This window comes from Chrysemys picta, chromosome 8, assembly GCF_011386835.1.
Source record: "Chrysemys picta bellii isolate R12L10 chromosome 8, ASM1138683v2, whole genome shotgun sequence".
Taxonomy (NCBI): domain Eukaryota; kingdom Metazoa; phylum Chordata; order Testudines; family Emydidae; genus Chrysemys; species Chrysemys picta.
Window position 1 is genome coordinate 106539324 of NC_088798.1, and position 284783 is coordinate 106824106.

A 284783-nucleotide genomic window follows, 5' to 3' on the forward strand; every position below is an offset into this window, starting at 1 on the left:
CAATATCAATGTGAGCGTGTGTTTGTGTCAGATACATATTCCTAGGAGCTGTTTCTACACCTTTGTTAACCTGAAGCTCGGGGTATGGTTTGCTGCTCAGTGGTAACTCTCCCATAGTCTCGGATGACATCACCACCTGGCTTTTCCGAGAGAAGAAATGTTGTCCAGGACTTCCAGACTAGCCCGGCTCCTTTAGAGAAGTGTCATCGATGCCTTAGCTTATACCTGAATAGACGCTTCGAGAAATACAAGCGGAGAGCTTTGAATCCAGCGTTAGTGCTGCAGCTGTCTTGTACTGCATTCCAGTTATGAGCCGAAATCCTGCCGGGAAGCGTGACGTGTGATAGTTCAGTACTAAGGCATCATGTTCATGCGCTTAGAATATGCAATGTTTCTTTGCAGACCGGGGTGCATGGACCACGGAGACTGTGCCCATGAAGACAGGCCGCCCAGAGGGGGGGGCAAGTGGGGCAATTTTCCCCAGGCCCTGGGCCACACAGGGGCCCCGGGAGCCCTGGTCCAGCTACGGTCCGAGTCTCGGCGGCAATTCCGCGGCGGGGGGCCCTTCAGTCACTCCGCATCTTCAGCAGCACTGAAAGACCTGCCGCCGAAATGCCACCAAAGACCCGGAGTGACTGAAGGGCCCCCCGCCGCCGAAATGCCGTCAAAGACCCGGACCGCCACCGGGCCGGGGCTCGCGGGGCCCGAGGCAAATTGCCCCACTTGCCCCCCCCCTCTGGGCGGTCCTGTCTTCATGGGCACAGTCTCCGTGGTCCATGCACTCCGGTCTGCAACGAAATATTGCGTATTCTAAACACATGAACATGATGAATCTGCATAGAGAAGAACGGGGGACGTCGTGTCAGTGAGTGGATTGTATAACTCTCTGCTATCGCACTTGCTGGAGCATGGATGGATACAGGCAGAATACTGATTGGTTATTTACGTACATCTAGAGGCTCCAGGTGAGATCAGGGCCCTGTTGTGCTGGGCACTCTACGTACACCTAGCAGGACCCTGTCCCTGCCCTGAGGAGCTAACAAACTAACCAGATAAAGGGTTGGAGGGGAAGGAGAAGCACAGAGGGGTGAAGTCACGTGTCCAGGGTCACAGAGCAGGTTAGTGTGTCCTGTTTACTGGACCCTGCTGAATAACTAATGGAAGAAAATAGTCTGGAAAAAAATGACAGTAGCAAAAGAATCTCGCATTTGCCCCAAAGCACCAGATCTTCCAGTGCTGATAACTTAGGCCCTTAAATAGCTCTGCAACAACACGACCTTCCATTTTTTGCCAATACCTTTGCTTTTCCTCCCGAATGACCCCAATCACCAGCACTGCCACAGAGTGGTTAGACTCTATGCTATTTTTCTCACGTTCTGGTAAATAGGAATTAACCCCAACCCCTACCGCCCTCCCCCCGCACACACACCCCTACCATATTTTTGCCCCAAACTCATGTAAGTCTCCTGTAAGGATTTCCCATCCCCAGCATTCCTAATCCCTAAGGTATTTGTGGGCAGATAGGAACTGTCTCCTCCCTAATCATTCTCCTCCTCCCACCAGCTGATTGACTCAGTGATATCCCAATGCAGCATGTAAGTCATTGTAGTCAATTTCAGGATGACTCAGGGGGCAGATTCAGGCTGATAACTGCTCTTTGCATATGAATGGCATGGTGTCCAGCTATGCTTGGAAATGAAAGGACGGGAAGGGGCACAGACATGGCAAAACCAGAATTTATTAATCCAAATCTTCTCAAACCTTTGGGGTTTGGCTACAATGGAGCCTGGGTCCAACCCCCCTCCCGCCCCCACACACACACTCCAATTTGGAATTTAGGTTTGCAAAATAAAAACCTGACCCATTAGGGGGCCTTGGGATATTTAAAACCAAAATTTAGCCCAGTTTTGAAATTGCCCAGCTCTGAAAGACGCAGGTTGATGAAATGGTGTGACATTGGAACGTGATGTTTTTTAAAACTTGCCTGAGTATAGAAAAAACTTTTTCAAGTTAGCATGAAAACTTGCTAAAAAGCTAAAACTTGCATAAAAACTTGCTAAAAAGATGTGATATTTTTCTGGGGGATTTGTCTGACCACAACGCAAGCTTATCTAGTCTTTGTTGAGGGGTGACCTTTAAAGCGGACTCGTTGGCTCAGCATATGAAACCTGTCACCAGAGGGTCACTCATCTGACTTTGTGCCAGCCAGTAATGAATGCAAATGTTACTCTCTGATTGCTTTTTCAGTGTCTGCGTGCAAGGAGCTGGCTGCGTTCAGTTCCCAGTGGGAAGAGACCCACGTTGCAAAGTTACCCTCACAACTGGCAACAGCTGGCATCCTTGTTCGCTGGCCCAATATCGAATGAGCCATGAAGGCTGAATGATGTTCCCAGCCCCGAAAGCAGCTGTAATGCTGCAATGGAATTACTCCAATGAATACGTATTACTCCCAGGATTAACAGTGGCAGGGTCGGGCCCAATGTCTGGGATTCCCTGTTAGCTACAAGAACTGACTTGCATTTTCTTATATGCAGTGGTTGTAGCCTTTACCACCTTGTGCCTCTTGCATCTTCTTAGTGAGCTAGGAACTATTCCCTGCAGAAGCATCTTGTCTCCTAGCTCCATAGACTACGAGGTCCATAAACACACGTGGATTGTGTTTGTAAATCGAGTGATTACAGGGCACCGACTGAAACTCCTTCCATTTCCAGTCACCTCCATGTAACTAACATGAAGGAGGTGAGTCGAAGGCAGACATCTGAGGCAGACTGGTCATCTGCAAGTGCCTTTTTTCTCATAGTTGATTTCCAGACTTCAGCTTTTTTTTTAAAAATGCCATAACAAAAAGCTACAGCCCTGTTGGCTGTTGTTGGCTATATGGACCAGTGGAGCTTCACAGCAGCGGAGGAACTGGAACCTATGTGTTTTTTGAGGGGAGCTTTCTATAGCTCCTTTCTTGGTGAAACACCGAACAAAAGTTGTTACGCTGGTGGAAATTTAATTCTGTGCTGCCCCCACAGGGTCAGATCCTCAGCTGGTGTAAATCAGGGTAGTCCCACTGACTTTGCAGCGTTATGATCCCTCTCAGATGCATGCAATTTGGTGCAGCTCCACTGTCTTCATCCAATGTTTCACGCGCTCTCAGATGCTCCTACTAAGTTTCAGGAAGGCGCGAGATCTGACCCCAGAAATCTGGTGTCGATATGCTGGAGAAGAGGCAGAATCTCTCCTTCAACCACCCCACTGAATTCTGGGGGAGGAAGCTGCTGAGAAAACGGTTTTCACCCAGTGGTATCTAAGGTAACACCTAGTTGGAACACAGGTGAAAAGTGTGATAGGTCAGAAACCACTGCATGGCGTTGGTTGGTAGACACTGGCTTTTGCATGGCCATGACTGTACTGCGGAGGGTTTGCTTTGCATTGCCTAGTTTATGTGACTCCAGTGCAGGCAGCAATGTCCAGGAGTGAGGATTGGCGGGAAGGGGAAGGAATATTGTTGCTTGGCACGTGAAACGATTGCCGTGATTTTAAATTCTTTAGGACGGCCATCCGCCTTATCGAGGTCACTTGCTGCATTTAGGATGGGTTGTCATCCCTGACGTGGACTGTAAACACTGCACATAGGTGGTCCATTAATAATAATGGCAACAGTCACTGAAATACTGGAGCCCTCCACTCATTCACCCCTTTTTCCTTCACTGTCCTCACGGTCGCTTCAGTTTGAGGTTTTAGCAATGAGAGTTTAAGCTGATATTAGACGTTGGAGGCGGTGCTGGTCTTGTATGATGTCTTCATGGTGATCTGACTGGTTTAGGGGGCTCTTAACAGAGTCTGTCACCATGAGGACATGGGTTTGGCTGTGGCCCACATCAGTAGGATATGGAAATGTTGCTGTCTCATTGCTCTGTCTGAAATGATTTGCCATTGTCTATACAGTGCCTAGAAGACATGACCACATCACAAAAGCCATCTCCATCACCAGATGTGGTAGCTGCCAACTTGCCACCCTTGTGAACACTATGAGCAGAGGGGCCCTGGGTTTAATGGGCCATGAATTAACTTCATAGCCTTAGAGGTGTTCAAAGCATTGGGCCCTCCAATGCTGAGAAGATCTGCAGTTTCAGGAGAGACTCAGACAAGCCTGGATGTGCCTGCAGCAGAAATGCAAGCATCAACCCATTAAATACTAGGTAAGATCTTGTTTGTTACAGATCTTGTATTTAATAATCACTACAGCTGGAAGATAAAAGCCACTTCCTTCTTGTTTTCCATCCTCTAATCAGGTAAGGATCAGGAAACACAGCCAGTGACATTTAAAAGTTCTCCATGCTAAGAAAAATGTTGCCCAGAACTTGTCATCTCAGTAAGTTAACTGCAGAGACCCAGCTCTGGGAGACAGCCTTGGACTCTGTGTTTTTTGGTAGGTGATTCAGTAACAGATCAGGGTAATGCTGGCCACTGCCTCATTCTGTAGATTACAGTCGCCCCTCAGACCTATGCTTGTAGCACCATCAGGTCAACTCAGTGCAGGTAGCAATGTAATGCAAATGCACCCTGTTTTAGATGGCAGATTCTCTTTCTCTAGGAAAGCGAGGTGCTAGTCTTTCTGGGTCCTAATGTGTCACCGTTGCTCTGTTTCCAGCCCCCTTTTTCAAACTACCTGGGTTTCTTATTTTTTTTGGTAAGGCTTTTATTCAGATCTGGTGGTGCCTGAAAGCTGTTTTCCTGGGGTGCTACCCAATGACCTGCATATGGTATCGGTGGAAGAGACAGTCTGTATTGCTTTGTTTATAAGAACATATTTCCAGTGATTGATGTTTGAGCTGCGGAAGTATGTTTGCAAGTTAGACTTTAAAACATGAATCAAACCATGTTTGGAATACGTTTGCTTCTCTGTCAAACATTTCTCTTAGCCTGGAGTCTACACAAGTCTGTGTTTTTCCAGAGGTACCAACGCCTGCTTGGAAATATCAGGATGAAAAGCATTTATTCTATAGGACCATCTCCAGGGGTAATTGTCAGACTCCAGGGTGTGTGCTCACCAGTATACAGCATTCACCGAGAGCTTTCCTCAGCAGTATATCCCAGGTACCACATGCTGATGCAGGATGTGAGTGATAAGCAGCAGACCGATGTATCGCAGCATTATCCAGTACAGCACATATGAGAGCCGCATTGTAACATACCCACGGGAGAAAGCCAAGCACAGGAGTAATCTCTAAACTGCCCTGCAAACTGATGGTGCCCCAAACAGCCCAGTATGGCCATTCAAATCCTCACAAGTGCCTAGCATGGCTCCCTGGATGCCTAAATGTTGCGTTCAGTGCAGAGCTGGGGCCCTAACTGGAAACTGACTCCGGGGTTGGATTTTTCTCAGTGCTATAAGATTGATGCAAAGAGATGATTCCTGGCAGGGGGACAAATCCTGGTATCTTACTCATCTGAGCAGTCCCGCTGACCTCCCTATACGTCTTCAGTCTGAGGGAGACGCATGAGGGGATCGTTTGGCCGTACATTACTGCCCTGAAAATAGACAGATGTCCATTGTAAGTGCCTGGAGAGAGACCGTTCCGATGTTATCTGAGCTGGCTGTTCATATGATTGTCAGGGGGGCTTTTTCTAGATATTGCTCCGGCAGGTGGCAAATCTGGCCCTTCTGAGCTGGTGGGGCCAGAGTCTCCTGGGTTTGCCGCAGTTTAAAACAAACGAAGAATCAGAACACCCGCTGTTGCCTAGGATGAGATTTATAAAGACCGTAACTCTCCCAGCTTCAGGGACGCTTCAGGCAAGCACTAGCTCCCTAGGGTTAGAAAGAAACACCTGAACAGGCCACTGACAGAGCCAAGCTACTGAACTAGATGGACCAGAGGAATGAGCCAGACCAGCAGTCCCTATGTTGTCTGTATAGTGTCCAGAGGACAGGTGAGCACATCACAAAAGCCAGCCCCTCCACCATATGCAGTAGTTGCCAACTTGTGCCCCTTGTGAACACTGAGATCGGCTAGCAGAGGAACTAAGGGAGAGATTTATAAAGGTACGCATGCATCTAACTCCCCGTGATTTCAATGGGAATTGGGCACCTAAATACCTATAAAAATCTGCCTTTAAGGGCCCAATCCAAAGGCCATTGACGCCAGCGGACGCTGGGTCAGACCTTTTGAAGTTACTGCAGTTTTCTATCTGGAAAAAGAAAGCAGAGGGACAACTGCTCCGCACCAACCTCTGTGTCTTTAACGCAGTCCCCTGCAGAGACACACACAGCTTTTCTCACTGTTCCTCTTCCAGTTATTTCCCTCTTTGTTTCTTTCTCTCTCCAGGGGGCTTGCTTTATGCTGCGCCGCCTTAGGTGACTGGCTGGCTGTGTATGGTCTAGCCATCAGACTGTACCTTTTCCTGGAACTCGAGCCTTTTACGCTTTCCAGCAGGGTGAATGTTAAACGCAAATATTTAAAACAGTCTCTTGGACGCATCGGGAACAATTTGATGATCGGGCTGATACTGCTGAAGACAGGGAGAGCTTCTGACTCACAGGTGAGCTGAGTATTTTAATCTCTTACCTGAAACAAGGCGCTGGAAGCTGACTCGTGAGTTTTCTGTTCTTTGGGCAGTGGGATATTTCAGAATGATCCTGACCCCCCAGGAAGCAGCGTGGCTTTGGTTCTGGCTCCCAGAGCAGAGCTGTTGCGTTCAGAGGTGTCTCATCAAGCCATGTCCATCACTGGACATTCTTTTATACCACACCACATAGCCTCAAACTGTCCCATGGGAAATCTGAAGAATGAGGGTTTATTGAAGCTGCACTTTAGGACCAACTCAGCTGTAGGTTTCCTTCCCCTTTAGATAACCCAATTGCCTGTGGAAGGAACGAAGGAATGAGTTGGATGGTCAGTGTCCAGATGTTCAGGGGGATTGAAAAAGCTTTAAGGCCTTGATCCACCAAAGCACTTAAGGACATGCGTAATCCCATTGGTATTGGCTTCAGTGAGATGACTCCCCTGCTTAAAGTGAAGTATGTGCTTTCCTGGATCAGGGCCGGAGTGATTTATACTTCCTGATGAATTCTTTGGTCATTTCACTCCTCTTGCCTCTCTGGCAATGCTTGTATCTCTGCGTCTGTCGTCTACTTCCCTCGCAGGCTGTCTTCTGCAATCCACAGGCTAGCGTGGGCAGCCTCCCAGCAGCTCACACATGGTCGCACTGCCGTTTGATGCGCCGAGATGTTCCCAAGCTCAGGGGCTGGGGAAGAATCCAATTCAAACTGCTTTAAAGCGAGGCAGCCTGCCGGGCCAGTGGGCGTCATGGCCATGAGAAGGACTTAGGTTTGAATTTCATTCCCAGTCTCAGGCTGGCAGGGGTTGCGATAGAGCTGCAGAGGCCATGCACTCAACTCATGAATGAGAGGGGCTCCCTCAATTAGCTCAGTAATAAGACTGCTTAGAAAAATATAGCCCTTCCCACGCTCAAAGCACTGCATAATTAATCCTTGTAAAGCCCCTGTGGGCAGGGAAGTAAATATCATTGTCTCCATTGTACAGATGGGGAAAGTGAAGCAGAGAAGGAGAGAGATGTGAAGGGATTTGCTCAAGGTCATATAGTGAGTCAGTAGCAGAGGTGTGATTAGAACTCAGGATTTCCAGCGCTCAAACCCCACACTAGCAGAAAACCCTGCTCCAGCCAATTGGGAGCAGATAGATAGACTTTGACATGGGAGAGCAAGCTCTGAAGGGATTTATCTACAGTGCGCACGTGAGGGGGATATAGAGATATGTCTGTGCGCAGCTAAGCACATTGGTCCACAGAGATTAAATTATTTGAGGCTGCATTTTAAAATGCAGTGTCTCTGTTCTGCTGGGTGCAGGGATCATGGACGCGCCTTCTCTGCAGAAGCTTAGCTCCCCTTGATAATTAAAAGAAGCAATCCAACCAATAAGTCTTTAACCAATGACGAGTGACCCGCGGTTATTTGAAGAGAGGCTTGATTCTGTAAATGGCGTGTTTTTAATTGAAAAGGACATCAGAGCTCTCGTTTGCATGTGCAGTTACTGCTACTGCATACCCAGGATGGGTGATTGCTCATGCAAATGGCAGGTTCTGAGTCTATCGAACCTACTGTTTGCATGAGGGATTACCCAGGCCTTGGGTACACAATCAAGAAAATGTTGGGTGCATTTGTGCATACAGTGGTTGGAAAATTAGGCAGCAACAGTCCATGAAAAGAAGGATGGTCTCATGATTAAGACACTGGGCTGGGACTCAGGAGAGATCTGGATTGCATCCCTGGCTTTGACACGGACTCCTTGTGTGACCTTAGACATGTCACTTAGCACGTGATCCAAATCCTATTGAAGTCTATGCAAAGACTTCCACTGACGTTAATGGGTTTAGGCCCTGTGCATCTCAGTTTCCTCGTCTCTACAATGGGAATATTAATCCTTCCCAACCTCACAGGAGCGTTGTGAGGATCGACTCATTAATGCTTTCTTGGTATTCAGATACTACATGCCTCTGCATAAATAAATGTGCTTTCAAACCCAGAATTCAGGAGGGTGAGAGTCCTGACATTGAGAAGCCACCTGAGGCTGTAGAAAGGCTAGAGATACCCTGCTGAAGGCTGTGGTTTGACCTGTTCCAATCTCTCTTGTCACAGCAGGTCTGCCTGAGTCATTCTCCTAGACTGTTTATTTTATTTTTCTCCCAGAAATCCCGAGAATGCTGTTAGAAACATGAAGGGGGAAAACCCAAACCTCTGTTCCTTTAACCACTTCATCTAAGAGAATGCTGCTCTTCTGTGAAATCTGGGTCACTGTGGCACATGGAAAATGCATCCATTTAGCAATTCTATGTCTTTAACAGATCTGCTTTCATTACCTTTTAGTGAGACCAAGATTTATTCACTTCCCCGGGATTTTTTAAAGTTTTTTCCCTTATAACAGGGCTGCTCCTGCTTAGGCGAGATTAGGAGATCCTATTTTGTGGCTTCTCTTGGATTCCCTTTCTAAGGCTCTAATGAACTATGGATGAGTGGGCGCAGTAATCCACTTGGGGCAGGAGCTCGTTAAAGTCACTGATTCCATTGTCGTAACGAGCTACATATGGTCAGATTGCTTCTTTAAATCACTGATTACTGTAACATAGAAGGGCTTGATCGGGCACCCAGAGAGGTCAATGGGAGATTTGCTATTGACCTCAATGGGAGCCAGGCAGTGTTCTGCTTTCTCAAAATGGATTGCCGATAAGGAGCAATTTGAGCATTTCAGGCCAAAAAGTAACACAATTTCCTCTCAATTGCTGCCCAGTCTGTGAGGCACGCTGTCTGAGTGCCATGGGAACTGGTTCAGCACTGGCTGCTAAGAAATCATCCAATGAATTTAGCCCTTTAAAATACATATATATATAAAAGTAGGTGAATCGCTCACAAACTGATCCTGATTCCTGCGAACGTTTCTGTTGTTCACCGACATTTGCCAAGAAGCTCGTGCAAACCCATTTCAGCCTGTGGCACGTCCCCAAGCTGGTCGTGTCAACAGTCCGCTCTTCAGATCAGTCGCACTGGCGGGAGTGCGGGTGCAAGACGGTGCCGGTTGCTGCCTGCATTTTAAGCTCCAGGTCACGCAGACCTGCTGTGAGCAGGGTCGGACGCCGTCGTGCTTCAAACCTTAGCCTCTGCCTGGAGCCCAGCCTGTGCTATTCTTTATTAATTGGGTAACAAATGGCACCCAGAGGCCCCAGCCAAGACTGTGACCCTATTGTGCAGGGTACTGTGTGTGCAGAGAATGAGAGTTAGTCCCTGCTCTGCAGAGCTTACGGGCTACACAGACAAAGTCTGGGAAGGGAAACTGAGGCACTGAGAATTACAGTGATGGGCCCGTGGTCATACCGTCGTGAGCGACAGAGCCAGAAATAGAAACCCCAGTCTCCTGAGTCTCGTGGCATCTGTGCTAGGTCATACCACCGCTGCGAGACCGTTACACCTCTCCTGGACTAGCATTCCCACTGGTGGAGCTGCCCCAGGGAGAGCAACAATGGGAAATTTGGGATCTTGTGCAAAGCCCTGATCCTGCACTGGGTCTCTTCATGAGCTCCAAGAGCAGGGGGCAGGATCAGGCCCAAGACACTTAATCTCTCTGCACCTGGGTGTGCCCGAGGGCGTCGATTCTTGCAATGAGAAGTGCTCTAGAAGTGCAAAAATATTGTTCGTGTGTTTCCTACTTTAAAAGTCAGTTGCCAGCACTTATGAAACAGGCCCTGACCCCCACCAAATCATCAGCCCATCTCGAAAATAGCTTAGCTTCTCCCGCCCTGCTCCCACACAGCCATGAGCGGACTCATTGCTAGCCACAATTCATTCATTATCGAAAGGCAGCAGCAGCAGCAAGCCAGTCCGTTAATTCCAGAGGTAAGAAAGGCCCTTTCTGCAGCCAGCTCCAGCCACAAACCCAAACAGAGAAATGTGTCTTTGTCTAGGGAAGCTGCAGAGAATGAAATTCCCTTTGAGGATAGACTTGTGTTTGTAAGATTTCAACCTCCCTCCCCCCCAAATCTGGACAATAACAGCTTCTGTCTAAGGGAATCATTCCCCTAAGGTACCAGCTGAGTCTGGAGTATTATACTTTAGTACAGTAATTAGGGTTCTGCTGCTGATAAGGATGCTGACCTAAGCCACTCTCTGCTATGGACAGGCCAGTGAACTGAGTGTGCATTACCTTCTGCTTCTAGCAGGACTCCCAGCTGCGTAGTAATAGAGAGAAATGTAAACAACTGGAGATCTGTTGCTGCGGGAGCAGGAGGCTGGGCAGGGGACGGTAGGTGGCACAATAACATACAGTTGGTGGTAGGCCTGCTTTTGCCATTGGAGTAAATGGGAGCTTTGCCATTGACTTAAATGGGTACAAGATCAGCCTGTAAATTAAGAACATAAGAACGGCCAGACTGGGTCAGACCAATGGTCCATCTAGCCCAGTATCCTGTCTTCCGACAGTGGACAATGGTAGGTGCCTCAGAAGGAATGAACAGAACAGGGAATCATCAAGTGATCCATCCCCTGTCGCCCATTCCCAGCTTCTGGCAAACAGAGACTAGGGACACCATCCCTGCCCATCCTGGCTAATAGCCATTGAAGGACCTATCCTCCATTGATGGACCTATCCTCCATGAATTTATCTAGTTCTTTTTTGAACCCTGTTATAGTCTTGGCCTTCACAACATCCTCTGGCAAGGAGTTCCACAGGTTGATTGTGCCTTGTGTGAAGAAATACTTCCTTTTGTTTGTTTTAAACCTGCTGCCTATTAATTTCACATGGTGGCCCCTAGTTCTTGTGTTATGAGGAGTAAATAGCACTTCCTTATTTACTTTCTCCACACCAGTCATGATTTTATAGACCACAATCATATCCCCCCTTAGTCATCTCTTTTCCAAGTTGAAAAGTCCCAGTCTTATTAATCTCTCCTCCCGTCTCTCAAATTACTAGCTGTTTTCTGCTAGCAGCTCACGTTCCAATCTGATTTAGGATGAAGTGAGTTTCGCTTATCTCAGTCTCATCCACTGCACCAAAACCAGCTCCGACACCGGCTCAGCAGCAGGCCTGGATCGAGGTGTGTTGCTAGCGTTGGGTTGGGGGAGCCCATGCTCGGTTTGACTCCAGCCAGCACTTTGAGTTCTTCACTTTCAGAACCACCACATTCATCCAAACACATTCAAAGAAAAGACCCGACACCTTCTTTACCCTGTCCCAGCTGCTGATAACCACCTTCTGGGTTGCCAGAAACAGTTGTCTGCCTTCTGCTCCATAGTGCTTTGCATCGTAACAAACTGTGCAGTTGTCCCCAATCCCTTCAGCGGTTGCAAAGGTTTTAATATTAGTGTAGCCTGGGGTTATAGAAGGAGAGAGCTGCTGCAGAGAACTGCAAGGAAATAATTCCAAAACGGACTTCTGATGATCTCATTAACCCATGAGAGCAGAGGAAAATAATTGCTTGTGGTTCAATGCAGTCCATCTGTAGGGGATTTTCTAAATAATAGGGGCCTAGAATATGGTTTTTAAGTTTCCAAACATTTTAAACAACTAAAACATTTATTAGAGCTGCAGCCTTGTCAGAAATCATTTTCGGCTATTAGCATAGTAAAATAAAGGGATTTAAAGCTTCTCAGATTGCCATTTTAACAGAGTTCAGGTGACCTACAGTCCCCAGAATGATTGATGCACCCGAATAGTATAATAAGGTCAGCCCCCACTGAGAGCATGAGAATCTGGCCCTTTAAATGCACTGAGCTTTGCTGTATTTTTGTCATATTTAAGAAAAAAATCATGAGTCAGGCCACCAAAACTCACAAAATTGACTTAACAATCATGAGATTTTAAAAAATTAATAATAAATTACTTAAAAAAAAAAAGAAAGATGAGGTTCTCCCATAATCACATGAGTCCAGGAGCTGGGGCTTTAAGAAAAACACCAAATATCAGGGAGTTCTGATACAATCAGGAGGGTTGGCAATACTGTCATTTAGAAAGCTAAATGGTGAACTGGAACAGTCTCCCTGGAATAGAGAACTTCACGGGCATCTTGAAAACACACACACACAAACACACGCGCTCTCTCTCTGTCTCATTAAAACCAGCGTTATTAAAGCGATGCTATAACCCCTGCAAATCTACGTCCTAACAATTTCCCAATGGGCTGAAACGCTTGTCGTTCATTGTAGCTTTGCCGCGCCACCTTCCTTCGAGGAATCCTGAGAAGGAAGCAGCAGTAAAGAGACGATTTAAGGGCCTCATTCTGAGCATCAAGTCCCTGCACTGGGTGGCTTTGGACGCCAATGGGAGCTGGTAGTGTTCAGCACCACTCAGGATCAGGCCCTGAGTCTGTGACTGTGAGATATCCTATCTGGTAATTAGGAGGGGGTGTGGGGGGGAATACCTTCCTACACCCTTATCAGGCCGTACATTTAATCTTTCTCTTAAGAGGCACCTACTTAATTACTCCCTTTTCCAGTGGTATTGTTTAAACCCCTCTTTGAAAGAGCGATTCCTACTGTGATCATTATCAAGTTCTCCCTCCCCCGCCCCGCCTGCTCGCCCCCTCCCCCTCCTTTCCTAATCACCAGGCTGGTGCCAGGGCCTCCTTCACTAGCCTGCCAAGGGATCTGGTAGGAGCCAGCCATTGGGCCGCCTTGCTCGGCGTCCCCCGTTCCCCAGCCTTCCCCTGTCGTTCCCACTCCAGAGCTCCATCCCTGAGAAAAAACAGACCCCCCGGCCCTGTTCTCCAGAGCTAACTGCTGTCACACTGACCTCCACTCTGCCTCCCCGGCTGGAGGAAAACACCGCGCTCAGCCAGAGGGAGCAGGAGCGGGCACAAAGGAGGCCATTCCAGTCTAGCTGTGCCTGCCTCCTCCCTGCCCCTCTTGCTGGGGCTGGCAGCATTATGGTTAGCACCAACAGGCCAGTTAAGCCAATGCCTCTGTAAGGGAGGAGGCATGTGACATAGGCCAAGCCGATGTCACGCTGCTGACATGTCCCAGCATCACACAGGCAGACACGGCCGTGGCTGGCCGTGCCCCTGAAAGCACTGGCATTTAGCGAAGCCCAAAGGTGCTGCCAGTGGCCGAGTGGGAGGAGCCGCGTACATTGGGATTTGGCCGAGTTACAATCAGCTATTTTGGGAAGTCCTGTCGTTTTCTGGGCAGCTCTTCAAAACAAAACCGAGCCAGACTCTGAGCTCCTTTACTCCGGGACAATGCAGAGTAACCGTACGCACTGCGGGGGAGTTCTCAGGAGTGAGATCCATGGAACTATGCAACCAGAATCTGGTCCTAAGCATTTAAAATATGCTTCACTGCTTGTTCAAGTGTTGAGCCTTCCTTAAGTGGGCAGGCGTTTTAAACACAGAGCTTCCATTGGGCTTAATCAGAATGGCCCAGGCCTTTCCACCCTCTATTTATAGGAGAGAGCGTCTTTAATTTTGCTGCAACCGACTGGTTATTAGTTGTTAAGAACATACTAGTAACTATGCATATATTACCTCATTTGCTCAGCCTCAATGTATTTTAACAATTAGTTGCTAATAGGGTGGTTGGAAATTGTCATGTTTTTTTAATGGAAAATGTTGATTTTTCTTCGAAATGAAATGCTTTCCATTTTCCCCAACCAAAACCAGATTTTTCGGCTGACACTGCCGAAACAACAGCAACAACAGCAAACTGATTTGCAATGAGAAATAAAAATGTTTCGAGGAAAGTCGATGCTCTCCACAAACATTTTAATTTAGTCAAAAGTGCAATTTGCCATCAAAATTGATGGGAAACTTTTGACCAGCCCTAGTCGCTATTTTGTTGACATTCCTAAGCTTTGATAAAACGTAGCGTTATCATGAGTTCATAGATTCATATATTTTTAGGACCACGAGGAACTATTGTGAACATCTAGTCTGAACTCCTGTATAATACGGGCCAGAAAATTTCACCTAATAATTCTTGCGTCAAGTCCAATAACTTGTGACTGAGCTAGAGTGCATCTTCTAGAAAGAGCCATCCAATCTTACATCAAGTGATAGAGAATTTACCACATCCCTTTGTAAGTTGTGCCAGTGGTTAATTACCTTTATTGTTAAAAAATGTGCGTAATTTCCTATTTGAATTTTACTGACTTCAACTGCTGGGCTCTGTTATTCCTTTTTCTGCTACAGTAAAGTGCCCTCTGGCATGAGAGACAAGCTCTCATGTGGAGGCACTTGTAGACTATGATCAAGTTCCCTCTTAACCTTCTCTTTGATTAAGCCAAATAGCCTGAGTTCCTTGGTTCCAACAGTGGCCGTAGAGTTTGTTACTATAAATATCAACATGACTTTTAGAAAACGTTCAGCTTCTGCATTGTTCTTCTAAATGTGTTCCCGTTTTTGTTTTTTGACACTGCTCGTTTTGATTGGCCAGGCAAACCACATGGTGGGGTTTGTTGTTGTTGCTTTTCAAACTAGAACATTTCCAGTTTCAGCAATCCACCCACAAGTTCAGTAAACAAACAAACAAACAAAATCAACCCATTGCAAAACACGACAGAGTGGAAAAAACACTTCTGAATTCCTAAGAGTCGTTTTCTATTTTTCCATGAGCTGTAGTTACGCCCCTGCTGCCTGGAGTTTTGGAAAAACCAGAAAGACTCAAGCTTGAAGAGATACAGTCATGCCTCTTTAATTACACTTCACTGATACTTTATAACTGAATACAACTGTGGCTAAAGACAGTTCCAGACGCTTGCTGACAAGCACCGGGCTGGGTAGGAAAAGAGTCTGCCTTACCAAAACAGAGCTCAGCAAATCTCAAACAGAGACTCAGCTACGGTACGTGATAAATCAGTGGGCGATACCTTTCTGAGTGAATTTCATAAGCGAAGGGAAAACAGGTATTGTCATCTGGCACACTATGCGCATACTGGACAGTGCAAGAAGCTAGGGATCCGCTAAGGCATGTAATTAGCAATGATCCCACAGCTGCATAGACCAGGCATCAGTTCCTTCGAACAAGGAACAGTCAGATCAGCAGATAGTACCAGTGGTGAACATGACAAGGCTCTTAAAAATGTTCTGCGTTGGGACACTGTCTGAACATAGCCTTTGGGGTCTTGATTCTTGAAATCAGTGGGGTACCATGTGAGTAAGGACCACTTACCTAAGGGAGTGCAAGCCCAGACCCTTTTTATATATCCTCAGCGTGCTAGCTGTCTGCACCTATCCGAGAACGATGCAAAAGACAAGTTCCCTGGCCCTATGGCTTTTGAGTTAGCTGTGTATGAAAAAAACATGGCAATGCGTTTGTCTGGTAGTCCCATGAACTGATGGCGCTTTGGTTTGTTTTTTCCCAGCCTCGGACAGTTCAAAAATGGTTGATTGGATTTGATCAAAATTTAAAATAAAAAATAAAAAAATTGCTGTACAGCTGAGGTGAAAAAAAGGGGCCATGTTAGTCCAAAAGGAACATTTCGGAGAAAGTTACAGGTGATTGAAAGTTGGGATTCTCATTCAAGCTGTCAGCTTTAACCCGCACTATAATGTGGAGTGAACTGGAATAAATAGTCTAGAGGAACATTTTCACGTATTGTTTCTGTGTTTATTACCATCGCGCCTAGGGGCCCTAGCTATGCAGCTGGAGGACTCCATTGTGCAAGGCGCTGTACAGACACACACAGAATGGATATCTATGTCGATCACTTTGTAAATGACTTTGGAGCTGAAGTCCTACGGCCTTCGAGTACACTTAGGTTCCGAAGCACCTGAATTGCTTTTTAAAATGGCTCCGAAATGACTGAGGCACCTTTGAAAATGTTTCCCTGCCACTTAGCTGTGACTCTGCCGTGCATGAATAATGTGGCCATCTCAAAGTCACGGCCATAAAAATGTGTAGCTCCCCCTACACCACCAAATAGTCTGCATGTAACAGACCAAATGAATCCCTGGCATAACCCCGGTGGGTTATGAGAGAGAGGAATTTGCATTCCATTCTGTGCTGTGTGACCGGAAGTTGAGTGGCTTAGGCCCGGGTGCTAGTGTGGTGAAGTTTTGTGATGGGTTGGGTTCATGCTTGGAGTCTGGTATTGTGTTGGGTGGGGTTGCTGGGCATAAGAACACAAGGCCAGCCACCCCTGGGTCAGCCCGATGGGCCAACTAGCCCAGGATTCTGTCTTCCGACAGTCGCCTTAATTTATAATCCCTTTGCTCCTTAGTGTTTGTGCTGTGAGGAAATAACTTGAACTTTGTTTTTTGTGGGGGAATTGGATATTATACAGGCCAATGTAGTGATTCTCGATACCTGTATGTCTATTCATTAGCACACGACTGCTTCACACCTAGCATCGCTACACACGTGTGGTTTTTTCGTTTGTCCATGAGCAATATATGCCATTGGCGTTTTAGTTTTGAGAAATGTCCTTTCACCGCTTATTATATAAATAATATAAATAACTCATCCTCCGACTTCAAACATGCCACTTCAGATGTATGGCGGGAGATTACAGAGTTTGTTAAAGCTCAGGTCTTCAATCATCTAGGCATCTTAGAGGCTGTTCACTAAAATAGAGATCAATGCTTCAATTTTATGGGAGGCCTGTCCCATGTGACCAGACCCAAATCTCTTATTTTATGGCTTGCTTATGCATTCCTGGTGAAAAACGGTTTACATTTTGGGCCCCGGGAGCTCTCTTAAATCAGCTGCCAGGTTTTTGCAGCTGGTAGCAGAGGGGAGCGCTGTCATCGGGCTGCCCGGAGGTGAACAAACGAGCCGAGATGTATGTTAGTGACGGCCTGAGCAGGGGTGCTGAGCGTGCTCCCCCCAGTGCATGGAGCTGCTACCGCGCCGAGCGGAAAGGGCGGTGGTTCCACGAAGGGGATTGTTGCCTGACTTACAGGGCAATGCTAGGCCCTTCCACCCCGAGCCATCACTCAACCTGCTGCACATCAGAGAGCGGCGCTAGTGAAGGCCAGAAAGGGACGAACCCGAGCAGCGTTACTGGCTGCAGGCTGTTTATCACCCCCGCTGCTGCTCACCTTGCACCAGTGACTCCCTGACAGCAGCTTCTTGGGCTTCTCCTAGAGGCAGGTGAAAGGGTTAAGGAACGGCAGAGAAGCACGAAAGGACAGCAAGGTAGGAAGGCAACTAGGATAACCCCATTGCTACTAATATTGCTCCTAGTGCCCATTCCTGGCGGTTCTGTTGCAGAGATGGATCTGGACCTAAACTAGACCTGTGCCTTCAGCTCCCACCAAGCTTTGGAGTGGTTCGGCTACTGCTTCTGACCTCATCCTTCTCTCTAACCAAGGGCTCAACCAGAACGCTGAATCCAACCCAACCCAGCTTCAGAGACATTTGGATTCTGGCTCCAATCTTCATGACTCACCTCAGACCACTGTGAGGTAAATCAGAATTATTATCCCCGCTGGGGAAACTGAGGCACGGGGCAATTAACTGACCTGCCCAAGGCCATGTGGGTGGGCAGTCTGTGGTGGAGTTGGATGGAACCAAGGAATCCTAATTTCCAGGCCTCGGCATTAACCACCAGAGCATGATTCATCTTCCTATCTGGGATGGAGAACAATGATTGTTTGATTTATTAAGTATCCACCAGCAGCGCTGGGTTCCCTGAGCAGTGATGAGAACAGATTAAAATACAATAAAGACGTAGCAGCACCGATGTTCTTCCAGAGTCAGCCAGAGAGAGACACATTTAGGATACCTTGGTGACACTGTCCCCTAGTGGAATCTGGGATTGGGTATCTGTAGGAGTCACCCAACCCATTCCTACCCAGTGGGGTTCAGTAAGATCCCTGCTCTCTATTAGCAGTTTGCAGTTATGCTGGAATTCGGAGTTATCCTCTCGAGCTGTGAGACTGCAACACTGCACAGTAAGGGGTGTATTTCTAAAGGCTGCCCTTTGCTCGTCTGCACGTGTGACTCCTCACATGGGGTTATTAGCAGGCATGGGATCCAGTGGTTTGCACAAAGCGCAGACCCTAACTATTTGAACTAACTTCATTAGTTGGTAGCAGTAGTAGGTTTTTATCCCCTTAAGTGGGTCAGATACTGGGGGAGGGGAAATGTAACACATACTGGGTTAGATATGCCGATGTGTACCTGCACTCACATACAGTCACACCTGGTAGATGCAAAAACCAGTATGTCTTATTAGCCGAACATGCAGTTTTCATAGTCCAACATCTGCCATAATTAGAATTCACACCCACGCAGCCTACCGAGGACAAGACATCAGAGTCACTTCAGACTCGGGATGGTCAGGGAAATTGCTGCAGGGTATTTGAGTGCGTCTGCGGTGATGAAATGCATAGGCGCTGACTCCATGGGGACTCCGGGGCTGGAGAATCCATGGGGAAAAAAATAGGGGTGCTAAAGCACCCACTGGCAGCTCCTCCCCCAGACCTCCCGCAGCGCCTCCTGCCTGCTGACGGCCCCGCCGATCAGCTCCTCCCCCTCCCTCCTAGCGCCTCCTGTCCACCGCGGATCAGCTGTTCAGCCACGTGCAGGAGGCGCTGGGGAGGGAGAGGGAGGAGTGAAGCTGGGATGTGCTCGAGGGAGGGGGCAGAATGGGGTGGAAAAAGGCAGGGCGGGGATAGGGCTTGGGGGAAGGGGTAGAGTGGGGGCAGGGCAACCCCCCCCTACCCCCGCAACTCAGAAAGACAGCGCCTCTGGTGAAATGTCAGAGCAGGTTTCCTTCTTGCCTTTAATGTCCAGAGACACCTGGATAAGTGTAACTCTACCCTTGCAAATTAAATCTATTTCTTTTATTTTAATGGGTGCCATAAGCGTATATCTTTTCCCATAAGAGAACTGCAAGCAAAGCCCTTGAAGTGAGGAGTAACAAAAGTCCACGCCAACGTCTATAAACCCAGTGTTGTTGGCTACCACCTTGTCCGGGGAGTTTCGACTTTGAATTATTGCCGTTTTGACGCTTTCCTGTTAAGCAAAGTGCAGAGTTGGTAGCAAGCAATAAACATAACTCCTCTGCAATGTACAAACACCTTCCCTCTCCCCCCGCCCCCATGCAGCCGTCTCCTTCCTGACTGTGCTGTGACAGAAAACAGCTGCTCCACTGGAAAGAAGCACCTCCAGAATGCGGGCAAGGAGAAAGCGGGGACTTGACTAAGAACACATAATGCAATGGGATTCGTAAATGCACCTCTTCCCCACCCTCTGCCTCCTGCTGCATGGAAAAATTCCACCACCAGCGCTAAGACATTATTTATCGTGGTGACTCCAGGTGACAGCACACGCTGCCTGTGTTTGCAGGGAGTGCTACCATTAGTAACTTTTAAGGATTGTAATCATCCACCAGGATGGAACATAGCAAAGCTGCAGCCAGAAAGCGGAACAGCAAAGTGAAAGCACATACTGGGTTTCGAGCTACGAAACAATGTCGTCTGTGCCCTTTGCTGTTGCTTTGCGATACGTGTCGATGGGTTTGTAAACTCTTAAAGCAATGAGCTGGGGTCTTACGCTGGAAATAGAATCATAGACTAGCAGGGTTGGAAGGGACCTCAGGAGGTCATCTAGTCCAACCCCCTGATATTCCTGCCTATCGGAACCCTTCCTCCAGTTTACAGATCAGAGATTCAAAGGCCAGAGGGGACTGCCAGTGAAGGAGGGCCGTGGGGCATAGTAGACTGAGCACTGGACTGGGACCTGGGTTCTATTCCAAGCTCTGTCGCTGGCCGGCGGGGTGACCGTGAGCAAGTCACAGCACTGCTCTGTGCCTCAGTTTCCCCAGCTGCAAACTGGTGATGACGCTGTTGACCTCCTTTGCGCAGTACTTGGGGCTCTGTGGGTGAAAAGTGCTATACCAGTGCTAGCCGGTGTTTTAAAGGTAAAAGCAGGCCTGTTAGTGGAGGCACGTGGGTGGGAGTTTATCTCAAGAATCAGACAGGCCACAGATAATGAAACCCACCTGTTAAACCAGATACTGAATCTACTAGAACTGCTTTCCCTTCAGATACAATCTTCAGTGCTTGACATGACACACAGACAGAGACCGGCTAGTATACAATGACAATTAGGAAGGGGCTGGTGTTGTGATATCTGGCTGGGCTCAGCACCTTCAGAGACTGCCAAAATACCCATAGAGAAGACAAGACCCTTGTCTTCAGCTGTCCTGTATCCAAAATTAACCCTATCCCAAGTAGAGCTGAACCCTGAAAAGGGAGCAGTGATAGAGCCTCAGGAAGCCCATTAAGGACTTTGCTATTGATTTTACTTGAAAGATGCTCAGATGCCACAGTGACGGGCAGCAGAATAAAATCCTCCCGAACAATCCTCCTTAAAACTTTCCACTGCAAAGGGAGAAACAGTGAATGAATGAACGAACAAATGAACATGCAGACAGGAGCAACCTTTCAGCCAGGGAGCAGGGCCCCAATGTGCCAGGCGCTGCACAAACGCAGAACAAAAAGACGGTCCCTGCCCCAAAGAGCTTCCAATCTAAGAATAAGACAAGAAACAGCAGATGGAAACAGACAGACCGATGAGCTGTAATATTGCTCGGTGTGATAGTGATCTCAGCACACCAGCATCCCTGTCCTGCCATTGCTTCAGCCTCGTAGCTGCATGAAAACATTCCTCAGTACCACCTTTTACATACTGTTTACTGGCCCGACTCGCTCTGCTGTTACCAGGAGCAAAATACCTGTCACAAAGGCATCCGAAACACACACACACACACACACACACACATTTCACTAGGAGGGTGGTGACGGACTGGAATCTGGAATGGGTTACCTAGGGAGGTGGTGGAATCGCCATCCTTAGAGGTTTTTAAGGCCCGGCCTGACAAAGCCCTGTCTGGGATGATTTAGTTGGGGATTGGTCCTGCTTTGAGCAGGGGATTGGACTAGATGACCTCCTGAGGTCCCTTCCAACCCTGATATTCTATGATCTGAGAAGTTATGGCTTTGAGCCACAGGATAGGGTTGGTGCAGGAAGGTTTGCTGGAGGGAGAGGAAGGGGGCACTGGAACAGGAGGGGCATGGGGGGCCCCCACTTTTTACTGGCCATAAGGGTGAGCAATGGGGGGAGGGTGCAGAGAGGAATAAGCAGGGGATGGGGTCTCGGGGGGAAGAGGCGGCGTGGGAGCGGGGCCTCAGGCAGGTCGTGCGGCGCAGGGGGTAGGGCCATGGTTCGGGTGCCTGTGGCCCCCACACACACACTTTTAGGGCACTTCCGCTGCTCCTGGGGAGAAGCATCCAGGAAAGGGTCAGGAATCTAGAGGGAAGGGGGAGCTCTGAAGGAAAAGTAGAGGGGAGGTCTAGAGGAGAAGAAGTGGGGTGTTGGAGAGGAAAAGAGAGCATTTAGAGCAGGGGTCGGCAACCTTTCAGAAGTGGTGTGCCGAGTCTTCATTTATGCACTCTAATTTAAGATTTCGTGTGCCAGTCATACATTTTAATGTTTTTAGCAGGTCTCTTTCTATAAGTCTATAATATATAACTAAACTATTGTTGTATGTAAAGTAAATAAGGTTTTTAAAATGTTTAAGAAGCTTTATTTAAAATTAAATTAAAATGCAGAGCCCCCCGGACCGGTGGCCAGGACCCGGGCAGTGTGAGTGCCACTGAAAATCAGCTCGCGTGCCGCCTTCGGCCCGTGTGCCATAGGTTGCCTACCCCTGCTTTAGAGAAAGTGAAAGAGAGAATCTGGAGGGAGTTTGGCAGGAAGAGAGGAAGGGGCTACAAAGGAAGGACCCTGATTCAGCAAACCACCCCTGTTCAGCCGAGAACTTAAGGAGGTGCAAAAGTTCCATTGGCTTTAATGGGACCCAGGACCTGATCCAACGCCCATTGCATACAAAACTTCCCATTGACTTCCGGGGGCTTTGGATTGGACCCAAAGCCCGTGTTTCGGCGCTTTGCTGAATTGGGGCCAGAGAGAGAGCTTGCCGAGGTGAGAGAGGGAGTTGGCCAGGAAGGAAGAAGGGACTAAAAAGAAAAGTAAATGCCACTAGAGCTTCACAGTTGGATAGAGGAACTGGGCAGATGGTGAGTGAAATCCTGGCCCATTGAGATCAGCGGCAAACCTCCCACTGACTTCCAGCGCGCTTAGTGATTTCATCCTAAATCACTGGACGTGGGTGACGGTCAGTGCAGCGGCTAACGTGCCGTGTGTGCTTGGGGACCTGCTCCTCAGGACAAAAATAGGTGATTTCACTGGGGGCGCCTTTCAGTTTCAGGGAAAGCGCAGGCAGCATTGCTCACTCGTATTTACCGGGCCTTCTCTTTGCCCTTTTGCAAACCTGTAGCTTTTTAAAATGGCTGAGTTCATTGAAAACATTGTAATAAATAAATTCCTTGCCAGGGATACCTGTCCCCTCATTTATGTGGTTGCCTATTGCCGGGGTTAATTGGAGACCACAGGCAAGTTGTGGGGGATCAAGCTCCTTTACGGGCTACACTTTAGCCTGGAGAGAATATTTACAGCTTATAAAGAGAAGGATTGATCCTGAACTCGGGCGGCTTGCGCTGAGCAAACGGTGCTGCTGTAATATTTAAAACACAGTGTTTGGGTGGAAAATATAGAACCCGCATGTTTTTCCATGTGAGTACTGCTGCTCAGGGCATGATGTGTGTCAGGCAGACAGCTGTGGTATTTGTTCGGGGTGGGGGGGTTGCTTCTCTTTGGGTTGTTGTGCTCTAAGTAGCTATGATGCTGCTCAGATTGACAGCCCCGGAGACGGGCTTTTTCGGACTCAGGTCCAGCGCAGGCCGGCCATGCTTTGCCATCACTGCCCTACTTGTGTCGCTGGAAGGGCCCTGGTAGAGGCAAGAGGTTTGGTCAGTCGCCAGGGCCCCGCCTGACCCTGGCCTCTCTGCTGAGACCACCACCCAGAGGACCACCCAGTGCAGCTGCCGCTTTTGTAATGCAGACATCTGCCCATTAGGGGCTGGACTCAGACTTCAAGCCAATAGCCCATCAGTGCCCAGGTGATAACAGCTTCCAGTCACTGTAGACCAGGACAGGTTAGACCCAGAATTGAAAGACACCGAAGTCTATAATCCTGGGCCTGTCCCAAGCCTTGATTTCCTAGGGGTGTCCTTTGGGTGAGCAAATCACACGGGGCAGTAGGACTTATACAGCCACGATAGCTTTCTCTAACTATGCTTGTTTAATAAAAAGAAGAGATTCCCTGGTTTCAGCTCAGGTTTTCCTTCAGCACACACCCCGCCAGCCAGTGCAGTGGTATGTTCCATTGAAAGCTGAAGGGAAAACCCAACCGAAAGCCCACACCCTGAATGCAGCTGCTTCTCCGTGAGCCATGCAACAGCTGTTAGTCTCTCAGACACCCACAAACACTGAGTGGGGCGGTATGTTCTTGCATGTGTCCTCGTGCGGCTCTAGGCGCTTTGGCATCACCATTACAGGGGAAGCCCAGAATCTGGACCTTAGGTCTTGCCAGCAAAAAGGGGCGGATCCTGCCCCTGTGCCAATAGAAAATTCAAAATGTTGATGAAATTTCAAATTTTTTTGGGGGGGACCCCAATACCCTGGAAATGTTCAATGAAATTTTCACCTTATCCCCCAACACTTTTTAGCCAACGGTCAAGCTGGTTGGAACTTTTCAAATTTGGGGCGTTCAATTCGGTTTTGAATTTGGGGAAATCGAGTCAAGAGCGTGTTTTGTAAATTTCTCTTCCTGCAGTTCTACTTAGCACTGCCTAGGTAGCCCCACTGCTTTCAATGGGGTCACCTGCAGAATAAGGCACAACCCTCAGAGTGGGTGTGACAGACACAGAACCTTCATATAATTCTGAGGCTCACATTGGGGATGGGGGAACCGACCTGATCTCATTTTGAACCCTCTCAAAACATTGTTGGTTTGAATTTTCAACACAATTTTCAACACAAGCTTGAATCTCACTGGATGGGAGCTCTGCCTAAGAGAGAGGATGGTAAAAGGCATAGTGGGAAAAAAGAAAGGAAAGAAAAGTGGGAAAAGGAGAGATACTGGGGTAAATCCTGAAGTCAGTGGCACAATTCCCATAGCAAAAGGGGCAGGATTTCATCCACAGAATATTAAAACTGGTTGAAAAAATGGGGACTACAATTTCATGAAGAATTTCGAAACTTCAAAGTTGTTTCCATTTCACAACGTTCATAATGGACCCGTTTTCCCTTTTTTTGCTAAATGGTCTATGTTTTTTTTAACCAAAGTCATTTTCAATAGTGTGATCAACCTTTACTGTTTACCAAAAAGTTAAGTTTTCTGTAAGAAAACGCAGTTTGGGGTAAATAAAAAACATTGCTAATGATTTTGATAAAAAGGATATCCTGGAGAATGTTCAGGGGGGAAATGGGAAAATGTCTATAATGTTGACAATGTTTAGCACAAAGGTTTGTTTACAAGGCCATTTTTCTATTAGAAAAGCTCATGCAAAGAATTTTTGATCTGCTTTACAGAATATATGCTGTCTGCAGGCCAACCGCATGATGCTCAGGGTGATGAATATAGGAGCTACTTCCAGAAACAAGGTGACTGACACTTTGTTGTGTGTCTGGTGCATAAATACTGCGCTGATGGCTACTGTAGAAATGGAGAAAGACAGCCCAGAGATTGGGATTCTGCATTGGACAGGGATACTCACGCGGTTCAGAACTTTAGCTGACCAATCAGGCTTCTCCTTTTACCCAGCTTATTGTACAGAGTGGAGATCTGCTTTCTGTGTGGCTGACCCGTGCAAACTTGCTTTGCAGAGCGGTCTATTCTCTGGTGCTCTGAAATAAATTACTAAATGTAAACAATGAGCAATAAACCAGGTCCTTCACGGCACAGACCCTTTGCCACCCGGGATCCACCCTGTGCTAAACCTTTTCATGGTCGGCAGCCTACAGCGTGATTTTTTTCCCCTCTCCCGGGGCGGGATTAGGACCTTTTCCGACCAGGGCAGTAGAGAGAGCTGGCATCACTCCAGCATGGACACCGCCATGACACAGTCCTTCCCTGGAAGATGAATGGCCGGCCAGTTTTCTTAATCCAGCCACTTTGGAAAAATTGTTTGTTCTCATCCTGTTTGAAACGGCTTCAAAGTGGCTCCGGTCTAGACTGTGCCAAGATAAATTACAAACCCAAAGAGCTGATATAAACCACAGGGGGAGCGAGTCATTTGCTTTAATGTAATTAAAACAAGCTATACTAATGTATGTATGTATGTATATGTGCATGCACACTCTCGTCTAGCTGGAAGGTTGGGGAGGAAGAAAAAAAGCTCTGCTGGAAAGCTTTTGTTTTGCTCGTCCCATGAAGGCTGAGATTTCTCCAGTGGAACCGAATTTTGAGAAGCACCGTCTCCACCCCGCCAGTCCTTTAAGACTGGCGGGGTGGAGACCCAAGTTGATCCTTTCCCCTCCCACAGCTTCAGCCAGCCAATTAGATTGTAGCAGGCGAGCTAGGCTGCATGGCGATAGGTATAAAAGGAGTAGGGATATATGAAAATTAGCAGGAGGCCATTGGTGTTGGGGGCGCGGATGGATACACAGTACTTAGATACAATCCGGACAGCTAAGAATGAGGGAGTGGCACTATTCGGAAAGAGGAATACAGCACTGTAACAGGGTGATAGAGGCCCAAGGCCTTAGAAACAATAACAGAGAACAACAGAAGGAGAGAAATGGTGCCCTGCTCTCGGTGTGAAAACCAACGTAGAGCAAGGCCAGATAGGGCTAATCATCACTAACGGATCTGACCCTTAGAGCATGATTTTCCTACCACATAATCCAATGTGACTTTTAGGCTCTGTAAAGACACAAAGACACAGTCTGTGCCACTGTAACTCATCTATTTGGTTATAGGGTCCAAGTTTCTGGTTTGGTTTTCATACTTGAAGCTTTAGACAGATGTAGATCTAAACACAATCTCAAAGACGTAGTCTGTGTTTAAAAAAGAGTAGCTTAAAAAGAATGAAGTTACTTTTACCATTATTCATCAGATCTTTTTGTTTATGCTGCACAAGCTGACGGAGACAATATTATTCACCAGAAGTACTGTACAAACTCAAAAATATAGCTCTATTAGCAGTAGATAAGGCGAAAATGTTCATGAGTATGTCGTCTGGGTCAGAGTTATGGTTGATTCTGAAACACAAAAGGTTGGCTGTTACATGTCAGTAGTGTTGTTAACTAATTTTGCTACACGAGCTGCTGGAATAATGGAAAATATCTGATGTTATTTCCTTTCTTCTGAATGTTTAAAGGATAGATGTTGCTGCCTCACATGGTGTATCACCTTGCTCCACAAGGGGTCCCACTGATTTTATGGGGACTACTCAAGGATTAAGGTACTACTCAGTATGTGTAAGGATATTACACTCTGGCCCTTATTAGCCAGTTAGAATGAGGGTTAATCATTGGAGCAACCTTAACCTGACAGCTTTTCGGGAGGTTGGTATTTATCAATCTAAGCGTCAGCAAATCAGTTTTTAAAACTAGGTTCTGGAGCAGATCTCATTCTGTGAAGAGGATTGCACATGTAAAGTAAATGGGCATGATTATTTCTAACAAACCATTCAGGGGTAATTCTCACATGAGGCTTTGATGATCTCAGTCCAAAAATATCTTGGTTAAACAGCACAAGAACTGCCATACTCAGGCCAATACTCCATCTAATCTAGGTACCTTCCTCTGGTACCACAAGTTTAAAAGGCAGGGGGAAAAAGCCCTAGACTTCAGCTGGAAACTGTGCGACATTCAACTGAATTTTCATCCTGACCCTTAAGAACGATCAGCTTGTGCCCTGAAGCATGAGGAGAGATAGTAACACCTGTCTTTTTTTATCCTTCCTAGTGTATCTGCCATTGCCATTCTTAGTCAGATCTGCTTAATCATTGCTTCGAAGATATTTGCCTCAGAACCATTTTTAATCTCTCTTTTTTTCCTTCTATGGAGAACAAGCTGAAATCTGCTCAGATAACTTTAAGCTTAAAATATACGGGCCCAGTTATTGTTGGGTTTGTTTTTCAACAAGCCACAGTTGAATCAAGAGCTGTTGGTGAGAAACTAATGGCTTGTCTACACTAGGAAGTTGTAGGGCTTTAGCTGTTGGTATAGGTACAGCAGTAAAATCCTCCGAGTGTGGGCGCAATTCCATCAGTGTAAAGGGATTTTATACCACTAAAGCTACTCCCATATGGGACGGGAATAACTATATTGGGATAAGGCACCTTTATAGTGGTCTAACCAGGGGATGTACCAACATAACTAGAAAATCACCTCCCTAACTGACATAGTTATATTAGAAAAACTGCCGAGTGTAGACCAGGCCTAAGACAGCTGGGAGATGGACTATACCATTGCTGCAAAAGGCCGGGGAGAGTTATTGTACTGCCTGACTGCGGCGAAGGATTAAACTAGCACTGGCTTTCATTTGCATGCCATTAACAGTGAGGATCTCTCTAGCTCTGGGTGGGGCTGCTCACCAACCCTGTGTTTGCAGGTGTCCTTCCTTCCCCATGCAAATCCTTTCCCGTCAGTCAGGCTCTCTTTCCAAACACGACATTATCTTCAATTAAAAACAAAGACAAGCTGAACAGCAGGTGCTGACTTGTCCGGGCTACAATTAGCAACCTCAGCTGTGCGACTTATTTGGGGGAGAGGTCAGGGGGTTTTTTTTTGAGTGCGTTTTCTCCCTCTGTTTATTTCTGCTCGTGTATTTTCCAAATTGTATCCGCACAGGTGAGGGTTAAACGAACTTTGCTCAGCTCAGGACCCTGGCAGTGCCCTGTTTGCATCCAACGGAGCAGACTTTAGCCAGCCTCTTCTGGGATAGGATCCTGTGTGTCTCCTCGGCTCCCACGGATTGCAAGTGACGGAGCCCTAATGCCGTAGTGCAGCCTGGCTCAGATGCCAGGTCCCCCTGCACGCCTGGATCCAAGCAGCCTCTAAGATGGAGAGAGCCGCAGCCCCGTGCTAATGGTCAGGGCGACTGTGTGCCACAGGGTAGACTTCCTGCGACTTCAGGACGCATTTGGGGGCGCTCCTGCATTGGGCTCGTTGTGCTGCTGTTGGCCCGGGGGCCGTTTGAGATCACAAAGCGCTGGAGGGATTAATTGCATTCCCACAGGGCGATTGCTGCGGGCGAGCTAATGCGAAGGCATTCTGGGCGGGGTTTTTTCTCTCCTTCCTCTGAAGCAGCAGGGCCGGCCATAGCTGGAGATGGGACACTGAGTGGGGTGGGCCAGGGCTTTGAGGTGTTCCTGGGCATTCTCTCTCTCAGGGGCTCTTGTTCCCATACTCAGGGGCTCACCAATCACCATATTCAGGGTCGGGAAGGAATTTCCCTCCAGGTCACATTGGCAGCGATCTTAGGGGGGGGGGGGTCACCTTCCTGTGCAGCGTGTGTGTGCGGGACGCGTGCCAGGATTATCCGGGTGTATCTCACGTAGCCGTTTCCTTGCACTGTTGCACCTCAGGCCCTCCGGTTCTCTGCCTGTGGCACATCAGAGCCAAGTCTCCCGTGGGCTGGAATACTTGGGTCTGTTTCGGTTGTTGGGTTTAGTGCGCGGGCGCGGGGTGGACTTGGTGGCCTGTGCTCTACAGAACGTCACTGGATGATCCGGTGGCCCCTTCTGGCTTAAAACTCTATTACTCTGCACCCATATTGCCTGCCATGTGTACCTGTCGCATCCCTTGCACCTTGTCTTATGGAGCAGGTCAGGACTCGTGGTTAGCTACTGCGCTGGTCAAAAAGTGCTGGGGGACTTTAAAATTCTGCCTAGATGACCCACCCCGCAGAGACCTCAATATAATGTTTCAGCCAGAGGGCACCTCTGCCAGTGCAGCCCCCTCCTCCTCTCAGCATGGCACGGCCAGTTTCAGTGTTGGGTATATGCCCAGGTCCTCTGGTGGGAGTTGGAGTGGGGAGTATTTGTGTCTTAATAAAATAACTTCTTCTGGCCCAGGCCGGGCAGGAGTCGCTGCTGCACTGGCCTGAGGAGTGGCTGCAGGACGGCAGCGCGGCCCATTCATTGCTTTACGTACGTATGGGTCCCCGGAGTAGATACGAAACCAGCTCCCTGGAGCCCCATTCTGTTCCATTTGCTTCGTGATTTAAGCCTGCAAGCCCCTGCAAACCTGCAACCTCCACGTCGGTATCGATGCGGGCTCAAGCATTCTTCAGCCACATAAATTTCAGGTCCGGGTGCTTTGAAGTTCCCAATGAGGACAGTTGTTTTTGTTTGTAGTGTTGCTTATCACTTTAATGCCCCCTCCCTGTCTCCACGCGGGCTCCACTCTCAATCTAGCCCCATCCTTCTGTCCATGCAGGCCCTGCTGCCAGGGACCGCAGCGCTGCCAGAGACCACTGATAAGGATGATGGATGGGGAGAAGGCTGGCTCCACCATGGCCCAGTGGCTTCCTGGGAGCTCGAGACAGTCTAGCTGTTCCAAAGCCCATTGGAATGCTTGTTTAGAAGCTGGAAAGCAGCTGGGGAGGGGGAAGAAAGGGGCAGAAAATGCTGCCTCCATCCCCCTTCCCAGATGAATCCCAGATGAACCCTCAGCCTGGCTGCGATAGCAGATTTCAGCACCCTTCCGCTGCAATGATTTGCTCCCATGTTGACAAGGTTCCCTTTCAGCATCTAGCCCACCCTGCGATCCCGTTCTTCCAGGCCAGTACGCGGTGGCTCTGATTCACCCAGACACTGGTGGAGGCGGCCAAAGCAAACCAGGGAATATAGCGGGGACCAATTCTCCACCACTTTCCCGCCGCTGCAGCCAGTTCTTACCGTGCAAAGGGAGGACCCAGGAGTGCCAAACGTCAGCAGCTGTCTCGGTGAGGGGAGAGTCCTGATTTGCTAGCATTTTGACCAAAGCAGGGCGCAGGCAGGGGAGAATTAGGCCAGTGAATCACAGTTAAAAAAAAAAGAAGAACAGGAGTACTTGTGGCACCTTAGAGACTAACAAATTTATTAGAGCATAAGCTTTCGTGGACTACAGCCCACTTCTTCGGATGCATAAGAAGTGGGCTGTAGTCCACGAAAGCTTATGCTCTAATAAATTTGTTAGTCTCTAAGGTGCCACAAGTACTCCTGTTCTTCTTTTTGCGGATACAGACTAACACGGCTGCTACTCTTAAAAAAAAAAATCGGTTTCATTCCTGTCTGGATTTGGGATCAGGCCCTTGTTCCCAAAGCTGGTCACTGTCTGACAGCTGATTTTTGTCCTCACAAACCCAGTGTTGTTTAACACACACACACACACCTTTAGTTCCTCTGCCCTCTGGGATGAAACTGTTAGAGGGGGTGGGGGAAATAACACCTCTTCCCTTTGGCTGCAGGGCCAGCTGGGAGCGACTCTGGATCCGAGCTGGCTTCTTTCGGTGGAATGAGTGAGGCCGGTGGCTTTCGTCAGCTGCTGCCTGTGATACGCGGCTGGAGTCTAGGTGTGTAGCAGGGGGTGGTGATGTGTCGGCCCTGCACTGATTGTCATTCTGTCTGATAGCACAAGAGAGTGCAGGGCTATGTGTGGAGAGACCTGCGGGAGAAGGACCCTGCCTTGTCAGGCCATGGACTGGGAGGGGGCTCTCATGTTTCAAATTGGCTTCCAGTGGCTACAGTCCAGTATCTCCATATTTTGAGTTGAGTTGGCTTGACATACATGGCTGCTTGCCAGCTGCCTTTGCTATGGTGCCAAAGGGGTATAGCATACACCTGTGTGCCAATGAGCATTTCCACCTTCCACACTCAGGCTTTTTCCTTCTGCCTGACCCTAGTGAAAAAGCCGAATCCTGTGTTCCGGGGATTGCAGCCCGTTGTCCTGGCGATGATGCTGATCTCACGATCGCAGCATGATGACTTCACTGCAGGGTGTGGAAGGAGGAGACAGCTATTTCCTCAGCGAAATGGCCAGGGGACCATGACAGACAGTACAGGAAAGATTTCCTCCCCGGCTGGGAAGGTCTCCTTTAAAAAGAACTTTGGTCCTCCAATTCCATGAAAGACCCACTAATGCCTCATGGGAAATCCTGGAAAGCATTGTTTAGATTAGACACATTTTTGCTTGTATCCATTTCCATTGTTTCTCTTCTCTCCTCCTCCCTTTATTCAGAAGGAGATCTGTGTCCGAACAGGGCCACAGAGGGTAGCCTTCAGCTAGGATAGGCTGCTTGCGCATGGCCATCTTTGCTATACCCAGGGCCGGCTCCAGGCACCAGCTTAACAAGCAGGTGCATGGGGTGGCCAAGGGAGAGGGGCGGCACCTGCGGCAATTCGGGGGCGGCAGGTCCCTCACTCCCTCTAGGAGCGAAGGACCTGCCGCCGAACTGCCGCCGCCGATCGCGGCTTTTATTTATTTATTTATTGCTTGGGGCGGCAGAAATGCTGGAGCCGGCCCCGGCTAGACCCTGGCATTCCACTGGGTTGATGAGCTGCAGGTGGCGGCAGGGAAAATGTTGACCAAAGACTCTATTTAGAAAATATATTGATTATTATTCTTTTATGAATTCTATGTGCCCAGAAACGTGCTAGATCCTTCACAAAGTAAAGACAAGTCCAGACAAGCTCTCTGCCCCAGAAAGCTTCCAGCCTCCATTCTGCACGACACAGCAAAGGAAAGTCAGAAGGATGAAAAGCGGGAAGGGGAGAGGACAGCCCAAGGTGACCGTGGTAAGATCAGCACCTCAGCGTCTTCTGCCCAGCACCTTTCATCTGGGGACCCCCAAAGCACGTTACAGACCTTCCTTGGACCTGGCAGCATGCCTGCAATGAAGGGCATTGTAAGAACTCTCCTTCTGTGGATCAAAGTTTAGGCTCCTCTGATTTGGGAGGCCCAATCTGAGACCCTGTTTGGGCCAGATTTTCAGAGGCGCTGAGCCCCTGCAGTTCCCATCAGGCCGGATCCTCAGTTGGCATAAATTGGTATAGCCCCTTCCATGGAGCAAACACTGCTTTACATCAGCTGGGGATCTGACCCCTTGACAGCAATGGTTTTCCAGGCGGCTTCAGCAGCTCTTTAACCCCTTCATGTCTGCAGGGCTGTGCCGGGCTCTATCTCAGCAGCAGTGCATGTGGACGCAGGGCCGGCTCCAGGCACCAGCAAAGGAAGCAGGTGCTTGGGGCGGCCAACGGAAAGGGGCGGCACGTCTGGGTCTTCGGCAGCGGGTCCCTCAGTCCCTCTGGGAGCGAAGGACCCGCCGCCGAATTGCTGCCGAAGAATGAAGCAGCGCGGTAGAGCTGCCGCCGAAGTGCCGCCCATCGCGGCTTTATCTTTTTTTATTTTTATTTTTTTCCCCGCTTCGCCGCTTGGGGCGGCAAAAAAGCTGGAGCCGGCCCTGGGTGGACAGTTCGTGCCCAAGGACGGAATGCCGGGACGTGGCAATGGTGGTAATGAGCAAACAGCACTGCCGAAACAGCCCGGGTGAGCAAAAAGCAGCAAGGAAAGGGTTACGTGGCGGGTGTCATACGTACCAAACTCCTGCCGAGGGCCAGTGACCTTGTCTGTACTTGGCATTTGCCCAGCAACTGCTGTAGCTCCCCCCCCCCCCCCCCAAGTGTAGAGAAGCAGGGGTAAGCTCAACCCGTGCAAATCATGGCTTTCCTTGTCTGCACTTGGCATTCGCCTTGGGCCGCTCCACGGCTCCATGGCCACTGGTGCCGGAATCCCAAGGACAGAGCAGGCCAAAGAAAATGCTGCCCGAAGGCTATTCCCAGAGCCAATATTTTACACTTCCTCCCCGCCCGTTTTCCTTCGCCATTTGTCTCTTGTTGCTGGCCTGCTGGCTTCAGTCTCCTCTAATGGGTAGCTCAGCGGGCTACTGTGACCCCACCAAGAAGGCCAGAGTTTATGGATTACTTTGGCAATGCCGCTCATCTGTTCCCCCAAAACCGCGCCAACCAATTCTTGCCAAATGCAAACACCTGATCAACGTGCTAACTGCAGCGTCTCCCTCGGACAATGAAAAAACTGGACGCGTTTCCACGCCAGCCTTATTAGAAAAGTTTCTTAACTAGAGGTTGTGCTTGTAATTAAATAACTGCAACTTGGCTCCCCAAAACAGGAGGAAAGGGCAGTTTAAAGACATATTAAATCGAGTTTTTGGCAGTTCTCCTGGACTAAAAACAATTTGTGAATTTAAAGTGTTCTGTTTCAAATGTGGGACCTAGCTTTAAATACAATTAAATAAAGATGTGCAAGACAGAGGGAAGGCAGAGCCTTATTCCCACTTAGAATAGTGGGGGTGGATTTAGTAATGTTGGATTCCAGGAACAAACTTTGAACTACAGTCTTTTCTCTGAATGGTGGATGTGTATGTGTGCGTGGATGCGTGTGTGGATGTATCCACGCTACTATGGTAAAGGCCAATTTTTCCAAGGTCTTCAGCTTGGCTTCTGCTCTTGCATTTCTGCACTCACTCTCATTTGCACACTCAAGTTAAAGGCTTGGCACATGCAAGTGCCAGAATGCGCAGCGAAACACAGACCGCTGATGTGATTATCTGAGGAAAATTACAGGCTACTTTTCTCTGGCTCCGCTTTAACGCACTGCACTTCTGTCCCGTGAAAGATCTGCTTCTGTGAAGCAAACAGAGAAAAATGCTTTGAAATGGGATGTGGGGGGGGGGGGGGGAAGCGGGGAGGCAGTGGAAGAATCCAGCCATTTGCATGTCGAGTTCCAGAAGCTAAGATCAATATCCTTGTGATACAAGATCCATAGGGACAGAGACAAAAATACATGTTGACTATTTGTGAAACATAATACATTTCCTACAGAAGATAACAATCTTGATTGAGCTTTAGACAGGAACATTTGTAGGACTCAGGTTTATATCTGCGCTAGTGACAGGATTTCTTACTAGAACTTTTATCCATTCTAGGGTGCAGTGTTTGAATATATAGACCCCTTCCAGAAAATGTATTTACTCTTCTGAAACAATAACCAGAATATGAAACTCACCTTCTTTGGAAAGTGCTTGGAGATCTAGGGATAGATGGATGGAAAGCACTATGGAAGTGCTAAGCATTTATGATTAGTAATTATTTTAAACCTAGCTTCTACTCTCTTTTTCATGGCAGAAACCTGGCGTACGTCAGTCAGTTGTTTTCAGATTCTTTGTATTTGGCTTAATGCACTTCAGACACCAAGCATGCTCCAGTTCCAACCTCAGGGAGATTCATGAATGTATCCGAACATGCTTCTCCAAATATAGGGGATAATCAGATAATCAATCTGTGTCCCAGCAAAGTCAATGGCAGCTGCCCCCTTCAAAGGCCCTGGGCACAGGGATCCTCACTCACAGTGGTTAGATGTGTCCTCGTGGAAGCCAGTTAAACCCGTCCTGTCCTGTCTCAGCAGCACGCCTAGCCCGCGCCTCCCATCATAGCCTACATGTTAGAAATCAAGTCAGCATTCACGGAATGGTTATTGTGCAATAATCTAATAAGCACTTAGTGACCGTAGCTTTTAGGCATGGCCAAATTCTCTGATGAAGGGAATGAGTTGAGCAAGCTGAGAACTTGGCCCCACTACCTGGTTACTTGGGATTGCACGTGTGCGAGCGGGTAGCTGAGAGGTGAATTGTGAGGTGTCCTACTCGGATAACACGGATAATCGAGTAGCATTTGGATCCCAGCCCAGATTCTGCTCCTGGTGGTTTTGTGAGATGTATTTAAGCCATCCGTTGCTGGGCAGTGGGGGTGGGGAAGGGCGAACCAACCGAAAAGGGGCTCTAAAGTGCATTACTTCTGTGGTTAAAGGTCCCTGGGTTGGTCCATAAATCCAGCCTGAGTTCTGTTTATTCTGTTTACTGCACTTACCTAACCTGTGAGCCTCGCTGTAAATCATGGGAAGTTGTGATTTATAGAGCCCCACGTCTCCCCGTGGAGTGTGCTCAGTGTCCCCGCATGGAAACCGTACTCCTCCGGGAGAAAGGAGATAAGAGCACTAGAAGCCATATATCTATCCACACGGCTACTACTGCTTAAGATTTCAGCATGATCAAGCGTGTCGCCAGCTGATGGGCACGGCAACCCCAGCTTGATTATTTTAGGTAGCACCAAACTGAACTGACAAGAAGCCGGAGACTGGAGCGGATTGTCTCTTCTGCCCAAGCCACCACAGTGAGCTTTGACGGTGCTGGCACCCTCCAGACTGAGCAGAACCCAACCAGTGCCTCAGGCAAACCCAGCACCCCACAGCGTAGCAATGGCTCAGAGAAAGGAGAGGAAAGTATGGGACTGGCTAGCCTGTGGATTTGACCTCAACCATGTTGTTTACAGGGACTCTCCCAATGAGCAAGGGAAGAGGCAGCAGGAAGGATGTGTGTGTTATATACACCCTCGGCCACACAGATGTCGGTAACAGCAAGTGAATGTATAGAGAGAGAATGGAGGGAGGCTTCTCGGTTTATTATCCCAATCTTGCATATGGGGAAACTGAGGCACAGAGCGCGTACGTGTCTTGCCTGCGGCCACACAGCAAGCCAGTGGTGGATCCATGATGGGAACTCAGGAGTTCCAGGGTCCGAGTCCCCAGGCGCCCTCCTGTGCCTCAATGGGATACTAGTCCTGATACCTGATGTTGCTCTTCCAGACGACAAGGTGACCAGTGAGATAACGCCCCCTGCTATTCCCCTATTGATGGCAAACAAACCATCCTCACCTGAGAGGTGCTGATTCCTCATGAGTTGAAACTGGCAGTCAGATAAGAGAGTCCTTTCCAGACGACAGCAACCAGCTGTTCTGTAGAAGCCCGAGCAGCATGCAGAACGCATGGACGTAACCCATATTATCTAGCAAAAGACACAGCCAGGAGTGGTAGTAAGGACGACTCAGGTAATCACAGCAACAGGTGTTCAAAGAGTAAACGTCCCCCTTCTATCACCCACCTGGCTATGGTGCACCAGCCCACAGCTGCAGGCGTCGGGAGGAGAGACGTTCTGGGCGCTGTTTGGCCCTGGCAGAAGCACATGCGGGCTCATTGGACGCTCTGCCTACGGACGGCGTGCCTTAACACAGCAAATCCCGGGCAAACTGAAACTGGACTCCCCCGTCAATAGCACCCATGGAACTGCCCGAGGCAACGCCAGCCACCGCCAAGGTGAGCGGGAGGGGCACGCTCAGCCAACGCCAGGATTCTTGGACATTTCATACCTAGCGTGGCGAGTGCTTCCCTCTCTTGGGTCTGCCTGGCTTCGCTTGGACCAGACAGGCTGCTCCGCTCCCCGCGCCCCTGTTCCCAATCAAGCCGCCTGATGAGTCCCCCGGCCCTTTCCGTTATGACTTTGCTGCCAGTTTTGATGCTAACCATTGCGCCCACCAAAACTCCTGTTTTAAGCAAGACGCACGAGCGCCCTGGTGCTGATTTCTCCTAGATAGCCAGAGCTGTCTGTGCTGCAGGGCTTGTCTCACCAGGGGGGAGAATGAGAGAAAGATCAGGCCGGGTCCCCGCTGTTTAGTCTACCAATCAGATTGGTGACAAGGAGTCTAGCAGCTGGCAGAAAGCACTTTTACAATTGCTCTGATGCCTGCTTCAAACTGTTTGGCTGGTGGCTCTTTCTTGCTTTCTTTCTGAATCATTGAGAATGTAGGAGGGCAGGAAGAGTTACAGTGGGGAGGCAAAGAGTCTCAACCCCCAATATTCACGTCAAGGAAATGGGACCCAGCTTTCGTGGGACTGCTGACCCCAAACCCAAAGGTATTAACACAACCGAACCACAAGGGGTCGGCTCCTTGGCATCAGTGGCAGGGATTGCTGGGCTCAATGTTAGCTCCTCTTGCCCTCCATGCTGGAACTCCCCGGGCCGAAGGGCTGACACGCTCCCTGGTAGTCCAGCCCTGAGTGTGGCTGGGTGTGTGAGCCTGCTCCCGCGTCACTTTCTGAAGAGGAACATGTGGGAGCGGGGTGGGGATGGAAGAGCTCTTAATTGCCAGAGCCTCTCCAAGTCTGCCCAGTGCAATGTCTCTTTGCCTTCTGTTTCCATCAGTTGGCTGATGACAAAAGGGAAAAGAAAAATCACATCCCCGTGTTAATGCCCTGCTCACTCAAAGGGGGAAAGAGAAGCACCAGCATTTTAACAGGCCTCACAAAGCTACGTTAAAATCCATTAAAGTCCTGGCCCAGCACAGCTCCGAAGCACATGCCTAACGTCAGACTCTTGAGTAGCCATTGACTTCCCATGTTAATGTTCATAGATATTAAGGCCAGCAGGGACCACTGTGGTTCTCTCGTCTGACCTCCTGCATAGCCTGGCCCAGACACCATCGTCCTGGGAGTCCTGCACAAAGCTCAACCGGAGTGTATCTTTGAGAAGGAGATGGTCAATCTTGATTTAAAGACTTTGTAATGGAGACGCTGCCACATCCCCAAAGTTTCCTTACCCTGACTGTTAAAAATCCGCCCCTTATTTCTAAGTGACCTTAAGTACTTTGTTACAGCAGGGCCATGGCTGCAAAGAGACGCACTCAGAAATTGGCATGTGCCGACGTTAACGGCCCTGACCTAGCAAAATATTTAAGCACGTGCTTAACTTTATCCCTGTGGGTCGTTCCACAGACTTCAGTGGAGCAATTCCCATGTCTAAAGTTAAGCACTTAAATACTTTGCTGGATCGAGTTGCCCACGCAAGTTTTTTAAATGAAATCGCCTATGCTTTAAAAAAAAAAAAAGTTACAACAAAGAAATTCCCTAATGTGGCGATATTCGGAAGAAGCCTGAAATCATTCTGGGGGCCATGCAGAGTGCAGACAGCTGTCCCTTTGCATGAACTAACTTGTCTCCAGTTGCTCTGTTTCTTTCCCTTTCTCACCTCACTGAGCTTGACCAGTGGAACTAGGCTGGACAGTTTCTCTTCACTATTTATAATCAATTTCACTTCCTGCTTCTCATGCAGCATGAGGCTGATGTTGAGTTTGGGCTTCCCATGCTGCGAAGGAGCTTTGAAGCAAAACCACAAAGCAGGAGAACTTTTCTCTTCTGTTTTGCAAATGCCGTCTACTTCCCATCTTATTTTTGGCAGCCTGCATTGTGGAACGACTTGACCGTGTCCCTGTAATTTTTCATGCTTCATGACAGGTTTGTAAACTGCTCCGAGGTTCATCCTGTTGAGGACTGATAAGCTCATCAGACATGCAGCCAGATACCATGGTGGTGGGGCACAATATAAGCACCTGAATAGACCAGAGTCTCTTAGCCCTGCCGCCAGACCAGCTCAGGAGGTGGCCTTTCTAATTCCAAGAGAGGGATGCTCGGAGGCATTTAGAAACTTACAAGCTCTTTTATAGGATTTTTCTAAAACTCATTTTGGGCTTGGTGCCTCTTGGCATTTTAAAGAGAGAAATTAAAAAGGGGCTGAGGGTCATTAAAATCAGAAACTCCACCACTCCTGCAAAAGCAACCCTTCTTGTTCCAGCCGGGGTTTTATGACTGTTCAGTGTACACGATCAAACCTGGCTAAGGCTGGCACTAAGGATGTATGGCTGGGGCAGCAGTCCAAACCGCATGTTCACGGGTGTGTTATTGATTTGCTGAAGTGCTCTTTGAGTTTGGAAACATTTAATTGAAACAAAAAGGGGGAAATCCTAACTTGTTTGGTAGTTTGATGGGTCTCTTTATTTGAAATTAGAGCTTCAATTAATAATAATAAATATCATTTATGTAAATAAAGAGAAAGGCACCTCCTCCCCAGATGTTTTATAAAGCTGGCTGAGTTGCCAAGAAAGCTAATTTCAGACACCCTGGTGTCGTCTCGCAAAATTTGAATCTAAATCCAGATTTCAAACTCCCCCAGAGCTCAGGTGTGCTCAGAGCTTTGGCTTGCGACCACTTCTTGCTGCTAATAACACACCATTGTGAGTCTGCACTGGAATGTGTCCATGTTAATGTCCTTCCTCCTCGATGGCATGCACTGGGTTTGTACCGCAGAGCTGCCCATGAAGGCAGGACACTGGCTGCTTGTCCTGCTCTAATCCAGGGGGTGGTCCAAAGAGCTTCATCACATCCTTTATTTTCCCATCCTGCCACCCACACAGCTCCATCGTTGGGCCACCGGGGCGGGGTCACCTGTGGGCACGGCAAAGGAGCTGTGCCTCCGTGATTGCCTGTCAAACCAGAATTCAGGAGTTAGTAAATTCCCCGGCTTGGAGTGATCCTTCGTCAGCCCAGCTCCAGCCATCACCACACAGAACCGCAAACACGTCCGGAAAGCCGCAGACTCACGTCCTGATTCGGATCTCTCGCACGCTGGCCCTTTGCTCTTTAACGCCGTCGGGCCAATTTGTCTGTGTGCAGGCACTGACGCAGGAATAGAGGGGGGGCAGCTCCCACTCACGCTGTTCAGGGACGGCTAGGGGCTAGCATGAGTCCCGGAGCAGCTTAGGGCAGCCCGGAGGCCTCCAGAGGTCCCTACGGCGCTTTGCTGGAGGGCAGAGTTGCGGGGGGCAGAGCTCTGCCCTGGCCATGTTGCTTTCTGTCCACCTGAGGCCCACTCCTTCCTCTGGCCTGCCCCAGCCCAGCCCAGAAAGTCTTGAAGAGGTGGGGAGGGGAGCCAGAGTTGGCGGTTGGCTCTGTGCCCGGGGTAGTGGCACCCTATTCCTGGGGTATCCTGCCCTACACCCCCATCGCCCCAGCCTAATTGGCACAAAGAGGCCCTAGAGATGATGGGGCCCACTGATTCCAGTGGGGTCACTCTTCATTTACACCCAGGTCAGGCCCTAAAATCTCAGCGCCCCCTAAAGGGATCGTGTCCCTCTCAGGAACTCTTCCCGGTCAGCAGGCAAGGACTGAGGCCCTGCCCCCGCTGCAATCCGTGTCCCGTCCTGGCCCTTTTCTATGCCCAGGGACATGCGAATCGCGCCTTTCCCCTGGATTCGATTCCTCCGGGGATTTCCCCTTGGTCTCCTGGAGCCCAGGGGTAACAGGGTTTATCTGCCAGAGTGCTGGGGCTGTATCATCAAAGCGCTGCGATCACAGGGCCAGCCCCGGCGGGGAAGGAAAATCACTGTGCAACCGCCCGTCTGATACGTTAAAAGCAGGACCCCAGCTGCTCCTCTACTGTCAAACACAGCGGTTGCTCGTGGAGACAAACAGCCCATCGAGACGGCACAGGCCCACTTGCTCCGCTTGCCCGTCCTCCGGGCCAGGGCATGGTCGGTGCCTACGGCACGTTCCTTTGGCCATGAGCCTAGTCATCCCGGGCTTAAGCAAGGAGGCGTCCTCCCTTCACTTCCCTGGGTGGACTATTCCACAGCTGAGTCCATCTCGTGGCCAGGTTTTCTCCCACTCGTCTGTCCGCATTTCCCCTTTCTTCTTTTCACACCCGTCGCCTCTGGTTTTTCCCCCTGGTGCTGCCGTGGAGGTGATTTCCCAGCCCGAGGAAGAGGGACCGGTCTGCTCAGAGGCAAACGCTTCCTGCCACCCCAGGAGCTGGGGTTCAGCCTCGTTCCACCCTCGCGCTGACTCCAGATGTGGCCAGGAATCCGTTCCCCATCCGGGAGAGCCCCAGCAGGGCGCGCCCTCTGCCCCTGCCTCACGCGTGACCTTCAGGGTGCCGAGGCAGCAAACCCAGCGCTTTGCAATGACCTTGGGCAGATCCCCACTCAGCGGGATCCGGTGCTCTGCTGAAGGCTGGCAGGGGGCGCTAAGGCTGGTCTCTCTCGCCACCTGGTGGCTGTTTCGCAGAGAGGCAATAAGAGGCGCCGCGCCCTTCGTCCAGGCCAGGCTGGGGATCCGCACGAGACCATCACTTGAACTCAGGGCCTCTGCACGTCAGCACGCAGCGCTCCCGCAGCGCAACCCAAACCTGCAGCTGAGGCCGGCTCGAGCTTCTCCGCCCCTCACGCCGGCTGCTCTGATTTTCAGCAGCTTCGTTAACGTGCTACAGGACACCAGAAAATCAAAGCCAGAGGGCAGAAAACATTGTGGTGCCAGGACAGAGACACAGCTCTGTGCTTGGGGTATAAGGCAGGTCCAGCATGGGGCAGAGGAGCATTGGGCTCCTCCATCCGTGGGGCATTGGGGACGGGGCGCCAGGCGGCTCCATCCATGGGGCATTGGGGACAGGGGCGGCTTCGTCTGTGGGGCGTTGGGGACAGGGGTGCCGGGCGGCTCCGTCCGTGGGGCATTGGGGACAGGGGTGCTGGGCAGCTCCATTCGTGGGCGTTGGGGATGGGGCACTATGGATCCTGGAGAGATCAAATGAAAAGTAGCTTTTCCAAATGAAATGTGTGTTATAAAGGTTTTATTTTTCTACAGCTGTCGTGGGCGGATCAGATCAGATCAGCGGCGTCCCCAGATGGATCTGCCCAGCTCAACCCTCCCTTGGCTCCCTGGCAGGATGGTGGGAAGTCGCTTGGAGCCCAAGGTAAAACTGACATCACCAGCCTCTGCCAGGAGTGGATTGCTCTCCACGCCTGAGCCAGAGGAAGGCCGGGGGAGGTCGATCCCACCAGCACAAGGTGTCTGCTGGTGACAGGACCCCGGCTGCAGTTCTGTTTCAGGGCTGCCCTCTCTCTCTCCTCCCCCCCCCCCGCCTTGTTTTATGCCCCTGTTGTGTGGCTGCATACACAGAATACACACGCACACACACACGTGCACATCTGGTTTCCATCCCCGTCGTGAGCCCTAATTGCCGACGATTCTTTTGAAGCGTTTCTCTATTGTAAAAAGGAAAGCGAGCCCTGTAAAGGGGGCGGCCTGCCGTGACAAACCCAGCAGGCCAATGATTTTATGAACTCACTGGCTGTAAATTTCTTCCCAAACAAATCACAAGCTTTCTGGGCCCCACTCCGCCCCCTTTCCTCTCTTTCCCCCTTTGTTGCTGGCACTCGCATTCCTTGCTGCCGGGTGTGGGTGTGTTTTTTATATGCTGATCAATGCAGTTCAAACCGAGGCGCAGGAGCGAAATGCTGCGCCTGTCTTTTCCCGGTGCGTGTCGATGTCCAGGCAATTTTTCAACAACACAAGGAGCTGTTTAGCGCCTGGGCTGGTATTTAGAAGCTCTTAACCCCGCGACGCCCTGTTGTGGAGAAATCACTGCCCTTGCAGCGAGGGACTAATGACCCAAATGAAAACCATAATGCACAGTCGTGTACAGGGTCTAGGAGCCTTATTCCTGCAAAGCAAGCGTGGGTGCCTTTCTTTTTTCCAACACCTGCCCCTCCCTCCAATCTTATGCCAAATTCTGCCCTGATTTACCCCTTGTGCAAATCTTTGTTAAGTCGGGGGGGTGGGAGGGAGAGGTCGCCCAGGTAGTAAATCAGGTCAGAGTCTGGCCCACAGTGGTGGTAATGCAGCAGGGTTTCTGCAGCTCCCAGCCTTTTAAACCAGCACAAGGTGGTGCTGTCTGAGAGCAACTGGTGGCGGTGCCAGGTTTGCCCATGGCACGCTCAGAGCAGCAGCCGGGTAAGACATTAAAATGGGCACATCAACGTCGACTCCATGGCCCTGCATCCCAACGGTCTATTCCAGAGACACCCTAGCAGAGGGGTGCCCAAACACCAGCATCAGAGGAAGGCAAACTGCGGTCAGCAAGGCCACGTGCAGCGAAGGAGGGGCCCTGGGCCCCGCTGGGAGGTGGGCCATTGGGCGGGCGGGCAGGTGAGTGGTTTCTGAACAAAGAGAGCGTTTGGGTGTTTGGCCAGAGAGCCAAGGGCGTTAGCTGCGGGGAGAGGTGTTAGAGATTGACCAGAGCAGGAATAATAACACTTGATTATTATTTATTAGGTGTATTATGGTAGCGCCTAGGAGCCCCAGCTATTGGACCAAGTGCTAGGTGCTGTACATTATTTATTAGGTGTATTACGGTAGCACTAGGAGGCCCGTTCATGTCCCAGGGCCCCCACTCTGTTAGGCGCTGTACAAATAGAACCAAAAGCCAGGTCTGCCTCAGGAGCTCACGCCGTCGGACAAGCGCTGACCTGGGGACACTGACAGACTGACAGGGCAGCCCAAAGAACCAATCAGACAATAGTGACCGGCACGGAGGCTGCGATCTCTGCATTTTGCACTGATAGCAATCTGCAGCCTAGGACCCCAGCGCAAAGCCACAGCTGGGGGGACAGGCAGGCAGCGGCCAAGGCTGAGCTCTACAAGGGTGATTAGTGATTTTGGGGGGGCAACTTGGGTTCTCTGCAAGGGTCCTGATTTTTAACCAGTCTCTGTAAATCAAGCCCCTTTAAGCTGTCGCAAGGTTGCTCCTCACAAGCAATAGCTGCTTTTGCAAACCTTGGCCCAGGTGGTTTGTCCGGGGCCATGCAGCAAAGCCAGCAACAGAGCCGCAGCCTCACCCTGGAAAGCGACAGTAACTCCACTGCCATGGCACGAGTGGCATCGGGAGGAGACGGTGCGAGACTCCGGCCAGGCCTGTATGTCTCCAGGTCCCTATGCTCCAGCTGTGCCCCGCTTACATTCTGCACAGCGCCTCGCTTCAGAGATGCACCCGGGACTCCTGCAGGATGGCACTCCGGTGAGTTTGCTGCACGGAGCTGGAGAAAAGGAGAAGGAACGGGACTGGCTAAGGAGGGTTCTCAGTCTGCAGGCCAGGACTCGATAGCCAGGACGCTTGTGGCAAAAACTTTCCTTATTGTTATTTCATATTTATACTGAAGGGCATTTAAAGGCCTCAATCCGCTTCATGAAGGGAAATCACAAGAATATCCATCCATCAGTCTGGCTCTCCATCCCCAGACATTATCTATCTATCTATCTATTCCCAGACACCCCCTCTATCTATCTATCTATCTATCCCCAGACACCCCCTCTATCTATCTATCTATCTATCTATCTATCTATCTATCTATCTATCTATCCCCAGACACCCCCTCTATCTATCTATCTATCCCCAGAAACCTCCTCTATCTATCTATCCCCAGACACCCCCTCTATCTATCTATCTATCTATCTATCTATCTATCCCCAGACACCCCCTCTATCTATCTATCTAGCTATCTATCTATCTATCTATCCCCAGACACCCCCTCTATCTATCTATCTATCTATCTATCTATCCCCAGACACCCCCTCTATCTATCTATCTAGCTATCTATCTATCTATCTATCCCCAGACACCCCCTCTATCTATCTATCTATCTATCTATCTATCTATCTATCTATCCCCAGACACCCCCTCTATCTATCTATCTATCTATCTATCTATCTATCTATCTATCTATCTATCTATCTAATCTCTAAAGCCTCTATCCCCATAGTATCTAGCTGATGGACTGGCCGTCCTACTTCTCAATGCACCCAAGGCCTTTGATATCCTGGTGAAGCCTCGTCCTTTGTCATGTGCTATTGTTAGTGTATCAGGCAGGAATGTCATTTTGCCAGAGGCCCATCCCCCAGACGAGCGTCCTGCACCGCCAGACTTGGCCTTGCTCAGAGGCACCTCTCTGGCTCCCTGCCTGTGTCCCGGATGGCCCCATGTGTTGTTTTCCATCTTCTGCTCCCCCACATTCCCCTAAAAAGTCCTGGTCCTGCACACGTTGGTTTGTTGCTGTGTAGGGTTGCTGATGAGCCCTGGGCCATTCACACTGGTTTGTTATTGTAGGGTCACTCATAAGCCCTGGGCTGTGCTCGCTGGGTTGTTACTGAAGAGTCATTCATGAGCCCTGGGCTGCGCTTGCTGATTTGTTATTGTAGGGTCACTCATGAGTGCTGTGCTCACTGGGTTGTTGCTGGCATAATAATGTATTGTTGATCATATGTCCAGGGCTACAGAAAATGGTTTGTTGTTATGTGGTTGCCTGTGCATGGTCCTTTGTTATTGTAGGGTTGCTCAAGTTACTGACGTCCGGGGGGCATTGCGCAGCTTAGTTCAGTCACATTTGTAAAGCGCCTAGAGACCCCCCCATGGACAGGCGTGATAGAAGCACGATGTAGCCTTGCAAAAACCGGCGAGGTGAGGATCCGTCCCGCCAGGCTGCTCTGTAAACCCAGCCCCGAGCCATCTCCTGTGCTCTGCAAGCCAATGGGATTCCTGCCACTTGCCCTGCCTGGAGAGCAGCCAAGGAGCAAAGCCGCCAGCAGCGCCCGTAAAAATCAATACAAAATCGAACCCTCAATACCTAATAGCAAACAGGCTCCACACTTCTCTGCATTGGCCACAGCTTAAGCCAATTAACATTCCTGTGAGGTTTCAGGGCCAGCGCCAGGCCCGCCCCTTCGCTCGCACCTAGTAAATGTCAGCTGCGGCAATCCAAGCAAGCCATTCCTGTCGGGGTAATCCCCTCGGAAACCGCCTCCGTCGCCCTGCCCACAGCACCCACTCTCCGCTCTGCACCTGGCAAGCCTGCCTGGGACCGGGGGAGGAAAACTCAGGCTCAGAGAGGCGGCAAGCCAATCCCTGAAACCCTACACCCTCTCCTCCTTAGCTAAGAACCATGGCGCAAGTCATTTCTGGACGTAGGTTTACCTCTTTCAACCTTGCAGACAACACTCATTTCTTTTTCGTAGGGGCGTAGCTACGTGCACAGCTGCCCCACTGCAGCACATCTGGTGAAGACGCTCTGTGCTGATGGGAGAGAGCTCGCCCGTCGGTATAATAAAACCACCTCTGCAAGGGGCAGTAGCCGTGTCAGTGGGAGAAACTCTCCTGCCAACGTAGCGCTCTGCACCCTGGTGCTTATGTCAGTGTAACTTATGTCACTCAAGGGGGTGGTTTCTTCACACCCCTGAGCGGCATACGTTATGCCAGGGTAGTGTAGGCATAGTTAATAACTAGTTAATTTACTATATGATTGGCTATAAGTCTTGTCTTTGGTGTGAGATCTAAGGTGCAAATTAAGCTGGGGTCAGTGCCTAGGCCTTTGGGACTGGGAGTCACCTGAATCTTTTGTGATCGTTGGTGTAAAGTGACCGTCTATCACTGAGGCAGGCTTGCCCGGATGGCGAGATGGATTGGAATGCCCAAGGGGACCGTCTCTGACGCCTTGGTAGGGCTGTAGCCTGCCGGAGGAGTTTACACTTGTTTCTTGGCTGGTGAAACTGAAGTGTGGAACACACGGCCCATTTGGGGCTTGTGCCCTGTTCCTGGGCAAGGCCTGGAGGTGGCACTCATGCTCCTAGTCACTCCAGACAGCGTGACAGTTACATCCACACAGCAATAAAAAACCCGCAGCACCGAGCCTCAAAGCCTGGGCCAAATGACTCAAGTTTCCCAGGCTCAGACTACAGCAGTGGAGATGTTTGGGCTTGGGCTGGAGCCTGGGATCTGAGATCCATCCTCCTCGTGAGGTTTCAGAGCCCGGCTCCAGCCTGAGCCCGAATATCTACATCGCGTCCCGACCCCAAGAGTCCGAATCAGCTGACCCGGGCCACGGGTCTTTTGTTGCAGTGTAGCTACTTGCTCTGGCATTGTCTCTTAGCAACCCTGGAGTGACTATCTCTCTTTCCACGGGTGGGCTGGCTCTGCTATCCAGTCAGAGCCCAAGGGGGAAATGTCCATTCCCATATACGGGACAGAGACACCCAGCTGTGTCAGATCCAGATACAATATTATTAACGAGCCCCCATGTGTCACAGGCACTTGGGACACGTCTTGAAGTTTTACTCCCCAAACATGAGAGCTAGAAATGTCTTTTTTTGTCTTTTTTTTTTTTTTAGTGAAAGAGGAAATTCTAATGAAATCACATGACTCCAGGTGCTGGGGCTTCAAGAAAAATCACCAAATAGCGTGAGCCTCAGGATGGAATCACGAGAGTTGGCAATGCTGTAATGTTTGCTCGCCGCATCTCTCAGGGAGACGTTTACAACAATCACAGCTCTTTAGAAGGAATTCCCTGTCTGGCCACGGGATGGCACTGGAGTTCCACACCTCCATCAGCTGGTGAGCAGCTGGCCATGAATGCTCACCTGCCGTGGAGGTGCCCTCCCAGATGGGCATGGAAGCAGCTGGGAGCCAGAGGGCCTCCTGTGAGGACAGAGCGAGTTGAAATGCAGCCGTTCCTACCTGCTGGGTGGTGGTGGGGATTTGCCAACTGTTTGAGTTCACTCCTCACTGGCCTGCCAGCCATCCTCACCAATCAGAGGATCCAGCATCTCATAACTAAATTCAGCGGCTTGGCCAAGCTGTGGGCAGGATTGAGAGGCACTGGCAGAGCTGGGGACAGGGGGATTGAGAGTGCGGGGCAGGGGAAGGGAGATGCCACCTCAATCTATAAATCATCCCAAACTCGCTCCCAACTTGTCTCAGGCTCCCGCTAAAGCCTGGGGAACCTGGGGTGGATTTAAGGTTGATAACAAGACCTGAAGTTCCCCCAGGCCTCAGTTGAGTTGTCTGTATTTTCACCCAGCTCTAGTTACAATCCAGGAACAGAGAAGCAACAGCTGCCTCCCTTCGAGCCCTCCCTCCCTCTCCCTCTCGTCCGGTTTCCCCTTTGCGTTTTGCACATTAGACCAGGCTTTCCCTCGGGAAGAAAGCACCTGGGGTTCTAGATCAACACAATGAAATGGTCCTGAACCAAACCCTGGCATCCCATCACACCCAAGGCCCGGTTCTGCACCGTCTTTCAGGCAGGTTGCGCTAGTGTCCAGCCATCACCACGCCGGGGAGAATCAAGCCCTCAAACTTTGGGAAGTTCCGGTATGAGTGGCTGGCTCCAATGTCACCAGGACACCTTGGGTGAGTTCAAGAGGGCTGTGAGGAGAAGAAAGTAGTTGTGTCTCACCTTGGGGGTGAGATGCTCCAGGACTGAGCTGACTACGGTCAGAAGAGCCCTCGCCCCGTGAGTGCTCTGAAATCTTACTCCCCCCATGGGTGCTTCACATAAAACTCCCCATCAGCAGCCCCACGGCATCCCTCCATGAGCCACCCTGCATGGAGTAGCATCATCTCTGTGCTGCAGAGCAAGTGGCAGAATTGGCTGCATGCTCTCAGGTGCTATATTAAAGAGGAGCGCCAGTGACCCCATAGTTAAGACTGAGCCGAGCGCTTGCATTAACAGCTGATGTTTCACATCGCTCTGAAATCCACATGCACTCTCAGATTGTCTTGGCCAAGGACTGAAGAGGGCTGGAGCGATCGCTGATCTTCAGTTTACTGCAGGAAGGATCGTGACAGGGTGCAAGGCCATTCTGCACTCCAAGGAACCTAGTCACCTGCGTTGACAGGCTGCAGAGACCTTCTTGTCTCCTAGTTCCCAGCAGCAGTAGTTGGGGGCGGGGGGCAGGCAGGAAGGGGGTAATGCCCCTTATGGACCATGTGTACATCTCCAGCAGCCTCCGCTGATCCAACGTTAAAGAAGTGACCCTTTCCAGGGACTGTAGCTTATGTTCTTCCTCTGCATGTTCCTTCACAGCCCTGTGTTCATTCCACCACCCTGTGCCCATGCCCCTGGACTGGGCCATCATGGCTCTCAAAGCACTGGCCCCTTCTGCTGCCGCTCACACTGATCTTACTGTCCATGGTTACGAATCATCAACAGCCCAAGTACAAAACACTGCAGTCCCCAGGGACTCGACTGTCCAAAGGGGAAGGCTTGTTGGTTACTATGGCCCCAGCTACAGGGCAGCCGGGGAAGGGAAATGTACCTTGTCACTGTACTTTGTTGCTCCCAGTATTTATGTGTCTGTTGCAATTTGCTAGCACAGCTCCTGTGACTCGTTACTTCGTAGAAAGACCCTTTGACAGCACTGGGGCAGGACCTGGTACTCTCAGGGCCCCAAGTAAATCTATTTCTGGAGAGCTGGTGAAAAGAATAGAAGCAGGTGAGGAAAGCGAGCGAAGGCTGGGGGTGGTAAGTACCATTTCCACGCTCAGGCTGGCGGGGTTAAATCTGGACCTGCAGCCTACCTGTACAGCAGAAAGCAAGTCCTGGATGCCAGCCCCTGGAATATGGCCCTGGGGAGCTGCAGTGAACTTCATTGATGGAGAGAGGTGTCTGCTGCCCTCCCTCCAAACGTCTGCCCTGTCTCGTGCCAGGCCACCCAAGGAATGTGATGGGTGTGCCTGGGCGGTGAGTCAGAGCCGAATGGGAGCCAGTGGGCCAAAGCCCTGCTGGCTTTATCCAGACCGAGGAGCCCGGCGCCTTCATTGTCCACGTAGGTGAGGGAAGCACCATGCGGAGCTTTGAACGGTTGTGCGTCTAGACAGGAACGCTGGGTTTGGGGGCAAATGTCAGCACAATATTGTGTGTATGCTGTGGGGGAGTGGCCACAGGTCGGAGCTAGGGGGGACCCAAGCCTGGAAGAGATCAGGATTGAGAGGGAAAGCGATAAAGGGGCTCAGGACTGGAAGAGTCGAGGTACTGCAGGTTGGCACTCTGGACATTAGCAGAGCTATGCTGGGAGGCCAGGTGGAGAATCAGCAGGGGGAGAGGAGGCGTGAGCAAGGCTCAGACACTGGGAGCAAAAGGGGCCTGTCCCTCAGTGGCAGGAGAGCATGACCCAGGTGGAACCAAATCCCCCTAGCCAGGGGATCTTCAGTGAGCAGCTCCATGCTCAAAGGTCTGGTGCCGTAAACTTAAACTCCCGTAGAGAACGGGCCATCGGGTTTGGCCTGGAAAGCCACCACCACAGCTCGCATGCCCCGCTTCTCGGCCACCTCTGACACTTCCTTCTAGAACTGGGCAGGCTACGGGGGCGACAGGTTCTGGAGGCACTACCTGGTCCCTGGTGTATAAGGGGTTAACCTCAGCTCAGCTGCCCCCTCCCTGTGGACAGAGGCTCAGGGGAAGGGCTCGAAATTGGCTGCTGTGGGGCAGGTGAGCTCCCACTGGGCTGAACTGCAGCCGGGAGGGGAGAAGTTTCCAGGACTCTTTTTTTCCTAGGGCGCCTGTGCATGTGTTTTGATTTCTGGAGCTAAGCCGGGTCCCTGTGGGAAACCCTTGGCTGTTACACCTGGGCTCTGCTTTTGCTGAGTCACCCCACCAGCTCCCAGCTGGGCTGAAGAGTCAGGCACTGCCAAACGCCGCCTGTGCTCACCACTTACCCTCTTGAGCCTCCCCCGCGCTAGCGAGCGGCGCTGCCCGGCGCAGCGGAGCCGAGCAGTTACAGGCCCCACGCGCCGGAGCCGTGCTAGTCAGCCTGGCTAGCATCCAGCAGGTTCAGCAGCCGGGGCGCTGGGTCTGGCCACGCATCGGACCCAGTGCAGGGGAAAGGAGGCCGTGAGCCTCCATTCTGCTTCCCCTGGTCCTAGGGCTCCCCGGGGATGGAGCTGACCCCTGGCGTAACTTAGAGCAGCCTCGGGGGCTAGAACAAGACTCAGGACCCTTGAGCAGCAGGAGCCTAGATACGGCTTGAAGGGGGGAAATCTCCAGAAGTGATTAAGTGATTAGAAGCACAGGCCCCACTGAAAATCAAAGGGACTCGCATTCCTAAGTGATTTAGGTGCTTTTGAAAATCCCCCCCCTCCGGGGAGCTGCGTTTTAGGCGCCTGCCTTTGAACACCTTGGCCCCAGCATCAGCAAGTGTTTCCAATCCGCTGGGGAGGGGAGAGCTCCCACCGTCTGGGCTGCTGGTTTGAGATGAGATCTCCACCGGCAAGTAACGGATCCTCTTCCCAAACACTAACGGAGGTTCTGAAGTTGTGACATTGGCAGCACCAAGGGGGATTTGCTCCCGCGTTCAGCTCGTCTCTGGCCCCCATTTACCTTTATCCTTGGCTGGTTTACCTTGCGTTTCACTGGGCCTCAGGCTGGCAGCGGCCCCAGCTACAGCCAAAACACACAACTGTAGGGGCCGAAGACCTGCTGGGCTTGGAGACTCTGTTCAGCCAGCTCACCGCAGGCTTCATGTGCCACCCAGTGGACACCTGCTGTAAATGAGTGGAAGAAAGGGCAGGCTCAGGGCAGGAAAGGCTCAGGGTATCGTAGTTATTCGTGGTGTGTCTTTGCAGCAGGGCTGTCCGGCAGGTGACCCCCGTGGGAATCAACCCGAGTGCCCGATTCACCCGTCACCAGCATCCGTGTAACTCCATCAGCAGACTCCCTCCTGATTTACACCAGTGAAGGTGAGAGGAGAAGCAGGCCCCTGGTCTACAGAGGCCAGGTAAGTCTACAATTCCATTTACTAGCCTTGTTCTGCAGGTGGCACCTGACCCGAAACTTGCCAGCCAGAACCACCTTTCATTGGTCTGTCCCACATCATGTGATCCGGGTTTAACTCTGAGTCACGGTCCAGTGTCAGGGTGTGATGATACTGCACAATGCTACTGCAAGAGGACATCACGAGACTAGGTCTCCGTTCATTGATCTGACCCGTCCGAGAGAGAATCCAAGCATTGACGTGGCATTATAGCCCCGGCAGTGTGGCTGAATGCCAATGGATTCTCTTGATCCTTTCGTCTTTAAAGGGTGAACTGTGTGTTCTGAACTGTCTTTATCCAAACCCAAGCTCTGTGCATGCCAGGAACATGGATGTGTGCCAGCATGGGAGGTAGAGACGGAGCTCACTATGACACTACCCTCCTGAGCCAGACTTGACGAGGTCCCTCAAAGCCCTCACGTGTCTTCCCATCTCCTTACTTGGTGATCCATCTCTTGTTCTCCATCTGCCATCCCCTCTTTACGTAACACGGGGAATCCATTGCCTCATTATCTTCTTCACAGGCCTGCGTGTTAGTCTAGTCTCTTTGTTTTTGATTGGTGTCTTCTTTCCCTGTACAATACCAACATACATCCTCCCATACCTCCCTGTCCAAACTTTGGAGCCGCATAATTTGCCACGGGTGGTTCTGCCTTTTCAGAAGAACCTTATGGCTACCATAACAGGAGGTGCTGCAGAGCAGGGCTCAGGGACGCTGGTGGAGTTGGGGGGCAGGGAGATCAGGTCTGAAATAGCAGAGGGGGCTTTGGCTCAGAATTCAGAGTTGTGGTGAGCAGTGGGAATTTTCACACCCGCCCCACACCAGTGCTTGCACTTCTTGGCTAATGTTCACTGAGCAGCCCCAAAATCTGGCCCAGCCAGAGGGCTCCTGGGAAAATCTGGAATGGGGAGCGGAGGAGGATTTTTGGAAGCTGCTGACGCTGCATTCGGGGAAGGAGTCGTGTGCGGGGACGAGCTGATTAAGATAATATAATGCCTTTGAGATGGGGGTTGGGACCACAAGCCCACGGTGGCAGTGACAGATCCTGGCTCTGGAGACCAAGAAGCCCAGGTCTGTCCTGCAGTGGGTGGCCCAGGCACTGTTCTGTGAGGACACTACCACCCCGCAGCAGGACAAATCGCATTTCCTAGCACCGCTTTGAACTCTGCTGCTCCTGCCCGCGGGGGTGGAGCAAGCGACGAGAGAGCAGATTTCTGAGGAGAATCTGCGTCTGCAGGGGCGGCCGGTGGGCCGGACTCGGGGCATCACAGGACGCACCCCAGTGAAGGATCAAAGGCGACGGCACAGGCCACAGGAACACAATGTCCTCTAGTGGGAGGCAGGGCTGTTTACACCCTCCCCCCATCGCTGCCACTCAGAAGCCCCTGCAGCCATGGCTGTATCCTCCCCCGTCCGCCTGTAACACCTGCACTTCCTCGCTCTCGTATTGCACTTTACATTCACCAGCCCACCTGGCCGCGAGTGCCGCCTGAATCCCATCTATAGCCCCTTTTGCCCAAGGCTATTGCCCCAGCCAAGCAAATCCCTGGAAGCGGCTTCATTGTTCTCTTGCTCGGTGGCTTAAACGCAACATGGAAATGTGTGTCCCCGACCTCCGTGAGCTCATTCAGCCATGAATCCCCTCCCCCGCAGCATCACCCCCACCTTACCCCCCACACCGCAGACTCTGTCTGCACGGCCCTTACCTTACCCAGCTGCGACACAGCCCTTATATTTGCTGGCCTCCGTTTTCATGAAAAATGTGTGCACGGCTGCAAAACCCCGTTGCACACCTAATCTGCACGTGCATTTGCCCCTGCTACACATGCCCTTGTAGCAATCACACGAGCTATGGCCCGATCGGCTGGTCACTTGCGCACGTAACTAGACTCTGTAGCTGTGGGCTTTTCTCTCCAGAGAGCAAGGGAAATAGCAATAAAGGGCAGCCTCACCAGCTCTTGGTCAGTATCACTGCTCAAATTAACCAGTAAGGGCCCTCAGGCCAGCCGCATAAAAGACCTGCCCCAGTTGCAGACGGAGTCACTGCCAGGTGGGGTTAGAATTTCCTGGCTTCCAGTTCTGTGAGCTGCAAGGATGGGTTAAAAGGTTGCACACGCCAGGCCAGCCTGGGAGGATGAGGGGGATTGTGGGGGCAAGATGAAGGCTGCAAACGTCTATAAATGAAAAGCTCGGCTGGGCCCTCGTACGAAAAGGCTGGTGTCAAAGTGGCCAAGCTTCAAACCGAACCTGCCTTCAAAGGGGGGGGATGAAAAATATTTGTGAACCATTTTCCAAAAAATGTTTAAGCGCCACATGCAAGTCCAGGCGAGGGGGGGGCTTTAGCCCCGGGTTCTTCTGGCTCCGCTAGCCAGGTGCAGGGCCCCCGACGAGGCAGAGAGCCCATGCCAGGTGGAGGGGTTCACATTGGCACAAGATGCCTGCAACGTCCCCTCTGCCAGGAGCACCTGGAAGTGCCCAGCGCTGAGTGGAGAGGTGAGGCCAGGAGATGGGTTGAAACAACACATGCTTGGGCAGCCTCTGCCGGTGGGACCCCAGGTGTAATATAAAGCTGCCCTCCCAGCCCCCATGAAGAGGGCTGCTAGTCCAGCTGCAGATCCCATCCTGGAGCTGAGTCTCTGTCATCCTTACGCCGCCGCGGGCGTTGACGAGAGCACGGCAGGAATCCTGTCCTCAGGACGGGCCAAGGAGCCAGGAAGGAGCTGGCTTCCCGGGAACTGGTTTGTGAGGGATCTGAGCCCCGGTGTTCTCGGCTGGGGTCAGTTACTCACTCACCTCTGGGTGTCCGATGGGGGCGGCTGCGTGTGCATTGTGTGTGCAGGCCGAGAGCACAGCTCCGCACCGCCAGCCCGGGATCCTCCCCTCCCCTCCTGAAGCGCTTAGTGTTAGAGGTGCTGGGGGATGCTATTGTCCCACTGGTGGGATTGCAGCAGAACTGCTGTTCCTCTGGCAGGGTCGGTGGCTGGAAGGAACAACGCTGCTGTACAGACAGCGGAGAGACTCAGCGAGCAAGCAAACCAGCTGAACACCCCCACAGTGGGGAGTGGAAACAACCCGCAAGTCCCATCTTGAGCGCAAGTGAAGCCAAAAGGGGAGGGACGGGCTTTGAGACTCGATTCCTTCTTTGCAACAGTGTGTGTCTCCTTCTGCTTTACCACTGAACCCTTAAGTGCAAAACTCAACTCAGCCTCAACCGGCGCCTCTAGGAGAACAACGGAGCAGCTTGAAACTGGCGTCTGCTTCCCCTTCCCTCTCATCCTGTACCCTTACAATTGTTTTCTCCTCCACTTGGGCCAGATGCTCTACTCAGTTTTGCCAGTGTGAACCCAGTTGGCCTGAGCGGAGTGACTCTAGATTGAACACACTGGAACCGAGGGCAGAACTTCCTCTTGTGTTTGCATGCTGGTTTGCTATTGTGTGGGGGTTCGCACCCGCTGGGTCAGACATGGTAGTTTGTTGAGGTAGCTTGCCCATGAGCTTTGCACACTGCTTGGTTAATAGAGGGCTGCTCAGGTGTGATGCAGCCATGCACTGTTATTGCTGGGTTAGGCGTTATTATTGGTATTATAATAGCATCGAGGGGCCCCCAATGAGCTACTGTGCTAACCCCTGCATAGACATGTTGTAAGAGACACCATCTGCCCCAATCTAGATAGAAGGGATGGGACTTGCCAACCATCGCCTAGCCAATCAAGTAGCAGAGATAGAACGAGATCCCACAGCTTCAGATTCACAGGCCTTCACCCTTTCCTCCAGGCCCCATCAGGGCGTTCTCTCACTGAAAGGGAGTTCATGAAGGGGCCATAGCTGTGGTGGTGTTGGAGGGTTCATGAGAAATTTGGGCTGGTGGCATCTACTATGCCTTTCATTCCATGGCGGCTACTCCTGCTGACGTTAATGGGAGCTTTACATGTGGAAAATTAGCTCTTGAAAAGAGCCTAGAAATAGTCATTTGGGGGTGGGGGGAATTAAGGATTAGTAAAATCTGCCCTTCCCTTGCTGGCCCGATGGAGCATACACACCTTTGGGGGAGTAATAGTGAGTGATGAGGGGTTCTGCAGCAGCTGCCCGGAGTCCTGACTTGTTCATTTGTACACTTCCTACCGTGGCTTTCTTTTGAAGGGGTAGAATTTGTTTATTAAGACGGTGAATTTCTGTGCTTAGATCTTAGCTGGACTCCAGTGAAACGCAGGTGGAAGAAGTTCCGTGCAGGAATTTCCATGTTTTGTTTTTTAGTTAATTGAACACCAAAAGTTTCACTGCGTTGGCTTATAGGGTCTGCAGGAGGGGAGCTCTGCTCTGACAGATCTCAGGAGGCCCACCCAAGTGGGTCCCCGCCGCTCCGGGAGATGTTAGCAAGTCCATAAGAGGCATGTGTCTGTCTACATGGTTGTTACCTCTATCTCAGGCAAACAATGGGTGGGAGGAGGAGGGGACAGAAAAGCTTGCGCAGGAAACATGGCAACAAAAAGTGACTTAATGTTTCCCTTTCCGTGAACCCAATGAAAAGGTTGATTGATTTGTTTGTTTATTCTCCCTTTCCTGCGGGGGCTGGGATCTTTTGCCCAGCTGCGAGTGGCGTACTGGACAGAACCAGGGCGTTTCGACCTGTACTGTGCAGGTAAATACATTACTTGGGACAGGTTGCAAATGTCCTGGTGTGTTTCTTCAGAGATCCCTGAGCTTTGTTTCTGGCTGGAAGCAAGGCTGGGGACTTGGTGCACTCGGGTCACAGGCCCTGTTGTGAATGGAGATTGTTCACCTGCAGTGGACTGGCTGGCTTGCACATGAACCTTTTGGCTTTGCCAACAAATTGCTTGCACATCCAGAGAGGAAAGGGCTTGTTTTAGCTGCGGAGATCAAAGAGCAACTCCAAACTGGGAAAATCTCCTTGTCTCTCTCAGCCTTTCTGGGCAGAGAGCCGTTTCACAATGGGAGGAGTTGGCTCTTTGCAAATTGCTTTGCTCCCTCTGGTCAGCAGGGGGCAGCAAATCCAGGCTAATCCCCCAGTCGCCCCTACTTTATCCAGAGGTTCAATTTGCCTTTTACAAATTTAATCCCAGGGTAACTCCACTGATCTCAGCGGCGTTACTCCTGATTGACATGGTGTGAGTAAGAGGCCCATAGTCTTTAGCATGGTGGAGGCAGATCTTGATTTCATCGAGATTTTGCAGAAGTCGTGGAGCTCCTCTCTGGGGTGATCTGCAGAGATGTCCACAGAGCACCGCGCTCGCCCTCAGCAGAGGTGTAGCCCTGGACATATGATCAACTATACAATATTGTTATTGTTGACATCAGACCAGTGTGCGCTTCCTTGGGCTCTCAGCAACCCTACAATAACAAACCAGAGTGCGCAGCCCCCGGCTCGTGCTCAGAGTCTCCTGCTCCTAGGCCACAGAGCTTGCGTTTGATCCTCCTGACGCGCCGGCACGGGGGCATGGGGACGTGAGGATCTCAGCGCGCGTCACTTCACTGCGAGGTAGCTACGATTGTCTGCTGATGGTGAGCCAGGAGCACCGAGGGGTGAAATGACTTACCCAGAGGTCCTCGGTGGGCCGGGCGAATACAATGCAAGAATCCTGCCACCCAGTTCCACACCCACTGGGTAAGGCTTCCACCCCATTACTGGGTGCCTGCAGTGACCCTCAGCTGCATGCTGCAGAGAAGCCGGAAACCCCCCTATTCTGTCCCCCTCGCTCCAACGTACACTGGTCTTCCCTGAGTCTCTCTCCTTCTCCAGCCTGCTCTGCACTACTGGGGGCAGGGAGTTGTCTCCCACCATTGCTCATGCTGGATTCGCTCTCCCGATGGTAGCAATGGGGAGGGGGCTAGCCCAGACGCCCACAGCAGCCAGCATTTCGAACACCACATTGTCTGACCCTGCTAAGGGCTGGCAGTGGAGGGAGCCTTGTCTACACTAGGGGTTTCAACCCTCTTCCTCCCAGAGCTTCACCAGTGTTAGCATCAGTGGGGAATTTGCCCTGCTTTACGCGCAGCCTCCCTCTCTCTCCCTGTCTTCTAGGGCTCCGAGTTATCTCTGGTGCATTGGCTGTTTGGTGTCTCTGCGGCCCCACCCAGCCTGGGCAGATGCAGTTAACAACTGTGGCTGCCACACATTGATTACGCGCTCCGGTCCCGGAGCGTGCAGAGCTGGCTTTATCGTGGGCAGAGCGCTGCTGGCTCATTCATTCTCTTTGGCCGTGTCCTCCCCAGAGCCCTGAGCGGACACGCTGACTGCGCTATCTCCCTGGGTCACGGGAACAGAGCTATGTGCAGCCTTCCTATCACACAGGCAGCGCTGAGCGCTGGGCAGGGTCACTGGAGTGTGCCCTGGGAGCAAACAGGGGCCTTTTCCACGCTGCTGGGGGACTGGTGCTGCCCGAGTGGGCTGGGCCCGCAGTGACAGGGCTTGGCCCTGAGCTCACTTGTGCCACTTGTCACTGGGAGAGGCCACTGACCTCAGCAGACCACCCCTGACTTAAATTGGCCTGAGACGAGAATCAGGCTCCTAGGCCGGCACCGTTGACTTGATCGGGAGTTGGAGCTCCCAGGGCTGAGGGCTTTCCTCTCCCCAGGGGTGCAGCTGCCCATCGCTGCTCTCCAGAGAGAGCTTCGTCAAGCAGCAAGGTGCAGACGCGGGGCCAAGCCTGTCTGGGGTTGGGCCTGTCTCTGTTTCTAACCACTGAGCCCTTTCACCTCCGAACGGAACCATCGTCCCAGGCGTTGCCCTTGGAGACCTCCAGCTGAATCCCTAGTGATGCCCAAGGGCAGCTCCTGACATCTCCCTTATTACCCTCTCATTAGACTTAGGCCTTATCTACGCTGATTTGGTTACATTGGCAGCAGCTCCTTGGGGCTATGTCCGCCCTAGGAAAGACCGTGTGTCTCTGCTGCGTGTTAAAAATCCTAGGTCCGACCTACACTAAAAACTTACGTCAGCCCAGCCACGTCGCTCAGGGGTGTGACAAATCCACACCCTGAGCAACATAGTTAAGCTGACGACCTAACCCCTACCGTAGACAGGGCTCTTCCATTGACCTAGCTCCCTCACTCGCTGTCCTGAGGGGCTACGTTGAAGTGCTCCAGTGGTGCAGTTGCAGTGTATAAGTGTAGACATAGCCTGAGTCTGGACAAGGCAAGTTGCAGTTTAACATAGTCAAGGTGGAGGGAACCTAAGATTTACCTTGACCAGCTAACCCATGTTAAAACTGCAAGTTAGCCTTGTCCTCGAATTAGGATTTTCACCTGTTTGCTAACATTCAGTTAAAAAAAACCCAAACCAAACCACCTTTTTCTTAGTGCAGCTACCCCTAAGCTTCAGTCAATTTCTTACTGACTTGAGCTAACGCGCTGTGAGGCACTCTTATCGCGTTTAATAACGTCCACACACAAACTTGCCTCCGTTTAGCAAAACCAGTTGCAAACCACACTTTTTGTTAAAATGGTGCAAGTCTGTGTGCAGACTTGGCTGTCACCGCCTCGTGGAAGCAAGGCCGGCTCCAGGCACCAGCCCAGCAAGCAGGTGCTTGGGGCGGCCAACCGAGAGGGGCAGCAGGTCTGGGTCTTCCGCGGCGGGTCCCTCGCTCCCTCTTGGAACGAAGGACCAGACGCCGAATTGCCGCCGAAGACTGAAGCGGCGGCGGTAGAGCAGATCGCAATCGTGGATTTTTTTTTTTCTTTTTCTTTTTGCTGCTTGGGGCCGTAAAAACCTTGGAGCCAGCCCTGCGTGGAAGGCTTGTTATCACCGAAGGGGGTCCGAAATTTTCCATCCGAACTTTTTTCTGATAAAAATGGCCTTTTCGGGGGAAATTCTTTCATTTGAAATTTTTTTGAGGGGGAAGGTTAATTTAAAAAAAACAAAAACCCGTAGCATGAAGAAAATTTGGTTTGCAAATAACCAATTTTTTCCCCAGCTTTTCATTGAAAAACAATTTGCAAATTTAAAAAAAAAGGATATTTTTTGTTTTTGTCAAACTTTTTCTCAGAAACACTTTTCATTGTCTGACCAGTTCTCATTATCTCACGTTTCACCTCCTGACTCGTGCCTTAGCTTACTCCTGGGGCCATGTCTGTACTCTGGGGCCCCTGGCGGTTTTTTCACTTCCTCCCCAGGGAAAATGCAAGAAGAAAGAGTTAGAAGATGAAAAATAAGAGCCAGGTTCAGGAGCATCAACTCACAAATGCAGGGGATGTTGTGTAAAAGTTACAGGGCAGGACTGGGAGCCGGGAGACCTTGGCAAAGGATTTGACATTTTTGGGACTTGTGCACATGCATGGAATGGGATGCACTGATCAGGTCCCTGTGGTCTATTCCCAGCTCTGATATGGTGAGTCTGTGACTCGGTTTCCCTCTCTGTAAAATGGGGCTATTAATACCAATTCCACGAGGGGTCGCACAAGCATGAATGAATGCACTGATTTCCCTGGATGAAAGGTGCCGCACCCTGTTTTATTCATTATTAAAATACAGCGCAGCTGTCAATACAGGGCCAGTATCTCCTGTTCTGATCTCTCAGCTCTGCCTCAGGGATTTCCAAGGCTGCTATCCTCATGGTGAGTCAGCACATTTGGGAGGGCTGGGAGCTGTGACTTTGCCCCGGTTTTGTGTCCCTTCGGGGCCCTAGCCCTTGGCAGCGATCGCAGGGTTAAACTTGAATCTCAGTCATTTCAGCTAAGCTGAGCATTGTCTGATGCAGCCAGTTGTGGGAGGGAAGAGCGAGGTGGATGGCTGAGCGGGCAAGGCAGGGAGGCGCCTGGTTTCAAGGTGGATGGGCCTCGATCCGGGGGGCGAGACGGAGAGCTTGAATGCCGCCCAGGAGACACATTCAGCTGTATGGTGCTTTTCAGTGGGAAAGTGGCAAAGCTTCACATGGCTGGACTGAGTGAGACAGCAGAGCCTACCTGCAAGCCAAGCACAGACCTGGCTCTGTTCCCCTGGCTTGTCCCAGAGAAGCCAAACCTGAGAAGCTGCCTCTGCGTGTATTGCCCTCACGCGGGTCAGGCCCGAGAGAGGAGATATTAAAGGGGCAGCGCTCCATAAACCAGTGGTTGTTGGAATTCAGTTTGGACTCTGCCGGTTTGGCTGGTGGTATCTGGTCCCATTCCCTGGGGGAATTGGCCTCTCCAGCCTAGCACATCACCAAGGGGACAGCAGGACACAGCTACCAACCTCAAGAGTGCAGCAGTAGTGGGCAGGCTTTTCAAAAGTACCTAAGGGCTTGTCTACAAGGAAAATTTACCGGCAGAACTATACTGGTATCATTACACTGCTCAAGTTACTCCACTACAGCTCGCCATGTGGACGCGCCGATTCAGGAATCTGAGCGCGGGTTTCACTGTTCTCTGGTTTTGCTTATGTCACTTTGAAAGCGGTATAATTATTACAGCTGGGAGACAATTTTCAAATGGAACTTTTTGGGGGGGTGAAAATGGGGATTTGAGGCCACGGAAGCATTTTGTGCCCACGTGTCAATTTTGTTGAATTGTTTCAGTTGAAGCTAAAATGAAAACAAAAAAGAATTCTGAAAAAATCCGAACGTTTTGTTTCGACACATCCAGAATGAAGCGTGTTTAAATTTTTCAGTTTGAAATGAGGTTTTGTTTCAAAATTTCCTTTAGTTTTATTTTTAAGAAATTAAAATCATTAAAAAATGCTCGACAGCTAAACAAAAGGTTTCATTTGGGGTTGAAATGAAACATTTTGTCTGACCTGAAGTTAATTTTTTTTTTAACTTTTCAATTGGCCAAAATGTTCAGGAAATTTCTTTCTGGTTCCATCTGAAACAATTTTATTTTTCATTTCTCAGACTTGCCAGAGAACCAAAAATCTCAGCTATTCACTCAGCTCTAATAATGAAAGTGGGAAAAGGCACTTTTAATCTGGAATAAGAGCACCCACGTGGCAAGTTATGTCAGTACAACTGTAGTGGTATAATTATACTGGTATAGTTCTGCCACTAACTTTCCCCATATAGACAAACTCTAAATCAGTGCTTCTCAAAGCCGGTCCGCTGCTTGTTCAGGGAAAGCCCCTGGCGGGCCGGGCCGGTTTGTTTACCTGCCCCGTCCGCAGGTTCGGCCGATCACGGCTCCCACTGGCCGCGGTTCGTCGCTCCAGGACAATGGGGGCTGCGGGAAGCGGCGCAGGCTGAGGGATGTGCTGGCCACCGCTTCCCGCAGCCCCCATTGGCCTGGAGTGGCGAACCGCGGCCAGTGGGAGCCGCGATCGGCCGAACCTGCGGACACGGCAGATAAATAAACCGGCCCGGCCTGCCAGGGGCTTTCCCTGAACAAGTGGCGGCCTGACGTTGAGAAGCACTGCGAGCTAAATGATTCAGGAGCACAAGATCCCCAGATGTTCCTGGGACTGGTACTCCTGAGTCACTTAAGCACTTTTGCAAATTCTATCCTTAGGCCCACCAGCACTAAGGGAAAGTTCAATCACTGGGAAGAAGTGAAGACTGCTCTACCCATTTTTAAACCCTACTGGTGGCTGAAAACTGGTCCTGGGAACAGGAATTCAGCCAGCCAGCTCAAAAACTCTGAACCTGCAATCTGGGAACCAAGGGAGAGGGCGAGTATTGACTATCCAGCCTTGAACAATCACTGAGATAAACACTGGAACAATAGAGGCAAACAGTAAAGTGGGGAAGGATGAGTAATGAGGCTGGGTTCTGGTGGAGGAGGGGAGCCCATGGAGTTACACCAGGGATGAATTTGGCCCGGATGGGTTGTGTAGTGGGTGAGCCAGTAACACCACGGGGCCTCTGAGCGGTGGAGGGAATCTCTGGCTAAAGCTTTTTGGGAAGCTGAATCCATGTTCTTTTGAAGACTAACCCAAAGAAGCTACCAGACGCCACTTCGTCAGCCTGCCCGCCATTAGTGCACTGGGAACCTCTGATATTATCGACGACAAAAATGTTTGTCGCCACATGCACAAAGGCGTCCGGGTGCCTCAACAAGGCCTAATAAACTAAATTATGAAATTAAAAGCTAAGGCAAGAAAGCCCAATGGATGACCAGGGCCGGAACACTAATCCCACCACAGAGGACTATTTATGTATCCTCGGGGGAACTTGCCTAACAAAAGCCTTCAAACCCACTGCAATAAGAATCATAGTCTCGGGGACTTTAAGGGTAGAAGGGACCATCATGATCATCTAGTCTGACCTGCATGTCACAGGCCCCAGAATGAGTTACTGAAGTCGTCAAATCATGAGTTAAAGACTTCAAGTTACAGAGAATCCAGCAGAGACTTTATGATCTACTGGGCTTGTGAGAGTTCTATAGTGTGTGTGTGTGTGTGTGTGTGTGTGTGTGTGTGTGTGTGTGTGTGTGTGTGTGTGTGTGTGTGTGTGTGTGTGTGTGTGTGTGCGAGAGAGAGAGAGAGAAATTCTTCCCAGGAGAAAGGCTGTGCAGACGGTTAGCCAGGCCAGGTGCAATATATGCTCTGGAGTGGACAGGGACCATAAGAGAAGCAGAAAAAAGCACAAGGAGACTTGCCGCGTGATGCACATGCTGAATGTCTTTGAAGTGAAGCAAGTGCTAGCACCGATGTATGATTCTTAGAGCATCTGTCTTCCATGCTTCCCAGCTATTGCAGCTGTTCAGAACAGCCCCATGAACGCAGCATGGTTTGACCGAGTCGGAGCCCCGGAGTGGTGTAGCGTATGCTGGGGGACTGGTAAGGGGGACTCCTGCTTTTACTATAATCAAAGACAGGAGAAGGCAGTTTACCCTGCCCAGCTTTGGTGCACTGGTTGCGAGAGGACAGGATGCTGCTGCGAAGGAAGCACGGTGGTCTGGGGTTGGAGGCCAGTTTGATGACCCAGTGCTCCCTGGCCACAGCCAAGAAGGACTAGCCGCAGCGGGGCAAGCCAGCTGTGTAAAAGTCACTACTCCGGGTTAATTTCACTTGGGGGGAAGTGTCAGGAGGCCCTGGAGAGTTCAGCCGGGTTACAGGTGACCCAGGGGTGTTCCAATAACCACTCGCCTACCACACCAATAGCACTAGCCTTTAGCAGCTTTAACGATAACATGGCCCTTCTGTCGCCCCCTTCCCTCCAAGAGCCTCAGTCCTATTACAAACCTTTGGCCCGTAGAGGTAGGAAAATCCTGGAATGACCTCTGTGCGTGCAGGACTGGATTAGGGCAACGCAGGGCCCTCGCCACACCACAACACTCCCCACCCCTGCCCCTTCACTTGGGTGGTTCCTCTTCTCCCCGGACTGACTCGTGCATGGGATTGGCAATACTGCATCTCCCAGGGAGCCCAGGGCAAAGGTGCGGAATGAGCCCAGCAGGCCAATCTTCCTCCATTTGTGCTCTGAGCCCAGGCTAATCTACAGATGCCCGCCCCCCCCCCACAAGTATAAAACACACACAGCACCTTTAGCAACCTGGCCAGCTGGGCTTTTAAATTAGAAGCCAGCTCCCATGACTGTTCACTTAGCTGGCACCTCACAGAGTCTTCTACTTCCTTAAGTTCAGATCAGTGGTTCTCAACCAGGGGTACGCACAGGGCCGGTGCAAGGAAGTTTCGCGCCCTAGGCGAAACTTCCACCTTGCGCCCCTCCCACCCCCAGCTAACCCCGCCCGCCTGCGGCAGCTAACCATGCCCGCTGCCCCCCCCCCCCCCCCCCCCGGCAGCAGCTACCCCCCCGCAGCTAACCCCACCCGGGGAGCCCCCCCTCCACGGCAGCTAACCCTGCCCACGCCCCCTCCCACCCAGGGAACGCCCCCCCCCTCCATGGCAGCTAACGCCCCCCGCCCCCTCTGCAGAAGCTAACCCCACCCGGGGAGCCCGCCCCAGCTCACCTCCGCTCCGCCTCCTCCGCTGAGCTCGCCGGCGCCGCTCTAATTCTCCTCCCCTCCCAGGCTTGCGGCGCCGATTGGAGGAGAATTAGAGCGGGGGCTGTGTGCTCAGCGGAGGAGGCAGAGTGGAGGTGATCTGGGGCAGGGAGCGGTTCCCCTGTGCGCCCCACCCACCCCCCCGTTACTGTGGGCGGCCCTCCCCGCGCCCCCCCCCCATCCCAGCTCACCTCCACTCCACCTCCTCGCCTGAGCGGGCTTTTAGGCACCCTCAACCACTAGGCGCCCTAGACCCTGGGTACGCGTACCCCTGGCCCTGGGGTTCACAGACCTCTTCCAGAGGGTACATCTCCTCATCTAGATATTTGCCTAGTTTTACAACAGGCTACATAAAAAGCACTAGCGAAGTCAGGACAGACTAACATTCCCTACAGACACTCACTTGTTTATACTGCTCTATAGACTATGCACTGAAATGTAAGTACAGTATTTATATTCCAATTGATGTATTCTATAAGTATATGGTAAAGATGAGAAAGGAAGCCATATTTCAGTAACGATGTGCTGCGACGCGTTTGTATTTGTATGTCTGATTTTGTAAAGCAAGTCGTTTTTAAGTGAGGTGAAAGTTGAGGGTGCACAGGACGAATCAGGCTCCTGAAGGGGGGATGGTCGACTGGAAAGGTTGAGAGCCATTGCTTCAGACGCTGTGTATTACAAAGGTGCGTAGCACTGTGAACATTCACTGTCTACAGCACCGATTTCTGTTCCCAGCTTTAAGTTAACGCCAGCTGTGCTCGGGTCTTCCCTCAAAAAGACTTTCCTTTCCCCTCCAGCTCTTTTGACTGGTTCATTTCAGTTCTCTGGGGCTTCCTTGCAGGGGGCACGGCTCTTCTGAGCTCCAAAGACACAGGGATGTTCTAGTGAGGTCAAGGCTTTGGTGCATGTGCAGGAGAGGGAAGAAAAAAGGCAATAAACCCACACTTGGAAAACAGTGGCGCTTCCCACCTGTTCTTCTTTAAGAGCAAATATCTCCGGGGCTCTCACAAGACCTGCAGGCTTTGAGGAAAGTGGCCCCTTCCCCTCAGTCCATGGGAGTACACTTCATGTTTTGGTTTAATGTGTCAACGCTTTAGGACAGGGACTGTGTTTGGAAAGCCCCTACCATAGTCTGGTTGTTACTGTAATCTAAACAATCGATACTAATTGGCTGGCAGTACTGATACCCAGAGAAAGGGGCTCTTAGTGCCAGCAGGAATTTAAAGGTAACCTACAAAGCCTGCGGGGACATAGGTTTGTGCCTTTTTCTCCTTGTCTCTGATGCATAAGGAAGGCTTGAAAGCTGCTAGGCTGTTCTGCTGAGTTTTATTTTGTGGCTTTGTCTGCCTTGGAACACTCTGGGGTCCGATGCACTAGGGGGCTTATGACATCACAAGAAATGGGAAACTGAGGAACAGAGATTTTCATCGGACTGTATAGAACTTTGTGTTCGTTTCATTTTGATTTCACTTAAAAGTCTAAGCCAATTTGGAGGAAGGAGATCTTTATTACAGAGACCGTCCCCGCTAGCGCTTCAATTCAAAGGTGAGAGGCTCCCAGTACATATCAGACCCCAAGAAGTCCTGCAGCAAAACCAGGGAAGAGCAGCCTTCAAATCATGACATTTCTAAGGTTCAAAAGAAAGTAGAAAAACAAAGAAGCAAACAACCTACAGCCCATGGGCCGCGCACGGCCCACCAGAGCATTGCAAAACACCAACGACCTGTTTCAACACAATATACTAACAGCCAATTCATTAGTGTTTTGTCATCATGTTTACATCATTTTCGTTTACACAAGCATGTAAATAGTCAATACTGTACATAGAAACAACCCATCTAAATACATACGAAACAAGCTGAACTTAAACTATAAATCAATACAGGTGACTTTAAATCTTATTAAAACAGGTAGACTCTGTTTGGCCCACCCAAGGTTGTGCTTAGGTTTACGTGGCCCTCCTCTGTAATAAGGCTGGGCTCCACTGATGTAAGCAATGCTGCTTCAGGCATCGAACTTGCACAAAATGTCCTTCACAAGTCCTCTTTAAGCTGCTTCTTTATATTGCGACATACTGTCAGGGTATACGGTGCTCTACAGGAAAGTTGAAACACGAGATCTCTGCCCAAAGGGGCCCTGTTTTTTACAGCATCTATAGTCCGGTAGCAGGAGAGAGAGTGACCCCAAGTAGAGAAGGGATGAAACATGGCCAGCGGAGAAGAGAATAAAAAGTCAGAGTTACATCCACCTAGCTCACAGGTAGGTCCCCACGTTTTCATTTTTCTTAATTTGATTCCTACCCTAATATAAAACCGATACTAGCAAAAGAAATAGCCAAAAATACCTTCCAGGGAAATATGTCTGCTGGAAATAGTACATCTGCAGGGGCGGGGGTTGTGTATGTGTGGGAGGTGCTCCCTCAACCCGAGTGGGAGAAGTGACTGCTTTCTAGTGGGCCTCTCTGTGGCTTTAAAGAGACAAGTAGAGATGGCTACAGGAGATGCTTCACTGCTCAATTTGCATTTGTCTATATCTCAGACAGGGAGACAAGGCTCAAGATTACACAAGGTGGGTGTAGTCTGTTACCTAGGCATTGCTTTTTGACATCTGACTGCACTGCCTTATGGAAATCCTTGCGGTGGGGTTTAGAGCTAGAGATGGGATGAGCCAGAACCTTCTGCCCTGGTTTGATTATTCCAGCACCAAAATGCAGCTTTTCTGCCCAAGACTCCGGCAATAGCAGCGAAATGATTAAGTGAGCGATACCCTGGCAAGCAACCCATGTCCACATGCTGCAGCGGAAAAGGAAAACCCCTAAGATCACTGCCCATCCAAGCTGGGGGGAAATTCCTTCCTGACCACACATATGGCGACCAGTTAGACCCTGAGCATGTGAGCAAGAACCAGCAAGCCAAGCCCCTGAGAGAGAGAGAGCATGCTCGGTGACCTGGCCCACCCTATCCATCGCTCATCTCTAGCCAGGCCCATCCCTGATCACACTGTGCGGCTTTATTCCAGGCGTCTTCGAGTTCCGAAGGATTATTACTGATCTGGTGCAGCCAAGTTAATCACAGGCAACCGCGTGACCGCTACCAGTCTGTGCTGGGCAGCGAGTGATCCCTTCTGACCTCAAAGCCCAATCTGCAGGGCTTGATGTGTGGGGACTTTGACTCCAAGGCGGGCAACATGAGCGAAAAGGCCCAGCCGGCGGCGGTCGGTGAGGACTGCAATCCTCTCAAGGCCAGTTCTAAATGATACATCCCTGCTACTGATAAAGTCAAACCATCTTATACCTAGTAGTCGGCGCTGGCAACACATCTGAAATGCCTCCAGCCACCTGATGTCTTGTCAAAGCAAAGTCCATGTTTCAGAGCCATATAAGAGGATCAGAAGTACACAGGTTTGATAAACTTGTATTCGCGTATATAGCTTCACCTTCTTTTGGCTCCTGACCCTATGAAGGTCCTTCATGGCTGAGGCTGCTAAACTGATTCTCCTTAGGATGTCTGGCAGGGTGCGTCCATTTGATGACCATTTACTTCCTAGGCAGATAAAGTCATCCACTACTTCCATGGTTTGTCCAGCCGCACAGATGTCTTGTATCACAACTTTTGCACTGACACGCTGGATGTTTGTTTTTGCCCAAGAAATCCATAGCCCCAGAGCCACGGCCTCCTGCTGGAAGCTCTCTAGTGCTCCTTTGAGATTGTTTGCATCCTGACTGCAGAGGATGACATCATCTGCATGATCCAGGTTGGTGACAGGAGTGGAACTGACCGTTATACCGATATTTGCGGAGATATTCAAGGAGCCAGTCCACTGCACAATGGAGCAGGGCTGAGGCCAGGACACATCCTGCTTCACCCTGGAACTAGCGTGAAACTTGACAGGCCTATAGGTGCCCCACTGAACCCATATCCCTGAGCCATTTTGTAGGTTTTGAATTGGCCTCCGGAGGATGTTGGGAACACTGGTGCCTCGTAGGGCCTTCCACAAGACAGCCCTGTTGACCGAATGGAAGGTTACCTTTACGTCTACGTGTGCTGGTGTCAAAGGCCAGTTGACTTCACGATGGATCTCAGATAACAGACAGAGAGCAAGTGTAGCCTCTATTGTAGATCAGCCAGCAGTGAAGCCTGCTTGCTCTGGGTGAGGACATTTCACAAGGAAAGGGTGGAGTGGAGGGAGGACAAGAGTGAGGATTTTTCCAGGAACAGAGAGCAAGAGTTGTTGGCCTACAGCTATTGCACTCATTGTGCGAGCCTTTTCCCACACAGTGTGGGATAATGACCCTGTTCTCCTGCCCTACTGGAACCTTCCCAGTAGACGAAGCCCAAACAAACAAATGCTGCACTGATGGACTCCCTGGCCCACCCGGGCGTCATGCCTTCGGGTCCGGCAGCACAGTTTCAGAAGAAGGAGATTTAAAAAAATGCGTGGGGGAGGGGAGTATTGTGCTTTTGAAAGAAGATATCCATCTTGGGGGTGCGGTGATGGGTAACAGCACCTACTCCTTGCTTCATCTGTGGATCTCACAGCACTTTACAAAGGAGGTCAGCATCATTGTTCCTATTTTACAAGGAAACAGAGGCTCAGAGAGGGGAAATGACTTGTCTAAGGAGAACAGTGGCTGAACTAGGAATAGAACCCAGGGCTTCAGAGTCCCCATCCAGCAGTTTAGCCACTAGACCATCCTGCAGTGGGGCAGATAGAGCCCCTTATTGTTTTATTTCATTTTACAATAGTGCCTAGGCGCTACAACCATGGAGCAGGATCCCATTGTGCTGAGCGTTGCACAAACACAACAAAAATACAGTCCCTGCCCCAAGGAGCTTGCAATGCGCCAGTAAGACAAGAGAGAACAGATGGCTACAGGCAAACCGATGGGGGAGTACAAGGAAACAGTGAGATCACACTGATCAGCATGGTAGGCAATGGTCTCAAGTTTGTCATTATTAGTTACCCCTACAGTGAACAAGCATCGGTAGCATCTTCTCCCCGACATCTTGTTTTCATCTCCCCTGGAATCTTTTCTAGTCCTTCTCCATCACCGTATGTATCAGCACCATCCCTAACTCCGTTAGCCTCAGACGTGTGGCTCACCTCATATTGTGCAGAAACTTTTTCTCAAACTACGGTTAGCCCGGGAGAAACTGAGAGTTAACTTTGGGTCCAAAACTGTGCTTTGTCGGGATGAAGTGTTCTCTGATTGGCTGGAGCACCCAAGCCCCAATCAGAATGCAGCTACTGAACAGTGGTACAGTGAATAACTCACCGCTGCGGAGCTGACTGTGTCATTATTTAACATGCATTACTAAAAATAAAGTGCTTGCACTAGGATACAGTCCCAGCATCGCTGTTTCCAGCATTGAAAATAACCTTCTCGGCCTTGCCTGGGTATTTAGTCAGCTGCTGGGGAATGCCATCCTGTGACCATGTTAATTTCCACTGACACAACTCTGGAACCGGAGGCAGTCCCCGCACTGGTTTATTCTCAAAGATGTGACCATTCCTCAGTTTGCTGTCGGTTCCCAGGGGTTGAGGAAGTGTGGAGGCAGAGGGGTGACAAAGTCGTCTTCAGTTGCATCAACCCTTGGTACATCTCCGATAATAATAACAACATACGTAAGGCCTCTGAATGCACAGAAAAGCCTTTTCCTTCACCATCCTTGCAGTGACAATTTCTGGATGGCTACAGCCTTTACTGAATATTTGCTTCCCTCTGCCGAGACAGGCTGGATTCTGGAGCTCTCTAAGTATCCGTGTACAGCCAGGGCATTGCTTATGTTTTTTCAGGGGCTGTGTCATTGTTCTAAACCCAGAGTCCATGGCTGGAATCTTCTCCTACTAAATGTTCATGCTGTGATAGACATGAACAATGGGACCCTGAAATTATGGAATGAATTTATAAAATAACATATGGAGATATCCCATCTCCTAGAAGTGGAAGGGACCCTGGAAGGTCATGGAGTCCAGCCCCCTGCCTTCACTAGCAGGACCAAGTACTGATTTTGCCCCAGATCACTAAGTGGCCCCCTGAAGGATTGAACTCACAACCCTGGGTTTAGCAGGCCAATGCTCAAACCACCGAGCTATCCCTCCCCCTAATTTAGATCACATTAGCTAACATGGCCTAAAATGGGATGAGCTAAACATTTAATAGGGGACACACACTGTGCAGTTGCATTCCTAGGAAGGAAGGCAGGTCCGGGTGTTAGGGTCTCTTTCCCCTTCTCCATTCCAGTTGTGTTATAGCTTTCAACTGCCCAGCAGAGGTTGACTGGGCAGGGCTTGTTGTTGGAGCTATTCAGGCTGGTCACTCCTCAGCTGAAACAGAAGCTGGTTCTTTCGCATGGCAATGCAGAGTGCTGCATTAGGCCGCCAAGCCAAGTCAGCAAAGCAAAACCTGCTACCTCTGGGCAGTTCATTAAAGGGGGCTGCCAGAGTGCAACGGAAGGTGGCAGAATTTGGTTTTGTACCTTTCTGAGACCAAGACCCTAGTGAAGCACATGGGGCCAAATTCTGCTCTGGTTGATCCCATGCAGCACCCCTGACTCCTTCAGAGGGGTTGCATGGGTGTTGGGCTGGGCAAAATCTGGCCTGCTGGGGCTTATTCTTTGGAGAGGGAAGTTTTTGGTGCAGGGTGCACAAGTTGGCTTACACAGTACCTGTCTGCTGGCTTCCCCCTGGACGGATGCACCCCCTAATGATCCCCTGGGTTCTTTCCATCCCGTGGGGCAGTGGGTGGGGCTAAGATGGAGTTACTCACTGTGTGTCAACCCACTCCGAGCTCGACTTTTATCACAGATGACTTCATTGGGGATAGTGCATCAACACATACCCTTTCCACTGCAATGTTTATGTATACAAGCACGCTGTTGACACAGATCTCTTAATCCCCGCTCTGTGTACCACAGCCTGTGCTTATACAATAGTGGCCCATGGCCTGTTGCTGGCACTGCACTTTACTTCATTACTGAAACCCTTTTACCTCTGATTCACTGACCAGTTGCTGACAGGGTGTTATTGCAAGGCTGGAGTTGTTTAGCTGGGCATGCCACAGTGTCATAAGGGTCAGAGGGGGGGACACCCCAGCTGGATTAAGTGACTCAGGGTGGAGGGTGTCCAGGACAGGGAGTGGGGAAAGTCCTGTGTGTTTTGCATCATGTCTTCTGCATTAGTTGGCTTTTAGCTTAGTGGATCTTCAACTTCGGGGGCGGGGGGGGCGCGCGTGGATCAGCTCATGCTTCAATGATCCGATGGCTTCGATGATGCAGGAGCTTAATGTTTGGGGAAGCAAATTAATTGCCTGTGAGGCTGAGGTAGCTCTTCTCCCACCCAAACCTCCCTGATCCCTCCAACCGAACCCACTGCAGGACACTTCCATTTAGAGCCCCAAAAGCCATAGTGGCTTGGTGTGTTTGTAGAGCTGCGTCTGATCTCCTTCCCCCTGGTTTCTTACTGAAATATCCCTAACAGCTAAACAGGCAGCACAGAGACGCTGCATGTTCAGGCCGGAGAGAGTGACTGAGAGCGTGCAGCGATGACTCAGTGATATTTCAGTGAGGGGAAAGCTAGCTGAAGTGGGAGTGTCCCTTTCCCTTCTCCCCACGCGTCCTCCTCAGCTCAGCTCCCGGGTGTGTGGCCCCGGCCATCTGCGATAAGAAAAGCTGGAAAACTGAGCTCAGGGCAGTACCTCTGGAGCGGGGACAGGAGAATATCGGTGAATAAAAACCCCACCCACGCATCAGCACTCCAGGAGCTTTCTGAACTGCAACTTCCATCCCTATGACACTTAAATTAAATGACATTTAATTCAGCCTGCACTAAAAGAATGTTACGGTTGTAAAGCGAGCACTTCGGGCTGCCCGTGCCAGCTTAATTCAGCCCCCTTGGCATACACCTGATACCGTCTTTGCTGACATGATCACGTGCTACTTTTTCCCCAAGTCCCCAGGCTCATCCAGGGCATCCTTCAGCTCCCCAGGTTTGGGGTAACCAGTTTGCACCCACCACCCCCTAATCATTCAGGGCTCAGAGAGGGATATAGCATCATCTGGTGCCAAACTGATAAACTACACCTTTATTAAGGGTTTGCCCTAGAGGGAGAACTCAGTGGTTTGAGCATGGGCCTGCTAAACCCAGGGTTGTGAGTTCAATCCTTGAGGGGGCCACTTAGGGATCTGGGGCAAAATCAGTACTTGGTCCTGCTAGTGAAGGCAGAGGGCTGGACTCGATGACCTTTCAGGGTCCCTTCCAGTTCTAGGAGATAGGATATCTCCATTAATTAATTAAAGCTACACTAGTGGCCAAGATCCTAGTGTAAACTGATGTCACGCTCTCCCCTCCCCCCGCTATATTGCCACCAGGCTGCCCCTGCAGTAACGACTACATTTACAAACTTCAAATTAGCCAGCCCAGTCCATATTGAGGCACACAGATACGTGGCCTGTTTTGCAAAGAGGCTGAGTCCCCACAGCCCCCACGGGGTCAGTTTCTGCAGCTGATGTTGGTAACTGGGAGTGGGGAAAACTTTCAAAGATTTCCCCTGGGTAGACAAGACGATGTACTGGCTCTGTGTCGTTCCCACTCAAATAATGACTTGGGGGGGGGGGTAAGTCATGTTGCCAATGGTATATTTTTAAATACAACAAGGTAGTTATTTATAATGGACTAACAAGAAGCATTTCTGCTCTAAGCTCAGGGTTCCTGAGCTGGAAATGAGATGAGGAGGAGCAAGACCTGGGTATATCATTGATTATAGGATGACTGAGAACGTGTCCGTTAAAAAAAGCAAATGCAATCCTTGGCTGTATCAGGTGAAGTATTTTCAGTAGAGATCAGCAAGTAGTATTGTCATTATACCAGGCATGGCTAAGACTCATCTGAAATATTGTGCACTATTCTGGCCACCCATGTTCAAGAAAGAGGAACTTAAACTGGAACAGGTGCAGAGAATAGCTGCTAAGAACTGAGCCTGTTTTATGAGAGGAAACTGAGGCTGCGTCTACACTGCGAGCTAGCGGCGTGATTCCCAGCCTGCACTAGCTTTCATCAAATGAGCATGCTAAAAATTCTAGTGTAGCCACGGTAGCAAGGGCAGTGGGAGCATGGGCTGGCCGCCCCAAGTACAAACCCACCTGAACCTTGTGGGTACATATTCAGGGTGGCTAGCCCATGTCACTGCTGCCCTTGCTACTGTGGTTACACTAGCTCAGATGAGAACTAGTGTGAGTAGGTGGACGGGAGCTGGAAATCACACCCCTAGCTCATAGTGCAGACACAGCCTGTGAGACCTGGCCTTGTTTTGCCTAGCAAAATGAACGCTGAGAGGGGAGATGATTGCTCTCAGTAAATATATCGGGGATAAACTCCAGGGACGGGAAAGAAGCTTAAGGAGAAAGTTGGCATGAGAACAAATGGGTATAAACTGGGCAGGAATACTTTAGATTGGAAATTGGAAGCTTTCTAACCAGTAGAGGAGGGAGGTTCTGGAACAGTATTTCCAATGGGAGTACTGGTGTGGGGGGCAACCAAACTAGTTTTAAGATGGCACTTGATAAATTTATTAGCAGGATGATATTAGGGGGTTGCCTGCGATAGCAGGGGACTGGACTGGATGATCCAGGAGGGCCCTTCCAGTCCCTTGTTCTTCTAATCTGACAGATTTCCCCAATCCAGTTGCAGCAAAATAATGGCAAAAATTGAATAGCAGCTTTCCAATACAGAACGCCTGGAATGCTCTTTGACTGCTGTCCTGGTGACTCATTTGTAGTGGCAGGGAAAACATCTGCAGTCCCAACTTGCTCTCCCTAGGATACGAGGTTGTTTACAACACTTGTTTCTAGCTGGGTGTAAAAGGCTTGTTGAACTGTGGCCATGTGTGCACTTGTTGAGCGAGGGGAAGTGGGAGCGGGTCTGTTGAATAGTGAACATGCCACACATTTACATATTGGACTGGAAGATTCAGACTGTGAAGTTGAGACCCTGGCCCATGGTGTCCCCCTCAGCAAAAGCCCTTCTATGGGAATACAGTAGGATTCATTTGCAGTGATCCTCTTATTCCATGGATCAAAAATTGCTTTCCCAAAGCCATTTATTGGTCTGGCTATGGTTGTCTTTCAAGCTGATCAGTGGGGTTTTGGGTTATAAGAATCTGCATGGAAGCAATGTTATTCATCTCATAGGGAAGAATTTTGCACCTTTCTGAGAATCACATGGCCGCAGGTAAAGAATTTTATGGGAGTGCCAGTTATAATCTGCCTGTCGTGCCTTGGTGTTAACATGCAGACTAGAACTTGTGTGCAGGGCCGGCTCCAGGCACCAGCCCACCAAGCTTGTGCTTGGGGCGGCACCTGGAGGGGGCGGCGCGGTGCTCCGGCTCTGGCCGCCGGGGAGAGCGGAGCCCCGGCCGGGGCTCGCCGCCCTCCCCGCGGCGCTCTGGCCACTAGCGGAGCCCCGGCCGGGGCTCGCCGCCCTCCCCCCAGCGCTCTGGCCGCCGGGGAGAGCGGAGTCCCAGCCGGGGCTTGCTGCCCTCCCCCCGGGGCTCCGGCCGCCCTCCCCTGCCGCGCTGGGGGGAGGGAGGGGCGGCCGGAGGCTTTTTTGCCTGGGGCGGCAAAAAAGCCAGAGCCGGCCCTGCTTGTGTGCATGCTTGGCTGCTGATTTTGCTTTTGTGCATGGCTGCGTCTGGACTAGAGACATGAACTGTTGGGAAACTGACTGATGGGACTGCACAAATGAAAGTACAGTGCAGCAGTGGGGACATTAGCCATCCTGATTTCAGTGGCCACAGTGCGTTGCAGCCACACGTGGCACTTCCTGATAGCATTATGGGGCGTAGGGATCGTCGCACCTATTCCACAATGCCTGGCACAGCTCCCTGCAGCGTGGCACAGTGTCTGAGGTTGACCTCTACTTGCACTTGTATTTTTTAGAGCTGATAAAAAAATTGGAATTTCTGTCCTACAGGAAATGCTGGTATTTTGGCCCTGTGTCTTCATCCTGATTTGGGACACAACTTTGAAATATCGAAATGTTTTCCGGAACAAAATGCTGTGAAATTTTTCTGTTTTGGAGTTGGCAAAACCTTTCATTTTGGGCTAGTTCAATATTACTCTGCAGCTGAGCCATGGCCTCACGTACCTATTCTCTCCTGCTAGACTACATCGCCCTGCGTCATTCCAGCCAGAGGAGAGACTGCAGTGCATCATGGGAGATGTAGTCCAGCCAGAGAGCCCGGCTCAGAGGGAAGAATGAGGCCTATGAGACAACTGAAATACATCTTCCATCATGCACCGTTGCAGCTTGGCAGATGAACATCAAACTAACTCAAAATGAAAAGTTCAGTTTGGTTCAACACTCAAAACGTTTTGATTTGGGTCTTCCTGAGCCAAAGGGAAATATTTTTGTTTAGATTTTCCTGAGAGAAAATTGAAAATTTTTGGCAAAATTTGGAGGGGGAAAAGACAAAACCACCAAACACATTGTTACTTTGTTCCCTAGTCTAGTCAAGGCCCTAAGGTTGACTATGACCAGCTGACAAGTGTTAAACACTGTCCACACAAGATGAGAACACTTTTAAAAACAACACTTGTGTTAATTAAAACTTGGTAGCCAAGTGGTGTTTTAAAAAGGTGTTAGCAACTAATGTAGACAAGACAACATTTAACAGATGTCATGGTCAACCCTAGAATCTAGGTGTTGTCTAGACTCTGGACTAGGAAAAAACAGGGTTTGGGGTTTTTTTAAATGCAATTATCTAACAATTTAGAACACCAGATAGCACCTAGTGGAGACATCATTTAATTCCTTTAAAAAATCTGTGTTAATGGTCGACTCTGAGAGGAGAGAAGAGGAGAGGAGAGGGACTAGGCTAGGCTACACCACCACCAATTAACATGATTGTAAAGGTGTTTAAATTGTCTCTACACTGGGCATCCAGGCGTGTTTCAAGTCATCTTAGCTAACTTGATTTAAAAAAAAAATACCTTTTTTTTTTTTTTTTACTCTAAACAAGGCCCAAGTGATAACATGTTTTTAAATACTGTTTAATTAAAACATGTTAGCTGGGGCTTTAAGAAAAACACTGCATCTCGTGAGACTCCCAATGAAATTGTGGGATGGCAACCCTGCTCCCCCTAATGTAGCTGCAGCTTCATTTAGTAACTTACCAAAGTAAACTCCCATATGGACTAAGATATCTGGAGACAATGGAAACCACCATCCAAGGCAGTAGGCCACACGCAAGGCTGGCAGCTGATTGCAAATACAGTGGCCTAGTGTTGGTCTCTGTGTGTCAGAGGCAGAAAGAAAGGCAAAAAGCCAACAGACAGTGGGAGAAGCAGTTGTGAACGTGGCCCTGAGAGGGAGCACAGACAGGAGCTGCTTGGGGCATAGGAGTGGCTTGAAAATCGTGAGCAAGGAAACTGTCTCTCCTGTGCACAGGGAAACAGGGCTTTGTGTGCATTCTTTGTAATGAAACAGGATTGTACCAGAGAAGTACCTGACTCATCGGAACATCACTTTCTCCTCTTATGGGAAACAACCTGACAAAGCCCCAAATATTGGCTGGCCGCTCAGGCCAAAGGAGTAGTAGTATTGTAGACATTCCATACACCTTGCCACAGTGCTGCTGAGGAAGTAGAGATAGGGCTGGAGTATGGGCAGGTTGCTAGGAGTCTGTTTACACTACACTGTTTACAGGTACACTAGGAGTCTGTTTAGTCTTTGCCTGCTCTGAACACAGCTCACCTGCAGAGAGGTAGAAGGAACTCCCCTCAACCAATGGGCTCAGAACATTCCTCCCTTAAAGAACAATGATGCTTGAGAGAAGACCAGCAAAGCACAGTAATTGTACCAAGGCCATTTATCAACTTCGTAGGTATGTAAAAGTGGCTCCCAAGGAAGAATGTTGTTTCTCTCTCTCTCTGTCTCTCTCTCACACACACATACCTGCTGAACTATATTGAGATACATTTTCAAAGCATCACATGGAAGTTTAGCCAATTAAAATCAATAGGAATTGCATAGCATGCCAGACTAGGCTCTTAAGAATTCAGATGACCTGCACAGTAAAAATGAGAATTGTTTTTTTTTTTAGCCAGAAGTGGGGCAAACCAAATCCCATATATGAACATCCTTGAACCTTGGGAGAAGCTCAGATTGGATACGCCAACATTTGCCTGGGCCTGTCTATCTAGTTGTAACTAGCTTATATAAAATTCTTTTTTCCCTTTTGTGATTTACTTCCTGGTTTCTTAAAGCTATCCCAGAATGTGACACATACTACCAGAAGTCTCATGGCAATTCATGAGGCTGCATCATACTGTGACCTCGCAGATCTGGGAAACCCTCAGGGACTCAAGAAGGACCAAGAAAATCTCAGAGAGGGAAAAAGTGATTTTAAAAAGTTAGGTAAAACATGCCTGTGTGCTGAATGGCCCACACAGCCTGGTTAATGGAGTCATTTAGTACTTAAATCTAGCCTTCATTTTTCATTGCTTTACAGTTCATCCTTAAGGCCAAATTCTGTACCAAAATTGCATTAACTCACACATGATAACAGGTAACTGAGAGCACTATCACGGGTTCTGAATGTACCACTTGAGCACCACTGTTTGCAAATTTGGCCCTAAGAATCTCAATGAAATTGGCAGATAAACTCTCTAAAGCAGTCAAGTATCCGAGGGGTCGCCGTGTTAGTCTGGATCTGTAAAAAGCAACAGAGGGTCCTGTGGCACCTTTAAGAGTAACAGATGTATTGGAGCATAAGCTTTCGTGGGTGAATGCCCACTTCGTCGGATGCCTCTGCATTCACCCACGACAGCTTATGCTCCAGTACATCTGTTACTCTTAAAGGTGCCACAGGCCCCTCTGTTGCTTTTCTCTAAAGCAGGGCACTTCAGCGGGAATGCTGCCGTTCCGTGTGCATTCAGTGCTGAAATACAGCAAAGAAAGCACTGCTGTTAGTTCTTCAAGCTTCACATTTCCACTCCACGTGGAGAGTCCAGTGCATTTCAGTGGGATTGATGGTACGTTCCCCAGCTCAGTGATCGCGGTGGAGCATTAAAAGGTTAGCCCCTCTCTCTCCCGCCGCCATTCCATCAGGTTTGTTCTTACAAAGCCTCACCAACATTTACTTTAAATGTAAACAAACCTTATTTATGTTTTTCCTGGAGCAGTCTCTAAAGCTGCTAACAGGGACTCAGAGGTGATCACGCGCAGAACCATGAAGACGAGAGCAGCTGTTTGGCTGGTCCATATGGGTTATAGCAATACAGTTTATCATAGACCATCTCCTCCTATTAATGTAAGCACTAGAACAGGCAGGTAAAAGACCTAAATGCCAATAACTTCGACACAGACAGTGCTCTGTAAATAATATACTCTCTGTAAATAGACACAGGTTGTACAGGGCAAAACTTAGGCTAAATGTTTTCAGATTTTTATACTCTTACCATAGAAACTCCCAGACATTTCAGTCCAAATTAAAAAAAACTGCTGAATAACTAACCCGTTGAAAACCAAAGTTTGCAATGGAAATGACAGCTTAAAATATAGAGGTGCTGCTGGGGTGGTAACCTCCCATCTTCTGAACATCACACTAGAGGAGGAAGAGACTGAAATAAAATGTGTGGAAGTATCGTGCATATTTGTGTGTGTGTGTGCATGACAATGTTGTGTGTTTCTGTATACTGTTTTTGTGCATAATGTATGTTTGAGTGTGTCTGTCCTATATTTATTATTTGTTATTACTGTAGTGCCTACAGCCCTAGTTATGGGCAAGGACCCCAGTATGTGTGTCTCCACGCTCCTTCTTTTCTGGGCCTGAGAGCATAATCATAAACACATCATCTTTTGGTATCCAGGCATTAGTTTTGCAGACTATATATAGAAACAGCTGTGCCCAAAAAACACTGACAGGTAAGTATTACATAAGCAGAAATGAGGCGGTGAGAGCGGCAGCAGTATTCTCGTTCCTTTTAGCACACACAGATCAAGCTCCTGAGATACCTATCTATCACTTGCACCACGCCCTGGAAATAGTCTCATCCGAATGGCACCCTTTCCCCTGAGGGTGGGTTTCTATGACTGTCCAGTGCAGAGCAGATTGTTATAGTGACACGCTTAGGTGTGGCATAGACATGACAAATGACTACGATGGGGCTGGAATTAAGGGAGGGTAAATAGGATCAGTTGCAGTGGCTGTAGGTATTCCTTGCAATTTTGTAGCTGTAATTTGACAGCCGCTTCTACCTGGACAGTCAAGTTTTTACATGTGAGCTATCTGTATGTGGGGTCAGCAGGAAGGCATCACTTGTCAGGTTCTTGAGGATGGCGGTGGGTAAGGATTCATTTCCCCTCTCCCCCAGCCCCAGTGGCTTTCTCATGTGGGACCCCATATGGTTGCATTTTGTCACCCCCTCCCGTTTATTGTTTGTTTGAAGCAGCTAGAGCAGACTGAGAAATTTTCAGTGCTGGCGACACTCACATCTGTGTCCTTTTCATCAGATCCAGACTTTGCAGTTTCCTTGCTTTTCCAGTGCCTGGCCAAGGACTTCAGTAAGAATGAACTGGCTGAGACTTCATCCACATAAGAGAGAGGTGATGATGATCGGGGCGGGGAGCACAAGTAGAGAAATTGACAGGGCCTTGTAATGACTCCATCTCTTGCTGGAGTTTGCCCGCTCTGTGCCAAAGACGTTCACAATCTTGGCGCACTTCTGTGCCTCTTGCTTGTCCAACCACCCAAGTGCTCTTGGATTCCTAGATGGCGACAGTGGTTGGTCCCACATTCTTTTCCTAGCTGGGAGGTTGCCACCTTTTCTTGCTGATGTCACCACAGTCGTGCACAACTTTGGCACCGCTAGGTTGTACTGTTACCGTGAACTTTACTTAGGGCTGACCCTTAAGATAACTGGGAACCTTTAGCTAGCGGGGAAAATGCAGCAGATCTAAATGAGCATGTTATCCCCGTTCCCCACACGCTGCATTGCTTCCGGTTTGGTTTTAGACACTATTGAAGTTGTTGGTTTTAATCTTATAATGCCCTATTTGTCTTCGAGACCACAAACCAAACTGCCCTCTGGGTTCTGATTCTTTTGTGCCTCTTTGGCAGCACAGAGGGGTCAGAAATCATCTAGATTTGGCCAGCTGCGAATTCTCCCAGTGTGTGGGGGGGACTTATCAGCTGGCACAGAGCCAGCATAGCTGGGTCCCGTCCTATTTCCACATCAAGCTCTAGCATGGTGGAAGCACAGTGCACTCGGGCAATTGCCGGCTGGGGTAGGTTAGAGGAACCCCTAGGACCCTTCTCTTGCCCTGTGGGCCACCATGCCATCTGAACGGCTCCTGACAACAGTGCCTAGGTGTCTCTCTGTGCAGACACCACATGGAGAATTGAATTGGAGACCTCCAGAGCTGAAAGCACATGTTTCTACAGCTTGAGCTAAGAGCCAGGTTCGGAGCTGGAGGCCGTAATGGACTTGCATGCTCTGTGAATCGGGTGCAGAAGGGGACATAATGACCAATGGGTTACAAGTACTCTTGAGAGCCGGAGGCAAGACATTCTCAGTGGAGGGTTCTTGGCCATTTGAAAGTCCCGCTGCGGGTCTGTTAGAACTTTAACCTCTATTGCCCTTCAAAATAAGGTGCAAAGTTCCTCTCTTTGTCCAAGACTTTGTCTAATGTCTTTTCTTTCCTATTTTTGTTTCATTACTTTTCTTTCATTTTCCCCTTTCTTCCTAACAGCTAACTTTAAAATTCCTCTCTTCCCTTCTTTCCATGCACCACTACCTCGAAGCTAAATTGTTGCTGCAACTTGTCGTGCTTTCAATATTCCTAGGGGTGCCTCGACTCTCTGAGCGCAGCTCCTATGATACATTAAATACCAGTTCTTCTAGATGAAAGGTAGTGCTGTAGAGAAGTAAAGCATTGCCTTATCTATTAAATATAGAATATGGGATCACATGAGGCTTGTCGTGATTATAGGATGCCTTTACTGAGAATCACTGCGGTATTAGACAGGTCTTGTTGGCTGTGGCAGCCCCCCACACCATCCCATTTCTTACATTGTTTTTTTGGTTTTAAGTCCTACTCCCCTCCCTCCCCGGTGAACTGCATTAAATCTGATGGAAACCATGTTAGTTTGGAAGGATCATGGTGACAACCACCAATAACAGTTAAATTATACAGTGGTTTGAAATGTCTGGTATGGAAAATACTGAAGATTAGTTGATAATTAGCATAACCTCTTCAAATGTATGTACCTGTATACAAGGGAGAATACTAAAGCAGGATGACCAACTATTCAAATCCTGAGCTGTCTTTCCCATTCCTGACCTTCTTCCTGCCCCTAAAACTGTCCCCCGCTGCGATGCCAAGGGGCGTGCTGGGCATAGAGAGACAGCTAGGGGTTGGGGAGTGCAGGGACCAGGAGCTTTGGGTGGCTGGGAGGGTGACCAGCAAAAATCGGGACAGGTTGTGGGGGTAATAGGAGCCTATATAAGAAAAAGACCCCCAAAGTGGGACTGTCCCTATAAAATCGGGACCTCTGGCCACCCAAGGGGGAGATGCTGGGGAGCAGCCTGGGGTTGCCCAGAGGGGCGCTGGGGTGCAGGAGGAGAGCAAGCACCCAGGCTGGAGCAGCCCAGGCCAGCAGCCAGGGTGCTGGTGCCAGCCCAGGCTGGAGACGCACCCCCGGGCTCCTCCCCCTCCCGCAGGCGCTGCCCCTTTAAGGCGCTCCTCCAGCCGCCGCGAATTGCATCAGGCGCGTGCGCGCCGCCGGCCGGGGCCGTCCCCCTTTCGGCGTGCGCGCCCCCCACCCGCCGAGGCGGAGCTGGCGCTGGAACGTGCGCGCGCGGCGGCAGGCCGGCCGCGAGGAAGGGGGGGTGGGTGCGCGCGCGCGCTCCCGTGCCAGTCGCGTGGTCTCCGTGCTTCTCCATATTGCTGCAGCTGGAGGGGTGCCGCGGGAGGGGGAGCTGGTGCAGGGGGCCCCCCCACTTGCTCCGGGCTGCGTGCGGCTGAGCAGGGCCCCGCCCGGCGGGGGGAGCGCCTGGAGCCGGAGCGGGGGGGACGCGGCGGCCGGCCGGGGGCGCCGATGGCGACCCAGGTGGAGGCTCTCCTGCCCGGCAACCCCCTACTGCCCGCCGAGGAGCACGGGCTGCTCATCAAGAAGCCCCAGGAAGGGGCCCGGGAGAAGGGCGAGCCCCTCATGCCCCACGGGGAGAAGGCCACCGCCGAGGAGGGCCGCGGGGGCGCCCCGGACAGCTGCCCCAAGGGGGGCGGCGGCGGCGTGGCGGGGGAGCCGCCCCGGCGGAGCGCGGCGCCCAAGCCCCCCAGCATCAAGCAGCAGAAGGAGGAGAGCAACAACCAGGAGAAGGAGAACCTGCTGCAGCAGCGCGCCGGGGGCGAGAACCGGCTGCTGGGCGAGGCGGGGGGCAGCAGCGGCGGCGAGGAAGGCGGCGAGCAGGGAGGAGGCGGGCGCAAGGAATTCATCGAGGCCCCCCCGCCCAAGGTGAACCCTTGGACTAAAAACGCCCCGGTGGCCGTGGTCACCGTCAACGGACAGTCCCCCCCAGGTGGGTCCGGGGGGTGACCCTGAGCCGCGGCGGGGGGAGGGATCTCTGGGCTGCAGTACGGTGACTCGGGGGTTTTTGTTCTCTTCCCCCCCCAACCCCACCCCAGTTGGCTCCGTCGCTGTTGGATCGACCCCCTGCCTTGGGGTCCTGTCCCCGCTCAGCCCCGGTGCACTAGCTGGGGGAGTAAGCCTGGGTGGGGTGCGTGGGGCTGGGGGCAGCCGGAGGGAAGCGTGATCGCAAGGCCTCGGTCTGGCACACGCTCGCCCAGGGCACACAGCAGCTGCCTTTTTAATGAAAGGCCTTTTCCCCCCACCCAGGGACACAATAAAAATGCTGAGAAGGGGGCCCTCGTCTGTGTGTGTGTGTGTGTGTGTGTATGGAAGGGGGGGGGGGAGGTTTGTTCGGAATAGATCACTCCCCCCCCCCCCCCCCCCCCCCGCCGTTCAGCGTTGCCATATTTCCCATATGGTAAATGCTGAATGAGTCTATTTGGCCTGGACCAGAAAAAGAAAGAGCCCCCCCCCATGCCCTCGCCAGCTGTCTGGATTCGAGTGCCAAAGTTTGCCAGGGTGCCAAGAATATGGGGACTCGCTGGCTGTAACCCGGCGTGGGGAGAACTAAACGTGTCATATGGCCTTGGCGGTCGCATGCCGCCGCTCTCCGCCTTAATCCTAGCCGGACGCACGAGGGGTGGGTGTGGGGGGGTCATCTGGGGAACGTGGATTTAGGATTTCTGTAGCAGCCCCGGCTCTCTCCGGAAAGGGGAGGCTTCTTGCAGCCTGTGGGAGCCATGAGGGCGGAGAGCATGTGTGCGCGGGGGAGGGGGAGCGGAGCCCAGCCCCGGCGGAGCGGCCCGGCCCGGCCATGCGGCTTTGCGGCGGGGGGGCTGCTTCCAGGCCGAAGGTTCCACGGCGCTGTTGCAACGTTCCAGGCCGCGGTGCGAACGTTCCACGGCGGAGGACTGAGCGTTCGATCTGGGCAGCGTGTGTGGGGCTGGGTGGCTGCGCTCGGCGCTTCCTCCCCTTCCCGGCATTCCACTGCAGCAGTAAAGACAACGTGGTTTCTTCTGCTGCGAGCATGTGATTCTCTCCTCCCCCCTCCTTCCCCCCGGCTCACCGCGGGGCCTTCTCCTTCGCCCCCTTTCCCGGTACGAATCGCCCCCTCTCCCGCCGATTTGCGCCCCAGCAAGAATCTGCAAAGCCTTAGAGAGTGACAGACAAGCTGTGCTGGAGGGGGCGCGAGGGGGGAGGGAATCTGCCAGCCCTGGCCCATCCCCCCCATTCCGTACCCTGCTTTTCATGTCTGATCCAGTGCACCATTGATCGGAGCACGCTACACCTTTTTTTGGGGGGGGGATTCCCCTTAACCCCCACGTGTTCTCCGTGCTCACAGCGCCCTGCGTGTGTGCGAAAGGTAGTTCTCTCCCTCCTCCCCACGTGTGCGTATTCCTCTGTAGCTGAATGCGGCCGGGCCCTTGACTCCTGTCTCCCTTGCTTTGCTGGCACAGTGACATGTAGGCCTCAGTCCTTCATTTCTGTGCAGTTCCAGAGCTGGAAATAAACTGGTGTGTGTAATCCTCTCTTCCCAGCATTGAATCTGTGTGGAGGATGGGAAAGGGAGGGTGAATATGCTGGACAAACAACCCCCCCCGTATCCCCCCCCCCCTCCCCGGCCCCTTTTGGAATAAATCCTTGGCCCAAAGGAAATTCCGAGTAGCTTTCTGGTAATCGTGCATGTTGCAATGCTGATTCTGTGGTGTAACTTCAGCCCCTCTTTCCCCCAAAAGTTACTGGGATGTGTGAGTGTCTGTGTGTGTGTGTGTGGTTCAGTTGTAGTTTAGTAACAACTGCCTTTTAAATTGTGCATTCTTCCTCCCACCATTCTTTTTAGGCCAAGATTGGAAATGCTGAACGCTTTGCATTTTCTTGCACGTTGTAATAGATATTACTTCCATCAGGAGAAATAAACTGTTATAGCATGAAGGGAACCCATACCAGGAGAAAATACTGAGAATTTTAAATGGATATCTCATTTATGAGGGCGCTTTAATTTTTCAGCCTTCCCTTGCAAACTTTAAATTACATTCCCAGCTATGACATCTGGTTTCTCATCAGTGCGTGTGCCATCATTTTGCAAAAGTTGGTACCGTCTAACATGATGAATCATCATAGTTATTGATCTCTGGAAGATGGACAGCTCTGCAGTATCTGCTTGGAATACTTTTTTTTAGTGGGGAAAAGCACATAGGAGATAACTTAATAGTGCACAACAAAAATCTCCATGGAGTCAAACTGCTTTAGTCTGTGAAACCATGGGATGGTATAAGAATGACTTGTCTTAACAAAGTTCTGACTGTTTTGCTGCCTCAGTTTACTTCTTGTTGTATGACCTAAAGCTGATCTCCTTACACCTTCATGCGGAGGTGAGGATTCATAATGCTGCCTTGTTGGGCCATATTTGGTAATGGCCATTCTCTAGAGTTTAGCACTTGTTGCGTTTTCAATTTGCAGTACAAACATTTTGTGATTCAGAAGGCTGATCCAGGTGGTTGTGATGTAAGCAGAACATAAGACTTCATATACTAATTTCTGTGCATATCATGTATGTAGAGCTTTGTGAATTACACTATTTATCCTAAACTCTAAAGCTATAGGCCTACATACAGTACTTCTGGTGAGAATGGCTTGAAAGTATACCCAAGATCTGCAATAAATGTCTTTTGACTTGCCTTCATCTCTTCTGCATTAATATTTCAGGTTTTAAAGGACAAAAGACAGCATGTTTTGGTATTGGTCCTGTTATCAGGCTGGGAAAACTTTTTTCTTTGGCGGGGGGGGGGGGGGGGGGGAGGGGGAGAGAACGTGTGCTTCAAGAAAGGTGCAACCAGTGTTAAGCACTTGAATTGCCACACTACTGGGTTTTTCTGGGGGGGGGGGGGGGAGAAACTCCACAACTTATTCTTGTGGGGAAAATTAGTTGTTGAAAGGAAATAATATTGTAACAACCTGAATTCTGTTCCACTCAGAATCAGAGTATTCCTTAAGGTGTTAAATGGTGAAATTGACTAGTGTGGCATTTTCTGGAGCTTGGCAGCCTTGCCTATAGTTCACACAATACAGGCCTTGTCAGTATTATTCCGCTCTTTTGCTCTTGGGGCATTGTTTCTTTTGCTGCCTATTAACTAACTGTAAAATATTATTATTTTTGTAAAATAAACACCTTTTTTCTCCTAACATGGTTGTCCTAAACTACCCAAATGGACAAATTCATGGCAGAGAGCTCCCTGATGGGCTTCATCTTGAATATATTTCCTAGCATTTGTAGGTTTCAGTCACAGCTAAAAAAGTTCTTTAACAACTTGTAGTAGAGGGTTTCTTACACTCACCAAAAGCTCCTGGAACGTTACAAAGCTTGTATGCCCATTTCACAGATACATGTGGGTTAGGTAAAGTTTTTAGGTTGCATGTTAAAACAGCCTTTAAAGGTCTTCCAAGAAAATTGATTTTTTGCACATGTTTAATGGTGGCATTCTGAAGCTCAAATATTTGAAGCAGCTTTAAGTTATTTTTCAAAATACCCAGAATGACTAAGAAACTTACTGTAAAATTGCTTTCAAAGCTGCATTTAAGTTCTAGAAGCATAAAGTATCCTAGACCCGATCCCTGCAAGCTAATCTGCTTGGGTGAGCCCTTGTTAGGGTGACCAGATGTCCCGATTTTATAGGGACAGTCCTGATTTTTGGGTCTTTTTCTTATATAGGCTCCTATTACCCCCGCACCCCCGTCCCAATTTTTCACATGTGCTGTCTGGTCACCCCATCCCTTGTGGAGACCTGTGGACATGGGCAGAGCTCTGCAGAGGTACAAGGCTCCCTCCACATAAATTGCCTTTGCAGACTTTGGGGCCTTAAATAGTAAGAAAAATCATTTTAACTCCTTCATGCACATGCTATAAGACAGTATAACAGAATTAGGTGACTAAAGACGCTCTTTAGACAAAGGCCTGTGCTCAGGATCTAAGCTTCTAGATACAGTTCTCTGCTGATGGTATTTTAATCCAGACTTGCAACACCCCCCACAGTTCCAGTTTGGGGCATTTCCCACACACACAGTTGCTTAGTTGTCCCATGTTGTACAGTGGCTTTGAGGGGTATGTGTACTCGGGCTCTGGCGGGATACTGTAAAGCAGGATTTACAGCAGGATCTCCAAAGGTGAAGAGCTACTGCACCTGCTGAGATGCCTTTTTAGGGCATGTGCCGTGCAGGAGTGAGGGCTGTGGCTGAATGATTAAATCTTTTTGGACTTCTAGGAAAGAGGTTAGATCAGAAAAATGTTGGTGTAAAAATGTTAGGGCATAGAAGAAGTGAATTTGCTCAGATTCTGTTAGTATTGTATGCTCAGAAAATCTCCTTGCCTACAATTTTGAGTAATCATTCATCTGGGGAGTGACTTAGAGGTATAAGGAAGCCAGGGGAAATATTTAGTTGGGCTCTTAAAGATTAGCACAATGGTAATGTTTGTCAAATGCAGTAAGACTTGTATCTGAATGGTCTCATAACTTACAGGGATTCTGGCAAGACCGGTGATGGTTTCTTTTCTTTTTCTGCGGTCTTGTAACAAGATCCAGGTAATTGTAGCCCCTTGGTACAGGACTTACTACGTGTGCACTTTTAGAGTCTAAATAAACAAAGTCTAGGTTTTATCTTGCATAGACAACCCTATAATAATAGCGTGTCTACAGAAGAAAGGAAAAATATCTTGCTAAGGAAAAGAGTAGTGCTTTTGTGTTTCCAGAGGTGGCTATACACCAAACTTTATATATAAACTTCAAATACATCAAGATTTTCTTTATCTCTAGATAACTTTTTGGAGAAAAGGAATATGGCCGGAGGAGAAGCCTTTAACAAATCTCTTCCTAAACTATTTTGTGTAAATCTTCCCCCAATTGTGCAGCTGCATACAGCGTTAGCAATGATGTAAGCACTACTGTGCACCGGGTTCAAGTGTTTCTAGCACCCAGTTGTGAAAAACTGCTGCACTTGCTTAAAGAAACATTGTATCAAGGTACTTATTGCTCTTGAAGAACTACTGTACTTTATATTTTACGGCCTCTGTTGAAGCCAAGACCTGCAGGGTTTTCATGGCAGTGTCAAAAATGTCTGAGTTCTGTCTACACTAGCTCTTACGCTATTACTTGCCCTGGTGCAAGTGCATTGTTGCTGGAAAACCTGTACAGCATTTTCTAGTGTAGATGTAGCCTGTAGTGGGTTTTGTTTGTTTGTTTGTTTTTTTTAATGCCGTTACTAGCTCACTGTCTGGTGTATGCTCTCTTTCTAGCTGATATTGAAGGCCAAATCAAGCTTTCCAAAAGACCCCTCTTAGTTCCTTGTCACATGCATCAATGTCAACTGACTGTTGGAAAGGGCATAAAATAATGTGTGGGTAAGCACAGCTGAGGCTAACTTGCCGCATGAGAGGTGCGGTGCGGGAAGAGGTAGCATAAACCTACACTGCAATTACACTCCCTTTCATCCCTCCCCGACTGTCCATGGGGATGCGTCCCACAAAGGTTTGGGGAGAAGCACTTGGAACCAGCATCCGCCAGGGAGACGAGACACAAGTGAGAAAATTGCTTTGCCGTTGGCACGTTTTCATCTAGATAACTTTTCATTAGACACAAGAAAGTTAGTCACTGCTATTGTGCCGAGTAGCCAACGCTTGGTAATCCAGCACGCGCTGATCTCCAAAGTGTTGGGCAACTCTTCTTCTGTCATGGCATGTAGCTGCGTAGCACTGTTGGCTTTGTTGAAACAAAGACCTAACGTCACAGCAAGAGCTCTGTTCCCCTTGATTTCATTTCTTCTGAACTATCCTTTAGTCCTGATCCCACAACTCAGGTTTGAGCAACTTTTTGCGTAAGGGGACTGGAACTTCCTGCCCTGAAAGGTTAAAGGGCTTTTTCTCCTCCCCCACACACCGATGCCCTTCAGCTTTATTCTGGACCTTTGCTCTGTTCTGCACTGTTTGTTTCAGGGAAGGTTGGGGAATGCAGTGTATTCAAGTGAGAGCTGATTCGTAACCCCTTGTTGCTGGGAGTCATGATCTCCCTGATATGACGCTAAGCTCTAGATTTCCAGTACGAAGGAATTAATTCAGGTGATTCTTATCAATCTTTGCTTTAAACCTTTCCAACTTTTTTTTGGCATCACATCTGTGGTACATGCAGATTGTGAAACTGGTGATCATTAAGGCTGTGATTTGCACTGGACACCTAACTCACTTAAGCCCGTTTGAAAATCCTACCCATTAATATTTCTGATAGCCACACACACAAATGAATTGAGCACAGACATGTCTGCAACACTAAATGGGCAACAAGGGTATTGGGTTGCAGGGTTCTGTCCCCCTTTCCTATTATGATACCTAATCCTTTGGCATTCCAGTAAGTAATGTGACATTGTATTTGGGGCACATCAAATAACATCCTAGACAGGGCGCCATTTCAGTGCTGAGTAGCTGAAATACAGGGCTGCCTTTATTCATAATTTTGGTTAAATGTTCCAAGTCTACCTCCCTTCTCCAGGTCCACTGGAACTTGTTATAAGGGCAGATCAGGTGTTTGCACTTTACTGTAAAAATTTTTTTTAAAGGCACAGCCACCATATTTCCAGGTGCAGATAATGCCCACATCTGTAAAGGGTGACTTTAGAAAAATGTAAACCTTAGTGAAAAATTAAACTTAGTATTTGCCTAACTCCAGACACTAGAGGATCTTGGTATGCTTTACAAACACAAACTTAAGCCTCGCAGTATTCCTGTGGGATAAGTATTACCCCTATTTTACTGTCAGGTAAACTGAGGCATGGGTGTTTTCTTGCTGAGGCCCATGCATTTAACCCTTGAGAGAACTAGGAAGAGAACAAGGTCTCCCAATTCTGTGCCCCCTCCCCCCCCCTTTTAACCTCAAGACCTCAATGAATCAGGATACTTGGGTTCTAATTCATTCCCAGCTCTGGCATACACTTCCGTTGTGGCCATGGGGAACTCTCATTCTCCCCCCCCCCCTTCCGTTTTAATATTGCAGGCTCTCATGCCCAAGGCTGTATGACCAGTTGCTGAGTGCTTAATAGTTGCCATGTTTGCTCATATATATGTTGGTTTCACTGTCTGCAGATCTAATTCCTAGTTTGGTATGCCACTGAGGCTCTCTTGGGTATGGAAGGTGTGCTATAAAACCATATTCAGTGAATCCACTGGGCAGGCTGAGCAGTTACTATAGAGCTGAGATCTTCTGTAGTTGATGTGCTAGGACATCTCGTTGTTATGCTGGTAGCTTCAAGACTCCAACATCCCCAGACATCTCCTGTGCTGTTACCTGGCCTAAAGTAGATGTGTGGCTGCTTGTACAAATGTGTGCTCTTCCACTTCTTCGTGTTTGCATCTGCTTTTGCTGTGTGCTTCACTTCAGATCAGTGTTGTGGTCCCAACTTTGTGTTCTCTAAATCCAAGGGTTTGTTAAAATTCTACTGAAAACCTATGCAGAGCTTTGTACCTGGTGAGTCTATTCTCAACAGTAAATCTGGGGAAGCTATTGAAGTAAAATCCGGTAGCCAGTGATAGTCTCATGACCGCTTAGCAGGTAAGCGAGGAGGAGAGTGCAGATGAGAACAGTCTGTAACAAGTTAACAAGTGCTTATTTAAAACAGCTGTTTGCGTGTTTGAACATCTCTGGTCAGAACAAATGGGAGCTGAATGTGGCTGTTGAATAAGTCGGCTAGCAGGGTTCTTTGCAGAGGGAGTCTTGGCTCACGGAAGGTGTGTGTGTGAGAGAGAGAGAGTGGCTGCTAGGCTGAAATGCCATCCCAACCTAGAGTGAAAATTGGGATTAGCCTTTTGGAGAACTGGGTCTACTGGTGGCCGTACAGAAACTGTGCAGGGTGTAATGGCTTCCTATGCCTGGCTTGGTAGGTATGGTTGTGGAGGCTGGTTTGTGGCCACATTCAGTATCCACATGTTTCTAAATACATGGCTCATCCTATAATGGCAAGTTTTCAGAAAATGTCACTGCCATGTTTTTCTGAACTCCTAGCTGGGGTGCAAAGAGCACATGGTTTGCACTGTGATGGGATGGCTTGTGGAGGACTAGTGTGGACAGATGCCTGCACGGGCCCCTTCCCAAGCTGGCAAATGTCTGCTCTGGGGGCTGGAAGGCTGCAGCATGCCAGTTCCAAGACAGCTCTGAGCTGTTGAGGGTTATAAGGTATAAAAACGAAAAGGGTCTGTGCTTCCCTACCCAGCACCTCATTGTATTTTGATTAGTGTCTGTCACATGGGGTAAGAAGTCCTGCATGCTGTGCTAAAGCAATGCTTGCTGGGTTAGGGGACCAAGTTCCCTGTAAACTGTGCAGCCGTGCTGCAGCCTATTAAGTGCTGCTCAGGCTGTGGCAGGGAGATGCCTCTCCTCGCCAGCCCCGGACCCGCTGCGGCTGGGGGAGAGGCGCCCCGGCTCGGACCTGCTGCGGCCAGGGGAGAGATGTCTAGCCTTCGGCCCCAGCCCTGTAGCGGCTGTGGTGGGGAGAGGGAGCGGGGGGAATCCTCTCTCCTTGCCATAGTCCCAGGGCAGCCTGCACCCCAAACCCCTCATCCCCAGCCAGAGCCTGCATCCAACCCTCTGCCCGAGCCCCTCATCTCCGGCCCCACCCCAGAGCCCTCACCCCCCCCACCCCGCACCCCAACCCTCTGCCCCAGCCCTGAGCTCCCTCCCACTGTCTGCACCCCTCAGCCCCACCCCCGCCACATGAATTTTACGTGCATCCATATGGAGGTGATGTCACATACCACCTCCATATTGGTGCACCTAACGAAATTGATTCCATACACGTGTGGGGGAAAAACTAGAGGGAACACTGTCTTGGAGTATTATGTTATGCAAGGGGAGAGAGGGTAGCTGAGAATTAATGACCTTGGTCTCAGATCTGTACCTTACCTTTACCAGATTAGTAGCTGATTAATACGGCTTTGTTCCAGAAGTTCATTGCAGAGGGAATTTTCCCAAAGCTTTCTTGCATTGGGGTGCTGTGCAACATGGCCGGCAGCTGAGTGTACTTAAAACTTAAAATGCAGATGATTTTCTGTCCTCTTTTCTGATCCTCAAAACCCACTTGATGCGACTCAGCATTGGAAACACTGAAGAGCAGCCATCACTGCAAGACCTCCCTGTGGCTTTGGGCACTTTTGGACTGGGTGATCTAATCGGATCAAATCAGTTAGAAATGGAAAAGACCCTTTTAATGCAGTAGTGCCTGTGCACTGGGATTTACCATGGGGGGAGCATGAGCTGATGCGGGCAATGTCAGCAGTTGCTGTAGTTTGACTAATTCCATTGATTTAGAAACATAGGGTCTGTTTTTCTTTTTTCAGCCTTTGAGTAGGTACGCTTTATGTGTGTTGAATGCCAGTATTGCTAACTTTGCATGTGCTTTTGGGTCTGCAGAGTCAAGTCCCTGATTTGCACATCTCTATAGTATCTGAATGAGGTGGATGGTGCAGTGTTTTAAAAAGATGTGGCTGGTGTGATTGCTCTCTCTAGCCATGTGTGCCTACTTACATTCCTAGCTTCCGGTCTTCCTGCCGTGGTGGAGTGCTGGTAATGCAGTAGAGGCGGGAGAAACTTGTGTGGGGAAACTTGGGTGACAGTCCGTTTCCTGCTCCCCTGAGGTGGAGGTCATGGAGGGGGAACGTTTGTTCTGTTGCTCAACAGTTACTCTTCCAGTCAAATACAGAAATTTGAACTCTAATGGCATGTGTAGAAAGTGCTGGGAAGAGGTTGACCCTCATGCCAATTGTAGACTGTCTTATTTGCTGCACTTTGGTTTGCCAGCCGGGTATCGTGGGGTTAAAGCGTCAGACTTAACTTTTGGGGGTTGGGGAAAGAGGCTTTGGAAGACGAGGTCTGGGTCAAGGATACGTTTGGAGCAAACTTTTTCCAGCTGAGCAGTGATGTGTGCAGCTCTCTTAGAGTCACTTCACAGTCCTCAGTGCACTGGCAGAGGACCTGTGCGACGGAATAGTTTATTTGCTAATAAACAGTCACGGAACCCCTTCTCCTTCCCAAGTGGGTGAAAAGACCCAGCAGATTCTCTTCTGTCCTCCCCGCCCACCCCCTTCCCAGTAGTAGTAGAGTGTTTTGTGGACTCACTGTCTAGTACCTGTATGTTTTTAAATACTAGATGCATTAGGCTGTAATTTAATTATGTTAATTAAAACTTGGAGCTATTCTAAAAGGTTAAAAGGCAAGTGTTGAGAACATCAGGGTTCTTACTGTGCCCATTAAGCATGTTAGGAGACGAGAAGGTTACAGAATTATCAAAAACCTACAGGAGAAGAGGAATGAGTCAGGTTGTTGGTGATAGGAGATGGCTATTAGGTGGAGTTGGCTGTGATAGGATCTTGGAGAAGGGGATTGGGGGAGTTGTATGTCCTACCCACTTTCCCATAGCTTCTAGTTCTAGCAAACTTTGCCCCTCTTACAGCATGCAACAGTGTGATTCTATACAAAACTGGCTAGTTCACTATTGGTCCCCCCCGAAGTCTTCACAATGTTTGAATTCACCACATAGGGGTTTCTCGTTCTAACTGTAGTAAACGTGAAACCTGCTGGTCAGATATTGCAAAAGGGGTGATTAGTGAGTACCAAACATAAATGACTACACTAATCTGACTCACTATGCCTAAAGGTGAAGAAGTGGAAACAAGCAAGTGATTCAGTGGAGTGAAGTAACGAAAATTGATTTATAGTTTTAAGTAACATTCAAGGTGTTAAGTAACGAGGTGAAGGGATTCGTGCTCATCTCAAAGTGCAGAAAACTCAGCCGCTTCAGAGTCTTCATGGTCAAATGGAACATTCGCTGTGTAATTGGAAGAACAAGAATATCAAATTTGTTCCTGCAAGCCAGACACTTTTTATACCACCATGCTAGAAAGGAAGCCATGATTGTATCTTCAAGTCCCTGTTCCAGGCCTTCCTTCTATGATAACACTGCCACTAGTGTAGCACAAGATGAAGTTTTAAGAAGTGGCTGAAGTACTTTGAACCTGTCTGGAGCAGTACATCCAGGGAAAATTCAAGTTGTGCACAAGTTACTGCAAGTGAAGAAATGGCAGAAAAATTAAAGCAAAGAACTGAAAGCATAAAGGATGACATTAATGGAAGATGGTTAGCTGAACGTGAGAAATGTCCTAGTAGTGGCCACCATCAATACGGGGGAGAAACACATTCCTTCTTAAAGCTGTTCCTTTTATCTGACAAGGAAATAGCAGAATATTGTGCACAAGTTGCCTTCTCTGCTAGAAAGGCAGAGAAGTTAGATCAGGGATTTTTTTTTTGTCATTTGTTCAGACAACGAAAATAGAAAAATTTAACTTTTCACAGGTGCAGTCATTCTGAGCTCCGCGTGCTGCCTAAACCTTGAGAGAGAAATAATACATAAAAGTTCTTAAACCACGTTGTGAAAGTTCAAAAATTCCACCATTGGCATCACGGATGGTTGTGTGAAAAGAGGATTGATGTGCCGGCTTCCCAACAGCCGTTGCAATCGTGCTTGGGAAGATTGTGTGTCTTTTCATTTGCATCAAAGTGCAATACTTGTGTTGACATTTGCACTGATGGCGAGAAGGAACTTGATGCAAACGTGGCCCATATTTTAAGCAAGGGACTACATTTCCAAAAGCAATTTGAAGGAGGTTTCAGAGGGACTTGACAGATTATAGGCTGATAACGCTGCAGTTGAAGTCTCAGTGGAAATCTGACTTGGTCTAATTAACAACAACAGAACTGGAACCCTACAAGGACAAAATGGAGAAATAATTCAGAGAAACTATAGAACCAGAAATCATATGCAAGAGGGAGGATTATCTGAGGCCTTGTCTCTACCTGAAACTTAGGTTGATCTAGCTACATTGCTTCACACCCCTGAGAGACACCGCTGAGCTGACCCAAGCCCTGTTATAGATACTTGCTAGGCCAACGGAAGATTTCTTGCCTCTCGGGGTGGTGGTGGATAAAATTTACTATAGCAATGGAAAAGCGCCTTCTGTTACTGTAGCAAGTGTCTATGATGCTACAGTGGCGCAACTGCAGTGATGTAGCACTTGGGTGTCAGTAAAAACTAGTAGTGGTTGTAGATCAGGGATCAGCAACCTTTGGCACGCGGCCCGCCAGGGTAAGCCGGGCCGGTTTGTTTACCTGCTGCGTCCACAGGTTTGGCTGATTGCGGCTCCCACTGGCTGCGGTTCGCCGCTCCAGGCCAGTGGGGGCTGCGGGAAGCAGCGTGGGCCAAGGGATGTGCTGGTCACTGCTTCCCGCAGCCCCCATTGGCCTGGAACAGCGAATTGCGGCCAGTGGGAGCCGCGATCGGCCGAACCTGCAGACGCGGCAGGTAAACAAACCAGCGCGGCCCACCCGTGGTCTTACCCTGGCGGGCCGCGGGCCAAAGGTTGCCAATCCCTGTTGTAGATGGTTACTTGAGTGCCTTGCCTGCCTGAAAGCCTCCTTCACCCATGGCTTTCCCAGCCCCCCACCCCAGTTATGTTTGACAAGGTGGTCTTTTCACAGTAGTGAAATGAGCTCTGCCGGTTTCAGCTCCTGGGCAGGTCGCTGGCAGAGTGCTAACGCTACTAGTGATGTTTGGAACCATGGTCCTAATGCAGGCAGTGCCAGTGCGTCACCCAGACCGTCCTAGGCCATGAGATGACCACGATGAGGTAATTGGCTATGCCTATGAACACATTTTAACTCTATTTGAATGCTGGAAATCTAGCCACAGGGGTTTGAGATTGGAATATTCCCTTCCACTGAGCCCCATTTTTTTTTTCTCCATCTAGCTTTCTAGCTATCTCCTTCTCGGCAAGCCTTCTTTTGGCATCAGAGTGTGGGATAAATCTCCAGAGTTTACCAGCCACTGATGCCCTGAAAACGGCTGGATTGGTCCTAAATTGTCCCTTTTTATTGAGACTATCTGTGGAGGCATCTTAATTTTGTTTCCTTTTTTAAGATGCAGTAGTACAACCAATGCAGCACTGGTTTTTTTGGCAGTGTTTTTTCCCCCTTAGGCCCCCCTCTCCCCAACTTCCATATAGGGACTGCCTCCTGCTGACCACCTGGATGGCTGCATGTTTCCAACGGTATCGCTTCAGGCTTACGGGTGATTAAAGGACTGAGACAGGGAGCCAGGCCACCAGCTGCTTCATGGGAATGATAATCAGACGTTACTTTTCTCTTGCTCTTTCCTCTAAGCTGACTTATACTTTCCCTGCAGCTTTTCAGCTCCTGTCTCGATAGAGGGGCACTCTGTCTTCATGGCCGGGGCAGCAGGGTTTTACTGCTTATCCAATTTGCCAGGTCTTATCGGCCCTGGCGTGGGGGAGGGGTTAACGCTGGGAACATCCAGTGTCGGTACTCTCCAGTACAAAAACTGATAAATGGCTGGGAGAAAAAACAGCCGTGACCATACCGTTACTTTCTCTTGGGCATGTGCTGGAATTACAGGGTTATCTGTTTGGAGACGCCTTTATTTTATCGGTCAGATGGAATCAACGCAGCCCCTAGACTGCAGTGGAAAAACCTTTTGTCTTTGCTTTGCCTTTTCCTCATCAAGGCTTTTATGATTCACTTCTCCAAAGCTTGAGGTGCATAGCGCACTGTGGGTAAACACCATTTATACCGCTTGCCGGAATTGCAGCTAGCCTCATTAACAAATGGTCCTAAGTAAACATCCACCCCTGCACAGTGGTTTCCCTCCTGGAGTGGCTTTGAAAAGATCACCAGCCGGGGCAGTAAGGGCTAGGGTGGCCAGACAGCAAGTGGGAAAAATCGGGACGGGGGGTGGGAGGGGGTAATAGAAGCCGATATAAGAAAAAGACCCAAAAATTGGTACTGTCCCTATAAAATCAGGACATCTGGTTACCCTAGTAAGGGCTTGTCTCCACTTAAAAGTTGACTCTGATTAAGGCGGAGGGTGAGTTTTTTAAAGCACAATAGCTATTCTTGAGTCATTCCATATGTGGACTCTCATTCTGGAATCCCAATGGGTTAAGCAAAACAGGATTCTGGAAAAAAAAATATCCATAGGTAGAGTTGTTCCAGAATAGCTGTTCCTGAATAACTCCATGTGTGTAGATAACCCGTCCGTTTCAGAAGTGAGACCTCCCCTGCCTAGGCATAATGTCTGACACTAGTTTGAGTGCCTCAGCTGTTCTTGGCTCTCGGGAGATGGACTCAAGGAAAGAGGTAGTTGCTGAGGAATGCAGGATTGACACCCCAAAGTCCTTTCTAGATTAAAAACGTGTCCAATGGCTTTGATCCGTTTCTCTCCTACTCCTGCGTTGTCCATAGGAAATCGGTAACGGTCCCTGTGCACTGGCATACTCTTCTAATGGCATGAATGATCCGTTGGCTTTGAACGTGGGGCTGACATCTTGAGAATTGGCATGTGTGAGAGTTAATCCTCCTTTTGAGGAGGTCAGGAAATAAGTGGGGGATCCAGCAGTTCCCTGCAAGTTCTGACACTGTGAGGAAGGAAAGGGGAGGGATTTGGGAGCAGCTGGGCGGTTTGTGTGGGTTTAACTCTAGTGCGGACACTGCCTTCACTGTTGCAGTCTTGGTGTCCAATCCAAAATGGCGGCCCTACCATGACTGAGCAGAGGGCTGAGGCTCTTTATTCAGGCTGCTTTTCACCTCAGGGCCATAATCTGAATTTCAACTGCCAGCTAAGGGTCAAATGTACTCTGTTTAACATCAGCTGAAAATTTTAAAATACTTTGAAGTTCCTTTCCCTCCCCCACGCCCGCATCCTGACTCCTCAAAATTAGGGATGAATTGGATGGAACCTTGCATTTCTGTGCTTTAAATCAACCCTGCCCAAAGACTGCATGGCAGGCGAGTCACAGGCATGAGGGAGGGGAGTGGGAAACTGACAGGGAATCCAAAGGGAAATGAGTTGGTCATGTTAACCTTTAGGGTCTGGGTTTCCTGCTTCGCCCCTTGTCAATTGGGCACTGTTCTGAAGATGTTTGTAACATGCAGGCACTGACTGCTGAAGTAATTAGGGATGTAAATGTAGTTTAAACAGGTACTTTAAAAAACAATTACAATTATATCCGTTAACTGTTTAATCGTTAACATGACGGGGGTCGGGAACTGCTGCCAATCTGTTTTAAACATCAACTGCAATATATTAAGTCAGATTAATACTTATCGGTTAACCATTTAATATTTTACATCCCTAGCAGCAATGTTATCTGTTCCTGGCTCTCTAGGAGAAGTAAAATGGTATGTATCCAAACTGAGGTGGTACCCTGAAAAATACTCTGATGCTCCCTACCTGCTTGTAGAGGGGGAGTTTATTTGTAACTTGGAGCATCTCCGTAACGGCATTGTGAAGGTTGTCTTCACAGCCATAAGGAGTAGGAATGAAATCAAATTTAAATGCAATCAATTCTGCAGAAAATAGTGGTGTGGGTCCCCACCTTTGCCAGGTGCTTCCCACCACTCCATAGGATTTTACTTCCAAGTCCCTGTCCCAGTAAGGCAGTGCAGTCCAAGAGAGGTGCTTTTCTGTGTCTTCCTCTTTGCAAAATGTGGGTGGTGATTTAGTTACCAACTCCACAGGCATATAGCGAGGACAAATTAGCTGGTGTTTGTGTGGTGGTGTGAAGATGTAAAGTGTGTACATGCGAAGTACTTGGCTGCCATAAGGATGAGAGTTTGACACTTGGAATGTGTGTGGGTCTCTGTCGCACTCTTTTGTGCTGCAGGGCCCTTATTGCTGTGCCACCTGCAGGAGGTGTTGCTGTGCTGATGTTATGGCAGGTGCTTGTGCCTTCTAGCGGGGACACCCAGGTGAGATAAGGTGTGTTCAGATTTTCCATCCTATGAGATGGAAAAGGGCCTATGTAGTGTACAGAACTAGTCTGTCTTTTCCCGTAGCTTCGTTTGTGGCAATGCTGACCAGGTTGACGGTTACAATCGTGGATTGCAGTAATAACGAGTCGGTGTGTTCCTCTTGCGTCAGGCCTAATGAGCTTCTCTTCAGCCACTCCCATCCCCCAGTTTCTTCTTCAGAGAAGTGGCATCTGTTTGAGAGAGAACATGCATTCCAGGCAGAAGGGAAGGAGGAGGACCGACACCAGGTGATTCAGGCCCATTGTGCCTTTTTTGCTATAGCTCTTACCTTTCTGCTAATGTGGATAGAAAGCAGACACGAAACGAGGGGGTCTGAATTTGGCACCAAGGTGCTGATGGAGGATAGTGACTGTTCTCAACAAGCCTGATGGGCAGCTTGCTTCTGCAGTAAGGAGGGGAGTAGCACACAGAATATGCCCTCCTTTTGTAACACAGGTTTGCAAGTTGAGTGTCCTTCTGGACTTGTCACCTTCTTCTGGAGGCCTGAGAGCAGCACTGGCAAAGGGCCTTTTTGACTCCCATTTTATTTTGTTTTTAAGGCCCTATTGCCCCAGGCTCTCATACAAGTTCTTTCTATTTCCAAAACCTGCAGACAACAATTGGGAATCAGGGCCCTCCTCTCCCCCCACCACACACTAAAAAATGAAGATCTTCCTAGATTGCTTAAGTTTTATAGCGCTCCCATCAGCCCCAGCCTTGGGTCTCTGGTGCCGGCCACTGGAGGCGTGGCCAGGTTTGATGTTGTGTACAAACATTAACTGTTACAAGATGCATGTGTACATGCCCGCCCACACATTTACACATCAGTCTTGCGAGTGATGTGTAGTGCCCTCCCTAAGCTCTTGCTAGTTACAGTGCTGGCTTCCCATCATTGATAACAAATCCCTAGTTTATGAACTATCCCACACTCCTGTCGTAGGGCCAGGCACATAGATAACTGCATTGATTGGTGGAGTATAAGACCCTGAATAGGGTGGGACGTGCGTTTGTTTGGCATCTTTGAATGCCCGCTTTGGCAAGGCTGATGCTACTAAAAAGGCATCCTCTGTGCCTGCAATGATGGAATTCTTCTTTTTGAAAGCCAGCACTTGGGCTCTTGTTTAGAGCTTCTGGTTTTGGGCCCTAGCTGAAAAATCCAGTGCCAGTGCAGAGGAAGGGGAAGGAAACGTGAGGCCGAAATTTCCTGGTGCTTCCTCGCTTTGCAGGCGTTAGGATGTTGTCTACCCACTGCTTGCTGATTATTTGTCCTCGAATGATGTGGTGTGGCACAAGTGTGGTGATCGGGATTGCGGACATCTGATTGTATCCAGGAAAAAAAATGGTGGGCAGGGAGCCTGTCTGGGTCAAATATCTTGATAAGGCCCTGGCAGTATCAGATTGATGTGAAAACCTAGAGTTGCCTCTGTCTTTTTGTGCTTCGTGTTTTTAATCTGCCTTGCCTATGTTTGCAGGTGGGCTGGCAAGGGAAAGTCTGACTCTCCTGGAAAGCTCAGTTTTTGGAAATCTGTTAAGCATGTTCCTAGGAGAGCAGCCCCTGTCTCTGTCTTTGACCTAGCAGCCATCTGCGTTTGTGCTTGCCTTCCCTTGTGGCAGGTGTGGAAAAAGAAAGTGTTGCCTGATTTAGACTCCTCTGGGTGCATGAGGTGCTGTTCCTAATTGGCAAGCTAATTTCTAATCTTGTCAGTTGTGCTTGAAGGGAGGAGCTGGGGAAGGTGCATCCCAGAGGGATATCCTGCCAGGCAGCCTTTGGCTTCCCATGCCTCAGGATTGCAGATGTCCTCGAAGCAGGTTGCTATTCAGCTTTGCAAATAAACAAGTGCGGTTTACTAATAGTTCTGTGGCTGTTCTCTGTGGACAGGAGGGAGATGCTGCCTCTGTATTCAAAGTCTGGCTCTTACCTCTGGGAAGCTGAGTTCGAGTCTGCCTTTTAGTCACAGGTGAAACGAGTGTGGGGTTCTCAGCCTTCCTACACGTGAATGGCTGCAAATCAAGGGGTATTGAGAACTGGAGAAGGAGGAGGTGCTGCTGCAGAGATGCCGTTGCTTTGGCAGATTTGTGCCAGGGCAAATGTGAGCGACATCTGCCTTTGGCCATTGCAAAGAGCCCTTATTTTGAAGGGGCATAAATTGTTGGGCGGTTCCTGCCACCCATCTGCTCAGCCAGCCATACAGCAGATAGGATTTAAAATCCAATGTCCTAAACAGTGACCAATACGGCAGATTTCTAACAGGACCTTCTAACTTCCTTTCCAAGTGCAGAGGGAGGGCTATGGGGGGACATCACTGCAAAATAAGCACAACTTTTCACATCCTCTGAACAGTGGTGACTCAGGCTGGGGACGTCAGTGGTGGCTTACCTAGTTTCTTGCTGGTTCCAGTCTGTTCAGTCCTCCAACATCTAGTTCAGGAATCAGATTTACAGGTAACTTAGGTGCTCAACTGTGCACCTCATAGGATTGCAAGTGTGAGTTGGGTAATTGGGCACATGGACAGTTCTGGTCCCTTTATACTCACAATTACCAGATTTGCATGAGTTCCCTCCACCTGCTCCCTGCACAGAGGAAGAGAAATTGCAAGTGTATTTTTCTCTTCCTGCTGTCTGCTGGTACAAAAAGCACTTGTCCCCACTACATGTGCTTATAGAAGCCAGCTTAAAAAGTAAGAAATGACAAGGGTGTCCAGCCAGTACAGCTTGTGTTATAAATGCCTTTGCTTAATCCCCCCCCCAAAAAAAACAATAAACCCCGAAACCCAACATCCCTGCTTTCATATGAAAAGTGATTAAACTGATGGAGGGTTCCAGCCAGTGACACACTGACATCAATTTCCACTTGGCAGTGTTAAGAAAGGACTTCCTCTGTTTTAGTTTTAAGAAAACCTAAATAAATCCCAAACCTTCTAAATATAATTCAGACCCCAGCTGTATCCTATATTCCTTTTTCACAGGTACTTCTCCCAGCTGTCGCTCATTCTGGTGTGTATACACTAGACCAGCTGCACTGTTTGGGGGGGGGGACCAAAACACCCCAAAACTACACTTCTGAATGTTGATTACAGTTGTAGGCTGACTCAGCAAAAACGTATAATCTTCCACTGCATCAGCATTTGTGGGTGGCTTATTAAAAAAGAGAAAAAGAAAAGCTCTAATTTCTGACCCTCCCCTTGAATACACAATCTGTATATATTACTGACCCATTCAAACACCTCTGTATAATCCTAATAAAGGCCAGGCCGCCCCCCTTGAAACCACCACAGCAGACATATTTTAGGATCCCGATTGAAAGAAGCTTTCCAATTTAAAAGTTTTGGGTGGTTTAAATTTTTGATTGACCATAATTCAACACCTTACATTAAAGTTTAAACATAAAAATGTAGCACAGAGAATGTTATACTGTGCAATTATTTTTACTTGTCCGACACACACTTTATTAGATATCTAGGTACATGAATCCGTATATTTGATCCCATAGCTCCTTAAAAAAAATGTGAAATTCCTTGTTGATTCAATTATTTAAGTTTTTAACTGATTTGTAAGCTTGCTGTCTCCAGTGTACATATATTAATAATGCCGTGGGTGTTTGCGTTGCTGTGCACATCACTTGACAGAACACATGGAAGTCGAGCTCCCCTAGCCCAAAGAACATACACAGTATAACTAGGACAAACGTGACTGAGAGTGGCTCAGGTTAGAGAGAGCATTGAGGACTTATTAGTAAGGAGAGCAGTGTAGGCAGGCTTTGACAAGAAAGCAAGTTTGAGGGAGAGTGAGGGCACTTTCCACTTTTGGAAGTGATAGGCTGTAATCATAAGGGCAAGCGAGAGCACCCCCCCTTTTTTTTTTAAGATACGTTTTAATGAGCAAACATTGGTCTTCTGCTAGAAATACCGAATACAGCCACTGAAATCTGGATGTTGGCGAGAGGCTGACATTAGGGTGGCCTTGTGGTTAGGACACAGGAGACCTGCGGTTAATTTCTACTTTTAGCCACCAAGTCCCTGTGTGACTTTGAGCTAGTCACTTAATCCACTTAATCTATCCTATGCCTTTATTCTTCATCTGTAAAATGGGGATAATACTTCCCTATCTCACACTGTGTGTGTGGATAAAATCCATTAATGATTGTGAGGTTCTCTGTTACAGTGATGAGGGCTATATAAGTACTGGGTAGACCCCAGTGTATTCTAAAAAAAAATGTGATTTTTAGTGAAATAACCCATTTTTTTCAAGGTCTGTATAACTAACATTTGGGGCAAATTTATTGTTGGCGTCATCAAAAGAAGAAAATGAGACGCTGTTTTCTCTTGTGCCGTGTTCCAGCTAGGATAAGTTGCTGCAGGGTATAACAGATCCTGCTTATGTTTTACAAAGATTGGTCTCGGCACTGGGATGTAAACCTCGCCTTTGCAGGTTTTTTCCCAACCCATTTTTCTTTGCTTTCAGAATGTGCCCGGGAATGAGAACTTTGTAGACTGCACTGCTGGGGGTGGTATCATGTTATCTTGTGTGTTTAGCCCATTGGATCATGGGTCCAGATTTGGGATGTTGGGTGCTACAACTACGTAAGTAATAATGCATCTGACAGCATTAGAAGGGAATGATTTCCATGGGATTCTCCTCTAGGGCATGATCAAGACTTTGGTTGATTTATTGGACTGGTGCTAGTGCAAATCATTGAGAGTGCACAGATTGGCAGAGCTGCTCTGCTAGACATTATTCTTTCTGTTCTAGGAGCTTGTAACATGCCGTATCAGAGACCCTATAGAGTATCTCTGGGGTGGGGCAAGCGTACATATTTGCAGTAAGTAATAGTAATATGTGTTCTCAATACATGCAACTCATCCGACAAAGTAGCGTTGCCTAAAATGCAACCGACGGTTAAGTTTTTTTACAAGCACAGTATCACTTTTTAAAAACAGTAAATGGGGAAAAGGCTGATCTCAAACACTACTACTTCTATGTATGGCCATGTCTTGCACTCTGGCAGCCAGTCTGGGACCTGGCAAAGCCATGGTTCAGAGAGAGTCCTTGAAGGCAGCAGCTCTACTTTCTCTGTGTGTTAAGCTTATCTTGAAACCCTGCTATCTTCAAACTCCCAGAACTGTAAATGCAGCAAGTTCAAAAGGAGAACCTCTGGCTGTGCGGAAAAGGGTCTCCTTGGAACTTGCTTACTATGTACTAGCTTAATATTGGTGGAGTTCTTATTTTGTGTCGGGGGGTGGTTGTTTCTGACTGTCCTGGTTAGTCTAACTTGAATTGCTGGGGTTGGTTCAGGGGATTAACGCCATAAAGGCCACTAGCCATGATACCATGGCACTAAATGTCTCTTTAAAATATATTGGTGCCCATCTTCAAGGATAATTCCCTGTCCAGGAGTTCCTCACTATATGGGATTTGCAATCTGGTTTAGGCTGAGGAACCTGTCTGATTTGGCTAGCAAGAATTCTGAACTCTGATAATCAAGACCCATAATCCACATGGGTTTGGAACTTGAGCCAAAATATTAAAATAGCCATTTTATAGGCACAGCAACCTACTATGTTCCAGGGTGTGTGCTTGATAATATATGGGTTCTGGAGACGTTCTGCCCTGTACCTAGTGTCACAAGCACAATAGAGGTGGGTGGGTGGTGGTGCCCATATCCTGGTTGTTTAATAATAGTGCTTGGAAATAAAGCTGCTCTAAAGTTCCAGGGAAAATGCTTCATGTGCTGGTGGAGTATTTTTCCTCCCACTTTATTCCATGTGGTGCCATATCTCTAGCTGCTTCTTCTGTGGATAGAGCCTCTCCCATAGTCCCTGGTGTCCGTGTCTGAGGTGGGTGGAATTCTTGGGTTGAAATGGCCCCTCCTGAAATGTAAACCTGGTAGGTTTGGGTTCCGTTTTTGGTACTCTACCTTGCAATTTTAAAAACCCTGTGGCACCAAGTCTGGGACTTCAGATCAGCTGACTCCGGGCTTGTGGGGCCACAAATAGCAATGTAAACATTCGGACCCGAGCCCATGCTTTGAAACCCACCCCCCTTACAGGGTGTCAGAGCCCAGGCTCCAGCCTGAGTCCAAACATCTACACTGCAACTTTATAGCCTCATGAGTTGGAGCCAGTTGACCAGGGCCAGCTGTGGCCGTGTCGCAGGTCTTTTGTAGCAATGTAGACCTACCCTAAGTGTGCTGTGTGGTACTTGAGCATTAGGTCTGTGGGCCCCAGACTGTGGGGCGCATCCCCATAGGTGAGTGCAGAGGAATGTTCAGGAGGGGCCCATGCCAGCCCCCATGGGGGGTGAGGTGGGAGTACCCACTTCAGCCCCACTATGCCCTCATTCCATCTCTGCCCCAGCCCAGTTCCATCCCCAGCTCTGCCTTTAGCCCAAGCTCCGTTCTGAGGGTGCCTTGGCTGTGCAGTAATGGGGTGGGGGGCACTGACAGATTTGGTTAATGGTGAGGCAGGTCATGACTGGGAAAGTTTGCGCACCACTGCATTAGTCCACCAGAACAGGAGGGGTGAGATTTTCCCTTTACTAACACACTGATAATATCATTGCAATGAGTAACCCCTGTTAGCTTCGTGCTCTGGAGTTTGTGGAAGACCTTTCTGTGTGTGGACATGTGGGTGGTGGCCTTCTTGCAAGAAAGGATTAGCGTGTTCTTCATGCTTTGTAAAGATCTGACTTTATGTAAACCAAGTCTGTTCTCCCCTCTTTAAATGCCTGTAATTCTGGTAATGGCTTGTTGTGTGTGTGTGTGTGAATGCACCTATATTCTTAGGGTTTGTTCTTATGAGGGGTTTGAGAGCGTGCTTGATTACAGTAAGTCATGGCAGTGGAACCCAGGGGAGCGCCTACTGTGAGGGGATGTTGCTGTATTAGAATATTCTTTTCTTTTAAAAAAATCCTTAAATTTTACTGTCGCTGGCTTAGACTGCAAAAGGGTGCAACAACTCCCAGGTGCCACACTGGGTCTCTCACAAGATGTTGCTGTATTCACTAGCAGGAGACAGTCCCAGCGCTACCGGCCTAAAGTTGTGTTTTTAATCCCATTTTGGGAAGAGCACTTGTTTACCCAGGTGGCCTAGTTCAGGGAGATGCACTAAACTTCAAGCAGATTCTTTGTAGGTGAGTCAGACGTTAACGCTTCCCCGTCCTTCCCTCTCTCGTGCTCACCCCAAATGCACTGAAACGCATGAGGTGTTGCTGTAGTGCCAGTGGTAGGTGTTACTGTCGACCCCTCTGTGTCTTGAGGCAAATTCAGTAGCTTAACCTGCTACGGATAGGAGGAAACTTGTTCAGAGGCCGCATGCGTAGAATAGCTGGCATTTCCTTTGAAGGAACAAAGAGAATTTGGGTAAGAGGAACAAGAAGCCAGAGGATCTTAGCTGTCTTGTCTGGGAGGACTTGCAGTTTAGGCAGGAAATGCAAAAGGGAATGAAGGTGGGATTTGGGTGCAGGACTATGTACAGTGATAAATTTTAACATGGTTTGTGTGACCTGAAGTGCAGTATAGATCCCTCCTGCCTGCTGCATTGCTGGTCTATATCCTTTGTCCTGCTCACACTAACTATCTTGATCTTGCTAGTTCCACAAATCCTGAACCATCTTTTCCCGAGTGCAAGCTGCATTGGAAGACAAGCACTTCCTTTGCCACTAAGGTCACTGGCATGGCTGTGACTTAGCTACAGGTGTCAATGGGGTGGTTTACTGAATCAGGGTCCTTCCTTTGTAGCCCCTTCCTCTCTTCCTGCCAAACTCCCTCCAGATTCTCTTTCACTTTCTCTAAAGCAGGGGTAGGCAACCTATGGCACACGGGCTGAAGGCAGCATGTGAGCTGATTTTCAGTGGCACTCACACTGCCCGGGTCCTGGCCACCAGTCCGGGGGGCTCTGCATTTTAATTTAATTTTAAATAAAGCTTCTTAAACATTTTAAAAACCTTATTTACTTTACATATAACACTAGTTTAGTTCTATATTATAGACTTATAGGAAGAGACCTGCTAAAAACGTTACAATGTATGACTGGCACACGAAACCTTAAATGAGAGTGAATAAATGAAGACTTGGCACACCACTTCTGAAAGGTTGCCGACCCCTGTTGTAACGAGTGCAGCATAAAACGCACATTTATAGCTCTGCTAAAACTGCTGGCTCCAGCGTTCACGAACCTGGAGCTGCAGATGATGATGCAGCTTTCAGAAAGCTTGAACTTTTTGAATCTCAGCGTCTTCTGTCGTTGCGAATAATTGTGACCCCCCTGTAATTTCCCACAGCAGTGAAAGTTTAAACTGACGATGCTAATGTTTATTCTAAAACTCTTTCTATCAGTGGAAGTTATTTTAAAAAAGAAAAAAATCGAGTTCTGCCAAGTCTATGAGTTGCCTCCACAGCATGCAGTGCTTAAGGAATCCAGACCAATTTTGGGGTTGGGGATGGTTCTTAGCAGTGGTAATAAAAACCGGGGACAGTTTTTGAAAGCTTTTTCTTTTAAAAAGAGCCGTAAAGTAGCTTCTCCATTTCAACTGCCAACAGGCAATAGGCTATTGCTACGTTCTCTGTAAAGCAACCTGAGAGATGAGTAGTGGGCACCTTCGAACCATGGACGTTCAAAAGGCCTGTTAGATTAGTCTCTCTCCCTGTCATTGCAGGATTGTGCCTTATGGCACATTGATTAATAATCGATTTGTTCCCTTCCCTCCCACCAGCTCTTTAATAAGAATCTTTATTTGTATCTTTACAATATCTTACAAATCCTCCTCCTCCCCCCCGCCCCATCATCTCTGTGGTCCTTGTCTGCATGCCTGTCGGTGCCCCAGCTCGGAGCTGTACTTATTCCACTTCCTTGCTGGAAAGCGACTGATGACTCTCTGCAGGAAAGGCTAAGTGGCAAAGAGCTGTTGGTTGTACAGCACATCCTTTCCTGCATGCGAGTTAACACATTGTGTAGTAACTTGGGATTTCCCATGCTCCTCCCTCTCTTCCCCCTCAAGCCGCTTCTGTCTCCAAACAGGATTTCAAGAAGCTGGAAAACCAAAGCTGCCAGTCGATTGGAGAGACTGCAGAGAAAATGTTCCAGCTATATTTTTAGGGTGTCTGGTAATGCCTGTGTCAGAAAATTCTGCTCCCCAGAGCCAGGAAGTTGCACAACAATGTCCCAATAGATTAACGGCTGAAGAACAAATAACTGAAGATCCTGCCCCTCTGGGGGATCTAGACTCGCTTCAGCAGCGATACACACCGCCTTGAATGATAGTGTGTTGATGCCATTGTGCTCCATGAAAATGATTGGATGCGTCCCATCGTCCAGTGACCTATCATGAGGCAGTCAGGACTTCAGTTCATGTCACAGCCTGTACAGAAATTTCATTAGGACTCTTCCATAATCTTAAAGAGGATTTTTAATTGCACTGGAGTGCCAAGGAAGTGACTAGAACAGATATAGAATACTAATGACGTATGACTACAGTTACACAAGTTAGTTCATGAGCTGACATAGGCCTGTCTTCACTCAGGAGTTAGCACCAGTTTAACTAAGTGGGTGTAGCGTAGCTATGCAGCTTTCGTGAAAGCGGTGAAAAGGGCCTGTGTGAACACTGTTAAACCAGGTTTATATCTGTTTGTTTGAGAGTTCATGCAGGAGTCTCCACTGGTTTAATTAAACCTATTTTTAAATGATTTTTGGTGCAGGTTTTTTGTGTTACAAGCTCATAAGTCACTCTTGGAGTAACCCCCCCCCCTCCAAAATAGAGGGGACAAAAGACACGCAGGTTCTCCAGCAATTATTCTGTCTAGATGGGGGGAGGTAGTTCTTTCCCACTCCAATTTAAACATTACTTTTCATGAGTAACATGAATTACTTCATGCACCCTAGTTAGAAATCAGTGCTTTGGGATCCACCTTAAAAAGGGCAGGAGTTAAGGGGGGGCAGTCACATGTTCATAGCTTGGCTGGTTAATGGTCTTGGACCTTTTTTAAATGATCACTGGCCGGCCCCTTGGTCTAGCTATATTTATGTCTGGACAAGAGTCAAGGCCTGGGTCTTGGATGGGTGTAAAATTATTCAGTCCCAGATATGAGAGCATGTGCTATTTTTGTGTCAGTATATGCTTACCGCACAATCCAGTTTTGTCTTAAATTAGTGAAACAAATATATCTACTAGTATCCTGTGATTGTGCAGCTGAGTCCTGAATGTAGAAGATCTAGGGCTTGACTTTCAGAAAGTGGCCTCCTTTTTGTGATTGCATAGGTATTGGGGCTGGAAAGGTAGGGGCACCTATTGAAGGAGGCAGAGTTGAAGCCCTTCCTTAGAAATGCCTTTTCTGGGGAGAATCCCACTTCTTTACACCTTTGCTTTTTCTTCTTCTTCTGACTGGTGACAGAATAAATATCAAAATCGCACTGTCTAATTCAGCAAAGTCTAGAGCTGCAGAATTGAGGGTTCCAAGAGCAACTTGAATTGGCGGTGCTGCTTGCATGGGGCGCGTTCTATTTCTGTCCGAAATGCGTTGGTGGTTAAATACCTAACAGTAAAAGGTAGGATGCTTCAGAACGAGGTTTTGGCGGATTGCAAGTCCCCTGTTGCAGCGGCAGAGGAGGTCTGACGGCCATTAAAGGGATTGAATTTGTGTAGCGCTCCGGGCTTGGCTGTGATATGTTGACACGTAGCTTCTGGGCACCGATGGCTGTGGTGTGTCCCATCAGCTGCAGTGGAATGCAGGCTGAGAATACCCATCTTGTGGCGTCAAGAGATTAATAATATCCGGGTGTGAGTCTTTATTTCTTTGAAGCATGCTCCTAGGGGGGGAAATTATGATAGTCCCTTTGGCAGTAGCAGAACTAACTTTTATTGTTACGCACCTTGGGCATCTTTTAGGTAATTCTATAGTGCACAAATACCTCTGCACAGCTCCCTGGGCTTGCCCTCCTTTCTCAGAGCTGCCACCTTTCTAGACTAGGGTCTGCTCTGAGTGGGTGCAAGATTGGCCAATGCCCACCCAAAGCGAGGAATCTGAGCCAGGTGGTGGGCACAGCCTGGCCTCTGGCAGGAAGGAATTCCCCGGTACGGAGTGCGTTGTCACTGCAAGCCCCCTGCATGCTGGGGTCCAGGAACCAAAGCATCTGTGAACACAGCTGCTGCACCAGATCACAGAGGGGAGAGTAGGTCACGGTAGCCGAGGCCCAGGACCTTGGCTCGGAATTTAAGTGCCATCTGTTGTGCCCATTAGTCTCTCCTGCTTAGAAGGTGACCTGGTGCATGGTTCCTCGCCACAATCCACTTTCAGTCTCACTTTCTATTCCAAAGTGCTGGGCAATGGAACGGCTTAGCCTTTTGTAGCAGAAACCCCACCCGAGCTCTTGTCAGTCAAGTGACAAGTCTGCCATTCTCAGCACCTAACTCAACTCAGCTCGGACTGATTAACTTTGCACATGGAGTGGCAGGATCTCGATGAGGCGGTAGCTTGGCACCCTTTGCTCGGGGGTGGTCCTGTCAGGTCATCGTTTTTTAGAACTAAATATAGTTGACATAAGACAAGGATTTTCGAGTCACGTGACGGTTTATCCTCTCCTGGGCGTCAGTCAGCGCCGGGATCGGGTATCTGAATGGGTAATAATTAACTGTTAACTAGCTTTGCATTAGAGTTTGGCAGTTTCCAGCGGTGTGGACTTCTGCAGAGGTAGGCAAGAGTGAAGGAGATGGTCTCCCCTCGCTCCCCCCCCCCCGAATGTGGAGGCTGAGGCTGTTGGGTCATATCCTCCTCCACCTCTCGGTTTTAATTAAAAAACAAAAGAAAAAAACGTTGTAAATTTGGGTGTTCTCCGTGCGGCAGGGAGGCCTGGAGTAGCGTGGTCTTGTGCGCATGTCCTGCCCTTGGCTGGGGGTTTGCTGGCTCGTGCGGCTCACTTGGGTTGTGAACTGTCAGCTAGAAGGAAGATTTGACCCTTAGACTTTCCAGTGACTTTGCCCTCTGTACAGCCTCTCTCTCTGAGCTCCCTCCCATGAGCCGTGCTGAGGGGACAACACCTCCACGGTGGGGGCTGACCCTTTTCTGGGTAGGATCATCTCCTGGAATTCCCCCCCTCCTCCCCCACCCAATCCCTGTCCTGAGCTGTGCTGTGACTGCGTCCTCAGGGTTCCTCACCTCCCTGAGTGACAGCTGAAAAAACACTTGGCTTTTCCCAGGAGCTGTCCTGCAGCCCCAGCGCACCTCCTGATAGATGGCCACAGGTGGGAGGGCTAACGTGGCATTCAGCTGGGAGCACGGTTCTCTTCCAGGGGCGACAAGAACCATCCAGCTTCTGCCCCCTCCCCATCACCTTCATTAACTCGACATTCGTCAGGAGAGCTTTTCCAGGTACCTTCCGAGGCATTAGGCCGCGGGCGTTGGCGTGTCTCGATCCCTTGCCTGTCATGGCAGCAGAGGAACCTGCTGGTTGTACAACTTGCTGACCAGAGACTCGTCTGCATTTGTGACGTCCAGGTCACCATTGACTGCAGCTGGACAATCTGTCCTTTGCATGCTCGAATTGCCCACTCAGACTCGTCCCACACGAGCCACCCCGTCCCTTTCCAAAAGCAGTTACTGTGATGTGGCGGTTCAGAGTACTGGGGTGCAACGTGGCTTCCCAGTTCTGATCTAGCCTGTGCTGAACCATTGACTTCCTGGGTAACTGTGGGAAAGTTAGCGACCGCGTTGTCTTTTCAGTCAAATCCAGCAGGAAGCTTGCTGAGGGCCAGACATTGCAGCTGATGTGAGCTTTCCTGGAAAAACATTTATTTATTTATTTAAATGGGGGGCGGGGGGAGGGCACAAATTTCTTCCAGGAGCCTGGAGTTCCTCTGAGGCATCTCACCCTGGGTGACGGCAGAGATTGGTGCAGGAGGGACATGAGTGGGCACATGCTGTGTGCACCTTTATGAATAAAGATTCATAGAAATCCTCATTGGTGAAGAGCTTAGTTGTAGAATGGGGTTGTGGAAGAAGGGGGAATATAACTTTTTTCCAGATTGCTGCATCGAAAAAATAATTGTAGTCCCCTTCCCCCTCCTACATGTGCACAGACTAATTCTTAGCAGCACTTTTGGTAGCACTGCAGCTACAGGAGCCTGTCAGCATGTCTTATTCTTAGCCGACATATTTAGGGTTTATAATGTGCCTGTAACGTCATAGGATTCTGTCCTGAGTTGGAGATGACTTTTATTTTTTTTTAAATGCATCTTCAGTACAATTGAGGTTGTCTTCCCTGCTCCTCAGCTCCCCACCAGAAAGCAGAAAAAATAGAAATTACGCACTGGCTCACAAGGCATTTGTTTCTTAATGGCCTTTGGACTGGTTTTTGGTTCGTAATGTGAGATCAGGCCTATGTGTGTGTGTGTAAAGTTGTTGCTTCAGTAGTTGTTACTTGCATTTTAAAAACTCTCCACGTAGCTCTTTGAGGCAGGCGCGATGTTAATGCAGGTGTTGTACAATGCCAGTGCCTAGCACAATGGGCCCCCAGTCCTGACTGCGGTGTGGGGGTACTACTAGGTAACACATGAGCATATTGTGTGTGCTTTTTCCCTGTCATTTCCCACCACCACCAAAATGCATTTTGAAATCTTGTCCATAGGATCCTTGTGAATTATCCATAGGATAAATAGGTAGGGAGTTCTCTTTACTAGTGTGTTTAACCGTGTATATCCCCTGCTCTGAGAGAGGCACCAGGTATGTGTGCAGAGGTGGGAATGAACAAGGAGCCTTAATCAAGGAGAAATCTGCAGTCAGAGGAGCTAAGGACAGTAAGGAGGTGTTTTTAAAATATATTTAGAACAAAAAGAATCCTAATGTTGGTACTGGTCCATTCCTGGATGGAAATGGTAGAATTATAATGCAGAAAAGGCAGAAGTGTTCAATAAATATTTCTGTTCTGTGTTTTGGGGGATTATGTAGTTTTTAAATCGGCAAGTCCTGATCACTCGCATCCAAGAGTTTTAAAAGACCTGGCCTAGGAACTTGCTAGACCATCAATGTTAATTTTCAATAAGTCTTGTAATACTGGGGAAGTTCCAGAAGACTGGAAGACATCTAATGTTGTTGTGCCAATATTTAAAAAGGGTAAATGGGATGACCTGGGTAATTATAGGCCTGTCAGTCTGACTTCGATCCTGGGCAAGATAATGAAGCAGCTGATAGGGGACTCGGCAAAGAATTAAAGGAGGGTAATGTAATTAATGCCAATCAACATGGGTTTATGGAAAATAGATTCTGTCAAATTAATTTGACAGGATCTTTTTGTTGTTGTTGCTATTACAAGATTGGTTTGATGAAGGTAATAGTGTTGATGTAATATACTTAGATTTCTGTAAGGCATTTGACTTGGTACTGTGTGACATTTTGATTAAAAAAAATGTAGAAAAATATAAAATTAACATGACACATGTTAAATGGATTAAAAATTGGCTGACTGTTAGGTCTCAAAATGTAATTCTAAACAGAGAATCCCCCATTCAACAGGTATGTTTTGAGTGAGGTCCTGCAAGGATTGATTCTTGGCCCTACGCCTATTTAACTTCTTTTTTTTTTTAATTTAATGGTTTGGAAGAAAATGTAAAATCATAGTTTGCAGAGGAGACACAAATCGGGGGAATTATAAATAATGAAGTGGACAGATCATGGACATGGCAATCTGGATCGCTTAATAAGCTGGACTCAAGCAAACAATATGCATTTTAATATGGCTAAATGTAAATGTATCCATCTAGGAACAAGGAATGTAGGCCATGCTTTCAGGATGAGGGACTCGGTCGCGGGAAGCAGTGACTCTGAAAAAGATTTGGGGCTTGTGGTGGATAATCAGCTGACTACAAGCTCCCAGTGTGATGCTGTGGCCAAAAGGGCTAATGCAATCCATGGATGCATGAACGGGAATCTCAGGTAGGAGTAGAGAGGTGATTTTATCTGTGTATTTGACACTGGTATGGATGCTGCTAAAATACAGTGTCCAGTAGTCCTGGTGTCCACAACTCAAGAAGAATGTTGATAAATTCGGAGAGGGTTCACAGAAGAGCCATGTGAAGGATTAGAAAACCTTCCTTATACAGACGCTCCCCGACTTACGCAAGCATTCCATTCCGGAACGTCTTGCGTAACTTAAATTTTGCGTGAGTCGGAAATGTATACCCGACCATGACGTGCAAAAAACCAACCTCCTATTTCTAGCTTAGGGAACTTTTTCTGTAAGTGCGGATTTGCGGAAAATAGGCTTGTGTAACCCGGGGGGGCATCTATAGTGAAGCTCAGTCTATTTAGCTAAACAAAGAGATAGTTAAGGGGCCACTTGATTACAGGAAAAACAAATGTTTAATAATTGGACTCTTCAGTCTAGCAGAGAGACATAACTTGATTCAATGGCTGGAAGTTGAAGCTAGACAAATTCAGACTGGAAGTAAGGCATACATTTTCAACAGCAAGGGTAATTAACCATTGAACAATTTATGGGGGATTCGCTGTCACTGACCATTTTTACATCAAGATTGGATATTTATCAAAAATATCTGCTCTAGGAATTATTGTGGGGAAGTTCTCTGGCTTTTGCTATACAGGAGGTTACATTAGCTGGTCTGGGCCTGGGAATCTCTGGATCTGAACAGACTCTCCCCATGGGGTCATAAAGAGGGAGGCCCATCTTCACGTAAAATTTAGGTGGAAGTTGCTACGTCACTCAGGGGTGTGAAAAAAAGTGACACCCTGGAGCGCTGTAGCCATGCCAACCAACCCCTGGTGTAGGTACGGCGAGGTTGATGGAAGGATGCTTCTCTCGATTTAGCCGCTGAGGGAGATGGGTTACCTACATTGTGGGAAGCATCTATGCCAGGGGTGGTCAAACTTTTACTGACCCTCCGAGCCGCATATGATAATCTTCAGAAGTTGGAGAGCTGTGCCCCGGCAGGCATACCCCTCGGGCTGGAGCCCTGAGACCTCCCCTCCCTGCTGGGCAGACCCCGAGGTGATGGGCCGGGGCGGGGGGTGCATGTAGGGTCACCTGGGAGCTGCTAAGGGCAAGAGAGAGGCATGCCTAGGGGGGCATGACTCAAGCTGTTGGGAGGGCTGAACTTTTAAATTGTGCTCTCCACTCTCAGCAGGCACCAGTCATGTCTGGCAGAAGCCCGTAGCCCCACCACCCTGCCATAGGGCAGAAGCCCCAAGCTCCCTCCCAGTCTGGTAGGCGGAGAATGAGGGCCTGGGGGGCTCTGTGAGCTGCATTTTAACTGCAAGCCACGGTTTGACCCCCCCTTGCTCTACGCGATGGCGCTACAGTGGTATTGTAGGCAAACCCTCACTTAGCCTGCCCAGCAAGAAAGGGGTGCAGTCATGCATTAAAGTGCCTTCCCCAAGACCATGCAGAGAATCTGTTGCGGAGCTGAGACTAGAACTGTGATGGCCTGCTCCCAGCCCCAGCTCTGATCATTGCACTGAATTCGTGACTTTAATTCCACTGTGTTGTCATGGAGCTTGAGATCTCTGAGCTCCAGGGCACTGAGATAGGAGACCTCCCATATGCTCCCTGCCTGTCTGTCAGATACCCTTTCTGAAGTTATTTTTAGAAGGTGATCCTTGCAGCAGTTGCATAATTTAAATTGTACATTGTAGAGAGGTGCAGGCAGCTCCTGGCTTATTTTGCTGTTACAGTAGGACTTGCAAGAGGGATCTGTCTACCCTCGGAGTTGCGGCAAATTGGTTTTAATGCTTTGAGTTTCCAGTGCCTGCAACATGTCTTGCTGCTGCTGAACAGGTGTTTACAACCCTTGGTTGTGCTGTTCAGCTTTGATGCGTAGGACAAGGCATTTGACTTGGATCTGACTTAAGCAGCGCTACCCACAGCGGTTTGTGTGTAGCATGTACAAGAAGCCACAAGCATTGCCGATGCCGCCGGACTGCATCCCACAATGTGGCGCTTAGCCTTTGGAAATTGGCCCAAGTGATCGGCTTCCCACAGGAGCATTGAGCACTGAGAGACAGGTGCTTTTGGGGTTCAGAAAGCTCTTGTATAATCTGGGGGAGGGGAGGCATCCGTGCTCCCTGCAGGAGTCTCCCAGCGGCTCTCCTGCTAATGTCCCTGCGACGTTACATAGCAGTTGCCAGACTGGCTCAGACCAGGTGTGCAGCGCGTCCAGTATCCTGTCCTTGACAAGGGCCGCCTCCTGATGCTTCAGAGGGTGGTGCAAGAAATTCTGTAAGAGTTTGTTCTGGGATAACCTGCCCATAGGGAAGGGAGCCTGTGTCCACTGTTGATGTATGCTCTGAACTGGAGGGCTGTATATGCCTTGTGTGTGTATGTATAATCTATATATATTTTTTATGCTAGGTAGTGTAACGGGATGTTCTCCTAAGCCGTATCTTGTGACTCTCAAGCTTTGTAGGCCTTCTGTTTCCCCTTTGGATGAGTATCGCTGGGAGACAGCAGCATTGCCATTGTAAGGTCTCCCGGCACATTGCTGCTTTTCTTTCTCTGAATGAAAATGGGTGGTTTTTTTGCGGGGGGGGGGGAGGGGGTGCGATTGGGAAGAGAACATGAGCAGGGTCTGTTTGCAGCCAAACAAGGGCACCCTCCACACCCGCAAAGGTGTTAACTTGCAAACCTTGGCCGAGGCCCTGAGCGCTATTGAGAGCAGGCAGCCGGGAAGCAAAGCCTGGTGGGAGCTGGCACTTGTCTTTCTGCCTCCCTCCTCCCCCTCCCCCCCCGCCTTCCCCATCCACTTCCTCAGCACAGAGCCAGACTTCCAGCCAAGTCACAGGCTGGTGAGAATGAGGTTCTCTCTGGCCCTTTAGGCTTACCATGAACTTATCTAGTTCTTTTTCAAACCCCCAATTATCCTTTTGGCCTTCACAACATCCCCCGGCCATGAGTTCCACAGGATGACTGTGCGTTGTGTGAAGATATGCTTCTTTTTGTTTGTTTTAAACCTGCTGACTATTAACTTCATTGAGTGACCCCCAGGTTCTTGTGTTATGTGAAGGGGTAATTAATACTGCCTTATGCGCTTTCTCCACACCAGTCATGATTTTATAGACCTCCATCATTCATATCCTCCTCTAGTCATTTCTTTAAAAAGTCTTGGGATTGTTCAGCTTAGAAATCTCTTCTCATGTTCCATACCTCTAATCATTTTTGTTGCCCTTCTCTGTATTTCTTCCAATTCCCATATCTTTTTCGAGATGGGGTGACCAGAACTGCGTGCAGTATTCAAGGTATGGGCGTACCATGGATTTATACAGAGGCAATATGATATTTTCTGTTTTGTCTGTTTCCTCATGATTCCTAACAGTGTTATCTTTTTTTGACTGCCGCTGCACATTGAGCAGATGTTTTCAGAGAACTATCCTGTAACACCAAGATCTTTTTCTTGAGTGGTAACAGCTAATTTATTTCCCATCATTTTGTAGGTATAGTTGGGATTATGTTTTCTTTCCAGTGTGTAATACTTTGTGTATATCAGCATTGAATTCCATTTGCCATCTTGTTGCCTAGTCACCCAGTTTTGTGAGATCCCTTTGTAATTTTTCCACAGTCATCTTTGGTCTTAATTACCTTGAGGCTTTTTGTATCATCTGCAAACTTTGCCACCTCACTGTTTACCCCTTTTCCAGATCATTTCTGAGTATGTTGAAAAGCACTGGTCCCAGTGCTGATCCTTGGGAGACCCCACTATTTACCTCTCTCCCCATTCTGAAAACTGACCATTGATTCCAACTCTTTGGTTCCCATCTTTTAACTGGTTACTGATCCATGAGAGGACCTTCCCTCTTACTCCATGGCTGTCCACTGTGCGTAAGAGCCATTGGTGAATGACCTTGTCAAAGGCTTTCTGAAACTCCACGTACACTGTATCCACTGGCTCACCCTTGTCCACATGTTTTTGACCCCCCCGAAAGAATTCTAATAGCTTGGTGAGGCATGATTTCCCTTTACAAAAACCATGTTGGCTTTCCCCCCGACAAATCGTGTTTGTCTGTGTGTCTGATAATTCTGGTCTTTGCTATAGTTTCAACCAATTTGCCTGATACTGAAGTCAGGCTTACCGCCCTGTAATTGCTAGGATCACCTCTGGAGCCTTTTTTAAAAATTTGGCATTACATTGCCTATCCTCTAGTCAGCTGACACAGAGGCTGATTTAGATGATCGTTAGCTAGTTCTGTAGCCGTGCAATATCTGTTGTGTGAATGACTGGGCAGCTTCATTCTCTGGGACTGTCGCACCTCATTTACTGGGGATTTCTGACAGCAGAGCAGCTGCACTGCTGCAGTCTGCTAGTGTAGATGGGCCAAGCCACAGTTTGTCAGGGCAGTTGGCTGTTCTCATGAAATTAAGCTACGTTGCACTGGGGCAAATAACTGCAGCTTTGCCTATCTGTACTAAGGGTTTGCACTGATGGCTGTAACTGGGGCAAATTGGCAGTTTAAAGTAGGTTTCAATTCTGCCTTTATGTGCTTTAAAGAATTTTTAAACCTTGGGGCTCTGACTACATTTTGTTTGTTTTAGAATGTATAAAGCTGACATAAAAAGACTCTGAAAAAATATTTGTTATCTTTTAGAAATATCCCACGTGTGGAATCGGTTCTTCCTTGCAAGTGCAGGAGTCTTGCTGGCATCACCTTGACTGCAGAGATGGAGGGCGGGAGGGAAGTGTCTCTTGTCTTTTAACAAAGACATCCTTTCTCCAAAGTGTTCCTTGGTTATTGAAGTAAAGTAGATAGTGCCACAAACAAAACCATCACTATTAAACAGGCTGATTCTTAATACACCTAAAAAAGAGCGCCCTCCTCCCCCACCCAAAAGGTGCAAGCTTTAGGCCCCACACACTCCATCAAGCGTTGGTGCTCGCATTTGCTGCATGAATTGCCTAGCAAGGGTGGGTGTTGAGTCAGTGCAAAGCCCAGTACTTGTCTAACCGGAATATCCAGTGTTGCCTCTAGTCCGCTGTCCTGCATCTGGTAGCTGCTTTCAGGGATTCTTGCATCTTCCTCTGAATAGACAGTTAAGGAATAAGCCGTCTATAGAGAGAGTCTCCTCTCCTCTTCTCTCGCCCCCACCCCCCCACTCCCCCATTGGTGGCTTTTTTTACGCCCTGACACATGAGGATTTATGTATTGTATTGTATTATGGGGAGGGCTGATCTGACCTAGGTTTAGGTTGTCTAACACTTTCCATTATCCAGGATTCTTCAAGAAGCTTTTTCATTTCCACTGTTTGCAGCAGGCCTGCGGTATTCACTGGGGGGAGGGGGGAGTCTCCTTGGGCTAGAAAAGTGCCTCCTCTTTCTCCAATTAAATTCCGCTCCGATTTGGCTGAGATGGACTGTTCAAAATCACCATTTCCTTCCTCGGGACAGCCTTGGCAGACAGCCAGAATCCCTGACCTCCTCGTGCTGCAGCGGCACGTTACTGTGCTGGGAACGTCAGGGAGAGTTGCCAGGGCAGCCGGGCTTTTTGGGGGAGGGAGCTGAGCCCCGTAGCCCCCCAGACTCCGCACCAGTGGCTCATGTACACATGAGTGCACCCGCCCTGGGGGTACTCCGTGGAGTTAAGCGCTCTGGGCAGTCGTGGTGATGGGATGGTCTCTCTGTCCATTTAAATGTCTGGATTTTAGAAATCTTGTTAAGCATCTGGAAGTCTAAAGTGCTGGTCTTTTCAAAGGAGCCTAAGGGAGTTAGGTGCGCAAGGTGCCCAACTACTGTTGGAATTAAGTGGGCTAAGAGCACCTAGGCTCCTTTTGAAATGCCCAGTCCCAGCAGATACCTTGGTGGTGGTGGTCCTTTTCCGCACTGTAGGAATAGTTTACAAGGACCTGCGTGGCAATGTGCCGTTACCTAGTTGCATGGCCTGCGCTGCGGTACCAGGGGTGCCTCGTGGATTTCTTCGATCCCTTAGAAAGCCATTGTGAGCTGCTTGTAGAAGGAGAAGGCAGGCTGGCTAAAGCTCTGGTTTTGATTTCCCCAAGCAGGTAATAAGTAAACATGTCTCCTAGCCTGAGCGTAACACTTCACCATTCCATAGCGCGATTCCTCTTCAAAGCGTGTTGCAAACGCTAATGAGCTGGAGTTGAGCTGTGTTGCTGCGTTGTCCTTGGTACCTGTGTTGACAGGCGTTCATTAACCTGAAAGCCTGGCTGGACTTCCCCACTTGTGGTGTCTGCCTGTGACAATGCTACTTTCTCCTCAAACCATTCAGGGAAGCCAAACCAGTTTTGTGTCATTCTCACCCACCCAGCCCCCTGAAATGACCAGCTAGCAAAATAGCAAGACCTAGAAATGGTGGGGCTGTACTGTGATCTGAAATTCCCCAGGAGCGAGACAGCGTGGGGGAGTAGATAACTCAGGCCTCAAGCCACAGCCCACAGTGCTCTGTTCCTCGCTCTGCCACTGACTTGTTTTGTGGCCTTGGGCAAAGTCTCTGGCCCTTAGCTTCCCTTCCCGTCCTTTGTCTTGTCTATTTAAACTGTAAACTCTTCCGGGTGGGGACTCTCTCAAGTAAGTGTTTCGTACAGCGCCTCGCACTATGGGGCCCTAGGTCCACTCTGGCCTCTAGTTCTGGGAACACCAGTAATAAATACTAAGCAGGCCCATGGTAATCCAAGCAGGCATTGCCCACGTGCACTTGGAAAGGAATTGTGGCTTTGAGGTCACATGCAATAATTGAATCTAGTGTGGCTTGAGCCAAATCCATTTGGTGCATACGATCGGGCTCGTGGAAAGCTGCATATCTGCTCCACCCTCGCCAGGGAGCTGTTGTCTTTCTGCCAGAAGTCTCCTGACTTCTTAAATCAGGTTTGCTGTCGCGTTACTTTGGTTCCTCACCGTCCCCCAGTACGTGTCCTCAGTCCAGCTGCGAGGCAGTTGGTGCGGGCTTCTATCTGAGGTGTCCTCCTCCATAAAGATCGCATGCTCCACCCTCTCCTCAGCGTGCGAGCTGCTCTATCAATGCCTGCAGTGTACCAGGTTTGGGCTGGGTAGGTTTCTGCAGGGCCGGCTTGGGTGGGGTCTGCCGTCCTCTGGCATTTTTGCTGTGCTGGTTTTCTCTTTCTCCCTGTGCACGCTGTAGCGTAATGGAGCTGGACAAAGTACAGTGCCGCGAATGTTCCTGGGGGGTTCTAGCGTCCCCTGGGCGTACGATAAATGCGCAGAAAGGGCCATGTGAAAGGGAGTGATTCAGACCTGGGTTTAATTTGGAATTCACGAGTGGCTTTGTTAGCAGGCCCTTTATACCATTTGCAAAATAAGGAGCTGCTTACCGGTGGTGCAGGGACTGCATAGACAAGTGCAGCAGCCTTTGTGCCCAGGTATAAGCTGGGGATGTTCACTGAGTCAGCGCCGAGAGAGGGACGCCGGAGCGTGGACTACGCTAGGCTTAGGTGACATGGTGCTAAAACGCTGGTGCTCCCTGGAGCCCTGTGTACACCAGCACCCCCACCCAGAACAACTGGGTGGGCAAAGTACCAAAAAAAGCTTAGCTTAGTGCAGACACATCCAGGCTGGTGGTATCTGTCAGGTATGTGCCGTGGGCTCTTTACCATGCGTGGGTGTGGGCAGGAAGGGCCTCACTGGAATGTCTCCTTCACAAAGCTTTATGGTATATAATTCTCCATGAGCATTGGTTTTAAAAAAAAAAAAAAAAAGTATTCATTTCGGCTGAAGCCTTTGCGATAAGCTGAGCCACCCAGCCACGACAAGCGACTGAGGGAAATATCCCGCACCAACGCCCTTTGCTGGTGGCACATAGGATCCGCCAGGCTGACTTAGCCGAGCAGAGGATGGTGGTGTGTGCGGCTGCTTGTACTCCAGCAGTCACTTATCCCTGTAGGGGCACTGCAGGCCTCCCAGCTGCTGTGTGTGTGTGTGTGTGTGTGGGATAATCATGATATGCAACAGTTGGCTGGGTCACGCGCCCTCTGTGTTCTCGTTTGTCGGAAGGGGCTCTGTGCGATCCACTCCGCTCGAGCCCTTTGTCCGTAGGTAGCAATTTACCCCCGTCTCTCTCTTGCTGTCCTGTGTATTCTCTCCACATAGATCTTGGTGGAACAGAGTGCTCAAAACTCAAAACTCTCCTGGCAAGACCATGCTTGGCACATTCCGTTTTTAAAGCGCCCCACAAACCTCATTCCTCCCAGCTCCGCCGTACGATAAGGGAGTAGTATTCCCATCTTGCAGATGAGCACAGGTTTAAATGATGGCTCTTAAGGCAGCCAGACTAGCAGAGTTCCTGGCTCCCTGTGCTGTGTTCGTTCCTTTTGACCATGTCTCCCTCTCCTGTTAGTTGGGGAAGAGGGCCTCTCCTAGCGGTGCTGCTGGGCATCCCGGAGGACATACCTATGAAATTGTGCATTAGATTTGTCTTGGGGTGTCTCACTGAGTTCTAGGCGCAGGATTGCAGTCTGGGGGGGAGCTGAAACCCAGGGGAAGGCTGGAGGGATTATATCTGGTACAGTGGCAGCAGGGAGGGGAGGAGGGGTAGGGGGTCCCCCCCCTTCCCCCAGACACACCCGCTAACGGTGTAAATTGAAGACGCTGTGCCGTATAGTTAATTCGATGTGTTAGCGGCTTGATTTTTCAGAGGGGCTGAATGTTCGCCGCTACTGTTGAAGTCAGCGAGAGCTCCAGATGCGGTTGGAAAGCAGGCCCGGGGTTTCTGTTGTATCTCTAGGTGCCTTTTGAAGCTATATTTAGCTGGTGACCTCTGTGGGCGTGGAGTGGAGAATTCAGGGGCTGTTTGGAAAGAGTTCTGCTGCCTACACTAAGGAAAGTAAAAGCCTAATGGTGAGCATGGCTCCAGCGAGCGGGCGCTTGTGCTGCGGGCTCGGCTTTCTGGCATCGCCGTCTGTGGGAGGACGAGGACGGTGGATGAGTGCCAGCTAGCAAGGAGGATTCCAGAACCAGGGAGCTGGTGTCTATGTGAAATCCCACTCAGGAAACCTTTGAAGGGGGAATTGACGGGGAAACTCTGCTTTGCCACTTCTTATTCTGGCTCATTGGCGCTTCAGTGTGCACAGCTCGGCGCCCCGGCCCCGCTCCTGGGCGCTAAGGCCTGAAAAGGGACCGTTTTGATCGCCTAGTCGGAGCACCTGTGTAACGCAGGCTGGCTCCGAGAAGCAGTGAGCTTCCAGGGCGTTCTGTGGCGCAGCGCGGCTCCCAGCCACTTCTAATCTGCCGTCGCCTGGGGCTGCTAATGGGATGTCCATGCTCCTCCAGCCCCCTTTCTTCCTGCCCTTCCCCCTGTTGGAATAAAGCCACCGAGCCAGTGTTGCAGGGGTACCAGTGCCCGTCGTTCCATCCCTGCAGAACCCTGGGCTTGTCTCCGGAATGGGGGGTGCCGAGTGCACGGTACCTTTCCCTTTCCCCTCACTCAGCAGAGGATGGGTCCTGGGGATTGGGGGTGGGGTCTGCTGGCTGTCTCATGGACGTGCAGGGTTGCTATTTGCAGAGCTGGCTCTTCCTGGTGTGTGTGAGCTCTTGCCTGCTGGCGAGGCTGCTATGGAGCGTGCAGGGTGGTAAAACGGAATTAAGGTGTTACCTTCATTTTCGTCCCTGGCTGGCTGCAGTGCATTGTTCTGCCTGTGGTACCAGGAGCGTGCGGCGGAGGGCTGGGGAGAAGTATTGGCAGGGAGAGGGGTGCATAGCGTTGAAGTGCATCTGTAGTCAAGCGCACACGTGCCACATATGAGCCATCCCACAGCATGTGTTTAGCAACCTGTTAAAACAGCATCAGTTGGGAGCAGGCTATGGGGAAAAAATAATCCCCCTAAGGGAAACCAGCTTCAGAATTTCAGGAGTTACATGCTATCCTTTAAAAAAAAAAAAGGGGGGGGGGAGGGGTTAGAGACACTATCAGTGTACGGTATAACATGGTTGTGAGCATATGTGAAGTCTCATATGTGACCCGCCCTGCTTTTAAAGCCACCGTCTCTGAACCAGCTGCATCAAACCTTGTAAAACAATTTCACAACTGAAATTCCAGCCAGATGTTACAACGGCGGCGTTGTGCTCCCCTTGGCCCAGGCTTTACTCAGAGATGTTTTCAAACTGTTTAAAAAACATTCTTCGAGTACTGGGTCACTAGCCTTCCTCTGGGCAGGACAGCTAGTGCCCGGGAGGGAGCACAGATACAGTTCTGTGGACTTAGCGGATGAAAATCATCTAGGGGTGAAATATTGGGCCCAGCACCCCTTAAAAGTGAGGTGCAGAACTGAAGTGGAGCTGGAGTTAAGCCCCGGTATATTTTCAGGGTGGCTGCAGTAAACCTGCCTCGGGGTCAGTGGCACAGAGAAGCTGGAGCTGAAAAAACCTCACCCCAGTGCTGTTCTCTGACCATCTAGCAGGCATAAAAATGCAGGGCATTCCAGGGCATCTTCTGGATGTTGGAGGGGGACAGAGTTTTCTCTCTGCGGGGTGTGGGGGGGGTGGAAGGGGGATGCCAAGTGTAGGTGAGAGGAAAAGCATTTAATTTCCCCCTACAGTCTCGTCCACCTCCCACGCTCCTGTGCAGCGCTTTGTCGTCATTACGCTAGTGCCCAGAGGTGCCAGGCTCGCATAGTGCTGCGCGACAGTCCCTGCCCCAACGAGTTTGCTGTCAAAATAGCCAAAGGGTGGGAGAAAGGAAGTTGTTTTGGAGGCCCCACTTGCTACGCCAAAATAAACAATCCGGGACCCCCATTGTGCTAGGCGCTGTACGTGCACACGCACACGTTGTATTATCACCGTTTTACAGCTGGTGATTGATGTCAGGTGGGGAACTGAGGCACAGAGAAATGGCGACTTGCCCAAGGTGGGACAGGCAAGCTGTGGCAGACCCAGGATCTGAGCCCCAGGCAAGTGCCCTATCCACAAGCCCATCCTTCCTCACCTGTGCAGCGGGTCATGAATGCTGCTCTGTTCTTCTGTGGCCTTTTATTGAATGGAGACCATAGTTATTCTACTGGCCCCCTGAGATTAATGGTGGCAGCCGTGACACATGGCAGTGCTCACCCGGCCTGCCTTGAGAGGGGCCACGGCTGAACCTCTCCCTTTCCAGGCCAGCCCCGACAGAGTCCCGTGATTGTACAACTGAGGCTTCTGTGTGCAGCGGACGCCTCTGCGCTCTCGCATGCTGGTCTTTGCATGGATGCTCCTGTGCAGGGCATGCGCCGGGGGCCCATGCATGCAGTGTGGAAGGGGGTATTACCAGCGTCCATGGAGCCACTCGAACAGGAATACCCCACCGAGCCGTGCTGCAATCCTGCCCAGTAGGGCAGCTGTTTGAAACAGTGCAATCCCGATTCAAACTGTCATGGCCAGTTCAGGGCAGCTGATTCTCTCTACCCACCTGCTAGGGGAGGGGACGGGAGCAAAGAGGAGAGCCGGTGGAGACAGCCTCAGCTGCTCCCTTCCCGTGGAGCTGTGTGTCTCCAGTTGCTGCCTGGCAGAGGGCGCTCGCACAGCTGCTGCCTTTTGCCGAGATCAGAGCAGTTGCGAGGAGCCAGGCGCACATACGACACGCCGGGCAGCCAGGGCCACGTGTCCCTCATTAAAATCGCTCCACCACCCTCTCGGGAAAAGCCAAGCTCATCAAGCCATTTTGGTGCCCAGCTGCTCGAGGGCTCGCTTGTTCTACTGCTTATGCAGCAGATTTCAGTTTGCGTGGTGCTTTACAGAACAAGCAGAACTTCACTGCCCCTCCTCCCAAGAGCTGTGTCGGAGTTGAGCAAGCTGGCAGTCATGCTGAGTGTGGGAGGGGCTGTGTGTGGAGGACAAGTCTCCCGGCTGGTCTCCATCCCAGAAACAGGCCTGCTGCAGAAGCTAGTTGCAGCAGGAGAATTCCCCCGGCCTGCAACACGGCCAGTGGTGTGCCGTCCTGCAGCGTAGATCAGATCAAACAACCATGTGGTCATGTCCGCTAACCATGCGAACAAGCCTAGGCTGTGATGGGGTTTGCAGACGGATCACAGAACCTGGCTGAATCCTGTTTGTAAAATAAACCCTATGCAGGGATGTGCTAGAGTCTTAACAGATCGCCTAGCGTCAGTGTTCAGGTGGGCTTTTGTGTGGAGGCTTCAAACTCTGCAGATTGGAAGCGAAGGCCAGGTCTACACCACAGACTTCTGCTGGCATAGCTGTGTGGTCAGGGATGCGATCCGTGATCAGCAGAGACAAGACAGGCAAACCTCTCTAGCGTGGATACAGCTATACTGACAAACGGTGCACCCGTACCGGTATCATTTGTTTCATTTGGGAGGTGAGGCAGGTTTATTGCACCGGTACAAAGGCAGTGTCACTGCGTCCACACTAGGAATGCTTTGGTGGTACTATAAAGCCCTCCTAATTCAGTCGCCATTGTTCCTTCGCTCCCTGGTCGTCGTCCCTGTCAGCCCTGCCATGCTGGGTGTAATTCTGCCTTGTCAGCCCTGGCATTTACTCCCTCAGTAATAGCCATTGCAGGCCTGTCCGTATTTACTAGCCATGGTGGGGGTTGGGCATTTGTCCCTCCATGTTAACATGAAGGGCCCTGACTGACCCCCGTGCAGTAATGTCGCTGTCTGTGTGCTCACACTTCCTAGATGTCTGTGTTAAATGCCGAACTGTCCCGTTCTGCTTGTGAATTCAGGGGAGACACCCGGCTACAGGCGGCCAAGGGCTAGTGTCCTCTCGCTTGGGCTGAACAGGCTGGGGTGAGACTGGCCAGCCTCTTAGTGAGCAAAGCTGCACCCGTGAGACTGACCCCGACTCGTGCATTGCAGGGAGAGATCCCTTGGTGTAAATGGGGTGTGTAGCGTAGAGGTGGAGAATAGCAAATGCTGGCTGTTAGTTGGAGTGTAACTCTCCCTGCCTGGGGGGCTGGGTGATGAGTGGATTGGGGAAGGGTGGTGCCGGGAATTGGACCAGGGTCTGCAGCCTCCGTGATCATGGTTGTGGCAGGTGACCTTTCAAGTCTTTGTGGCCCAGCATCTGTAGAGGTTTGGGACTGTTTCTGCCATGCGCCCAGAGGTGAAATGGGGACTCTCCGTTGGAGTGATTTGGGTTGTTGATTTTGGGTCGGAGCGGAGAAGGTTGGACTCCGGAGCGAATAGTTAAGAGAGACACTGCACGCCGCCAATCCAGCAGAGAGCAGGTGAGCTCCTTTCAGAATCAGGGTCCAGCCTGTCCCATTCATTACACTTCCTCCTGGGATCTCCGCCTCCTCCCCCCACGAGAGGGGTTGGATGCTTCCGGATTTGGCCACGTAGGGGATTTCTGTGCTGCGTGCGAAGCCCAGGACACTGGGACCTGGGCGTGTTTCCAAGGCCGTGATTGAGTGTCCGTCTGCACTGCATTGGTAACCTGGGTTTACAGTGGCTGGATCTGGTCTCACAGCTGCGCTAACGTGTCCATGCTGCACTATGTAGACTCCGACTCGGGTCTGCAGCTGGCCCTGCTTCCACATTGCAAAAGGCCAGGGCTTCGACCTGAATCGCAACAGTTCTGACCCACCCTTAAGACCCAGTGCTTGCTGACCTGAGTCGGGTTGATTGGTGTGTGTGCATGGAATTGGGGCTTGGGCCCGGTGTGGACAAACCCTTCCCCTCCTCCTTTCTAAGGGCTGGATGGGTAACTCACCTTGGTGCACTGTGGGGAAGAGAAGGGTCATTGGGAAGATCTAAGAGGGACTCTGGCCCAGGTAGGGAGAGGACTCAGCTAGTGCGAGCACGTGGCTTTCTCTCTCCACTGTCCATTGAGGTTAACGCTCTAGCAACGCTTGGTGTTGCGTATTAACGCCTCTGTTTTACTTTCACAGAACATACAACTCCAGCCAAAGTGGTGAGGGCTGCAAACCCCAGGCAGCGGAAAGGAAGCAAGGTACGTCTGCCTCTTCCCATTTCTGGTGGTGTATTACCTGGCGCTCGCTGTTTGTCTTCTGCATTGCAGCAGCACTTAGAGGCCCAGCCGCGATTGGACCCAGTGTGCTGGGCGCTGTACGTACGCGTAGGGAGACAGAGTCCCTGCCCCCAAGAGCGCTTAGCCTCACAGACAAGACAGGCAAAGCATTGGAGGGGAAGTGACTTGCCCCAGGTCAGTGACAGAGCTGGGATTAGACCCCAGGTCTCCTGGACTCCCAGGTCACTGCTCTGTCCACTAGACCACGCTGCCTCCCCTGCCACTAAGGGCAGTATTTTTGTTACGTCACCGGGGAGCAAGCTGTCTGAATAGTGCATGCATTTCCACTCCCTAGCAGCCAGGGGTGGCTCTTCACCCACACACCCTGCAGCTCTGCACAGCCGCTGGTTCTGGGTGGCCGCCGGAAACCTGCGCGTGCCTCCAGCAGCGTGTGATGCTTCCATGGCAGTGCCCAGCTCTGGGCCATGGCAGTGCTGCAGAGGGCACCTTTCTCCCAGCTGCTGCGTTTACAAGAGCGTGCCACTCTGAGTTGTCAGTCCGGCCAGGCTCTTGCCTAGGACCTGTCATCAGAGCATCTCCTAGGGCTCTTCTCAGCACCCTCAGAGGCAGGGGTTGTGCCTAGATGCCACGGTGACGGGCACAACTTAAATTGGTGCCCTCTGCCCACCTGTATGTTGGGTGCAATGCCTGCCCGCCTCCCGGGGGCGGGTGTGAGCCCATGTGCCCGCGCGGATGGATCGATGTCGGTGAAGCGGATGGACGATGCACAGCGCCATGTGGGTGCCTAGAACGACCATCATTCCCCACCCGCTTGGACCTGCTCCGTGCTGTCCCTCGGAGGCTGTTGTTTCTTCTTCGAGTGTTTGCTCATGTCCAGTCCATATTAGGTGTGTGCTCACCGCATGCACCAGTGCCGGAAGTTTTTTCCCTTAGCAGTATCCGTAGGGGACAGGCTCTGGCGCCCCCTGGAGTGGCACCCGCATGGCACAATATAAGGGGTGCTGCTGACTCCCCCCACCCTCAGTTCCTTCCCGCTGTCAGTGATGGTGCGGGAACTTCAGCTAGCTTTCGCCTAGTTCAGTGTGTCTCTTTGTAAAATAGTTGTGTTTAGTTCAGTATTTACCCTTAGTATTCGTTCTAGATAGCTGGTCCCGGATGGGACTCAGCCTAGGGATGGGGGATGCCCTGGGGATCCTCAGGCTTTAAACCATGCGATCGTTGTAAGTGCCCCATGCCCACAGCGACTCTCACGTTAGCCATTTAAGGTGTCTAGAAGGACACATAAGCGACAAGCGTCGCATCTGTAAGTCGTTCAGACCCAGAATGAAAAAGGAGAGAGCCCTCTGTCTCAGGACACCCCGATGGAGTCGGCACTGACCCCAGTACCAGAGCAGAGGTCCGACTCGACCCGGAGCGCCCCGAGCTGGCACCGATCCCCCTCCCCGGCCCTGGCAAGCCCTACAAGCAAAATAGCGTAACGTCTTGTGGCGTTAATGTTCCTCCCCTGCTTGGTTGGGAAGCGACAGCCACGCCCTGCCTCTTTCCCCCTGCAAACACCTCTCGTTCTCAAAGAATCCGGTTTGAAAACTAGATCGAGTGGAGACACCAATAAACGGTCTAACTCCCTGCAAACCAAACTGCTTTGCTGGCAAGCTCCAGCCCCACAGGGGAAGGCTCATGAATGGTGTGTTGTGAGTGGCCTTGGTGGCTGCTCTGGGTGGATTGAATTGAAACCAGATGCCTGTTCTTGCCGTCAATTGAGCACAGAGCTCTGCTGCTCTGCGCTGCTGCTGGCTGGTGTAATTGGCAGCACTTGATTGCAATTGTGCTGTTCAATGTGTGTGAGCCCTGCAGTCATCTGCCGCCAGGTGGCACGAGCGTTTAGAATGAACTTCAAAGTGAATTCGGTATCCCAGCTGGATTACTCCTCTTTAAGGGAAACGAGGCTGGGCTGAAACCCCGCCGAGCCTTGCAGTTGTGGTCTGACCCCACCAGGCGGCACCAGGATGATGTTAGAGTTCAGCTCCAGACATCTGATTGCGGAAATAGAGGGGATTTAGAGACTGACAACAAAATTGCCTAGGGGGCTGGAGAGAGCAGGTTGGCCTAGGGAAGAGATGATCCTTCCACGCAGTAGTGAGGAGTATAAAGAGGGTGTCAAGCAGCTGTTATTTCTGATTTTATCACACCGCTCATCTGGGTGAGCTGTTGGCCACGGGGCTTGAACCTGACCCTTGTGGCTCTGAACATGTGACGGTCTTCTCTCTGAGCTAAAAGCAGGGTCATCCAGCTCTGTGGCCAGCTAGCAGTAGGAAGGTACAGCGAAGCGCCCAGAGTGGGTCTGCGGTGCACTCATCCATCATTCAAGAATAGGGGGCTGTTCAACGAACTCCAAGGCAGCACATTTAAAACCACCGGACAATAATATTTTATGCCATCTATAACTAGCTGGTGAAACTTGTTGCCCATGAGGTCACTGAGATCAAGTGCTTAACAGGATTTTAAAGAGGGTGACACTTTATGTGGATAATAATTATTCACGCTCCTTAGACAGGATTTTAAGGGTTATACACCCTGAGGCTTCAGAGCATAAACCAACCTTGGATCCCCCGGGGTAGGCAGCAACGTCCCCTTTGGGCATGTTATTCCATGGCTGTCCAGGAGGATGTTTCTTGTCTTTCTCTGAAGCATCTGGTACTGGACGCTGCTGGATGGTGTCGGGGCTGTTGGTCCGATCCTCTAGCCCAGGCCCTGTGCTCTGGAAGGGGGAGGAGGGATATTGGCCTATTGAATGCGAGGAAGCAGCCCATCAGAACCAGCGCTTGAGATTACTGTACTAACGAGATCTCTGTGTTTTTTGAATAAAGGTCGGTGACTTTGGTGATGCCACGAACTGGCCGACCCCTGGAGAAATAGCCCACAAGAGCATCCAGGTAAGAAGCAAGACCCTGCGAACAAAACCCTCTACTGTACAGCAACATCCGAGCTTTTCCTGGCGAATGAGTGATGTCCCCTCTTCTCTCTGAAGGCAGAGAGCTCTAGAAAAGTTGACTGCTCAAGACCAAGATGTCCTGTGGGCTTTTCCTCTGGAAGCAAGGTCTCCTGAGGGCTTCTCTGTCCCTAAAACAGCTGAAATTGACACTGTCAGCTGAAATCTTCCTTTATCACATTTCAATGCCTATTTTACCAATAACACCACAGATTATTGTAGCAGGGTTCGGAAAAGTTACCTGAGACCTGCTAGTTGATGGACTAGTCCTGCTAGCCACAGTGGAAAGAGCTAGGCTGCTACTCCCTGGAATGCAAGGAAGAAACAGCTGTGTATTGTTTGTGTATGTTTCTTAACTGTATTTCTCTGGGCAGATTCTAATGCCTTTACAATGTACGTTTGTGTGAGTTGCTTTCTTTGTTCCCTTCGCTTTTCTTGTAACAGGCCAGCATATATTTCCCTGTGCTGTTTTCAGTGTCTGTTTTCCTCTTTGCTTTCTCGCTCTCTGGCTCTTCGTCAGACTAGTCTCACCTTTAATGGGTCCCCTCTGTCTCCCTTATACACCCTCTAGTTCTTGACACATTCAGCAGCCTCCCAGTAACCAGAGAACTCAACGTACTAAAAGGCCCAGCTGCCCTCAGGCAGCACTCGAGCCCAGCCAGCTTTCTTTAGCTTCCTACCAAAGTGATGCCTCTGGACCCTGCTCGGGGCGTGGTTTAGCATGTGTAGTCTCCTGCTAGTGGGTTCCTGAGCTTGAAGCCCCCTTGTGTTACTAGAAAGGAGCAGCGGTTGTGTCTGCTAAATGTAGCCACCTTTCTTATAAAGACTTACCCAGTGAAGAGCACCAGCGCATGTCTCAGCGGCTCACTGCTTTCCCAGCAGCAACATGAAATTGGCCCCGTTGTTGTCAGTTTCCTTGTAACCCACAGGGTTCTGAATTGTTGCCATGAAATTGACCCAAGCACTTATTAATTTCAGGCTGCTGCTGTTGAACAAAGCTCTGAGCAGCAGCGGAGGTGCCGAGGCCGCGGGCAGCCTCGGCAAGATGGCATTGCGTCAGCTTTATGCTAGAGTGATGTTTAAAGGCGATCCCTGCAACCATAAGAGCTAGAATCTCCTCTATCTATTGTTAAAATCGTAGATCCTGCAGGTCTTGTTTCACTTCCGTTCCTAGGCGGTTTTGCATTCCAGTTCGGGAGGCGACGATGTTTGGGTTGGACGAGCAGGGGAATGGATATTTTAAACATCGGTTTGTCAGAATTGCGAACAACACACAAGCCTGGGTGTGTTGCTTCGGTTGGGTAAAAGATTGCTTTTACACGGTTCAGATTTGAGACGGGACTTGGATTGTCCCTTTAATAATAAAAAAAAGCTCAAGGAGCAGTTTGAGCCGTCAGTGAGGAACATTCTGTGCCAAGCTTCCACTTGCTTGTGTGAGTTGGAAGCACTTTCATCTACCCGCTGAGAAGACACTTGGCTGTTCAGAATACCCCAAATCAGCACAATTACAGTGACCTGTGTGCCTGGGGGGATGAATGCCGCTTTCTAAACACGACCTCCCTGTGGCTCAGAACGTACCAGGCTCCTGCAGCCTTCTCAAGCCGAGGGAGAAATGAAGCCAGATGCCCTCAGCTTGTGCGGCTGTTCTGAAGTTGGTATCACAACATGCTGCTTCCTGAAGTGGAGATGAGGTGGCCTCTCTCCTCTAACCCAGCTCCTCTTTCAGCCTGGAGTTCCTCCCCTTCCCTGACCCTCCAATTCTGCACTGTTGTCCTCTAGAATTAACCCTTGAGGTGAAACTGTTTTTTCTTCCTATGTTCCCCTGCCCACTAATCTCCGAAACAGATAGTTTGGGACCTTTGCAGGCCAGAAGGAAGTGGTCCGGTTGTGAAGCAGGTGACCCCATGCTGGTTAAAACTGCACTTTCATGATGGCCTTAGCCAGCCCCGTCTGCGGTGTGTCAGCACAGATGACCCTCCTGCTGGGAGAAGGGCCTGTGTGCCAGGAAGGCTCGCACCCTCCAGGCTGCTCCCTTGTCACTTCCATACATGAGCAGCCCCCAGCTGGCTGTAATCCACGTATGTTCTCCGCGTGTTAGCACATGTTGGACAGTAGGTTACATGGGAGAGCCCCTCTGTGCGCTGCTCATCTCGGAGACAGGAGGCCCCAGGGGAATCTCAGCCAAGAGCGTTCATCGGTGTTGTTTTCTATGGGGGGGAGTGTCGGAGCTGGAGTTCAGGGTATGGCCCTGTGGGCACTGCCTCTCTCCTGCTGTAGCGCTGGTCGCTCCAGCTGAGCGACTCTTCGGGGTGCAGGGCATCGGCTCAGGAGGCAGCCAGGAATAGCTTGCTGTGGTCCCGGGTACAGAGGATTTCCTTTTAGGGATTCCCTGCACGTTGGGCTCCCTCGCTCAGCGGTGCTATTCTGGGCCAGGGAGCCTGGATCCTGTTCTGAACCCCAGGCACAGCGAGTCAGGCAGGGAAGTGCAGTAAGCCGGCTCTCTGGTGACGGGGGTTGAGTTACCCAGGTGAAAGCAGAACAGCCCGTGGCTTGGTGCCTGCTAACGCTGGCACTCATGAGGGGCATGGCCTCGCGCTGCTGCAGCCAAGATGCTGGAGCTGTCAAAGTCCTTCTATTTTTGGGCACCTTCCTTTCAGCATTCGTTTCCTGGCCATGCAATAGCTGCTGTCTGTCAGTGCCCCATTGCTACCCAGCCTCTCCCCCCTGTGGTGAGAATCTTCATCAGATCCAGCATCTCAATGCAACAGGCAGCTCTGAGCATCCCTTATGTCCCCTCCCTGTATTTAGGAATCCTGTCCCCACTGTTGTTTCCCCTCGTGGGGGTGGGGGGGGGCAACTCTTGTCGGTACCAGGCCCGAGTGTGCACTGGGAGTGATGATAGCACAGGCAAAGCTCGCGCCGGCTTGTCTTCAAGCCCTTGCTAGCTAAACTGCTCTTTACCAGGACCTGATGTCTCCCCAAGGTGAGATGCTGGGATCCCGTCCCCAGACTAGTGACTGTCCTTCCCGCTTCCCCTCTGCGGGGCCAGATGGGCGTGGCCCTGGCAGGTGGATCTGACCAGCTCTGCGGAGTCTGTCCTGAGCCAGCTCCCACCACCCTTTGCCTCACCTGCCTCGCTCTTGTCTCCAGCAGCCGCCCAAACCCCAGCCCCTCCGGAAGCTGCCCATCAAGAAAGACATGAAAGAACAGGAGAAAGGGGACGGGAGCGATGGCAAAGAGAACCTGAAAACCAAATCGGACGAGTCCGGGGAGGAGAAGAACGGGGACGACGACAACCAGAAGTTGGCCCAGAAGAAGAAAGGTGAGGATGGGGGCAGGGTGGGCGAGATTCCAGGGGGCTGCCGGAAGATTGGGGATTTGGTTCTGGCCTAGCCAGCTTTCATGACATCATGACCTTTGATGTTCTGCTGCCCTGGCTATCGGAGTTCTCTGGCCACATCCAGATGGGCGATTGTAACCTGTGTCCCTCGGGGCTGCATCTGAAATCCATTCACAAGCTGGTGCAGAAGCAAGGCATGGTGCCTGCTAAGCAGAGAGTCCTGCTTTTTCGCCATCCGCCCTGGCTGCCTTTTGGGTTGTGGATAGAATTACTGGTGATTGGCTTTTGGCCTATGAAGCCCTGAATGGCCTGGCACCTACCAACCTGAGACTCCCCAACCCTCCCTTTCCTTCTCTCTCCCTTCCCCCCAGTGCAGCCACAGCTATTGAGTGGACCTGCATCAGTTGTTTGCAGGGTGTTTCCCATGAGTGTCCCTCTGCTCTGGGATTCGCTCCCCTACTCTGTTTGATCCAAACTAGTCCAGCTCTGTTCAGCTCCAGGGGAAGTTCCTCTTTTCTACAGCCTCTGGGGAGAGGGCATTAGCTAACCTCTGCTGGTAGGGATCAGCTGGCGAGGGGGTCTACTGCTGGACGATGTTAGAGGCACGTGGAACCTGGGCTACGTAGCTGCTTGTAAACAAGAAATAATGGATAGGCGTGGGAGGGAGTGAGGCTTTGTCCCTGGATCTGAGGGGGCAGCCGGTGCCGGGCCTGGAATCTGTGCATCGGCCACCTCTGCCCTCCCAGGAGTCTTGGCGTCACTCCTGTTTCCTCTCAGAGTAGCTGGGGTAGCAAAGAGTCAGGGGACGTCTACACTTACACTGCTACAGCGGCCCAGCTGCAGCACTCGGTGTAGACACGCCCAGTGCAGACAGGCGGGGTTCTCCCATTGATGTAGTTAATGCACCTCCCCGAGAGAATTCGTCCGTCAACCTAGCACTGTCTGCATGGGGATTTTTCACAGCCCTGCGAGATGTAACTATGCCCAATGCAGTTCCCAGTGTAGACCAGCCCTCAGCCGGTTGCTGGTGCAGGGACAGTCCCCATGAGACTGCAGAGGGGCAAACGTGTCTGAAAGAAGCAGCTTGCAAAAATCAGCAGAACTAGAAAATCAGGAGCGTGACAGTGCCGCCCCTCATCTCATGGGTACAGGGACCTTTCTGTAGACCTTGATGAGTTCTGGGAAGACCATAGCCTGCCTCTCGGATGGATGGATGGGCCCCATTCATCATCTTTCCTGGGGCAGTGGCTGGCTGTGCATTGGGACATGTCAGTTGCACTTGACCCTAAAAGGTGGCTTTCCAGGGGGAAGCCTGTTTCGATCCCAGGGCACAACAGGCAGTCCAGCAATGAGCGAGGTGCACGCAGTGGAAAGAACAGTCTTGGTCTCCTCTTTGTGCTTTGAAGTTCACCAGGTGAGGTCCGAGGTCCATGTGTGACTTTGGGGCCATGTGCAAGTGCCAAATACATGGGGCAGAAAGCTTTGAAGTCCAGTGGTTCTACCAGCAGCACCATGGCCCTGAGCTCCCCAGAGCGGCAGAGACTGGGAGTAAGGGAGCAGCTCCCGGCCCTCCTCTGCTGTGGTTCGCAGTCTGAGTCTGTTTTCAGGGCACTGGTCCAGCAGGAGCCGCACAGAGGGATCTGTGTGAGAGGCCCAAGCGCCTTCTGGCCTGGAATTGGATGCATCCTAGATTCTCTCCCTGCTTGAACATGCAGGGAGCCAGGGGAGGGTGGGGGTGGAAGCAAATATTTGTTCTTCCTTTTAAAGCTGTGTCACGCCCTCATTCAGGCAACAAGCACAAGTGGGTCCCTCTGCAAATAGACATGAAGGCGGAGGCGCCCAGGGACAAAACGGCCTCTCGGAACAACCGGCAGAACGAGCAGCACCGGCACCTCTCCAACAACCGCAGTGATTTGAAAGGTGGGTGGGCTGGGCTGGGGCGGGGTCAGACGGTAGCTCCCCTGTCTCAGCACCTGGTGGCGCTGCTGCTGCAGCATTCCCAGCCTGCCGGTGGCATTTCCACAGCCATCACCGGCGTTGGAGACTTGCAAGGGCCGGGAGCAGCTCCTGGACGCTGCGGTCAGGGGCACGCTACGAACGATATCCAAAGGGAAGCTCTGGGGATGGTATCGGTCGTGGTACGCTAATGCCAGGTGGGCCCTTTCCCAGCCACGCTTCTCCAAGGCAGGAGAGGGTTGGGGAAAGCCCGGGCTCTGCAGCATTTGCCCCCGAGGTAGAGAGCTCATCTGGGCACAGAGCAGAGAAGGGCTTTAGCCTTGTCATGTGTGCAGGGAGCATTGCACAGGGGATGGAATTGCTTTAGATGCTAGACTCTGGTCCCTGCCAAAGGACAAGGGGGAAGCGTCCCTCGGCCGGGGTGCAATCCTCAGGCCTAATTGCACATCAGAGTCCGCAGAGGGCGCTTTGACCTCACCTCTCGTGTCCCTCCTGTGCCCGGCCTTCCTCCTCCGCAGGCTGGCACCCGGATAACAAGCATGAGCGGAACTGGCCTGATCACGACGAAACCTCCAGCGTCAAGAGCGAGGGAGGAGCGGTGCGAGGAGCCTTCCGGGGCAGGGGCCGGGGCCGAGGCCGGGGCCGGAGTCGAGGAAGAGGAGGCACTCGCTGTACGTATAGCCCTGTTCTGGGTGTCTGTAACTGGGCATGATGCAGTCAGCAATGGACTGCACCCCGTCCTCGGAGTCCCTTTTGTAAGGGGACAGTGACTGACTGCTGCTGCTGGAGTGATGGGGGCTTGGAGCTGGTTTGTTTTTCAGGAAGGTGGGAAAGGATTTTGGGGTGATGGTGTTTGCGTGCCCATGGGAACAGTCAGGCCTGTCTCATTCCTCACAGCCCTGTGTCTTCAGGTCACCTGGGGTGCGAGCATTCACCGCAGGCCAAAACCCACCGAGCTAGAAAATACCGTTACTCACCACGTGGAACGGTAGCCGTGGAGCTGATAAACAGCCCTAGTTTGGTACAAGTCAGCCGCAGAAATGGGTCCTGCACAGACGGAGAAAAGTGTCGCCCGTGCTCTGGGTATCTCGGCGTTTCGCCAGACAGGCAATTCAGGACTATCGGTTAGCGCAGCACCGGGGTGGGATCACAAGTAACTCTGCCCCTCGGACGTGGCCTTGGATGTGGAGGGCACGTTGGCCAGGACACCCGGGCTGCCTGGTGGTTTGAGAAGTGTCGTGGGATCCATAAGTCATGTGTGGATGAGCATCCCGAGTGAGGGTTAAGGACTGGCCTTTCTGAAGTGTTTATATGGTCCCCATTGCGGTCCTCCTCTGTAAACGGGGAGCTGAGGCCCAGGGAGACTGTGACCTCCCCAAAGTCACACCGGAAGCCTGGCAGATAGGGACTTGAACCCGGTACCGGCGAAACCCGGGTCAGCACTGGATCACCTGTCTCCTCTCAGTAGGCGGCTAGCTCCTCCATCAGCGCATGGCTGGATCTGCTTTGAGTATGAGCCTAAGCACTAGTTGGGTTAAATTTTCCTCCCATCGTCCTCAGGCCCTGCGATGGAATGTACCTGCGGTGGCGCCGGGCCCTCCCAGTGCAGCGCTGTGAACTTGCGTTTCTGGCTGCCGGAGCCCTGCCCCACTCAGAGAAATGCAAGTTCCCCACCAGCCCCTGGCTGGGTTCCGGTCTGTGCCGTGAGCAGGACAGAATAGCTGCTCCCAGTGAGGGGTCTCTGAGGGGGGGAGCCGGCCATGCCCATTCCAGCAAGGGGCTCCAAAGCCCCGGCTGGGCCAGGCAGTGCGGAAGACAGAGCGTGAAAGGAAAACGTGGCGAGGTGCCGCTAATTACAGAGCTACCATGAGTTGCAGTGTGCTGTTGAGAGCTCCAGCCCAGAGCTGCAGCTTCTCTTCTCAGTCCTCTTCCTCGTGTTCATCATGGGGGGAGAGAACGAATGAGGAGAGAGGACTCCTGGATGATGGACAGCTCCCAGGGGATGGGGCTGCGTGAGCCCGCTAGTTCATGTGGTGGTGATTTGTCATTTGCTGGGGCCATGAAAATCCAGCTGACTTTGCTGTGACAACGGCCAGGGCTTTGTTCACCCGAAAGGCTCCTCCTTCCAGCTCTCCTGGTGGCTAAAGCAAGGGGGGCGGCAGGGTTTTCAAGCTCCTGCCGCTGTCTGGGTCCCTGTCCTTGCTCTTTAAGGAGACGGCTGGTAGCAGCAGGGGCTTTGCAAAGCTGGAGGGGTCTCTGCTGGAATTGCTGCAGTGTCTGGACACCTACCCCCAGTCCTTGTTCTGTTTGCCGTGGTATTTACAGATTTCGGGAATTGCCTTGGGGCAGGACTCTGTATTGGAATGGCTCCCTTCGGCGTTCCTGTGCAGGTCTCCTTGTGACTGTCCAGAGTGCTGCTTGGTTCTGGGCCCTTACTGGGATTGCTGGTGCTGGTGGTAATGCCTGGGTTGTAGCACAATGCCACACCCTCAGGAAGATCATGAAGCCCCGGGGACAATAGATGTCATGTGCCCCCCCCTGAAAGTCCTGCCTTTGTTCCTCTCTCTCAGCGCACTTTGACTACCAGTACGGCTACCGGAAATTCGACAGCTCGGACGGCTCGCGCACCCAGAAGTACGCCAGTAACATCACCTACTACTTCGATAACGTCAGCAGCACAGAGCTGTACAGCGTGGATCAGGAGCTGCTCAAGGACTACATCAAGCGGCAGATGTAAGTGCTTCCCCTGGGGGCTGGGGGCGTCCCTAGCCAGCAGAGCCAGGGATTGGGATTTGTCCTCTCTTGCCGTGGTGTAACGTGGGGCAGAGAAGCTCTGTGAGCCCGCACGGGGGCCGAAATCGGCTCAAAACGTGGTACCCGACTTACCTGAGATACTCAATAGACGCTGCCTCAGGAGGGAACGCAGCCACGTTCTTGCCACAGCCTGACAGTCGATGCTTCTGTCTGCCATGGAGTTACCAAACCAGAAGGGTGCGGCTTGTGGCTAGGGCATGGGACTGACTCCAGACCTGGGCTCAGTTCCCTGCTCTGCCAGAGACTCCCTTGAACAAGGCTCTTGAGTCTCAGTCCCTCAATTCCCCACCTGTAAACTGGGTCTCTTGCCCACCTGTGATCTTTGTTTAGATGATAAACTCTGTGGGGCAGGGACTCTGTGCACAGAACCTAGTCTGACGGGACCCCTGGCTGAGTTGGGGCCTTCAGGTACCCTGGGATACAAGCAAGAGCGAACAGTCTGGCTGTGAGCAGGCCGGGTTGCAGGGGCAGGACTCTGGCTGTCGAGGCGAGGGGGCAGCGAAGTACAGGGGCGATGCCTTTCCTCGGGTCCAGCCCTCTTTTGGGGAGATGCATGAACTGATACGCCCCTCAGAGCTGAGCCGCTACCGGAGAGTCACGTAACTTCCCTGGCAGGGATTGCGCTTGAGCTCTGCTTTGCCCGGCGCCGCTAACGAGCTCCTCATGCGGCTGGTGGCCACACAGGGCAGCTTCCAGCATCTCACTGCGGTCCCAGGGCGCCTGCTGTCACGGGAAAGGCTGGAGCTTCCAGCGGGAGGGGGCTCGTGGGGTCTGCGGTGCCTGAGCAAGGCGGTGATAGTCTGCATCTCCCTCCTTTGCTGCCGGTGCTCCGTGCAGAGAGTACTACTTCAGCGTGGACAACCTGGAGCGGGACTTCTTCCTGCGGCGCAAGATGGACACGGAAGGCTTCCTCCCCATCACCTTGATCGCCAGCTTCCACCGGGTGCAGGCCCTGACCACGGACGTCGGCCTCATCGTCAAGGTGAGGGCTCCTGACGGGGTCGCCTCTGGGAACGGGCTGGTCCGCGTGGCTCCCAGGCTAAGCTCAGCTCCGCCCGCTCCCCTCCTGTGCAGTCCCCAATTCTCTCAAACCCGGCTTTCCCGCTGATCTCCGGGAAGATGCTGAGACAGTTGGGGGACTTGCCCAAGGTGAGGCCGAGCAAGTTGGACTTCCTGCCTTGCCCCACTGGGTGGAACCTCAGGGTACGTGAGCCAATGGGAGCACGTTGCTCCCTCCCCGGCGCAGACGCCAGGGTTCTGTCTCCATCTCCCTGCAAAGGCAGCCTTCGCCTCCAGGCTGGGGTACATGGCTGCCCCTCGAGGGGCGTCTCTGAATTAACACCGCTCGGGGGGCTTGGTCTCCAGGCTCTGAAGGACAGCAAGGTGGTGGAGATTGTGGACCAGAAGATCAGGAGAAAGGAGCAGCCAGAAAAATGGCCTCTCCCTGGCCCCCCCATGGCGGACTACACGCAGACGGACTTCTCTCAGCTCATCAACTGCCCCGAGTTCGTTCCCCGGCAGAGCTTCCAGAAGGAAACAGGTTAGAGGGGCGCGTCGGGGTGCGTGTGTAACTGGGGGGGGGGGAAGCTATCGAGTGCCATCACGAATTCATGGCATTAATAGAGGGTGGATGTCTTTTTTTGGTAATTTGTCCCATTGAGACCCTGACTCTCCCGGGAAGGGTCCTATTGAAGATGGAGGAGGGGCCAAGCACCTGAGACCTTTTGGGCTGAGACTTCTCAGGGCTGTCTAAACTCAATGGAGAATGAGTGTCCAGATTCCCTGAGTGGCTTTTCAAATCTCCGGCCTTTCCATCTAGACATGACAAACTATGGAGAATACGACATACGGCGCAATCCTGCATTGGCAAGAGGGTTCCCTTTAGCAGGCCTTTCCTTGCTACAAGGCCTTTCCCTTCTCTGGACTTGGTGTTTGTTGCTGCGGCAGCTTTCTCTGGGACTTTCCTCCCAGGTTTTTTGAGAATAAGACCCTTGAATAAGACTACTTGCCCTGGGGCCGTCCTTTCCTGCGTGGGTGGGTGGACGCGCAAACACTTGCATACCATGTATAAAACCCTTGTCTGTCCCGAAATGTATCTAGAATCTGCGCCCGGCTCTCCCCGCTCTGCCAGCCCTGTGGCGACTAAGACGGAGGAGGTCAGCAACCTGAAGACGATGCCCAAAGGCCTGTCTGCCAGCTTACCGGACTTGGATTCAGAGACGTGGATTGAAGTGAAGAAGAGGCCTCGGCCTTCCCCAGCCAGACCCAAGGTACTGTGCGGCCTGTGTGGCTCTCCCCCCGTAGCAGGCTGAACTGCAAAACGCCACCGGGTGGGAACGGAGCTGGGCAGCGTCTGGGAACTGGCAGTTGTCTCGCCAGCTCTCACAATGAGTCAGGTGCAGGTTTAGTACTGGACTGGCTTCTGGGGCATGACTCCCATGGGTGGCTTCCCTGTTCTCTCTTGCCCCCATCCCGTTCAGCCTTGAGAGCATGGAGTCACTGCCTGATATGAGCCGTTCCTGGCTGAACGTGGGCCGTCAGCTTCGTGTGGCCTAGAGGAAAAAGCAGTGAGCTGAAGGTGGGCCTGGTCTTTCAGCAGCACAGAGCCTGCTGCCTTTAGGACAGCCGGGTCACTCCATGTGCTGTGCTGAGTCAGCACCAGGGTCTTGCTGGACCAGTATTCACTATCAAGGGCAGAAATGTGCAGTTCTCCCTGGCTCCTGACCTGAAAACCCAGTGGGTCTCACGGGGTCTGTTCTCCCAGAGTCCTAGCTGCATCCCCCAGGGCCTCCAGCTCCTCTCCTCCGTTTGCCTTTAGAAAGTGGAGGAGTCGAAGGCGCCGCAGAAACAGAAGGACCAAGACGAGCCTGAGGAGCTGGACTTCCTGTTTGACGAGGAAATGGAGCAGATAGACGGCCGTAAGAACACCTTCACCGACTGGTCGGACGAGGACTCGGACTACGAGATCGACGACAGGGACGTGAACAAGATCCTGATTGTGACGCAGACGCCTCCTTACCTGCGCCGGCACCCCGGGGGGGATCGCACAGGCAATCACACCTCCAGGGCGAAAATGAGCTCTGAGCTAGCCAAGGTCATCAATGACGGGCTGTATTACTATGAGCAGGACCTGTGGACGGAGCAGTTTGAGCCGGAATACTCGCAGATCAAGGTGAGAGCTAGAACCTGTGTCCCAGTGTGCGCCTGAGTGACCCTACCCCTGGCTTAGTTAATCCAGTGCGAACCGAACGTGGGACACGCTCTCGCTTCAGTTTGGGTAGCTGGCTTCTTTCACTTGGACTTAAACCTCTTCCTAACCAGCTTCTGCTAAACGAAATAAACCTGGTTCAGACGGAAACAGGCGCGACCGTGCTGTCTCTTGCACTGGTTGAAAATCAGTGTGGCTCTGCACAGATGAGCCCTGAGACAGGAGCGGGCGAGGGCATCGCATGGTGCTCATGAAAGGCGTCCAGCCGACAGTGCTGGATCTGGGACTCCTACCCGCCGAACAGGGTCACAGGGAGCGGTATGGCTAGCTTCGGCCCCGAGCATGCCCCGGAGAGCCCTCTCCGGCTCCCTTTCATCCCGCGGTAGCACGACACCTGGGAGGGAAAATGGCTTTAGTTAGAGTGATGGGTGCAGTTGGCCAGGAGCCAGCCAGCCACACCAGTTCCTCGTCCCTTCCTGCCACTTGGACCATATCTCCCCCTTCCTTTCTCGACCTGCAGCAGATCTGTGCTCCTGGCCATCTCCCCCAAAACTGCCTCATTTCCTCCTTGTTTCACCTCTGTTCTCACCGTGTCCCGTCCTCACTCCTTTGGGCTGCTCCCACTGTCTGCTCATGCAGCCTCCTGTACTTGACAGTCCCTGACCTTATCGGCCAATCGCTCTATAAAACTCACTCTTTCCCATCCCCTGTTCTGTCTTCCTCCTCGTGCGCCAGTGGCCTGCACCTTGGAGTCTGTTTCAGGCTTTGTAGAGCATCATATAATCTCTGGCGGTGTGTAAGCCTTTCTAGGGCTTGCCCTCCAGGCGTGCTAGGGGCCTGGCAGCCAGGAACTCTGGGCCGTGGAAACGAGATTGGAAGCAGATGTGACAGTACCGCCTGCAAGCTGCAGCTGGTAAAGTCAGGGTGACATTGCTGAGGGAGAGGCAGCTAGGCCCTGAGAAGGGAGGGACTGAGGAGAGCAAGCTGCAAAGTGCTTCTGCTTCCCTATGAAGTCTGAGGAGCTGACACCTCCCAGCAGGGGCAGTACTGTTAGCTGTCAGAGACGCCCCACACTCGTCTCTCCATGCACGCGGGCGCCAGGTTAGGATCATTCCACCCCAAAAAATTCCTGCGTGGAGGCTGCGCTGGTCAGAAGTCAGGAGGTGCCAGTTTAAAGCGTCCCCTTATGCCTATGTGTTGTGGTCGCATTTTTAATTTCAGGATCATACCGCGTCTCTGGTAATCCAATACTGGTTACAGTGCTTTTCAGTGACCCCTCCCCCCCACACGTAGCCCCTGCTCTGTTGCTGGGTCCTTGCTCTGTTTTCATTGCCACAACGACCTGTTGTATCTCCAGAGACTCAGGCTCTTTATAGGTGGTCTCTGTTCTCTCTGAAGTGCCGTGTTCTGAGCAGCCGATTCCAAGACCGTTCAGGGAGCGAAAGCTAGCTGCTCTGCGCAGGCGGGTAGCCACTACACTAAGGGGGTATGTTTCTCACTCGGGTTAGCTAACGGGGATTAAAATAGCAGGGAAGACCCTGGAACTTGGCTTTTGACTCAAGTCAGGCCTTGTCTCTGGTACAAAATTAGGTCGCCTTAAGTTAGGTCGCCATACGGCCACCGCAGTAATGACTGCGGTGGTTCATGTCCACACTACGCCCCCTCTGGGGCTGCGCATTCTCCCCATTAGCACTTCCACCAACTTAACTGTGGGGGGCACTGACCGCTGGAGCCTCCTTGCCCCGGGGCTCCAGCTGTGATCCCCACGCGGGGCTGACAGCCAACAGGCGATGTAGACACTGCGTTGCTTACACGGACGCTGCCTCGCCCAAACGACATCCCCCTTAGCAGGACCCCTCTCGCGGAGGTGGAGTTACCAGGTCAGTGTAGTGAGCGACTTACATCGGCGGGAGCAACACTGTAGTGTAGTCACTGATAGAGGTAGGTTGGTGTAAGTTGCTTTATGTCGACCTGACTGTAGTGTAGACCAGGCCGTAGCAATTCAAGTTCAACCCAGGCTCCCCTGTGGGCTTGACTTGGAGTTAAAAGCCAAGGTATTGTGTCTTCGCTGCTGTTTTGACCCAAGTTACCTCACTCGGGATAAGAACACGCTCTCCCCAACCCCCGAGAAGGCCTTAGACTGCAGTGTGTTGTAGAAGAACAGTTTTACTGAGTGCCGTGGACGTCTGTGATGGTTCCCCAGGTATACGCGGAGCCGTGCTTGGTACTACACCGTGACGGGGAAATACAGCTGTCCCGTGGGGGGGCGAATTGAAGCTGAGAATGAGGAGGCGGAAGTGGGCGGGGGTGAGGAGGAGAGGGCCTGAGGGAGGTGCTGTTTGGGAAGCCATAGGCCGATTCACATAGTAAGTGGGCAGCGAGTGGTGCGTGGAGGGGGACACCTGGGCGCCTGCTTGGGAGCACTCAGAGCTTGTGTAAGTACCTCAGAGAGGAGAGGGGCTGGGGGGGGCGTGAAGAAGGCGCTGGAGGCCTGGGGGAGGCTGGTCCCTGAATGACCTTGGAGCCCAAGGGAGCTGTAAGATGTTCTAGAGGTGACGGAAGTAGGTGAGTGTGAAAGGAGGGGGAAGGGAGTGGTGATGCCAGTGTCTTCTAGTGCTTTCATGTACTTATCCTCACATCACCCCCGAGAGGGTAGGGAAGTGTTGGTATGGTCCCCATTGCACTGAGGCACAGAGAGGCTTAAGTGCCTTGCTCAAGGTCACCAGGAAGTGTCCAGAGCTGGGAATCAAATCTTGGGTCTCCCACGGCCTAGGCTTGTGCCCTGGCACCAGGCCGTCGTTCCTAGAGATGAGCATGGCATTGCTCTGGAAGAGCTCCAGGTTGGATTGAGAGTTGGGCTGGCTAAGAGCAATGAGACAGTGACGGCCCCATCCCTGCAGGACATTGTCATGGGAGGGTTTCCCTTTCCTGTCCCCAGAAAAACATAACTGGGACAGCAGAAGTGCTGGAGATGCCAGGGAGCTGCGCTAGCGGAGGGTGAGGGGTGCACGGGGCAGCACAAATGGCTCGTGTAGGGGAGAGAATGGAAAGGTTCACTCGTCCTGTCCATGGCGCAGAGGGGTGAGCCATGCCCCTCGGTGCTGGGAGCTGCCACTAGCACAAAGGGGTGGGGCTCCCTTTAAAAGCAGGTCATGGACTGAGTCTGATTCCCTCTCCCAGTCTAAACGGGCAGGCGCTGCAGTAGTTACCCACAGGGAGAGGGCATGTCCAGGGTGTGCTGGCAGTGGGAGGGAACAGCTTGATTTGAGGTGAGCCACAGATGAAGTGTCTGCTCAGGGCCAGTGTGGAACCCCAGAGGAGGCGCTCGGCTGAAGCGGGATGAACCGTCCTGTCGCGGGCAGGGCAGTTGGGCTGGCTACTCATCCTCTTTATCTCTAAATGCAGCAAGAAGTTGAGAACTTCAAGAAGGTGAATATGATCAGCCGGGAGCAGTTTGATACTCTGACCCCGGAGCCCCCTGTCGATCCAAACCAGGAAGTCCCCCCTGGACCCCCCCGATTCCAGCAAGGTAAGAGACGCGGTATGAAGGACATATTTGTGTAGCTTACTTCTGGCCCTGGAGAATAAAGCTGTCTGTTCCTGCTCCAGGAGAGATGGGGCCGGCTGGGCCGGCTTTAGGAACTGCGGGGCCCGATTCGAATACCCGGCGGCGGTCTGGGTCTTCGGCGCGGGGTCCTTCACTTGCTCCGGGTCTTCCGCGGCACTGAAGGACCCCCTGCTGCCGAAGACCCAGACCGCCACCGGGTGAGTAAAAAATATGAAAAAGGCGCCTAAGGCGCGGGGCCCGATTCCAGGGAATTGGCCTAAAGCCGGCCCTGGGTGCTGGTGGCATTGTGCTGCCATTAGCACGTTTGCCGAATGAGCCTTACCTGATGCCCCTAAGTGATGGGAAGTGTTCCCATAGCTGGAGCCTGATCTGCCTGGGGAGAGCTGGGTGTCTTTGACCTGGCAGCTGTCCCTGGGGGGAGTTCCTGGAGTGACTCTGTTGAGCAGGGTGTCTTGGTGCTGTGGGTAACGAGCTGGACCCATCCCCTGCCGGCCGAACAACTGGAGCACCTGGAACGGTGGCCTCGGTCATGCTGTGGCTGGCATGCTGCCGAGCCGGGGATCGGGATAAGGGCGTAGTGTAGTGCTCCAGGGACCCCACCAGGGGGAGGTGGGGCGGGGGGGAGGGTGCTCGCCAACCGTCCTGCTCGGGGCCCTCTGAACCAGAGGGGCCACTGCCCCATCGTCCCACCCGTCCCGTCTGCAGCGCAAGGCGACGAAATCGGGAGTGTCCTAGCTCACCTCCCAGCAAGCTGCCTGCGACCCGGCGTGGAGCTCAGTGCCCCGGGTCCCTCCACGGTTACCAGCCGCCCAACTCCTCAGGCTGGAGCTGCTCAAGCACTGCTTGTGTCCCCTCCCCTCCGGCTCCATTGGGACAGAGGCGGCGCATGCTGCCGAGAATCCCTCCAGGAGTCTACCCATAGAGGCGTGGCCTAGCGCGCCTCCTCCCATCTAGCCGCGCAGCTCGCCCAGAGCGGAGCAGCTTGGGGTCCCGGGAGAGGGGGGAGCTCAAACTCGGGGGTCTCCCAGGCGGTGCAGGAGACTCTAACAGGTCTCGCCTGTGGGTCGTGCTGCCAGGTGACATCTCTTGCTCCGAGGGAGGTGATTTGCGCAGTCAGACCTACTGGCTGTATCTTTCTTATGAATGAAATGAAGGAATCTGCGTGTGGGACCAGGTTGGTGGTGCAGCTGGTTCAGTGTCCTGGCCGGGGAAGGGGTAGATGGGGGTCTCCTGGGTGGGTGCGTGCGTACGGGGCGCTCACTTGGAAGGGGGTTCTCCCTGGTCCCAGCTGGTGAGACGCTGCTCTGCAGCAGGAGATGGACAGAACCATAGAGCCCTAGTCCCATAACTGCGGGTGCTCTTCTTAGCCCCACGTGGTTCTTCCCAGCTTTCCACCCGAGGCGGCTGCAGCTTGGTCGTAGCGGCCTCGTCCCTGGCGCTTGGTGTTGTCTTTCTGGAGGCGTTCGGTGAAAGGTCAGAACTGCAGGTTGCTCCTCCAGGCGCAGGGGATAGCAGCTTGCATGTCTGGTCCATCTCCTGAACAGGCTTCGGAGGGAGAGATCTCTGCTACGTGGTTCCAAGTACAACCAGTGAGCTGGTTTCTGGGGGCTGTTCCCATCCCCCTCTCCTTCCTGCAGTTCCTACCGACGCTTTGGCCAATAAGCTATTCGGAGTCCCGGAGCCTTCAACCATCGCCCGATCTCTGCCAACCACTGTGCCAGAATCGCCCAACTATCGCAACGCCAGGACCCCCCGGACCCCTCGCACGCCTCAGCTGAAAGACCCAACGCAGACGCCCCGGTTCTACCCAGTGGTGAAGGAGGGCAGGACGATAGATGCCAAGGTGAGATGTCCTGGGGGGCTCAGGCTGCGCGTGCGGGTGACGGTGCTTTCAGCTACCCAGGAGGGGCTTGGGACTCCTGCTTCCTGTCTGGGGTGGCCGCAGGAGTCGGGGGGGGGGAGGAGGGAGAAGGGGTCAACCCAGGAGAAAAGACACTTAGGCCGTTGTCTCTTGCAGACCCCCCGGAAGAGGAAGACGCGGCACAGTTCGAACCCCCCCATGGAATGCCATGTGGGCTGGGTGATGGATTCCCGGGAGCACAGGCCTCGCACTGCCTCCATCAGGTATTCAGAAGGGCAGAGGAGGATGGGAAGGGGCCAGAGACAGACGCGTGGAGCTGTCTGCCCCTCGTGCAGCCCCAGCACCCTCTGGCCCGAGAAGCATGGCGGTCAGCCGGGTTAGAGGGCTCTTCCCTCTATAGCCCGCTCGTCCAGCGGAGCTGCCTCTTGCAGGAGGGTTGGTGATGGGGTTGGGGCTCCATTAGAAGGGAAGGAAGAGAACTGTCCCCTGTCTGTGTGACACAGACAGCAGAGTAGCTAAACGCATGTGAGAAGCTAAACCAAAGGGGGTTTGATTGGTGTGTCTTGTGCTCAGCTCCAGCCCCTCAGAAGGAACCCCTGCCGTCGGGAGCTACGGCTGCACCCCTCAGTCGCTGCCCAAGTTCCAGCATCCTTCCCATGAGCTGCTCAAGGAGAACGGCTTCACGCAACATGTGTATCACAAGTACCGTCGGCGCTGCCTTAATGGTGGGTTGGGGGAGGCCCCGCGGAGCTCGCACCTGGGCTGCCGGAGCTCTCGCTCTGTCTAGCAGAGGGTGGGGGTACCCCCTCTGCAGCCACACACCTTAGCTACACAGGTCACGGGTGAGCATATCGTCGTCCTGCTGTGCTCTCTGCACTGGCACAATAGACTCCGCTGCTGTCTAAGCCAGGGCAGGGGCATGGAACGGACAAGCCAAACATAACCCTCCTTGACCCTGCATTGTAAACAAAGGGGGGCTCTGGGTTACCGATAGCTAGCATCCCGTCTCCATGCACGCAGAGAGAACTGACTTTGTGGAACTTACACCAACTGGCAGCACAGTCAACCTGTGGAACTCCTTGCCAGGGGATATTGTGAAGGCCAAAACAATAACCGGGTTCCAAAAAGAACTAGATAAATTCATGGAGGATCGGTCCATCAATGGCTACTAGCCAGGATGGGCAGGGATGGTGTCCCTAGCCGCTGTTTGCCAGAAGCTGGGAATGGGTGACAGGATAGATTGCTTGATTACTTGTTCTGTTCATTCCCTCTGGGGCACCTGTCATTGGCCACTGTCGGAAGACAAGACACTGGGCTAAATGGTCCGTTGGTCTGACCCAGTATGGCCATTCTTAAGTGGGGGATTACGTTTAGGGCTAGATGCCCTTGTAAGCTTATCCAGGGCATCTTACCACCTTATCCATATGCCCCTGCTCCTGAACACGCTCTCCAAGGCAGGGGTATTCTACCCGTTGGAACCCAAAGTAATTGCCTTCCTTCTCCCCCAAACAGAGCGGAAACGACTGGGCATCGGTCAGTCCCAGGAGATGAACACGCTCTTCCGGTTCTGGTCGTTTTTCCTCCGAGATCACTTTAACAAGAAAATGTACGAGGAATTCAAGCAGCTGGCACTGGAAGATGGGAAGGAGGGATACAGGTAGGGCAGTGGCCGATGTGGGTATGGGCACCTGTGCTGTGAGTTGGGATGGGAGGTTGCGTTCACTTTAAGGGGTGAGAGCATGAGTGGGGTGGGCCCATCCTGGGGTTGGGGAGTAAACGTCGGCTGGTCTTAGAACAGAGAGAGCGGGTGTGACGTTGGGGAAGGAACGGGGGAAACGCTCACGCGCCACCTCACGCAGAAGCAAGGTATTAGCTGTGGTGTGTCCCTCGGGAGTGTTCCCAGCCCTGAGAGATGGCGTCATTCCCTGTTGACACTGGGCTGGGTCCAGGAGCCCTGCTCTGACTTAGGCTTCTCACACGAGCTGCTGGTTCTGCAGGTACGGCCTGGAGTGCCTTTTCAGATACTACAGCTACGGGCTGGAGAAGAAATTCCGACCGGACATATTTAAGGATTTCCAAGAAGAAACCATCAAGGATTATGAAGCTGGTAGGTGGTTCCTTCAGCCGCTCCTTGAATCTTATCATCCAGCCCTGCTCTCTGTGACTGGCTGCCCAGGGGCTTCCTCTGGGAAGTCCGGCCATGCTCCGGGTTTACTGTGGTAATGGCGACAGCTGTGACCGTCCAAGGGCTGTGCGGAGTAGAGCACATTGGGCCCGGAGTCACTGAGGGTTCTGGCTGTTCGGGACACAGAGGTGGCTGAGGGGCCTGGCGCTGGGAAGGTTGATGGAAATAGGCCATAGTAGATGTTCTCCAGATTCACTCTTCTTGTGGGACCAGGTCCTTCAGGGTTTCTCTTGAGGGCTTGCAGTGACCCAACCCGCCGACTGAACAGGACAGCCTGCACCCAGAGCTAGTCACCCAGTAGTGAGAGGGATCCTCTCCTCTCCCATGGTTCAGCCATGCCGGCTTTGCTGTGCTCAGAGCCCCTGCTGGCCTAGGGAGTGACAGGCCAAGGTGGCCTCCGTGTGTGGAAAGCAGGCAGCACCTCCTCTGCGACTTCATGTCAAGAGACACTCTTGGTGCCACGCGGTCGCCGCACCAGGCCCAAAGGGTCTATTGAGGAGTCTCCGCACCCAATGGGGTGGTGCCACGTGGTTACAGGCAATCCCCTGCGTGTCCTTGGCGGAAGTCCAGGGTATCCGTGAGCCTGTGAGAGGCCCATTCGCATAGTGTCCGTGTTCGGCCGGGGCGGGTGGAGAGTGCTCGTTAGGCTCTGGGGGGGCCCTTCGTGGACAGCTCTTGACGTCTGTAGCTTTGTGTCTCGTAACAGGGCAGCTCTATGGGCTGGAAAAGTTTTGGGCCTACTTAAAATATTCCAAAGCCAAAAATCTGGACATCGATCGCAAGCTGCAAGAATACCTCAGCAAGTTCAGGCGCCTCGAGGACTTCCGAGTGGACGTGAGTAGGCGCTGCAGCGGATCTCACACACACTCGCTTTCACTCACTCTCACTCCCCATCCGTGACCACGTCCCCCAGAGCAGGGGCAGTGGGTGGAAATTCAGTCAGCATCAGGGCCAGGTTTAGCTCAGCAGTGACCCCTAGTGTCGTGTTCAGGCCATTGCAGCTGGGTGGGGGAATACAAGACATTCCCCTTGGTTTCTGTGTCGAAGGGCCCCCTGAATACAGGGCTGTTTCTTGGCTACTCGGTCTCCATGGGAATAATATTCAACTTTGTTTTGCTTCCCCGGCTCTGAACAGCTGTGAAGTGCTTCCCTGCTGGAGAGAAGCATGGGCCTTGCTTTGATCCCATGTGCTCTTTTGTAGCCGGGCTGCGTGGGGGAGGCCGGGGGACGCTCCCCCACACGCCGTGACTGGGTTACGGTGAGGTGGCATTTTCACCCTAGATCTCTGACAATGAGTCAGTGACTTTAGGAGCAGCTGAGCTTGAGCGCAGTCTGATACAGCGACAGTCGAGGAGCCAGCAGCACAGGCGTGTGAAGCGTCCCGGGCAGGAGATAGGAGAGAGAATTTCAGAATTTGAAATAAAGGGGGGGCTGGGCAGGAGGCTGCCGCACGGATAGTGTGTGGGTGTTAGAGGTGGGGCAGGACAGAACAGCCAGCCTTAGATAAGGGAAGAGAGGGGCCTGCCTGGTATGGCGGAGCCAGGAAAGCTAACCCTGCCCCGCTGGCAGGTTACTCAGCGCTCGGGGGTTAGCACAGGCCTCTCCGATAGGAGATCAGTTACCCTTCTGTACCTGCCCAGTGCTCCTGAGGGTTCCACCTCCGAGAAACAAGGGACCACTAGGTTTGCATATTGGGAGCCAGGTTAAGCCCGTTTGTACAAACATTTACTCTATTAACCCCCCTGTCCCCAGGGAGACAGGTAAGTATTTTTCCTCCCCATTGTGTCCGCGATTAAAACACCGCACCAAGTTAGCTGGCTTGCTTGGTGGAGCCAGGTTTGGTAGTCCGAGCTGGTTCCCTGGCCTGCACTGGACCGCTGAACTGTACTCTGCTGAGAGAGGCTGGGCAGAGAGGGGGAACCTTCGCCGGAGGCCCCTATGGCTTCCCTGCATGCGCTTAGGGGATGAATCTGGGCGGTGGTGGGTTGGAACCGTCAGCGAATGTAGGGCAGGCCGCATCCCAGTGGGACTCCGTGTGGGGAAGCGCGAATGATTTGCTCGCTGTCATGACTCAGCAGGAAGCAAAAGCAGCTCGAGCTGCTGCCTCCTGGGGAGAGGAATCAGGATTATAACAAGAAGGGGAGAGCGAAAACTTCCCCCGGCCAAGGATCCGCCTGGGCCTGAAGCCAGTTTGCCCCACAAGTATTCTTCCCTCTGGCTCCCTAATGCAGCCGGAGTGCAGCCCTCCCCCTGAGCACCTGCGTGAGTGGATGGGGAGGCTGGGCTAAGGTTAGCCTCCCCACCCCCCTTGTTCCCTGGGATCCAGGGAGGGCTCTTGCAACCGTCGATGGGGCTTCCCAGGTGACGACAGGTGCAGAACACGGGTGCGAGGGGGCGGTGGAGGCAAGACCGTGGGCATGGGGGTGACTTGCTTTGAGATGGCTGCTCTGATGCCAGGGACGTTTCTCTTTCAGCCACCCATGGGAGAGGAAGGTGGTCACAAGCGATTCCCGTCCATGTCAGGAGGAGATGGAAGGAAGCGCTACCCCTCCCAGTCTTCCAGCAAACCGGTCAGCCAGTCCCCATCCAGCCAAGCCCATGCCTCGTCCAGCCAGCCTGCGAGAGAGGATGCCAAAAACCTGAGCCACCATGCCCTTGCCACAGCGGCTGTGGCATCTCAAACACTGGGGAAGTAGAGAAGCTGGAGCTTCTGCTTCCTATGGGGGAAGGGGTGGGTTGGTGGGGAGTTGGACTGGGGGAGGGGAGAAGTGCGGTGGGGAGGGACAGAGGGGGAGTCGGAACGTGGGTGTCCAAGAATAGGCTGCTGGGGGAAACTTCAACGCACACGACCTCTCTTGTGGCGGGAAAACAAGACGATCGCAATCCAAAAAGGATCCTTTGCTTGCTGTCTGTCACTGACTGGAGCTGGACCCCCTCCGCCCCCACTTTCATGTCTTAGCTTCTTTCTGGGTGGGTTGGGAAGGGGGAGATATTTTTTTTATTATATATATATATCAAGTTTTAAATTATTGATAGAAGTTCGTCTGGATTTACCAAAATCACTCTGCGCTACGCAGCCCCTCTCCCCTCCTCTCCCACCCCCCCTCCCTCCGGACACGCACCCCTTCAGATCAGCTATGCAGCCTGCTCGGAAAGCTACGAGGTTCCGTGTCGAGTCGGCCTGTGGCACCCCGACGTCCCTGACCCGGCTGACTTCACCCATTCCGAATACAAGGATGCGTTTTAAAAACACAAACCCAACCGATACAAAAAGACTTGATTGTATTTGCCCCTCCTCCTGCCAGCTCCATTTCCCTCCACCCAACTCACCCTTCCATCATGGACAATTGGAAGTCAACCAAAGGACCTTGACCAGGCATCGCAATGGGCTCATTCAACCTTTCTGTGCGAGGACAGCGAGGATGGGATCTGCAGGCTCGTGCAGGAACGCTGACCGCACTAGAAGGAGCTTTCTCTTCCTCTCCCTTTGAAAACCACAAAAAAAAACAAAAGCACCCTCTACACAGACTGCTCTCCCTTGGCTTTCTTCCTTGAAAATAATTGTTTAAAAAAAAAAAAAGAAAAAAAATGTTGCCTTATTGTGGAGTGGGAGTTCTGTGACCCGCCTGACTTCCTCATGTGGCCTCGGGGCGTGGCGTCTGCGTGGGACGAGAGCCCTCGGCCAAGCAGTGGGAGCCCCTCCGTAACCTCCTCCCTTTGGGAGACTCCTGCAGGGAACGGCTGGCGATCTCCCGGGCGACCCGGTTGCATTGACACAGACACCGGAACTGCTTTCTGCAGCCGAGAGGGACGTTGTACAGACTACGCCGGACGATCCCCCCCCTTTCCTTGGAGGTGGGCTGTAGGGCCCACTCCGGAGAGGAAGCGGTGCTGACGCAGCTTAATCTAAGACTTAATAGCCGAAGTAGTTGAAGCCGATGTAATGTATATACTGTTGTAGTGTCCTTCCTGCTACAGCAACTGTCCGTGCTATTTGCCTCACTCAGACTTACAGGTGCACTGTCATTTTCTCTCCTCTTCCACCAGTCCAACAAGCAGGGGCAGCGCTGGTGGGGTTATCGGTCTGCTGGGAGGGTAGGAGCCTAGCAGGGAAGGGGACAGCCCCAGTGGCTGGATTTCTCACTGCTAAGGGGGGGCGTGGAGCCGAGAGAAACGTGAATGTCCCGGAGCACGTTAATGCTACGGCCCAGCAGCTGAGGAAAGCGGATACCAAGAAACCCATCTTGGACCAGTGCTGATCCAGGGGGCTGGCTGGGTGGGGATGGTCTCAATTCAGACAGCTGCCTGCGAAATGTGGTCACAGTGCGGGTTTCCCTGTTACAGATGGGTGCATTCAGTCCTCCTCTTTCCCCCCGTTAGGGTGCATGGCAGGCACCACACTGCAATGGTTGCGGAGCCCTGGGTTTTGCTCGCCCGACCACAGCACCACTTGGCGGTGCAGCATGGGACGGCTTCGGGGAGCATGTGCGTTCGGACTCTCCAAAACACAAGCGCGCCTGGTGGGATTTGGCCGGGGTGGGGAGCAGACGGGGCTGAGATGGCACGGAAGGAAGTTGTAGCTCGCAAGGTGACCTGTGTCCTGGCAACGAGGCAGTGCGGAATTCAGGCTGGAAGGTGGAGGTGAATTTCCTGGGAGGGGAAGGGGTACTTCCCTTGCTGGTAATACATTCTGCCTCCATGTGCTCACGCATGTGCTTTGCTGGGTTCTGGGCTGTATCTCCTGTGTGTTGGCCTAAGGCCTTGCTCGATGGGTATCGAAAAGAATGTCTGCAGATGCTGCTACCTTGGCCTGCTGCTGTCTGGGCAGCGTAGGACCCCCCCTCCCCTCTTCCCCTCCCCCCCCCCCCCCACCGCTCACTGCTGCCCCATCAGCTTTTAGTGCAATGGCATGTCACCTCTGAGCATCCCACTGATTTAGGGCTGCCTCACGTACTAGGCACCGCTCCTGGCAAGGGGGGTGTCTCTAGGGCTTGCATGCTGCTTAGTAGCTGGGAACCCTGCCCTGTACCGACAGGAAGCCCAGCAGTGCTGCGGGGTTGGAGCGCAGCAGTTCAGAGCAAAGCTGGGTGGGTCCGCCAGAGTTCGTCGCCGTTGGGTATCGGCATTGCCAGAGGTGGGTAGCGAGAGGTCCATGTGCTGCTAATGTGCCCTGTCCAGTGAAAGCAACCCGCTTCTCAGAGTTACACTGCATAAAACAGGCTGCTGGGGGGGAGGGGGCAGAGATGCTGGTTGTTTCAGAGCAGCGTTGGGTGACCCTACAGCCGAGCTGCTGTCAGTAGCTTAGAGCCCAGCCAAGGGAACCGAGTGGCTGGTACTCGGTGTTCCCTCAGATCAAGATCCTGGTATATTGCGCAGCTAAAGGCCGCTAATGATTTAAACACACAGGCCTCCCCCGAGTCCTTGCCTTATTCTGCTGTGTTTGGGATTGCACGGAGTGCCCGGTTGGCCATGAGAGTCCCAACACGCAGGTGCAGCGCGATCGCGTGTCAGCCCTGATTTTCAGCCTTGACTTTGAATTTCCCTAGTTTTGTGAGCTGGAGCCAGACCCTCCCTCTGGCAGGCGTGTTGGGATTTAGATGGGGGTGGTAGGGAAGAGCTGGGAGGATATTGAGCAGTGACTGCGGAGACACAGCTGTCTGTTACTGGGGGGCATGGTCTCTTTGTTACCCATTGAACTCAAACCAGAAATTAGGAAAAGTGGTCTCGCCTTGAGGAGTGGTTGCTTGTGAAATCAACAGGCTAAAGGAGCCATTGGATGGCAGAAGTGCCCAGGAACGTTCCAGAGAACTTCAGAGATCCAAACTGATTTTCTGTTCAGTCTTTTTGTTTGTGCGACACCCTCTCCAATTTCAGCCCAGAGCAGTTTGTTTCCCATTTTAGTCAGTGGTTTGTCATTTGTCGTCCGTGTGACCGGGGCCTGTCTAGAAAGTCTTCTCTGCAGGAGAAGCTTGCCCAGAAGAGAGATCCCAGCAGTTGTGCCACAGCCCAGGATTGACATGCCGTTGAATTGTAGCAGATTACAATAGGGTCAAGTGGGAGCTGTGTTGGCACGTTGCTGTGTGAGGCAGGCCCAGATACCTGGGGGAGGGAGAGGAGACGTGGAAATGAACCCGAGAGAGGCATTGCATCCTGCGTATGGTCCTGCAACAAGGTCCTGTTTCACCCTCTGCTCTAGAGGGAGAGGAGACTTGCTGTTTGGTGCCTGCAGTGTACGATGTAGGCCACGTTCCAAAGAGGGGAGGACAATCTAGCGTTGGGTGGCACCAGGAGTACAAGTCTCCAGCACCATTGCTCAGACGAGGGCTGACCCCATAGGGTTCTAGCCTGTCTTCACAGGCACAGAGCCCCACAGCCTGCTTAGTGGGTACCAGGGCTGAGGGGTGACTGAATGCTAGGATTGACCTCAGAGAGGTCTGCCATGCCTCATGGTGCACATGGGACGAGTCTCTGGACGCACCTTCCCAAAACTAAGTGAGACCCACCTCTGCTACGTAGAATATATAGCAAGAGGATTGTATGTGGCCGAACACACCTCCACGGCGGGGAAGTGGCTGTTGAAATACCTTTCCCTTCTAGAGAAGAGCAGATGGTCTGACATTTGCATTGGCCTGATTTCCTCCCCCCTCCCCCCACCACCACCACCACTTTCCCGGGAGGAACTTGATCTCCGTTCTAGTCAGGGATGGTCCATCTTGGCCATCCCACCTCCTTTAAAAAAAGAAAAAAAAAAGTTCTCCCACGTGCTCATCGGTTCTGTAGCTTGCGGTTGTCATGTCTGCTGTGGGGGGAGTCTGAGGCAGCTGTTAATGCAAAGCCAAGTCTGCCCTACGACCCCCAAGTGGGGGTGCAGTTGGCCTTGCCATTTCAGGTGGAAGTGTCTGTTAAATCCTGTGCATCCCCTGCACGTTGGATGTCCATCTTGCAGGCAGGTAGCTGTGGCAGGATCCAAAACACTGTGGTTCAGGGTTTGCACAGAGGTGGGGTTGTTTGGGGTTTTTTAAAGGAAAACTTGTCTAGGTGCTGCTGCTTTGTCTGCTCCTCGTGGCTCGTTTCCCCCTCCCGGTGGTTATCTGTAATTGTTGGATTCTGTCCAGGTTCTGTATTCACTCACTCTGCTTCTGATTGGTTGACTGTACTGTAACAAATGACATATTAACCTCAATACTCTGCCATACTTCTGTGCACGTACAATACAACAATGCAGAGGGGAGCCTTTTAGCTGGTAATGCCTTTCTGATCTCTCTTGTTTTATCAAGCAAAAACACACACACAAATCTGTCAATGTAGCAAATTGTTTGCAATGCTCTGTATCCTGTGTGTGTTTCTTCTCCGAGACTTTGGGTCGTCCGCTCGCTTTCTTTTGGAATCAACGTTAGGCTCTTACTAAGGAGAGGGTTGCTACACTTGATGTTAAATGCCTCACTGACTTTTTAGTTTTAATTTCCAAGTCCTATAATAATTGAGGAGAGTGTTTGTTTGTTTTTTTGGAAAACAGTTTCATCTCTGATGTGGATTGGGTGGAGTGACTTTAAAAAAAAAAATTCTAGGGTTAACGTTTCAAAGAATCGTTTACATCTTCACTTTCTGAAGACACTTGAACATAGGACCGACGTATCTGTGACGAGCACACCCTGTTGTTGGAAGCTCTCTGAGCGGGAAAGGGCATGGGCTTAAACCTATCCATTTTGGTTTTTATAGACACTTTCATGTCAAAAATCAGATGTATTTCAACTAACACCCCAATCCCTCCTCTTTATTCCTCAGTGGTACATTCCCGCTTCTCATCACCTCCAGAATATCAGTCGTGTACAATAGGTTGGCTTGTACCAATGATATCCCTGGGAGAGGGGGGCTTGGTATCGTTTCATCCATTGGAGTCTTCCTGGCATAGTGTGTGCCTGTGGGAAAGGATGGCCGAACTCTCCTCCCTTTCCAGCCCCAGCCTCAGTTGGTCCCTGTGGCATGTACTTTCACCCAGCCCATGGAATTCCGACTCGGAAATTGACACCGAGCTTTAACTGGAAGTGGTTGGAGCAGGGAGGGTTTTCCAGTGTCCGGTCTCACTCTGAACTGCTCAAAGCTGTGTGGATAACCTGCTTTTCAATAAAGAGCCAGTGTTTTTGTCTAGATGCCCAATTACTCAGCCAGAACAAAAGGGGATATTAGTTTGATCTGGCTGCCCTTCCCAACCAGGCTCTGTCTGTCCCAACCTCATCCCCTCTACTCCCAAAAACAAAAGAGGAAAAAGTTTTGCAACCTTCTTCAGCTACGTTTTATTGTAGAGACAAATTTAAAATGACTTATCAGACCACTCATCACGGGGGAGGAAAATCTTGTTAATACGACCCACTCTGTGATCCATCTTCTGTTGATAGTACATAATGACTCGTGTGCTAGGATCATCATCCCATTTAAAAGGAAAAGAAAAACCACAACAACAAAAAATGTAAAATACTTGAACGAGAGCTTGTATTATAACATTAATATTATTCAGAGTATCTGCTTTCTAGGCTGATGTGATTCATTATTCTAGTAATGCTTTAGTCCTTTGTAATTTGTGGTAATTATGCTTTTTCCTTTTTAATACAAAAAAATGTATAAAAATAAAAACCTCAAAAGACAGTGTGGTATGGACTCTCCTGTCCCTGCAACCTTCCTTACTCTCTTCTCGGTCGTGCTCTGGGGTCTAAGGGTCTGAGCGACAGATGAGACACGTCTCCTGTGGAATGAATACTCGTGAAGGTGAGAGACTGATGGCACCTGATCAGTACACTGCCGCTAGGCACTATACAAGCTCTCAGCAGAAGAGCTCTTGTAGGACTACTTAGTCTCAATCCAGTGCACTCTTCCCTTGCTCGTTCCAGCCCCGGGCCCCCATACCGCTCTGCTAACACATCTCAGTCCTGACTTTCAGCACTCGCAGCTCTCGGTGCACCATGTGATACTTTCAGTTGTGTCTAATTGGGTAGTGGTTTTCTGACTGGGAGACCATTTTCTTTAAGGGTTTTGCAGCACTCCCTACTAAACAGCTCAGGAGAACAGTGGTGGTGGTGAGCTCTTCCATCGCGTATAACTTTATGCAATCCTAGGGGTTTCCCTCTGTCTGCTTTGCTGTGTTGGAAGTGAGGTGAGTCTCAGTGGGATGGAGCGGTCCGCCCATACTGGCTGTGCTAATGAGACTTCCGCTCCAGAGTCTCCCTCCTGGAAAGTTCCCTTAGTGACTTGCATTTTGGTTTCACCTGCCATATTAATTGTTAAAACAATAAAACCTACTCAGTGCTCCCAGTAATGTAGCACGGTACCGTGGGGGGGATAGCTTCTGTCTGACCCTCACTGGTGATCAGTGATGGTTTAAAGCTTGAAGCCCTTATGCCATAGGTATGGGGAACTGTACTGTGGGAAGTTGAGCTCTCAGGGCTGATGGTGCTGGCAAAGTGGTTACGAAGGGCCACGTGGCCTCAACAAGCATGTTTCCATGGGGTGTTCAGGTTGCTTATCCCAGGCCCAGAGTGCTGGGATGAGATTGGGCCAGGCTGAATGTCTGGAGTGCAGTGTTCTTGAATTCCTCTGCAACTCCCCATGCAGTGCAGGTGAGATGTCCTGGGCCCCAAAGCCTCCAGCAGGAAATGGAGATCTAAACAGCAGCCAATTCTGTGGGCTGGAAGGGAACCTGCGTGGGGCAGTCTGTGGGCAGCTTGATCCAGGGGACTAAAAACCCTACGCTCACTTGAGGAGACCCCACAGCTGTAGGGCTGCTGCTAGGAGCTCAGCTTTGCGCTCTGGGCTGGTGGGGGCCAAAGGGAAGCGAGTGCAAATCTCCCCGGCAACGGGTTACAGTTCCACTTTGTCTTTGATACTTAGGATGAACAATAACCTGCTTCTCATTAGAAAATTATTTGGCATAATCATCGTTCCAAGCTCTCGTGAGTCCCCATGTTGTGAGCGTGCCGCAAGCCGCGGGGAAGGCGGGTCACTTGGCTTTCTTGGGCGAGTCGGGAATAGTCTCCGTGAGAGGGGTGAGGCTCATCAGGATGACATGCCTCTCGTAGGCCTTGGTTTGCTTGAAGAGTGTGTCCGTTCCGTGCAGGCGGTCCAGCACCCCCAGGACTCCGTAGCACTGATTGAACCTGGCAACCAAGCAGAAAGGGACCACGCAGGGTACTGGGGGTTACAGGTGAGAAACAAGGTAGGCCATGCAGATCTCTTCCCTTTCACCCCCTCCCATATCCTGTGTCCCTATCAGAGCCCTGTCAATCCTGCTTTACTTTTTGTCTCTCCCAGCCTTTGCTTTGCAGCCTGCGCGGGACTGGATGGGGGTTTAGCCCAGAACCTGCCCGTCTTGCTACATAATCATCTAGGAGAGGTGTTGAGCCAGGGGGTGTTCTCCATCCCCAGGCACCGCGGGCTGCCTTTGCAGCCATCACCAGCCAGGGAGCGGGAGAGTGCGACTCTACGCCGGAGAGCCACAACTCCAAGGCACATGAGCGCCTGAGGTCGCAAGAAGACCAGACGGGCTGTACACACCCCTATGGCCAAGGAGGTTATGAGCTGGCCCTACAGCATTGCTCAGCCCCATAGGTTCTGATGTCCCCGGTGATCTGTGCTCCTGGCATACAGCATGATCAGTGCCGTGGAGAGGTGGGGGGTGATACGCACTCGCTGATACATCAAGTATCACCCCGTCCTTTGGCCGGAACTGAACTGCCGTCCCCGTTTCTGCAGGAAAGGGGAAGCGAAGCTAGCCGGGGAGTATGGTCAGGGAACAGAGCACAGCCCTGGGAACCAGGACCTCCCTCAGAACTCTACCTGCAGGCCTGACACGGCTTTGCTGCGCTACCTTTGCAAAAAGGTGCTAGTATTTCACCTCCGTTGGGGGGGTTTAACGATCACGTGTGCGCACAGCACTTTGACTAGGCGAAGCCTGGTTCCTGCTGTATCAGGCTTTTCAGCTGTGGGACTGTCTGGTTTTTTCCATTGCTGTCTTTGGCCAGAGAAGGAATTAAGTAGCCAGAAAGATGCTCCACAAAGCATTGTCCTTGATGCCCTGGCCCAGGGGTCGGCAACCTTTCAGAAGTGGTGTGCCGAGTCTTCATTTATTCACTCTCATTTAAGGTTGCGCGTGCCAGTCATACATTTTAATGTTTTTAGAAGCTCTCTCTATAAGTCTATAATATAAAACTAAACTAGTGTTGTGTGTAAAGTAAATAAGGTTTTTAAAATGTTTAAGAAGCTTCATTTAAAAGGAAATTGAAATGCAGAGCCCCCCGGACCGGTGGCCAGGACCTGGGCAGTGTGAGTGCCGTGGAAAATCAGCGCGCGTGCCGCCTTCGGTGCCATAGGCTGCCTACCCCTGCCCTAGATCACTGCTAGGAAAGCCCAGGCTATGCCTGCTTCTCTGGAACCTACACATTATTTTCTCTGTCTAATCCACCCAAGAAACCTGAGCTCAGATTCAGCCTTTGGTTTTCTGCTTTGTAGCCGGTTTTCCAGCTCAGCTGACCGCGAAACGGAAAGGAAAAGGTCAGTCATTTGTCTGAGGGTTGCAGGGTGCGTCAGTGGCTGAGCTGAAGTAAGGAAGCAGGAACTGCCTGAGGCCTGGTCCTCTGCTCTGACCTCTCTGTGCTTCCTGTTCACTGAGGGTGAGGATGCTGGACCCATTCAAGCTGCCTTCAGGTGAGCTAGACTCAGGTGGGGCAGATTAACTAGTAGTCATGTGAGACTGGTCCTCACAAATGGGCTACGTCCCGTCTCCGCCACTGATGGGGTGACCCAGCCTACAGAGCATGAGGGGAGGGGCAACTGTACGGATAGTGTCCAATGACCTTACTTGAGGTGGTGGAAGTCGTGGAATTCCGGCGAGGGGAGGAAAGGCAGGTGGTAGCCGCAGTGCGAGATGGATGTAGCCAGAATAGCAAGGCAGAGCCACACCATGATGGAGGCAACATGGGATCCCAGGATTATCGGACCCACCAGCAAAGGCAACATGTTGGAAAACTGGAATTCAGACACAAGCCCTGTCTCATTAGCATGCACACCCAAACCTTCTGTTCAAAAGGCCGCAACTGGCGTCTCCTCTTGTTGCTTGTATTACGAGAGCCCCTAGAACCCGGTGCTGCTGATGCTGAACGTGGCACTTGGTTGAAGTGGAATAGCGGGAGTCAAGCATCTCGTGGAGGTGTGATATCAAGTTAGCTAGTGCTGCCGTGGGAGACTCATCGCAGAGTCACTGGGAGTGTTCTGCCAATGCACCTAAGAGACTGAGATAAAGGAGGTGACCGAGGCCAACTCCCACTGTAACTCAAGTTGCTTTAACATCTCAACTCCCTCTCTCAGGTTTCACTGCTTACCGCCTGGCACGTGTGTCTGGCTGGGACAGTTCATGATGAAGCAGCCCAGCATTGGTCACCTGGACCTTTCCTAGGCTATGCAGCAAGATCTTCCACCAGATCTGCCACCTCAAGGAGGCCCCATTCCATCATGCTCAAACCTGCTGGAGGCCCCGGCTCCCAAAAGGTTTGTCTGACAGTAGATTGACCCTGTCTTACCTGGCTCTACCCTACGAGTTTGCAGTCCCAGTGCAAAGGGCCACCAGACACTTCTACAGTAGCTTTTTGGAGACGCCACAAACTCCAGCTTCATCTCCCACCAGGAAGGGTCTGAAGTGTAGCTACTCTCTTCCCTATCCACAAATCCTCACCCAGTGGAAATGCAAAGCCCACAGCCATGGGTTGGGTTTACTTGATAGGCTGCTGGGCAGTGACCCCCAAGAGTGCCCGCTTACCACATGCTCGACCGGATGAGCATAGAGGGAGACCACACCAACGGGGGCTGTCCATTCATGGTGCTTCTTGTGTATGCGCTTGTACAGAAGTGGGTGATGAACAAGCCTGCATGGAGAGAACCAGAATGAAGTCTTCAGGTCCAGTCAACCCTGAGACCAATGTCAGTCTGGGTGCATCCTCAATACTTTTCTAACGTATAGATTTCTAGAGCAGCCAAGTGGCCTAGTGAATTAAAGACTGGGGCTAGCCGTCAGGACTCATGAGTCAAGGCAGAACCAGAAATAGAACCCAGGGGTCCTTGGGCAATTCACCTGGCCTGTGTGTATTCCCACAATTGCTTTATTTGCTGTTAAACTGCCTCTCTCTCTCTTTCTTTATGAGGTGGGTTGTTTCTTTTTTTTTCTACTTTACTCTGCATCTGTTTTGGGGGTTTTATTGTGTAGTGGTAGCGCTCTGGAGGTCTGGAGAGTCGGTAGCTGGGCCCCATTGTGCCAGGCGCTGTACATGTGTATAGGAGGTCATGGTCCTTGACCAGGGAGTTCACAATCTTTTTGGTCTACATATACACAATACACTCTCTGTAGATTTTCTTTGCCTGGTGTCTAGCTCCTCCTATAAGCAATAGTTACAGCCTCCTCCCCCAGCTCGGGTGAAGTGCTTTAGATTATAGCTTGCATATAAAATCAACTTGTCTTTTCCCTCCCTTAGCCTGTGGGCCAGTCCATGTCCATCCTCTCACTTTCATCATCTCTGGTTAAACGTGGCCCCTGGTAGCCTTATACCACCAAGAGCTCCCAAAGGAAAGGCGGGTGCCACTGACTGGCCGAGGTCTTTGGTTGAGGGCACAATCGTCATTCCGGACAGAGCGGTTCACATTTCTTAGGGAGCGTAAAGGAGGAAGAAACAGCTGCAGGACAGACGAGTTCTCTTGCCCAGCTCACCGGTGCGAATAGTAGAAGAGAATTTCCTCCACCAGGATAAAGATGGACAGCTCCAGGAGGAACCAGTGAAAGGTGGGTAGTTCCTTGCTGCAGGGCTGTCCCCGCCACTTCATGAAGGGGAGCATGAGCATCATCATTGGGAGAGAGATGAAAAGCTGATTAAGCAGCACTGTGTGAACAGCCTGCCGCAGCTTCGCTGGGTCCACCTGCAAGAGAGGAGACTCCGCTAAGGCTAACCATGGAGCCATGCACCTCTGGGGAGAGGGAACTTATTTTTGGACCAAGTTTCACATTTAGGCAAATAAACAAGAAGCTGATCTGCCTACAGTTCAGCGCCCTCATTCTTCGTGTCGCTGGCCGCCTAGTGCCTGGCTCTGCTGGGGGCAAAGCACAGCACTGGAGGTGGGGGGGCGAGAGGTAGGATTGACGGAAACACACTTTCGGTACCAAGCAGCGGATCAGCCTTTGCTGTCTGAGCAGGACACTTCCCCCTGGCAGCCTGAGCAGCTCCAAGGCTGGAGTTCAAAGCGAGCGCATCTCCTGGGTGTGTGGCTCAGCATGGCCACGCTGATGTAAGGCTTTGTCTTCACTGCAAAAAAGGTGGGTGTGTTAGCGAGTCGGCAATCTCTCTGTAAAGACACCTGTCGGCAGTGGCAGATACGGACTCTTGTCAGCCCCCGGGTGCGCTGCTCCACCTTGCTTCAAGGAGGAGCAATAAAAAAGCCCAGTGCCCTTGTGGGTCCCCAATTGAATTGCCTCCCTCCAGCTTTCCCCGTGACTTCCTGCTCTGCTTGCTGCCCTGGGACAAACAGCTGAAGGGCTCTGGCTGAAATTTTCCTTTCTATAATCTTAATCTTTAATAAAGACCTGAGTGTCCAATTTGATGTCATTTGCCAGGGCCAGGAGTCCGAGTCGGGTGCTACAGGAATACGTCTCCACTCGCCTGCACGTTCTTTAACCTGCAGCCCCGTGGCTCTAGGAAAGGGGTAGAACCCTTCCCTGCCTCTGGTGGGGGTTTCTCTGATGACTTAGTCCCCGTGCCCTGTTGATCACTGTGGCCAGGGCGTGTGCACAGTGCGGTTATGCAGCCGTGGGACTGTGAATTGCTTTAACGTGCTGCCTAACTCCACTCCAGCAATTGAAATGCCGTTGAAAGAACTCTTTAGCCCACACAGTTATGACGAAACCTTCCAAATGTGCTATGAATAGCAGCCAGCTGCTGTCTGCCGGGACCTGGCAGTGAGCCGAGGTATGAAACATGTCCCAGTTACCAAACTGGGGTGTTAACACTGAAGTCTGACAGCATAAGCTTATTAACTGCTGTTTGGTTTAGCAATCAACTCACGCTGATGTATGTGTTTGCCTTTTTTGCATGTAGTGAAGAATACTGGGGCATTGGTGCAACTGATTGCTGTCAAAGGTCGGGGGGAAGGAGGAGTGAGTTAGCCATGGTCTAGGCTTAAAATTTATACCACAACTGTGTAGGTTAAGGGGGGGGCAGGACAAAACCCCTAGTGTAGACTTAGCTTCTGGTGCCTTAGCTCATGGTTTTGGGCAAGATAGTGCAGGCTGTGTCTACTCTGGAGGTGGGGTAGGCCAACAGAGCTATGCTGCCGTGGGCTCTGTAGTGTAGACGTAGGTTTAGGCCGTCTACACTCTATGGAGACTATACCAACGTAGCAACACCAGCATAACTCCGTCGTGTAGCTGTAGGCTATGCTGATGGCAAGGGGGTGTTTCTAATGGGGTAGGAACACAGCCTTGCCAAGCGACTTTGTCCATATGGACGGAAGCATTCTTCTCTTACCCCAGCTATGTTGACAGTGGGGAGTAGGTCACCCTAGTGACGTCTGCCAGGGGGTGGGTTTTTCACACCCCTGACTGCAGCTATGTTGACTTAACTTCACATCCCTGAGTACTGTAGCTATGTGGCCCCAACCCCACTGTCCATGCAGCTAGGTTGAGGGAAGAGTGTTTCTGTCTACCTAGGTACTGCTCCTCAGGGAGGTGGGTTACCTATATCAACAGGAAAACCCCTCCCATCGCTGGAGGAAGCATATCTGTTACAGCTCATGCTTCCAAATGCCTCTTGGAGCACATGCAGGCGTGTGGCTATAGCCTGGGGTTCAAGCACTTGCAGGGGAGTTGGGAGACCCAGGATCCACTCCCGCTGTTCCAATGACTTCTGTTGTTTAGCCAGAGTGCAACAGCAGGCACCTATGTCCAAGGCAGGGGTGGGGCTTAGCCCCACATCTCTCTTGCTAGCATCTCCCATGGGCTAGCTTAGGCAGGCCCCCTTCCCCCATCCCCAGCTAGCCTTTGTGGATTGCAGTCTAAGGTGCCTCTCTTCCCCAGGAGGTTAGGTGCCTAACTCAGGCTTGGGGCATCCTAGTGATTTTTCTCCGCATGTAGCTAGTGCTTGGGGGCATTGAGGTCTAAAGGATTTGCCCAAGGGTGTCTGAACTGGGAACTGACCGCAGATGGCCTGTGTCCCAAGCCTTGCCCTAACCACAGAACAATCTGTTCCCTCTACATTTTCGTGCCCTGTAGACTTCTTGCCTTGATTTTACTTTGCCAGCCCCCAGAATGGAAGAGCGGGAGGTTGCGGGGGGAAGGAGACTGACAGCTCCCCCTCCCCTCTTATTCTAAGAAAATGCAGGCGGTATTTGTCCAGCTCGGCAGGCACGGTGAGAAATACTTACAGGGTCATTTTTGCCCAACTGAATTCGGTAACGGGTGATGAAAGTTGGCTTTCCGGTCACATCTGCCACCATCAGGAGTCCGTTGAAGCACCAGTAAACAAGGCTCGGAACTAAGGCTGTGCCTGTGGTAGAGGGGGAGAGAGGTGGGCAGAGACTGCTGAAGCCAGGGGAGCCTTTGTCCATCAGAAATGATTGATATTGCACTGGTGCCTGGGCCAGGGCCTGGACAGAAATGAGTCTCCGAGCATAAGGGTTTCAGAGCAAAGACACCGCTCCTGAATGGGATGAAAGGGCAGGAGTGGAGTGGGGATGAGATTACAATAATATAGACATGCTCTCAGGCACCTTGCCCCCTGCCACCAAGTCATTATCACCAGGCTGTGTTCTGTAGACATTACCCCCAGGAGGAAACCTGGCTGCAATACAGGGACCACCCCTGCTAGAATATGACTAAGGTGTGTAGCCTTATCCTCTGTACTTTTGGCAAGAATGACTCTGCTAAGACGTGGGGTGTAATTTCACTTTAGCCCAACGAGGGCGGTGGGAACCTTGCATAGGCCCTGGATGGTTTGGTGGTTACAAATACTGGCAGTGGAAAGGGTGGTCCCAAAATGTTGGCTGGACCCTGACCATGGGAGAGGCATGGCAGGGATTTGGAGGCAATGCACACTTCTGGTACATGGAGCGCTGGGAGAGCTGGAATCCGGCTTTCCCGCAGCTGAGCTTTGGCATTCAAAACAACTCACCTAGAAAGAAAATTGCCCATTCGTTTCCTCCAAGCAGGTGGAGCACTTTCTCCCATTGGGCCTGCCAGAAATCGCCCGAAGCCCCCCAGAACTTCTGCAAGTGCCTGGGGAAAAGGGCCCAAGAATTACACCCAGGGTTTAGCTTTTCATTGCAAAAATCATGTCCATCTTATCTCCCCACCCACTGAGATGTTGCTTCTCAAACTATCGGTCTTACCAGGTGAGAGAGTTCCTGAAGGCAGCAAATAGCAGCAGGCTAGTACCCACTATGAAGCCAGTTGTCTTCATGGAGTCCCAGAGCTTCCCCTCCTGAGAGCAGGAAACAAGCGATTACACCTAGGTCATGGAGTAGCCTGTGTTTTAAATCACAGGCTATCAAGGGACAATCTAGTCCTAGGATCCCTTGTTTTCTGTTGCCAGCACTCTACAGAACAGAGTGGAGCTAAGTTGTTCTCCACCCTGTCAACAGATGCTAGGAGTGTGGGGATGAGGCTCTGAATATATGTTACCGTGTGTATCGGTGTGGTAAAAGAAATACACGTTTAAACTGGATCCAGATAGCAATCGGTCTGTGATTTCCTCCCTTCTCTTGTGTAACAGGTCATTATGATGAACAGATAAGAGCTCAAAACAGCAACGCGTTCATTAGGCTTGCATAATTAAATAACATTCGTTGCCCTACTTGTCTCGTCTCTTAGCAATGCCACAGGACAGGCACCAACAAGAGAAGTTTAATCCCTTACACCACCCATTGATCCTTTTGTAAGGCAACAGCCCCGAGTCCCCCTTCCTCAGCAGCCTTCAGTGCTATGCCCTGGGCTGTCTCTCCAATGCTCCTGCTCCAGGATGCTTAGGAAATGATTATCTGGAACTGGAAAGGATTTAGGTCATTTGCCCTGAAGACGCGCTAGTGAAGTGGTGTTGGCCCTTTTCGATCCAAGGGGCTAGTCGAAGTGGGAGGCCTTGTAGGTGGTTGCGGCTGGGAGTAGAATTTGATGATTGCACCTGGTATTTTCTTTGACACAATCTTGTTTCTTCTCCAGGAATCTACAGCGTCCTGCTGCTGCGAACGGAGGAGGAACCAAGAACAACAGGAGCAGTTTCTTTGCCTCCAGGCCTAATCTTCTCTACACCCCTGAGCCTTTCTCTAGGCTTCGCGCAGGGCTACACTATGCTTGGCTTTCTTGCAGTCTGCCTTGCTCTGAGTCTCTGGTGCTTCTCTGCACCCTATTTTTTCCCCCACCCACCGGAACCCTCCATTCGCAGGGTGCTAATTTCTGGGCAGACTCCATTATGCCTTGGTTTAGGTGTGGCCCTTAACTCTCCTTATGCTGTATCTTAAAATGAAGGGAGCAGTCACACCCATCAATTTCAGTGAGGTTTTAACTAACCCCTACCAAGGTTTAACTCGTCTGATAACGGTCTCAAACTATACCAATCAGCCTGCTCTGGGGGGCTTGGGAGAAGACCCTTTAAAGAAGTCCTGCTGTGAGTTTTCCAAATTTCAGAAGCCTAAGATCTTGTATCAGCAATCAATGCACTTGGCTCTCAACACTAACGCTCCATTGTCCTTAACTGTAGCAAAGTAGAGGTTGGAGGAATAGGCACTGTTGGATCTGGATCAGGTTTACTTGAGGTTATGGGTTTGAGGCAACGGGGTCAGATTTTGATCTCTCAGCATGTTTGTTTAGTAACTCCATTGATTCCAGTGACGCATCACCCTGCATACATGTGTGTGAGGGCAGTTGGTGCGGGCTACAGTCTGCAGCATCACCCCATCCTAGTTCACACACTACACCTGCTTTACAAGATGGTTACGATACTCAGTGCACATTTAGAGCATCAGCTACCATATAACATTTCAGTTGAGACATCAGTTTTGAGTCTTTACCTGCTTCTGCCGTGAGCCCCCAGTGGAATATGCAGCCTCTCCCTTCATCTACAATAATAAATGATGCGAGTGAGTGAATGGGGAGCTGTAAAGAAAAGGGAAGGGGAGGAAAAGAGGGTAGGAAAGCAGCCCTAAAGGAAGTTTTCACATGTTATGATACAACTCTCGCCCGGGGGCCTGACTGGTCTGAAATGTGCTGTGTTCAGGGGCTGGCCCAGGCCTTCGGGACAAAAAAATCTGGTACAGCAGAGTAAATCACTGGGGTGAAGGATTACAATTATAGATCACCCTGTGCCCTTAAATTATAGCCCCTAGGGGCCTGTGCACCGAACACTGGGAACATGATAAGGGAGCTTTTCACCTTTAGGTCACTGCTTCAGATCCAGCCCAGGGGGAATGACTGAAAATCGTTACCATCGGCTGGCTCTTCAAATACCAGCAGGGCAGGTGTCAGCATCATAACCAGACTGGCCCCTGGCTCTAACCAGCCCAATGCTGACAGGCTCAGCAGAGAGGCCAAGGATTGAATAAAGAAAGAAAGTCTGAACTACCTTGTGCTCCTAGAGGTCAGGTTCTGGCGTGAGGAACCTTGTACTTCTGGTGCATGTGCAGTGTCTACTGCAGGGCTAACCTAGGGAGTTTTCATTTCCTGGATGGCCAACCTTTCCCAGCAACAAATTTGCTTACACAAAATATTCCTTACAATTGATCTCACCTCAGCTTCACTGAGTCTTCATCAATGTTCAAATAAAAGACAATTTAACACTCAATACATAGAAGCCACGAGCCAGTTTCTGCCCTTGGTTAAACCCTGTCCACCCTCCCCCCCCCCTGGATATTAATGGGATTGCATGGCTGGAACAAAGGGCAGAATTTGACTCCTGGTCCTTTCAGAACTAAGCAATGTAGCCAAGAAAAAGGCCTTATTTTTTACTAGGTCTTCTAGTGGACCTTCCATTCTTTACTGTGGCAGAACCAACTGCAGTCAAGTTCATGGGAGTTTTGCTGGACCTGCAAGATTAGGGTCTGAGTGCACAGTAAACCCTCTAAACGGCATTCTCCAGAATACCAACACGAGCCACTAACAAAGAACGAAGCGGCATAGCTTTGTTTGTTTACGAGGCAAGAACGGCCAGTGCCTCAGTAGAAGATGCAACACAACGGTTAGTCTGTGTTCAGGGCCCAGCCAAAGTCACTGGTTTAGTACAGAGGGTTCTGTAGAGCCCCTCAGCTCAGTGCCTTCGTTCCTAGAGCTGGCCATCCAAGTCCCATTAGCATAAGCAAGAGCAATTACCTCCCCCCCCTCCACCCTGGAGAGATCCGCAGGGAGAGCTCTTAAGAGGGGAGATCAGCTGGAATGGTCTGTGACACGCTGACTCCTTTACTCCTTTCCGATAGGAGCAAACAGGCTAGATTACATAGAGCACAGAATACTGACAAAATAAATAATTCACAAGGTGGTGGTGCATTACCTTTGTGATGCTAATATTCCCTCTGGTGGGAGCTGCTTTTGTAGAGTTTCCGGGTAAAGGACCACACTGCCAACAAGCACAAAAATCAACCCGTTAGCTTGGTGACAACATGTCAGCTTTGAAATTGTAAATCTTTAATGCCTTTTTTTTTTTTTTGCCTCCTTAAAGCTTGTTAGTATTTCAGCTCAGGGTTTATAGTCCAAAATCAGACACTTCTCTGTCTGGGGTGTTATTTACCGACAGGTTAAAAAGGGAAGGGCTGATTCTCACAGCTGCTGCGTGCCCACAGCTCCCAGTGGCTTCAGTGGGAGCTACAGGTGCCCAGCAGCACTGAAATCCAGCCCTAAATGACTTGGCCAGTGACTGTGGTGGGGGTGGGACCAGAATCCAGCAATTCTAATCTTAGCTGGAGCACAAGGGCAGGTGCTGGCTGTGCGCAACATTAACAAATGTGGGGAACCAGCCGTTTTAAAACTCAGAATTGCAAACGGATTGAGCTAGCTCTGACGTGCTGACCCATAAGAGCTATTGAAAGACGCGTCATAAGAGGAAGCTGTTTAGATTTTAAACTAGTGTCTTCATCCCGTTTGCTAGCCTCTTCCTCCTGAACTCAAACTCCCCACTCCCTCCTGAGCCATGAGATTCTTTCCAATCTGCAAAATCTTCCACACGCTGTTTGTTTCCAACCTGGCAGCCTAGTTTGCTAGCTAGGGCTCTTCTGAAAAAAGAAAATGACTTTTGAGTCTAATGGTTCTGATAAACACACTAAATGGTTGGTATCTCAGACTACCAAACAGAAGGAGCCTGCTGTCTTGAGAATAACAAGTGTAAATATCTTTGTTGCAGGATCAAATTATCTTATTTTGCAAAAGGCCCTTTGCTCTCTGTAATGTACTTATCAAGCCACATTGTGCTGTTATGCTTCATCCAAATATAACCCCATTATCTCTGCGATGTTATCTAGCTGCACAGCTGCACGCACTGGCCTTAGTGAAACAGATTGTACAATAAATAGCTTATGCTTAGAAAGGCAATTTCTTTTTGAGATTTCGCTTCATCGCTGGGCCATTTATACAAGAATCATAGAGTATCAGGGTTGGAAGGGACCTCAGGCGGTCATCTAGTCTAACCCCCTGCTCAAAACAGGACCAATCCCCAGATTCCTAAATGGCCCCCTGAAGAATTGAACTCACAACCCTGGGGTTAACAGGCCAATGCTCAAACCACTGAGCTATCCCTCCCCTCTCTGAAGAATATATTAACTGAAACTGTTCTACTAGGACAGTATAGTATTAGCCCAATGGTCTTTTGTGACTGAGTATTGCTCAGATGCTACGGGGATGGGCAATGTTATAAGGTCCTAGGTATATAAACAGGAGAGCCTCACTGCTCTGACCTGATGCACAACAGCCTGCTAGATAGCTGGTGCTTGAGAACGTGTCTTCTAGATTGATCCAGTGACTCAAATCCCCTTGGAACTGGGTCTCCAACAAGTCAGAAGGCTGGAACGATTGCAAGTTGGCTTTGAGTCCTTAGGAGGAGGCAGCAGGATTGCCCAACGCCATCTCATCTCTCGAGCTTTTGGGGAACTGTTAAAATAACCATTGGTATGCCTCATGGCCAGGTCCCTTCCTGCCCTGTAATCAAATTACAGCATTCCTCTTTGACTTAAGGGTACTATGAGATCTAGTGTTACATTTAAAGGCAAAAGCCAAATTTAGCTAGATCCTGTTCTGCTCCCAGCACCGCACTACATAGCATTTTTGCGGAGATGCCCCAGGATGCACCCACTAAGCCAAGACATACGTCACTGAGCTGGGGCTATTCCACTAAACACAGAACTAATGAAGCCACCGGAGCCTGAATTTCCACTGGCGTATAAACCAGGCAGAAGTCCATCAAACAAACATTAGCCCTCTCAGCTGGCTGCAGTCATAGCAGAGTCTGACATGAAATGTGACGCCTGGAACTGATGCTGGTTTATTTTTTTTTAATCCGCCTTTTAAAGTAATTTTTACAAAGCGTTTGAAACGGTTATTAAAACCAAGCCAATCCCAGCCAGGAGCACCACGGCCTCAACCCCTGCAGTAAAATACGGGCACAGCCAGGGCTTAAATTCCGCTTGAGCTATGCGGAGCAGAGCGCCAGTAAATATTTTCAAACATGCAGGGCAGAAGCCCTGGTGTCCCCCCGCATAGGGTTAAAGCCCAAGACCCCCCTCCCTGCAGCAGATGCCCCTAGCCCCACCATCCTGCCGCAGGGCAGAAGCCCTGAGCTCCTGCCCACACAGGCTTTTGGGCATGGAGTGTGGAGGAGGTGTCTCTAGGAAATATACTATGAGAATTTAAGCCATGGGCATAGGCAAGTCTAATGATCACATGTCAAACTTAAAACAGAACAGTCTACAAAACATTCAATTATCTGAATACTTATCCCTGAAAAGTGGGTCTGGATTTCTACAACAGCCATTTATGGACCAACAAGTCCATATTCACAGAATTTACCATGCCAGCCATTGGAAGAGGCCCATGCAGCCAGTTTGTGTATTAAAAGAGATACAGTACTACAGTGTTACAAAATAGGAAGGTGCGATTCTTTGCAGGCACATGGACACACCCAGGAGAATTTCCTGGCCTGGAATTGCAGCAGGTGTTTTGGCAGCAGAATGAAGTGCTTGGCTTTGCCGTCTAGTCTGTGCTTTTTAGGTTCTCATGCTGCAGCCCCTCTGGGGCATCTGAGCACCTCTTGCCCACAGCAGCCCCTAAGTCTCTGCTCACAACCATCTCGCTTCCACTCCTCGTGCACTGGCTGTGGAAGGAAGCAGCCAGAGAGAAAAGGGGGTCCCTCTCAATGGGGCGGGGGGATGAGACGGAACAGCTTCCCCTCCCCTCCCCCCAAAAAGATAGTCCTCCAAGGGTCAGCCAGACTCAGATTTGCAGTTCAAGGGCCCAGGCCTGATCAGCAGCTTCCCTTCATTTTGCAAGGCCTTGCAAAGAGCACCACAGACAGCAAAGGGCAGCTGCGATCAGTCGTCTGAGCTCAGCAAATACTGCAGCATTGGTTAGCCAAATCCAAACCCACTGCTGTGAAACCCACAGTAAACTCAAGCCAAGACTTAAATACACTGAACATTTCCTGAGCTCACCAGAGTGCACAGAGACGGCCCCTCGCCCCTCCAGAGCGGGCTAGCTTTCTTCTCACACCTTACACACAATATTGATCCACTTCATATGCCACTGGCCGGCACCGCCACAGCAAAAAAGCATCTCCTAGCCCCTAAGTCCCATGAAGCTGGATTTGCGACACCAATACAATCAGAGCAAAGAAAAGTGAGGGCACACCAGATAGTCGAGACAGTGGGACCAGTCTGTTGGGTGGAAAGAGAAGCAGAGAGGCAGAGGGCCTAGCAAAACAGGATCATCTCTGTGTCCAACTTACAGCCATCAGATGGCAGGGTAGGTGGGCTGGGGAAACGGAGAAGTCAGTGCTTGGAGGGGCTGAGGGAGCTAGTGTGCATAAGGCATCAGTTATGGTCAACGGGGCACGTGTTCACCAAACATATCCTGCCCCCCGCCCCTTGTTGCATCTGAGCCTCATTCCCTCCCGGGGAACAGCCCCCCCCCCCCCCCCCCCCCCCCCCCCGTGTCATGTCTGCGCAGCAGAAGGAAAAAGCTGGGGACTGGTCTCGCAGAGCTGAGCCACTCCTGCAGCTGGAGGCGGCCATGGCGGAGAAGAAGGACCCCCCCATCCCTCATTTGGACTGTCTATCAGTCAGATGCGCAGGTGCCAGCCCAGGGAAGGGGCAGCTCCCAGGGAGCGCAAGACAGAATGTATCATCCTTATTTAATTTAGCCGAAGCTTTGCGGAGCCCAGGTGGCAGCACACGGAGGGAGGCCTGGGGAGTGCCTTGATGTGGAAAGTCACTCCTGCAAAGTCAAAGCTGTGCATTTAATACTCTAACATGCTAGGCTAAAGAATCAGAATCCTCTCCCAGCCAGTGACACTGATGGCTCAGCCAGTGACACCAGATGTCCCTATCCAGCAGAACTGGCTCTCTTAGCCCAGTAGCCAACTCTCCAGCTGTTGACTCTCCCCAGGACACCCTTCAGGAGTGGCTTCTTGGAATTCCCATCTCCAGATTCAAACCGTCTTGTGCCTTGTCTCCCATCATACCCACCCACATTCACAACCGAACTGCCCCCAAGTGCAGCGTATGTTACTCTTGCCTAGTCACTGGGCATAGACCCGACGCTGAAATCACGCCAGGCAAAAAGAGATGCCCAGCTGGCTCTCGATGTCTGGTCATGCAATGCCAAGTTCTGGTGCGCAGAGAGTAGCCCTCAGCCGCTGATTAATTCAGGCAGACTCAGTCTTCGGGACAGCTGGACTCAGCCCCTTATCTGCGCAGACAGTTGGCTTTTCTTCCCTGTACATCTGTCAAGCCATCTTGAGCAGTGACCTATGCTCAGCCCTGGAGAGCGTCCATGTCTTTCCTGTCATGGACGCTCTCTGGCATGTATTTATGTGGTGGTTTGAGGGCCTCCATCAGCTGGGTGTTGTGATGCATCAGCTTGCCCTTCACACACCCCATGATCTCAGTGAGCTCAGTCAGGGTATCGCTCTGCAGACAAGCTGCAGGATTGTCCATCACACACATCCCTGATTCCATCCAGAAGATCACAAGGAAATACTGGATGTTCTTCACACCCGTGCATCTGGATCACGCTCCCCTGGCACTGAGCCTTGCTGTGCTAGCACTCAAATTGCCGCTTCCTGACGATGTTCTTCTCCTGGGGTTGCCAGCTGGCACCAGCATGATGCTCGTGTTGCTGCACAGCATCACGCAGGTGGGGAAGAGCTGGGCGGCCAGCAAGCCAGGGCAGGCCAGGCGGAGCGACACCAGCTGGCAAACTATAGCATCGCTGACACGTTTTCAAAAACTTATTTTATCAGTTTGATTCCGCCCCCCCGCCGCCCAGCTTACTGTTACCAACCTAGGTTCCAACCTGAGGCTGAACAGCTGCCCTGTTCTAATTACACCGAGCCTGCCATACAGCCCTCTTTGCAGACACCAACTGGAGACCCAGCTGCTGCTAGCAGGTGCAGGAGCTGAATAACTGCGCAGGCCTGTGGCAATGGATTCACTCCATAACACGGCTCCTTTCCCTTAGCCCTCTCTCCTGACCCCTCTGGCACCAACACAGGCCGAGAGTCAGCTGCTGGAACAACAATCTCACCTGCGAAAAGAGACAACTACTATCTGTGACACCACAGGATGCAGCTATAGACTGGGCGCCTTGGGGAACCACATGCCTGAGAAAAACACCAAAAAGGTGCTCAGTGGACACCCTCTCTCTACGGGTAGGTACAGAGCTAGCGTATGTGCTTCTGGTGCTGCTCATTGTGTGCCAGGCACTGCCCAAACAGGAGGGCAGACACGGTCCCCACTCTGAAATCCTGAATTTTTTTTTTTTTAATAAATGCATTCATAGAACTAACAACAGGCTGCAAGTCTCTTAATGGAGTTGCCATCCCTAGAGTTTCCATCAGGTACCTCTAAACCACTGTGCCCCAGAGTGCTGGTTGCTCCCTCTTTGCTCACCTCCTGCAGGCTGCAGCCTAGAAGGGGGCCCTGGGTCGCTGGCCAGAGCCCAATCCAGAACTCAATTCCCTGCTTTCCACTGCTGCTGTCGTTCCCTTTATCACATCCTCAGGCAAAGGAGGAGGGAGGTGTGTCTATAAGTGAGCAGCTGATTGTCTCCTCCCAGGCAGGTCATGTGAAGCCAGCATTTGGCCATTACTGGTGCTGGCAACTGTTACGCCCTTTCACTCAGACAGTTGAAAGAGAAAGAGAGAGACAGTGTGTGTGTGATTGAAAGAGAGAGAGCGAGAGAGCGTGTGTGTGTGTGATTGAGAGGAGCATGTTCTTCAAGGAGTTTATTTTTGCTGTAAAAGTAATTTAGCTACATCATTAAAAATCTTTTCACTTTTGTTTTCATAAGTTAGAATCATAGACTCAGGGTTGGAAGGGATCTCAGGAGGTATCTAGTTCAACCCCCAAATTACACATAAATAAGTTTGTAGATTATGCATATTGCCCCCATCCAGTGTCCTGAGCACAAATATTTAAAACCAGCGCAATTCAAGAGGTCAAAAGTGTATTTATAGGGACAGTCCTGATTTTTGGGTCTTTTTCTTATATAGGCTCCTGTTATCCCCCACCCCCATCCCAATTTTTCACATTTGCTGTCTGGTCACCCTACCAGGGAGATTTCAGAGTAGCAGCCGTGTTAGTCTGTATCCGCAAAAAGAACAGGAGTACTTGTGGCACCTTAGAGACTAACAGATTTATATATATGCATATATGCATCCGAAGAAGTGGGCTGTAGTCCACGAAAGCTTATGCTCTAATAAATCTGTTAGTCTCTAAGGTGCCACAAGTACTCCTGTTCTTTCTACCAGGGAGAGTTATTGGGCAATGCTGCTTAAGTCCTTGGCCCCCTGTCTTCTCTACAAGTCTGACTTGTAGAGCAGGGATGGTGTCCCTAGCCTCTGTTTGCCAGAAGCTGGAAATGGGCGACAGGGGATGGATCACTTGATGATTCCCTGTTCTGTTTATTCCCTCTGGGGCACCTGGCATTGGCCACTGTCAGAAGACAGGATATTGGCTAGCTGGACCTTTGGTCTGCCCCAGTATGGTTATTTTTATGTTCTTATGACTGTTTGCTCACATTGCATAACCAGGACTAGAGAACAATGACTTAAAAGGGCTATAGCATGATATCGGTCCTATCTATGTAGAAAAGATTAAATTGGGATTCCCTCGTGCTTAACAATAGTATTTACACGTAGTGAAGTCTGTCGTGTACATGAGAGCACTGGGTAGTGCAGGGCTGCTAAGAAGTAACTTGTGGCAGCCCTCAGTTTTAGTATGCAGGTGTGGTCCCAGAAAATGCGACTTATTCCAGCAGATAGCGTGGCAACTGATCCACGCTCCAGGAGAGGTGCTGTTATCCATCACCACTTTCTGGCTGAGGAAGAAACAGAGACACCACAACACACTTCCACTTAGCCCTGCCAGGTCTGCAAGGCAAGTAATCAGCGTCTCGGTTAATGGTGGCTAGAGCTCAGACAGATCCACCAGTATGAGAATCACAAATGACCCAAGGTCTGTAGCTAATACCCTGTACTCATAACCACACAGACACTTTTCACCCAGCCGTGTTCTGAGGGAGGGACAGCTCTTCAAACTCCATTCCCACATTCCCCCCAGAGAGCCACTTGGTACCTCAGGGACTTGCTGTGACTGTATTTCAGAGCTAAACTGCTGTTACATTTCAGTAACATTTTCTCCTGACACTAACTTCTCCGTGCTGGGGCGGGGCTCTTTCCTTTTTGTTGTTTTCTGGCGCCTCAGACTCAAGGAGAGGCGATGCCGCATTTCGCAAGCAGAAACACAGCATAGAGAATGGAAATACACAGACTGAATGAGGACAGAGTCACTGAGCGGAGCTTCATTCTGACTGGTTCTTGTAGTGGGAGGGTTATCCTGCAGGCATGAAAAAGTAGGTAAAAGACCATTGGAATCTCACCAAATTCCAGATTCTGGGGTTTCCCTTTAACTGTCACTTAAATAAGAACTTGTTTGTGACTGAATCACTCTCCCAACAGAGGACTGGATGGCACAGGGGGTTGGTAATGGGCTCGATAAGGACTTTTCACTTTCTAAGTTGCTAGTTTGAATCCAATCCAGGTTGACAGTAACCAAAAGCATCTCCTATTGCTTGGCTATGCAGTATCCCATCTGAAATGAGTTTGGGTCCCAGTGGATGGGTATCCATATCACAAAAAATCACTATTGCTCCTGAAAATAGGGTGACCAGACAGCAAGTGTGAAAAATCGGGACAGGGGATGGGGGGTACCTATATAAGAAAAAGCCCCCAAAATCGGGACTGTCCCTACAAAATCGGGATATCTGGTCACCCTAACTGAAAAACCTTAGACCCATGTAGGAAACTATCTGTATGAAAAGATTGGTTGTCTCATGTCCTTGCAATGGTTTAATACAGCCATACATACACTCAGTACTGCTTTGGCAGGGCCTACTTCTGGGGGAATTCTGCACCACTGTGTAGGCACAGAATTCATGTGCCCTGCAGATTTTTTTTTTCTCCACAGAAAATACATTCTGCAGGACAGGTGCTGCAATTATGCCTTTCGCTCAGCAGGGACTGCTGTGGTGCCAGAACTGAAGGCAGCCAGATCACAAGCTAGAGCAGCCAGCCAACCATGGATAGGGAGGAGAGTCTGCGTTCTTCACAGCACCTTGCCCATGGGGCCAGATGAGGAGGCACAGGATGGGATGGGATGGGGTGGAGTGGTGGGGAGGAATAGACAGAACAGGGCACACAAGGCTGCTGGAAGGGGATCACATAGACTGGGGTTCAAAAGAGCTAGTGGGGGGACAGACTGGGGTGATGGGTGAGTGGGGGTGCAGTGCCACTTGGGGACTGGGGATAGGGGGTGGATAAGTGGGGGTGCAGGAACACATGGGGATGGGGGGGATACAGGGACACATGGAGACAGGGGCAGATGTGCCTGATTGAATGGGAGAGGCTAGGGGTCAGCCAGGGTCTGCATGGGAGAGGCTCCCCAACTCCCTAACAATCCTCCCACCCCAAAAAACCCTGTTCCACACTTCTCTCACCCACACCCAGGCTCCTTTCCAGCAATTACTTTCCTCTCCCTCAGTACTCCTGACTCCCCAAAGCCTTTGCATTGCTTCTGAGGGGGGCAGGAAATACAGTTCTGTATTGCAGTTCAAAGGAATTATTACTCAAAGTTCTGTATTAATATGCCTAATAAGGAATCTATCTGTCAAAAAAACATTTTCTGAATCTTTTTTTTTTTGTCTGTATCGTTACAGACATACTCGCTGACAGGTATTCTGATCATATTGTGTTATTTTGATAAATAAAATATGCAGAATTTTAAAATATCATGTGCAGAATTTTTAGTTTTTTGGCACAGTTTTCCCCCAGGAGTACATAGTGCAGTTAATGTCTAACTCATGCAAATCAAGGGCAATAGGCTGCAGCTGAGAAAACAAAAAGGGAACGAAAAACAACTAATCTGGCAGATAAACTTTGAATCCCTAATAACCTCAAAGATCAAGTTCAATAAATACTGAGTTACAAAAGCTCCATTTCTTTGCTTGAGATAGACACCATGAGAATATGCTGACCTGGAAGAGGTCACTTGCTGGAAGGTGATAGTTAAATAAATGACTTTCATAGTGCTTGAAGAGCTGTCTGTGTGAAGGGATCAATGTGCGGCCTGGGATATTGAAATAAAACTGACATGAAAGGAAACATGTCCAAGTAAGGCACTGATCTGAGATTCAGTGGGAGGAAGGAAGCCACCTAACCCGGAATTGTGGGAAGAGAACAGCAACTGCTGTCATGTTTTGTAACAACAGTGGGACCCACGGGTCTTGTCATTCAAGGGCCTCTGCTTCAGTAAAGCCAGATGCAGACAGGCAGGTATCTCCCTTGGACACAGACTCAAGCGTAATCCAATTTAGAGCAGCAAAACCAGAGGCAAAATGGAGAGCACAGTCCTCTCGGACAGGAATTGTGCTTTGGCAGCTGGATCGACTGGGGATGAATGTGTTAGTGACGTTCCGATGAACCGTAGCAGGCTTGGGATTGGGCCTGTAGGCTCCAAGGAACCCTGGCACAGATAGAGATACCCTGATCAGACTGGGGTCCGCTGTAGCTATTGGTTGTGCTTAGATCCAGATGGGCTACCTTAGGTCTGGCTCCTAAGGGGATGGGGCACAGCCCACCAGGCCCTTTTGTTTCTGAGACATATATAGAAATATCCTGGACAAACCTTATTGAATTAAGTTTACATAGCTTATGAGTTCACTGTGTTAAAAATGCAAATGTTTGTATATTATGATGGGATTGTATGTAACTTCCTTAAGAGAGAGACATGACTAACGTAAACCCTGGGGAGTATTATGAGCTTCCAAGGACTCTTTTAAAATAATGGGCCAGACAAGATTGAATTTTTAGTTAAATGAGTTTCCTTGAAAATACTTGGGAGGAGATGAATGCAAATTACACATCTCTGGACCCAGACTTTTGAAGCTGCACCCACGTAGGAGGAGCCTTTTGTCTGCTGTTCACTTGTTACATGAGGACAAGATCAGAGGCCTACCCTGTATAAAGGTGTGACTCATAGAGTCACAGGAGTGCTTGTTCTGAGTTAAAAGCTGTTATACACTTGTGACCACAGAAAATCCTCTGGGCGAGGTTTGAAAGACTGATCACCTGCCAGAGCCCTTACTGGGGGAGGGCAGGTGATCTCTGGTAAGCTGCTTATCATGTGTGTAGATTCTTATTTCACTGTGATACTTTTCACCTTAAGAATAAATGTACTTGCTTAGAGGAACATCTACAGGGACGTTTTGGCATAAGCCCACGTGAGTTGACCTTGGCTCTTGAGACTCACTGCCCACGAGGGTTTTTTCCTGTACAGACATTTCCTGGCTTGCTTGGGAATTCAGTGTAGACAGGGCACTGCGCAGCCTGGACAACCCGTCAGGAGGGAAAGCGACACAGGTCTGTGCCCAAGAGAGGTAGAGGTGATGGCTGCAAGCTGGGAGCATAGTATGAGTACCCTCACATGGGGCCGTTGCCCCAAGGGCCCCAGCTAACATCCGGAGGAAGGGGAGAACTGGGTCCTGTCATCCCCAGGGCCCCAGCTGGGAGCTAACAGAAAGTTGAGAATCATTAAGAAAGGGATAGATCATAAGACAGAAAATATCATATTGCCTCTATATAAATCCATGGTACGCCCATATCTTGAATACTGTGTGCAGATGTGGTCAACCCATCTCAAAAAAAGATATATTGGAATTGGAAAAGGTTCAGAAAAGGGCAACAAAAATGATTAGGGGTATGGAACGGCTGCCGTATGAGGAGAGATTAATAAGACTGGGACTTTTCAGCTTGGAAAAGAGACGACTAAGAGGGGATATGATAGAGATCTATAAAATCATGCCTGGTGTGTAGAAAGTAAATAAGGAAGTGCATACACGAACTAGGAGTCAGCAAATGAAATTAATAGGCAGCAGGTTTAAAAGGGGGGAGGGATAGCTCAATGGTTTGAGTATTGGCCTGCTAAACCCAGGGTTGTGAGTTCAATCCTCAAGGGAGCTATTTAGGAAACTGGGGATTGGTCCTGCTTTGAGCAGGGGGTTGGACTAGATGACCTCTTAAGGTCCCTTCCAACCCTGATATTCTAGGAAAAGGAAGTTTTTTTTTCACATAATACACAGTCAACCTGTGGAACTCCTTGCCAGAAGATGTTGTGAAGGCCAAGACCATAACAGGGCTCAAAAAAGAACTAGGTAAGTTCATGGAGGACAGGTCCATCAATGGCTGTTAGCCAGGATGGACAGGGATGGTGTCCCAAACCTCTGTTTGCCAGAAGCTGCGAATTGGCAACACGGGATGGGTCACTTGATGCTTCCCTGCTCTGTTCATTCCCTCGGGGGCACCGGGCACTGGCCACTGTCAGAAGACAGGACACTGGGCTAGATGGACCCTTGGTCTGACCCAATATGGCCGTTCCTATGCTCTGTATAGGGCCCTGGGTCCCATCCCCCCAGGTCCCCAGCTGGAAGCTGTGAGGCAGGGCCCTGGGATCCGGGTCGGGCCCTGTAGCCTCCCCCGGCCGGCCAGGAGCCCCGTATTAACCCCTCCCCCCAGCCTAGGGCAAGCGCCCGCCCACCCCGCTGGCGGAAGCGCCGAGGAGGAGCCCCGAGACCAGGCCCATCGAGGAAAGCGGCTACCGGAAGTTAGAGCAGCCTTTTTTTCCTCTCCTTGCGCATGCGCACTTCGAACAAGACGCTCCGCTCCCCGTCACTCCCTTGCGTCAATCGCCTCACGGCGCTCGCGCCGTTGGAACGAGCGGTGCGCACGGGCAGTTGAGCGGCGTGCCTCCTTCCTCGCGCGCCCAGCCTCCACTCTCGCGAGAAGTGCTGACGCGGCGGGCGCTGGTTGCGCAGGCGAGGTCCGCCAGCCCGCCCGTGGCGGGGAAGGGCAGGAGCAGACGAGTATAGGCCGAGGGCCAGGCTAGAGCGGCCGGCGGGAAGTGGCGGCTCAGGGCCCAGCTTCCCCTCCCCAGCCCGCGCTCTCTGGCTGTGCGCCTGTGAGGAGACGGCCCGGGCGGAGAGAGCAGGTGCCGTGGGGGGGAGGCCCCGGGAGACGCCCCCTGAGGGGAGCTGAGGGGCCGGGCTGGGGGGGGTAGGAGAGGCTGCAGTGGGGAGCAGAGCCCCCCCAGCCATTGCCCCCCACGGCTAGCGACGGGTGCTGCCGGCGGGGGGGCAGTCGCTGGGGAAAGGCGCCGCTGGATTATTTCGGGGCCTTTCTATTCCCGTTGTGACTGAGACATGTAACTTCCTCCCTTGGACACACCGTGGCAGGTCCTTGGCGGGCAGTGCCGCTGCCCTCCCGTGGCCTGAGGTAGCCCCCCTTCTTCCAGGGGATTGATGGGTCCCTGCGTGAGACAGTCGCCCGCTAGATAGTCCGGGGGAGGCCTTGTCCCAGATCCCCAGCGTGCCCTCTTCCTCGGGAACAGGAGCAGCTCGGAGCGGTAAACATAGGGCTGGTGGCAGATTGCACCGGAAGCAGTAGGTGCAAACTTCCCCTTGGGCTCTGCCCCCCATCTCTGAGCTGCCCACAAATCCTTGGAGGCTTGGCTGAGGCGGCCAGCGGGTATGCCATGTACATGGAGACCTGCCCGCTAATAACGAGGCACAGATAGTATCGCATCTCTTATCGGCTGCCAAAAAGCCAAAGATGGTAACAGGGTAATCTCAAGGGTGGCGTGTTTCCTCTTCTCTCTGTCATGGCAGTAAGGCCATTCTGGGAAAACTAGACTTGGCAAGAACCAAAAGGCCTCTTGATAATATTAAACGTAACAAAAGTTTAATTCCGTGGCAGGTAAAACAATATTGATCAGCACGTGCTTTCACAAAGTTTTTGGTGGACTGTTTAGTGGCACTGCCGCTTCTGTAAATAACTCCAGATGCCTTGCATGTTGTGACTTGCTATAATCTTGGTGCTTGTCTACACGTGGTTTTCATACTGCTTTAACTATCAGCACAATCCCCTAATGAGTGCAGTTATACCAATGTGTTTATTCCCATAAACGTATTAGAATAATTTTTACTGTTGTAACTGTCCACACTAGGGGTTGTAAAAGCTCACTCCTTACTGGAATAGTTAAACTTCTACAAAAATCTTTGTAGAACAGGCCTTGGGGAATTGAAACAGAGAGCAGCACACATCTTTCAATAACAGTGTAGTAGGGAGCTATTTACTCCTACTTTCTAGCCCTAACAGAACAACACTGTTGTAAAAGCTGTACAGAATTAAGGTATTAGGTCCCTTTAGGCTTGTAGAAATAGGCCTTACATTTGGAGTGCAGACCTAAAAAAGGAGAGACACTGGCTTGTATCAATTGGATTTAGTAGTCCTGGATATCTTCTGCCAATTTAAAACAGGTTTTGTTTTTTCTCTTACTGCTTATTGCAAGAATATTCTAAAAGCAGGAAAGAATTTAGTTTAATAACTCAAATATGTCAGCTGAAGCTGATACCGCAAACCAAGAACATGCCATTCTAACTTACTGTCTGTCGTTGTGATCTGATTTGTCAAGATGTATTAATATAAAGTAACATGTTTGTGTGTGCTTACTGCACTGTGCTGATTAGATTACACAACTTGCGGTTCTACACTCTCCTACTTACCATCCAACTTTGACATCAGGTGTTTCTACTCCAATTCCTGCAAGATGCCAGCAGCAATTGTGGAGAACAGTCAGGTTATCTGTGAAGTATGGGCAAACAATCTGGAAGAAGAAATGAGGAAAATTCGAGAAATAGTTCTCAGCTACAGCTACATCGCAATGGTAAATATGCTGTACTTCAATGATCACCTACCTTACTAAACTGAGGAATTTCAGTGCGGGTAGCTTGATTGCTTGTATGTAAATATAAGTGTATTCTAAGGTCAATTTAAGATGAATAGTAAGTGGGGGAACAGTTGGAAAGCTGCTTGGCATTTAAAATGTTACTTGATTTTTTTTAATATATGGTCTTCCTTCAATATCTTGCTTAGCGTTTATGTAGATTCTCTGTGAAATCACACAAGTATACAGTGAGGCTTGAGGCCACATTGAGCAGCTGAGATGTGTTAATGCTTAACAAGTAGGAATGTGGTATTTTGTTCATATAATAGATTTTAAAAATAATTAAGATGCCTAGTTGGTTATAAGCTGTTTAATGTAGCTAGCATATTTTTCTTTTGAAGGGCTAGTTCATATTGGCTTCATGCTGGTATATGGCAACAGGCGCACAAGTCACAACTTGTTAGCTAATAGGATTGCTCGCCTTTTATAATGGCCAGGTACTGCTCCCTTATAGGAAAGAAAATGATTTGGGCTCGAATCTCATGTTGACTTATTCAGATAAATTTGTTTAAAAGGTCCAAGAATCTTGTTGAGAAACAGTTTCAGGAGGGGAGTTTTGTAGGGAGAACTTTCAGACCTTAAAAAAAAAAAACAACCACCCATAAAGCTGTATGTTTTACTTCATGACATATGTCATAGTTACAGTATTTACAAAAAAAACCCTTTATCTTCACGTAGCATCTCTAAACCTCAAGGTATCCAAATTTCTTTACGAATGCACACTTAGCATCAATAGCCATATTTGCCTTTTGAAGGTAGAGAGCTCCGTATATGCTGTGGTACAGAAAAGAGACAATTTTTAATGGGCACCCACTATGCAAGTGTGTAAATATGAATCAGTTCCATCACCACTGAAATGCACACACCTGTGGATGGATCGTAAAGGTGCTGAAGCAGGAGCTTCCTCCTTTCCCATCTATAACCTTTTCCTTTTTGAGCTTTCAAAGTTGAAATTTAAGTTGAATTTACTTGACAATTCCATGGCCAAACTGGTGTGTCACATGCATGATTGATGTAGAATCAGGCAGAAAGAAGATGTTGGGCTGTGGAAGAGACTGTCAAATACCTAAGGTTGAATTCTTGTATACACTTGCATTTCCCATTAAATTAGACTATAGAAGATGCATGAGCATATCTGTGGGTGGAATTTACCCCACAAATCTGAAATAATAGTAGAGAACACACAACCATTACTGGCCAGATAAACTGTTTTTCATATATTATATATTTTCTCCATTATTAATGTCCCTCTTTCTTTACATTTTGTTCATGCAGAAGTTTTTTATCAGTTTAGGGCACCTGGGGTGTGGTGTTGTAGTAGTAGTGTCTCCCAGAAGCAATGATGATCTGCCACAGCATGGGAGATCACACAGCAAATAACCACTGTTCCTTCCTGTCCACTGTACTGCATCTGTATTGCTAAGGGGGCCAAGTATGGATTTTGTGGTCGCTGTATAGCGGTTTAAGGTTGTGTAGTAAACAGCATTGAGAAAAAGCTGATAAAGCAAATACTGTAATTTTGTACACACACACACACACACACACACAAATAAATATTAAAAAAGGGTGGGAAGTTTAGCATTGAGAGCTGCTAGTGTCAGACTGAATGTGCAACTTGCTGCTATAGCAAGGTTTAACTTTTCATGCTCCTTTCCTAGGATACAGAGTTTCCAGGAGTCGTAGTAAGGCCAATTGGTGAATTCCGCAGCTCCATAGATTATCAGTATCAACTTCTTCGGTGTAATGTTGATCTTCTGAAAATCATCCAGCTGGGCCTAACTTTCACAAATGAGAAGGGGGAATATCCTTCTGGGATCAACACCTGGCAGTTTAACTTCAAATTCAACCTTACGTAAGTCTTCTGAGTCAGAGAACAATCCACTACTCCCCGCTCTTCCCATTATACTTCTACCTGACGACAGCATGTTTCAGCGTGTCCATTGCCAGCAATCGAGGCTGCACCAGGAAAATTCAGATCTCAGCACAAAAGGACTAAGTTGTGAGCCTTTCTGACACCATGGAAGATGTTGTAATACTCAAAAGTCAAAGCCTAGTTAAAATATTGCTCTTGATACGAGCTTCATAACATGTTGTTTGCTTGACGGTACCGCCAGATAGTTTAGTTCCAAACCTTGAGGTACCTTACATTTGCTTTTTGGAACCCGAAAGACTCTTCCAGGTTATGATTTTCTGTAAACTCCATCTCCGTTGTCCAGAAATAACAGATCTGCTGTCTTCTGGTTCTGCGACACTTAAAATCTATGCCTTTTCCCAGAGCTGTGCTGGAGCACAAGTTATGACCTAAGCCAAGAATATTAACCAAATTCCATTAGCTGTCCAGCAGCCCTAATCTTGTCAAATAGAACAGGGTAGTGATTCTCAATCTTCTCCATATCATGACTCCATGTAACAGCAGAAATAAGTTTCAGGACCCTTTCACATCTAGCCATAAAGAAAGGGTGGGTGTGCACGTTAGTAGAATTGGCTGGAAATTTTGTGACAGTGTTTTTCTGTCAGAAAATGGCACTTTGTCGAAAGCTAAACATTTTGCGGAAATGTATCAATTCCAACAATTTAATTTTGAACAAAACAGACAGCCTCTCAATGTCAGTCAAAATGTTCTGGTCTGTCACTTTGGAATGGAATGTTTCGGTATTTTTTTTAAACTGCTTTTTGTTTTGATATTTCTTTAATATTATCAATTTTTAAAATTAAAAATGTCAATACCAATGAAACATTTTGATTGACCCAAAACAAATTTGTTTTGAGATTTCATCTTGTGGGAAACTTCAAAATCTTTGTTCTCATTGTTTCAGAATGGGAAAAAAATTAACTTGTGAAACAGAAAATCCTGTTCCTGCCAAGCTCAATGTGATACATCCCTTCTCCCCCTTCCTAGTCCTGTTTGGGAAGCCACAGAATAGTCAATAATTAGGAGTGGAAAAAATACAATTTGATTTCTCAAATGGCATTGGAAATGAAGGAAAGTAATACATGCAGAGATGTGCAATGGCCTTTACTCTCAACTCTGCTGACCGTATTTGAGCCACATCTGCTCACTTCTGTGACAACAAGTCTGTTTTGCTTCTGCTAGCTAGCAGAGGCAACAATGCTCAGAAACTGTCAGCCAACACAGTAAAGGTGGGTTCTTCTCTCTTGGACATCAGCAGTGGAATTAATAACCAAGTTACAATTGCAGAATCGCTATTGCTGGTGTTGCATAAGCCAGAAAGATGGTTACAATTGCAGCACCAGCAGTTTAGAGAACACTTTTACCTGTAATCTGAATTGATATGAAGTTCACTGAGACATAAAAAACAATCCAGTGATGCCATTGTCAGTCACTGTACTAGTGTTTTGAACTGATGTATTTGCAGAATCAGCTATGAGCCTGCCAGATCAGCACATCTAATGCAAAGCTGCCTTTCTCTTTTAGGGAGGACATGTACTCCCAGGATTCCATAGACCTCCTTGCAAACTCTGGGCTGCAGTTCCAGAAGCATGAGGATGACGGGATCGATACCTTGCACTTTGCAGAGTTGCTCATGACCTCAGGGGTGGTCCTCTGCGACAATGTGAAATGGCTCTCATTTCACAGGTAGGTGCAAGAGGAATTGAAAGTGCGTTGCTTGTCAGAGAATATTGAAGCAGCAAAATGAATAATCTTCTTGTCAGATTCACTCCCACCTTTGATCTTAATGAATAAAACACAGATTTTAAGGAGATGAATTTATAACTCTCTAGTTTCAGTTTTTCAGCTACGTAAAGTACAAACTGTTCCTATCCAGCTTATCTGGTGTTGGAACTTCCTTTGCCCTAAACTCTAGACTTTTAAAACTTTCCCCTTTGAAAGCAGGAGTAATTACCAGAAAACTGAAATAAAAAAATAAGGAATAGTTTATTAAACTCCCAACTCATGTGCATTGTAAACTAAAGGGTTTGTTTTTCTGACCCTCCCACAGTGCTGCTTTCTCCCTTTTATGAGCACCAGTAGTATGTAAGTTTACTGGACAGAGGAAGAGGTCTGTGTAGCTGAATTGCCCCTCTTGTAGTTGGCCTCTTGAACTACTTAAGTGCACAGGCACTTTCTCATCTGTCGCTCACCCAGGTATCACTCCTTGAGGTGAGGATGAAAGGCATGGGACCCTAGGCTTTATGCCTTCTTAACTTACCTATTGCACATTGCTCCAGCCACTGAGGCCAAGTTTACACTAGCGTAGACAAGGCAAGTGGTAGGAGGTCCTACCTTGAGGTAGGTGGTTGAGGTAAGCCCTACGCTCCCACTTAGGGAAGTGAGTAAAGTTTTATAAGCCCCTTAGATGTTAATGTCTGAATTATATGCAGTAGAGAGCCATCACTGTGAGGAAGGGGATATTGCTTTTGGTTGTGGCTGTTGCTGGCTTACCAGATTTTGCACAATTCTGTCTCAGTGGCTATGACTTTGGCTACATGGTGAAACTGCTGACGGACTCCAGGCTTCCAGAGGAGGAACACGAGTTCTTCCATATCTTGAACCTCTTCTTCCCATCCATCTATGATGTCAAATACCTAATGAAGAGCTGCAAAAACCTTAAGGTATTTAGTTCTTGTCAGTAACTGTGTTGAGCTAAGAACGTATTGGGATTTGCCTTGTTTATAACATTCTATACATAAGTGTGTAATAAGCCAAAATAGGGGTTGGTTGCAGATGTACGGTATTTTAAAATTTGGTGGTGAGGGGTAATTCCTCTGGCTATAGCTACGTGTAGCCATGTAATGGCACTGTGTACATACGACCGAAAGCTTTGTTCTACCTCCCCTGCTCTTTTGACTAATCAATTAGGGAATAGTTCACAGGATTCATGGGGTATTTATTTCTGAAGCCTGCTGAGCCTGGGCATACTCGTCCTCTCTCTGAAAAGATGTGGATCAGCATTTTCCTTTCAAATGAATTACTGCGTGACTTGGATAACTGCTAAAAGCTGAAATCTGTTCATCAACTTCCAGTCCCAGAGTTTTTCCCTTCCCCAGAGCTGAGTTGTTGTTTCCTGTGGTATGTCATCTGAGCACTGGAATACCCAAGTTCTCATCCCAATTCTGACAATGTGGCTTTAGGCAAGTATTTAACCTCTTTCTCTGCCTCACTTCCCTTGTCTGCAAAATAGGAAGAACATGTACCTACTTCCCATCTGCATTGAGGTTGTATTAATGTTTGCTAAGTTTTTTAATATTTAGCACCTATGGGGTTATTCATCTTCAAATCTCTTTCTATGATATTGAACTGAGAACTCAGCCATTCCAGTGCTCAGATGACCTAGCATTTGTCACTCAGTTCAGGCTCTTTTGTTTTTTTTAATCAATACTGGCACATCAGCTGTGATTAACTCTAAAGGCAGCCATTAACCTTCATGTCTAGCGGAAGCATGGTATGTGGCAGCACTGGGAGGGGAGCGATTCCAGGTTATTAAATCAGTGGTTTTTTTCTCTCATTGTAGGGAGGCCTTCAAGAAGTTGCAGATCAGCTGGATTTGCAACGAATTGGACGACAGCATCAGGCAGGATCAGACTCTCTGCTCACAGGAATGGCATTCTTCCGAATGAAAGAGGTATCCCTGGGTCCCTCTCCTCCTTCCAACAGCAAGATGAGGGGGACATAGTTTATGGCCTGATTTTCCCCCCCCCTGCATGCACTCCCTGGCCTTTTCATTTTTGGATCCTTATTGTCAGCCTTTTAGGCCTTAGACTAGCAGTCATGAAACTCGGTAGTGTTGGTAAAAATTTCTTCTCCACCCATCCCCTCCTCCCCATGGGTTTGTTGATTGTAGCCACTTCTGGGGTGGAGGGTGGCATTTAAACAGAGCTGTACTTTGGGGTCAAAGGCACTATAAAAAAATGGAGAATTTTTTCCCCCTCCAGTTGTTCTTTGAGGACACTATTGATGATGCAAAGTACTGTGGGCGGTTATATGGCCTTGGCACAGGAGTGGCCCAGAAACAGAATGAGGATGTGGACACAGCCCAAGAGAAGATGAGCATCTTGGCTATTATCAACAACTTGCAGCAGTGATAACTGGGTACCACTCGGCAAGATATGGTCCCAGAGTGGCAGCTGCAGTCCTAAACTGTTTCCAGCAGTCTCTCTCATACAAATCACGTCCAACAGTATGCATTTGGCATGAGGACTAGAGATTTGCTGAAGACAAAAGATGCTCCTCGTTTCGGTTCAAACTTAGAAGGGAGTTTATAACAATGGCAGCATCGGTGACTTGCCATCTTTTTAGTACCAAGGACAAGAGAGACACATATAATGTATATACCTCTGTTTTCTTCCTTTTAAAATATACTGAATCTGCAAGGAAGACTTTACTCCAGAACGTTCAGCAGAACTAAGGTTCTGAAATGCCAGTGAAATCAGAGAGACAAACGCATTTGCAGATTGTGCTTTAAGAAGCTTATTTTAAATTTGTTTGTTGGCTGTAAGGATGACATCTGCTCCTCATCCTTTGCTTGTTTTTATCTTTGTGTATTCTGTAGAAACGACCCACTCGTTCATGGCAGAGTTTTGGGACAGGATAATGTCAGACTTTCTCTGGAGCTAAAACATTCAAATAGATCTGTCTTGGTAACTGTCAGACATGGTGTACTTGGAGCTGAGGCTACCACCTTCGTCGCTCCTAATTCAGTACAATTTCCCACTTTCTTTAGGACTGTTGTGCCAGAGAGGTGTGTCACACCTGTAAGACTCATCTATCTTCTCATAGGTATTAATACAATAAACTGTTCTGCAATTGTTTAAATGGCCTAGAAGTTTGCCTTTTCTAGAAGAGATTTGTAACAGTTTGGACCAAAATTGATGTTGACTTCAGCTACTTGGTATTACCTGATAATGTGGAAGATTTTACCCTTTTCATTACAGCATGAGCAAGTTTAGTAGGTGCATAAATGTGTAAAAAGTGGCTCTAGTTTTATATTTTAGTGAGTTAACAGCCTGGCAAAGCAATTGGATTTCCCTTTTATAGAGATAATATCCCAAGAGTAGGACGCTCACAATTCTGTCTTTTTAAAAAATTAGATATTCTAAAAGTACACGCCTATATTTTTGAACAGCTTGGAAATATGTTTAAAAGAAAACCCAAAACTTTTGTCCAGAGCAAATTAAAACTATTTCTGAGTCTTGCATTTTAACAAGCTTATAAAAATTCTTGATTTTTTTGCAATTAAAATGTTATAAGCTGGTATTTAAAATGCGTGTAAATACTATTGATGTTTTTAATTTTGTAAAATAAAGATTTTTTTTTTTAAACCAGTTATAGGTCTTGATCTTTTCTAGTTAATTCTAATACTTACAGCCAAGTACCTTGTGAAGTTCTACATTAACTTTTCCAAATTCTCTACAGGTAAATGCAGCAGGATCTGAGCATGGCAGCACTGACCAGGCAGACTAACACAACTGTGCTTCATCCAATAATTAATGGATCTTTACCTGTTGCACGGTGCCAGTTGTGGGATACCCATTAACCAACTTCAGGAGGCTAGTTGTTATATCTTGGGACATATTATAGTGGCTGTAATGAATGTGGGAGGTTCTGCAGTTCAGAAAGGGGAATGAACACACGATTAGAGGGTAGCTGTACCCCAGCGCTAAATACTTGTTAATGGCAGCTGAAGTAGTTTGGCTGTTGGTTCCCAGGTCTATTGAGGTGAGAAACAGAGCAGAGTTTTCTTATGCTGTGTTCTCTTGGAGCCTTGCCAGGATGTAAGGCCAGTTTGCGATGGAAGCTGACTGTTTCCCTTATATCTTTGTCTTATGGTGAGGGCAGAAGCTTCCTCCAGGCACAGCTATGCCTGCCTTGGCAGAGGGTGAAGGGGACTTCCTCATGGAGCAATAGCGCCCTCTTCTGGAGTCCAGGCATATTGCTTTGCACAAGCACCATGATTCTAGGGTTACCTAGTTCTCCCTAGACCACGAACAAGGGTTCGTCAGACCAATATTTGGGACTTCGGTTCTATAAATGGTCTTTTCCTTAGTATAATGACTAGACTGCTACCTATCTCTGCTCTGCCAAAGCAGCTTTAATACCTTCCCTTCTATCCCTTTAAGTCAAGTTTACATGTTGGACCAGAACAAGTGCTCCAGCTTTACTCATCTTGAATGTCCTTGCCCTAGCTGCCCCATTTATGTAAATCCATCCCTCTGAACACTCGCTCGTCTCAGGTACAGGGGTTCCTTGAGCTGCATCTCAGCTTTTTGTGATTGCAAACGTCTGGGCTTCAAGGGAAGAACTGACATTTCAAATTAAAACAAGCAAAGCCTTATGTGAAGCCTGAGGCGAGCTGTACATGAAATATTAAGGGTCAACAGTTACTTAGCTCACCTCTAACACATACCAAAGGCCTTGATTTTTACATCCCACCTGAACTACTGTTAGGGCCAAATATACCATCAATGTAGCAACAGGAGGAACTTACTTTCCTCTTCAGCAAACATTCATAAAAGGTTGCCACTCCTACCTTCCCCTAAGATGAACATGGAAACTTCATTTAGTCAGGAAAAATTTGTTTGACAGAACTGAACCTAAATGGGAATAAAACCTGACTGTCAGCTTAATACTAATACCCTTCAAAAAATTACCTCCAGTTTCTTTCTCCCCACCCATCTTTCAAATTAAATTCAAAGCGCAAAATGTAAGACTTTTATTTAAAGAGGAAGCAAAACACTTTGCCTCCCCCCCTACCCCACCCCACCCCCCAAAAAACCTCATGTGCCCAAGACAAACTGGGTTAAGTAGTAAGTTGCTTAAAATTAAATCAAGTTACTGCTCTTTAATTAGATGGCAACTACTACCTTTTTACTGCCAAAGTGTGGATGTAACTGTCTAATTTGGTTACAAATGTGTATGTAAATTCAAGGGCTTCTCTGGCATAATTTCCCTTCCCCAAAGTTTTAAAAAAAGCTAATTTAGACAAGATGTATATATTAAAGGCAAAGGGCAGCTTTCCAGTTTTACAAGCACAGTATCAATTATGGAGCTGTAAGGGGCCATTAGTAACTGACAGTCAGTGGGAGTCTGTATATAAGCTTGATTTTTGGTACTCCATTTTCTAGAACAAAATATCCTCCAAAGTATGGTGACCACAGAGAGAGAGAGTTCTTCACTTCAAAAAGAACAGTACAGCCCTGGCTCGGAGCAGCTGCTGGTAACTCAGGCTGCCCGGGCTTGAATATAACTTCACGTTAAAAACTTTCTGCAGATTTTTTCATAAACTTTAGCTCTGCTGTATTTCCTAACCAGGTTCAAGGCCTGTTGCTGCAGTTCTGGACTCAGCTCCGTGGGGCACTGGGATCCAATGTGAAGTAGCACAAGGCCACACTCCAGCACATCTGGGAAAGGGAAGACCTGCAAAGAGAACCATAGATGTTATCTGCTCTTTAAACAAGGGGGTACTAGCATGTAAAGTAATTCAGGGAGAGGGAAACCATCTGTGGAAATATTGCTGACAGTGGCACAAAGTGGAAGAGCACTTAGGAAAAGCAAATCTTTTGCTGCAGTTTAATGCATTCCCTTTTCTAGTATAGAATATATTTGTGTTTAGCCAAGTTTGTTTCCTCCTTCTTGAGCTTGTATTCAGGATCAGAACGGCCACCTTCTACTTTCACTGCGGAATCCAGAAGGGTAGGGCATGAGGACAAGCACACATGGGTTTATATTGATTTTTTTAAAAATATGTTAATTCATCATCTAATTTCAGCTGCTATTGCTGAGCTAGTAAGAAGCGTTTATTTTCACATGGTGAATTGCCTGCCAGGGGCAAAGGTGCGGACCTCCGAGACATCTATACAGACTTGTGTAGTGCTGGGGAGGAGCCACTGGTACATGATACATGTAGGAACCAGTGACATTGGGCAAAGGTTGGAGAGAGAGGTCCTCGAGGCTGCTGTTAGGTAAGAGATTGAAGACCAGGAGCTCCATGGTAGCATTCTCTGAAACGGGGCCAGTTAGATAGGCAGAACTGCAGGGTTTCAGGGCCTGGATGAGATGATGGTGTTTGGAGGAGGGATTTAGGTTTATTGGGAACGGAGGAGTCTAGATGGAAAGGATGGGTTCCACCTAACCAAAACAGAACCAGAGTGCTGGCATGTAAAATTAAAAAGGTCAGAGGAGTTTTGAAACTAAAGAGTAGGGGAAAGCTCACAGGTGTGGAAGACAGACACATCCCTGAGGGGAGGATACTTTCTATCCTACAAAAGCAGAGAGGATAGACGCTGATAAAAATACAGGTAGGAGCTAAGAGGAACAGTCAACTGAAAAAGTTCCATTCAGTTACATCAAATGAAGGCAGACTATTGACAAATTTTATAAGTGCTTGTCTACAAATGCAAGAAGTCTAAATACAAAGATGGGTGAACAAGTTCTTTGTATTAAATGAAGCTATTGATAGAATAGGCGTCACAGAAACGGGGTAGAATGATGATCAGTAGGACATGGTAATACCAGGGTACCAAATATACAGGAATGAGAATAGGTTGTGCTCGTGGGGAAGTGGCACTATCTGTGAAAGAGTCAAATATAGTAAAAATCTTAACTGAATCAAGCAGTACCATAGAATCTCTATGGGTAGAAATTCCTTGGTTGAATAGTAAGAGCATAGCTTAAATCAGCCTCTGTGCCAGGTGACTGGCAGATAGCTAATGTAGTGCTAATTTTTTTTAAAAAGGCTCCAAAGGCAATCACAGGCCGGTAAGCTTAACTTCAGTACCAGGCAAACTGGTTGAAACTACAGAAGAGAACAGAATTATTGGACGCCTAGATGAACACGGTATCAGCACGGCTTTTGTAAAGAGAAATCATGCCTCATCCGTCTATTAGAATTTTTTGAGGGTGTCAACAAACATGGACAAATGTGAGCCAGTAGATATAGTGTACCTGGACTTCCAAAAAGCCTTTGACAAGGTCCGTCACCAAAGGCTCTTAAGCAAAATAAGCAGTCATGGGATGAGAGGAAGGTCCTCTCAATGGATCGGAAACTGGTTAAAAAGATAAGAAACAATGGGTAGGAATAAATTATCAGTTCTACAGTGGAGAGAGGTAAAGAGTAGGGTCCCTGAAGGATCTCAACTGGGACCAGTGCTGTCCAGCATACTCAGAAATGGTCTGGAAAAAGGGGTAAACAGTGAGGTAGCAAAGTTTGCAGATGAAACAAAATTACTCAAGATAGTTAAGTCCAAAGCTGACTGCAAAGACTTAAAAAAGGATCTCACAAAACTGGGTGACAAAACAGCAGATGAAATTCAGTGTTGCTAAATGCAAAGTAATGCACATTGGAAAACATCATCCCAACTATACATACAAAACGATGAGGCGTACATTAGCTGTTACCACTCAAGAAAGATCTTGGAGTCATTGTGGATAGTTCTCTGAAACCATCTGCTCAATGTGCAGTGGCAGTCAAAAAAGATGTTAGGAACCATTAGGAAGGGGTAGATAAGACAAAAAACATCATGCCTCCATATAAATTCATGGTATGTTCACACCTTGAATACTGCATGTAGTTCTGATCACCCCATCTGAAAATAGATATATTAGAATCGGGAAAAGTACAGAGAAGGGCAACAAAAAAGATCAGGGGTATGGATCAGCTTCCATGTGAGGAGAGATTAAAAAGACTAGGACTGTTCATCTTAATAAAATAGACAAATATGGGGGGATATGATAGAGGTTTTAAAATTATGACTGGTGTGGAGAAAGTGAATAAGTGTTATTTACTCTTTCACATAACACAAGAACCAGGAGTCACCCAATGAAGTCAATAGGCAGCAGGTTTAACACAAACAAAAGGAAATACTTTTTCACACAGCGTCCAGTCAACCCCTGGAACACCTTGCCAGGGGATGCTGTGAAGGTCAGAAGTATAACTGGGTTCAAAAGGAAAAAAAAAAAAAAAAAAAAAAAAAAAACATTCATGGAGGATCGGTCCATCCAAGAGCTATTAGCCAACATGGTCAGGGATACAACCCCAAGCTCTGGGTGTCCCTAAACCTTTGACTGCCAGAAGCTGGGGCTGGACAACAGGGGATGGATCACTCAATAATTACCCTGTTCTGTTCATTTCCTCTGAAGCATCTGGCACCGGCCACTGTCAAAGACAGGATATTGGACTAGACAGACCATTCGTCTGACTCAGTATGGCTGGTCTTATGTTCTTACATAATCACCATAACTAGTAAGGAATATTTTAAAAGTACATGAAAGATTCATACTGGAGTGTAGTTCAAAGTTCCAGCTAGTGTGAAGACTTCTCAAAGTCCTTCTAACTATACCGAAGAAGACACGTTTGAGGAGGAAATTACATCATAACAGTCTACATACAACACCTCACCAAACTAGAGAAGCTATTCATGTTGTGTGGCCCAGGAAACTTTTCTCAGGTTTTGTGCAAACACTCTAACCTAGGAGATGATGACTGTAACCAACCGCACTCTCGCAATGCAACGTGTGTGTTGTGACTAGAGCCAACGGCAAGCTGCCATGTGTCTATCATTCATTTTTGGACTGCAGTGAAGTGGTTTCTCCTGTCCAGACATGATGGGGTACTTGTCTCTTTAAAGTGGCACAAACAAGTATATCCAGGCAAAAAGCAGCACTTTGCCCCTCTACCTATATCAGATAGCGTAGAGATGAAACACTTGAGCAAGCCTAAATCTAGACTGCTGCTTCCCGTTAACTTGCAGAACTGGAGAGTGCAATAGTAGCATAGCACCTGAAGTGCTATTTTCTTTGGCCAAGAAACTACCTTATTAGCAAGCACCAAAGATTGTCATCTTATTGACCTGTATTATCCCATTTTAAACCTTACCTTTAAACTCTCTGGAAATGCTGCTAATTTCTGGTTTGCCTCTGTCAGCTGTTTCATCAGCTCAGGCAGGGAAACTGGTTCCTTTGCGGCTTCTTTACTGTCAAGAGAATAAAACGTATGTTACAATAACTGCTTTACCGAAGTGTACTGTCCCCACGTTCGAAGCAGGGGAGACGGGTAAACTAAACCCAACATGGCCACGTACAACTCTTGAATGACCAAGGCCAAACAAATCATGCACCAATGGAGAGACAGAAATTCTTCTGTCTAGCATGCCCTTTCCATTCTCCTGCCCTCTTAATGCATTGCTTAAGCTAGGCAGCATTAAGGCATTTTGTATTTTAAGGGCATTTACTCATCTACAGTAAGCTTAGGAGTGTGGCAGTTCAGAGCTCTCCGACAATCCTTTGCCATTGGACGTGAATTCTCATTTGTCCACGTTTTTGAAATGGCCTGTGAACAGCTTCAGTGATTTTAGTTTCTCAGGACTGGTACAGTGAGTGAATTAAGCTGGAGGCCAGAGCACCTGCAAACTGAGAAAGCAGAATCTGATCTCACTCAGCTGTTTTGAAACCTACCACTGGCTCTGGCTGCTTGGGGGCACCTGCACATCCGAGTCAATCTCGGAGCTCACATGCATCTTGCTTTCCTGCGCGCCATCTTTTACGCTTTCCTGGAGGTTGTTCCGCTGGTGCTGGCGGATCATGTCTGCCAACGTCTGCTGGACCTCAGATACATCCTTCTGGGTGCTCTGCAAAGCAGCATGCACTTCGGAAAGGAGCATTTTATAGCCATTCAATTTCAACTGCCTCTCTCCCAAATCGCTGAAGCTAGCTGTTGTGTTGCTTTCTGTCCTACTGTTATGGTCTGCGCTGGGCAGGTTTCCTTCCATCTCAGTTTGATTAGCAGTTTCTTCAGGGGAAGAGACAGCTGTAGGGTAGCTCTGGTCAACAGCTGTCTGCTCACTAGGACATGGCACAGAATCCAGCACAGCCTGTACTGAGACAAGGGAATCCTTCGGTAGGTTCCACCATAGATCATACAGCAGCCCATAAGCCACAAAGCCCTCTAAACTTCTGTAAGCCGCCATGCTCTGAGTGTTTGTGCTGTCCAGATGGTCTCTCAGGTGATCACAGCCTGAAAGGGGATTGGAAAAGAGCTGTGTTAAAAGGGTCTCTCCAAAACAATACACAACTGCCCAATGCCCATATTTTGCAAAGCTACACAAGGGGCCCAGATTCACTGCGGAGTTAGCTTTGAAGTGCAGTGAGCAGATAGGGACGGCTTCCTAACATTTACAGAGACCCCCACAACTTCCAATGCTTTGGAAGCTAAATGATTCAATAGGCATTGCTATAGCAGATCACCCCTGGGGTCCATTTAGCCAGTATCCCGACTCCAGCAATACCAGATGCTTCAGAGGAAGATGTAAGTAACCCTGCAGAGGACAAATATGGAATAACTGGGTCATAAGGGAAATGTCTTCCTAACCCCAGGCAGTTAGTGGTTGGTTTACATCTTGAAGCTGGAGAGTTGATCTCCCTTACACAATGTTTTAGCCTAACTAGTGTGAGTGTGGATGTGCTGATGGGAATGTCTCCTTCTTTTGAGTTCTACTAAGATCTAGCAAAACCCACTGAGGGGATTGGCGTTTATGGAGATCCCGCACTGAAGAGCTGCTCACAACGCCAGCAAACTGAAGGAGGAGGTTTACCTTTGGGAAGGAGGAGATTGCAGATTTCTTGCATAAGAATAAAGTTCCCGGCATCATAGCTGCGGGTCACAGCCCCAAGAATAGCCTTCACTGCCTCATCCCATGAAGCTGTCTCATGGCTCAGCACTGCTAGGGTGAGATCGTGGGAGATATGGAACAGGAGCTAGAGAAAGCAGCAGAGTCCATGTTAAGAGTTCTGTTGCAAGCCACGAAGGGGTCTTCAGGATAACCGAAGTGCAGCCATTTGCAAAGCTTACAGGTTGTTTTCATTGTGAAAGGAACCCAGAAGAGTCCCTCAACGCATCACTTAACCCCAGCCAACCTTAACATATGCCCCACTTAGCTCTGCTACAATGTACATATCCTCTTTCAGCTGAGGAGGTCACAGCACTTTAGAGCGGCAAGTAGGACTATGGGCTTTACAATGGCAAGCATGCATCCTATTCTACAGCTGAGGAAACAGGACTATGGAAAGGTTAAGTAACTCATCCAGAGTCACACCGGGAGTCTGGAGCAGAGCTGGACACGGAACTGAGATCTCCTGGGTCCCGATCTAGTACTTCAACGCTAAGGTCTGGTCTACACCAGGGCGGGGGAGGAGAGGCGCGGAGATCGATCTAAGTTACGCAACTTCACCTACGCTCCTGCGGGTAATGTAGACAAGCCCTAAGAGCACTCTTCCCCTCCTAGCATCTTTTTATACACAGTCTTGAACAATCAACCTGGTCATGGGAGCCAATCCAGTCTGCCACACAGGGAATGGTTAGTGCTGTTGTGACCCCAGTCCTATAGTTAAAGTTGTGTTTGCATTACAGTAGAACCCCTATTTTCCCTACTGGAGATTGTGGAGTTCATAAAAATCAAAAACTTATTAAATGGAACATCTCAAAATTACAGTAGGTCTGTTGCATAAGGTTCCGTACGGGGCACTGCCTCACTTTCTTCTTGCCCTTCACACCACTGCAATGAAGGTACCGGAATGGGAAGACTTGTTCTTCACAGACAATTTTCATTACGTGATTCTTCCCTCCCTCCCTCCCCACCTTGGGAAAAATGGTTCATATAACTGCTCGATAGCAAGATTGGCATTTGTAAAATCAAGGTTCTAGTCTATTACCTCACCCTGTCCCCACTTTCAGAGGTGCAAGTGCTAGTACACACAGATTCTAGATAAATTACCTGTTTGGGATGTGTGTTGCTGGTGGCAGGAGGATACTCAATACTGTGCAGCTGCTCAAATACAGTCTTGGCTTGTTCAGTGGTATTCACACCAAACACGCTCCGCCACACCTCGCTCACCATCTCCAGGAAAGAGCCCGGGTTCCTCACAACCCAGCTGTGGTAACAGGGCAGAGAGCAGCTTTTCCGTTCAGTTGGATTCCTTTCGCTAAGGCATTTGCACAGCAATTCGTTAAGGCAGAAAACTAGTCTTTGTCCCTGAAAGCGAAATGGAAGAACGCGCTGAACTGTTGCTAAATCTGAGGATAAAGAAAAACCTTCAACGATATGAGAGCAGATTGAATAAACCCCCCTGACAAGTAAGTTCAGTGAAATCTTGTTTCACTAGCTCCGTGCTCCAAGCAGCGCTACTGTGGGATGGTATTTACAGGCCAAAAGAAGACCCTTATGATCATATAGTCGGCCCTCCTCCAGAACTCAAGCCAGAGAATTTTGCCCACCAATTGCAATATTAAGGCTTGGATGAGCTAGTGTGTATCTTTTAGGAAGATACTGAGCTACATATTCTTCCCACTGCTGACCTCTGCTTAGGTAGAGTGACCCCACTGCAACACCGCATCATAGTTGTATATTAAAAAAAGTCACAGGGCAATTCAACAATGGTAACTCATTATTTAAAAAAAGACAAAAATGCTCTCCCAGGGTCCAGTTCTCCCCTTCCATGTGTTTTGGCATCTCTCTCCCTTCCACTCCTCCATGTTAGGTATGCATGGGGATATCCTATCTATCCTGGATTGTAAACCACTCATGACAGGGACCCTTTGCTTATGTCTGCAAAGTATCACACACACACACACAAATAAACCTTGGGCAAATCTTTTCAGTCAGGAAAACCCCCAAAGGGAGTTTGCAGCCAGATCACAGCAATATCTGCAGGCTGTTGTAATGCAAGGCGAGTGGTTGCTAAGTGAGTCTGTATCTGGAAGGAGCCTGTTGCTATAGGGCAAGGGTGGCCAACCTGTGGCTCCGGAGCCACATGCGGCTCTTCAGAAGTTAATATGCGGCTCCTTGTCTAGGCACCGACTCCGGGGCTGGAGCTACCGGCGCCGGAGCTACCGGCGCCAACTTTCCAATGTGCGGGGGGTGCTCACTGCTCAGCCCCTGGCTCTGCCACAGGCCCTGCCCCCCACTCCACCCCTTCCCGCACCCTCCCCTGAGCCTGCCGTGCCCTCGCTCCCCCACCACCCCCAGCCTCCTGCACACCAGGAAACAGCTGATCGGGAGGTGCGGGGAGGGAGGGGGAGGCGCTGACTGGCGGGGCTGCCGGTGGGTGGGAGGAGCTGGGAGTGGGAGCTGATGGGGGGCTGCTGACGTATTACTGTGGCTCTTTGGCAATGTACATTGGTAAATTCTGGCTCAGGTTGGCCACCCCTGCTATAGGGGGAAGCAAACTCACCAATAAGCTTTCCTGCTGCTGAAGGACCTCCTGTGCCCCCACCCAATTCCTGGCCGATAGCAGCTCCTGAGCACATCGGAAAGAAAATGTTGTCGCCAGATCCTTCTCTCCAACTATTTGAGCCAACTCTGCAGCCGTTTTAAGGGATACCACATCCCCTTTTTTTGCCAGCACTTTAACTGCATCATAGGGAGAGGCAGCCCCCAGGTAACTAAAGAGAGAGATGAAAACTAATTAGCAGCAGGTTAGTATTAAGATGTCATTTTCCTACTACATATTGCAGCAGCCCCAACCTGCGCTGTAGGAGTAGTCTCTCTCTCCCCCACTTCTTCATTCCAAGAGCTTTTCTCATCTTCCCTTCCCTTTTCAAAAGATCTATGGCAAACAGGTGGCAGCTAATCTGGTGCAGGACTCCAAGGGGAAAGCCTGCAGTCACATCACCTGTAGATATCTCTGCATACTTTGAAGTGAAATGACTGATGGCATGCACACCAGGCATAGGAAATAAGAGATTCTGGGGGAGGAAAGTTATACCTGCCCACCCCTATTTAAGCTGTAGCATATCTTTTCAAAAGACATTCAGTCTTGATTTAAAGACTTCAAGTGATGGAGAATCCAGTCTCTTGGTAAGTTGTTTCAATGGTTATTTACCTTCATAGTTAAAAATGTGCACCTTATTTCTAGTCTGAATTTGTCTAGTTTCAGCTTTTGACCACTGGATCTTGTTATGCCTTTTTTCTACTAGAGTAAAGAGCCCTCTAGTATCAGAAATCTCTTCCTCACATAGGTACTTGTAGGCCACATCAAGTCACCTCTTAAGCTTCTCTTGGATAAAGTAAATAGATTGAGCTTCTGAAGTCTTTTGCTACGAGACATGTTTTTCCAGATCTCGTAGCTCTTTTCTGAATCCTTTCCAATTTTCCCAACATCCTTTATGAAGTGTGGACATCAGAACACCACCTAAACTCAGAAGTCAGCATCAGCACCAAATGAGAAAGTTGGCAGGCTGAGGTAAAACTATTCCGACAGATTGACGAGTTTTCAAAAGTGATCGGTGACTTTGGGAGCCTCAGTTGGGAGTATCCAACTTGAAACAACTGAGGTGGAGGAAGGGTGGCCCAGCAGTTGGGATGCCCGCCTGGGACTTGGGAGCTGGGTTCAGTTCCCTGCTCCACCACAGACATCCTGCATGAAATTCACTCAACGCAAGTCTACACTACAAAAGTAAGTCGACTTAACTTAAGTCAACGTACAACCACTGCAGTAATAAAAATAGATTTTTCTTGGCTACCCTATGTTCCTTCTGTCAGTGGTATGCATCCTCACCAGGAGGACTTCCACCGATTTAACTGACAGTAGGGGCACTGACTGCCCAGAGCTGCCAGCCCCAAGCCGCGGGGCTCTGGGCGGTCAGCCACCAGCGGCTGTGGGAACAGTCAATGCAGTGTCTACACTGACACTGCGTTGACCTAATTATATCGACCTAAGCACTATGCTTCTCACAGAGATAGAGTTATTAGGTCAGTGTAGTGGGCGACTTCGGGAGTGACACTGTAGTATAGACGCTTGCAGAGTAAGGTCGATTTACGTCAACCTAACTCGGTAGTGTATAGCAGGCCTCAGTCTCTGTGCCTCAGTTCCCCATCTGTAAAATGGAGGTAACAGCACTTCCCTACCTCAAAGGGGTGTTGTAAGGATACAGACTGAGGTGCTCAGATACTAAGGTAATCAGGGCCATGTAATTACAGTCACCAGAAATCATGGCCTCAACAGAGATACTGGATTTATGGCTTGTTACAAGTCTGTAACCCACTTATGTCCTATGACTGCAGAGGTGTTAAATGCCTACTTCATTTCAAATGGTCTCTTGCAACATGTGTTAACTCCTTATGCTTAACAATCTCTTCCACCTTGTATTTAGCTGCGACTCTCCCAGTACTTTTCCCTGACCTGAAGAAGAGCCCTGCGGAGCTCGAAAGCCTGTCTTTTTCACCAACAGAAGTTGGTCCAATACAAGATATTACCTCACCTACCTTATCTCTCATTCCTCTCTCAGAAAATCTTAAAATGGGGCCACCAAAACGAACACTCCATTTCTCCAAAATCTCAGCCATTCTGTTTAGAATAGTCTCTCCAGAAGAGCTAGGAATGTTCTCTCTTTTAGCCAGTAAGACAATGTTGTTCCCTTCTGGCTAGCACCTACCATTTGGCTGCTGTGGAATAATGACCATCTTTTTCCAGTATTGCTGCCCAGCAGGTGTAGAGATCCTTCAGGACTGGATCTTCTGGCTGCAACCTGGCCTTAGCGACTACAATCGCTTCCCTGAGGCAAACGAGAGAAACTCCTATGAGAGAATCCAGTTTAAAATATTACCTGCATACAAGACCACACACTTCGGCCCACTCCTTTCACAGCCACAGTCTCCCTAGGGTTTCAAAAGGAAACTGGCTCAAGTATTTTAGGCCCAAGATGTAGGAAAGAATTCTCTCAATCGATCAAGCTATTGGTTCAATTAATTATGGGATTCCACCTCCAGTAGCTGCGAATACCTGATGCTTCTGAGGAAACCAAAAAACGCGAAGACACCTGGCTAGCGATGCAATGCGGTATGCCTAGGGGAAAGTTTATTTAGAAATATGTATCTTGTTTACAGTAACTAATGTTAATGAGAATGTTTCCATTCATTGTTATTTCACTGCATCCTATTTAATTTAAAAAAGGAACGTCCATTTGAAATCCAGTAAACTAAAGTAATAATGAGTTAACAGTAGTTTCACAGACAAAAAAACCTGCCCGGGTCCCCTTGCCCACTAAGTATTATGATTTTGTTTATTTCTCTATTTTGTAAAACGTTTTCTCAGTCAAGCAAACAAAAGAAAAAAACTGACTGGCTATCCCAAAGAAAAAGTGGGACTGACAAAGCAAAGTACTGCCAAATTCACAAAAGAAAGAAATTAGTATATCTTTTCTCTAATCTCTTTCAGTGATCTTAGGAGTTACCTGTAGCAGTAGTTAAATAAATTCAGACAAAAGTCTGATTTTTAAGTTGTCTAGTTCCTTTTAAATACACCTCTACCTCGATATAACGCTGTCCTCGTGAGCCAAAAAATCTTACCACATTATAGGTGAAACCGCGTTATATCGAACTTGCTTTGATCCAGAGTGCGCAGCCCCGCCCCCAGGAGCACTGCTTTACCGCGTTATATCCGAATTTGTGTTCTATAGGGTCGCATTATATCGAGGTAGAGGTGTAGTCCCCTGCAGCATCTGTGATTCAGATATTATAGTACCATACTAGTACATCAGAGCCAAGAAGTGAAATTGACAACAGTCAGATCTCTCCATTTGCATTAAAAACTGTCAAAATGGTCCAGTGCAGTGACCTGTAAAAATGGTTCGTTTTCAGTAGCTCCACAGCCTCGTACACTTTGTGAATGGAGAGGAGATGAGAGGCAGCCTTGACATACTGTTCCTGAAAGCACAGCTGTTTCGCGAAAACTTCTACTGTCCACACCCAGGCCTGATAGCCAGCTGCAAGACAGAAGGTAGCACAGCTAAAGACAAGGATGTACACTTAGGAAGGATTCCCTGTAAAACTGACTTCTAAACTCAGTGACTTCTGGACATAGCCCGTTTCTGCCTTAGGATAGCTCGTTATGTTGTAAACATTCTAAATTGAGTCACCTAAGCAATGGGACAGGGAAAAGGTTTGGAAGTGACCATGGGACTAGACGGTACCAGGATCAGTTCTTACAAGTTTATTTAAACAAAAATCAAATGACTGAAAGGACCATCACATGTCAGAGGACAATTCGTTTTTGTGCTTGGAAGTAGATGATTGCCCTGTCTGGGAATCAGAAAGGAATTCACAGGGCATTCTTCCCTCCTCCCCCCGTCCCAGAGATTGTCTATGGGGATTTCTCTCTCTCTGTTTTGTATGCAGGTATTGTTAGCACAGTGTTACAGACAAGACCTGCTTCTGGTCCTGCACAACTAACACTAGGATACCCTTAAGAGCTAAATCCATTTGCTTACATGTTAGAAGAACAAACATACCCATGGGTGACATTGCTACCAGCTGGTCTGTCAACTCTCCCCGCTCAGCAGCTGACTGGAGGATGCCCTTCAGATCTCCTTTCCACAACATGAGCTGCTGAAACAACTCCGAGTGCCCATTCTCCAAGTGGCTTTTTCCTATTTGAAACAAACATGCCTCTTGGTTCGGTACCAGCACAAGTGCAATAGTGCCCTATGCTGCACAGGGGAAAGCGAGTGCACCCAGGGCTAAAACAGAGGCTGCAAGTCTGAATTTGAGAGAAGCAAGCTCAATGCCTTCATCCAGGCACCGTGCCTGGCTCCAGCCAGTGCTCTTGCACCCTTGTTTTAATGGACAGTACATTCACAAATTAAACAAGATTCACGTCTCTCTCCACATTTGGAGGATAATGGAAACAATCAGATATGTTTCAAACCTGATTCGTTACCCCACTTACCTTCCACCTCCATCATCCTGTACAGTGCAGCTCTATCTGTAAACATCCCCAAATGAACATGATCCCCTGAGTCTGGGGCCAAACCCTCATTCAGGCCTACCAGAGAGAAAATAAAGAGAGAGTGAGAACTATCTACATGCAGTGAACATACTAGGAGCAACCAGGGAATGGAGGGTGGAAAGGAGAAAGAGACCTTCAAATCCATTTTATAATTACACTCCACTTTACCTTCAAAAATACTTATAGCAGATAGCTTCTGCTCCCTGTCCTATATACAAAACAGATCTAATTGGTTCTCATATGCACACCACTTCTATATCCGATTTAAAGGACCTTCAAGATGGAGCAAGAATATTTATCCAAACCCAAGTTCAGTTAGTATTTTGATTTATGCCCTTTGCATCTAAGGAAATCATTGTGTGAACAGAGACATCTCCCTCACAGCCCAACTTCTCCTGCAATGAAGTCATACTCCTGTGCTTGACACTAATCCATTGCTATGAATCAATAAATATTTGAGTTTGCTATAAATAATAAAATCTGTAACACACACACACACACACACACACACACACACACACACACACACACACACACACACACACACACACACACAGAGTAGACTACTAACAGGGAAAGCCAAAGTCATGAATTTTTATGCCTACAGGTATAAAGTTTTATCCCACCTGCACTGTTTAGACCCCAGATTAGAATGTGCCCAGTATTAGTAAGGGTATTCCAACCCCCCAGTCTCAAAAAGTGGCCACAATGGCAGAAGAATGAAGTATTATGGGAAGGATAAAACAAGATTTGTTCACCCATTCCTATGTAACAGCCAAGATTTTCACATGGCGATGCCTAAAGTTCATCTCCGAAAGCCATATTTAGGTGCCTTGATATGGATCCAGGAGCCCTATCTTTGACGCCCGTTTGTGGCAATCTTGGCCAAAATGCTTTTGGGGTGGGGCGGGGTGAGGTGGGGGGGGGATGCCCTAGCTGAGCAAGAAGAGGAAGTGCAGCTCTCAGTGCAGCATTTCTCCTGTACCTTTGGATCTTAGACATGTAGCCAGCATCAAGCAGTCCTGATGCAATTCGTCTTTCGACCTCTGGTCCATAGATGTGCTGATAGGTAGGATAGACCGAGGTTTTCTCTTCTTCATAGAGGCATCAGGGACTGGAATGAAGTCAGTCACATTTTAGTCATTGTCGCACAGTTCCAGCACTAGCCATAATCATGTCTCTCCCTCCCACAAAAGAAACCAACTCATGACACAGTAAGAAATGGAAACTTAGGGTGCTGTAGAAACTATGTCTAAGCACCACAGGCATCTGTTTTAGGGTCTTTCTGCCTTATGAATACTGATCACTATGCAAACCAAATGTTTTTCTGCCTCCTGGTTTATACTGAAGATAGCAGCTGTATGCACTGAGACATTCACATATCACACTAAACTTAGCCATTTTTCCTGCTTGGCGGGTCAGTTAAATCAAAAGTAGTTTGAACTAACATGATAAATAGTTCTGAAAGCTCTCTCTCTCCAGACATTGCTTAGCTGATGTAACATTAATATGGGAAGCTGCTCTTTTACAGGAAACAAGCCTCAAAGTGTGGTGGCTCTGTCTGGTCCCTTAAACCCAATCTGTGTCATGACACTTGTGCATGAAATGTACCAACCTGGTTTCTCTTTAGGGTGATCCTTTTTCACGGGAGTGGTTTTATGGTTCATGAAAGGTTTTGGCAGGTCAGACGCAGAACAAACACGTGGATACAAAGGGAGCTCCTTGGAAACTGTGGGATTAAATGAATGAAAGAAACAAGAAGCTATGGACAAGCCCAAGACATTAAAAGACGCAGTGTCAAGGTTTAATGTAGTGTCAGTGATGGGTTGAGCATCTTTGTTTCCAATGTAGGTTTAACGTCTTGTAGTTTGAAATATTAATTGAAATCAGTAATCTAGAGGGAATCTCCAAAAGCTGCTCCAAGTTTGGGCCAGGGACAAACCAGAGCCTGGCTGATTCCAGGATCACTTGAGAGGGGCACGAATGTGGCACAAAGCCACCCTCCCTTCTTCAGCTGTCCCAAGCACAGCCGAGAATCTGGTCCCTGGGCATGCCCTCTCACGACCAGGAGCTCCGGTTAGCTCTGCAGGCTACTAAGACTCTGCCATTAACAAAGACAATCTTGGGACTGGTAATTACCTGCCAGAGAGACCTTGTCAGAGAACTCCTGCGCTTCCTTTTCTTCCTCATGGTCTGATATCCCATTCTCATCTAACAAACTGTCTACAACCTCTTCTCCATTCACGGTGTCGCTCACATCCTGCTTTGCTGGGACCTTCCCCATGGGCTTTTTCTTCTTCTTAGCTTTGAGTTTGGGTTGAGAGCTCCTTTTTTTCTCCAAGTCGGTGCTCTTTTTGCCTGGAAAAGATTGCAATAATTATGTCTATGAGAGAGAGCAATCTGCTTAGATATTAGCATGTCACCTCTGGAGATCAGAGCTCCCATTTTGGCTTAACTTCCTAGACTATAACGCTGGAGGTCCCATCTGCAGCTCCACTTGATCCAGGACACTGAGGGTCTGCCCAAGAACTAGAGGGCAAATTTGAATTTAGAACAAATATTACCACGGTCTATTTCATTACTCCTATCCCCACACCTGCCCAGTACGGGATCCTCTGCTCAGGTATACTGACCTTGAGGGGGCCGGGTATACTCCTGCTTTGAGGTTAGCCATTTATGAACACAAAAGTCATCTGCTCCTGTATAAACAGAATCTGGATCCACTGGTGACCACTGAACACAAAGCAGCCGGCCCCGGTGCCCTCGATAATTGCACAGTGGCTCCTCCTTCAGAACATCCCACACCTAAAAACAAAAGCCCTTTTTTTAGAGAAACCAAATATCTAAACAAGTCTGATACCCCTCTAATGTTCCGCATCATCATCTTCACCCATCACCAGCAGCTTTACATTGAGGTCTCCAAAGTAGTCTAGACTGTTTCAAGAACCAGTAACTCGAACCCAACACACAGAAGGAGATGCTGAATAGTCCCTTTTGTTGCTACTGATAACAATTGTACATTCACGTAACATCTTTTATCCTGAAGGATCCAAAAGTGCTGATGAAAGACCCGATGAACTGAACCTGTGAATCAGTTTACCATTACTGAAATGCAGTCACTTATGGCTTTAAACACAGCAACTATTAAGCACTGTCCAGGAACATGGTACAATAGAATATCCTTTAATAGATATGAAAAGACCTCATAAATAACCCTAGAACTAAGGAGTTCTCTAATAGGATTAAGTGATTGAGTCTAATAATTCAAAACACACACATCTGAAAAGTTTCAGTGTCAAAACTGATAATACCTTCAGAAGACCGGAGGGCAAATTAAGAGGCCTTTATTTGTTAGAGATGTCTCACACTATGCAAAGCATTGCAGACTTGAAACTGGATGTGTTTTGAAATATAAGATCAAAGCTTCTGTTATCCACAGTGTAAACTTAGACTTCAACAAGATGATCAGACTACGTTGCAAATATATTTAACAAAATTATTTGAAAACCCATTCTCTTGCTCTCAGGCTAGGATTCTGCGCTTTCCTTCTGTTGAGAGATGTGATCACTTACATCTAAAACAGAGATAGTTGTGTGTGTCTCTCTCTTTCCTCTTTAGGTCCAAAATTTGGCAAGCAAGTGAAAGGGAGATGATGTTCAAATATTTAACTCTAAAATAGGAATGTCTGTAAACAACTTCTTTTATTCATCACATGGGCACTTAGATGTTTTGGTTAATCTTTAAGGCATTCTTACTGTAGAATTAGTGTAGTGTGAATATTTTCCCAGTACTGATCGATAAGAAGATAGTGCCAAGTTCTGCATTTCCATTGCAGAACTTCTATAGAGCTGGATGGGAACTGTGCAATGAATATTTTTTTCCAGTGGAAAATACAGTTCCCATTTAGTTAAAATTTTCCATTAAAAAAAATTCAGGTTTTGCCAGAAATGTTTGAAAATTTAAACAAAATATTCAGTTTGGGGTCAGGTGGAACAAAGCGAAACATTTTGGTTTAAGTTCGTCTGACATGTAACACGCAATCCACAGCAGTCTCCCCTTTGCTTAAACTGCCATGATGCATCATGGGAGATGTAGTTCAGCCAGGGAGTGCAGCCCAGAGGAGCTTGGGTGGATGAGGCACTGGAACCACAATTCCCAAACGGTACAACAGCAGCTCATGAGAACCAGATTAATATTGATTCAAGACAAAAATAAATGTTTCAACTGGGTTCAACAAACTGAAATAAAATATTCTGATTCTGGAATGTTGAAATGTCTAGTTTCTACATTTCCCAATCAATATTTTTAGAAATTTTCACTCCACAGAAAATTTTGATATTTTGACTGTCCCAACGTGTGAAGACGACAAATTTTAAAACATCAATTTCCAACCAGTTCTATGCAGTTCTCTGCATTTTCATTCTACACAATTATTTCAGTGCCAGAGGCCTCATCAGGAAGTCCTCACTACTTTTACTGTTTCATTTTCTCCTCCAACCAAAAACACACATAAGAATAACCATATTGAGTCAGACCAATGGTCCATTTAGCCCAGTATGCAACAGCTGCTGGTGCCAGATGCTTCAGAGGAAATGAACAGAAAAGGGCAATTAGCAAATGATCCATTCCCTCTCATCCAGTCCCAGCTTCTGGAAGTCAGAAGTTTACAGACACCCAGAGCACAGGTTTGCATCCATGACTATATCTTGGCTAACAGCCATTGCTGGACCTATCCTCCATGAACGTATCTAATTCTTTTTGAACCCCGTTATAGTTTTGGCCTTCACAACATCCCCTGGCAATGAGTTCCACAGGTTAACTGTGAGTTGTGTTAAGAGGTACTTCCTTATGTTTGTTTTAAAACTGCTGCCTGTTAACTTTTTCACTGGGTGACCATGGTCCTTGTGTTATTTATCCCTTCATATAACATTTCCTTATTGACTTTCTCCACACCATTCATCTCTGGTACCGCCAAAGAAGCCAAGAAGTCTATCACTTTACAATTTTATCCTGCAGACTCCTGCATTCCCAGTTGCTAGACTTACAGTGATTCCCAGTAATGGTTTCATCTCTCACTCTGCAAAAACAGAAGGCGATTACTGTTTGGAAACAGGTACTAACAGAAAGGTAGGGGGAAATCATGCTGTCCTTTTCGGCAGATTTCTATCACAGACAAGTTTTCAGCAATACCACAGTTTATCTGGCACAGGAGTCATCCCCAAATACTCTGCAGTCAACTCGGTATTAAAAAAATTGCAGAGGAAGGAGGATTTGAAAACAAAAGAAATGTAATCATAAGTGGTCCCACAACCATACCTGTGCTGTGCCATCGTAGCAAGCAGATACTAATCTCCCCTCATGATGCGGGCTCCATGCCAGACTGGTGATTTTAGCCGTGTGCCCCACCAGAGTTCGAAAAGGCTCTGTTATCGTCACAGGGGTTTTTGAAGAGCTTTCTGAAAGCAAACAATGGAGATCAGGTAAGGTTGGGAGGACAAGTCACTCCAGTGGAATGGAAATTGTGACATCAGGCCACATTCGCAGTTGGCAAGGAGCCCTGGGGCATGCCCTTCTAACTGCATGTGCAAAAGTAGGCGAACCAGTGCACACGCACCCGAACCCTGTGTACTGAAAGCTTGGCTTACAATGTTCAACAATGCAGCATGCTGTTTTACTAGTTACCTCTGTCAAGAGTTTTGGGAGAGGGTGCGCACAAAGGACTAAGCAAAATAAAGTTGCCTTCTATTGGCTGCATTCATACCATAATCACACTCATTCACTTCTCCCCATATTGCAACTGAAATTTTTCTCGCATCACATGCACGTTGGAAATTAACAGCACTGTGAAATATGCAAGCTCTTTTTAGGCAGAGATTTCTCACAGTTCAGTATGTCACAGATTTCTCTACCTCCCCCCCCCCCCATGTATTTCAAGACACAAGCAATAAGCATTTTTTTCAGAGAACCAAAACAAGTGAGCCCCCCCTACAATCAGAAGGGTGTACTGCACCCCATCAGAGCCTTGTTGCCAGCTCCCTATCAATTCTGCTCCTTACGCAGGCCTGGGAAGGATCCCTGATGAGATACAAGGCACCTCTCCCCATTCAGGGATTATGCATGCAGGCCGTGCCAACAGTCCCAAGCCCTGCTGCCTGGGGAAGTGAACACGAGACTAGGCCCCCAAAACAAATCATTATTATTAAAAAGGTAAGGAAAAGGACAAAATCAACTCCCTTCAGAGTCGAGTAGTGAAAGACAGTCGCAGAGCCCCCTAGGGAGTGTGAGGAAAGGAAAATACTGAATGAAGGGGAAAAAAAAAAATCACATTCCTGCAACATCTGAAAGTATAAGCCCAGGCAGTTACCTATGACCCCCTTTAGGTTATGCACATAAATGATGGCGTTGATTGAGCCGGACGCGATCGTGTAGCTCAGTTCTGGCTGGGTCCCATGGTCGTGATGCCAGCGAATAGCATTAATCAGTTTATGATGTTGCTGGATGGTGCAGAGCAATCTCAAGTTAGGAGCCTGAAATATTTCAATTGATCTGTAATTAAAACAAACAAAACACACAACATGAGAAATGCTGGGATTGGCTCAAGGATCTATGTTCCATCCCCAATTTGAATATTCTGTTGGTACTGCACATTAACAGGGTATAATGACAGAATGTGGGTTGGAATGATTCAAGAAATTAATGAGATTTTCACCTCCGTAAACCTGGCTCAAATCCTGGCTTAAGTCACAGGTGAAAACAAGCGCCCTGAACCTTATCAGTCACTTGTAAAAATCAACATACACTATGGCCTGATGGGTTGCGTGCGCTCATGAGAGACCCAGCTCTGGGATGGTAGAGAATATTACCGATCAGGACTGAGATGCACGGGCAGTGCCATGCTGGAAGCACCTGCCTCTGGCATAAGTGGTTCTAGGTAGAACTGTTTCACTGACATGAAAACAAGAAATTCCTCCTCCCTCAGTTACGCTGACAGGTCAGAGATAAATCAGAGCAGTCACTATGCGGACTCTAGATGAATTTACTTAATCAGCTGTTGATTGTATATATGATTTAGTTGGGGATTGGTCCTGCTCTGAGCAGGGGATTGGACTAGATGACCTCCTGAGGTCCCTTCCAACCCTGATAGTCTATGATTCTATGACATTAGCATTAACCTAGGCCTTAAAGAAAACATACCCATCTTCGTTACCAAGAGCCAAGATTTTGCCATCTGGTTTCCAGCTGATTTCAGTGCGTGCAGGCAGTTTGTACTAAAGAAAGAAAACGTACCAAAGAAAAAACAAAGAACCATTAGCAGTAACTGCTGCAAACCCTAAACTCTCCTTCCATGAATTCAAGAGAATTAAACCCGTACTCAAATTGGGTGTTTGCAATTAGAAAAAGTCCATAAAAAGAGAATCCCCAGTGTCGGATTTCCAGAGCACATTTTGTAATAGAGATGCATGCTTGAGTGATGATAAAATAGGTTCTATTTATAGCAGGACTAATTACTGCAGGAAATGGTGTCTCAGGGTTATCAATTTAGACTCTAAAAATCTCAGAGGAAGTTTCTCTGGGATCCAGTGGGATCTGGGCATCTAAGCCAGGGGGAGGGATAGCTCAGTGGTTTGAGCATTGGCCTGCTAAACCCAGGGGGTTGCGAGTTCAATCCTTGAGGGGGCCATTTAGGGATCTGGGGCAAAAATCTGTTTGGGGATTGGTCCTGCTTTGAGCAGGGGGTTGGACTAGATGACCTCCCGAGGTCCCTTCCAACGCTGATATTCTATGAACCCCACTGAAAATCCAAGCCTTTGTGAACAAACTCATAACTTCTATTTCGAGTTTATAAAGACTTTAACTATTGTTGTAATTCCCCCCATCCAGACCTACATTATTGGCAATTCTCAGTTTAAGAGGCTTGTTGTTTCCTGTTAGGATGGATTTCCCCCTTTTCTCTCCGATGATGCTTTTGGTCACAAAGACTAGACCAGAACCTCAGCTGGTGTATGTCAGCAAAGTCATCAATGGAGCTTTGCTGATTTATACCAAGTGAGGAACTAGTCCACTGTGTTTACTGCTTTGTTTCGCCAAGACATGATTAACCCCCCCCTCTGCCCCGACCTGATCACTCACAGCAGCCTACTCTGCTCCAGCTGCAGTGTGGTGTGAGATGGACTTCTCCGCCGTGCTTAATAACCTTATTGCAACAGCATTTCATTAAAAAAATAAATGGAGAGAGGTAGTGATCTAATAGGTCCAATGTTCAGAGCAAAGGACTAGGAGCATTTTGAGTTCTCAGGTGACTGCCCCACATTCATTCACTATCTGATCTCAGCCAAGATATTCAAGGGAGATTTTCAGATGTTAGAGTCCTAACTGCCATTTGTGCCTCTGCAAATCTCTCCCTCTGTGCACAAGTTGAATGCAAAAATGAGACTAAGGTGTGGTCTGAGTACAGGACCTACAGCGAAAAGCTTCACATTTTAATCGCAGAGCTGTGCTTCAAGTACTTCGCCTTGGTGTCCTGATCTGTAGAACGGTGTTAAGGATACTTGTTTGCCAGCTTCAGAGGGGCATTGGGGATTTTAATTAATGTCTCGAATGCTTTGAAGATGAAAAGCACTATAAGAACCAAGTATTAATTTTAGAAAGCCAAGTACTTCTCTGAAAACAAGATAAATTGGGTAAATAAATTACAGAAACAGAAAACAATTGGCGATAGAGAGAAGAGAGAAGATCTGCTGTCTTGCCTTAATGGAAGAGAAAGAACTCCTTCAGGGACAAAAGTGTATGTATTTAGATGCTTTAAATGTCTCTGAAGTGCATCTAGGAAGACTAAGGATTTCAGATGCTTTATTTTATTTGCTATAGATTCATCAGCAGGACAGAAAAGAAAAAACAGGGATGGAATGTTATCATGCAAGTAATTTCTACTCCATGATCCATAAAGAATTATACTCACTTTGATTGAATTAGTGTCCCTGATGACTTTATTGATGTCATTTGCCTCTCCACTAAGCTTCCAAGGATTGTGCTGCAAGACAATACCTTCCCCTGCACAGCTGTATAATGTTACAGAGGGCCTGTCACCATCGCCTCCTGTACAACAGAGATAAAAGCTAAATACAGCCTTTTCCTACACAGGCCTAAGTAGGGCTAATTGCTCCCAGCAAAAATACAACCTCTGATTTAAAGCGTCATATGTGATTTGGCAGTAAGAGATTCTCCTGCTATAACCCATTAAAAGGGCCACTTTCAATACCAGAAGTACACACACCTCTTAACACACTGACTGTGCATGGGGTTTACCTCCCTCTAGTGGGTGGCCCTGAGCAACATTAAGAGCTTGTTATTTAACAAGGGTCAACTCAGTTGCTCGTCTAGCTCAAGTGGTACGGGCTGGTGGGCTTGGTGCTAAAGGTCCCAGGTTTGATCCTCAATGACGACTGCAGGGTCTATGCGTATCTCTCTCTACTGGTTCATTCCTTCTTGAGAATGAATCCATTATAAAAGTCTCCAAGGGCACAGGAATCATACCCAATGCACACTGACTCAGCAGGAGGGCTGACATGCCATCTCCACAGTATCCACATCCTCTACAAGTGAAAGGACTTAACATTTGCTATAGAATGGTTCCAAGACTCACCAAAAGAGAGAGGGGGAATTGGAGGTCCCCAGGCTAACGTGTACACAGTCTTCTTGTGATAGGTGCTGGAGATCTGAGGAGGCCTATTTTTGATGCTGGATAGGGAGAGGAGCAGGGAACAGCAAAATAAGTCAGATTTCAGAGAGGTGCAGTGAACATCCCCACACAAATCTCATATACAGAGAAAGCTCAAAGCACAATGGCCATGAGTGAAAATGGACAAGCAGCAGTTCAACAGGCCAACAAGCAGCAATGCAACCAGCAGCACATCTCACAATTGCATCCTCAGGTACACTGCTGGCTACAGTTAAGGTTATAGCAGGACTTTTCTTGTATGCCACATTTGCACATGCTCCTAGTTCCCTGGAAAGTTCTTCTGGCTGAAATTTTCTATGCCTGGTCTCCACCCATAGGGGATATTTGGTTGGGCAATTGGAGCAAACTTACATCAGGAGCTACTAGGCACAGCAGGGAGATACTGGCAAGATGGACACACCCCAAATCCAACCAATTATGCTCTATGGCTACTTGTAATTTAATCCTACTCTCTGAGCAATAGCTTGCCTAAGCGAAGGACACTGCAACAGAGAAGAGGGATAACGTACACTGAGTTTCAGCATTGGCAGTGATACTGATTATTATCTAATGCTACTGAATGCATGCAATGGAAAATCATCACTAGAAGCATCACAATAAGCGAGAAGTTGAAGTGTCACTTCACACTGCCCATGAGCTTAAGAAGGTTCCATTATTGCCATCACTGTAGCAACTATAATTTGCTCATCAAAACACTGATCAACTTGAAAACTAGTTTCTTACTTGCTGGAGTAGGTGTCGTACATGCCAACCTTTCCATCGTCCGTTCCAAAGGCTAAGCAGCCTTCTTTAGTCGGATGCCAGGATAACTGCAAACAAAATAGTAATAAAAGGTCAAACAACCAGACAGGCATATGGCTATTTCCTATCTCCGAGTGCAATTTTTCCAGGGATTAACTAGAAAGAAAAAAAAAGAGGAAAATCTTGAAATTGGGGAGGTAGCATCATACTTAAGATCAACCCGTTGCTACCAGGCCCACCAGCTAGACACTTAAACTGATCTCTTGTTGAGAAGATCCACGGCTCCCTCTCCGTTTATTGTGGGTTGGGAGAAACAGAGCCGGGGGAATTAGAATGCTCAGAGTGGCAAAAGCTGTTTCTACTGAAGACAGATACTGTTGTCTTGCCATCAGTGACCTTAACACTCGCCACAGAGCAGGAACCTTTCGCTAAGCTGTGGTTGAACTATACCCGCAGTCAACTATGCCTTCCCAGCAGGGTGCCAAAGGAAAGCCTAGAGACAGAGCTGGAAGAATGGGGAAAACAGAGAATGGGGACAGAGATAGAGGGGGATAGAGACAGAGAATGGGGAAAAACCGGCCAGAAATACAATGCTATATAAATTGACCTTTTGTCAGTTTTTCCCTACATGTCACACAGGCACCTGTAGCTGCATCAGTGTCTAATATTCTGTCTCTACACATGAAGAAATATGTTGCCTGCAAATGAATCCACACATGTGAGAACCTGGGCAATATATTGGCTTTATGCATCTATTAGCTGGATAAAACATTTTCCAGAAGGGAGGGATAACTGAGTAAGTGTGACAGATATGGGCAATTTCCGGCAATAGACTTGAAAAACTGTATTATATTAAGTTTATGTATTATTGTGGGCCTCTTGGAGGGGTGGGGGAGAGGGAAGGGAAGGGAAGGGGATGACACAGATATAAAACCTAAGAGTTCAACAAACTACACTGAAAATGTGCCAGACAAGTATGGACTTTTTGGACAGTAAGTGTGAAGTGGATTTCATGGGGAATCCCAGGGAGATGTTAATTCAAATTCCCCAACTCTGGTTATGCAAAACCCCAGCCTTTGAAGCTATACCCAGAGGAGAGGATAGTTATCCGCTGATTAGCTGTTACAGAAGGCCAAGATCAAAGGCCCCGAGCTGTATAAAGAAATGGTTGATTTGCCCAGGCTCTGTTCTGGTTCTGGATCTAAGACAGATGAACTTATAACGACAGGGAAAACCCAGTTATCGGTTTTGATGGACTAAAACCTACCAGAACCCAAGGTTAGAGTTGGGGATGACCTCTGATAAGCTTTCTAACCAGTGTGTAGGTCCTTTTATTGTTGTAATATGTTCTCTCTGTAATAGCTTTTACCGTACCAATACATGTGCCTGATTAGAAGGAGCTTTGGGGTAACTTATACCTGCAGGCAACACACTAGTCACAGCCCCTCGGAAAGAAAGCAAAGCACAGACGCTATCCCTTTTATGCTATCTAGCTTGCTGGGGATATCCTGGTGTAGGCAGGGAGCTATACAACCTTAAAATCCCTAATCAGGAGGGAGTGAGATGTGGGTCTCTGCTCAAGAGAGGTGATGGCTAGGAGCTGGAAGTTTAAAGTGGTGTCCTTGCTGGATCACAAAGGGAGAACACAGATGCAATTTTCCTGAACTGTAACAAACAGCAGGAAACAAAATGCAAGAGAAAAGAGAACTAGAAGTGCACTCACAGCTGTAACCTTGGATTTGATGCCCTGCCAGAATGTTTTCACATCGTAAGTATTGCTCAGAGACAAGGTGTTCCACACCCGGATCATGCTGTCCCCAACACCTATGGCAAGGCAGCCTGTGTCCACAGGGGAGAAGGCCAGGCTGTAGACAAAGCCTCCGAGAGAAGGCAGAGTCCAGCAGCAATCTAAAGTTGTCAGGTCCCAACACTTTACCTGGAGAAAGTTGGGAAACAAGAAACAGCGAGGCTATGAGTTAGTAATGTAATGGCAATAAAAAGAACATGAGAGCAAAACAGATACTGAAAGGGTCAAATTCAAGACTATACCAAGGATGCCTGGTCCCCCCTTCTGAGGAGTACACAACATAGAGACGTCTCAGTATCATGTGGGAGAGTGCCCATTCATTAAAGGTGAGCAGTCCCTATGGATAAATTAACTCATCCTCATGGCCCTTCTCCAAAAATTGCACACTTCTTAGCTACTTTAAGAATGGCACCCATCAAGACAGCACTTTAAAATGATCTAGGCTCTACAAGCCACATACTACAGCGCTAGCATGTGTGATTTTAACAGGGAAACTGGGTCTTGTTAAAACGAGGAGAGAAATGTATATATAAAAAGAAGAAATGGATATGTCCCACTGTTAAACACTTCTCCCTCAAGCCCAGAGGGAGAGCAAGATTCATCAACCTCATTGTAATAAAAGTCCGAGCTCATAAGTCAACAACATAAATACATACAACCTGCCCCAGCTCAACCCAATTCTTAGGAGCAAAATTTGGGATATTCAGATTTAGCTGAAGCGAATGGTCTCAGATATTGCTATGCTATTGTAAGATGACAAATGGTCCTTACATCTCTGTCCATTGAAATGGAAAGAAGTAGCTCTCTCCCGTGTGCCTGCACTGAACATAAATTGAACACAATCCTTGTGTGATTTTGCCCTTCCGAAGAAGATCCCAGAAGCGTCCACTTGCGTTTCCCAGATTGGGTCAAATCCCATAGCAGCAGCTCACCTCTGTGAAAGGAAAGGGCACACTTTATCTGTCTCTGCACAAGAAATAGCTCTATGCATATATGTACACCCACCGACGTGTGTCAAACCAAAGTCAGAGTGAGTCACACAGCTTTCTCCCTCAGGGATCTCATGGGCAAACATGTATCATTAGCAGTGATATATAGTTAGATCTTTGGACAAGTCCCAGGAAACACAGAAGTTACAGTCTTCTAAAAGTTTACCCACATGATAAGGCCAAAATCCTGTCCCCACACTAGTTCCAATATCAGAAGTGCCTTCTTCCCCAGCACACAGAGGGCAGGGTTTCCTACTCAATGCTTTCTTGGCTAGCAACTAAAACGTCCAAAGCTGTAGAACGTGCCCAAGCTGTTAAAACCCGCTCACCCAAAGCAGCTGGATACAATCTCTGTAGGATGGCCACAGGGCCAGTGAACAGTCAGCCAAATGCGCTCTTTAATAGCGGGGTCAACACCTCCACTTCTTCTCTTCAGAGTGGGCAACTTCAGGGTCATCACCCCTACGGAATCAAGAGATTAATTAGAATCTGGCCACTGAGCACAAGACAGTCCTCTGAGAGGCTGCCAGGCCTTGCTAACACAAAGTCTCAGACTAAAGCCCCAAGTGCATCCACATGTGTCCTTTCAACTGGTTTTTAACAATTTCCCAGTACGCCAGTGTCTATCTTCCTGTTTTTAAAATCTACAATGTACTGTGAGGGTTCCCCAGTGTGGAGTCCTTTGCACTCTAGATTGAATTCTTGGAATCCCTCGAATGATGGTCAGAGCCACCATTCCCCAGAACTGGTCAGGATTTCTTTACTTCCAGTAAAACATGTTCTGGGATGTGGAGGAGGGTGCCCCTTCCGCCACTTACTCCAGCCCTGGGCGGCCCAGGAAGCTAAATATCTAGGCTGACAAGAAAATGTGGGATTTGGTACACTACGGGTAGAGCATATTACAGCACAATGGGGCCCTGATCACATTGGAGCATCTAGACACTATTAACATACAAATGAATCATCATCACATTGCTGAACTAGCAGGCTAGCAGACAGAGAGTGGACTTATCATTCCACAAGCACTGGCATTATTTCCTCTAGAAAGGTCCATTGGACTTACCTCTGCCCCTAGCGCAGCTCCAGATTCGGATGGTCTGATCTTTGCTTCCTGACGCCAGGTAACAGCCTTTCGTTTCAGCTGCCTCCTGCATTAGCTCTCCATTTGGAATCTCGCCTTCTTCCAAGGGGAACATTAAATGGTGTTGAAATGACAGCATAGTATTTGAAAAACCTACAGCACTGTACATATTAACAACTGCAATTACACTGCCCTGTGTCAGATAAACTTTATTTTCAACTCTTTGGCTGCCTTAGAGCAGCTAGTGCATTTTTATTAATGAAATAAGGAACTTATCTGGCTACTAGCTGGATAGCCATATGAACTACAAGATACTTTGAAAGCACCTAACCATTTATTTACCTTGAAGCTCTTCTTGCCGACTGTATAACACTTCTTCACCAGGCACAGGGCACCATGCCAGAGAGTGAATTTCATCATCGTGACCTCTCAGTCTATGAACAACTTCTCTTTTCCTGCTGATGTCTATTATAACCACCATGCCATCTTTATAGCTAAAGACAAACATTTACATTCATGGAGAAATACTTGGATTCTCAAATAAACACACAAGGCCAGACTCTTAGCTGGTGTAAACCAGCACAGCTCCACTAACTTCAACACCAAATGAGGATCTGGCCTCCGGGGCTGATGGTGCTGAGACACTGGCAGACCGGGTGCCAGCTCATGCCAAGGCCCAGAGCATCACTGAACACTGACAAATGCACAGCTGGAAACCAGTCTGGCTTACCTGTGGGTTAGTACAGTTAAAACAGATATTAGTGTTATAAGAATGTGTTTAGACTTTATGGAATGCTTGTAGGATGCTGCATGTATTAATCCTACTTATGATATCCGTATCCCATGGTATAAAGTTACATTGAATGTTTTCATTGTAAACTTCTGTAATTGTGTAACTCACCAAGGAGGTAAAGAAGCATTAATGTAAAGTGCTCATCATGGACACAAGATGCCCCATTGAAGACAAATGAGGCATTGGGTAGCATCAAAAGACTGAGATCTTGTTGATTGCATGCCTCATTTCCTCCAGGAAGCAGAGGCCTACGCATGAACTCATCATCAGCTTGGATTCTAGAGTGAAGGGGATAAAAATCCCTGATAAGGAGAAACTGGGGCTTTATGCTGTCTGGAATCTGAGAGGCAAAGATTCCTAAACAAAAGCAAGAGATCTTCATGCTGCTTGACTTGGGTCAGCCCTAAAGGACATACAGAGCCGCTTATTATAGAAGCTTATATTACCTTTTACAATCTAACACTAACTCGTGTGTGTGTGTGTGTGTGTGTGTGTTTCCTGTTTTAACTTTGTAAATAACTCATTTCTTTTCTTAGTTAATAATTTCTTCAGTTAGTTTATTACAGCCCACCCACCCCCCTAGGCTTCAGAGGCCAAGTTCCAGCCCAAGCCTGAACGTCCACACAGCTATTTTTCGCCCCATACCGTGAGCCCAAGTCTGTAGACCTTTGCTCTGAGACTCACTGCCGCAGTGAGACATCTGCTTGCTGTGTAGACGTACCGCAAATGTCATTTGGGGTTGTTAGAAGCCACTATGTCATACACCAGGTCAATCAAATACTTAAAAAACAACTAGAACAAAACAAAACAAAAATCCTTTAAGCCGTACTGGCCAAATCCCCAAACTACTGAAACCTCTGAAAGAATAATCTTACAGGCAAAACACACAATATCTACCTTGCAAAATAAAAGGGAGACACAATGTAACTAGTACTTACCCAATGGCCACCAAGTTCTCATCATGGGGGGAACAAGCTAGACAGAATATAGTTCTGGGCTCTGGGAAGAACTGCTGGCTGTCATTTCTGTTATACCAGTAACAAATGACTGTCCCTTTCTCATCACCGGACACAACCAAATCTTTCACATGGGATGACCAATGCAAGGCGGAGATCGTATTCTGAAAAAAATAGAATGAAGACTGATCAAGGGTGCTTACTGAAGCCTTGTCTCTAGGCTTGTTCTGTAGGCCCTTTGTCTAAAGGAATAATTTACAAACACACACTAGCAGGAAGCACATGGATAAGTCTGTTTAAGCAGCTAGAAGGTAGTAGAAGCAGTAGATCAGAGTTTTCAACCTCTGGTCCGCAGACCCCTTGGAGTCCACAGACTATGTCTAAGATTTCCAAAAGGGTCCATACCTCCATTTGAAAATTTTTAGGGGCCCACAAATGAAAAAAAGGTTGAAAACCACTGACATCAACTATTGTAGACAACACTGTGAGAGGACGATCCTTTCCTGGGGCCACCTCCCCTATAGCCCCACTGTTTGGTTCGCAAGTGTTTTGTTTGATAGATGACGAGGAAAGACTCCATGAATCAAACTGGAAGGGCATATCGAGTGGGGTCCTACAGGGATCAGTTCTGTTCAATATCTTCATCAATGATTTAGATAATGGCATAGAGAGCACACTTATAAAGTTTGCAGACAATACCAAGCTGGGAGGGGTTCCAAATGCTATGGAGGATAAGATTAAAATTTAAAATGATCTGGACAAGCTGGAGAAATGGTCTGAAGTAAACAGGATGAAATTCAATGAGGACAAATGCAAAGTACTCCACTTAGGAAGGAACAATCAGTTGCACAAATACAAAACGGGAAATGACTGCCTAGGAAGGAGTACTGCAGAAAGGGATCTGGGGGTCATAGTGGATCGCAAGCTAAATATGAGTCAACAGTAAGAACATAAGACTGTTGCAAAAAAAGCGAACATAATTCTGGGATGTACTGGCAGGAGTGTTGTAAGTAAGACACCAGAAATAATTCTTCCGCTCTACTCCACAGTTAGGCCTCAACTGGAGTATTGTATGCAGTTCTGGATGTCACATTTCAGGAAAGATGTGAACAAATTGAAGAAAGTCCACAGAAAAGCAACAAAAATGATTAAAGGTCTAGAAAACATGACCCAAGAGGGCAGACGCAAAAATTGGGTTTGTTTAGTCTGGAGAAGAGAAGACTGAGGGAGGTCATGATAACAGTTTTCAAGTACATAAAAGGGTGTTACAAGAAGGAAGAAAAAAATGTTCTCCTTTAACCTCTGAGGACAGGACAAGATGAAATGGGCTTAAATTGCAGCAAAGGCGGTTTAGGTTGGACATTAGGAAAAGGTTCCTAACTGTCAGGGTGGTTAAGCATTGGAATAAATTGCCCAGGGAGATTGTGGAATCTCCATCATTGGAGATTTTTAAAAGCAGGTTAGATAAACACCTGTCAGGGATGGTCTAGATAATATTTAGTCCTGCCATGAGTAAAGGGGACTGGACTAGATGACCTCCCTTCCAGTCCTACAATTGTAGAATCACAATATGAGAACCACTGGGCTGTGGCCTCTGTGAAGTCAAGGATGCAATATATATAATCTTACTAGCAGGTGAAAGCCCATACTGTCATACTGATGTGGCAGTTGGGCCAAGAAATCCACCATATATGCAGTCTCCTTCATACAACCAATGAAACTCTCGCATAAAATTACTATATGGTGGGTGTACAAGTGGACGAAAGATCATACTCAAAGAGTAGTTATCAATGGTTCGCTGTCAACTTGGAAGGGTATATCTAATGGAGTCTTGCAGGGGTCAGTTCTGGGTCTGGTACTATTCAAAATGTTCATTAATAACTTGGATAATGGAGTGGAAAACATGTTTATAAAATATATAGATTACACCAAGCTTGCAGGGGTTGCAAGCACTTCAGAGGATAGGATTAGATTTCAAAACAAATATGACAATTTAAAGAACTGGTTTAAAATCAACAAGATGAAATTCAGTAAAAACAAATGTGAAGTATTTCACTTAGGATTAGGAAGGAAAAATTAAATGCACAACTACAAAATGGGAAATAACTGGCTAGGTGGTAGTACTGCTGGAAAGGTACCCACCATCTGGGGGTGTCACTGTGCATCACAAATTGAATACAAGTCAATAATATGAAGGTGTGAAAAAGGCTAATATCTTTCTGGGGTGTATTAACAGCAGTGCTGTATATAAGAGACACGACAGACAATTGTCCTGCTCTACTGGTCAACGGTGAGTACCTCAGCTGGAGTACCGTGTTCAATTCTGGGTGCCACCCTTAGGAGAGATGTAGACAAACTGGAGAAAGTCCAGAGGAGAGCAACAAAAATGATAAAAGGTTTAAAACACAAGACCTATGAGGAAAGGTAGGGGAGGAAACCCAAACCAGGCATATTTATTCATGATAAAAGATGACTGAGAGGGGACCGGATAAGTCTTCAAATATGTTAAGAACTGTTATAAAGAGGATGGTGATCAACTGTTTTCCATGTACTTCTTGTTTTACATTAATGGAACGGCTTAATCTGCAGCAAAGGAAAAAACTTTCAAACTATAAGGGTAGTTAAGGCTTCCTAGAGAAGTTGTGGAATCCCCCTCACTGTAAGAGTTTAAGACCAGGACCGACAAACATCTAACAGTGATGGTCTAGGTTTACTTAGTCCTGCCTCAGTGCAAGGAGCTAGACCTGATGACCTCTCAAGGTCCCTCCCAACCCTACACTTCTATGATTCTGTGCAAATTAGCTGTAGAGTAAGGGTGGCTGAGTTACCTCTGATATCCCAATGGCCTAGGATTCTTGGCATGGAATAGATACATGCCTTACTGCACAGGCGTAATTTGTAAAATCAAAATGGCCACGAACTTAAATGCTGGATAACAGACTGCGAATCCCAGTGATAATTAAACTAGGTGAAATTCTAAACAAAAAGTGCTTTCAAACATGCTTGTAGCTGTTTCATTACTTCACACTGACATTCTAGGCTTCGGCGTGACACACAAAGTGACAATCCTGGAATCTTACTACTGTACATACATTTTTTTGAAAATCTACCTAGAAATCAGAATCAGAGACACCTCTTGATTTTGGTTTCAGGTTATTTCACAGACTGAAGTACAATTACAGACATACCAAAACATACAGCAATTCTACTGCTTCCAGAAGGAAAGGCAAATGATGTCATTGAAATGAGTTTCTAAACAAATGCAGCTTTCAAAGTTCTATTCTACAGTTTCAGTTTGCAAATTGGTCCACGGACCTCTTCTGGTTTCCAGCTGTCTGACAGGCATTGAGAAACTGATACAACTTTATCTTTGCCTAAGAAAAGAAAAGATTTTGGAACCCTGTTTTAGAGTTTTTCCACAGGCCGGGTGACAGACTACTATACCTGATGCAGCATATGCTCAGTCACGACAGTCAACGTCTGCGTATCCCAGATTTTCACAGTCCCATCGTCAGAGCTGCTGGCACAGAAGTTGCTCTGACCAGGATAGCGACAAAACGTGAAACCAGAAACCCTTTCTGTATGGCCTACGAGTTCCCCTAGGATTGCAAAAGCAAAAGGCATACACAAAACAAATTCTAGCTTCAGAAACACAAATGTTTTTCGAAATCTAGACAATGATATTTTCGATATAGCTTTTAATGGTCACAAAAGGCAAAACATCATTCATCGTAACATCCACTGACTACTGCTGCAAAAGCCGTTTAAAGCAGGATGATTGTGAGAACACCACAACCGGTCCCACAGTTGTTGGAGAGCTCAGATGTGGGCAGGTTTCTCAAGCCTGGGTGACATCCAGTGTGCTTTAAAACACTCCAGGTATGCCTACATGATTTAAAAACCCACCCCGGCCCATGCCAGCTGATTCAGGCTTGTGGGGCTCGGCCTGCGGGACGATTTAATTGCAGTATAGACATCCGGAGTCCTAGCACCCCACCAGGTGGGACCCTTGCTGAGTAACGCCATGTGTGGACACTCTCACTCTGGAATAAACCTGGATTAAGCTAAACGGGAACAAGTTACTCTGGAATAAGAGTGTCCGCAAAAAGAGTTAGTCGGACATACCGACTGCGCTTTAAAGTCACACCCTAATGAAACGCAGTGAGTCTCAAGTGTAGACAGACCCTAAGGGGACATGCACCTGCACAGCCGCCCCGCCTCCCACGTGCCGCGGCCCCGGGCTCCCCGGAGAGCAGGGCGCGGCTAGGGCCAGAGCCCCAGTGAAAGGCCGGGGGGGGCAGGTCCATGAAGGGGCTGACTCGGGCTCACCGGCCCCAGGGGTCCCCCCGCGCCCCACGGCCCCGGGCTGAGGTGCCCAAAGCGCTCGGTCTCAGACCCGGGGGAGATTCGGGCGCGTCCTTCGGTGGGGCCCCTCCGGGCGGCGGGGGGCGGCCCCCCCGGGCGGCGGGTACCGGGGGGTGTGGGGGGGCGGCAGAGCCTACCGTGGAAGGCGGGCGCGGCGCCGATCTCCAGCAGGCAGACGCTGTTCCGGGCGCCGAAGCCGAAGAGGCGGCCGGCCCCGCAGGTGTCGCAGCAGCGGCTGCAGTACCAGTTAGGGGAGGCGGGCAGCACCCGCTCCGCCGCCATCTCCCCGCCCGCCGTCACACTCGCTTCATGCGCCCCCGGGCCGCCGTTACCAGGCGCTGCCGCAAAGCGCCGCTCGCACGCTGCCGCAACACGACCCCTGACCTCCCGGCGCACGACAGCCTGGGTGTCACAGGGGGCGCTGCGCATGCGTGGGGAGCAGCTGCTGGAAAGCGAGGCGGGGAAGATGGCGGCGCAGGCGGTGAGCGGAGCTGGTGAGTCTGAGGGGATGTGAGACGGGGATGGGGGGGAGGCGTTTGTCCGCCACTTCCTCACTAACTCCCCGCTTCGCTGTTGTAGGGGCCGCCTGGGCGCGAAACCTTCTCAGCTGGGCCCGGCCGGACAGGTAAGTCTGACCCCCCCTCCCCCCCGCAGGCAGGTTCGGACCTCCCGCGCTGAGGCTCTGCCCCTGGGGGGTGCTGGGGGTTTTGGGGGGGCGGCCCCTCGGGAGGGGGCGGGTGCTGGTGGGGGGGGGGGAGTCACATGGGGCTCGCCTTGTGGCTCAGACCTCAGCCCCCATATGTTAGATCAATTCATTCACATGGAAAAATCTGGTAACCCAACCTAGAATACGTCTCCTTACTGATTTGGTCCCGTGGTGTCCATACCGTTATTTCACATCAGTGTTGGTCAATTAATACACAGCAATTCCTGCAGTGTTCATAACGGTACTAGTAGCTGGAAGTCTGTGTTGTCACAATAATGAAATTTGTGAATTCGTGTGTATAAAAGAAAAACGAAAATGGCTGAAAAGTTTAAAAAATGGGATGGTAACAGACTGCGAATCTCAGTGATGATTCAACCTAGTGATGCTCTAAACAAAAAGAGTTCTGAACTATGCTTGTGGCTTGTCAATCACTTCACACTGACTCAACAGATGTTCTAGGTTTCAGAGACCGAGTGTGACAATCTTGGAATATTATTATATAGATTACATATCAGCTCAATTTCTGTTGCAGTATATTCATGTTTCTTCTCTTACTTCTCCCTTCTCTGCCTGGCTTGCAATATAATCCACTTTCTCCTTCTCTCCAGAATGGTTTGAATCACTCTGAGTTGAGGAGTAGCACAAGTTGCTTTGCTTATCTTACATTGTATTAATCCCCCTGCTGATTATGAAGACAATATTTATTTTTCTGAAGGAGCACCTTTATTTCATCTGATATATACCAAAAGATTGAGATTCTGTCTTACTAGCTTATAAAAAGTTTTAAATGCTTTTCCGGTGTTGTACTATTCAGTGTTACCATGACTCATGGGTGGTGATACAAATTAAAATTTGTTGGTTCTCTTCTGACAAAAATACGTAGAAGTAGTGCTTTGGAAATGGCTAGTGTCAGAGTAAAATAAAGTGAAATATCTTGGGCAAAATGTCTTTCTAATGTGTAACAAAATATTAGATCCAAGCAGTTGGATAAGAGCTTTTGGTGGTGTATTTTCTTATCTCATCAGTCTTGCTTTCAGTGACTCTCTGTACAAAACTGTTTTCCTGGTTATGAACCTTGTTTTTAAATGGTGTGGAGAGTGCTTATTCTGCTTTAGTCATACAAATTTCTTCTTCAGATGTAACTGCTTAGGTGTTACTATACTGATGAAGCCTATATTAATTTCACTTAAGACTCTAGGATAGACTTGAAAAGTAATTCTGATTAAAGTGCTACATGACAGTAAATCATCCAGCGATTTAAATACTGTTTGTCTTAAGGAATAAGCATGTTGATTAAAGACAGCGTATTAGCTAGTCATGCAGTCTAAAAAAATAATAATCTTGTCTGCTTCCATTTTTATTCTTGCAATTAGCTTCTCATTTTCTATTTTCCATATTGCGGACTCAACTTCAGTCCCAATATTCAACAGGGGTGGCTGTAAAATATTCTGTTGTTTGGCCAGCAGGGGACACCTTTTTACTTAAGAATATTTCTGTCTGGTTCTTAGTTTAGGAAATAACTGATAAACCACAGAAATTTCTCTCCGTAAAATACACGTTAGTCTCATTTTGCCTTGTGAACCATCTGATAAAATTTGGCTTCACTGTGTTTTGAAAGTAATTTTAGAACAGTAGCTTTCATTTAAAATTCAGTAGGAAGCACACTTATTGCTATAATATGTTACTTTACAACTTTTGGTTCTAAATCGGTAGTCAGCTGTTGAAAAGGGCAAAAAATTATTACTGCTATAAGGTCAATAGCCAAAAAGCCAATAAGTGGGCAAGAATTAATTAAGTGGCAGAAGTTAGTGTCTCCTTGCCAGATGATAGGATTCTTTTAGATGAGTTCATTTTTATATATAGGGACAAATGAATGGATTAAGTCTTTAAATCTGGAATGAGATGTGCTGGCTGTGTTATTGACCAGGACTGAATTACTTTGGCAGCATTGATGGGCACTTAAGGTTGGAATAGCTGTAGAGGAAGGTTCACTGCTCATCTCAATGAGTCCCAAATTTCTCATATGCACAGGAGAAATGCCCTTGACATAAAGGCATATCTCTTATAACTTCCTTTTGCCAGTTGCCCATGTAAGTTTACCAAACTAACATTTTTCTTTGCTGTTTAAACTCATTTGGTACATTCTGATGTTTCAGTGACTTAGCTTACAGTCAGTTTCAGTTATCTGGATAGGATCACACTGCACCAGTCCAGCAGCAAAGCGATTAAAATATCATTTCTTGCAGGTTACTAGCATCTTGCAGTATTTCTCTTCTGTCAAATATCCAAACAAGAACGTATCAGCAGAATGTTGGGAGATGGGAGAAGAAGAACAGAATAGTTTACCCTCCGCAGCTGCCGGGAGAGCCTCGAAGACCAGCAGTAAGAAGTCACCTGTGAAATCTCTCTGCCTACTTATATGTAGCAAATAGCTGCTTCCAAGCAGACTGCTGCCTATCTCTGGCTAATTCCACAAGGCAGTCACATATGATAACTAGTTAGCAGACTCAGTCCAAGATTTGGGTATTTTTGGCATCTCTTATTCGTAACTGTATGAGCAAAGGAGGTTCATTTAATCTTAGAATTAGAGATGGGAAAGAACTACTGAATCTTCAAGTCTCAGCTTGGACCTCAGTTATTGTTTAGTTTGATTGCCCAACTAATGTATGTGTTTTACATAATACAAAGCTACAAATTAAATAAGCTTTATATTGTTGGTCACTCTGCCAAACTAATTAAATGCTGAGCCTTGAACTGACTGAGGAAAGCAACATGAGAATCCTTTCTCTAATTATTTCCTTAATATATCCTTCCTCTGCTGCCTGGTTAAGATAGTGTGGGAAAAGATAGCTTAATTATGTGCATGGTGAGTCAAATTCACTTGGTAGAAAAATAGAATAATGTTTTATGTAGTTGAGTTCATGTAATAGGCTTATTTTTCAAGATTTATGCTTTTCAAGCTTATGCTCCCAGTACTTCTGTTAGTCTCAAAGGTGCCACAGGACCCTCTGTTGCTTTTTACAGATTCAGACTAACACGGCTACCCCTCTGATACTTTTCAAGATTTGAAATTAATTGTGATTATATTCTTACCTTGCTTCTTTTGGCCACTTAAGAGCTGGAAATCAGGGTGGATAAAAATCAATGATTTAAAAAAAAAAATATCGGAAATTTTTTATTTAAATTGGATTTTTTTGATAAAATACTTTGAGGGGAAAAACCATCTAAAGATAGATACATTATAGCTCAGAGAGATCTCATCATGGAATAGGGATTCTAAATTCTAATTCTATAGTATGAGACAATATATTCATGTAATGTTTAAGAAAAGTTTTGTAAATGAGTTCCAATAGTTCATGGATTAGGGTCCCAATCTTATGGAGTTCCAGGGGTTTCTGTATAGGTTATTTAGGTTAATCTTTCTATCTACCCAATGGAACTCAGTGCTCAGTCTAGAAGATACCATCAGAGATGCTTAGTTTTGCAGATCTCAGACTGTCGATTTGTGTCTCCAGAGATGAGCTTGTTAACAGCAAAATTGTTTTTAAATAAGGAAATACATACATAATATATAGAGGTGAGAAATAACAGATCTCAACCCTATTGTCCCTCTTCAAATTTGTGTACACAGAGTCAATCCCTTACCTCTCTCTAAAAGTGCAAGGTTTCAAAAAGTTCAATGAATAGAAGATTGTTGGGGGCGGAATAGATCTGGACAAGTAGAAGAAGAGATAAATGTGAGAAGGGAGGGACAGGCAGTAGAAACAAAAGTGAAACTGTTTGAGCAGCATATTCCAGAAGTCCTGAGGTCTTTCTGAGTGTAGCCTTCATTGATTTGAGATCTACCATACCTTTCTCTCACTAGAAAGGGAAACCTATAACGGTAGCAGGCCGTAAAATAGACCTAGTTTGGAAATAAGAGTCATTCAAGAAATATATGTTTGCTGATGATGTTTTAAAGAAAGTTACACCAGTGAACTGGTGGAAGTCACTTAAGCACTTGGATTCAGAGACTGTTGAAGTGATAATCTCGCTTTTAACAGCAGTAGCTTCTGCCAGTGTAGAAAGTCCAAAAGGAAGAAAATATTCTAATTCATTACAAATTAAGAAATCGTTTGGGACCTGAAAAAGCAGGAAAGCTTGTTTTTCTTTTCCAGATTATGAACAAACAGGAATTTGAAGGTGAAGACGACTGAGTTAAATTTTAATTTTTTTAAAATATTCCATTTAACTATTTTAGTTAAAAACAGTTTTAACAAAAACAAACCTGATTTAAAAAAACTTGAATGTTTAACTGAATTCAAAAATTCATATGCTTGTTTTGTTAAAATATTATGTTGAATTGGAGATAGTTCACCTTCCAATGACTTCATAAATATCTGCTTCAATTACCTTTGGTAAATGAAATAACCAAACAATCATTCATTTTCTGATATAGCTGTAAAAAGAATCTGAAAAGTTTTCAAAATAAATCACTTAAAAATGTATAGTGTGTACCTTTTAAAAATTAAACCTACATCTATCTCTGAGCTATGAAGAATATGTATTAAGGTTATAACAACCAACAAGAATGCACTTTTATGTAGAAATCCATGATTTAAATCACTAGTCAGGAAGACTTGATTTAAATCATGATTTAAAACAATTTGATTTTAATCAAATCCATCCTGCTGGAAATGTAGTTAGATGTGCTACCGCTAGAGTTTTTTCTTTCAGCTTGTGTTTTATGTGGAACTAGATAAACTAAATATTGAAAGGCTGGGTACTGGAGGAAGGAGTAATGCTACCTTTAAGATCTCAAAATTAGCAGCCTGCACTGAGATGTATGGGAAATTTTGGAAAGTTCATTTTAAAATTCTTCCAAGTATTCCTCTTGGAACTAAAAATTGTAGTCCTGCATTTTTATAACTCTTCTTCACCTAAAAGTAATGAATTTAGTGTCAAGTGTTTGGGTTGTTGCTCAGCAAAGCTTAAATGAAAAGCACTTGCATCTCAAAAGAATAGTAGATGTACTTTTTAAAAAAATACACTTTATTTTGTGTGGGACATGAGCCTTTGATCTTAAGCCTTAAGGATATGTGCAGTGAGTAATGAAATGAATGAAACTTTAATTAAAGAATAGAGGGTCCTGTGGCACCTTAAAGACTAACAGAAGTATTGGAGCATAAGCTTTCGTGGGTGAATGCCCACTTCATCAGACGCAAGCGTTCTGGGCATTCACCCACGAAAGCTTATGCTCCAATACTTCTGTTAGTCTTTAAGGTGCCACAGGACCCTCTGTTGCTTTTTACATATTCAGACTAACACGGCGACCCCTCTGATAATTAAAGAATGTGTCTTTAAAATTTTGCACTGATGTGTTAAATTCTACTTGCTGTTTCTAGCCCTTGCTGGTGCAGCAGTGGTACTCAAGTGGCTCTTTGGAGACAGCTTTTCTTATCAATCACTGATTGAGAAACCATCCTGCTTCTGAAGGGTTAATTAAGTTCATTATAGCACCAATGTGTAGAAGCGTTAATAATATGCTTTGACCAGATATGTAGGACATGTTTGACCTGGAGTTCGTGTAGTGTAGTAGCAGAAGTGGTGAGCTTGCCTTGATCTTGTAAGATTATTTTTTGTTCCCGAGACATTATGAACATTCCATCTTCTCACTTTCACAGCCAAATCACCAGTATTATAGCTTTAAAAAAAAAAAATCTCTTTTTCCTAGGAAATATTCCACTGTCGAAGGGACATAAAATACAGTAAGGATAAGATGTGGTATTTGGCAAAACTGGTAAGAGAAAATTTTAACTTTGTGCAATGTACTTGGCAGGAAAGTGTAAATATTTTAAATTCCTATATTTCTAGCTTACTGCTTTAGATAAGCAGAGGCCTGATTCAGCCAGTTTGTTCAGCTTTTGCATTGTAAAATCTCTGGAAAACTCTTCTCATGGTTTTGTATAAGGTTGCCCATCGAGTGCAGATGACTAATAATTTGCATTTCTGTAGAGCCAACTAACCGCTGTTCAGCAGCAGATGGTGGTAGGAATTTTGGTCAAGGGCCATTCTTCCCTTATGAAAAATTGTATGGCAATTGGCTTCTGCACTAAAGACTTTATTGTGTGGTGGATGGGAATGGGGGGCTAAAATCTTTGAAATGTAATTACAATATCAGCATTCTTCCTGGCGCTGCAATCTTAAATAACATTTTTTTTCCCTCTTTTGTTCGGAAGAGTTTAATTTTTCTGTTAACTTTTTCTAATTCCAGATAAAAGGAATGTCAATTGATCAGGCTTTTGCTCAACTGGAATTCAGTGACAAGAAGGGAGCAAAGATGATCAAAGAGGTATATTGAAAAAGTCTGTTTGGACTAAAGAATTGCACAAACTCCTACCTATATCAGAGTTTCCAGAGACTTTCCATTAAGCCCACCTGGAATATTTGATCAAATGTTATTGGTTACAGTAATTTGTCCAAGCATTAATGATCCCTGCATACAATATTTTAGTAACTAGTGGTAATAAAGTGCATATGAGTGTTCTCTGTTAATAATGACCAGCCTTCAAAAACATTTAATCTCATGTCTCTGAGCTTATAGCTTAAAACATGATTTGAATTTATAAATTGTAGGGTACAAGAAGGGAGAACAGCTGAGTCTCTATTTTTGTCTTTATGTTGCAAATGTCATAGGCCTCTTAAACAGGTGACCCCCCTGCTCACTAGAGGAGGCATCAGTTTTCAGTACAAAAATACTGAAGTAAAGCATGTCCCTTTTCACCTTGAAATAGTGAACTGCAGTGGTTAATCTCAGAAATTGCATTTCCAGTCTAGAGTGTGACACTTCATGAAGATGACTATAAGAACAGCCATATTGGGTCAGATCAATGGTCTGTCTAGTCCAGTATCATGTCTTCAGGCAGTGGCCAGTGCCAGGTGTTTAGAGGGAATGAACAGAACAGGGCAATTTTCAAGTGATCCAACCTTGTCTGTCATCCACTCCTTCTGGCAGTTAAAGGCTTAGGACACCCAGATCATGGGGTTGCATCTCAGGTCTATCAGTGGCTCTTAGCCAAGATGATCAATCTTCCATGAACTTATCAAATTATTTTTTGAACCCAGTTATAGCTTTGGCCTTCACAACATCCCCTGGCAATTGGTTCCACAGGTTGACTGTGCGTTGTGTGAAGAAGTACTTTATTTTGTTTGTTTTAAATCTGCTGCCTATTAATTTAATTAGGTGACCCCTGGTTCTTGTGTTGTGTGAAGGGGTGTAAACAAAAAAGGATTTAAAGCTGGCACTTGCTGGGAAAAAAAAATCTTCAAATCCTTTTCTCCATTTAGCATAAAAATTGGTCACCATCAGTTTGTGCCCCAAATTTAACATCCCTCAAATATTTACAATATTGTGCACTTTCCCTAGAAGTAACAATGTAAAGTCTTAAGTGCAGATTTTTAAACATTTAAACATTGCAGCCCCTTTTGAAAATGAGATCTGGGCTCCTAAATCAATTAGCCTTTGCAACGCTGAGTGGTGCAATGCTTAAGTACCTTTTAAAAAAAATCTGGGCTTAAATCACTAAGAACTCTTAAATGCTTTTGTGGGCCCCATATGTTACATCATGCTACAGAGAGGGTTGTTGCTAATGTATGATCATCCTACTAGTAACAGCATTAGAATGGACAGTGAGGAAGTATCCCATGAAGCAATCTTTAATGTTTAAATTAAATTCCAAACTTTATATCTCAATTTCTTACTGACCTTTCCCCTTTAGCTAAAATACGTCTGTGTTTAATTTGTCAAAACTGAACCGGCATCCAAATATGTAGAAAAAGAACCCCCTTCTAGAGTACAGGTCAAATTCATAACTGGCATAAGCATGTGGCGCTCCACTGATGCTAATGGAGATGACCACTTCCACCATTGGTGAGTTTAGCCCTACATCTGCACCTATATCACAGCTACACCATAGACCATCCCTGCCATTTTCAAAGCTTCTCTGAAAGAGAGAAATAGGTCTCCCTGCTTGTAGTCTCATCCTTTTAGAATCCATTTGTACTACTGATTTAAAAATGGAAACAATTACAGGTATTTTTACGGAGATGAGAAATTGCATTGCTGTAATTCATGTTCAACATTTATTTTCTTTCGCTATAGGTTCTTCTGGAAGCTCAAGAAATGGCAGTGAGAAATCACAACGTAGAATTCAAATCAAATTTATACATAGGTAAAACTTTTTTCTTATTTCTTAAATTTTTTTTAAATTGCTTTTGCCACCGGGGGGCGGGCAGAGCAGCTGCTGCTGGAGCCTGGAGGAGCATTCTGTGACTGCTCTGGCAAGAGAGGTACCGGCGGCTCCCCCCTCCTGTCCTGAGCACAGCTCCCCCTCCTCCATCCTGCCCCACTCACCACCCTGCCCAGCTCCCAGGGGGTGTGGACTGGGTAAGGAGGGGGCGTGATTGAAAACATTTGGGCACCACTGTGCTACAGGGTTGCGGCCTACTCCAGATACAGTCCTCCCGCCTCAAGCTCCAGGCAGTTACTGACCATGCTCTGCCCTGAGGCTTTTTATATGGGCCTGCTGGGCCCTGATTGGCTGCTCCTCACAGCCCCCTCTCCCATTGGCTCCTTCTCCTGCAGCATCCCTAGGGCTCTATTAAGACCTTGCAGTCCAGCATGGGGCTGACACCATCACAGCTACAAATTTTATTCTTTAGTAAAATGCTAATAACCAGAGAACCTCAGTACTCTGTATCTTCCAGAGCAGCTAAGAATTAAGCAATCAAGCCTTTAATTAATACTTGCGATTACCAGCACTTTCCCTAGAATTTGACACTGTTTTTAGTAAGAGAGACGTACATCCATCAAAACACCAGATAGAATCTCTACTAGCTGTATACAAATGGACAGTCTTATTTGGAGGAAGATGCTTGACTTTAGAAAGTATTAAGAGGTGGCAAATAAGAAAAGAACTCAATCTTGCTTACTGGTACTGTTTCAGTGCTATCAGGTAGCTTTGATAATTGTGGATGAGAGATCAGGTTTCCATTCACCTTCAGTATTAATGCTAACACCTATGTCTGTAATCCATCAAACAAACTAATTTTAACTTGCCTTAGAAGCATCTTATTCAAGAGCAGGTACATTTTTATGGTGTGGACCACACCTTAAGACTACTTGTGGAACACCTCCTTTTCCATGCACAATCACCTAACAGGCCTGGGGCAACTACAGCAATGTCTTACATGGGAAAATACTAGGGAAATATTTATGTATTTTGTTTTTTTGCCCTAAAGACAACTTTTTTTATTAAAAAATGTTTATCACATTCTGTCCAACTCTCTGTGCCATCTCTGCCTCTGATCCGGTCCCTTCTCTTCCTCAGTCTTTTTTTCTGCTTGGTTTCCTTCTCCTTTGCATGTGCTGTCTAATCTGCTGGTGCCCTTCTCTCCCTGGACATTCTGCACACAATATCCCCCTTTCCCCCACACACACACAAAAACCCCAGAAAAATTCAGTTGCTCTCTGAAGAGTTATTGAATTAAATATGGAGACTGAATTTAGTAGTGTGAAATAACAAGATGTATATCCCACTTTAAGTGCAAATCTGAACACCCCAACAGTGGAGTTGTAATAACGTCTAATAGGACACTGACCTACAAGACTTATCAAGAACTCCACTTCGGAACAATCAGTGGTGCACACACAATGGGAAATGACTGCCTAGGAAGGAATACTGTAGAAAGATCTGGGGGTCATAGTGGATCACAAGCTAAATATGAGTTAACAGCGTAACACTTGTAAAAATAGTAAAGATCATTCTGGGATGTATTAGTAGGAGTACTGTAAGCAAGACACAAGAAGTAATTCTTCTGCTCTACTCTGCACTGATTAGTCCTCAACTGGAGTATTGCGTCCAGTTCTGGGCGCCACATTTCAGGAAAGATGTGGACAAATTGGCGAAAGTCCAGAGAAGAGTAACAAAAATGATGAAAGGTCTAGCTAACATGACCTATGAGGGAGAAATTGTTTTCTCTTTAATTTCTGAGGCTAGGTCAAGCAGCAATGGACTTAAATTGCAGCAAGGGAGGTTTAGGTCAGACCTTAGGAAAAACTTTCTAGCTGTCGGTGGTTAAGCTCTGGAATAAATTGACGAGGGAGGTTGTGGAATCTGTCATTGGAGACTTTAGGAGCAGGTTAGACAAACACTTGTCAGGGATGGTCTAGATAATACTTAGTCCTGCCATGAGTGCAGGGGACTGGACTAGATGACCTCTTGAGGTCCCTTCCAGTCCTACAATTCTCTGAGTGCATGGTTGGGTGTTCAAATAATGAAAATATCTGGTAAATACAGTGAGCGCTGTGGGTGGAGGAGATTCGACAAAATGGAATCTGTTAAGTCTCCAGTAAGAATGGAGGAGACAGGAATCTGTTACATTATGTTAATAGTTATTGATAAGAAGTTGGAGCAGTCATTAAAGGGACACTGTAAAACCAGGTAGGCCCCAAAATTAGCTTCTCTTTTTTTGGTGTTTTCATTCACTTTGTGAAAAGTGAATAAATTACATGTGCATGCTTTTTATAATCAACATTACAGTGGTCTTAAAGAATTCTCTCAGTCATGAGCTACTATGTAACAATTCATTATGCATGCAATAAAATGGAAACAAATGTCTGGAGGGAAAGGAATTTGAGGGTGCTTATAAAAAATACCCCGCCAATGTCCAGTTAAAGGTTCCAGTAGCCGCTCACACTCTGAGACTCTCCCCTTTTTCCCCCTCTTCTTCTAGCTGACTCCTTTTCTGGAAAAGGCCACTATCTGAAACGGATTCGCTACCATGGCCGAGGCATGTTTGGCATCATGGAGAAAGTCAGGTGCCATTACTTTGTGAAGCTGGTAGAAGGCCCACCTCCCCCTCCGGAAGCACCACAGACTGGATTTGACCAAGCTAAGGAATATGTGCAGCAGCTCCGAAACAGAACCATTATTCATACACTATGACACACTAATCCAGCAGTATAAAGTTTCTTTATAGTTTGAAAATGTGTAAATAAAAATAAGATTGTAAGACAGTTTGCATTGTTTGATTCTCAGTTTGCTGTTGGCTTATGCAAGATCCATTGCATGATGCAAGGAGGATCACAAGCTTATTTTTACTATTTAATTCTAGCACCAGAGATGTGTGTAACACTTGGAAAGGCAGTGAGCATCCCTTCTCCTGAGAAGTTTGCAGTCACACAATGATGCTTTCTTTAAACATGTTTTTGGTATCTGTCTTACCAATTTTTCTCAGCCTTCAAATTGCCAATTCTGTTCTCTGAATTATGCTGAAAATGGAAGAATTAATTTAAGGACAACTGAATTTTCTAACTTATCCACTAGTGCCTTGTATAGTAGCTGTTTTTGGCTCTCATGCTGTAAGTACATCTGCAGGGGTGCAAGGAGCTGCTGGTGCAGATCTGGTTGTGGGCTCAGGTCCTTAATTAGTAAAATGTTCATAAAGTCTTTAGCTGGCATAGGTACAACAATGTGACTAAAGTGTAGAGACAGACTGAAATTATGAGCTCATCAGATTCTATCTTCCATTTTATTTACTTTTAATATTAACCTCTTTATTTAGTGCTGGTCTATCTTAGCAGCTTCTGACACACAGGAAAGCTCTGTAGAAGATCGTCTCAACTATGCACCGTAAGTGCTAGGCTGACTTTGTGGATTGTTGGGTGTCCCTTACTCTGAAGCATCTTTGACATTTCCTAAAGCACATCTTTAAGGTCATTGATGGGATCGTTGTCCCTTCAGTTGTACTGGATGCTTATGTCCCTGTACATAATGACCTCTCTCATTAAGGCCTGGGCTACACTAGTGGGGGGGTTCGAACTAAGATACACAACTTCAGCTACGCGAATAGCTGGCCATCCTCATGGCGGCGAGTCGACTGCCGCGGCTCCCCCGTCGACTCCGCTTACTCCACCTGCCGAGGTGGAGTACGGGTGTCGATTCAAGGATCGATTTATCGTGTCTAGACGAGATGCGATAAATCGATCCCCGATACATCGAACACTGCCTGCCGATCCGGCGGGTAGTATAGACTTACCCTAAGTCTCCAAAAGAGATCAGAGGAGGGGGAATGTTGAGATACTTAATCCAGGAGTTCTCTGGCAGGGAACTGCAGTTTCATTAGTGCCCTGGATATCAGTGCCTCATACACATTATAGAAAGAAGGGATATGATTTTTAGAGCCTGTTTCAGATCAGCTGCCACTGAGTAAGAAATGAAGTCAAATTTCAGCTTGGGAGCTTTAAATTGAGTCAGTAGGTGGCACTGTCTAGTTTGTGAGTGGTAGGATGACGCTGAAAACTTGTAACATGTTAAAGCTCATTCTTTGGCCATCATGATGGTATTAACTGATACATGCACAGAATTCCAGCTGATCTCATTGGTAGCAAGAGTACAATATGGAACAAAGTGTTTGTGCTTTGTTGGTCACTAGGAGGAAACTAGTTTTTCTATACCATGCTTGAGACCAAATAGTGCCTTTGAGAGTTTTTTGTGATACTGAGGCAAATGAAATGCTCTGACTTCAATGGGGAATGGTTTATTATATTCTACAATCCATAGGGTGGTGGTGTTATAAAACTCCACCTTGCTGCTGTTGTCTCACTTCTATCTTTGAGAGAAAACTTCAAGGTCTGCTTTATAGATGGATACCTTCTCCCTACCAGGCAATAGAAGTTTCTCCTCACTACCTGATGCTTTGAACATGATAGACCAAATACAGCGTGAGTTTCTATGGAGCTTAAGGTTCAATACCTTAACACGAGTCAGGGATGGGGAGAATGATCTGTAGCATGTCATCCACGAATGTCTGGATTCCAGACCTTCCTTCCACCTCTGGAAGCTACCCATTGTGAGTGGAATGGAAGAGATTCATTTTCAGTTCTTATACTGCACCCATCACACTAGATTCTTCCCCTGCCTGGCTTAAGTTTCAATAACAATTGGAAGATAAAGATTGCTATGAGGATACAAACAAACTGCACCTTTTATACAACTCCTGGATAGGTTTTTATAATCTTGAATATCTTGAGTGAAGCATAGCATCCTTCTGCCATGAGGTGTGGTACATAGCATCTGTCTTGGGTGCTAAAACTTAAGCAACACGTGGTGCTAGCCGTTCTGAAGAAATAGGAAATGTATTCCCAAGTCAGTACCATCAATGAGTGCTTATTTGTCCACTGGCTAACGCGGTCTTGAATTCATGCAATAGGAGCAGCGTATCTGTGATGCGGGGGGTCACTCGCCTAGTGAGTGCCTCCTAGTGGCTGGGTGTGGTACTGCAGGCCTTTCCTCCGGTAAGCTGTCAACCTCACTTGATGGCTCTTCAGTAGTTGAGCCACTCAATCAAAAATGGACAAACCCCTTCCTGGGTAGAAAAAAGTCCAATGCTCTGCCTGACCCTTCACCTAGGCTTCCCAACAGAGTCATATCCTCTTCTCAGGGCTTAGGCCACTTTGCTGGTAGGACAGCAGATGGGAGACGTGGGCCCATCACTACTCTGGGTCCCAGCTCAGGGACTCTGAATACAACAGCCATGTACTGCTTCCTTCAGTTTGCTGTTGCTATTTCTTGAGCATTTTCCCATGTAACCCCTTACTCTTCACCCTGACTTCAGGGCTGAAGTTCTCAAATCCTCTTCCTCGCTGAAGGCAAGTATCACTCGAACCCATCTTCAAGTTCTCTTGTGCTCCTGCGAGCAGCAACAAACCCTCTTCCATGCTCTGGTCCCAGCCAGGAACTGATTTATTCATGCCCTTCAGCTCCTTTTAGCTGAGCCTGCTGGTCTCTGATTGGCTGGTTCCATGCCTGGAGGACCCAACTCTGCTGCTCCTTTCTGGGGTGGAGTGTAGAAGGACCACAGGGCCTCCAGTATGGTGCCTCAAAGGGCCAGGTGCATCCTCTCACAGTATCACCAATGAGATTCCATTTTAGTTTTTCCTGAGTGGTGCAATCCTAATAAAACAAAAGGCATCCTCCTCTGCAAATCTCTGATGCACATTGGCAAAGTCCTTCCTCAAAGTAGCTACGTGCTACTAGCAGCAGCTGCAGTTAACCAATCCAGGTGACGTGATGAAACAATTTTTTAAAACTCCTGCTGCATCACATTGAATCTCTTATAAGGTAAGATATCACACCCAGATGACTTAATCTGTTTGGGGTCACTTTTGTCTGGAGCGGGAAGACCATTGAACTACAATGTACACACATCCAAATTAAACACCAATTGTCATTTATTACGCACTGTAATATGTCTGCTCCCAGATATCCTTTCAAGTTAGCTGTCTCTCTTGCACACTAAAGATTGTCCTCAACTGCCGTTCAGATGTACATATGACCTCCATACAAGGTTGGTTCCTTATAGGAATGTCGTTGCTCTACTTAAACACAATCTGCAACCGGAGGGGCAATGTTATTTATATTCTTTTCAGCTTTTTTATACTGCAGTACAGCCCAAAATCTTAAAACAAACCCTCTTGTTTTATTTTCCCATTAGAAATACTGTTTGTGCTTGGCCTGGAATGCTTCATGATAAATGGGGAACTATTGAAATGGTGACATAGCAAAAGGCAAGTCTGAGCTACAGAAAGGAATTTCAAGTCATGGTTTAAAACTCTTAGGTAGGGGTGTTAGCATCAGGAACTAACATTTTGGGTGAACAACTTCGTTAGAGTCAATGTTCCTGCCCTTTTAATTAAGGGGTGGGCTGCTCACAACGCACATGCTTTGCAACGTGCAGCAGACCCAGGAAAGAACCGTTTGTCATTCTTGTTTTTCTTCTTAGCAAAAGGAGACCATGAAAGAAATATCAAGCAGGAAAAACTATCAGAAAGAAGCACAAGCCCAATATCCTGAAATTCCTTCACAGGTCACCTTGCATTTCCATAACACCTCTTTCCCTTGTCCCCAGGTCATTGCGCTCTCAGCTGTTCATTGCAATGTCTACTATGCTCTCTTGATGCATCTGTCCACCTTAGAATGTGATAAACGGGATCATTTGGGGGAAAGAGTGAGCCTGGATTAGTGTGGCTGGCTGGCTGCTATCTTTCCACCAATAATAGGACAGAAATGGCTCAGTGGCGAATTGGTTTTGTTAACTTGATGCATAAGAGCTTTAATGCAGGAGTTAATCTGAATCAGCTGTGGAAAATTCGCTACAGCTCTAATGCTACAAAGTTTTATGCTGTCAAATGCTATATATATAGAGAGAGAGAGCACACAAGTTTTTGGGTGCTGCTTTTTTTTTTTTTTTTAAACTTTGCTTTCCCAGTCAATAATCTGAATTTTAGTTAGGTTGTTTTGAGACAAGTCCAGACAGAAACCCCTGTACTAAGTACTGTAACAAGCCTTTGGCAGAAGGTGATCATTGACAATGACCTCCAATTAAACAATACTCTTGAACAGAGTCCTACCTTGGGGTCAATACATGGGCCTCTACTAATTGTATTAATGAAACATAGGACAATATAAACTCAGCATCATGTACATCTATTGATACAGACGTTAGAGAGCAAGCAGAAGGAAGAGGGACTTGGAGAGATTAGAACTTCAGCCAAACATCTGCTCAGGTAGGCGAGCAGCCTTTTGGTTTTAAATAGTTACTATCACGAGAGCTCACTGAACTAACTGTGGGAAGTCAGAATCAGTTTAGATGCAAGGTCAGGGGATCAGGCTGCTATTTTGAAAGATGGAAGGCAGAGCAATGTGAAGGCGATGAATGATAAACTGGATATGATCTTGCAATATACCACTGATAGTGGCCAATGCCGTTCTTAGTCTTGGTTGTATACAAGTTACACCGCCACAGAGTTACTCTTGGATGAGTTTGGCAAGCCTGGTGGCCATGCAGATGTTCCTATTTGACTCACCAGCTAGAGCTGTTGCTTGTAGGTTCACATGGCAGATCCAGTTTGGGGATGAGGTGACTATGAAATAGTTGCTGCTCTAGGGGTTGGTCACTGATTGCCATTAGCCAACGTTCATGGGCATTGTTCTGCTGGAATGAAGTAGTTTTAGTGTAGATCAAGCATTGCCCATAATCCTGTCTGTCTAGTCAGGAGAGCAAAGGCAACTAGAACTGTCCTGGTTTTTAATCCTTATTGAGTTGTCCAATGTGGTCTAGGGGTTAATTAGGTACTGGGAGTTGCTGCTCCTGAGTTCTATTGCAATATGGGAGTTAGTGCCCCTGATCACTGTTGCTGTCTCCGGCACTGACTCACTGCGTGACCTTGGTCACTCACTAAACTTCTGAATGCTTCAAATTTACCCACCTATATGAGGTACATAATCCCATCTACATCACAGGCATGACGATATGCTTTATAAAGCACTTGGAAATCCTTGGATTAAAGGTGCAAGAGAAATAAAGTGGTGTTTAGGTTCTTCCAACCCCTGTGAAAAGCAGCCCGCGGGGATGATGAGAAAGTCCTATGCCAGCAGAACTCTATCTTTTCAATAGAACTAAGGTTAAGTCTAATATCCTTGATGAACAACAAAAATAAAGTCTGACGTCTTTTGCCATATGTTCTATAGCCTTTGCTGAAAATCCCCCTATAATTCTGGCTCTCTAGAGAACAGGCCATTGATTGCTGAGCAACATCTAGCCAGCTGCACTTCAGCCGTGTAATTTAAAATAATTACTAATTAAACAAAAATAAGAGAGTCTATAATAACAATAATCAACTCAGCATTGGTCATTACCCAAGTTACTGTTTGCTGGAGTGTTACCTAGGGAAAACAACTTAAAAGGAGAGGGAGGGGAAGAGGGAAATCTCTTTAACGAAAGGGGGTGGAGTGATTTCTGGAACTGCAGCCAGAGACTGGCTTCTTGAGCATTAAGGTTCTAGTAAGAAAGGGAGGGGGATCTCCAGGGTGCACTCGGCAACCACAGAGCTAATTTTGTATTCTATGGCTAACATCAACATACTCTTGTTTCAAGAAACGTGTACATTAACACAGAGGGCAGGCTGCTATTGGAAAGAGCAGGCCAAGGACAGCTTCATAGTTCTGTTCAGTTGGACTAACATAGCCCACCTTGGAATATTAGTTGAAAATTGGTGAGAATAGTTCTTTGCCCCTTCTCCCCCTCTTCCCTGCTGATTTCAAGAGCAGAGCATTCTTGCAACCAATGGGAAGATTGTGTGGCCAGTATGTGTGGCTGGATGGTATGAATGTTCATGTATGCCTCGATCGACTGCCAGCTATGTGTGTCAGTATGATGTGAGGTGGCATTTTTATCCAAAGGTTTCTAGTGGGGGGGAGAACCATAGCATTAGAATTGATCTTGTGTTATTTGTACACGATGCTAAAATATAGGTGTGAAATAGATACCATCTGGATGTAATTTGTTACAGTTGAGTATCAACAAGAAAGGTTTAAAAGTTAATTTCAGAAATATAGATATTTGAAGTATAAATGCTTCACTGCTGGGGATGGAACATAAACAGTAAAGCTGAGAAGTCGCTCTCCTGTTAATAATCCAAGAAAGTGGCTCATGTAGATTAAAAGAGTGTCACGGTCAAAAGGTTCTGGTGATTATTATTTTTATACACTTGGATTACGTGCTCAATTTCTTTTAAAGTTCAGCTGAATGTAAACGCATTTGGAAAATGAGCTGATTCTCCCCTCGCTTATGCCAGTTTCAAGTGAATTCAGCTCCATTGACTTTCATGGAGTTACGCCAGGGTTATACCAGTGTGAGATCAAAATCAGGCCCAAAGAATTTCACAAGAGTGGAATTACTAAAGGACTATTGTACCCTGTTATAGAGAGGGACTCGAACAGTGAACTTCAGAGCCAGACGCAGATCTGGATCTGTTCTTCTCCAGGACTTCCATCACTGACTTTGGATCCAGCATTGATTCCTCTTTTCAGTGCGATAATTGAGGACTCTTCTGTCACCGCTAAATTAGTGGGTGGCTTGGATTAGCTTCTCCTTTTAAGGGGAGGGTGCAAAACAGTTTTCTGTCCTGACTTATTAATCAAGACCATAGACTGGCCAAGAGTGGAGTGAAGGCATTTATACATGTTATTAAAGTAAAACTGCATCAGCATGAGCCGCTAATAAGCACCAAAATGAGTCCCCGTATCACCTATTGATTATTGCCTGCAGAAGAAGGCAAACGGAAGCCCTTATTGTATGCTGTCCATGTAAACAAAAGCTTTAATTAGATGAAAACAGAATGGACTGCACCCAGCCATTAAAGGGATGTTATTCCTAATTAGCTATTTTAGGAATCTCCAGTTCTTGGATCTTCCCCGCACACACACTTTAAAAATTCCCAAGTGTATTAAGATGAACACAGTAGTTAGTAAATTTCCCCGTGTATTTTACAAGCTCGAGGTTAGGAGCTAGAACGAGTACTGTCATGTCATAAATCAGGTATAATGAAACAGCTTGAGACCGAGCACAGGCAAGTCCTGCTTCCCTCATGCTGTGCGTATCCTAAAGCTCTTAAGGTGGAGGCAGCTGTGAGACTGGTTAAACCACTAAGGATAAAGGGCCAGATGCTACCACCCCAATGGCCCGGAGTAGAACTTTATTCCATGGGTGGATGAGGTGGATACAAGTTACGGTTCACGCTGGGTAAGGGTGGCAGAATCTATCCAACTACTTAGATAGAACCTCACAATCTGTAATGTATGTATCCTCACAACAGCCCTGTGAGGCAGGTCAGGGCATTTGTCCTCAATGTACAGATGATGCCAATTTTTTTTAAAGGGCTCCACAGGTGATCCTGGCAATTACAGGCCAGCAAGCCTGACTTCGGTACCGGGCAAACTGGTTGAAACTATAAAGAACAAAATTGTCAGACACAGAGACAAACATAATTTGTTGGGGAAGAATCAACATGGTTTTTGTAAAGGGAAATCATGCCTCACCAATCTCCTAGAACTCTCTGAGGGGGTCAACAAGCATGTGGACAAGGGGATCCAGTGGAGATAGTGTATGTAGATTTTCAGAAAGCCTTTGACGAGATCCCTCACCAAAGGCTCTTAAGCAAAGTAAGCTGTCGTGGATAAGAGGGAAGGTCCTCTCATGGATCGGTAACTGGTTAAAAGATAGGAAACAAAGGGTAGGAATAAATGGTCAGTTTTCAGAATGGAGAAAGGTAAATAGTAGTGTCCCTTAGAGGTCTGTACTGGGACAAGTCCTATTCAACATATTCATAAATGATCTGGAAAAAGGGATAAACAGTGAGGTGGAAAAATTTGCAGATGATACAAAATACCTTAAGATAGTTAACTCCCAAGCAGACTGCGAAGAGCTACAAAAGAATCTCACAAAACTGAGTGACTGGGCAGCAAAATGGCAGATGAAATTCAATGTTGATAAATGCAAAGTAATGCACATTGGAAAACATAATCCCAACGATACATATAATATGATGGAGCTGTTACCACTCAAGACAGATCTTGGAGTCATTGTGGATAGTTCTCTGAAAACATCGACTCAATGTGCAGCGGCAGTCAAAAAAGCAAACAGAACGTTGGGCATCATTAGGAAAGGGATAGATAATAAGACAGAAAATATCATATTGCCTCTATATAAATCCACAGTACACCCACATCTTGAATATTGCGTGCAGATGTGGTCACCCCATCTCAAGAAAGATGTATTGGAATTGGAAAAGGTTCAGAAAAGGGCAACAAAAATGATTAGGGGTATGGAACAGCTTCCGTATGAGGAGAGATTAATAAGACTGGAACTTTTCAGCTTGGAAAAGAGACGACTAAGGGGGGATATGATAGAGGTCTACAAAATCATGACTGGTGTGGAGAAAGTAGATAAGGAAATGTTATTTACTCCTTCTCATAACACAAGAACTAGGGGGTCACCAAGTGAAATTAACAGGCAGCAGGTTTAAAACAAACAAAAGGAAGTATTTTTTCACACAACGCACAGTCAGCCTGTTGAACTCTTTGCCAGAGGATGTTGTGAAGCAAGACTCCAGCAGGGTTTAAAAAAGAACTAGATAAATTCATGGAGGATAGGTCCATCAATGGCAGTGGATCTCAAACTTTTTTTTACTGGTGACCCCTTTCACATAGCAAGCCTCTGAGTGAGATCCCCTAATAAATTAAAAACACTTTTTATATATTTAACACCATTATAAATGCTGGAGGCAAAGCGGGGTTTGGGGTGCAGGTTGACAGCTTGTGACCCCCCCTGTAATAACCTTGCAGCCCCCTGAGCTGTCCCAACTCCCAGTTTGAGAACCCCTGATCAATGGCTATTAGCCAGGATGGGCAGGGATGGTGTCCCTAGCCCCCGTTTGCCAGAAGCTGGGAATGGGTGACAGAGGATGGATCACTTGATAATTATCTGTTCTGTTCATTCCCTCTGGGGCTCCTGGCATTGGCCACTGTCAGTAGACAGGATACCTGACTAGATGGACCTTTGGTCTGACCCAGTATGGCTGTTCCTATGTTCTTATGAATGAGGCACAGGGAGCGGAAGTGACTTGCCCATGGTCACATAGGCGGTATGTGGCAGAGCAAGGATTGCACCAGGGCATGCCAAGTCCTAGCCTTAACCCTTAACCACTGTGCGATCCTTCAAGCCCTAGCTAAGCAGCTTGCAATTATAGGGGCTGGGCTCTCTCCCCATTTCTCATGTTGAGTGGCGCTTTACTCAGAGAGCGGCTCTAGTGAGACGACTCATGTGAGTAGCAAGATGTTCACAGCCCAGGCCTAGTGCAGTAACACAGCTATTATGTTGACCAACCTGATTTTTTTCTCATGAATAACTCTGTGCAAATTTTAATTCTCATGATCAGTACCATGCGGCTGTTCACGTGTGTCTGGAAATCAGAGGTGAGGCGTTTTGGGGGATGGAGAAAATCATCTCTTTAAGGAAATGTTTCACCTCTAGTTGGATATTAGTGCCATCCTGGAGTTGGGACTTTCTTTGATACAGCTGAAAATTGATATATACATAGAGGGCCAGATCCTCACCTGGTGTAAGCTGACATTGCTCCAACTGACACCAAAGAAGCCACATCAAAGATGTGGACAAATTGGAGAAAGGTCTAGAAAACATGAGCTATGAGGAAAGATTGAAAAAAATGGGTTTGTTTAGTTTGGAGAAGAGAAGACTGAGATGGGACATGATAACAGTTTTCAAGTACATAAAAGGTTGTTACAAGCAGGATGGTGAAAAATTGTTCTCATTAACCTCTGAGGCTAGGACAAGAAGCAATGGGCTCAAATTGCAGAAAGGACAGTTTAGGTTGGACATTAGGGAAAACTTCCTATCAGAGTAGTTAAGCACTGGAACAAATTGCCTAGGGAGGCTGTGAAATCTCTGTCATTGAAGATTTTTAAGAGGAGGTTAGACAAACACCTGTCAGGAATAGTCTAATTATCACATAGTCCTGCCTGGAGTGCAGGGGACTGGACTAGAGGACTGTGACAAAGTTCCTCCTCGGATTCAGTGGGTCGTGCGCTTTCTGGCTGATTTGCTCGCTTCAGAGGTTCACAGCAGCCCTCAGTTTGTCTGCTTTTGCTAGAGGCTCAAACCTGCTGTTCACTCAGCTAACCTTATCACTGGCCAACATGGGGGGAAACAGAGAACAATCTCCGCAGTCTCTGTTGTCCCACCTAGTCGGTCAGGGACAGGTCAGATCCCTTTCCAAATTAGACCTTGCCTTCTGGTGCCTCTCACAGACCAGGTCAACTCCTCCTGTGTCAGATAGGGAGTTGGGGGGAACCTGGGCCAACCCTCAACACCAGGTTCCAGCCCAAAGCCCTGTGGATAGCAGCTGTCTACAACATCTCCTATATCAGCTTCATGACAGCTACAATTCCCTGGGCTACTTCCCCCTGGCCTCCCACCCAGCACCTTCTTTATCCTCACCGCAGGACCTTCCTCCTGAAGCCTCTTAATGGTTGTACTCCTCAGTCCTCCAGCAGCACGCCTTATCACTCCTTGCGCACCTTTCCATAACTGAAGGGAGGTCTTTCTTTTTAACCAGGTGCCCTGATTAGTCTACCTGCCTTAATTGGTTCTAGTAGCTTCCTAATTGGCTCCAGATGTCCTAATTAGCCTGCTTGCCTTAATTGGTTCTAGCAGGTTCCTTATTGTTCTGGAATAGTCCCTGTTATCTTACCCAGGGAAAAGGGACCTGCTTAATCTGGGGCTAATGTATCTACCTTCCACTACTGTCCTGTAGCCATCTGGTCTGACCCTGTCACAATGACTTATTGAGGTCCCTTCCAGTCCTACACTTCTATGATTCCTGTGGAAGAGCCAGTAGAATTGAAGAATTCCTGCTTCTTATGAATAGTAGGATTGCTCAAGAACAGACCTAGAATGTGCTATGGTATGTGCTAGAACATGAATCTGCCCCTGTTCCTCCATTTTGGACAGCTCCAAAAGTGGGAAAGGGTTTGCTTACCAGTTCTATTGCAGATACAGCTAAAAACTCATGAGAATAGATTATTATAGATCCACAGATTTCAAGGCCAGAAGGAACCATTAGATCATCTAATTTGACTTCCTGCATAATACATACAGGCCATAGAATTTCACCCAGTTATCCCTACCCTGAGCCTAAGGACCCACTTTCAGAAAGGCATCCAGGCTTGATTTGAAGACTTCAAGAGTTGGAGAATCTACCATTTCCCTTGGTCATTTGTTCCAATGATTAATCAACCTCACTGTTTAAAAAAAGTGTCTTCTGTCTCATTTGAATTTCTCTGGCTTTAACTTTAAGCCATTGGTTCTTGTTATGCTTTTCTACTCTAGGTTAAAGAGGTCGTTTGGGCCTCATAGTTTCTCCCCGTGAAAGTACTAATACACAACAGATTTGCTCTCGTTTGAGCAGACTAACAGTCTGCCCTTCTTTAAACAGAGTTTGCAAAGCTCTAGCCCTGTTTCCAGGGATTTTCCCTTCTGTTATAGCTATTATAAAACTATGCTGTCCATACTGTATTCTACCTGTGGCTAGTCTTCAGCCTGTCTACATGGCTCAGGAAAGCCAGGTCAGAACACTGCTAGTAGCAACCATGTTTAAACACACCTGTGCTAACAGCTTCCTCCTTAGTATAGACAGGGCCTTAGGCAAATGTGCAGTTTGACTACAGAAATTTGGACAGGAAAAATGTGGCACCTTCTTGAACACTTTTCCTATTTTGACTGAAACTTACTTGCCAAAATAAAGGCCATTCTAGCCTATGCAACACATTTGGGATTGCAGCGTTCTTAGAGGGAAGTGTTTGCCAAAGATAATTTCTAAAGGCAATGAGGTCAGGGAGTAGGACTAGTGAAAATGACCAAGCTCAACCCAGCTCAGACTTGGGTGAGTGTGCTAAGGGAAAGTGGCTGGCACGGCTGCCCTCATCTCAGCTGCATCTGAGTTGCTGACTGAGTCAATACCAGTCTGACCTCCTGGTTTACACAGCCGCAGTTGTCTGCTTTTGTCTTCAGTTACATTTAAAATTGGGGATTCTCCAGCTGGGCCCATCAGTTCTTAGCTGTCTTAGTGGGAGGGCTAGCTCAGTGGTGTGAGCATTGGCCTGCTAAACCCAGGGTGGTGAGTTCAGTCCTAGAGTGGGCCATTTAGTGATCTGGGGCAAAATCAGTACTTGGTCCTGCTAGTGAAGGCAGGGGGTTAGACTAGATGACCTTTCAGGGTCCCTTCCAGCTCTATGAGATAGGTATATTTATTTTATGTTATTTGCTTGTATTTTGCTTGTTTTGTGGAGGATATCTGTGTTGTTTTGGGCCCACGCTTGCTGCTTTTGCAGGGATGGATGGTTTCGAACCAGTTATTTAGCTTGTCTTTCCCCATCTGTTCTTATGTTGGATATTTGTTTCTTTGGGGGTCTTTTATGTCTGTGCTGGGAATGCATTTCTCTTTGCAATGTTAAGAGAGATTTATATTTTAATGGGTATTTGTTTTATCTATCACATTCTGGATTTCTTCATTTGATAGGCTTAATCTCTCAGCAATACATGCAATCTTTCTAGGTCCTGATCTAGCATGCAGGGATTTTACTCATTTAGCAGTTGGGCTTTTCAATCAGATAGCGATTAGGACTTGATCCTGAGCGATGCTGACTGTGTTCGACTCCATAAGGAGTTGGAGGCGCTCAGCAATTTGCAGAAGGCTCCCAGCACCTTGCAGTTTTGGGCCCTAAAAAGATTTGTCTGCGTACAAATGATCTGCATAAGTTAGCATGCAATACACATCTTCCCAAGCTAGGTCAGACCCTTCATCAACTATTACTGAAGGAGATTTCCCTCTGGTAAATTGGATTGATCCATAAGCGAGGGATTGAAAACAAAGAAACAAACAAAAATGTCCCCTTGAGCCGGATTAACCCCTTTTGGGGGCTCTGATTTGAGGCTTGTTTGAGCTTTATATCTACCCCCAGCCCTCTGGGGATCTAAGGAAAGACAGGTTTGTTTTGCAGGAAGTCCTCAAACGAGAGTGGTTGGAAATAGGATCTTTTTTCCTGTGGAAATTTTTAGACCAGAGCAAAATAAAAGAAGTTTTCACGTCAACTTTCAGCTTCAGTTCTGACTTTGTCAGGACAAACTGAGAGCTGTTGTCCTTGCAACTTACATCTGCAGCTCATACACATCTCTCAACTTCTGCTTAGTCTTCTAGCAGTTTAAATTCCTTTGTCTGAGGCAGCGCTATAAATATCTGCATTTTTTAAAAAAAGTAGACCTGCATACGAAATCTGGTTCAGATATTACGTTTATACCTTCAAGGTGAAATGCAGCAGCATCCCACAATTGGTAGTTCGTTTGGCACAGCTACTGTTTTGGCAGACTAGCATAATCCATAGCATTGACAGCATAAACATTTTGCGGCAGCTTTGCAAAGTTTTGCAGGCAGCCAGTTATTTACTAATGATCTCCATCTCAGGACTCTCCTCCGCCTTCCTCAGCTCTAGACAGGAAAACATTTCCATTTTATTTGGTCTTCTTGGTCAGCGGACTAGATGGATGCTGGCTTCCAATATGCAACAACAGCAATGCCACCATAGGTATTTTTGGTGTTGAGTCAGCCCTATGCTAATCACATTCCTCCTTTTAGTCCCTCATTACCCAGGCTTCTCTTGCAGATCCTGTTCATGTTTACAATGAAGGGGGGATGCTTTGCAACTCTGATTACATCCAACCAGAGAAAGCAGTCCCCTCAATAGCTCTCTTCTAACAAAGGAAATAGAAGAGCATGTTTTTCCAGAGTATTTCCAACAATTTGCCTCCCCAGACCTAATTTGTCAGGTGCTTGGACCCTGCACAAAAATGCAGCGTTTGTCCGCTGACTCACTCTGACAGCCAGACCAGGTGGATGCTATTAACTCCAGCTGGACCCTACAAAAAGTCTGTGTCCTCTGAGATAGGATAGGGAAAGAAAAGTCTTGCAGGGTGCAAGTCTAGAACCAGCTAAGGCCAGGAAGAAGCTTAGGGCTATGTTCTACTTTGGTTAATGAAAAGGCACATTCCAGGAAGGGGTAAGTTCAGAGCAGCTGCATAGTGTGTGTAAGGAGCAGAGTGGGAATGCCACTTGCTTACAGGTATATGTATATTCTTGATTTAGTGACTAGACATTTAGCTGCAATTTTCTAAATAGGAGCAGCATGGCTAAAATCCCAAGAACTAACCAGAGACTTTCTTTTTTCATCCAAATCCATAGAGGGTATCTATGTATCTATTTGGCGCATCCTGGAGGTTACAGGTAGGTGTGTCGTGCTGCCTAGCTTAGAGGAAAGCACACGGCTTTTGAACGGGAGCCCTTCCAGAAACACTTCCTGGCTTCTTTAGCAGAGTCCTCTGAAATTTTCCTTCTTAAACAATGACGGCAGCTCTTTATTGAGAGGCCTTTGAAATCATGACACCACACAGACATAATTCTCTAGACTCCATGTGACTTGACTCAGATAATTGATTCTCCCTTTGCTTGGTAAGGAGGGGCATATAGCTTCCTAACTGATGACTATCCTGCAGCTCTGCAGTGCTGTCAGTGACGGAATCCGATCTAGTACTTTCATTCAGTGACAGTGATGAAGTGGTTATTAAATGCAATAGAAATCATTCAGGCCCCTTTTCATTAAAAGCTTCATTCTTATCTCTGGCTCTCAACGTTCCTAGGAACATAGGTGGCTAGAATTACACAACCAGTGAGAAAATCCTACATTATCAATAATTTTCCCTACATGCACACCCATACACTTTAAGCAACGGATTGACACATCATCTGCTAAATCTTAATCTTGAAAGCCTGCAGCCCCTCTCTCCAGCTTGGTCACTGGGACTTTGAGTGATGATCGGAGTGGACTAAACTGTGTATAATTTTCATCTTTTGGATATTCATCATGGAGCATAGCACCGGGGGGTTGAGCAATAATCATTCCATTTCACAGAGCGCAGCCGGAGAAAGAGAGAGTGGGAAAATGTCAGAGCCCCTTCCATTATCCAGTTCTTTTGAATCTGAACATAAAGTATTAATTTAAATCAACTGAAACACATTAAAAACTTGATTTTCTCTCTTTGCCCCAGAAGTATGCTACTGATAAGAAATGAATTAAAAATGCAAGGTTTTCAAATAGCGGAAATGTTCTGTATTTCAAACGAAGCTGGTCTTTTTATAAAAAAAATTAAATGCACATAAAAATGATTACTGTAAAGGGTGGAAACATCAAAGTTTGGCATCAAAGTTAATTGAAAGCGCCTGGAATTCTGTTTATTTGATCTTTGTATAAATAAACTTTAAAGAAAGCAGGGACCCCTTTGCACAGTCAATGCTGGGTAGCAAGTCCATCCCCGCCCCCCAGCACCCCCAAGAGAACTCCTAAACTAGGTTGGATCATTCAAATAAAGTCATTAGTTGGCAACTAAAAACAGGGACTTAAAATGGAAATGCTTTGGTAACCTTAGCTATAGTTGTCACTACCTCTCCAGCTAGAATGCAAATGGACTATTGTTTGGAATAGCATTTAGGAAGGGAATGCCGTGCTCTTCTGTCTTATTCTCACAGCGCAGAGAGAGTGCTCTACTCCATCGTGGTCTTTGTTTCATTGCACTGGAGTTAAACATTCTGTCTCTCGGGGGGACGGACAGCCTGGGAGAAAGCACATCAGAACTATGCAGAGCAAGAAGGCAATGCTTGTGGTGACAGCTACTTCAAGGCTTCTTCTGGGAGTTCTGGATGAGATCGCCTCAGGGCAATCAGTGGGGGAAGAGTTCTTTGAAAATTCAGCCTCAACCTCTGTGTGCGTACTTGGGATTTACACAGGGGTCTGTTTTTTCCGGCTGAAAAAGCAGAAAATGCCTTCTTCCCTGTCCTCTCCCATCAAACAATTTCCAGGATCATTATGCCTAGAAAATAGTTAACCTAATTTTTGTGTGTTTTTTTGTTATCATAATGCTCCTTCAGCAAAACACTGTAAGGCAGGATATAAAGATACTAGATCACTTCTGGTTTCCCATTTTCTTCCAGTGAATAGGGGTGGAGGGAGGGATGCACATAATCAAAACCGCTGGCCTTTTAGTTAGACAAATAACAATAAGGAAAACACTCCCACCGGGAATGGAAACAAGCCGTCTCTTCAGCCAAGCTCCTGGATTTGGCTCGGGGGAATTGGTCTGGTTAGAATAAATCTGCCCCTGTATTCAGATCAAACTCGACCTTTTCCAGGAATTGGAACTGTTTAAACAAATGTTTGTATTGTTTCATTTTCTCACTTCAATCTTCCAGCCAGAACTGGAACCCTCAGCGCCACAAGGTGGAGCAGCAGCAGAACAGAAAATCTCAGGAAGAAGTTGGTCTTTGGGGGATTACCAGTGCAGGTTTGCTGACTCGTGTATTTTTGTAACGTGTGTGGTAACCTCTAGTTAGCATCTGACTAAAAGAGGTAATGTGGTCTAGTGGATTGGGCACTAGATTGGGAGTCTGGAGACCTGACTTCCATTCCTAGCTCTGCCACTAAACGGCTGGGTGTCTTTGGGCAAGTCACTTCCTTTCTGGGTGCCTATGTTTCCCCTCCCTCCCTCTGTCTGTCTTGTCTATTTAGATTGTTGGCTCTTGGTGGCCATGTGTTACCCTTACTATGTGTTTGTACAGCACTGTACAATGGGGCCCTGATCTCAGCTAGGGACTCTAGACACCTGTTGTAATATGGATCATAATCATTATTAATACTCAGGGTTAAATCTCACGAAACACCCATAGACATCACTGGGAGCTTTGGCTGAGTAAGGACTGGGTAAGAAGAGAGGGTCAAATCTGGCTTGGCTTGCAAGGCTGAGCACGGGGCTGTTAGGCCAGATTGCAGGTCGGAGCATTGTGGGGGGAGAAACACCCAAGGGTCTGTTACATATCCACCTTGTGCAAATGGGCAAGAACGGGTATGATAAGGCAGAGAGTGGTCTTCACCCCGCCAATATACCAACTAGCATAGTAATGCTGGGGGTCTGCACTGCACCGCACCAGGCCTGCGGGACGCTTCCTCCATGGAGTAGGGAAAAACCAGAAGGGCGGTTTTTCTTCCCAGAGCTGCAGGCTGCTTCTTGAGGTGCTTGTGGGGCAGTATGACAATCGGCTGCGCCTTGCTTGGGGCTCATGGCAAAGCAACGGCTGAGTTCTGAGCAGAGGAAGGAACTCTGGGTTTGGTCCAGGCTGAAGGGCAGTGACATTGCCAAGAGTCTCCTGGGGTATCCGGATGAGATCGCTGGAGTATTTTCCTCTGGAGATTTAAGCCAGGATTTAAAAGCGAGCCCTTTGTGGTAGAAAGGTAATGTGCATCTGAACCCCCACACATGGATTAAATGACTGGATTTTTTTTTTATTTTTTGTACCAGCTCCCACATTCTCTGCTGTTTCCATGTAGTGCTAAATTGAACTCCATGTGGGATTGCAAAGCATCCTGAGAAATGAAAGGGGCTATAGAAATGGAAGACATTGTGTCTCCGTATTGTAAATAAAATCTATTTCAGGGAGCCCAGCATTCAGTTACAGTCCATCTGCAGAACAACTCATCTTTCAGGTATGAAATTAACTTGGAAATTCACACGTTTGTGCTTCATGGACAACAGGTGTATGCAAGAGGGTTGGCTGTTGTCATCTACGTCTCGAACATGTCCTTGGTCATCTGGAAGAGAGAGACGCTGTAGACGTGCAATCAATGTCTTTTCCCTACGAGTTTAATAGACTGTTGGAACAATCTCATTTCAATGCCCCTTCGTTCTGTCATGGAGTCCAGGCTGAGATGGTTGCTTTGTAAAAGCTTTTTCAACATACGAATTAAGGATTTATCTCGACTGAATATTCAGTCCAATTATAACCAGCGTCTTCTGCTAAAGCAAGTGCAAAGGGAGCAATGGTGAATGATTTAATGAAAGTCAGACAAACAATAAAAGCGAGAGGAGGGCACTGTATTATTCATGCATATCCTTAGAGGTAATGATTGTACTTCCCCCTCCTAAAAAGCCTCTGCTCTTAGAGGAAATGATTCTAAATACTTGTTTATCAAACTTGCTGTAACTGGAGTCCAGCGTGAATTATTAAAATGTCTATGAAGTGCAGGGGGGTTTGGCTGGTTTGTTTTTCTTTTGACAGCTGTCTGTGAGAAATAAAATTAAAAGGAGACAATTCAGCAAAGAGGGTGATGCAGCGACTGGAGGAAAAGAGCTGGACTTTGGATCAAAGGTTGCGAATGGCTGATGAAAACAATGAGCTATGTAATTACGAGACCTGTCGCTTGCATGGGTGGGGACTCTGGGAAGGAAGGTGTGTTGGTGGGAGGGAATAAAAGTAAGATAGGGTTGTAGGAAGTGACCAGAATGGAGGAAGGGTGAGTGATATGGGGAGGGGGCTGTGGCAATGGTGGGGGAGTTATGTCTTTCTCTATTTATATCTATAGCACCCATCACCATATTTCTAAATGCTAGATAACAATAACGAATGTGTGCCAGGGATTTCAGGGTGCACTAGGAATGGGCCAGTGGGGAGTAGCAGTGGGGAAGGGGAAATCCGGAGCAGTGAAACCAGATTCAGCCTTGTACGCGGATAATAGTCTAGCGAAGGAAAAAGATGACAAGAAACGAGATGAGGCCCACGTGACACTTCGACACGTGTTGGCAGCAATGTAATAAACGTGAGGTTCTTTTGATTTGTCTCAGAGTCTTTTCATGTTTTCAATCTTTTCTCTCCAGCCATGAGGGTTTGATAACTACCGTTCACAAAAACAAAACAGCTCACTGAGCTTCTCCTGTCATCACCTGACTCGGGTCTGGGGTGAAAAAAAAGTCACCAAAATATTTCAAGTCTTGCAATAAAACCATGTTTCTCCAGCATGAATTTTTCTCAAGGATTGCTGGGTTCAGAAACAGGACAGATGAGCCCGAGAGATGCCATGGCGATTCCTTGACTTCAGTCTGACCTTCTCTTTCATTAAGTCCATGAATTCAGGGAAAGACCCTGAACCAGCAAAAACAAAAAGTCAGCGCCTGTGGTGCTGTATATATACTCCTGAATGCTCATAATGTACCTGAGATCGTGCAGGCACGCGTGCTATCTTGACCCAAGTCCACATGAGGAGCACTGCTTTCATTGAAGTCCCCTGGTAGAAAAATATGTCTGTGTATTACCGTGCTCAGATCACCAATTAGAAACTTGAAATGGGCTTCTGTTTCCTTCCCCACTATCACATCCTTAACATTTATAATTTAATCCTTTTCAAAAAGAAGTAAGAATTTGTCTTCTCCAAAGCAAAGGACAAAATGACTCTTCATTAATTGTTCTTTCTCAGTCGCTCGCCTTGTAGGCCATATAATAGCACGAGGCTTTTAGTGCAGTGGGCCAAAAAAACCAAACAAAGAAACCATCATTGTACTGACTGGTACAATTCCCTGACCAAAAAATTGTGAAAAAGGGGAATGTTTCTGTCTATTTTTATCTGCTCTGAAGTCATTAACAGACACATTGGGAATTCTACAAAGCAACAGCTCAGAAAACAAACAGAATTGCTCAGTGCTGAATATGATTCTTAAAACATCTATGCTTTTAGAGAGATGTATGTACAGCTGGAATAATTCAGTCTGTGTTTTTCTCTTTCCCCCGTTGGCTCTCATTTTGGAATATGGTCAGGTCCTGAGAGTTTGGTTTTTGCATAATTGAAGCACCAGAACATATTAAATTGAAGGCTAATGGTGATGGGGTTTTTTTCTTCCAGTCTGAGTTATCAATTATGCATTAGCAGGCAATCAACGATCAAAGGGATTCTGTTTTCTCAATTGAATTTGAGGATTTTGGAATTGGAACGGATAAAATGTAGCTAATGAGTCATTTCAGGAGGGAAGAGACAGGATCCTGGTGCCTTCGGCATCCAGCACTGGGCTTGACTGCTTTGCAGAATGTTTTAGAATGTCTGCATGATGTACGCACGTGTTCCCTCCCGCTCTGAGGGTGGGGAAGGGGGAAACTTGTCCAAAGGTTACCAGACAATGAGCACGGTGAACTAGAGTCCTCTGCCCAGTAGTCCTCCCGACATCTTGAAATAATAAGGCAAGCAACTGGAGCTGGCCCCTGCCTCTTAGTACCTGTAACAAATAACAACCATAATAATTAATAATAATTACAATGAGCAGAAAATACACAAGACTCTGACATGGGATTTTGCTGCTAGGAAGCACTTCACCTGAACAGGACAGAGTCTAGGTCATTTTTTGTTGTGCGCATATTGTCAGAGGATAGTTGCCTGGCACTGTTTTGTTATGTGATTGACATGGCGAGCTCCAGTTTCAGGCGAGGCAGCCCGCATTTCGGCACACAGTCCCACAGGTTAGCGCTCAGATCAGCAATTAGAAACTTGACATGGACATTTGGGCATCTCATTTCCAATCTACGGCCTCCGCTCCGCAAGGTACTTCATCAGGTTCCTAACTGCAAGCACATTGGTAGTGCGACTGGCTTCAGCGCGCTGCTCCCAGGCTTCAAGTTAGGAATGGGCTTAAGTATGCTACTGAGCAGCGCTTAAGTGCCCAAACGCACAACTGGGCATCCAAATGAAAGCACCCAAATTTGCAGATTGTATCCTTTGGTTCAGATCCCCAACCAGAGTGTGGCGGATGTGGGGTGGCTATGTCATATTTTTATAAATACTATGTATGACGTTGTTACTCAGAGAGACAGTGTAACTATATTCGGGGAAGTGGAATATTTGTTATACACCTATCTTGCTTTAATTCAATCCGGGCTGCCTCCAAGAAGAAGACAAGAGCTCCTAGAGAAGAACATCCCAGCATACTCTTGAAAGACATCAGGGAAAGCTATTAGCCTCAAGGATCCTGCATCCTGTCTCTGATGAAGTTGCAAGCCTTATTGTGCCAGTGCTGGAATTTTGCCATTCAAAGGTAAACAGCTAAAATGTGACTTGGACTTTATGAATGGGGATGGTCAAAAGACTGAGCAGGAGTTAAGGACACACTCCCTGAAGCAGCAGGAACTGGTTTGTGAGTTAAGGGAGCAGATTATGCCAGTCAGACCTTAGAGGCCTTGGGGTTAGTCGGAAGTTTGGGCCTAACAGAATCCGTTTATGGAAGATGGATAGACACCCGGTAAGCTTAGGGTTACCATATTTTGTGCCTCCAAATGGAGGACACTCCATGGCCCCCGGCCCCGCCCCCAGCCCCGCCCAACCCCGCCCCCTCCCCAAAGTCTCCGCCCCCTCCCCTGCTTCCCGCGAATATTTGATTCGCGGGAAGCCTGAAGCAGGTAAGGGGGGTGTGGGGGGAGGAGGCGCGGCCCAGGCTGGCCCCCCGGCGTTTCCAGCCTGGGTCGGCTCGGGCCCTGGGGTGCCGGCCCCGGCCGACCACCCCCGGCCCGCCCAGCACTGCCGGCCCCCGGCGGCCCGGCGCACCCCCCGGCTCCCGGCTCCCCGCGGGCCCGGCTGACCCGGCTCCCCGCGGGCCCGGCACACCCCCCGGCTCCCGGCTCCTTGCCGGCCCGGCTCCCCGCGGGCCCGGCTGACCCGGCTCCCCGCGGGCCCGGCGCACCCCCCGGCTCCCGGCTCCTCGCCGGCCCGGCTCCCCGCGGGCCCGGCTGACCCGGCTCCCCGCCAACCCGGCTCCCCGCCGACCCGGCTCCCCGCGGGCCCGGCTGACCCGGCTCCCCGCCGGCCCGGCTCCCCGCGGGCCCGGCTGACCCGGCTCCCCGCGGGCCCGGCTCCCCGCGGGCCCGGCCGGCCCGGCTCCCCGCCGGCCCGGCTCCCCGCCGGCCCAGCTGACCCGGCTCCCCGCCGGCCCAGCTCCCCGCCGGCCCGGCTGACCCGGCTCCCCGCCGGCCCGGCTGACCCGGCTCCCCGCGGGCCCGGCTCCCCGCGGGCCCGGCTGACCGGCTCCCCGCGGGCCGGCTCTCCGCCGGCCCGGCTGACCTCCCGATTTTCCCGGACATGCCCGGCTTTTGGGGATTTCCCCCCGGACGGGGATTTGAGCCCCCAAAAGCCGGACATGTCTGGGAAAATCCGGACGTATGGTAACCCTAGGTAAGCTAGACATGTGTATAGACGGTTTATTGATTTCAGACCTTTTCTGGTAAATGTTTCAGTTCTAAATAAACAATACTTTGCTTCAGAAGACTGTCTGGTGACTGAGTACCACTGGTCATAGCTCCCAGAAGGAAGAGAACTACAGGCACTGAACCCTAGTTGGAACTGCTGCTGAGGTAACCACGGTTAGTTCCGGGGGACTGCAGCGCAGGGCCAGGACTGTGGGAGATTTGCGTGATTCCACTCTGAGGAAGAGACAGTTTGAGACTTGAGAGTGGTGCACTCAACTGAGACCAGGTGGACTCAGACATGCAGTTAGCCCCATAACTGTGACATTGAATAATTAAGTTCCCCTTAAAATGCTTTCAGTATTCTGTCCCATCTATTGTTTTGAATGTAGACAGAAATCTGTCTGTCTGTCTAGCACATTCACCATGGTGTCTGGGTTTCTGATAGACGGGATCTTATTTTACAAATACAGAAAATAGGCAATTATGACACAAAATAAAATCAAACTTTTTGCCTTAAAACCCACCATTTTAATAGGATTTTAAATGAATTCCATGCTCATTGTGTCTTGTTTTGTTTGGATCATGCTTCATAATAAGCTCTGTGAAATTAATGTGAACCTATTACTAAATTATAATGGAATAATTATGGAAATAATGAATTTATTATCACTAGTGCTAGTAGCATGAATATCGAAGCAAGCTCTAATGACCTGACTCTTTGTAGCTTTTATTAATATATCTATAGCAGAAAAACTGCTTGGCTTTACACTAGAGATGGGCTGAGCCAAAACCCCAGACCCAAATATTTTCAATCTTGGGAGATACTTTGATCTCGAGCAGACCTTTGTTCTCATTCTAACCTCTAGTGGCTACTTTCTGTCTGTTACAAAACTTTATTGGCCTGTCAAAACAAGTTAAATCTGAAGGTAAAAATAATAGAGTTATTCAAAAATGGCAAAGGGCGTTTTCCAAATATTCTGAAAAATTTCGAAAGATTGTTTCATTCTGCAGGTTTTGAAACAGGATGATTTTTCATATATTTTATTTTTAAATGTATAATTCAAAATGGGGGGAGGGTTAATTCCCCCTCTTTCTCTCCTTTTTGCCTTTTGCCATTTTGCCAGGTGGGGGGAGGAGAAGGGAGGGAAAAACTGAAAACCAAAAGCTTTTCCTCTTAGCGTTTCATCAGTGACAAAAACTGAACCTTTTGAAATTAATTAATTTCTTGATGAAAATTTGAGTTTTTGAAAAAAGACCATTTTCGATGAACAAAGTTTCATTCAGAAAATTTCAGCCAGCTCTCTCAAAATACTTAGCACCCTCTTTTGGCATAAACCTGGTTTCATTTCCAGAAGGAGAGCGATTCTATAGCCTATATAATCAGTTTTGTGGATTACCTCATTTCCAAGTGCTGAAGTCATTTCAGGAAACAGTAAATGAAATAAATAAATTAATGGAGATATCCTATCTCCTAGAACTGGAAGGGACCTTGAAAAGTCATTGAGTCCAGCCCCCTGCCGTCACTAGCAGGACCAAGTACTGATTTTGCCCCAGATCCCTAAGTGGCCCCCTGAAGGATTGAACTCACAACCCTGGGTTTAGCAGGCTAATGCTTAAAGCACTGATCAAATAAGCATTGGCAGACCACTGCACTGCTGCTGAGCGTCCTTCATGATCGTGGGCTCTTTATGGATGCAGGGATCTACTTGCATGGATCTGAGTGCAGGATTGAAGCCATAGAGCAGGGTGGCCAAACTGTGGCTCACGAGCCACATGGGGCTCTTTTACTGTTAAAGTGCGGCTTGCAAGCCCCCCATGCTGCCCCCCTTCTCTACCTACCAGACTGGAAGGGAGGAGCTCAGGACCTCTGCCTTGCAGTGGGGTAGGGGCTTCAGCCCTGTGGGGCGCACCTGCCGGGGCTCGGGGCTTCAGCAGGAGTGGGGCTGAAGCCCCGAGTCCTGGCTCTCAAACTTCTGAAGATTGTTGTATGTAGCGCGGTGGGCCAGGAAGTTTGGCCATGCCTGCCAGAAGCGTGTAAGTGAAAAATATTTTTATGGCAGGTGTCACCAGGTGGCGCTATTACACATAGTCTTCCATGTTCTTTTCCTTAGCAGGTGAGCAAGTTTTGACTCTTTGGGAGACATGCTGTGTTGTTAAGGGTTATACAAGGTTTGTGTGTAGAGGCAGGTGTGTGAGCAGCAGGCGTGTTTGTTCTCTGCTTTGGGCTCTGATTAGAATCAATTCTTGAGGCAGCGTTGCCCCCAGGCATTGGTGTTGGGCTGAGATCCCTGGAAGAAGGGATTGCCCTCGGTGCTATTTGACTATCTGAATCACTGCTTTCCCCTGCACTGGGATGCTGTCCTGCAAGGCCTTGGACATCTGCTACCACTTGGCAAAGGGGCAATGCTCGTGTCTGAAAAGGACACTGGAGTTAGAAGGCGGCCAAGGCTATCTTCATTCTCTAAGCGGTAATAATAAGCGGTAATAAAAGGTCTGATTAGAGCAGTTATTTTATTCTGTCTCTTTAACGTATTTGGTTTCTTCTGCACTCTCAATCCGTATTTTTGGTGCCAACATTTCTTGGAGCCATTGATTGTGGTGCTTTCTGCTGGGTTTATGTAGGAAATATTTGTGATGACCAACTCCAGGAGATCAGAACTCATCCCCTGCAACACACAAATGCACCTGTAAAGCATTATTTTAACAATCCCTTTACTGACTGTGGGTCATTAACTGTGACTGGATGTGTGTGTGTTTGCACACTCTTCAAAGGAAGTTTCTCCATTTCCTTTCAGCAGACTTTTTATCTTTTATTCGGTAACTTGAAAATCAGAGTGAAAAACAATAGAAGGAAGTATGTCCCAGGCATAGCATTTTGTAGAACAATAATGACATAAAAAGGGTATTTATTTTCAAAAGAAAACAAACAAAAAGCATACCTTTAAATTAAATGTAGTTGCAAAAAGCCACTGACCGCTCATAAAAAACTTTGAGCCAGATTTGTTCTTAGTGTAACTCCATTGTCTTCAGACCATATAATTGTCACATTAGTCATTTTCAAAAAATCATTTTGAGGAAACCAAAATGTTTCTTAAGAAGAAATCCATCTGCTCCATATTTCATCTGGAAATGAGCACTTACTGGTGCACTGGTAACCTTAATAACTTCCACACTGCTGCCTTGCTCCTCATCCAATGAGTTCAGTTTAGTCCAGGGATGAATTTTGCACATTTTTTTTTTTTAGAGGTGAGCTGGCTTTCTTATATTTTCTGAATTTCTCTTTGGTGGGTCTGTACTAACTAGAGCCAAATTTTTGGCAGCTGGATGTTACATCCTTAAGCATAGGTGCTGGAATTAAGGGTGCGGGGGAGGGCGTGTGTGCTGCCGCACCCCCTGTCTTGAAGTGGTTTCCATTAAATACAGGGTTTACAGTTTGGTTCAATGGCTCTCAGCCCCCCCACTACACAAATTGTTCCAGCCCCCCTGCCCTTAAGAGATCATTGGCTCCTGCTACTGATTCCCCACCTAGTGTTGTTAAGGGGCCCGATCCTCCATGTGCTACTGTAGCGGGGTGGTAACCCCGCTCCGGTCCAGAGGGGGCTGTGGGTGGAGAAAGCAGCTTGTAGGCTGAGCTGATCGGGGGCAGTGGCTGCAGCTGGGGCCACGCCCCAAACAGACGCAGCTGGCCCTATAAAGGCCAGGGCAGCCAGAAACTCAGGAGTCTGTCTCTGAGTGCAGAGAGAGAAGGGCCTGGCTGCAGCAATCTAGGGCTAGCGTACCTGAGTGGAGCAGGGCTGGGGACAGGCTGAGGAGCTGGGGAGCTCCAGCCTGGATAGCCCCAGGCTGCGGCCTAGCGGAAGGCCAAGGGGTACTGGGGGTTGCAGAGGGAAGCCCAGGGCTAGGCCAAGGCAGCAGGTCCAAACCCTCCTTGCCAGTGATGAGTGGCCTATACTGCAGTCTGCCCCAGGGCGCGGGGGCTAGTTGGAGACTGGCAGTGGCATAGTGCTGAGGCAAGATGGGGATAGAGGGTGGGGGTTCCCCAGGGAGGGGAGACCCAGATCTGTGGGGTACTGCCAGGGGGCAGCATCCCAGTAATAGGAGCACCGGGTCCTGGGAGGGACACGGGCGCCAGAGAACGACAAGTTGGCTCACCAGCCTGCAGAGGGCGCTCCAGAGGCTGGTGAGCTAATTCCCTGGACGATCAGCAGGAGGTGCCGCAGGGGTGAGTCCGGACCTCTTACAGCTACCCATGGATTTGAAATGCCACCCGTGTTTGGATGATTGACTGAAGTATTGGTTGGTGCTACCAGCCCCAGAAATCCTTCTGGCAGTGGTAGTTCTACTCTATAGACCCTCACCTCTGTCAAAGGCATATTTTTCTCTTAGGTCTTGCTTAATATTGTCCCTCCATATTCTTGGTTGGCCACAAGATTGGACTTCATCAGTGGACTTGTCGAAACGATACCACAGGGCCAGTCACTCAGATTTTTTCGATGCTGCTACCTCATTTCTTCCTTCACGGCTGTGTTTAGAGTAGATGTGGGGAATGCTTGCCTGCAATCTGCCCCAGATGGATAGGGGGAAGTGTAACAAGACACTCGGGAATCTTACCTGGGGGAGGTAGGTACCTGAATTCTTACAAAGCTATCCGGGCCCATCTGTTAGAGGAACCAGGAGATGAGGGGAAATGGAAAAATCTCTCTTGCTTCTTGTTTGCCTCCTGGTGATCCTTGTAAGTAGGGAAAGATTCAGCACTGTGCAAAATAGGACCAGATCATTCTCAGTTACCTTAGGGATGGGCCATTTTACTCATGGCATCAGCAATATGTCTGGGACCTCTGGACTCCGAGAGATAAGAGTTCCCAGTGTCCCATGGATCAGTCTCACCAGAATCCGCCTGAGAACTCGGTAGCCACCGAAGAACCCCTCCGCAGCCCACCCATCCCACTTCCCCTGAATCTGGACGACCCACTCATCTCCTGTGAGGGTGTTATTTTTGGCAGCCGGACACCCTTAGCGATTGTACTGAAACTACTGCTAGAAAGAGAATTCTCCCTTTACTTTAATGCCAACAACGAGCACCGGAGACCATGTAAGCAAATGGTACTGAGTTTTCCTTAGAGCAGCTATATATTCCAGCTCTTATGAGGATTCTTGGGGCAAAAATATGATTTCAAGTCATCGAAGGAGGAGAAAGGAAGTGCAGTAAAACCTATTGTCTTTATTTTATTCAGTGCGTCAATGAGCTCTCGCTACCAGTGGAAATATAGAGAAGTTTGACTTCTTAAGACACTTGGGGTTTTATTTTTTCAAAATGAATTCTGCTAGAATTCTGTGTGTGAATTGTAGCGGCTAGAAGCCGGTGTGTGATGGGAACGCAGTTAAGCAAAGTGATCAACCGATGTTGTGAACGGCCAAAATAGACCAGGTCTGAAGCTGGCTGTAATCGAGAGCAAAGCATGGAGGTGTTAAATAGATTTCCATTTCCCTCTGGTCACACCTGTCATGGCTCTATGGGTGGGAAATGTGAGACTAAATACTAGTTAAAACGGGTCACAAATCGATTGTCGGCGCTCTAGGGCAGGGATGGCTTTTTGTTCTGTGTGTTTGTACAGCTCCCAGCGTGATGGGGTCCTGGCACATGACTAGGGATCCTAGTCACTACAATCATGCAAAGAAGAAGTATTGTAATAAGAACAAATAAAGTATTCATGAAGACTAATAATTATGATGTCGTCGTCATCATCCTTCCCAAAGAAACTTTGGTATTGGTATTGCAAAGTGACATGGGGTGAAATTTGCCCTTGTGCAGAGGAGCAGAGCAAGGAGTATATGCCACTTGGGCAGGGACAACTTATGCTGGTCCTTTGCAGAGGGGCAATTGCTACCCAGGAAGCAGAAACTTCTCTTTGGAGAACAGGCGGAGGCAGGAAACTAGACTAAAGGAGGCTATTCAGAATTACTGTTGTGGGGGCGTTTAGCAGAGTTTGGAGGGTGTGCAGTTAATTCTCTTTTGGCAAACCTAGAGGAGTGGGGAAGGCCAGGAGGTATGGAAGTGGCTCAGGGAAAGGCAGGAGGGTGCAGGGAACGGACCTTGGTGGCTGTGTAGTAGAGGGTCCTTGAGCTGGAACCCAGGTTCCCCGGCCAGCCACTGCAGGAGTGGCACCTGGGGCAGAGAAGTGGGAGACTGTCCAGCAGTCTCTGGCAGAGGAACGTTGATTACCCCCCGTCCCCAGAAAGGGAAACCAGAGGAGTGACCCGGCTGGAGGGCTGAGTTGTGAAGAAGACGCTCTGGTTCCTGGAGCGAGGGAGGGGAGAGGAGAAACTGACAGGGTGTAACTACTGGCAGGAGCGTTGCCTGACCGAGCTAATACCCAGAACCACGTTGTCCAGCAGTGAGTACCCGTCAAAGACACAAAGTGGGACGTGTAGCGCGCACACACACACACACACACCCTAGCCAGTAGGTCGCAGGGGCATGATCTGCTCCTCTGTGGTTAAAATCTCCATCTTAATTCTCCCTGTCCTGGTCCTTTCCCTGTGCTGCTGCAGCTCTCAGCAGTGCCATTCCCTGCTCCAGGCAGCAGCCAGGGAGATGGAGGGGCCATCTCCTCTGTTTGCCTGGGTTTTATTGGATGCGTGGTTAACCTTTAGTCAGTGCACTTATTTACTTCGGGTTTTAATAGTGTGATAAGGTCACAACAAATTTAGACTCAGGCATTTTAAGCACTTAATAATCACAATGTGCAGCACCCCAGCACTGGCTGCCCAGAACCAGAGAAATCCAATTTGGTCCCTAATACAAAGGCAAGCTCAGTACCATGGTGAGAGTACCATCTGTTTTTTTTTTTTTTTTTTTTTTTTTTTTTTTTTTTTTTTGCAACAGTGTTACACTGTTGATTCATATTTAGCTTGTGGTCCACAATGACCCCCAGATCCCTTTCCGCAGTACTCCTTCCTAGGCAGTCATTTCCCTTTTTGTATGTGTGCCATTGATTGTTCCTTCCTAAGTGGAATACTTTGCATTTGTCCTTATTGAATTTAATCCTTTTTTATTTCAGACCATTTCTCCAGTTTGTCCAGATCAATTTGAATTTTAATCCTATCCTCCAAAGCACTTGCAACCCCGCCCAGCTTTGTATTGTCCGCACATTTTATAAGCTTTGTGATGTTTCATGTGTTTCTTAAAGCTCCAGCTCCTGGAGCCATATGACTCCATGAGAATCTTGCTTTCATCTTAACAAAAAAAAAATGTCTGGTCCCCATGCTTGGCCTCAGCCCAGGGCTGCCTATCACCTCCCGGTGTTTTGTTTTAAATACCAGAAATGTTTCATGTACCAATGACTGGGCACCACCGCCCCAGTAGATCTTGCCTGGAGAATAGTCTCCTTCAGGCATAGCTGTTTTTTACCATCCTCTTTTTGCTCTCTAAATATGCCCATAATTTCTTCTTTACAGTGAAAATCTGCTTATTGCATAGCTGTAAAGCCAGTCTCCACTTCCAACAAGCCTGTTCCTAAAAGAGGCATTAGTTCAAGAGGGAAATAGGCTTTGATTTGCAAAAGAGAGAACATATTCGCTTAACAGAACCAGTCATGTGACAGGCCAATATTTTACTCTTTTGGTGCAGTAAAAGTTTATTCTTAGCTGTTCACTTCCCAAGGACTCACCTGACTGCCACAGCTGTGAGCTGGTGCACAGAAAATGAATTCTTTTTATAGCAGTCTGTTCCTTTCACAAGCCCTCGTTTCAAGTGCAGTTCGACTGTATTACACATAACAGCGTGTGCTCCTAGCAGGAGTGCCCAGACGGTAATTTAATTTTACACTGGGTGCTTTATAATGTCAGCACAGCCGAGCCAAACTTCTGTTCGAGTTCTCCTTTACATCCCAATGGGAATTCTACATGGCTCTGTGTAAGGTACAATGATGGTTGCCACCAATTTGTTACCCACTGTCACTGACTGGGGGCTTCTCTTTCCTGGGGTTTCATATTTTCTGGTATGAGCCTTCATTAATGAAAGCAAATGTCCACAACGAACACTTCACCGTAAGTATGAACTGGGAAAGAATTGACAGCAAAAATCATCAGTGACCGCTGGAGTCTTACACGGAGATATTATGGCCTGTAAAGCACAAAGACTCATGTGAATATCCTAAGCTTCCTTTGCTGATATAGAACACACTTCCCAGTGATTCCATTTTGTGGGCCAGACTCTCAGCTGATGTAAATGGGTGCAATTCCGTTGACATCCAGGGAACTCCACTCTATTACACCAACTGAGGAGCTGGCTCTAAATCTCAGAAAAGGATCAGTTCTTGGTTCCCAAAGCCAAACCAGGATACAACCCAGCCTATGGCGTTCCAGTTCCCAACAATTCCCTTATGAAAAAGTCTTGTAGAATGTAATAGGGATGAAACCGATCTGATTTAAGAGCAATACAATAAGTTTCTATGGAAACTACAAACTCTACAGAATTTAATATAAAATAACCATTCTATAGGTGGTTGTTTTTGAAATCTATTCAATGGAATTCTAAGGCTGGGACAGAATTCTCTGAATTGCAGGGTGGCTCAAAGGATCTAGGGGAAGTCTCTTTATTATATTTTAAAGGTCTGTTCCATGTGGCTTTCCTAAGTTCACATGTGTCTGTAATCTTCCCTGGCTAGATCATCCCCTCTCCATATGTGAAATGATGCAACCTGGATCTAGTGCCTCTGCCAACGGGGAAAGAAGGAGGTCTCTTGCCTTTATGACGTAGATTCTAGCTACTCCCCTTACCAATGTAAACTAGTCATGGTTTAGAGCTCAGTGAATTCTCATAATTTCTGGGAGCTATGAGTTGCTCGGACCCTTGAGGATGGACCTGAGACTTTGAGATGCACCTTTACTGCCTTGTTTCATGTCTTGTGAACTCAAGGGCCAGCCAGGACTTTTCTGGGCTGTAAGAATTAGGTGACATTTTTCATCTGGCTTCAAAACACTGAAAAGGCCCCAGGTATTAGAGGATGACAGGCTCCGTGTTCATTACTGTTACACTTAGGGTTGCCACCTTTCTAATGGCGGGTAACTGGACCCCGAGGCCCCGCCCCCTGCTCAACCTCTTCCCTTGAGGCCACGTCTCCTTCTCTGCCTCTTCCCGCCAGATTAAAAAAAAAAAAAAAAGACATCAGGGCTCATCAAATGTCACTCAGACACACAAGTCAAAACTCCGAGAAAACCGGACGGGGGCAACCCTACTTACACTAATGCCTGAGGGCTCCAACCGAAATCAGAGCCCCATTGTTCTAGGTGCTGCAATACACATCGTAAGCAACAGTCTCTGGCCTGCAGAGCTTGCAATGTAACTAGACAAGACCGACCGAGGGTGGGAGAACAGCGTTGTTATCCCCCTTTTAAAGGCAGGAAGCTGAGGCACAGAGGAATCAAGGGTCAGATTTTCAAAACAGCTCAGTATGGTGGGTATTGAACTCTTCTAAAAATCTGTCCTTAAGTGGTTTGCCCAAGGTCGCACAAGAAGTCTGGGGAAGAGCAGAAACTGAACCCAGAACTGCTGAGTGCCAGTCCAGTGCCTTAGTAACAAGTCTGCTTTCTCTTTCTCTTTTCAGGTAACTGAATGTACTTGACTGAATGACACAGACTAGGCATGCACCAGTAGCTCACCAGCACACCCACCCCCGTGCTGAATTCTCTGCATCACCCACATAGCAGACAGCTACATTCAGACTCCAGACTCTTTATAGTGTTAGTGAGTGGCGGTAAGTAGACAGAGAATCTTTTCAGATGCTTTGGTTGCTCTTATGTCGCTGGCATTTAGGGGAACTCTGATTTTCTAAACGGAGCAAACTGGATGTCAAGTATCAGAGGGGTAGCCGTGTTAGTCTGAATCTGTAAAAAGCAACAGAGGGTCCTGTGGCACCTTTGAGACTAACAGAAGTGACTGGATGTCACAAACTGGATGTAACACTCGCTGCGAAATGATCATCATGATTCTGCGGTCACCTTTGTGACTGTCCCTCTCCTCTGCAGGGATGGTGCAGAAATCTAGCCGCTCTGATTATCCGGTTGCCTTCCCAAGGTCAGTTGTAAAGGGAGCTTGTTTGCCGTGGCAAAAATAAGGAAACCAGAATTCTCCAAAACTGTAAATCACTCACAGCTCCCAGTGACAAAAAGGACCCCCTCCCCCAAGATGACTTTATTAATCTGGGCTTTATCATCTCGTACATCACGAAGGGAGGTGGTGAGAAATCAGTGACTGTGCGTGGCCCTGTCTGGGGGAGGAACAGGCAGCAGCTGTCTGTGAAATTGAGCACTTTCCATCCAAAATTAATTAAATTAGCCCAGATTCCATCAATAATATAGCTGGATCCCCCTGCACCTCCCAAGAGAAGCTAGCTCTAAGATGAGTGCACCAGGAGACTGTTTGTGGAAATTAGGTAATTATTAGTTTAATTCAGTTATCAAATTAATTTTACAGAATCAGAAAATGGCAAACATTAGAGGAGGAGCTGACATGTGTGGCACGTGAAATGCTTTGGATTCCCTGAGGCCGGAGCCCGGAAGGGACTGACAAGAGGGTCTGCATTTTGCATTGTTCACAACCAATCTTAGTCACCAGCAGCTGAAATATTTATTTCCCCTTTTCTGTTTGATTCTCGATGGGCTTTTATACCACCCTCAGCACCGGCGTGTCTGAGTGCCTCCCCGGAGTGCCCTGAGCCACACAGCTAACATCCGTCACGTGTGGTTAGTTCTTTCACCTCAGTGGAGTGGTTTGTTTCAGTAGGATTATTATTTTTTTTTAATGCCCACCCAGCTCTGTGTTTAGAGAAGGCAGGTTGAGGAAGTGCGCCTGGGAGCGGGTGAGATTTGTGATGGCCCCTTGTTGCTGGGGGAGTTGGTTGCACAGTCTGGGACCAGCCCCCGAGAAAGCTCTAGCTCCTGCACCAATGGGCTTTCGCCTTGTAGTAGAAAGTTCCTTGTGCCTGAGGAGTGGAGTTGTCCATCTTATTTGTTCTCCCTCTTCCCCCCCCCATCATTTTAGTTCAGCCTGTCTTAGTTGCTGCATGGTTACTCCTTCCCAGGGAGGCCCGCTCTTCCATAGAGGTAGAAAAACATTTATCTGACTCTAGAGTATGGGTTGGTGTCTTCAAACAGTTTGCAAATGTACCCCACACACCTTCTGGGTGTGGTGTTCTGTCCCATCTAGTGGCACCGAAACCACAGAGAGAGAATGTCTGCTCTACAGCCTTATCTAAGCGCCAGATCACTTTTAGTTCATGCAGTATAGGCTCATGCATTTAGCTCCAGAGGTCCCAGGTTTGATCCCGCCCACCGACAACTGGGGTCTGTCAGTGTTAGCCCAGTAACTGCACCTGAATGTTTGTGTAAGGCCCTGATCCGATAAAGCACTTAAGTGCATGCCTCCTGTGACACTGTGTACTCCCCACACTGGTTCTGAGAGGGCTGAATTAGGCCAGGTGGGTCCAATCAGTCAATTAAGCAGCAACTGAGGGAGTTAATTGGGAGGAAGCTCACCTGTGAAGGAAGAGGGGCCTATATAAAGCCCAGGAACTCAGAGCAGACAGGGGTTGGGAAAGGCTGCAGTCCCTCCATGAGAGGAGGGAGTTGGGAGGCTGGTGAACCCAGTGATGGGGGAGTGCTAGATGATAAGGAAAGGGTTCAGGGAAAGTAAGGTCTGGAAGGGAATGGGCCTTGGCTGCTGTGAAGAGGGTCTCTGAGCTGGAACCTGGGGTCGAAGGTGGGCCTGGTTTCCCTGTGAGCCCTGAGGACATGACACCATGAGGCAATGAGTGGGAAGACTGCCTAAGATTGCTGAGGAAAGACTTTGATACCCCCTGAAGGGGAAAACATATAGTGACTTGGCCAGAGGGCCGAGTCATGTAGCACCAGCTGTTTGTGGAGTGAGAGAGGAGTTGGAGACTGAGAGAGGGGCAGAGAGATGGCGTGCATGGGAAGAAATGTTGACATCGGGAAGCTAATCCCCAGAATGGGTGGGAGGAGGTGCCATCCTAGCGGTGAGTAGCATTGTTCCATTGACAGCCCTGGGTCTCCTGACATGCTTAAAAGACAAACATGGGCTGAAGTGCTCTGCAGGATTGAGGCCCAAATCTTTTTCTAGTTGCCAAATATCTCCTTGGTGTCATATGATCTTCTCCTCTCTAATTCTATGGGAAGAAAGCGGCAGTCCTTTCTCTCCTTAGAGCAGCGTGAAAGCACAGCGGGAGGGAAGTGCATCTCAGCATCTAAAATACAAACATGCAAACTGTGGCTCAAAATACAATTTTCAAATGTCAAACAGTGGCATTGCAGGGATTTCGGTTGGTGTCACCCACTTGCTGCAAAGTTACTGCGTGTGTGACCCCAGCAGCAAAAGACACCAACGTCAAGATCAATGTTTTTTTCACATTCACTAGAACAATAAGGGGAGGCAAATTTGTTTTGACTAATTTCAAGCTCACAAGTGCTGTGGGGTTCAACTGCAGATCCAGTGTAATTGGGTTTGCATAGCTACTTATGTAGTCCACAGGCAGGCCCAGCGAGAGACAGTTGGGGCTCTGATATGTCATGTTTCCTGGGATCGCACCTCCTCCCATTTCTGTCTACCAGACATTTACAGATGTTTTGGGGGCCTGTGAGCTTGTGGCCACGGTACAATTATTCCCCCTCTTCCCTCCCTCTTGTCAGCCTTGGTTACAGGGCATGTGTGACATAAGACCTGTGCAGTCATCCTATGGGATCTGTCTCTGTTTACTAAGGTCTGGTCTATACTACCCGCCTGAATCGGCGGGTAGAAATCGACCTCTCGGGGATCGATTTATTGCGTCCCGTCGGGACGCGACAATCGATCCCCGAATCGGCGCTCTAACTCCACCAGCGGAGGTGGTAGTAAGCGCCGCCGACAAAAAGCGGCAGAAGTCGATTTTGCCGCCGTCCTCACAACGGGGTAAGTCGGCTGCAATACGTCGAATTCAGCTACGCTATTCACGTAGCTGAATTTGCGTATCTTAAATCGACTTCCCGCTGTAGTGTAGATGTACCCTAAGACACATAAAGCTTCCACTTTATTATTATTATTACGATTTGCAATTTTTCCTGGTTTATTCTAAGGGTCATTTATTTTTAGACATCAGAACTGGGATTTATATACTCTGCTCCCTTTACAATAAATACAACTGGTTCATTTTAATCAGTTATGCTTTTTAAATTTATTTACTTACCATAAATTAACTTGCAGAGCAGAAGTATTTGGGGGAAAAGGGACTCCCCTTGGTTGAAATTCCCTCTGTGCAGAGGGCAAACCCACAACTGACACACTACTTAAGTAGGGCTGGCTCTAATGTTTTTTGCTGCCCCAAGCAGCAAAAAAAGGCGCCCCCCCCCCACGCCGAGCACCACTGGAACGCCACCGCGCCGCCGGAGCCCGCCCCCCGCCGAGCGCCTCAGTGCTGGGACCCCCCCCCCCGAGTGCTGCGCCTCGTGCCGCCCCCCCGCCGAGCGCCACGCTGCCAGAGCGCCCCCCCGCCCGCGGAATGCCAGGCCGTGCCGCGCTGCCCCCCGCAACCCCAAGATTGGCTACCCCTTACCAGGTGCCGCCCAAGCATGTGCTTGGTTGCCTGGTGCCTGGAGCCGGCCCTGTACTTAAGCCCTCAAAATGGAGTTTATGTAGGACTTAAGTTGTGCCCAGGTCTTGTGCTGTCTCTCTGTATATAGGGGGAAATTTCATATTTTTGTTACCTCTTTGACCATGACATATCAATTAATTGACACACACCATTCTCACTTGAGAGAACCCTTTTTTGTAAATTTGAATACTGCAACCAAAACAGCTTGTGAGTTAGTGATTGACCAAAGATTGACCATTGCTTCACTGGTGTTTCAACTGGGGAAAACCAGAAGCTTTCCTCCACAATTGCATGCATGGGTTAGATCTGGGAACAGGGCTTGTTCCATAGACAGAGAGAGGACGCCATGACCTCAGTGGATTTTGAAACTCTGATTAGGTAACCTTAGCTGCCTGTTGCCTCCATCCATGCTTGAAGTGAAACGAGACACAAGGGAGCAGTTGGCAGGTAAATATTTAGTGCAAAATGCAGGGGATTGAGCTATCCATATGACTATTATTACTGCTAATGATAGTTGTGCAGCTAAATCCTCATGCACCATGTTGCAAAATTACCCCTTTGGGGCAACTGGGGATTCCTTGGAGACTCCCTGCTAACTTCTCTGCCATCAGAAAGCCTGCTCCCCTGTGGAATCTGCTTTGCGGCTCTCCTGTAACCACCTTTCATTATCAAGTGGCATTCGGTCAGTGTTTACGGTCAGCGTCTGTAAATAATCAAATCAACAGCAGATGAAACTGGAGGGGGACAAATAAGGAATCTCGGTAAAATAGCTTCAGGTTTCCCAATATATAGCAGGGAAGTATCACAGTTCTGATGCTGTATCTGAGTTCAGAGCAAAGGCTGTAAGAGCCTGAGCAAAATAGGCTAAGGCCTCAGTCATCCTAAGATAGATCGCCAGAACTCTTTCATAGTTACTATGTCTGATGCATATGTTATACCTCCGAGAAATGTGGTTTATGGAAGAGCATGTTTTCACTGAAGAACTCAAGAATCAGGGGAAAATGTTGAATATTTAATAAGAACTCTGTATACATTGGCTGAAAATTGATTTTTGGGGGGAGGGGACGAATGCAAAACATGGAAATATCACACAGGCTGGTTATTAGTTTAACACAGAGGTTCTCAAACTGTGCTCCATGGACCACCTGTGGTCAGCAAGCTCCATTCAGGTGGTCTGTGGATAGTTCCCTCTAAGGTGCGTGCCTGGGCGGCCACATACAAGACAATGAAGGGCCACCCACCTAATTAGTGGAGCCACGCAGAAGTGGCTCCACTAATTAGGTGCCTGAACGCTAGAGAAAACGCACATTTAAGGTGAGGTGGTGGCCTTGGGGGGGGGGGGGAATAGGAGGTAGGTAGGAGGGAGCAGTGGGGTGAGAAGATGGGGTAGGGGGAATTTGGGTTGCGCAGGGCTGCGGCAGCCAGAGAAAGAGGCGACTTTCCCCAGCTCAAGGGCTGTGGCTGCTGGGGAGAGACCCCCCTCCTTCCCAGGCCCAGTTCAGGGGCTACCGTGGTGTGGGAGAGGGCACATCCATCGCATTAGAAAGGTAAGACTACTGATATTAAAATAGGAGTTGTGTGCTTTAATTTGTAGAACAAAAAACATTTTATTTATTTTATTTATATAGATATATAAAATAGCGCTTTTATCCAAAGCGCTTTACAATAGTTAGCTAACAGTACAAACAACATTTGGAAAGATCAAGTGGTCCGCCGAGACCCTCAGCAATTTTCAAGTGGTCCATGGAAATTTTTTTTGAGAACGATTGGTTTAACAGATAAAACCTTTCACAGCAGCTACAACTAAAGAGATTTAATTCTCACCAGTTCAGACTGTTTTGCTATGTGAATACCTGTGGTTAAACAGCAAAATCTAGAGCAACTTGATGAACTTGGAAAACCTGAAACTAGCTTAGAAACAGTAAACCGACACCTGAGTGTTAAAAGTTGTTCCCATAAAACCCCTGAGACCAGGAGAGAGAACTCCCAGGCTAAGGGGGACAAATTCCAGCTTGCATGCACAAGGTGTGGAAAAAGTCCTATCCCAAGATGCATGTCCAGCCGAGGCACACAGTGTAATATAGGGACATTTTGTAGCTGTTTGCTGCACAAAAGCAATCACGGAGTTGACTTGTATTACACACAGTCGGGAGTCCTAGTTTCTTGTGATGCCATGAATACTCTCCAGGCAGGTTCTGGGTCAAGACTACTGACTTTAAAATTCACTTAGGAGCGGGTTAGTGAGACAAGGTGGGTGAGGTAATATCTTTTATTTGCCCAACTGCTGTTGGTGAGAGAGACAAGCTTTCAGGCTACACAGAGCTCTTCCTCGGGTCTGGGAAAGGTACTCAGAGTGTCACTGCTAAACATAGGCACTGACTCCGTGGGTGCTCCGGGGCTGGAGCACCCACGGAGAAAAATTAGTGGGTGCTCTGCACCCACTGGCAGCCAAGCTCCCCTCCCCCTCTGCACCGCCCCTGCCCCGACCCCCCCGAGCGCGCCGCATCCCCGCTCCTCTGCCTACCTCCCAGCATTTCCTGCCTGGTCGCCGCCAAACAGCTGTTTGGCAGCGTTCGCACACTCCGGGAGGGCGGGGAAGGAGCAGGAACATGGCATGCTCAGGGAAGGAGGCGGGGCCTGGGCAGGGATTTGGGGAAGGGATGGGAAGAGGTGGGGCCTCATGGAAGGGGTGGAGTTGGGGGCGAGGCCGGGGGCAGAAGAGGGGTCGCACACCGACGGGAAGGAGAGGAAGTCGGTGCCTATGCCGCTAAATACAAGATTGAACAAATAATTTAGCCATTAGCAGTTAGCACATATTGTAAGGGCCCATTCAAGGTGAAGTGTCCCATTAAGGGTATGTCTACACTGCAAAGAAAAAAACACAGCTGCCAGCTCGGGCTGCGGGGCTGTTTCATTGCTGTGTAGACTTCTGGGCTCTGGGTCCTGTGCCTCAGGACAATGGGTCATGCATAAAATATTCTAAACTGGGCACATTTTCCTTTGCTGTGTGTTCTCTCTCTGCCATGTTGCCCTGCACTATCAATCGGACTCCAATATCCTGGAATATGTCCCTTGAAGGCCACTGGTGATGTCCTGACCCTGCTAGTGTGGTGGCTATCTGTATAGCTCCAGTGAGAGTCCAGAACTACCAGCCGGAGGCCAAATGGTAAAGCTAGCGATGGCCCCAGCAGTTGAGGGGCTGATTCTTTGTTGCCCTAGATGCTCCCCTATGCTGGGACCTAAGAAGGTTGTTTTGATATAGGAGCCATTATAAATTGGCCTAAATTCTGCTTTGTGCTGCCATCACAGACCAGAGGATCTTGAAAGATCTTTGAGCCTTTCAGCAAACCTGAGCTGAATCCAGTGTGGACCAAAACCTGAAAGCAGATGAGTTTCAGGTTCTGCCGCAGACACTTCATAGCGCCTTGCTTTAGAAATGGTAGGGATATACCAAGGACCTCATCCTGCTTTCCAGACCCACAAGACTAGCTTAATATGGACCTGCCCCATTGCAGAGCCTGAAGGCTAAATTATCTTTGGTGTAATTCACCACCATTACACCACAGATGAATTTGATCCCGAATGCCATTTTCTTACCCACTTAAGCATGTTACTTCTCTTTGCCAAAAAGATGCTGTGTGAAAATTGCTTTTATTACCAGAAAGAGAAGTTTGCAATGAAACCTGGTTCCTTGGATGCACTAATTCCATTTTACGAAGGAAGAACATATTGTTTTAATTAATCATATGAAAGCAAAATTAGCATGATTATGTGAAAGGTGCTGTAAATCATCCTGCTCCACATCACTGAACAAAGAGCATTTAGTTATTCTAGAGTTGTTAAAGATTTTTATCTACCCAAGTGAAAATTCAATTAGCACAATCCAGTCTCATATAAAACTAAGGATTCTGACTGCAGGAAAAAATGCCTTGTGTGTGAATACTACCTTGTGCCAGTTTGATAAATTACTGTAATTAACTGTATCCCACGCAAGCTAAACAAAATTTACAGAAGTGTTATACAAAAGGAATATCTTCTCTCTTGCTCTTATGGAGATTACTCTAATTTCTACGTAATATTGCTCCAAGCGTCACTTTTAAAATCAGGGTAAAAAATAAATAACAAACCCAGATGATTCTAATACACATTATTTTATATCTTCCTTTCCATGCAATGGACACAGCCACAGCACTTAACATGTTTCAATTAAACAACTTGAATTTAATTAGTTAACTCAAGAGACATTACTAGCAATAGGTACAGACACCCCCGCACCGAGAGAAGAGCTCTGTTTCATGCCTATAGGCCAGCAGAGAGAGAGAGAAGGGTGCAATGCAATTTAAACAGAGAAGGCAGAAATATTGGTCATGGCAAACGATCTAAAAATACATATTTTTAAAGAGGGAAAATAAGTAGGTAAATTTCTCAGCTACATGGTTCCTCACTGGCTAATTTAGCCATCGAAGTCTGGACCCAGTCCTGCTGCAGCAGAAGTCAATGGCAAAACTCCCATTGACTTTAATGTATGCCAGGATCAGGCCCTTTTTAAGCAGAGACTCTAAAGAGATTCATGATGATGTGGTTTATGAAGACCACTGCTCAGTGGAATAATAATGGGCCAGGTTCTATCACCCTTACTCATGTGACATCGTATATATATCGACCATTGAAAGGAGGGGCTATTATCAGGGTCAGGGTAGTGGGATCAAACCCTATAATATTCTGTCATGCTCTTGCTTCAGAAGACTAACCCAAAGTTGCTATACAGATTTCTGTATGCTGAGGGTGAGAGAGTGTGCAGTATCATATAGTGAAATGCAGCTGCTTCTGGGGTGGAACACAGACTGTTTATCAGCTCCAAAAACACAGCACAAGATTTTAGAGCAGGCGGTGAAGAAAACTGTGTAATTTACAGTAGGCAGCTCCAGGACACTGGAGATAACTGACCTAATTCTTGTCAAAAGGCATATTGTCCACTTCTTGACTAGGTATGGGTCTGGTCCTTGCTTCATCATCTCCTCTGAGACAGACCCTCTGGCAACACAATTCCTCCTAATGAGCGCCATGAAAAATGTCTGTGATGAAATCCAAGACCTGGAAAAATTTAGAGGAGGGAAGGGCGGGAAGAGCTTCCCAAACATTCAGGTATGGAGTAGTCCTCCTCCCTTCTTGCTAGGGTGCACATGGTGGTTTTGTCTGAGTTTCACATTGAGTTTAGTGGATTTGTTAAACTTGGGCCAGGTCTATGCTAAAAAGTTGGGTCAACCAAAGTCTATCTCTCAGGGCTGTGAAAAATCCACACTCCGGAGTGATGTAGTTAAGCTGATCTAACCCCCAGTGTAGACAGCTCTAGGTCAAAGACCAAATTCTTCCATCAACTTAGCTACTGCCTCTCCGGGAGGTGGATTAACTGTAGAGATGGGAGAACCTGTTCTCACTATAGCGAATGTCTCTGCTGAAACACTGCAGTGGCGCTGCTGTAATGGTTTAAGTGTAGACGTAGCCTCACAACCAGAGAGAGGCCAGAGCCTCGATTCTCACCCTCGTCAAATGTCAAGGGGCTTAGATTTGACTATCTAGATTCAAACCCATCCCTAGGGCTTGGGTTCCAGGCAAGCTCCAAACCCAGAAAGGAGCTGTTTCCCTCTGACTCTCAAGCTTCTGAAATGTTGCAAGAACAGCTAATCTTGTGACGCTTCAGCCCCTTGGGGTTGAAAACTTTTGAGCTCTCAACGTGGCCAAATCTAAATCCAACCTTGGGGTCAGCCTCAAACAGTCTGTACCCTTTCCTCCTGTACTCAAGCCTCAAGGCAGATTTGGTGGTGTGAATTCATCTATGTGAAATAAGGGAAAAGGTTTGTTGGACCAGATCCCTGAGCATGAAACCCATCACGTGTTGCCTATCTCCATCCTTAACACTGTGCCGAGCATCGGCTCCTGCTTGATTCAGAGGGAAGAATGCTAGCTACGGAATCACTAGCACCATTTTTATGCAGCACCCGGGTGTTTCTCGGAAGTATTACAAGAACGTGTTGACCTGACCCAATCAGGTCATCGCAGCCCAGGTTTTATGACCAAGCACAAAAAGTTCTGGGGCCCGCTCCTCAGCCAGACTAAAATGAGTTTCGCTCCAGCTGAGGTCACTGAAGCTGTGCCACTTTATCCCAGCTTATGATCTGGCTCTCGATGTTTAAAGCAAAACGTAGGCGCATTTTAGTGCTAGCTGAAGGGAGAAGAGGGATGCGATTGGCTGTAGAGAGAGGCAAGATGAGTATGAGCTTGGCATGGGGAGTGAGGGGGAGAGGATGATAGCAAACATTTTAAGCAGCTGTCACTGTAATTTAGATGATCTAAGTGAAAATGTTTACTCAGAACAGGAGTAAAAGGTCTGGCTGTGCAGCTGAACATTACATTGGGGCACGTTCACTTGGACAGATGGGGGAGGGAATTCTTTTTCCTATATATTTTTTTTAATGGTTGGCTGGGGTATTGTTTGATTTAACTGCTGCCTTGGGCAGTAATGTTCCCTCCAGACCTGCAGTAGTTCCTGAGGTTCTGTTCCAGTGGAAGTTCCCTTTTCTGTCTCAAACTTTTTTCCCCTCCTCGTCATTAATTTTGCATGATGCCACTGTGTGAACTCTGCTGCACTTCTGGTATTCAGTGAACTTAAGGATTCAGCCTTCATGTTTCCTTTTCCCTCCCCTGTTACAAAATGGTCACTTGCGCTCGGAGCTGTCACCCGGAAGGCACTACGTGTTTTACTGGTGAGCCAGTCAGCCCATACTGAACAAATGCACAGCGTGGTTATACTTACTGCCAGATTGGCAACACGATTCCCTGCTGGGCGAGTAAACAAGGGTCACTGGTATTTTCACTTGATTTCTTACTCCTCTAAAAAAGAACCTGAAGCCACATTGAGGATTGTGTAGCTCCAAAACACACAGAATTTCTTTGTTGTACCAGATTCCATTTGATACCAGGGTGATCGGTTCCTTAGACCTACCTAAAATCGGCAGATTATACCTATGCATCTTCTCTTCTGGGCCTTACTCAGGTAAAGCGAATGGGAATTTTGCCTGAATAAGGTTTGTAGAATTGAGCTGCTAATCTACTGGTTTTATCGTTTCATTTCTTAATTAGAGGCCACAGTTGGACCTTATAGAATGGTTGAAGCCCCCGGCCCCAGACTCAGCCTGCCTTTAAATATTACAATCCTGAGGGGAATCCATTTTGGGGTTTTTAAACACTGCCCAGCCCCCCCCCCCTTTTTTTTCTTTTTTTTTGCCTGCAATTTGCCTCAATAGCTGAAACTTTATTTGGAGTCACTTAGAGGCTGCATGAGCAATAAAATCAGATGTTCTTAAATAAATGTCACATCCTGAATTATGGCTGAAAAAAAAATCAGGCTCCGCTAAGGCCCAAGGGCTAATCTGGCCTGTTTAAATTCACCGCTGTCCCCATGACTTTTATTTTAAGGCACTTCTTTGGGCTGTTATTACGTATAGCCCCCTATTGCATTAGTCCCAGCCTGTGTATCTGTGCGATGTTCTCATTTGAGTGGGGAGGGGTTTCCCAGCTCGCATAGCAGCGTGGGTGAGGTAGCGCCTCAGGCAAGCCAGCCAACTACCTGCATAGGGGGTTGGGGCAGGTTTGTGCTCCGGCAGCTAGCCCAAGCTACCCTGCTGTTTTGAAGTGTGCCGGCTGGAGCAGAGCTTACGTGCGTAGCTCTGGGCAAGCCGGGAATCACCCGTCCGAGCACCAACGTAGACGTAGCCATAGTGAGAATCCCTGCCCACAAGAGCTTGCAGCCTAACTAGATGGAAGGTGGGAGGGGGAAGAGCAGCCCGGATAAGGTCACCCAGAGGCCAGCAGCGGAGCGAGCAACAGAGCCCAGGTCTCCGAACACCCAGGCCAGTGCCCTTTCCACTAGGCCACACTGCCTCATGTGCTGCTTCTGCCTAGGAGCTTAAATAGCCCGATCTGAAGAGCTGGAGGGACACTACATGGCATCTTCATGACTCTGGCTGCTCTAGTTAGGGTCTCTAGGGTTAGGAAGTGTCTAGACCCAACCAAGAGGAATCCAACCATAGAGAGGTAGCCTAGCATACCGTCCCCAACTCCCCCACGGCCATTGGCTGGGAGTTCTGTCTAGACCAGGGGTAGGCAACCTATGGCACGCGTGCCGAAGGCGGCACGTGAGCTGATTTTCAGTGGCACTCACACTGCCCGGGTCCTGGCCACCAGTCCCGGAGTGGGGGCTCTGCATTTTAATTTAATTTTAAATGACGCTTCTTAAACCTTTTAAAACCCTTATTTACTTTACATATAACACTAGTTTAGTTCTATATTATAGACTTAGAGAAAGAGGCCTGCTAAAAACGTTACAATGTATGACTGGCACGCGAAACCTTAAATGAGAGTGACTACAGGAAGACTCGGCACACCACTTCTGAAAGGTTGCCGACCCCTGGTCTAGACTGGAACGTTGGCTAATGGGCTTGCAAGCGGGGGGCAGCCAGAGCTCCTAAACCAGGGGGCGAGCAGCCAGGAGGGCCTTAGCTAGGGGCTAGCAACCCAGCCACAGCCTCCTTCAGCTGATGACCGGAAACAGTTAGACCCTCTCCCTGCACAGGGCAAGCAGCCAGCAACCCAAACACAGCCCTCCATTCAGCCCAGGGCAAGGAATAGCCCTGGACAGAGTCTCGGAGACCAGACTAGGAAGATGCTAGAGGCAGCCAGCGGGAGAACGCTTCCTTCATTCTAAAGCTCATTCCATGCAGTCAGGGTTAAGTTCCAGTAAGCAGACATTTGCTCTCTCTTGTGCAAACAAGGCAATGTGTCTTTGACCAATGTGCAAATTAGCGCATGAATGATCACATTTTGCATAACAGTTCTAGATTTCTTTACCATCCCCCGGCGCATACCTTCAACGTGGCTTGGAGCACGCTCCGCTGCATCTGCGCTGGCTGGTCTGCAAACAGAGCAAAGCTATTTGCAGATCAGTGCTGACATCCGGGGTGATGGTGATGCAGAAAGAAAATGGAAACATTTCAAGCAAACAAACTCCTGCCTTGGTTAGAAGCCAAACATTGCAGCAGAGTGCCTGAGACCCTGTGTGAGGAATGGAACCTGATTACAAACAAAAGCAAAATTGATCAGTCTGGTTACAATCACACTCTGAAATGCAAATGCAGACAAACTGCATAAAGAGTGAAACATAAATGGGATTTAAAAAAAAGTTCAGTTTGATTAATTGAACGTGGTGTATGTTCTTTTTGTATTACCTTGGCAGCTCTTGACACCTTGTCGTTATTTGTACCTGTTTAAAGAGAGCATAAAACACGACTATACTGATCTGATAGCATTTCACACCTGCTTTGCACAGATGTAAATGACTCCAGAAGGTGCACTACAGGGCAGAATCAGCTCATATAGCAACATAACACATGGCAAACTTTTACAGCTAACAGCTGAATTGTATAGCTAGTCCTTACATTATCCAGGTGTCTTTTGTGAGACCTTAGCACATGACTGGGGTTTTTTTTTTTAAATGCTCTTTCTGTGTTTCCCAAAAGCATGTCAGTTAATCAATCAGGTTCTTTCTTGGTTATGTAACTGAGAATATATAATTACACCAAAAGGACATTTGTTTTCCTAAATATGATTTTTAACCTGATGTTACCCCTTTAACAAAGTTTTAATTCCAGTAACTCTGCTGGTCTCAGAGACCTCTCAGAAATGCTTCTGATCTGGTGAATGAGATGGCATTGCAGCAAGGGTGGTTTAGGTTGGACATTAGGAAAAACTTCCTAATTGTCAGGTTGGTTAAGCACTGGAATAAATTGCCTAGGGAGGTTGTGGAATCTCCATCATTGGAGATTTTTAAGAGCAAGTTAGACAAAAACCTGTCAGGGATGGGTCTGATAAGCCTCACTCCTGCTATGAGTGCAGGGGACTGGACTAGATGATCTCTCAAGGTCCCTTCCGGTCCTACGATTCTAGAATGGAGGATAAGATGGGGTTATTTGCTTATTTGTGTGAGATAAGGAATAGGAAAGGACACTTTTGTGATGAGAAAATGTGCAGCAAATTGAGTATAAACAAACAGACTTGGTTTTGCCCAATTCAGTGGTTTGCTGGATCCAATATACATGCCAACTCTGATTTCCACCTGTGTCTACATATGTGTGTGCATCACCATTGGCAGGGGGGGCTAGCCAACCATGTGCAAAACAGTGCACACTTCATGTGTATAACACTCTAACAAAGGCACAGGGGCTCTATCTGTAGTGGCTTGTCAACAAGTCGAGGATTGTGTTATCCTATCATGCTGAGGTAATTGGTTCAAACTCTCCTGATAGCTGGTAGAGAGGGGGTGTTACTTTTTTTGCCAATCCCCT

The 284783-nt window shown here is 48.4% G+C and overlaps 5 protein-coding genes and 2 long non-coding RNA genes across 25 annotated transcripts; 3 read left to right on the forward strand and 4 right to left on the reverse strand.

Annotated features, from left to right (window-relative positions):
- Positions 1-82229: 82229 nt before the first annotated feature.
- On the forward strand, positions 82230-158312 carry LARP1 (La ribonucleoprotein 1, translational regulator). Of its 8 annotated transcripts, none has more exons than XM_065555130.1 (19): positions 82233-82927; positions 127648-127709; positions 130616-130681; positions 133888-134059; positions 135866-135997; positions 136552-136704; positions 138604-138766; positions 139685-139829; positions 140213-140387; positions 140948-141117; positions 141666-142019; positions 145461-145584; positions 147168-147466; positions 147641-147747; positions 148058-148209; positions 148997-149141; positions 149482-149591; positions 150376-150503; positions 152144-158312. In XM_065555130.1, exons 1-19 carry the CDS (start codon positions 82447-82449, stop codon positions 152363-152365), a joined length of 3360 nt encoding a protein of 1119 aa, XP_065411202.1. In that variant the 5' UTR covers positions 82233-82446; the 3' UTR covers positions 152366-158312. The 8 variants fall into 8 exon arrangements, with proteins under 8 accessions (XP_065411200.1, XP_065411202.1, XP_065411201.1 ...); XM_008170090.4 differs by having other exon boundaries at positions 82235-82927; positions 147261-147466; XM_065555134.1 differs by lacking the exon at positions 82233-82927 and adding an exon at positions 83427-84074 and having other exon boundaries at positions 147261-147466.
- On the reverse strand, positions 157939-175985 carry FAXDC2 (fatty acid hydroxylase domain containing 2). Of its 2 annotated transcripts, none has more exons than XM_008170092.3 (10): positions 175827-175985; positions 170225-170290; positions 168753-168800; positions 167079-167170; positions 166862-166965; positions 166116-166237; positions 163414-163619; positions 162472-162577; positions 161518-161684; positions 157939-159817 (listed from the first exon to the last, which is right to left on the reverse strand). In XM_008170092.3, the coding sequence occupies exons 3-10, from the start codon at positions 168798-168800 to the stop codon at positions 159661-159663; spliced, it is 1002 nt and encodes a 333-aa protein (XP_008168314.2). In that variant the 5' UTR covers positions 170225-170290; positions 175827-175985; the 3' UTR covers positions 157939-159660. The 2 variants fall into 2 exon arrangements, with proteins under 2 accessions (XP_008168314.2, XP_042706921.2); XM_042850987.2 differs by having other exon boundaries at positions 175779-175935.
- Positions 175986-182127: 6142 nt separating this feature from the next.
- CNOT8 (CCR4-NOT transcription complex subunit 8) lies at positions 182128-191555 on the forward strand. Of its 11 annotated transcripts, none has more exons than XM_065555137.1 (7): positions 182128-182309; positions 184070-184211; positions 185930-186123; positions 187708-187869; positions 188702-188846; positions 189746-189856; positions 190167-191555. In XM_065555137.1, exons 2-7 carry the CDS (start codon positions 184095-184097, stop codon positions 190314-190316), a joined length of 879 nt encoding a protein of 292 aa, XP_065411209.1. In that variant the 5' UTR covers positions 182128-182309; positions 184070-184094; the 3' UTR covers positions 190317-191555. The 11 variants fall into 11 exon arrangements, with proteins under 11 accessions (XP_065411209.1, XP_005300077.1, XP_042706926.1 ...); XM_005300020.5 differs by having other exon boundaries at positions 182264-182477; XM_042850992.2 differs by having other exon boundaries at positions 182283-182477; positions 187708-187891.
- Positions 184874-185326, reverse strand: LOC135973205 (uncharacterized). Its single transcript, XR_010589944.1, has 2 exons — positions 185138-185326; positions 184874-185045 (listed from the first exon to the last, which is right to left on the reverse strand). It is a non-coding gene; the product is annotated as an uncharacterized LOC135973205 (long non-coding RNA).
- Positions 187271-188803, reverse strand: LOC135973204 (uncharacterized). Its single transcript, XR_010589943.1, has 2 exons — positions 188677-188803; positions 187271-187965 (listed from the first exon to the last, which is right to left on the reverse strand). It is a non-coding gene; the product is annotated as an uncharacterized LOC135973204 (long non-coding RNA).
- Positions 191556-192928: 1373 nt separating the features above from the next.
- Positions 192929-226760, reverse strand: GEMIN5 (gem nuclear organelle associated protein 5). Its single transcript, XM_005300061.5, has 28 exons — positions 226616-226760; positions 225558-225712; positions 222096-222277; positions 220707-220858; positions 220347-220463; positions 219613-219745; positions 219066-219228; positions 218211-218423; positions 216470-216555; positions 215651-215745; positions 214967-215103; positions 213202-213275; positions 212372-212553; positions 211324-211463; positions 208641-208812; positions 208147-208365; positions 207623-207736; positions 206993-207121; positions 205948-206043; positions 205511-205648; positions 204838-204985; positions 203657-203776; positions 201454-201664; positions 199998-200255; positions 198819-198981; positions 197683-198241; positions 197105-197201; positions 192929-193647 (listed from the first exon to the last, which is right to left on the reverse strand). The coding sequence occupies exons 1-28, from the start codon at positions 226758-226760 to the stop codon at positions 193480-193482; spliced, it is 4566 nt and encodes a 1521-aa protein (XP_005300118.3). The 3' UTR covers positions 192929-193479.
- Positions 226761-226884: 124 nt separating this feature from the next.
- Positions 226885-238240, forward strand: MRPL22 (mitochondrial ribosomal protein L22). The gene is made up of 7 exons (XM_005300018.4): positions 226885-226972; positions 227058-227103; positions 229431-229566; positions 232898-232963; positions 233438-233515; positions 235325-235394; positions 237958-238240. The coding sequence occupies exons 1-7, from the start codon at positions 226906-226908 to the stop codon at positions 238167-238169; spliced, it is 675 nt and encodes a 224-aa protein (XP_005300075.1). The 5' UTR covers positions 226885-226905; the 3' UTR covers positions 238170-238240.
- Positions 238241-284783: the final 46543 nt, after the last annotated feature.

Excerpts from the sequence above, each read along its gene's own strand:
- LARP1 (XM_065555128.1), top strand. The coding sequence starts at position 82,447 with ATGGCGACCCAGGTGGAGGCTCTCCTGCCCGGCAACCCCCTACTGCCC. Across the intron at positions 139,830-140,212 it reads ACGTCGGCCTCATCGTCAAG|GCTCTGAAGGACAGCAAGGT; the intron begins GTGAGGGCTCCT and ends CTTGGTCTCCAG. Across the intron at positions 149,142-150,375 it reads GATGGGAAGGAGGGATACAG|GGCAGCTCTATGGGCTGGAA; the intron begins GTAGGGCAGTGG and ends GTCTCGTAACAG.
- FAXDC2 (XM_008170092.3), bottom strand. The coding sequence starts at position 168,800 with ATGAAGGGAGAGGCTGCATATTCCACTGGGGGCTCACGGCAGAAGCAG. Across the intron at positions 167,171-168,752 it reads GGGGCTCACGGCAGAAGCAG|GAGGGGAAGCTCTGGGACTC; the intron begins GTAAAGACTCAA and ends TCCTGCTCTCAG. Across the intron at positions 163,620-166,115 it reads AGTTGGGCAAAAATGACCCT|GTGGACCCAGCGAAGCTGCG; the intron begins GTAAGTATTTCT and ends CCTCTCTTGCAG.
- CNOT8 (XM_065555137.1), top strand. The coding sequence starts at position 184,095 with ATGCCAGCAGCAATTGTGGAGAACAGTCAGGTTATCTGTGAAGTATGG. Across the intron at positions 186,124-187,707 it reads AACTTCAAATTCAACCTTAC|GGAGGACATGTACTCCCAGG; the intron begins GTAAGTCTTCTG and ends TTTCTCTTTTAG. Across the intron at positions 189,857-190,166 it reads CATTCTTCCGAATGAAAGAG|TTGTTCTTTGAGGACACTAT; the intron begins GTATCCCTGGGT and ends TTCCCCCTCCAG.
- GEMIN5 (XM_005300061.5), bottom strand. The coding sequence starts at position 226,760 with ATGGCGGCGGAGCGGGTGCTGCCCGCCTCCCCTAACTGGTACTGCAGC. Across the intron at positions 218,424-219,065 it reads CCATTTCAATGGACAGAGAT|GTAAAGTGTTGGGACCTGAC; the intron begins GTAAGGACCATT and ends AACTTTCTCCAG. Across the intron at positions 207,737-208,146 it reads TGACAAGGTCTCTCTGGCAG|TTTCCAAGGAGCTCCCTTTG; the intron begins GTAATTACCAGT and ends TTAATCCCACAG.
- MRPL22 (XM_005300018.4), top strand. The coding sequence starts at position 226,906 with ATGCGTGGGGAGCAGCTGCTGGAAAGCGAGGCGGGGAAGATGGCGGCG. Across the intron at positions 226,973-227,057 it reads GCAGGCGGTGAGCGGAGCTG|GGGCCGCCTGGGCGCGAAAC; the intron begins GTGAGTCTGAGG and ends TCGCTGTTGTAG. Across the intron at positions 232,964-233,437 it reads TGTGGTATTTGGCAAAACTG|ATAAAAGGAATGTCAATTGA; the intron begins GTAAGAGAAAAT and ends TTCTAATTCCAG.